At 34.8% G+C, this 288358-nt stretch overlaps 20 protein-coding genes and 1 long non-coding RNA gene across 47 annotated transcripts; 11 read left to right on the plus strand and 10 right to left on the minus strand.

Annotated features, from left to right (window-relative positions):
• The first annotated feature begins 372 nt into the window (after window positions 1-372).
• Window positions 373-12076, plus strand: LOC116429803 (alpha-tocopherol transfer protein-like). Of its 2 annotated transcripts, none has more exons than XM_031983145.2 (5): window positions 373-528; window positions 7061-7199; window positions 8102-8261; window positions 9032-9501; window positions 10571-12076. In XM_031983145.2, exons 2-5 carry the CDS (start codon window positions 7061-7063, stop codon window positions 10720-10722), a joined length of 921 nt encoding a protein of 306 aa, XP_031839005.1. In that variant the 5' UTR covers window positions 373-528; the 3' UTR covers window positions 10723-12076. The 2 variants fall into 2 exon arrangements, with proteins under 2 accessions (XP_031839005.1, XP_076227903.1); XM_076371788.1 differs by lacking the exon at window positions 373-528 and adding an exon at window positions 561-748.
• Window positions 12077-14871: 2795 nt separating this feature from the next.
• On the plus strand, window positions 14872-30127 carry LOC116429796 (endoglucanase E-4). 2 transcript variants are annotated; one of them, XM_031983132.2, is made up of 7 exons: window positions 14872-15391; window positions 18123-18489; window positions 25035-25272; window positions 25880-26158; window positions 27517-27857; window positions 28771-29020; window positions 29782-30127. In XM_031983132.2, the coding sequence occupies exons 2-7, from the start codon at window positions 18460-18462 to the stop codon at window positions 30066-30068; spliced, it is 1425 nt and encodes a 474-aa protein (XP_031838992.1). In that variant the 5' UTR covers window positions 14872-15391; window positions 18123-18459; the 3' UTR covers window positions 30069-30127. The 2 variants fall into 2 exon arrangements, with proteins under 2 accessions (XP_031838992.1, XP_031838990.1); XM_031983130.2 differs by having other exon boundaries at window positions 14872-15249.
• Window positions 30128-31433: 1306 nt separating this feature from the next.
• On the plus strand, window positions 31434-37690 carry LOC116429730 (uncharacterized). Its single transcript, XM_076371365.1, has 7 exons — window positions 31434-31541; window positions 32363-32497; window positions 32720-32812; window positions 33426-33590; window positions 34258-34386; window positions 35069-35274; window positions 37004-37690. The coding sequence occupies exons 1-7, from the start codon at window positions 31454-31456 to the stop codon at window positions 37049-37051; spliced, it is 864 nt and encodes a 287-aa protein (XP_076227480.1). The 5' UTR covers window positions 31434-31453; the 3' UTR covers window positions 37052-37690.
• A 7898-nt stretch (window positions 37691-45588) lies between these two features.
• Window positions 45589-74288, plus strand: LOC116429620 (glucose dehydrogenase [FAD, quinone]). Its single transcript, XM_031982746.2, has 8 exons — window positions 45589-45740; window positions 56418-56587; window positions 63510-63753; window positions 64429-64687; window positions 66518-66778; window positions 69017-69247; window positions 71596-71923; window positions 72472-74288. Exons 2-8 carry the CDS (start codon window positions 56418-56420, stop codon window positions 72782-72784), a joined length of 1806 nt encoding a protein of 601 aa, XP_031838606.1. The 5' UTR covers window positions 45589-45740; the 3' UTR covers window positions 72785-74288.
• Window positions 74289-76803: 2515 nt separating this feature from the next.
• On the minus strand, window positions 76804-79927 carry LOC116429728 (zinc metalloproteinase nas-4). The gene is made up of 4 exons (XM_031983002.1): window positions 79527-79927; window positions 78014-78319; window positions 77529-77662; window positions 76804-76914 (listed from the first exon to the last, which is right to left on the minus strand). Exons 1-4 carry the CDS (start codon window positions 79873-79875, stop codon window positions 76804-76806), a joined length of 900 nt encoding a protein of 299 aa, XP_031838862.1. The 5' UTR covers window positions 79876-79927.
• Window positions 79928-81742: 1815 nt separating this feature from the next.
• On the plus strand, window positions 81743-85459 carry LOC116429621 (leucine-rich repeat-containing protein 47). Of its 2 annotated transcripts, XM_031982747.2 has the most exons (5): window positions 81743-82476; window positions 82582-83058; window positions 83128-83455; window positions 83542-83752; window positions 85443-85459. In XM_031982747.2, exons 1-4 carry the CDS (start codon window positions 81888-81890, stop codon window positions 83741-83743), a joined length of 1596 nt encoding a protein of 531 aa, XP_031838607.1. In that variant the 5' UTR covers window positions 81743-81887; the 3' UTR covers window positions 83744-83752; window positions 85443-85459. The 2 variants fall into 2 exon arrangements, with proteins under 2 accessions (XP_031838607.1, XP_031838608.1); XM_031982748.2 differs by lacking the exon at window positions 85443-85459 and having other exon boundaries at window positions 83542-84058.
• A 1202-nt stretch (window positions 85460-86661) lies between these two features.
• On the minus strand, window positions 86662-90952 carry Pis (phosphatidylinositol synthase). 7 transcript variants are annotated; one of them, XM_076371517.1, is made up of 6 exons: window positions 90935-90952; window positions 90289-90420; window positions 88801-89019; window positions 87806-88094; window positions 87545-87708; window positions 86662-87459 (listed from the first exon to the last, which is right to left on the minus strand). In XM_076371517.1, exons 3-6 carry the CDS (start codon window positions 88844-88846, stop codon window positions 87266-87268), a joined length of 693 nt encoding a protein of 230 aa, XP_076227632.1. In that variant the 5' UTR covers window positions 88847-89019; window positions 90289-90420; window positions 90935-90952; the 3' UTR covers window positions 86662-87265. The 7 variants fall into 7 exon arrangements, with proteins under 7 accessions (XP_076227632.1, XP_031838613.1, XP_031838614.1 ...); XM_031982753.2 differs by lacking the exons at window positions 90289-90420; window positions 90935-90952 and adding an exon at window positions 90206-90249 and having other exon boundaries at window positions 88801-88870; window positions 88959-89019; XM_031982754.2 differs by lacking the exons at window positions 90289-90420; window positions 90935-90952 and adding an exon at window positions 90040-90128 and having other exon boundaries at window positions 88801-88870; window positions 88959-89019.
• A 214-nt stretch (window positions 90953-91166) lies between these two features.
• tyf (twenty-four) lies at window positions 91167-108653 on the plus strand. 5 transcript variants are annotated; one of them, XM_076371515.1, is made up of 10 exons: window positions 91167-91656; window positions 95811-95930; window positions 96001-96363; window positions 96750-97019; window positions 97094-97487; window positions 97741-98178; window positions 98718-98816; window positions 98892-99093; window positions 99477-101176; window positions 101600-108653. In XM_076371515.1, exons 1-10 carry the CDS (start codon window positions 91390-91392, stop codon window positions 101668-101670), a joined length of 3924 nt encoding a protein of 1307 aa, XP_076227630.1. In that variant the 5' UTR covers window positions 91167-91389; the 3' UTR covers window positions 101671-108653. The 5 variants fall into 5 exon arrangements, with proteins under 5 accessions (XP_076227630.1, XP_076227627.1, XP_076227628.1 ...); XM_076371512.1 differs by having other exon boundaries at window positions 98718-99093; XM_076371513.1 differs by having other exon boundaries at window positions 97744-98178; window positions 98718-99093.
• A 1840-nt stretch (window positions 108654-110493) lies between these two features.
• On the plus strand, window positions 110494-113965 carry Pgi (glucose-6-phosphate isomerase). The gene is made up of 11 exons (XM_031982916.2): window positions 110494-110776; window positions 111033-111126; window positions 111235-111426; window positions 111528-111608; window positions 111687-111902; window positions 111982-112221; window positions 112316-112496; window positions 112641-112759; window positions 112845-113073; window positions 113235-113301; window positions 113664-113965. The coding sequence occupies exons 1-11, from the start codon at window positions 110646-110648 to the stop codon at window positions 113782-113784; spliced, it is 1671 nt and encodes a 556-aa protein (XP_031838776.2). The 5' UTR covers window positions 110494-110645; the 3' UTR covers window positions 113785-113965.
• A 343-nt stretch (window positions 113966-114308) lies between these two features.
• Dolk (Dolichol kinase) lies at window positions 114309-118300 on the plus strand. The gene is made up of 7 exons (XM_031983158.2): window positions 114309-114614; window positions 115060-115313; window positions 115450-115670; window positions 115742-115930; window positions 116010-116219; window positions 116311-116638; window positions 117158-118300. The coding sequence occupies exons 1-7, from the start codon at window positions 114535-114537 to the stop codon at window positions 117289-117291; spliced, it is 1416 nt and encodes a 471-aa protein (XP_031839018.1). The 5' UTR covers window positions 114309-114534; the 3' UTR covers window positions 117292-118300.
• Window positions 118301-119016: 716 nt separating this feature from the next.
• Dim1 (thioredoxin-like protein Dim1) lies at window positions 119017-120237 on the plus strand. The gene is made up of 3 exons (XM_031983164.2): window positions 119017-119473; window positions 119585-119721; window positions 119887-120237. The coding sequence occupies exons 1-3, from the start codon at window positions 119396-119398 to the stop codon at window positions 120098-120100; spliced, it is 429 nt and encodes a 142-aa protein (XP_031839024.1). The 5' UTR covers window positions 119017-119395; the 3' UTR covers window positions 120101-120237.
• A 185-nt stretch (window positions 120238-120422) lies between these two features.
• Window positions 120423-141262, minus strand: LOC116429726 (uncharacterized). The gene is made up of 27 exons (XM_076371543.1): window positions 141068-141262; window positions 140278-140353; window positions 139652-139854; window positions 139474-139541; window positions 139289-139366; window positions 137079-137545; window positions 136128-136284; window positions 135270-135431; window positions 134525-135019; window positions 134291-134426; window positions 133984-134209; window positions 133355-133909; window positions 125355-125782; window positions 124878-125207; window positions 124363-124677; window positions 123954-124292; window positions 123544-123831; window positions 123259-123462; window positions 123088-123193; window positions 122263-122489; window positions 122110-122186; window positions 121911-122045; window positions 121720-121842; window positions 121494-121642; window positions 121281-121416; window positions 121141-121207; window positions 120423-121069 (listed from the first exon to the last, which is right to left on the minus strand). Exons 2-27 carry the CDS (start codon window positions 140301-140303, stop codon window positions 120966-120968), a joined length of 5601 nt encoding a protein of 1866 aa, XP_076227658.1. The 5' UTR covers window positions 140304-140353; window positions 141068-141262; the 3' UTR covers window positions 120423-120965.
• On the minus strand, window positions 128019-131442 carry RpL10Ab (ribosomal protein L10Ab). The gene is made up of 5 exons (XM_031983159.2): window positions 131290-131442; window positions 129595-129750; window positions 128784-128932; window positions 128338-128510; window positions 128019-128236 (listed from the first exon to the last, which is right to left on the minus strand). The coding sequence occupies exons 1-5, from the start codon at window positions 131433-131435 to the stop codon at window positions 128066-128068; spliced, it is 795 nt and encodes a 264-aa protein (XP_031839019.1). The 5' UTR covers window positions 131436-131442; the 3' UTR covers window positions 128019-128065.
• A 460-nt stretch (window positions 141263-141722) lies between the features above and the next one.
• On the minus strand, window positions 141723-146857 carry LOC116429691 (protein zer-1 homolog). Of its 2 annotated transcripts, none has more exons than XM_031982913.2 (10): window positions 146436-146857; window positions 145650-146125; window positions 145078-145342; window positions 144662-144977; window positions 144370-144575; window positions 144101-144281; window positions 143680-144003; window positions 143450-143599; window positions 143126-143378; window positions 141723-143003 (listed from the first exon to the last, which is right to left on the minus strand). In XM_031982913.2, exons 1-10 carry the CDS (start codon window positions 146495-146497, stop codon window positions 142852-142854), a joined length of 2385 nt encoding a protein of 794 aa, XP_031838773.1. In that variant the 5' UTR covers window positions 146498-146857; the 3' UTR covers window positions 141723-142851. The 2 variants fall into 2 exon arrangements, with proteins under 2 accessions (XP_031838773.1, XP_031838772.1); XM_031982912.2 differs by having other exon boundaries at window positions 143450-143608.
• A 795-nt stretch (window positions 146858-147652) lies between these two features.
• On the minus strand, window positions 147653-151639 carry RnrL (Ribonucleoside diphosphate reductase large subunit). Its single transcript, XM_031982911.2, has 11 exons — window positions 151466-151639; window positions 151057-151145; window positions 150731-150908; window positions 150292-150655; window positions 149907-150211; window positions 149666-149828; window positions 149172-149560; window positions 148892-149079; window positions 148471-148779; window positions 148187-148375; window positions 147653-148087 (listed from the first exon to the last, which is right to left on the minus strand). Exons 1-11 carry the CDS (start codon window positions 151500-151502, stop codon window positions 147830-147832), a joined length of 2469 nt encoding a protein of 822 aa, XP_031838771.1. The 5' UTR covers window positions 151503-151639; the 3' UTR covers window positions 147653-147829.
• Window positions 151640-153217: 1578 nt separating this feature from the next.
• Window positions 153218-158890, plus strand: Gat-1B (GABA neurotransmitter transporter-1B). 9 transcript variants are annotated; one of them, XM_076371312.1, is made up of 14 exons: window positions 153218-153292; window positions 155574-155871; window positions 155946-156165; window positions 156233-156334; window positions 156495-156663; window positions 156743-156875; window positions 156946-157080; window positions 157155-157258; window positions 157412-157536; window positions 157622-157734; window positions 157798-157929; window positions 158008-158211; window positions 158283-158450; window positions 158526-158890. In XM_076371312.1, the coding sequence occupies exons 2-14, from the start codon at window positions 155638-155640 to the stop codon at window positions 158625-158627; spliced, it is 1941 nt and encodes a 646-aa protein (XP_076227427.1). In that variant the 5' UTR covers window positions 153218-153292; window positions 155574-155637; the 3' UTR covers window positions 158628-158890. The 9 variants fall into 9 exon arrangements, with proteins under 9 accessions (XP_076227427.1, XP_076227425.1, XP_076227423.1 ...); XM_076371310.1 differs by having other exon boundaries at window positions 153275-153426; XM_076371308.1 differs by lacking the exon at window positions 153218-153292 and adding an exon at window positions 153302-153440.
• On the minus strand, window positions 158863-160610 carry LOC116429700 (male-enhanced antigen 1). Of its 2 annotated transcripts, none has more exons than XM_031982938.2 (4): window positions 160465-160610; window positions 160027-160250; window positions 159880-159951; window positions 158863-159800 (listed from the first exon to the last, which is right to left on the minus strand). In XM_031982938.2, exons 2-4 carry the CDS (start codon window positions 160201-160203, stop codon window positions 159585-159587), a joined length of 465 nt encoding a protein of 154 aa, XP_031838798.1. In that variant the 5' UTR covers window positions 160204-160250; window positions 160465-160610; the 3' UTR covers window positions 158863-159584. The 2 variants fall into 2 exon arrangements, with proteins under 2 accessions (XP_031838798.1, XP_031838799.1); XM_031982939.2 differs by having other exon boundaries at window positions 160391-160529.
• Window positions 160611-176861: 16251 nt separating this feature from the next.
• Window positions 176862-252786, minus strand: chinmo (Chronologically inappropriate morphogenesis). Of its 3 annotated transcripts, none has more exons than XM_031982790.2 (7): window positions 252393-252786; window positions 228790-229017; window positions 206291-206511; window positions 205151-205521; window positions 204151-204398; window positions 203608-203889; window positions 176862-177933 (listed from the first exon to the last, which is right to left on the minus strand). In XM_031982790.2, exons 2-7 carry the CDS (start codon window positions 228908-228910, stop codon window positions 177701-177703), a joined length of 1476 nt encoding a protein of 491 aa, XP_031838650.1. In that variant the 5' UTR covers window positions 228911-229017; window positions 252393-252786; the 3' UTR covers window positions 176862-177700. The 3 variants fall into 3 exon arrangements, with proteins under 3 accessions (XP_031838650.1, XP_031838649.1, XP_031838648.1); XM_031982789.2 differs by lacking the exon at window positions 252393-252786 and adding an exon at window positions 251492-251771; XM_031982788.1 differs by lacking the exon at window positions 252393-252786 and adding an exon at window positions 243742-243863.
• On the minus strand, window positions 236612-237622 carry LOC143174991 (uncharacterized). Its single transcript, XR_012999545.1, has 2 exons — window positions 237505-237622; window positions 236612-236772 (listed from the first exon to the last, which is right to left on the minus strand). It is a non-coding gene; the product is annotated as an uncharacterized LOC143174991 (long non-coding RNA).
• A 668-nt stretch (window positions 252787-253454) lies between the features above and the next one.
• RFeSP (Rieske iron-sulfur protein) lies at window positions 253455-254963 on the minus strand. 2 transcript variants are annotated; one of them, XM_031982809.2, is made up of 4 exons: window positions 254673-254963; window positions 254229-254375; window positions 253988-254165; window positions 253455-253927 (listed from the first exon to the last, which is right to left on the minus strand). In XM_031982809.2, the coding sequence occupies exons 1-4, from the start codon at window positions 254878-254880 to the stop codon at window positions 253642-253644; spliced, it is 819 nt and encodes a 272-aa protein (XP_031838669.1). In that variant the 5' UTR covers window positions 254881-254963; the 3' UTR covers window positions 253455-253641. The 2 variants fall into 2 exon arrangements, with proteins under 2 accessions (XP_031838669.1, XP_031838670.1); XM_031982810.2 differs by having other exon boundaries at window positions 254793-254961.
• A 2404-nt stretch (window positions 254964-257367) lies between these two features.
• Window positions 257368-263041, plus strand: LOC116429660 (uncharacterized). Its single transcript, XM_031982834.2, has 4 exons — window positions 257368-257383; window positions 258580-258801; window positions 259383-260490; window positions 260829-263041. Exons 2-4 carry the CDS (start codon window positions 258763-258765, stop codon window positions 261431-261433), a joined length of 1752 nt encoding a protein of 583 aa, XP_031838694.1. The 5' UTR covers window positions 257368-257383; window positions 258580-258762; the 3' UTR covers window positions 261434-263041.
• The last annotated feature ends 25317 nt before the right edge of the window (window positions 263042-288358 follow it).

Genomic DNA, 288358 nt, shown 5'->3' on the forward strand with positions numbered 1-288358 from the left:
TTTCGTGAAGCTTGACATTTTCAAATTTAGAAAGTACTAACACTACCCAATGGAAAATGTACAAATAGTGAAAGAGAATATTTCGATAAATAATAAAACTATTAGTTGAAACTTATTAGTGATTTTTCTCAAACTTTTACAGCAACCCACGTAGAGGTGTTAAGGTGTTAAGATATTAAAATCGGTGTATTAAATGATTAATCAAAGAAAGAAAGAGCGCATTCTATCGCCGAAAAACCGTGTGCACCGTGTCAGGTGTCTAACAATATCGATTGTGTCCGGGTTTTCTTCGTTCCATGTGACTCGCGGAGAGAAAACAGAGAGTGGGGCATCTTACGATATAAAAGAGAACCGGTCTAAGAGGTAATCGTTCCCACTCTATCGACCGTTCTCCATCTCTTCGGTTCACCGCAAGAGTTTCTTCCATTTCTCTTTCCGTGAACCAGTCGGACATTGCCGCAACTTAGTTCTTCCCGATTCACTATCGTTGTCTGTTCGTGATTCGATCCATCGTCTCAGCTGATCAAGGTAAGGCGATTTCAACTGACAAGCAATTTCCTCTCGGTTCGCATAGAAGGACGGTTCCGCTCGGTCCAGATTCGAGGATTGTAAGATCTCCAATGGCGAAGAAACTGTTTTGGTGGTCAAAGAAATTCAAAGGATCGCGGATAGACTTTTCATAGAATTTTATTATCATCAATGGACTGTTTTTAAAATGTTATTGCACGATTCAGCTGTCGGATCGATAGTGAGTAACGTCTAAATTTAATGTGGAAACAGTGAATGGAATATTAGGTAGTGAATGTGACGACTTTCCAATTGAACTTTTCAAATTGTTTTATCGGGGATGTAGTAAAGGATTCGAACGATTTTAAGGAGTCATTTCGAATGATTTTGTCTCCATTTATCTTCTTTAGATATCTTTTAATTTGTTATCAGTGTAATATCTACAGTTGATCGATGACACCAACAAATACAATAAGATAATTATGATTTGAGTGAAGAATAAGAATAGGAGTAAATGCACATTAATTTACAGAATGTAAAATGAAAAATGTAAAAAGAGATTAATATTCTTATTTCTTTTGTCTTCGCAATTATTACTTTAATGTTCAGGTAAACACGAGGGGATTATGGATTTTATTATGTACACAAAACTATTTATCATAGTATTAAATGTATTATATAAACCATAGTCGACGCGTTGATTACTTTCATCGAATATTTTAATCGCTTTGTCGGAGATAGTAAGCTGCTTTCGAACGTCGATATTATAAATAAAAAAACCTGAATCTGGTTGCACGATATTTGAATAATCATTTGTTGCACTTCAGGGTTTTTAACTTGAAAGTTTTAACTGAAAACTTTGTTCGTTTCAATAACAGATTTAATTACTGTTGATTGCGATATAAACAACAAATAATATGTAAATCAGCTAATGACGTAAAATCACTATAAATTGATTTAATTGCAGTGCAGGACGGAAAACCCGTTTAAGTAATGTTGGATTAAATGTTTTCCTTTCTTCTGCTGTTCTTTCTTACTTTTAATGTTTTGTAGCTTGTTTATCGCAATCTCCCGCGTCAAATCGTTTAAAGGAATTAAGAATTATTGGTAAACAGTCACAGATCGTAATTGACACTAAAGAATATTAACGATTTCGTAAACAGAAATGATTAACGAAATAATATTTAACGCCAGGTTTACGGAACGCCGCACTTTGACGCATATTGAATTTTATAATCATTATTTAGGAATTGTTTACTTCAATTTTAACTGGTACAGTAACACAAATGTATATTTTAATGATCAATCTTAATATCTTTAATTTCCAAAATCGAAATGAACGAACATCAATTTTTCTGGAACCAGTAGAATAAATTGTACAATAAATGTCGGTAAATCTAGTGTTAATAATGCAGTGAAGCTGTATTCAGCAACAAAACCATAAATCATGTAAAGATATGAAAAGAAATTGTATTCTGTTGGAGATTCTATTCGTGCATTATTTCTAATGTTAGTATTTACTTTATACGGAAGCATTTATAGAGTTCTATGACTCATCTAAAGACACAGTGCCAAGTACTTGAATAAGAAATGAAAACACGTTTTTGTATATGCGAGAAGTTACAAGACAGTTTGCTTCAAGCAGACAACGCGATATCTATCAGAGAAGCTTTCGATGTTGAATATTTAATATCAAGTGTACAATATTAAAAATGATTCATTCATATGAAATAGGACATAGAAAAAATTAAACGAAACCAAAATTAATTCAATTAAGAATTTTAAAGGGGAGAGATCATTCTGCTACAAAGACAAAATCTTAACGTGTAGTGTATAATTATTTAAGAAACAATGGTAACTATGTTAAAAAGTACTCAGACAGTCGCCCAAAAGCAACAAATTCACGAGAAGTCTGAAGCGAAAGCATGCGTCCAATTCTGCATTGGTCGCACGGCAAATAGCAGCAGAAGATGGTGTAGCAATCAGTATTAGGAGAGGTCAAAGGGTAATAGAAGGTTGCAAATACCAAAAACCACGTAAAATGTTTTCAACGCTAATCAACATCGTGAACAGACAAGATTAGAATTTGCAAAATCTGACTGAATCAAAACACTGACGTCGAAAATGGGAAAAAATTATTATTTCAGACGAAAATCATTTTAATTTAATAAGGTTCTTTAAGCTACTTTCATGTTTTAAAGGAAAACGAAATCAGGCTATAGATACAACACATAAATGATAAAGATATTATAATTGCGACAGTAATAGGATATTTGGTAAAGACCGATGTAAAATTGATTTCAATCAAAATAAATAGTTAAACATACGTGGGCATAATTAACGAATAATTATCAAAATATCTTCGTAGCATAGTCAAATGGAATTACATTTTTTAATACTGCAAAGTAGTAGCTTATTTTGGATAAAATTGATGTTTTGCTGTAGCCCATGAAGTCTATAAACCTAAACATCATTGAAACTCGTGGAAAAGTATTAGGTACACTTTCGTGTTCCGAAGGATAGCTACTTGACAGCATCAAGGACTAAAAAATATGCCTAAAGAAGACATTGAAATGTTTGGAGCAGAAAATAAGAAAAAGTTCATAGAAATTTTGTATAAAAATTAACAGTAGAACTACCGTACCAGTTAAAATGACTGGTTTCGATCTTTTTGTTCCACAATTATTGATATCTTAAAAGCATTGAATGTTCGAAATGATCTTGAAAACAAATAGTTTCACTTGAATACTATGATGAATGTCTGAAGAAATTGGAAAAATCTATCGTTATAATTTTTATGTTGATTACATATTAATCGTATTAAATGCTCGGTAGTTTTAGTGTTAAAGACTCGCTACATATTATTAGTGATTTCATCACTTCGTCACGTCCGCAAGTCGCCTTTCCATCAGGTTGCCTAATTTTAGGTTTTACCAAGGATGATTTTTAGATGTATTTATGTTTTTTGGTTGCACTAACCGCTTACTTACTTCTTTCTCCGAGTGAAAAAATTGGTATTGGTTTTTCTCCCACTTTCGGATGACGGTAATCCGTCCTGACTTAAAAAAATGTATAGTCCTTTCACCACATTCTCTAGTCGTATATCCCGAGGACTGTGCCCTATCGAATTGTACCTTTAAAATCAATAAAAACAGAACGAATATTTCAACAGAAATCATCACTGTATCGTATTAACAACTTATACCATTTTTTATTAATATTGGATATTAATATTAGTAGAATGGATAAGAAAAACCCATTTATAATTTATTTTAGAATTACTAAAATCGTAAATGTGTTTTTGTCGATCATTTCTTAATAAATTTATTTTAATTAACTTGGTAAAAAATATTACATTTATTGTATTCTGTATATTAGTGATTCTATATAAAATTCTGAGGAACTGAAGCTAAACAAAGTCAATGCCTAAACACAATGTCATATGTCACAACTTTAAAGTACAATATCCGATACAATTATGTGACTGATAGAAAGCATGTTAAAGAAATAGAAGTATGATAGAAAACGTTATAAAACGCACTGCACTACAGAAGTTTCATGTGTTTTCGTATTACATGCATTCTGTGCAATTATGCACTTTTAAATTTTCCGAAAACTGCGAAAGATTAGCAGTCTGACCAGACATACGGCCATATATTTCTCGATTTTGATATTAAACGTACCGTGACTGGTTAATTAACCGATTTTAAAATTTAATTTAAAATTCTGCGTTTTATTTCTTCCGTATGACTTTATATCGATTCCTATATTGTCCGATTAATCATATTTTCAATATTTGTCTTTCCGTCTATTTTTATTTCTATTTCGAAAAATCGATCATCTGCTTTGTTTACTTTTATCTTGTAATCCGTTATTCGCCTGATTACTTTAGAAATAAATGTGTACATTTGTCATTATGTTTAGTGCTAAGGTATTTTCATATTTACATTTCGAACGTAGATTGAATTCTCTTTGATGACACGAACATAAGTGGTTCGTATCGTAATAGAGCATTTCGGGTTTAGAAATTATTTGTTTAGTCTATAGCTTTCATTACTCGAAGTACTTGCGTAAAATAAGAGTGTCCACGTTCGCGATGGAGAAATTCTTCATACTTCACGGAAGCAAAACCAGTTTCGGAATATCCACTCGTAAAAAAATACCAACTCGTTAAGTGAACATTGCAGACATGAATTAAAGTACCGGTGAACTTTTTTCGCTGGCCGCGTAACTTTCATTTCCATGTCAATCGGTTGTGGAATTTTGTGTGGAAATGTTTCATGAGTCATCACGTTAAAACAAGGGGCTTTCGTGTGTCAAAAGTGAACGCATAATTCTTAACCCTTTCACGCGGTAATAAGTTCATACATACAAGCTTTGGGAATAAGTAACAATGTATTTATTCGATCTGAAATAGAATAAAATTGACATTAAAAATAGAATTCTAAATAACATTGATAAATGAATGTTTTAATTTTCATTTTCTATTTGGTACCTTATCTGTAAAAGCAACCTACAATTTCATCGTCTTCTGTGAACTTACGAAAAATAATATAATGTTATTCTCTACTATATTATTCTACGTCAGAAAATAAGTAACATATATGTAGAACAAATTTTTTTATTTCAAACGTTGTTTTCAAAAAGTCAAAGTTGACTATGTTCCGTCAACAGGTTGCCGAAAGCAGTTGTGTTCGACAAATTTTCAAATTGGATTTTGTCGAAATTGAGTGTTCAAGGGAAAACATCGTTACACATTTCCAATTTATCTTCCATGTGAAATATTTAGTCAACTCAATCAGGTGCATGTGTATTCAACAAAGTTTTGATTTTGATTTTTTCTAAAAAAGATGCCAAATGAAAAAATTTTACTTTTGATCTTTATATGCAGAACAAAACCCTTTTTCAAGAATATAATTCAACGATAATTTAAATAACGAAAAGTACACGAACATTTCGAATGAAGATTAAACATTCCTATATAAAAAATGTAGCATTCAATAACCAAAATTCTTATTAAAAAGAATAATTTTATTAAGAGTAATATTTATGATTTTCCTTAATCCTCGAGATTTTAAAAAATCTTTAGATTTTCAAACCTTTAGAGTCTAAAGTAGACTCATGACAAACCTCTTTTTTGCCCTAATGATCTTTACGAGAGAACTCACTTTAAAATTTTTATTAATGCCTGTGAATCGAAGATTCTGAGTTGATCATCCAACAAGAATATTTTCTAGTAAAACTATATGATCGAAATCAGTCACCTGATTCATCTACAATCGAGAACAAGATCGCGCAAGAAGCATCGCGGACGTACGACTTCTCTCTCTAGAAAAAGTGAAATACAGGTCCCTCTCGGTCAGCCGTGACGAGTTAGAGAAAGTTTAGCGTTGGGCAAGCTACCTTCTGGTCAGCATTAATTTCTCACATAAGAACGATGTGTATACAATATATATGTATGTCGACCATTTACGCAACCTATTACACTGAGCATTACGCTTAACTTGTGCAACATTGCTGCATGTACTTACTATTACTTACTTACGACCGAAATTTCTGCAGCGATTTCATGTACTGCCGCTTCTATACCCATTGAGAAATCGAAAAATTTTAACTTCCTTGAAACTTCGTTGTATTTACTAATCTTTGGCTTTACGATTGTCCCTGTTAGACATACAAAAGTTACTTCATCAACAGTCCTTTGCATTTGGGAATATTTTCTATTATAAATATTCGTTGTTTTCTGATGATATCGATGTCACAGTTTGCGACTAATACGAAGAAATATTTTGTATATGATAAGGGGCAGAATTGTTTTATTTCAAGGTTTCATATGTTGATACATTATACGAAATTTGATGCTAATTTTCAATTTTATGGTTTTGGGATGTTGAATCGATAAATCGCCTCTATAGAATAAAGGGTTAGTAATTTTTAAGTAAGAAAATAGTATTCTGTTTGTTAAAATACGAAATTGAAGTAATAATAAAACAAAAAGCAAACAAAATTGATAAAATTATGTTACATTATTTCTTAGGATTCCTTTTAATGAAAATTTAATGAAAATACGAAAAATTTTGTTTGAGTTATGTCACTTTGTTTCTTCAAACAATTTTTATAATTTCTTATTCGAAATAATGTAAAGTCTAAGAACATTATTTTTAAATGTTTTACATATTGTTTCAAATTGGAAATAAAATAATTTAATAGCCATCAATCCAGCCTTTACTGTTAAAAATTGAACAAAAATGTCAGTAGCAGGTTGTGTGGGATTCGTTAAAATTAATGCGAAGACGAGTGCAGATTAATCACTGGTTACAGGGGTGTACTTAATCAAGTCGACATTCCGATTTACAATGTGCTTAAACTGAGATAGCTGCAATTGTTTCCCGTGTCCGTATATAACTACAATAAGAGAATACATTATAATTAATGTTTTTATTATTAAATATTTTAGAATTAAAGTAATATTTCCCTCTATTACTTTGACTCGATTGTGCTATTAAAAGATTAAAGGTATATACACATTGATGTATCTTGAAACAATTTGCAGATGTTGCTGATTCAACCAACGGAGGAGATGTCAAAATTGATTCGCGTGGAGTTAAATGAGGATGTAACGACACGCGATAGAGACCTCGAAATCATCAAAGAATGGCTGTCTAAGCAACCGCACTTACCAAAGTTCGAAGGTAACTAAATTGTAAAATGTTTATATTTAAATGATTTGGTTACGAATAAATGGAATTTAATTTCTAAAAATCAAAGAAGAAAATTTTTACTTTAACGCAAATTGTCTCATGTTTGGGAAGACACGAACGTAAAAACTTCATTGAACTTGATTAAAAATGTTAATGCATTGAAATTTAAACACTTATAACTATTATAAATGCATAATAATGCACGGTTTAGTATTATAATTACGATTGTGTTACATATAGCATCTTCTTCAAATGACATTTTGTTCATTAAGTGTATTCCTAATAACAATGATACAGCACATTCGATCTGCGTTCTTATGCATTAAATGATTAAAAACGTAATCACTTTTAAAAAACACGTCATAAGTGTTTGTTCATCAATATACACGTGTCAATGAAACAAATACATTACACTTTTTTCCTTGTTAATGTCAGTAATTAATTAATCACGTATACGTTAGTTTTTTTACATTAGAAGCCTTTAGTTATTCGTATTACAAATACCAAGAAAGTATTTAAAACAGCATGAGTTGACATAAAAAAACTATTTATAAAAATCTGTCAATTATTTTTGTGTGTGTCTGCCGATTTCTTGCCTTAATAGAAAATAATGCATTTGCTAGGAATACAGAAAAATAATTGAAATAAGATTGAAAGTTTCATTGAACTATGTATAAGCAAATTTGTGAAAGTTTTTCGACAATTATTTGAATTGAAATAAATACGACGAATCAGGTTATTTTCCCGCATTACAAGGCAGAACAATTTGTTTTGTACAATTGTTATAATATTCTATTCGTCCGGTAATTTTCCACCTTTCTTTGGAGATTACATGCACACAATTATCTAATATTTCTTGTCCTACCTGTCTTACATCAGTTTATTCCTCATAGATGATTCTAGAATAATGACGTTTCTTCGTGGCAGCAAGTTTTCCTTGGAAAAATGTAAAAGGAAGTTGGACATGTATTTCACAATGAGAGCAGCAATTCCCGAGTTTTTCTCTAATCGAGACATCACGAGACCAGAACTGAAAGATATCGCCAAACTTATGTAAGAACAATGTTTCTTTCCTTTTTTATTACCTTTTTCGGAAATTCTTCGCATTACGTGTCCGTTATAGGATTGTGCAGTATATGTTACATAAAATCCAAAAGATTTCATAATGTATAATCCTAGAACCATTGCATTTCAAATTCTTTATCGTTTTCGAAAGTGTACAGTTAAAAAAGACAACATTTTCCATAAGAATTAACAATTTTCAAACATCAATTAGTCTTTAATCGGGGGAATACCTTCACATCTACGGTATCATACGTGAGTTTTTATATAGAACAAATCTTCCATTTAAAATTAATGAAAATTAACAGTATTACCGAATTTGAGCTCCAAGAGATGAAGTCTTCAACACTTGAGTCTTTAAGTTCCACGACTCGAGCCGTCTGTTACTATATTAAATCCGCAAAGCTGACACCTAGGAAATTTCATATGTCTCGAAGATTGAACTTTAAATTTGAAATTTTCAATGCCGTGTCAATGTAGCGACAGACTGTCTTCTACTGTTTTCAAGCCTGAAGACTCAAACGTTAAAAGTTCTCGAAACTCAGTTCGAGCTTTCAAAGCTTCAAGGCTGAATCTTAAAACTTTGAAGACTCGAAATTCATTGAGCTCCAGGTCTTGTACATCGAAAACTCGAGTTTTATTACATTCCAAGCTTTCAAAACTCAGCCTTTAAAATTAAGTCTTGAAGGTTCGAAGACTCCAGCGTCTTACAACACAGACCCTATATAATATCAATACATGACATTCCATTCTAATTTCAGACACATTCCACCATTACCTGGTCTAACAAAAAATGGTCGTCGTGTGATCATTATGCGAGGAATAAACAAGGACACGCCAACTCCGAACGTAGCGGATGGAATGAAGATAGTGCTAATGATAGGCGACATTCGCTTAAAGGAGGAGCTAACGGGTGTCGCAGGCGACGTCTACATCCTGGATGCCAGCGTAGCCACGCCGTCGCATTTTGCCAAATTTACTCCCACAATTGTAAAGAAGTTCCTGGTTTGCGTGCAAGAAGCTTATCCTGTGAAGGTGAAAGAGGTGCACGTAGTGAACGTCAGCCCAATCGTGGACACTATCGTCAATTTCGTGAAACCATTCCTCAAGGAGAAGATTCGCAACAGAATATTTATGCACAGTGACTTGAAAACATTGTACGACTACATTCCCAGAGAAATATTGCCAACAGAATACGGTGGTGATGCTGGACCAATTCAAGCTATTCATGGTACGTCTGTAATTAGTTCACCTGCTGCACTGATGGGTAGCCTTTCGCGTATAAATGACGCAGGGAATTTTCTGTTGCAATCAACGAATGATACATGATTGTGTTTGAAGCTTTCGCGGACAGAAAGATTATGATCAGTTTTGAAAGTTTCCAAGTGTGAGCTATGTCCATTAGGAAAGATTTCCCGATGATTTGCTAGCGTTGCAACCAATCTCCTTTAGATTGTCAAATATCTATGTCTTCAACTTTCTAGCTGTTTACTGAATCTTGCATAGAGAACTATTTAAGCATTCTTCTTATCTGTATTTACTTTTGTAAATATATCTCCTTTGGTTAGGAGTTAATGACAGTTATGATGTAATACTTCTTTTTAAGAAAAATAGATTATATTTTTTTAACTTATTCTGTATTGATATAGTATGTTTACTATTCGGTGGCTAGCGGGATAGTACAGGAGCAAGAGAGGTCGATTGCCATGTTTTGTTTATAGGTTTAATTGTGGCAATATTGATGAATAGCAAATTAGTATCGAAAATGACATGAATGTGAAATGATGAAAACTGATCACTAGACATCAAGTGATAGATGGATTACATATAACAAGTCCGCAGACCCCTAACGATGCTACCTGCAGTGCTAACGAAACGTCGGGAAATCTTTCCTAAAGGGCGCAGCTCACACTCGGAAACTTCGAACAGTGTTCAATGAACACTCATCATTAACCCTTTGCGGACGAAAGACGACGTTTTGCCGACATCAAACTTTCACCTTTGGAATACTAAGTAACAAACAAATTATTGACTACTCAAACAGCAAGAAATCAGTACATAGTTTGCTTATTCTCTATTATTTATGCATTCGATGTGTAACTTGGCAGAATCTGCAGAAGGTTTTGTATACTTTAAAGAATCTTCCTTCGCAAAGGTTTGTTATGCATTTATGAAAAATTGTAAAGTGAAGAATTGCATTAATCATATAAGCAATTATTCAGAAAAAAATCTTTCCCTGAATTAGCCTATATGGAAAGTTTAATGTATTTCAATGAATTTGACCGTCTGTTTTGTTCTAGATACTTGGATGGAAAAATTAGAAGAGTACGGTCCGTGGTTCGCAGAACAGGAAGCGGTGAAAGCGAACGAGGCACTCCGTCCAGGAAAGCCAAAAACTCAGGACGAATTATTTGGTCTCGATGGATCGTTTAGACAATTGACTATCGACTAAACATAGTTTTTCGCGCGAATAAATATTAGGCGAATCCCATTACGGTGCTAATGTGAAGAAGATTCGGGCAGAAATAAAAGTATTGCACCTTTCTAGATCTCTGAATTCGTTCGCAAGTAAAACAATCTTTTATAATATATATTTGTCGATGAATCTTTAATATATTGTGAAACTATTTATCTTTTGTATATCCGTCTTTAATCGGTTTGAATTGGAACTACTGCGCAATGATTATAGGGAACCATTTATCCTATTTTTTGTGTACAGTGTCAGTACAGAAACAAGGATAGCAGTGTTAGTTAATGTATCCTGAGAATAGAGTATTTTATGAAGGAATATGTGCATGATTATCCGTGAGTGATCCTAGGACGATATTTTCAAAATGTGGATGCTATAATATGTTGCACTGACTGTGGAAACATAAAAGTAATAGGATGAATTGCAATGAAGGGATAAACTCTAAGTTGGTTGAAAAATTCAGTAAACTACTTAGTGTAGAAAATTATTTACAAAAACCTTTCATAGTTACATTGTAAGCTGTGTTTTTATTTGGAATTTTATAATCATAAGATTCATTAGAAATGAGTATCAGAAAAGTTGATTCTTTAATTGTATCGTTTAGTTGTAGAAAATGCTGAAATGTTTTCGACAACAAAATGCGTTTGAAAGATTGTCCCAGGATTAAAAAACAGTTCCACAAAATAAATCGTTATTTATAATGAATAATGTAATGTAGAGATTTCATGGTATGCATGGCTGGATAGAAATTTGAGATCATTTAAATTCAGAGTAGCAGTAGTAGAATATTATTTATGAATACGAGAAATGATTTTTAAAATGAATGTTTTTTTATGAATAATTATTATCTTTTTAATATTTGTGTATGAAATTGTATACTGAATGATAAATATTTCAATATTATATTTAATACAATTCTATAGGAACAGAAGCTGGGATATTAGAATATAAACATTGGTAATATATAATATATATGAAAATAATATGAAGTTTGTTTCGAGTACATACGCAGTTGGAATATAAAAATCGAATGCAATTGAAAGTAGAAATACGATATAATTTTTATATTGTTAGCTCAATTTATCGTACTTAGTACAAAAAAAAGTAAATTTCGTGGTCTTAGGATTCATATATTTTGAATGTTTCTTTTAATATAAAATGATTCTTCATAAATAAATAAGATTAAATTCTTAACTCTTTATCAACAGTTCTTACACATCTGTAAATATGTGACATGGTAAACACGTGTTTTCAATTTCTTACTTTTGTAAATTATCCTTCATTGTATACGAAAATATTGTACTTATAAGTATAAAATATTTGGTTAAGTAGTAAATGATTTTTCTTATTTATTTTCCTGTTTCGAATCTCTATATCTCATTTTACAATTAACATTAACATATTACGCATTAATTATTAACGTTAATTTACGAAAATCCTAGATTTAATGGATTCAAATGTACAACGAGAAAAATCTTAGTAAAAAGACCAAAAAGTTAATATTATCAAAGATATAAGCAATTGGGAAACGTTAAAAAAAAATTTCCTCGCAATCCACTTTCGGTTTTATCAAATATTATTCAATTCTTTATATTTTTTACATCATGAATTCTGATTCGATCTCGTTCTATTTTCGTTCATCATAAATAATAAACAATGGAAGAATATTGACCGATATTGTGCAACTAAAAATTGTTAATAACTTTGAAAATATAAGTAAACTCTTTTTCAAGGTTTAGCTAGGCATACAATTTTGAATAATCTTTTTATAACAAAACCTAAATTTCTTTCAGAATAAAAATCAATAACAATTTATCACATTGTTTTCGACCAAACGCGAATCATATTAATACTTACACATGCTTTATTAACATTTGAAAAATAATGTAATACGTATATTTTTAAATCAATTTCATTGCTTCTGTTACAAGATATGATTTTTAATTAAAAAGAGTGCGACTACCATCAAGTTTAACCAAAAACTAAAAAATTATGAAATTTAAAGTTTCTAATTTGAATTAAAGGTAGTATAAAACAAAAATGTTCCAGACGCCTTTAACACGAAGAAAACGTTAAAAACTATATTTCCGGAAAATGCCAAAAAAGTACCTGTATTCTAAGTCACGTATTATCGTGACTTTTTTTGTATAGATAGACAATACGCTTGAAGTAAAATTCCAGAACCTTTTCTATCCATCGGCAGATAAACTTCGCTTCATTTCTTGACTAAACGAACCCGCTGAATAGAAGAGAAACCCCTTCGCACGCGTACGTTACGTTTAAATTAACTATAAAAAGCGAACACTTACCACAGCGAGAGTCGAGATTTCTAAGAAATGATCTTTTCAAGCGCCGAACACTTTCATTCGAAACGCAAAACATTGTAATTGCGCACGTCATTGTCTATACGTAAGTAGATAATTCGTTTATTTTCACGTAATTGTAGAGTCGAAAGTGGGTCACACTGTCGCAGCACGCGCATAGCATATGTTACTTTCGATTTTTGAAAGTGACGTTAACTTTTTTCTTTAATTGCATACCGAGTATTTCGTATTGTGAGAAATAGGCTCAACTTGACAACAGTCCGCGGTAGTTACGTTCTAGCGAAGACAGAATGTGCGGAAATATTGCTCGAGAACGTAACTGCAATTGATTTTGTCAAATTTTCGAGGGAAAAGTCATACGGGAACACTTGTTCGTATTCAAGAAGCATGTAATATTTATATTTGCTGTAAATTTTATGAAATTCGAAGGTTTAATGTAACGCATTACGATCGTAGAAAGTTCATGAGAAAGACCTTCCAAGAATTTAATTAGTCAAACGTGTTTGTTTCCCTTAATTTTGTTACACTGAAATATTGAGTAACTGCTTAGGAGAGAAATCGTAAGTGTTTATTTATTATTGGATTAATTTTTATAGTTTCTATAATATCTTATGTAGGATTATGAAATTTATTTTTAATTGAAACTAAATTTGTATTGGGTACTTTTTTAATTATAATACTGTAAAAGATGATATTACTACTGATACTATGCTCGTTTCTCTAGAAGCGAGGTTGTTGAACTGCTGAAATTCAAACATCTCTTATCACTTCCGAATTGATTGCATCGCATGCTACAATGATTTATAGTAAAAATGAATCAAATATTTCATAATCTGTTCAATAATAATAAAAATGAATCGTATATTTCGTAATCAATTATCTCTTATATGATTAGTTTTTTAAGTTACACCTACGTTCATCAAATGATTATAATCACTAATAAGCGTCATCTACAAAATGCACATTAAAAATAATTCTAATCAAACATCTGTCTATATTCAATTATATTAATAGAATATAATTGTTTCTGTAGATTTTCATTTTTATGAGTTTATTCCAATTACTGAAGGGTTTAAATTTAAAACGCTTCGAATTAACAAGAATTGAAGAGTATACATATAAAAATTAATAAATGCGAAACTTGACATTTTTTATAAGGAAACAGGAAATCATTCTATATGATAATATTTATTCTATTGTAACAAATGTGAACGGTATTAGAAATAATTATTAATGGTTTAATATCACAGTACTCATATTACACTATTATCTAGCTACTTATATCACTAAATATTTTTATTCGACATCAACTTTCTTATTACAATTGTTCTCAGACAATTTAGAAGCCTCGATCACCAATGACAGTGAACGTGTCAATATCATCTTTCAGTATTGACCATACCACTGATGACTACCTATAAAACGCAAAACTACGTGGTAACATTCCATTAAAAGACAACGAAAACAACAAAATTCTCCAATTCCAGTACTACTCAGTATTTTCTAGAAAGCATTTTCGATAAACTAATAAATATTTCCGAAATGTTCCTCCATCCAATGATCGTTCTAAAGAATCTAAATTAAACGTATGGCATTGTCTTCGTCACACACATACAACGTATAAAAATGCATACAACTTTTAACAAATATCCATTGATTTGATGTATATTTTTTATTCATTCTTAAGCTGTTCATAAGCATTTCTTCCATTACACGATCGTGTAAATTAAATGCGAGACGAGTACTTTCGTTCTCTGAGAAGTTATCCCACCTACCTCCCCACTTGTTCTTCCTTTGGCTGGTCGGAATCGCCGGCAAGTTGTACTCGCCACTCAGTCAGTCAGTAAGTCAGTAAGTCAGTAAGTCACTAAGTCAATCAGTCGGTGAAGCACATAATCGATCCAGCCGGCGAATCAATTAAACCGTTTGTTTGATCGACGCCAGGGACTCGGGCACCGCCGGTGATTTATTAAGATCACCCCGTGGACAAATTTCCTGGTTGATGGTGCATTCACCTTATGAAACGTGCGGTGTGTTTCAGCGCTTGAGTGAGTTACCGCTGGTACAACGTTAAGCAGTGGATAATTTGTTCCGCGGCCAAAGAAGACGCGTGTATCGACGCGATACCGTAGTGCTCTAGTGCTCGTATCAGCGCCGAAGAGGATTAGTTCCGATAATGTGGACGGTAAGTCGACTTTAATTGCTGAAAGACGCATCGAAGGCAACTTTAAACTAGAAACTCGAGCAACGATTATTAGACTTTGGATATCTACAAGCAATCTTAAGTTTGCCTGAAGTTCCTGAATATTATCCGCTACACATTCGTTGTAAGTGAAAAAGATTATTTTAACGGACATTCATTTGTTTCTATTGAAACGTTTATGTGATAAATGAAGGAATGTTCTGGTCAAGTTTTTACTGAGACTTTACCTTACTGTATTTTACGCTGCTCTATGTAGTATCGATACGGAAAATTGATAGTTTAATTATGATTTATAGCTTTAATATTTATAATTAATTCAAAATTATTAATTGATTGAAGAAAATATTTTATCGTTTAATTAGAGCCCTGCTTTTCCATAATTAAACGATTATTTCATTTTAAATGGAGTTATTATTTTAATGAATATGTACAGTGAGTCTGTTACGAGTATTAATGTTTCACGAGAAAAACGAAGAGTTGCTTCATGTAAATATTTTTTTCGTTAATTTCAGCACATTTGTTGATTTCGTTAGTTTTGTGGAAAGTCCACGACCGTACATCGTATAATGTATACTTGTAATCAATCTTAAATTAATTTGTTTCACTTTCGAATTGCAAACTACACTTCGCTTAAGAATGCAAATGTGTGATAAATTGTAAATTCAGTCGATAGTTTAATAACTTAGTGAAACAAGAAATATTTTTTTTCGTTTCAGGCAACGTTAAATTGTTTTTAAACGTTTAATATTCTAAATTAAACCCGCACTAAATGATTCAATAAAAACTACTGCTGCAGTGTCCGTCTGCATTGAAAGTATCGACTTGATGATCGTCGAAGCATCTTTCATGCATATTTCTTACATGCAGTGTGCATGGTTTCGATGAATCATTCGTGAAGGATAGCTAAATAAATCGACAACACTCGATACAACAAATTCTTTGACGAAAACAACTTATAGTCATGAACACTATAAATTTTAATTAGTTAGATGCATGGGCACAATATTTATATTTCTTTAAAGAAACGGTGACGGATATTTAAATATTACACGCATTCTTATTGAAACAATATTAATTAAGATAACATTTTGTTTATACACGAACACAACGCAACACATTTTATTTGAGCAATCATTTGGATCAAAGTTTATTTCGATAAAACTAACTATTTTTTATTATTTTCAGTGATGATCCAATTTATATCGTAATCTTACTTTCCCAAAATTACTTATATTTTCGATATAACTATTTCATTAGTTTTTAAGATTTCTATTGACTGTCGTGCAATATGTCTCTCTCTTTATCGAATTACGTTTCGTTTTATTCTCACTTTGTTTTCATAGTATTTTGACAAATACCTTAACGTAATTTACAAAAATCTGCATACCTTGACATGGAAAGTTGGAGTTCATTAATACGTTCGAAAATTGAATGCGTCCATTTGAGTAGGTACTTAAGTCGAAGTCACGAAAGCATGTCCAGTAAGATTGACACTTTCCTGACGGATGAAAGGCAACCCATAATGACTGTATAATTTATCGTAAAGAGAGTTTCTAACCTATCATTATTTCAATTCGGATCAATCTGACCGGTCAAAGTATTTGCGAATTTCCTACAGATTTTCCTTTCTGTTCTTTTGTCGTTTCCTGTGGCTATTCTACATTTTTTTTTACCATTTCCGTTTTGTAGACGTGGTACAGGAGTATCGAAATATTTATTGCACAAAATGTACAACGATTAGAATATTATAAGGACAGGAAAACTTAAAATCGTGTAAGGAAATCAAACATTTCCAACGTTTAAAAACGATTATATGTCATTGAAAAAAATTCCATGAAAAGAAATAGAAAATATAGTATTTGTCTTGTAATTCGTTGACATTATTCTATTACCATAATCATATTATTTGATAAGTTACTATTTTTAATTATTCATTAACTACTTCTTGTTCTGATTGTATTTCTGTCAATTATTTTTTAATTATTCTTAAAACATATGACGTGGTTATTATTATCAAAAAGTGAATAGATGATAATAATTAAAAAATCACAATAATAACAATAATTATAGTAATGTTACGATAATTCATATGAAAAAAAAACACTTTTGTCGTCGACAGTCTGCCGGGAATAGAATTTCTGGTGTTAGGTTTCCACATACTTTTGTTGATACTATTTAACAATTCGTCTCCGACAAGAGCCGTCTCAGACAAAATATTCAACCTCAACAGTGAACGTCCACTTTCCAAACTTCCTGCGCACTCGACTTCCTGGATATCTCCGCAATCGTTTTACCGAGAAATTCCTCATGGAATGCAAATAACATACACCGAGGACAATTCGAATTCTTAGACACGTTCCTCTTTCTTATCGTGAAATTAAAGTAATACACAAATGCAAATGTTCTTCGACTTTTCAAACGACTAAAAATGCATAGCATCTAATTATAGATCCATGTGGAATTTTCTAAAACCAGTTTATATAAAATTTTGAACATCAATAGGTCCATGGATTCGAAATCGATATGAAAAATTTGCTCGGGGCTAGAAAGTTATAATAAACGAAAGGTTATAATTTACTCGTGTTCATAGTTGTATTCACAGTTGAACGGTGAAATTTTGAATTTTGCGGAATTTATTGAAGGATACAATTTTTGATTGAAGAAGACTGATTTGCAATTTCTATGAAAGAAGCATAAAAAGAACCTTCTTTAACAATTATCATTATCTCATCTTATTACGTTGTACCTATTCCTATGATAATCTTTATTATAATAATAACATACTTTTCATCATATAAACGTATAAATCTTAGTAAACCTAGAAATACTAATTAGTTAAATGTTAAATATCGCAGAGCCGGAAGAGCGTCTAAAATGAGAACTCCCACGAATTGATGTCGTTTCATTTTAAACAACGCCGGAAGAAGTACACTTAATAAGAAGATTGAAATTCAATTTCCGCCTTGACCAAGTTACAGCAGAGCTCTGAGCTTACAATACAGAAGAATTAAATGAATGTTCGGCGATTAAAGAAGAGGCTTCAGATCCCAGTGAAACGTTGATGAAGAGGAGGACGTAAACGATCGATATGCATCGCGAGACGTGTCTCAAACCGATTCTGACAAACACGACCAAAAGGTGATTAACAACTATTCGTGTCCCCACATAAGTGGTTGTGGAGGAACACCGAGGATGGAGCTGCACGTGTTCACCTGCGTCACGGTAAGAGATTTTACATATTTTGAAATTAACACATCGATGGCTGCACATTTCTCTTCACGATTTTCGATTATCATCGGCGCTATTTAATCTGTTAACTGTGGAATTTTGTTTCAAAAATTTCTCATTCTCCGCGAGATAAAATAAAAAAATTGAATGTGTACTCGTCAAACCAGGAGGAATGCATTTAGGGAATTAATACAAAGAACCACATGTTTATCTGAAAAAATATAATTCATCGTTGAAAGGATTAGTATCGTTTTGATTTTAAGATAACGTGTATACTCGTCGAACGTAGTTAACTGATTAAGTAGGATCTTAATAATAGGTAAAATGCATCCGGAAATTGCTGTTTTATGGTTTTTAGTAAGCTGTTGTGCCAAACCTTATCGAACGCTTTTTCTACGTCGAGAAAAATTATATTATTTCTTTATTATATAATACTATAATATTATTATAGTATTTCTGACTCTGAAGGGCAAACATAATTTTATTAATTAGCTTGTATACCTGTTCTGTTGTGGTGTGCTTTTCTCTGAACCGAAACTAGTGGTCTGGTATTAGTTGCTTACTGTAAATAAAAAAATTTAAGTATGTAGTCATTCTTAGTATAATTAATAATTAAATGGGTGTCTACAAGAAGGGTCTATGTTACATTTTATAAATTTTCGAGGACGGCTGAAACATATAGGCCCTTCTTCCAAATTGAAAAATGAAAATAATAATTCAATAATTAAAAAGTAATCTATTATTTCTTTATAAGTGATTTTCAAACAACTCATGCGTCGTCGTGTCGTCTTTATTTTATTTTGAAATTTTAATCAACTGCTTCTCAAACATAAATTTCTCAGTAAAAGTCATCCTCTCTATAGTTGATAGAAAGAACGATTTCAAGAATTTATAAGAATAATTCATTGCAGCGCAAAATATTAGATATTACACGTATCAACGATATTCGAAATTCCAAACACAATCAACTCAATGACACGTTATTAATTTAATAAATATACTTTTCAAGTACTATAGTTAGCACTTTTGTCATGAATTTATTTTATTTATCGCTTACCCCTTTAAACATTTCATTTATTTTCATCGCTACACCGTGAGACATTTATTTATGAAGCTACTATTATGATTCTATCAACCGTAGTTTCCGAGAACACGCTCTATCCATTAGGAAAATGCCCTGACATTTCATTAGCATTGTTACTAGATACCCAACTGCCCCTTGGTTATCTGGTACTGATGTTCATTTAATTTACCTTGTTTATAAAATAGATAACTAACTGCAAGCTGCGTTTGTTTAATTAGCAGACAATTTGAAAACGTTTTCGACGTTTCTATATTAGTCAAAGCAATCGCACTTATCGTTGCACCAATCCATACGATCCTTAATTATGTAAAAATCAATTTCATAGTATTGAATTATAATATTTTAAAATTTTGTTAATTTGAATACCCTTTAAGAAACAACTTTGGGAAACATAGATAGTGAAGTATGAAAGTTTCGAAATCTGTTGTTTGTTCGATTTCAACAAAGCGAAATGTATGTGTGAACGTTGAATTGATTTGTCGGACTCGTGTTCATATTGCATTGCAAACATTACGGAAACTTACGTGCTTATCAAGCAAGTTGCGAGACATCGTATCGTTGAATAGATATTCGTATTTCAGTCATGATGCAATTTATACATACCACTACACGTGATATCACATACCAAAATATCTGAAGCTCTTTTCCTCTGTCATCGATTTTTCATTCAACCGTAAATTCAACTTCTATAAAGTTCTACAAATCGTAAATGAATATTATCCGCGGAATAATAATTCAAGGTTACAACATCGTACCACTTTGTTCACGTACGCACTACTATTAGGTACATTACAAACTGTAAAATGTTTGTCGGGTAATATCCTTGTTTAAATAAATTAAATACGTTTTCGATTAGTAACGTCAGTTAAAGTCATTTTTCATTCGGGGTTATGATCAATTAGTATTTACGAAATTCACTCGTCTGCGCTACTATTTAAAATAGCTACTATAAAATAAAAGCTTGGGAACTTAATTTTGTAAATGCATCACATTATTAATTCACAATTAATTCTTCTATTTCTTTATTTTTGTTCCCAGACGCTCCATCTTTCAATTCCATAAATAAAATAATTTAAGTCTATTAAGTAATAATAAATGAATAAATAAATAATCAGTAAGCTTCATTAAATTAATGATGAAATATTTAGTTTTAAATTTGTATTCCTCATAATATATGTTTCGTATTTTATTTATATTATATTTTATTCCCGTTTTAACGAAGGTCGCCATATTTACAATAACTAAAATTAAAATCAGCGTTGATCAATAAAAGTTAGAGGAAAATGTGAAAATTATTAATTGTGCACTGTATTAATTAAACAAACAGCTGATATAACGTACACCGTTTTTCTATTCAATAATCAAACAGTAATTTATTAATTAGAAACATAAAATCCTATATAAAAATCATTGTTCTCGATAATTTTGAAAACTGTATTCCACGGAAAAACAATTCAAAAAATAGTTCATTATACACCCTTGTTCAAGTCACCCCTCTCTTAATTAGTATATTCATGACAATGGCACATTGAAGGAAGTTCGTATTTTCAATTAGAACCAGTAATTTCCAATTTACGGATACGTGTAGGTGTGTATAAATACTTTCTCCTGTTACTGTATGGATATAGATACTTCATATCGTAAAAGGAAACGCACTTTCTGTTACACAAACATTCTGTTTTTACTTTGCAAATATGCTTTTCATATTTTCTTCTCGAGCCCCGATTACCCGGCTTATTTTCTGATCAAACAGATTCTACTATAGAATATGAAATTCCATTATATATTAAAAGACAACGAATTATTTTGATTTTTTCTTTACAACCATATAAAAATTTGTAAACGAAATATAATTTCTTCGACGGATCATTTAATTGTATAAGTATGTGGCACGAAGCTCTTATTATCGATATCATTTACGACACATAAACTGAAATTGCAGTTAATAATATCGATTTCTCGCGTGATGATAGCTTGTCAGAGAATCATATCTCTCCAGGTTTGATTGTCGCGAATCCCCGAGTTTGACGTCCATAAATTCATTTGTGTGGCCGGACGTAACGGCCGGGACATCAACTTCCGGTCCCAAGTCTTATGGGCAAACGTGTATTACCATCACGCAAGTCTGCATTCTTATTGTCTGCTTAGACAGGCCTTCGAACGGTATTACATTCGCAAATGGAAATACTTATTACGAAGGGCATAAAAATAAGAGATTAAGCTATCACTTTTGATCTTGAAGTGAACTGAAGGATTGAGATCAAAAGAATCAAACTTCGTTCAGTTGTAGAGGAAGGAAAGAAGAATTTAGTAGTACTTAAGATGACAATAAAATTGTCGGTAAACATTCAAAGAAACCAACTTTATTATCTCTAAAAAGTAGGAAAAAAGGATTTAGTAATACTTGAAATGACAATAAAAGGAGAGATAAAGATTAAAAGAATCAAACTTCACTGGCGATTAAGAAAAAGAAAACGAATTTACTAAAACTTCAATTTAGAATATTATATTATAATATTATAATAAACTCAAATTTCAAATTAGAATATCTTTGGATTGACATTAAATAATTATTTCATCAAAGGTATTTACTTGATCTATTTTTTAATATCTAAAATTAAGAATTATAAAGTATGATCATTTAAAACTCTGTTTAGTCATTATATTGTATCGTTTATTATATTTTACACTAAATGTTATAAGCTTTTTGGTTCTACTGAAATGAATCAATGTAATTTGTTTTTTCTTATTGTGAAATGATTTCTGATTTACATTTCACTCTCTTCAATGAAATATGGTCACCGTAAATGTAAATATATTTATGCAATGCAGCTTATGATGAATAAAGCCACTGAAAATATGCGGATTTCTAATGAAAGCGACGCAGCATCGTAAATATCAGAGTTTATATTCTTTTGCTTTAGTTTTAGCTCGTGAATAGCGTGTGGACAAAATTTGTCGTCACCGTGGTAAAAACGCGGGGACGCGAGTTTACAATAAGCGCCGTATTTGCAGAAAGTATTGGCGTTTGTCACACAGATATTACGTGGTCGACGAACCTTGAGAATTTCCTGGAACAGACGTACAATGCTTGGGCAAAGAAGAATTTCCGAACGTGGTTCCAAACTCCACGTACCTCTTTAGTATCGTTGGAGAACGGAATTTCGTTTTATACCGTTATGAGAAAATAATGTTAACTATGTGAAAATCGATTAAATAGTTGAATATTTGTGAATTTTAATGCTGAAACGCTTGATTACTACATTATATACATAATTTCGTCGAATTCTTCTACTTTTCATTGTATAGGGTTAATCATCTTGGCAAATGAATGGATCGTACCATATTTATGAACCTAGTTTAAAAATTAACTGATTTAAACATAGTTCAACATAGTACAAGCCATTCGTTTGCGAAAGTGATTAACTGCATAAAGTGAAAAGTAGAATTTGAAGACATTATGTACGTAGAGGACTAATTAAACGTTTCAGCATTGAATTTACAAAACTTCAAAAAATGAGGTTAAGTTACAGCACAAAGAAGTTAATATTGTATGAGTACTTGTTTCTATTTATTCTAGTCGAATATACTATAGATCACTTGCAATTAATATTTTAATTTCTAGTGAAGGAAAGCCTTGATCTTCAAGCTAATAATTTCTGTCTATAAGTTAATCAAACCAATTGACTAAATCGGAACTCCTTTTTCTATTTCCGTCAATGTCCATTAGAATTCCCTTTTAAACGTTCATATGATGTATCTAAATTCGAAAACACCGAACCAGGAATATCTACTATTTTCTGAATAAAATTACAAAGCAATTTCATAATTAATAATCAAAATTCTATAACAATCCCGCTGATATTATTGACACAGAATTATTTAGTATCTCAATTAAAAGGTCTATAATTTTCTGCGTGAAATGACCATGTAATTTACATTCTACACTTCGTAGTATAGCCTTAATAAAAATTGTCCTCCAAAGTAATGCCCTTAACAACAGACATTAAATTTTCTAAAAGAAGACCACTTATTCATTAATACACGTACCTGATATGTGCATCGTTAATAATATGCCTTGAGAACTCGCTCCCGTATGAATACAGTAGGAAGCGGTTTCTCCAGCAGCAACATATTACTTTCGTTCCTCTGAAACCCAAAGCAGTTCACAATTTCTTCTCGAAACTCCTGCGAACAGTATAAGTTGAAGATATTCTCGCGATTGAAACGGAACGAGGAGTGGCTTCGTATCAAGAGATTTTCCATCGACTTGCTAACGTCATACCGAAAGTTTAGTTCTCGGCTGTTAGACGGCCTTTGCTGAAATCCGTCACGTAGCCTTTAGGATACGTGCGTTGCGGATAGATCAGTACTTTACGAGTTTATTATATCGTCTCACGTGTCAACAATGTATCGCTCTATTTTCTTAATTCAATAAACTTGACGAGAATCTGTACTTCTAGTTACGAGATATGAAAATGGACAATGGAATCTGAACAAATGAATGTTATTCGGGAAATAATTACTTGACGCCTCACTAGCCAGTAGTTAAATGACAGAACCTTCGTTGACGACTGACGATAGTTTGTAAGTTTGCAGAAAGAAGTGAACTATGAATTTTGCTGTAACTTTCGTATTTATTAATTTTTTGTGATATTTAATAAAAGATACTATGGTCGAATATGTAAATTGATAAAGAAATTGATTAGTGTTACGATGAATAACTTATAAATGACTTCCATCTACAATAAAGTCTAAACGGATATTAATAGTCGTCTGACCGTTTACGTAAGTTTTTCAAGCGGATATTTTTACTCGATCGACTGATTAAGCGTTAATACAGTACTCTGTTAATAATTTTCGATCTTATATGTTCACCTCATCTTGATACGGGACATCCGTTTCTGCATTAAATTTTTATTAATGAAATTATACGATCTTTTACAAAAATAGAGCTACAACGCAAATGAAATTGTACTATATCGATCGTAAAATATTTCATTTTATTTAGTCACTTCGTAAATATATTTTCTATACTTCTTTTATTTTTAAACATTAATATATTCATTGTAATCGTTTTATTTATTATGTTTAACGATTAATTCATTATCAATAGGTAATGAAGGAGAATATGTTTTAAATGGAACAAGTTTCTTTTATCTTATTTAAAAATAAAAGATGCAAGAAACTGCATTATTTATGAAATGACCCAATACTATTATTAGCATAAATAAATTACGCTTATTTTTCTAAATTATTCGATAGAAATGGAAACATATTTTGTCCCATTGAAACCGTTGTAAGATGCAGGTGGAAAATAAATCTTACGAAATCTTCGCTAAGCATGCATGCATTGTATGTTGCACACACGTGTACTTTGTAAACACATCGAATGCACAGTCCTTACATAACCGATTAATCGATTTGAATTTGCGCAAACATGAAACTATTGCAGACTGCGATTATAACGTCTATTGCATTGATCGACGTTATAAATTCAAACCCAACGTACTATGTGAAACCTATCGAGGACGAGAATGACTACGCCCGGGTCTTGGAGCTTTCGCTGTTATTTTACGAAGCACAACGATCAGGAAAATTACCAAAGAACAATAGAATCCCATGGAGAAAGGACTCGGCGCTGAACGATCATGGTTTAAACGGTGAAGATCTGACTGGAGGTTATTACGATGGTAATTACTACGTAAAACGTAACATTCAATTTTTCTCTGTGAAGCAATTGTCTACACAAACAGTAAAGTCAATTCACTTTTCAGGAATATCTAACGTTCCTTTCTTACATATATGCAATTTCTGAATTTCAAAATACTACGTGTTCCATATCACCATCAAAACGTACATGTATTCTGTCATCGTTTATATTATAGAAATAACTTCTTCATTCGCGTTATATTTGACCGAGTGCTATTAAATTCTGCGTAGATTGATTTGTCTGGAAAAATCAGTGTTTATACTTCAGTTTTTATCCTTCTGCATTGTAATATAATTCAATTTGGCCTGGAAATGATTAAACCGAAAGTTGCAACTATCTATACTCTTTTTTTGACGTTTTCTCTCCAATGACATATTATTTTAAATACTCTATTAAAAATACACATCAAAAGACACTTTTAAGTATCAGTGTAATCAATTATGTTTGCTAATGTACTAGTTAAGTTAACAGGGGGCAAGAGGAATTGTCGGAAGTAGAAATAATTCTGATTTTCAGTTTAAGAATTTGATCATTTCTTTGGTTTTCAGGACCCTTGTAAACGATAGTATTTATATACTTTTTTCTAGCTGGTGATTTTGTGAAATTCGGATTCACAATGGCCTCGACGACAACACTATTAGCCTGGGGCGCAGTCAGCTGGTCAGAAGCGTACAACGCAGCCGGACAACTGGATGAACTTCGTGAAGCTATTAAATGGGCTACCGACTATTTCATCAAGTGTCACGTTAGCGAATACGTTCTTTATGGGCAAGTCGGAGACTTCTCGCTTGATCACACGTTCTGGGGAAGACCGGAAGAATTGAATACCAGCAGACCTGCGTACAAGATCGATCCAGAACATCCTGGTATAATGAAATAAATTATTCAATCGGTGATTTAGTCGACAACAAAGGGGCACATTCATATCTGCATATGAGTCATTCAGAAGCCAATGCGGTTAAGTCCAGGAAACAAAAATTGTGGAAATTAATGTAATGGCTTCTGAAATTATTATATAATACATTCATAAGTTACAAAAAGGAAGACTTTTTGATCTAGAAAAAGACGAAGAAACAAGTAAATCCTTTAATAACTAAAAAGAATATTATTTATTCCAGTAAAATTTACAAAAATCAGAAAATATCAAAAAATCGACTTGACCGCATTGGCTTCTGAACGATTCATATATAGAATGTCCTATTTAATTCTATAAATGCGATTACTTTTAGAACCATTTGTCATTTGAAAAATGTGTCAAATACATTTTATTTTAACGTTGCTTAATACTTTTTCGCAAAGAATGTTGATTGATGCAACACAAATTACATGTTTATGCTTCAGAAACTAGTGGTGACCTTTATATATCTCCTACACATGTTGATCTAGAGACAAACTATGTACATACGTGTATATACGTATAACTATGTATTTAAGTGTACCAAATTATTGTCATTCCAAAACGAAACAAAAATGCCATTTGATACATTTTTTTAAATAACAAACAGTTCCAGAAATAATAACACTTATACATTAAAATGAAATAACTACCAAGAAATACTAGAACTACCAAGTATTTAATATGATCGGTATGCACTCCTTATGAAAGTTATTAAGGACGTTCCTTCTAGTCTCTGTTGATATTTGTTGTTGAATGCAAATAGAATTATTAATTCCGAAAATTATTTCGCTTATTTGATGCGATACTTCTAATTCTAATATGTAATGTAGCATAACGTAGGTGTTGTGACGACCATCGTCTTCGTAGGTCACTGCAGAAATCATAAACTGGAATTACTGGACACCTGCACATCGCGTGCATCCAAATTTCACGTTTACCATTATATAAGCAGCCGATATCCAAGAACTCCCGAGCGACACATTCGACTTTCTCTGCGTTACACATTTTCGCCACTTTTACTTTTCCATCGAGATTGAAAGGGTATTCCTATTTGGGAAGACCGTACCTCAGGGATTTTTAAAATTTCATTAATTTAAGAATATTTAATATACTATTATTCACAGTATTTTCCACAGCATACTGTTGTTTATAGTATTTTTTAACAAAACCTATTTTTCACGGTAATCCTATTTTTCTAACGTTCCAGTTCTAATTCCAAGTTTCCAATATAAGTTGTCTAATTCTAACTTTTCTATTGATTTTCTGGAAAATGTCAGTAGAATCGAAGATCTCCAGTTTAATCGTAAATTTTCTGGAACTGTTTAGGCTCCGACTTGGCGGGAGAAACAGCGGCTGCCCTCGCCGCATCGAGTATTGTTTTTCACAACCACGATCCCGAGTACAGTGCAGAATGTTTAAAGCACGCCAAAGAATTGTACAGATTCGCGAGCAGATATCGAGGACTTTATCACGAAGCGATTCGCGGAGCAGCTCAATATTACGAGAGCACCGATTATGGCGATGAATTGGCCTGGGCAGCTGCCTGGCTTTTCAAAGCAACGAACGAAACGATGTATCTCGAGGATGCTGAGGATTATTACCAACATTTCCATCTCAAAGAGAGGCCAAATGAATTCTTTTATAATAAGAAGGTCGCTGGAGTCCAGGTGAGCTTAACCGCGATCGAGCGAAACATCAACAGTAATTAATAAAACATTCTTCGTTAGATCGATAAGGCGTCTTCTTACTACTTCACTGATCAATTACAAGAATTGTTTAAATTTACAATATACAAAATAGAAATAATAAAATATTAAATCATCCGATTGAACTGCATTATTATAATTGCACGTTCATCTAACTGAATGTCACCACATTAGGTAGCATTATTTACAATATAGAAACATTTTCAAATGATCATCATTTACTTCAGTGAACTATAGTAATTCAATTTGATTCAGGGTCACCGGTGACCCCATAGCATTCAACGTGTTAACAATAAATGTGGACAAATTCAACGCATTCACGACCACGCGTCATGTATGTGTGACCCTATTGATTACCATTGCTATAATGATGTTAACATATAATCAGCGGATAAGATATCCTATTGTCGCTTTGACTATATCAAAATATCACACATATGTCATATATGGTATTTTGATATAGCCAAACATTTATATATTTACGTAAAATGCTTCGTTTAGTTTAGTTACTATGTTCTAAATCTATAATAATTATATAAATAACCTATCACGCGAAACAATTGCAAGAAAGCCACGGTCTACGGTGGTCGCGAATGTGACGACACTACGTTATCAATACTTATGTTACTGGTTAGAAGTTTGAATAGTATACGGCAGTAAAGTTGGAAGGTTACGGAAACCATGGTTCTACGATAGTTTCGTCAAACACTTTGATACAATGAGAAAAGAGGCAAGAATTAGATCGCACGGAGCGCAAAGAAATTTAAGGAAGAATAGAATAAATTAAGAAGAAGAAAATTTTGTATAGAACAAATAAAAATAAGAAGGGGAGAGGCGAATATAAGCAGTGGGTACAATTTCTTGCCTGTTACAGGTCCTGTTGGCTCAATTAACAGGACAAATGGAATATCAGAATGCAGCACGCGCTTTTTGCGACTTCTCGGTGCGCCAGCAAAAACGTACGCCGAAGGGTTTGCTCTATATCGACAAATTCGGTACTTTGTGCCATGCGGCGAACGTGGCGTTCGTTTGCCTGGAGGCGGCCGACTCTCCCGGTATCGGCAATCCTCAGGAATATCGTGAATTTGCCGAGCAACAAATTTATTATATGCTGGGTGGCGGCGGTAAGCTTTTGATCAAATGGTGCTGTAAAAATTGTAAGGACACCTTAACGATCCAATTATTTTAACAGTTCCACTGTTATGAGAACTTTTAGCATTTTACGTACTACTATTCTGGCAAATAATTTGCCACGTTATTAGCATTATTATTATTAGCCATGTTATAGCATTATTAGCATATATGAGTATTATTCTTTTATGACAAAGATAAATGGTGTTAAGGATAATTATTAATGATTTGGCATCGCAGCTCTTACAATATTATCTAGTTACTTATGTTTTTGAATATTCTTATTCAATATCAATCATCTTATTAATAAAAACAAGAAATTCAAAAAGTTATTCCAACAAGACGTGCCTAGACCAGAAGATGCCTCTAACTTAAGAAAACAATTTAATTCTTAACGATACAGTGGCAAACTTAAACTGATTTTTCATAATTCCTTTATAAAAACTGTAAACGTGTGTTTATTAAGATGCAATTGATTTCTATTTCAGTTTTGATAGTACTAAATCAACTTCTTTAATCCTTTCTCAAAGAAGCATATGTACCTTTTTAGGAACTGTAAAGAAAGAAATCAGGAATCGATAGTGTTGACCCATCTGGTAGTAATAGTGTTAAGGGTTAATGATTAACCTATAATAATCTATTCATTCAATTAATAGATGAATAATTTTATTAATCTATTCTGTAAAAGAACCGACACGTCAGGGCCATAAGTTAATTAGAATTGATCGTTAAATGAACCGTTTTCTTTAATTAGGAAGGAGCTATGTGATCGGATGGGGTCGAAATCCACCAAAGCAGCCTCATCATGCAGCCTCGTCTTGCCCTGACAGACCAGCAGCCTGCGGATGGCCTGAATTTGACAAGAATGCTCCAAATCCGCAAATTTTATACGGGGCCTTGGTTTCCGGACCCGACGAGGCGGATAAGTTCCACGATCATCGAGAAGATTACGTGTACACTGAAGTCACATTGGACTATAACGCTGGTTTCACTAGCGCGCTAGCCGGACTCTTGCAATTGCGGGTCAAAAGCACGACTTAACGATCGGTCACACTGTAAATGTTGTAACTACGAACGAGCAGTTGCTTCTTTCTTTTTTCTACGAGCGTTTCTTTTTTACGCGTGAAACAGCACTGTAATATATAGATCTCGTTTTGTTAGAAATAAGGATGCCGATTGCGTGATCTACAGATATACCGACGCAACTTGATCGAGGATCAGATCGTGCGAATGTGTTCCATGAACGGAGGCGAACAAAATATTACGCAATTTTGTATTACTAAATAATTTATCAGAAGGTTATAGTAAAAACATTACATGTAACAGAAGCTATTAGTTTGATTGAATAGTTAGTAATGAATTGTAATAGATACGAGTGTGCAGAATAGAGTTTAAATGAGGTTCAGTTTAGATTTGGTGAGATAGAAACTGGAGGCATCGTTTTGTACAATTTTACACGGAAATCTTTGAAATTATTAATCCTTCGAACTTCTGAGGCAGCTCTCAGCCGACACTTCGTTTGATACAGCAAAATTATAAAGTTTGATATTTAATGTTGAGCTTCATGTAACTCATCAATACGTGAAATATTGAAATGAAACAGTTTTATTCCTCAATCTACGTACCATTTCTCGTTAACTTAGTTTCAAAGAATGTTTTCTTTGTTTCATTAGAAACTATTGAGTGTTTCTAGGGAGAAAAACACATTCTCGAGCGAATGTACAGAATCGAGTTTCCCTGTTCCTGAATTGTATTCAACGTGAAATAATTATGTTTTCTTTCACATTGTATATTTTTATTATAATTTCTCTACGCACCATATAAATGTACGTGTATATACTTTTATAAAATATTTTATACTTATGATCACTGAATGTGGTAATTCATTTTGAGAAAAGAATAACCTGAGTGCACTGCATACAGATGAAAGATGATGATGAAAGTTCAACGCGAGATTAATACTTTATTACTGTTATTTCATTAAAACGCAATTGATTTCTTACGATACAAAGTCAATTCTTAAGAGTAAACGTGTTAATTTCTCGTTACTGTTACTGATTATTAAAAAATATTGCGAATCTTCGAATTAATAGCAGATATTTGCAATCAGATTAGTGAAACATAAATGGCATCATGCAAATAGAAATTTTCATTCCTACACATATCTTCATTTTTACACATTAAATATTGACTTTTCTCATTTTTTTAAAAAGAAGATTACTGTGAAATATTTTAAAAATTCATGACAGTGGTTAACAATACAATCGTAACATAATACACCTGACGTTCATACACCGTCTTTGGTTACACCGATTACACCGAAATATAACGGTCTGACAACATCGGTTACGTCAACTACATTGGCAACAGGTGCAACCGCAATCGATCATAGTCTGATATCATGATTCGCGGTTATCCATATCACTATGGCCTCGAAATACTTCATGCGTTATGCGCTAATTGTTCCGTTTTTATTCGCCACAAGGGTGCATCTTCAAAACTTCAATAGAACAGGTAGGTTCAGATATTTTATTACCATTTTCTTCATTTCGCAGTAATTAGTCAAGGAAAGTATTAACTTGCTTCAATATTAACCAACTATGTCTTATATACTTTTTCACGGATAGGCTATAAATATGGCATAAAAAATATCAAACACAAATGATTTTTTTAAGATATTCAGTCTATAACCATAAAAAATGAGGCATTTTGAAGAATTAAAAAGATGAAGACTTCAATAGGTAATTTAATAAAAATCTCTGCCTTTTATTAGGCATGTCTTACACTACAAAATGACATTGCAAATGACAACGAAGAATTGACTAATTCGAAGTATCAAAAGAATCTTCTAAAACTGTAAAACGTGTAGCCAGTGATCCTTTGATTTGAAATGAAAATAAATTTGTATTATTAAATGGTGTAAAATGTTCCAGTAAATTACTTTTTCGAAATTATCTGGAAAGGAATTTTTGTGGGATAAGAATATTTGAAGTTAAAAATCAAATTTTCCCTACTTCTTCTGTTTTTTTTTTTTTTAATTTTTTGAGTGCTGAAAATATAATTTAACACCTAGTACTTCTTTATTTTTTGTTCAAATTGATATACTTAATTTCCGTCCCGCAGATAGATTTACATATCAAAAATTTCTTTCATTACACATTTAACGTAGTAAAGTTAATAAAAATACCCTCCGATATAAAATTTGCATGTTTTCTGTATCTGAGAAACTGTCCTTCTAAGAAAATGATATTCATTAAATAAGAATGAACAATCATTTTGCTTATTAAAATGTATAGATACAAGTGAAATGTATTATTATTTATTTAACAATACAGGAAACCTTCGTGGCAATAATCATCTGGCATGTGCATATTTACATTGTGAAAACGACGATTCTTGCGTGCACCGTACATTCCGGTGCAAAGATCCTCCGTGTCCTAGCATGCTTTACTGCGCGAAATCTCGGATAGGTAAGCAGCTTAACGAGCTTCCCCAGCGATGAAATTGATTGTATGTACATACATTATGACTCAAAGCTTGTAAACATTTTAATGACAATGCAGTATAAATTAAATTCATATAATTACAAATTATATACAATAAACTGTATACAACGAAACATTACCATTATATTAAGATATTGTTACAATTAATAGAAATAAATTAACTACGTAAAAATTCAATGCTTTAAGAGTCAATGAGAGGGCCACCTACCTGCGATAGCGTATACTGTAGCAATGGGTATTTGTGTATGGTGAAAGTTCGAAGATGTCTTTGGGATCAAAGTAAGTATTATTTATATAATGATTAACTTTCCTCTTAAATTTCCCATATCTAAATTTACAATTTCCAAAATAAAACTACTTTTTTATCGTACACCACTATTCGTGGCCACGTGGCTCACAAAAAATATTTTCTTACAAAAATCGGCATGTGTCAGAAAAGAAATTTCTTCAAAAAAGGACTCTTACATCATAAATATCATTAATACCTAACAAAAAGAAAATATAATTCACGAAAGTAGATATATATAAAAAGAATAATTAAATAAGACTCTGTGCAAGATTCAGTACATCACTAAGAACAATTAGAAATATAGATATTTAACGATGTAAATGAGATCATATAGCTCATACATGTCAACACGTTGACCACGGTGGTCACCGACAACCAGTGCTTCCAAGTTGCTGAAATACATTTTCAATGAGACAACTGATGTCAAATAAATAATATTTAGTAACACAAATAGCTAGACGATAGTGTAATACGAGTACTATGATACCAGATCATTAATAATCCTTTCTAATACCATTTGCCTTTGTTATGAAAGAATATGTATTACCATACGCTCGTAATTCTCATGGCAGTCAACGAGTTAAGCACCATTGTATTTATCAGAGTGTGACCAACAAATTGCGAGATGCGTGTCTCAACGAGAGTATCACGAAGGTCCAGCATCCTGTGCTGGCTTCACGTGTCCTCAGGGCAATCAATGTATCCTACGGGAGTCACTTTGCGCCAGTCCACCCTGCAAACTGCTCAGGAGCTGCAGCAAGAACAAAGGTCAGTCGTAAAGATTCACATACACGCTATAAGCGATGGGTTTCACCCTTTTTCACCTTTTTTTGAATGCAACACGTATCACGAAACTTTGAAAGACTCAAACCTATCGCTTGTGTATAGTATAGTTAACTCCTTGGCTACGGCAGATTTTGATACGTACCGCAAATAGCATATGGCAGAAGGTCAATTGCGACCTACACTGAGAAAAGCGGAATTCTTTTTAGTATATCTTTATTTGTTTAATTGAATTTAATTCATCAGCTCGCATTTCTAAGAAAGTGTATTGAAATAATCAAAACATTAAGTTGAACTAAATTAAACCAATAAAATAATCAGATTTATATAATATATGACTAGCGGAAAATGTAATCGTTGAGTTAGAATTTGCTTACGTTTTATTCAAGTGAACTTTGCCACAATTATTGTCAATAACAGTTTACCGGTGCCTACAGATTTTTTCAAGCGTCTTTAAGCGCCAACAGTAGCCAAGGGGTTAATGTACAAGCTTTCTCTTACGTAGCTTAGTTAAATATTAATATACGTTCAGACATGTACAATGAATAGTTAAACACGTTACTTATTTCTAATGAGATCCTTCAAATTTTACGATTAGCTAAACTGAACTTCAGAAATAGAAATTATTAATGGAACAAGATTCATGTTTCAGATGTACGCAATTGGTTCAGCAAATGTCGAAGCCTTGGTTGTCCGTCGGAGTTTCAGTGCTTCTTGCGGAGACCAGAAAGCACCTGCTTAAGTCCACCCTGCAAACATACTCCGGATTGCATAACAACAGGTACCTATATATATTGAACAAAACATATTTATCTTTAGGTAACATTGATTGAAAAGGTTGCACTTAATGTTTGACATTTCTTGATATTTTCTATTATATGAGAATTCTTAAACTTTCCGGTTCGAAGAATTTTTGGTCTTCACTTTGAAAGTTGAATTAATGTAATGTTCTGTTGTTCCAATGTAGTTTTATATGATACTTTAATCATTTATCTGAGGACATTTGACGAACATGATTAGAGGCTTATTTAATTTTTAACTCTTAGTTATATATGATATTACGAATAATTTCAGTAAATATTGACAAACTATTTAAATATTCGAATAAATTGAATGCCGAGTCTACCTCGATTTAGGACCGCAAAAGTTTAATATTTTTTCATTAAGTTATTTATGTCATATATAATTAAATTTGATTCGATTGTATTACAAATAGATATTTAAATAATGAAATTTGAACGTTTATTGCGCTTCTTTATTTATATAAATACAAAATTATTATTATTATATATAATAAATACACCTACAATTACTTGAACATTGATGTTTGATATTTATATATTAAATTACTTTGTACTGTACTAAATAAATAAATGATTTTATTCAATTTTATATAAAAAATAAAAACTTATAAAAAACCTTTACATTTTCTCGAAAAAGTAAAATTTTTCTGATATTTGCAGAAGATGAGGTGACCAATGAACACTGTCGCGGATGGATATGTCCTCGACAGCATAAATGTACCGCAGAAACTGTAACGCCCTGTGCATCAAATAACTGCAATGTTAAGAGAACTTGCAGTATGATACCGCAAAATCGTTCGTTTTCTTCGAGAAGATCTCTAAGTAACGAAAGTATAGACGTTCAGATTATCCAAGGCAACATAAAGGTAATTCATTCAATTAATACAAAATTTTATTAGGGATGTCATCGTGTACTAATATATGCAGTTACTTTCAAAAATATCCACTCACCTACTTATATAATATATTTCACACATTTAACGAATTTTAATGAGGAATTAATAAAAACATTTCTTTTCTTTTTAATATTATCTGTTAAATTATAAATATCTTCTATTCCTTTTTTTCAAGTCTATTTACGTATAAGGTAATTAACTTTAAGGTTGTTAAACTTAACCCTTTACACTGGAATCGTTTTTTCACTCATATTGCCAGTAACTCGAAGCGATATCAATAGAAGAAAATATATTTACATATAAATAAATGAAAAAATTTGCCAGTACAAACTGTAAAATTGTATCATTAAATGCATGATAACATTTATTCTATGACGAATAAAAAAAATGGTAAAATACATATACGGCTTTTCTTTTTATTCGCATGAGTATAGATACAAATGTTATAATATATTTGATGGCACAATTTTACAGTTTGTAATGACAAATTTTAAATGGTTCTGCTCCGGAACTCTCGAGTGCAAAAGGTTAAGAATAGATGTTATTAATACCCTTTAATTACTATGAACTAAATGTTTTCCATTTCTATAGTAACCTGTTTTTTATTCAAATAAACATCGTCACTACGTAATGTACCGGGTATCCCGTAATTAATGATTATTCAATCGAAAAAGGTGAGACATAACTTGAAAAAACAAGTCGTAAACGTACAGGTAGAATTCTCCATTTAAAACCTCGTTTTCAAGAAAGTCAAGCGTCAACATTTGTCGACCACACACGCACCGACCAACTCTTAAGTAAATATGAAAGGTACAATCGCCGGACGGTTATTCTGTACGCGGTAATTAATTTGAAGTAGAAAATAAAATTGTTTTATCTAGAACTTTATTCTCGAAACATTTGAATTTAAACAGTTTCTGTTAACAGTTAATCAAATATGTATGTGCTCGACAAATATACAAATTAACTTTTTCATAAACAAAAAGGTTGTTTCTCACTATTTTAATTTGTTTTGTTAGTATCAAAATTATTTAATGAAGGTAGCCGAATGTCTGAGTATTCAATAAATTTCCAACCTCGATTTTTTCGAAAAGTGAACAAATTTTATTTTATATTTCCGGTTTTTTTTCGTTTAAAGTCACTCCCTTCTCGGTTGTACCATCAGTTGTAGGACAGTATGCAAAAGTGATACATTGACAATGAGTTAGTTTACTTGTTTGCTTCTCAATCATGCAAATACTGTTAACAGAACAACTCGAAACTTTGCATGCACATAAGCAATGAATCAAATTAACATATAAACCATCAGGTATTCCCAGTCTAATAGTATACTAATGGAAATACAAGAAACTGTAGATACAAAACCACGATATCGATACAAACGATTTCAGACATTATAAAACCTGTCATTACTACAATTGCCTTAATAGTACATGATATATGCTGAGTTATTACTAGACAGTGAATATTGATGTAAATTCATATTTATGTCGACTGATTTATAGATACAAAAAGGAAGAAAAAATTTACTTCTTGTGTTATGTGTAATTCAAAACATTTAAAAGCCTATTGCATTTGACTAAAATTCCTATTTTTATATGTCTTTTTTATGCATAGAGATTTTAATATACTCAAATTCAATTAGGAGAATACAATTTCAATTCACACCTTATGTCATGATCACATTTTATTTGTATAGGTTTCCCAGAATGCAAGTCGCGTAAATAGTAACGAAACAGCAAAGTGAGTAGCCTAGTTTAAGAGATTTCATAACTATGCATTGTAAACAGGGATTATAAGATTGATTTATATACATATGACTGATTTGAAAATTGATACAATCATGGTAGGGTTTTAGGTACTTTATTTTGAACTTTTTCACAAGGAAAGAACGACTCGAATTTTCAAAAACGATTATGAATTCTAATGTAAATATCTTTTCGAATAAAAAATTTTTTTCTCTTTGAAATTCCTGAATGTTTTAACATAAGTATCTTTAAACAAGAGTACGTATAACGAGAAATGGTAAAAAAGTTTCCAATATTTACAATACTTTACAATTATTTGTTACATGACTTATATTTATAATTTACTAATAACAGAACATTATAATAATTTTCATTTATAAATTAATAAAAATAAATTTGATTGTATAATTTTGGATGTGACTTCTAATCGTCTTCACGTTCATTCTAAAGCTGACTATAATTATACGACCTTTACAGTTTTTTTCAACTTTTAAACTTTTTAAGTACTTTGTAAGTATAAGAATAATAAGTGTTTGTATTTAGTATTTATATTTATACCCTCTTAAGCGGAAAAAGCGCGTCAATGTAAAGATTGCCACATATATAGTAAATCGTTTAAAAATGCCATCTATTCAACTATTACGAAAAATCAATTAACGAATTAATTGTCTGTTTAAATGCCGAGTGCTACGTAGAATACTACATACCTGGCTGGACCATTTCAATTCGAAAACGGAATTGGACGCTATCGAACTGTGGATAAACAACTCCATAGAGCAAAAGGATTTTAAGGTAACAATACCATTTATTCCGGCATTGTATTTTTAAAGAGGTAGTAGATAACACAAATACAATTATTTAATATATCTAACTGAATATTACGTAAAAGACTAAAATTATTAATATTATATCATTATTATATTAATATTTCTAATGTATATTTTGGAAAATTCAATCCATCTTCTTTTAAATTCGACAATAAGAATTATATTTTAACATTTCAATACCAATTTTACTCTTAAACATGTAAAGAGCATTTTAGGTACATATCTACACGAAAAAGGACACAAAAATGACCAAAATTATAAATCTGAACTGAGTAACCAAATTAAAATTACAAAAATTAAGAAAAACCGTTCCTATTTTCTAGAATCTCAAATTGCTACATATAATTTAAATTAGAAAACACCGAACATTGTGCGAACACATTCAACTACTTACATAAAATTTTTAGATACCAGTTCCATTTCTTATTATATCTAATTTTCAATTCTTATCATTTCTTATTTGCTTTCATTCTTACTATTCACTTTATCTAGGCAGTAAAAAGGATCATCGTTTTACTATCCTGTATAAATCTAAATTCGAATGAAATGCTGATGTTCGACTTTCAAACTAGAATGTACTGTAAGCAACGTAAGATAAAGCTTCTGACCATCTGTTTCTTTCTAGCAATTTCAAGAATGGCTTCGGTCCATCAAGGATGTACTAGGTCCCAGTGCATACACCGACTGGATCAAGGGAATTTTTGTCTCGACGTCGCGCAGCGAAGAATTTCGAAAATGGCTACGAACGTCACATATTCACGATCCTCTCGATACTGATAAGCTCGATGGCGAACATGTGAAATCGATATTCTCAAAACGAGTACGACCACAGAAAGAAGTGGCACATGATCAGGCGGAAAATCAATACCCCATTTACGTTACGTTGGTAAATATGATCAAATTTTAATATAATTTTAAGCGTACTGATTATACGGGCTGCTGTTATTTGCAAGGTAATGAAACTTCCTGTACGGTATTGAATTTATAGGATAATTATACATCCTGAAAATAAAAGGACAATCCTTTATTTCATTGCCCTGTCCTTTAGATTCATTTCTTTTATCTAACATGACCATTTGAGCCTTTATCTGATGAATTGAAATAGTAAATTGGATAACGATGCATTTTTTAAATAAAAACTCTATTTGTTAAAAGAATTTTAATGAAGAATATCAAAATTAAATTTTTTACCAATTTCAATTTTTTTAGTTTCCTAATAGATAATACACAAAATGGTAAATAAGATTTAAACACCATAATACCAATTCGGAATAATAACAATTACAATTTTCGGAAGCAAACAATTTTTATTCTGATACAATCTTATTATAAAAAAAGGGTGAATATTTAAATAAAAAATCGTATTACTTTACATATTACAAGTATAATTAGTAGCTGTTAGATTATTCTGACGTTTAGATCAAAATTATATTTTCATCATAAAAATCTCACTAATTTGTTTCTGTAAGTTTCATAAAGCTATAATGAGCAATAAGAAAACTTTCATTCGCCATCAAGAAGTAACATATGATCATGAAACTTTAAAATGTCTGGAACTGCCCAATAATAAAGTTCCACCAGTCTCATTTCTTGGTTTTGTCAGACGACGAACGCGCAACAGAATCACGTTTGTCCTAACAAAAACGTCGTTATGTGAAATGTACGACCATACCATTAAGTTCTTCACTAGACGTTACAACATTTTTCAAAGCTTTTAGGTAATGCAATATTCATTACAGAACGAACCTTCACAAGAAGATTTGGATAAGGTAATAGAAGAACTCAATATTCTGCTACGCGACCAGAATTACACAAACGCAATAGAAGAATTTCTTGCTTCGAAACAAATATTCTTGGCGGAGTATAATGACCTGGAAACAGCTTTGCTAAACCATGTGAAAGGGGAAAAGGAAAATTACCCAAACAATAATAACATGTATGAAAAGGATTCTCGTATATTTTCCACAGGAAATATGGAAATCCAAGACATCAAAACAAGTGATCGTATCACCAATGGTCGCCATAATGTTCAAACACAAACTGTAATAACATTTCAAAATGAAATTCCTTATGAACAATTAGATAATTTTTCGTCTGTAAGTATACCGATATTATAAATAACATAGATTTTTAAAATGGAAATTTTTAAATTATAAATTAATTTAGAATGTAAAAGGTACTTCAATAAATTCACTTCATTAGTTTCATTTGTTAATGTAATTTGTTTGTTAAGAATGTTTCAGAGATATTAAAAGATTTATCTAGTGCCGATCATGAACCACCATCTTTGTGGACTGGATTTGATGAAGATTTTGAAAAAAAATCTGACGGAAACAGCTCCTCCATAAATAATATTACTGAAACTCCAAACAATAGTACATTTTCGAACATAGAACACCACACAAATAACGTTTCTACCAATATACTGGACATGTTAATTAAGTCATTACCGTTTCCTGTAATTGAAACTGTGCAAGGAAGTTTCGATGAAAGACTGGTCAATCGAAGCAACTCAGAAGTAAGTTCTGACATATGTGTTGCACGAAAAAATATTGTTTATGTAAGTCTGCATGAATAATACGTACAAAATTTTCAAATTAGAATTTACACACTTCAAAGAATTCAAAAAAATTGAAATTCAATTTTATACAATACTAATTTAATTACTATTATTATTATCGTTATTATTATTACTGAAATCTGTATATTGTTTATACACTTCTCATGCATAAAAATAGTTCCTTTTACATCTAAAATCGAATAATTCTGACGTTTCTTCAATTTGTTTGAGGATTCGAATAAAAAGTACGCTTCAAATGCATCAACATACACCAGCGGTGACCCGTTTACGAGCAAAAAATTTAAGGAAGTTGCAGGGCAATCTTCTTTGTACAGCAACGCTGACTTCGCAAACAATTCCGAACCAAGAGTCGATGGTAAGTTCTTCAACAAATTAAGTAAGTTTGCCTGCACGTAAGTTCCAAAACCATTCCAACTTCGACGATTTCAATGGGTTAAGGTTTTAACACATCAATTCATTTAATACCGCGCTTTACAGACCCACGTTTGGCTAAAATTAACAAACAGGAAAATTGAAAATGTTGTTCCGTGTCATTCGACCTTCACATCTTAATCATTTAGCTGTTTTTGGCGAATATACTCGTCATAAAAAAATTACAAGTTTCTGTGACGAATGTACTCGTCAAAACAGCTACAACTTACTTTTTGGGGCGCATTTTAGGTACACACTTTTCAAAGAAGTCTCAACAGCTAACTGGTTAAGGATCATAACACTTTCAAATCCATTATTGATCCTATACGTAAATATTTTTATTATGAAATTCATACTGATATACATAAGAAATCTGCCGTTTTCTTAATAAACTAATAGTACAATTTATGCCCTACATATGTTTTATCTCTGTATTTCATAAAAATGATCTATACGTTTAATATTGAATCTAAGAAGAAATAATGGCTTATTAAATTCTACATTCTGCCCTAACATACACTCATCGATAACTGTAATCATTATAAGCAGAAAATAAAATGAAAAGTAATTAAACCTGAATGATGTAACATACCTATACGTTCGTCGATTCATTAGTCGTGTCAAAGAAACTCGAATAAAATTTAAGACATACCAATATGTACTTCTTACTGTGCAAGGAATGGGAAAGAATGAGGAAAATCAATTTATTTCAATTACGTGTGAACGTGAGTAACATATCATAGTCATTAAAATTATTTATTTCTTAGCTTTGATCAAGGAATATTTAGCTTCGCCATATTTTCCGTTGAAGAAGCTATCGTTAATGAACCTATCATTATAAGTGTAGTCAATTTAAAATAAATACATTAATTTATATTGCACCATGTCTGAAATTTACGAAATTTAAGTTTAAGCTGTCGTTCCCTGGGGAGTAGATATATGGTACCAGTTGGTGATTTCAGCATCGTTAGCTCAAGACTCGAGTTCCAGAGTACTCATTGATCGGTCCCACTAGAAAAATACAAAAAATGATAGCGGACGCTAATTCTCGATGACCCTCGCAACTAGACAGCCCGGTTCGACCGGAGAATTATTTTAATTGGCGACACATATGAGACCGTTATGTGTCTCGACTAGTAGTCATTAATTGGTATTCGATAGCCAATTGGTTTGGCATTTTTAGAAAGTTGCATTTAATGACGCAACTGTTCAATTGTCTTCCTTATGTGTTTCCAATAATCGAATTATATCACATAATTGTTATCTTCACTTTGAAAAACATGAAAAATGGAATCTCCTTTTCATGGAATACTAAAATATTTGTTATTAACGATCCTTTCGTTCTTTCTTACTAAATCCGTTCCTAAATCATTTGCTTAGAAGACGTAATTCGTTCCTGGAAGTCTATTTAACTATGAAACACGGTATCCTATAGAATTTTTATGTAATGCCTTTCGAGCAAATTAGTATCCACTCGAATGGGTAATCCCGATGTCCTCGCTCACCTTCTGCTTCCCATGAAAATCAATCATCATGACAAGTTTTAAAAAGTATTTTTCTCGTTTTGTTGTTTCAGATATCATCAGGTCTTTTAATTACTCGGAGCAGTTAAGCGGCAGTAACGAAGGAATATCATTCATTCGAAGCACAGACAAAACTAATGAAGCAACTGATGTGGGTCATTTCTTCGACATGAACAAGGAAACTCTGTTACCTTATATACAGAGGCTAATTGAAACAATGGACCAGGAGAACGATTCCTCGAACGAGTTGGGTAGAAATGGACATGAAAATGAGGTACATGTTTTTATAAATTGTTGTATTCTACAAAATTGAAGGATATTATTACTATATTCATGCAAAAAATCACGCAGTTGCATTAAAAAGCGGGGGCAATTGCACTTTGCAACTGCACAACAACCAAATTATAAACCAGTTTTGAACTGTAAATTAACAATTACTTTTTAGTAGCACAGCTAAGCAACTAAAATTGAATGGAGGATTTTGCAGATGGGATTTATGTGGAATATTGTGTCTTTGTTGATATTGTTAGGGTTTTCACGATTTCAATTTCCTTGTATCTAGTCTCAATCTTGGTCTCACCAAGAAAGATCTTGTACCCTGTGAATATACGGGGCTCTGCCACGACAGACTGAATATACTTCAGTCTGTTGCATCTCTTATACTTTTTCAGAATATATGCAAGTTTTCTAAAACTTTTCCTGCAATATACTCGTGCGTAACTTTGTATCAACATTTATTTTATATTAGAATGATTCCAGGTGAGATGGCTCGATCTCGTTTAAATTGAAAAGTATCTACATTTTCAATTGTTTTTAGAAATATATTGAATCTTGCATAGGGGTTTATTTAATTTGTATATATCCGTACAAATCGAATAAATTTCTCTGATCTCATTTACTTGGTCTGTCTTTCTCCTGTAAAATAAATTGTATTATAAACATATCATCAGTGGACCAATTTCTCATGCGGGTTTTCAATATTCAAAATCGAATAAACTTTCTCCATGATTCAAACCTATAAAAGAGAAAATTTGATTTGCTTTTTTCAAATCAGCTTATCTCCTGGAGTGAAATGCACGAGTCATACACTTCTCAATTATTTTTCACTTTTAGTATCATACATTTAAATGATTTATTTATTCCGTAGGTTATAATTCTTTTATTTTTCTATTACCTACGTTTTGAAATAATTTCTTTGAAACATAACAAATTTACAAGTAAGAACTTTGAGAATTTCGTACATTTTTCGAGTTAGCCTGTCATATAAACCGGTTTTTATCTTTGCCAACAGGAAAGGGATCCAAGGACGTCTGAACTCATGTATAAGAGCAAGGAACTTCACTCTTTTTATAATTTACCAAGCTACGGAGTTAGTAACAGCGATCCTGTTGCTGTTGAAAATGACAATGATAAAACAGCGCAATTATGATCAAGTGATAAAAGTAACATAACACCATTCGCATGAATAACATGAAGCAGAAAAGTTCATTTCAGTAAAAATTATCGCACAGTAGAAAGTTTGTGACATTTTGTTCCAAATTATGATAACATAGCAACAGAATTACTTAAATAATGGAACTAATTTTTAAGAATATACACAGTTCACGAAAACAGGCATACTAAAAGATAAACATTTACATTATTGTTTTGCTAACTGTATATGAACCTACTAAAAAATTACCATTTATCAATTACAAACGAATAATGGAATCGGGTACTTAAATTAAATTCGTAAAATTGAAGACTGATATAAAGAAAGAACGAAATGGTAATGTTCTCAAAAGTACTAAACTAGAAACTAGTTATTGACTAAGGAAGGTTACATTTCGAAACATTGCTTCATTTCTCATAAAAATGCAAAAAAATAAGAGGAACATAAGAAACAATGTGTTTATCTGTTTGGTTTACAGGAAGCAACTTTAATTTTAATTATTCAATTTTTTGTTAACATTAAAATAATCTCAAGATATTTGAATGTCAAGCTTCGTACGTACTAGCGAGACTACATTTTTTACTAATGTGTATTATTGTTTATTAACTGAATGGGAATAAATTTGTTTTCATTTAGCATAAAAGAAAAGGACAATTAACTTTTTCCGGCACAAATAAGACTGCCATTCAATGAGAAATGTGGATCGTCTGGTTTCATCGAAAGTATATATAAACGAAAATGGAACATGAAAGAGTAGTAAGGATGTTTACGTAAGGCAAGGAATATATTTCCATGCCATCATTAATCCTCTGTCATTAAGTTTCCCGTGTTACACATCCGCGAACGCGGGAATTGCTTTCTTTCGGACCGTTGTCTCAAAGTTTTAACGTGCCCCAGATGAATCCTTCTTAATAATTAAAAAATGCCTCGCTATAAATGGTCACATACAAAAACTTTATTCGACAAGTTTCTCTCATCTTTGACAAATCAGAAATATTCCAAGGTGTTTCAAAAACTTATTGAAACTTTCACTGTGTGGTATAATTATAATAATCATTGTAATTTATTGTAAATATACATCACCAATCGTATATCCGACAATTCAACGATACATTTAAATCAACTGAACCGTTAATTACACAAACACAATAAAATCGAACACCTAAATTCTATATAAAACCATAAACAATATAACCTAGAGAAAGGTATTATTACAAAAATAATATTCAAAAAGATAACAATAAAATGTAACCCACAAACAGTTGAACGAAAGTTTCTTTCAACAGTGTCAGCAGTAGTTTAGAAATATCAGAACAAATCAGCGGATTTTCCATTGTCCTACAAACGAATCATTCGTTTACAAAAATGGACAATCCATCCGTCTGTAAGTAGAAAAGCTTCAATGAAATTAATTACTTTAAAATTTTAAATTACTTTAAAAAATTGCTCAACGTTTTAACACTGTTCAAAAACATCGAAAAAATATAGTTAATCAGTTCGGTTAATGAGCGGCTCGAAATATACGAAGGGAAAGAATGGAAGACAGTAACTGATTCAGGTATCAGCTGCTCGAAGTCTACATACAATTATGTACTAAAACACCGGACGCGCTCTCTGCTACTGTATACAGCTCTATCATTATCAATTCTCGCAAGGAACACCGAGATGGTACCAGCCTCTCGAGTAATTTCCATAAGCAGGTACCGGGCTGAAGGAAAGGTAAGGAAGAGGTGGAAGTTGTCGAATATTACAACCGCGATGGGGAATGGTGCCAGTTTAGTTCGCCGTTGATCGTGGTACCGTAAACTGCGATCCTTCTCCCTTCGCGTAAAGTGCAAACACACCTCGGCGAAGATCATCGGTGCTGCAAGCACGGAATTCACTCGATAGGATAAGATCGACGACCCGTCAAAGGTAAGCCATTGTTGCAAGTTGCATAAAGTTTCCAGGAAACTGCGGATGTTCACGCGTTCATAGCATATTTCAGTGCGCGGGACACAATGAAACGAGGATTACAATAAAATTTCAAGGAATTCTCGTATCGTTTCGGATCTTCGCGAAGGTAGTATGTCTCTACTGGATGTTATGAACTATTGAAAAGTTCATGAAAACTGGAGATTGCATCAACATCCACAGTCGAGTCGTGGCTGCATATGATTGGCGACAAATAGCATGTAAAGTAGGTTAATGATAAATAAATACCGATGTGTAATGAATAAATGACGGATCAAATGGGAGTTTAAGATTTATTACCACGTCGGTTGAAGGAAATATTTGATAGATGAACTATGGCAAAAATGTAGATGATTATGATCATTGACAAATTAATAGCAGAGATATTTGCGATGGTTTGAATGGAAATTTATGAAAGACATTTGTTCACAGATTCGCTTTGTCACTGAAACAAACGAGTGATCTGCAGTCACAAGATAGAATTTTGTTAACTAAACAGTTTCTAATAAATTGGTATTCGTTAATTATCTTTTAACGAAATGGAAACTGAAGAAAATGAAAGTTTCTGAGACTATTGCGATTAAAAATTCAGCCTTTACTCAATTGCAATGCAAGATCCTTGCATGAAATAGAAAAGGTCTAGTATTTGGTCACTGGTCGCTTGCAAGAAATTGCGGTCATCTCGGAATTACGATCTGTGAGAAATCCTTATAACGTAATCGACTGGCTATATAGGTACTTCAATATGAATTCCAATACTCAGTTAATGCTATTGGTAATCATTACATTATTACTATTATTACAAAGCATCTCCCACAATCATGGAGTACTATAAAAATATTCCAGATTGTACAATTTTGAATATATTTATAGTTGGCATATATTACTTTCACAAAGTCCATACATTTTTTAATTATACATATAGTAATAATTACACAAAACGTTGTTGCATGTATTCGTGTAAAAATTTACTAACTTTGGTAACTGTTGAGATAAAACAATATAACAGCAGGTATATATGTTGTTTGAAAAAAAATATTGAACAGATAAAAGTAAACAACACATTGTTGAATGTCTTATGACCATCATTTATTATTTTTGTTTATTGACATTGGATGTTCATAGCCTATTCTACAAAACAAAGATCAAGAAGGCTTATTTTGCCCTCTAAAGGATGTGATAAATTAAACATAACAATGCATAAAGTAGAAAAAAAATAATTAAGCCTTGCTAGACGTGTTACTTCATCTTGGTTTTACATGTTACAACAATTATTTAACACAACGTTACATCACTTTATTCGATATGAATGAAATTCCCCTGAAAGAAAGATTTGGGTCTTGTTTGTTAGGGAAATGTTCCCAGAAAACCAACACTTGGATTTTTCCGTGAAACGAAACGGCGAAAGACACGTTAATTGTGATTGCCAGTTCCGCCTTTTCACGCGTTTCATTAAAGGGATATCTAGCTGCTTGAAAATTATACAAAGTCGCGACGCCTGGGTTGTGCAACACAGAAGACGACAAAAAGGAGATCACATACAAAATATGTATGAAATACTGGCACTGCTCATTACCATAATTTATCTAATTACTTGAACCGTATTTATAACGAAGGTATATATATATATGTCAAGACGCGGCGATTCACTTCAATAAATACCCCAAAAATTTTACTAACGAAATCTGTAGAAGCCGAGACTTGTCGCAGTACTTTTTCAACCCTTCTTTAACATTTTCATAACGTACAGGTATTAAAATGCCAGACATTTAATTTAACATAGATGTATGTTTTTAATGATGATATTATTACCGTGAATCCTGTGTAATTAATAAAAAAAAATATAAACGACGGATAAGTAAATAATATTTACTCCGTGTAAAAACACTTATTCATCGATTTACAATAAATTAAGTGTATAATATAACATTAAAATAATGTTATAAATTTAGCATCACGTTTTAAATATTATAAAATATATAAATATTACAATAAAATATTTTGCGATATAATAGAAATTATTTATACAGTAAACCGATAATCATATAACTGGATACGAACTAATTATGAGCTTTTATAATAATTATACGTTGTACATATTACAAGGCGGCAGCAGAAATGAATGTCATTTTATAAAAGAAACAGAATATACATCTCCGCCTTCTACATTTGTACATGCAGGAAGTAGCTCTAAAAATAAGTTAAATGGATTCTCCATTTTAAAATTATCGCTGACTATCGAATAACATTTCGTTGGTGCTTTTTGTGACCGAGTTCCTGATATGAAATCAATACTTACGTAAGAATAAATTGATTTTCAATTTAGTTCTACGCGCTTTTTTCCAGCGTCTTAGATTCGGCGATTTCAATCTTTAAGGATATACATAATTATATTCACACTTACTCTTGTGCTACCACACTGTACTACTTCCTAATTAGCAGATTACTTGTACAACACACTAGAAAGATGTAAATTTATTTCACTTTATAGAGCACAGGTGATTTGTAATATTATTCACAATTAATGTCTATTACAAACACTTAGTTTCCTTTTTATGAAAAAAACAGTGGTTCCTAAATTAATTGTTTGATTTTGTAATACTGCATTCATTATATTTCGTTATAAGAAACGTAATTATTCTTTCCTAATTAATTATTGATTAATCATTAATTAATAATTAATAATTAATGATTAATCTATTAAGTAAGATGCAAATTATTTGAAGGTACAGAATTTTAATAGATAAATTACATAATTATATTACATAATAATACATATTTACATGAATATACATAAACACCAAATATTTAGAACAAAAAACAATATTTCCTGTTAGAAGACATTGTTCGAATAATAAATTATCCAACTACTGATGTATTAGCGATAAGTGTTTAACATTAGAACTACTCGTCAAAAGTTTCCTTACTCCGCAGTTACTGGTATCTTAACAGTGAAAACAATTCAAAATGATTTGAAAAATAAATGGTTTCACTTGCATACTACAATGAATACCTAAAGAAACCGAAAAATAAAGTAATATCATAATTTTCATAAGGATTACACATAAATCATTATAAATACTCGGTAGTTCTAGTGTTAAATAAGGGAGGTTACGCTGAATTCCTGCAATTTAAATTCTTCCGCATGCTGTACCCGTGAATTGTAAAAACTGGAGTGATCTTTAAAAAAGAAAGCGTTAAACCAGTCGTCGTTTCATTTCCATGGAACGCAAACCAACTGAGAAAGTCCGCAATTCACTGGTTGACAGGTTTAAAGCGGCGAACGAGCATTACAATTAACTCGCCGCGCAGTCTTAACGGGTCAACGGTATCGAATAAGCGGAACAATTAACACAATGTACGTTTTACCTAAGTATCTTCCAGCGAAAATTACAGGACACCGATTACACACGGCACGAAGCGTTTTACGTTCTAAATAGCACAGAAAATAATAAAGAATAAGAAAAGAAAAGAAATCGCAGAAAATTCTGTTTCAAACGCAACGGTTTTTGCCCGTGTATCATGTAACAGACTTTAATTCACGGCGATCGGCGTGCCCTGGCATACCTTGGCATTAAGAATCGTGGAATTACTCTACCTTTCCCTTGAAATATTCCCACCAGTCTCATCGTTCTACTCGTCTTACATTCTCTTTGTGTGCGTGAAGAAATATACCGGCCAATTTCTTAGTGTTTAAGCATCAAAGATATCGGCGATCAATATGTAACGGACATGATAAAATAAAAAAAGGAGGAGCATCTAGTGTTCCAAATTACTAACACTTTAACGTTGCATTTGTGCCGTGCTTAAAAGAAGAATTTTTATCAGGAATTTTGACAAAATTATTCTAAAAGCTTCGAGTTCAAAATTATTTTAAAAGCTTCGAGTTCAAAACTGGTATCATGTATAATAAAATAAAAAGCGAGGAGGATTAAACGAAGAATGTTTAATTTTTATGAAATTGTTCTAAATTAAGTAGTGAAGTAAAAGATAATATTAGATTGTTCTAGAACCCATAAAACCTTTCATAAATATTTTATGAAACCCATAAAATATTGTAGTAAAAGTTTCCGACGCAAATTTAAAACAATGAATTATTCGCAAAATATTAATGCGTCTTATTTTTAAATATTTAAATCATTGGAAACGATTTTACTACTCAATGTTAAATTAAATTAAAAAAATATAATTACTTATTAGAAGTAAATACAATAGGAAAATAGGTGTACGCAAGTTGTCCGTAGTTCTAGTAGAAGAACTGGCACGAAAATTAACTCTTCTAAATGAATTATCATCTAAATGAATAAGATGATCAAGTTCTTCTCCATTATATTCTAAATATTTCAAATAAACCTTCTCATGTGCTTTTTTTATGGATATAACATAACACACTGTTCACATCATGAAATAGATAAACAGGAAAAAATATACATTTACATTTTAAAAAATAATGAAACTACAAATTACACGCGCACATGCACATGCATCATTGTACTTCTGAAAAAAACATTCTTCTTCTTCGACGTTTTTCCAGAACAGCAACGACAACGAAGTTATTAGCCTGAAACAATTGCATGGACCACCCTGTATACAATTTATTGGAATTTTCAACGACTTATTATTATGGCATCATAAAATAAATCGTAAGTCGCAAAACGTACAATTAAAGAGGCAAAGATAATAGAAACTTTTTCTCGGTAAGCGTAAAAAGAATACCCATCCTTCAACTTTAATAGAAACATTAAAGTTATTTATAACGACTCTTCGCCAAGACATTACATAACATTTCGACGTAAAAACCTATATCCAAATTTCGTTACGTAATACATTCATCTTCGAATGTTCTTATAAAATTTAACAAACCCGGCTAGCATATCTAATGAAGAAATGTTGCAATATTGCATGCTACATAATATTTCCATTTTACAACGAACGTAAAAATATCCACCCAAAAAACGTAACTGAAAATATTATATCGGCCAAAAAGTCTTGCTTGCTTTTTATGCACACGAATAAATATTATTGATAAACACACTCAAAGGTAATGAACAATTTTTTAACAAAATGGACAACGTATAGTTTACTTTTCAGGCACGACTTGGGTGCAGAGTACTGATTGTGATACAGCGCCACGAGCTTTTACTGTTTCTACACTTTCTAATTACAGACAGCTATAAAAAATATTTATAAAAGTCTAAATTCTCAAGAAATTATGTTAACATCCATAGTGAAGAAAGAAGAATTTGAAAGAATTGAAAGGAATCGGTGATTAAATGTCTTTCTTCAGGGGTTAATAATCTAATAATCTAAAAGTCTTTAAGCTTTCTTTCAAAGAGATAGTAACCTTTTACTATCTTTTACCGAAGTTTCGGAAAAATCAGCGATTGTCACTCCAATGAGTTCCGTATCAACTGATTTTAAGGCGACCGTGCAACTTTTCCGGTTCCTGCACTCTTGAAAAGGGTTTCGCCCTATTTATTTTCTTACCGTAGACGTAGTCGAATCCCTGAGAAACTATCGGATTACTATCCAATCTAAAAACCACATTAAATGCTGAATAAAACTTTAATAGACTTCTGTAGATCTCGTAAGAAAAAGATTTGAATTTGGGGAGACATAAATATATCAGATAATAAAAATGTTTAATAAATAGATCTTTGTGATTTAGATCATACATGAATTGTTTGAGATACATTATTATAAGAAACGAAACAAATATCGTTCTCAATTGAAAATATTTTAGCATCTATAAAAGCTCACAATGCTAATGTAGTATAGTTCCCTGATGATATAGTAGTTACAAAATAAAGATTTATCATAATGATTACTCCTTCATCTTTTTTTAAATAGAAATTAATTTACAATTACATACAAATATAATATAATTATATAAATAAATTATATAAAATGCATGTAAAAATTAATTTTTAAATTTGGGCAAAGCATGTGTATCGGTGTATGATCAACGCGACAATTAATAAATTTATCAATCCTTTGAGAATAAATGTGTAGAAGTAAGAGTTGCAAATATGTAATTTAATTGTTTAGATAACATCAATGTTGTTTGTTGTTCAATCAACATCAGTGAATAGTCTTCTTTTTGGTTAATTTTTCAATTTTTCAACATACAATACAGCTTCCTATGATGGAGGTTTTGAATACTTTGAAAGTTTCGTCCACAAAGCACAAAGGTTTGATGCAATTGAATGTATGTACATACATGAGAATAGCAAACATGCAAGCCAACATTATGCATTCTTCCAGCTCCATTCTTCTCGGTCCTTCTGGCGTTTTTCCAGTGATTCCATGTGTATCTACTTTTGTATCTTGGCTAACGCTCAAGTACAACGAAACATGATAACACGAGAATTGAAACCCTCGACATGTTCTGCAATCGCGTAAGAGACTACGTGTCTGTAAGCATATACTGCAGGTAACTTTTAATTTCTATTTATACAAGAAAACCTTACGACATTGAAGTGGAAATGAGGCCATCATAAACAAAAATATATGTAATTTAACTCGAGTTATTTGTACGATTAATTAATTTTTTAGCACTAATCTTGTGCCAATAATTATCCACGATTATTTACTTTTTGTCTTATTTAATAGAAAAACCGCCCTAGCGCGGTTTATAAAAAATTATTTTTCTCTATGAATATGAATATATTAATTAAGTCCTATAGAAATTCTTATAATCAATATTCTATTCACAAAACATCGCTATTGTTTGATAAGTAATTTCTTTTTATTATTTAATAAATTATCAATTTCCTTCTCATTTTCATTTGGAATCATTTCGAAGAATTTATGAATCATCCAAGTAATCTACAAAAAAATGTTACGATTATTTAACACTATGTTTAAAGTATTACAACACAACAATGCATGCATAATTCATAGTTAGAATAATTTCTCTGTCGTAAAGATCACCGAAGAAAGTGTGGGACGCTTCCTCATTTACGTTACTATTATACAATTCTATGTATTTATTGTTCCCAACGTGATGTAAATTGTACCAGATGTTGATAGAATTCTATTTTCTAAGAATCCAGTAACCATAAATGAACTTTTCCTCCGGGAACACGTTTAATACGATACATTAAAACCGTTTCGTAACCGTGACGGAAGTGTCTCATAATTGGAGAAAAAAATTAGTTCGCTCGTCTTTAGAAATTGCAATTATGTATTCATATATTGCATTTTTATAGTCTGCGCTGTGTGAATCAAGAGAAGCACGGCTGTATTGTCAACATAGATTCACCGCATTCGAAAATTTATATTTCTTCGTTCTGAAAGAATTTCATTTTCAAAGCACAAATCAACGTAAAATTTGTCAAATTTTCACCAGAACAAAACGAACTGTATAAAAAAAAATATAAAAATAGCTACCTTGGTATATACTCGTTTGCTAACATAAAAGTGCAGATACACTAACAAATAATTTGCAACCTTTATTCCTGATAAAGACTTGCAGAAATGTTTACATTTCAATTAATTTCATTTTATTTCGATTTATTTCATTTTATTGCATTTTATTTTATTATTATCACAAGTGAATTGAAGTTACGGTCGACAATCTTAAATGTATTTCGTGTGTCGTGAAAACAGCTGTCAAAAAACAAAATAATGTCGCAAGTCCGTTGCCAGCGTATCTGCACCTTAAGGACTAACTCGATACATGTGAACAACTATCCAAGCACCGTTCAAATATCAAGGAAAACTGATAAAAAATGAGAAGCAGCTGAACTGCGTGACTTTCGTAATTGGCAAATAGACACGCGCGCGTGGTTCTCGGTCAGTGAACGTAACGGTATTGTAGGTGTGCGTCTATACAATACGTAATCTTGTCTATTCACACTAGCAATGTCCATTTACGTATTGATCGCCTGTCTCTTGTCACTTTTCCTTTTTTTTTTTATTTCGTCTTCAGTTAAATGAGATAATCCCAAGAAAAGGTAGACACCGAATGGGACTCTGATTTATTGAATATGACGAAATAAGTCACCGTTAGACGACTAAACATAGCGATAACAGTAGAATTTCGAAGCAGAATAAATTAAAAAGTCAGCAACCTTTGTGAATGCTTAAAATAAAATGAAAGTGATTAAGTCAGCTTTCAAACAAAAAAATAAAATGTGATTGACACGTTTATCGGCTCAGACAAGTCGTTAATAAACTAAGCATTCGTGTACCGTATAATTTTACTTGTAAAAACACGTGTATTTTATACAGAATTGCGAAATCAGAGCGAAGGTGTTATTATTATTAAAAACTATTATTGAAGACAATGAAAAATATTTACTATATAACAGTACTTCATTGCAATTAACAATAAAATGCATTGATTGAAAAAGTATCGGAAAATTAATCAAAACATTTCTCGGAGACGATTTACGCGGGTGTAAACTACAATAATAAATCATTGCAATCCAAATCATATAACTAAACAGTAAAGAATGAAACTATGTATTTAGTTGATAGAAGATAACACGATATATTTGAAAAAAGCAGCTAACTAAAGCAGGTGAAAATTGCGAATTCTAGAACACTTCATTGAAATAATGAAACACTTTAGATCTCGTGCGTGAAAGCAACAATATACAACGTTCGATAATAATCAGTACACCACGCTGGATGAAAGACCATTGTTAAAATCGTTTATAGGAAAGAGATCGCGGATAAGGTGCCAATTAAGTTACAATTTGAAACGCGATAAGCACGATTGGCTCTACTCGGAATTCTTCATGCATAAAAGAGGAAAGGAAAAATGTCGCGTGGAAAGAACTGCGAACAATGAGAAGCGAGGAGACGCACAACAGTATTCCAACGGTCTATCTGCATTTGTAAAACAATGGGTGTTCACCTTAGTTGGAGATCATTGTATTATAGAATGTAGAACGTCAGCGGTCACAATGAGGATTGTAGGAAGAGGAAACACCGCCGTGTAAAAAAAAAGAACTGTAACATCGTTGCAGAATTGCAATGCAAACAGTGGACTGGGGTCTTTTTGGTCGCATTAGAAAGCCCGACACGATCTGCCGCGTCTCGCTGAAGAATCCTTGCCTGTTCCTGCTGTACAAAAATGAAATGAAGAATGGAGGAGGATCGGTCACCATTCTCGTTACGGATTCGTTGCATCGATTGCGCAAGTTCGTGACCGGACTCCGTCGCTTTCATTCCTTTCAGATTGTCGCGACTTTTACCCTGCAAATAATTAACCCCTTCGACTCGAAGGACGTACGGTTGACTTGATGTCTAGCGGAACGTCAAGAAGCAAGAGGTGTCTTTCTAATTTATAGTTATATAATTTTGCTGGTTATGTGTAACTGTATCGACGAATAACAAATTAGTATTGAAAATACCCTGAGAAAAGATAAAAGCTAACCAACTATACCCGTGTCCCTTGCAGGGCTCATCTTCTGAGCAACGCACAGTATATAGAGTTAGAAGATGATTTAATGTCTAGCGGAACGTCAAGAAGCAAGAGATGTCTTTCTAATTTATAATTATACAGTTTCGATTGGTTACGTGTAACCGTATTGAATAGCAAATTAATGATCGAAAATGTCAGGAATTAGCCGTTTCATCTGGGCGTTATTACAGTAGAAAACTCAATTTACTACCAACTTCGGAGTTAGGATAACTTTGACTGATGTTATTGGGTTAGACAAGAGATCGAACATCAATCTACAAATCAGTTACCCCATAATTTATTGAACCATATTTTTATTAAAATATACTACAGAAGTTCCCAAAACGGGAACTGAAAACTTAATATTTATCATAGGGTTTGTTACAAGTGCTAATTCTTCTTTATCTCAGTAGGTGTTAATAAAAGATATGAATATCGTTCTTGTATTTGCTTCCACATATTGATCCACAAATATATACGTTTCTATAAATATTTGCAGACTAAACGTTACAACTCGTAGATTCGAATGAGAATCAACTAGGTATATATGAGGACATCAAAAAGAGAATGCAGAAATGTTTGCGGAGATAATGAAAAGAATAGAGAGTTCAAACATTTATAAAAACGATTCGCATTACATCTTTTACAAGATCCACTCGTATCTAATTTAACTTTCCGACAGCAATTTGGTTTTTTACCAACATGGCCGATAAATGGACCTTCTATTATCATTCTTTATTCTTGATTATTACAAGTTCTGTAATGACTTGAAAAAATTCCTAAATCTTTATTATACTTCCTAATTCAATATACAAAAGGCAACTTTAGCCAAATCTTTATATAATTTTGCAATAGAAATGAAAACCCGTGGTGAAGTCATGAAGGAATGAGATTTTCGGCAAGCCTTTAACCCCTCGCCCTATGATTTATTTCTTAACTATAATTGATACAACTACTCTATCCTTAATAATTTTCTAGGAAAAGAAAAAAATGTTGACACTTATTCTACGTTTACATTTATTTGAAATGTTAACAATTAATAATAGAAAAGTAATATTAAATTTATATTCAGAAAGCATAAATAACACGTAGATTTCTTAAATTCAGTTTTAAATGTTCGTCACGATATTATAGGTCAAGAGGTTAATGGTCCATATTACCAACGGAAATTTAAGTTGTCAAGTAACTTTTAAAACCACAAATTATCATTGATTTGTTTATAGATGAGCTGCAACTGCCCTCTGACTCAATCAACTGGTCCGACTCTTGCATCAACATGCGGTGGTTCATCTTTCATGCTCTTTATGGGTCTCCTCGAAGTGTTCCTACGCAGTCAATGCGACCTTGAAGATCCTTGCAACAGACCTGTACCGCCCAACAACGTCAACTCCAGGTAAAACCAATCAAGGTTAAACGCGGATTAAACTTCCAATACAGTTCACGGCCGAGCAAAATATAATGGCAGGCAAGCCAAGTTCTTTGATAAAAAAAGGTTCAATGGCAAAAAAACTCGTTTCGCTTTGATGGGACCGAAGTAAAAGTAGTTGGGTCATCGTTGAAAAGCGTGACTTGATACGATTAACGTTCTAAATCAGGAAAGAAATGATATTATCCAGACATTGATATTATAATCGAACGGTGTATATTTATACGAATTTGTAATTAGGAAGATTTGCGACAACAGGAATTCAACAAAAATAAACATTTTATTCCCTCGAATCCCACTGTAATACAAAAAGTTCATGTAAGTTCACTTTATCTTCTTTATTGCGCGATCACATTCCGGCCGTGCTAAGGTGCAGTGAAAGTGCCAATTATGTTGGTGGTTTCGAGATTAATGCAAATTATGTTCAAGATGTAAGCGTTCATGGCTCGGAACTGAAAATACATCTTTAATTAGACCTCGTGATTTCAGAAGAACTTCTGAGCTTTTATACACGTTGCGCACAATTAAGGATCACTGTAAATTATGCGCAAAATCGAAAGGATATCAGTAATTGTTTTATTCTCTTTCATCATTCAAACATTCCAATTCATCGATATGGTTCAGTTAACATATTACCAAGATCAAAGCAAGCGGCATTATACTTTCGAAAAAAAAAACGAAAATGAAAATCATCGTTCCGATGTAGGATAACGTAGACGCACGAGCACAGGAAGAGGACGGCATAAACTTCAGAAAATGGAGTGTTTACACAATACAGGAAACCTTAAACTTAAAAAAAAGAATCTCTCCGTGCGGTGCAAAGGATAAGATTATTAGAGCGAGGGAAAAAGACCGGGAAAATATTAGGTCTAGCGGAAAGTACTGTCCGATAATGTCATTTCAAGTTTTCAAACATGAGTCATTCCACAGAAATGGAATACGCGAATTACCATCACCCTGGGAAGAAGTCATTAGTAAAGAAATGATATTGTTCAATAAACATTAATAAATGTATTGAAAATGTTTCATTTTGTTTCAAGCTTTAAATATGTACTTGCGGTCTCACAGACTTCAATGTACAATGTCGTGAATTTGAAAACCAGTGAAATTTTCGTTATATAGTTAACACTATTGCTATGAGAAGTATTTGAATAAGTAAAACCAAATGAACGCAATAAGTTTGTTTATTAGTTGCTACAAACGAAAATATTTAATATTAATCGGAATTCTTTCGCGTGAGTCAACGCTGCAACGCGGAGTTTTGCAATTTCTTTAATTTCACTCTTCTTTTCTTTTGAGTTTATTGTTTTTTTACAACATAATTAATTTTCTAACAAGAAAGGAAATTTAGATCTAATAAACATAATAAAGACGGAAATAATAAACAAATAGATAGTTGCGAACACACCATACTGCAACTATCGCTGTTAAAGAGTTAACACTAAATATACCGCGACCAATCGAATGACGTTTTAAAATTCGATTGAAAACTTTACCTTTCCATTTGTTCATTTAACTTTATATAAATTCCTATATTTTCCGATTAATCAGATCTTCAATTTTCGTCTTTACTTTCGTGTCTGTTTTCATTAAGAACAACGTATCGTCTGAATTGTTTATCTATATTTTATAAACCTTGGGTCACCCCATAAACGATGCGTTTCTTCATATTTCTTTTATTTTTAAAAATAAAGACGAACAAAATTGTTTTTAATCTAAAGTATATTCTCCTTCATTATCTACAAATTGTCGATCAATACACTATAATTACTTTAAAAAAGCTATTGTTTATCTTCATTTTTAAAAATAAACAAAATATAGAAAACCGCATTATTTATAGCATAACCTAATACTTATTCGACTGGTTACGGTAGGAATAAGTAAACAGAAAGTGTCGGTACGTTTGGTGTCAGTGGTTAAATCCAAAAATAGAGAAAAGTTTCCGGTAGACCTAACATGTCTGCGCCGGACGAGTAAACTTCCTAGAGCATCCGTTGATCGAAGCCAGGACGAAAGACAGAGTTAATTGTCACTGACACGGTTCACGTAATGCCATAGAAACTCCAGTCTTGTCTCTCCCTCGGAAGTGAGCATCCATGCACGACTATCCGTAAAATTGTTGCGTACGTGTGTCTACGTGTAATAGCCCGGGGGGCCATTGTTCCGATGATTCTCTCACGTTACATCACATCTAGCCGATGCATCCGCGTTTGCACTTATGCACCGGATGCGGACTGAAGCAACCGGCGGCGCCTCGAGCGTATTAGATCTTCACCGTAACCCGAGGAAAGTGAGAATGATGAGGAATGATAATTGAAAGAGATTGAAAGTCCATCAAAGCCAATGGGACGTGAATTATTGAGCAACCTGCCATTCCATTGGCATGCTCAATGAAACTGTCGGCAAATCTTATTCGACAATGGCGTATTAGACTCCGTTTTCGATTAACACGTTCGCGACCACGGTTTCTTTCAGCAGCGATCTTCATCGTTACAATGTCCTATTAACCTCTTGCGCTGGAAATTAATTGAGAGATTTGGCAGTCTTCGGTAAAGAATTTTGTTTTTACCTATTTTATGCTGTAACTGCGCTATAACCTTTTTACCTATGTAACACTAATTTTGTTTATTAATCATTTTGTATAAAGTAGAACATTTCAAAATAATCTAGTGTATGCAATGCAGCAAGTTTATCGATGTGTATAGTCTAAGTACAATACAGTTTGTGTCTGGATATAATAATATTGTAAAAAGTGCTGTATCATTGTATATCAAGCAATTGGAAAATCAAATTTATAATTTTTCAATCAAAAGGAAAATATTATTTATTGATGATTACTGAAAATCGAATGTGTCGCGCCTTTTCTAAATTTGTCTATCTCGTTTGGAGTATGCAATTCAGTAACAGTGGATAGTATATGAAAGTAAGAGACCGGGAATAGAACAACGAAGTTATTTATATGTTTAGTGCAATTTGTTCGTTTTTAATTCGACTAAGGGAACTTTTTATTTGCCGATAATTCATTTAAGACTAGAATTAAACGATATAGAATAAAGGTGAAAGAAATACAGAATTCTACAGCTACAGATTTAATTAATGTATTACATGGGGTCGGAGATTATCCAGAAATAAGGAGGCAAGATAAAATTTTAATCAGAGACTTTGATGTGGTTTATCTTTATACCCAGACAGCGAGTAAATCGGAGCACACATTCTCGCATCATGAGCGCAACGTAATATAACTAAGGGAAAATCTCATGCAAATTACAGTTAATTCTATGGAACTAAACGCAATAGAGTACAAGTGAGCTAAAAATGATCGTCAACGAAAGTTCAAAATATTTGGTTTTCTACCATTACTAACATTAATTAGCAAATTCTCATTTCTTTTAGATTATTATAGATTTGTAGGGCATTTAAATAAAAGCAGGAAATATATTTTGTATTGTTTTCATATCTATAGCGATGAAACTTTTTTTAAAAATATAGGTATATATTAATATAGTTTATATAATATACTATTATAGTATAGTATATTTAATAATAAGCCAATAATTAATGTTGTTTAAGTAAATCATTTACAAAACAACATTTTTTAGCTTAGTTGTAAATCGGAAGTTATGTTGATGTTAATTATAAATGAAATTATAACATAAAACAATAATAAAGAGAATATTTAATACGACGTTTAATAACCTTTAGATTTGATGGACACAGTACTACTTACCCTTCGAAGCTTTATACTAATCTGAAGTATAGGTCATGCAGAATATAACCAACGACAGGAGGAACCGAAAGAACGTAAACAAATAATATAATATAAGGAAAGAAAGTTACAAATTCCGGGAATATATCACGGCGTCAACATGCATACCGTCAAGAGTGTATATGTGTCACGGTTTATGATAATGTAAATTACATATATTTGGTACCTCGAACTTTAACATTTGTTAAATATGTAAAGTGTAATATATGAGTAGGTGGACTTTTACGAGTAACTGTATATTACATATTATGAAAATGATAAAATATGATCGAAAATTGTATAAAAATCTGTCTCGCTTAAACGCGTAATTTACTAGTGTTTCAATCGTAATTATTTACTTTCTCATTTTTATACATTTAATTCAAAAACGTAATTAAAATTCATTTATACATTGCCTTCACTATTTCAAAAAAGATCAATCGTAAAGTACAAAGTAGTTATGCTATAAAATCGAGTTTTATTCTTATGCAATGAAGGCATCGTAAAAAAGCTATTAAGAAATAACTTGTAAAGACAAGCTGTGTCTTTAACCGGAAATTCAATGAACGAATCGAAAGATGATTCTGTTTTATGCTTAAAGTTATAAATTTTAAGGTCCACTGGCAGTGGAGAGAGTACAATAAAACCAGTGCAGATACCCAACTTACAGGTTGATTATGAAAACCTGTTTCAATATTTGATACGAAACCACATTCTTCAACCGAAATGTATTTCCTCATTTTCAGTGGCCACTGTCATTATCACCATTAATAACTACGTCATCAGACAGGAATGATATATTTTATATGATAATTGCGGCCGTTGAAAAATTCTTAAATTATTACGCTTCATATTATATAAATGGAAACAAATTATTATACAGAATATCATATTTTACAATTGATATCGATCGAAATACTAAATACCAAATAATCTAAAAGTCATATAGTTTATAACATGATTATATATTTAAAAAAAAATTGAATTAACCTATTGAATGCTTTTGTACAAAGCGAAAAATTAAATTACTTACAATAATAATAACGACATATCTTAATTACATCATTATAGTGCCACATAGACAGAAAAAAGACACGCATATATTATTAAAAATACATTATAAAAAATTATGGAAACTTTTTCTGAAAATTATATCTTTAATGGACCTTTTCATATGCAGTGGATTAACCTGTAATGAACTATTAAGTAATGTATAAATTTCTCATTATGATTATAGAAATATTTATAAATTCTACTAAAATTATGGCAACGAAACATATTCCAATATATTCGATACTCGTTTCGCTGACACTGTCAGAAACGGGTTTGTTTCTGGTTCAGGTACACATACATGACAATTGGACCTTCAAACTGCCTTATTGCCATTCAGATTAATAATGAATTGAGTTCAACTCACAAAGGTTAATGAACTGAAATTAATTGAAAGTTGAATATGCTTATGATCAGAGTCAATTGCTAATCCCTAGTCATATTTGAACACGAATTTACTTTACTTGACATTTAGCTCCTCTGTTTAACAGGGTTGAAGATAAAAATAATAATTCATTAATCTCATCGGTAAAATATACATTTACGTACACTTCGAAATATAAATTATTTAGTAATCAGAAACGAGAAATAGTAATTACACACGAAATGTAATTGTACTTAAATATCTTTATTAAATAGTCAGTAGTTGATGCAGAATAATTCCATATCAGTTTATTATAAAAGAACACAATGCGTTTCCAACTAAGAAAGATTACCCTAATTGTTTTGTAACATTCCGAACTCAATTTTTAAACTAATAAAGTATACTTTTTAATACTATGTAATACCACTAAAATAATGTTATTCAATCTAGTCTCTCACATTACGAACAACACACAACACGTAACTTATATGTAAATAAAATCATTAGACCTATTATTTACTCCTAATGAAAATTTTAAAAAAGATTTTTCTGATTTAATTTAAAGTATATCTCTAGAAATAAATATTGAAATCATACATTCCCTTAAATCTGTGCGTATATTATACTTATAATATAATATAAAACACATTAAAACCACATGATGAAATTCGTATCACTGTTTCACATGATCTGTAGATCAAATAAATTCATGTAAAATAGTTTCCGATATTTGCATAAATATCAGGAGTTTATTAAAGAAACTAATTTTTATAATATAATTCCATATGTGACTGTGTATAATTTCAAATAGTGACCGCAAGAAAATATGTTTTCAAACTTGTCATCTGCGGTAGTATAGGACATTCGGGGCTCGTACCTGCATTTCAGCATATAAAAGTAAGTTGTCGTCCCTCAAAGAGGCAAGTGTTCATACATCCATATGTACATAAGTACATTGCTGAGTAGCGCACACGCCTGTACGCGCCTGGTGGCATTCAAAATACCATTACGACTATACACGAACGTCCCCAACGAACACTGCTGAGAAATCCACCTTTCGCTTGACTCTGCCCCTAGCCGAGGCTCCCGTTCCTTTAACCCAGTTTCTAATTCGTAAGACATTGTAACAAGAGTTTTTTGTCTTCGAGGAAACACCGGGCGACTAACGAACCTGTCCTCCGGAGAAAGTGAAATCGTCAATGTAACCTTGTCCACAATAGCGACTCACCTTTCGCAAAAGAGCACGGCTAATAACGTTGAAATTGAAATTAACACCGCAACGAAACGAATTCGAGACGTTTACGTAATACGGTCTACAATGGCCAGTGAACCGCCGCACGTTAATTACTTTTCTAAATGTTAAATATAGCGATGCACGAAAGTATGCAAATTAGGAGAGATATCAGAGAAATTTCATTATATTTTTAAGGTAAATTAGTACAGTTGAAATTAACATTCTCAATTTATTCTATTTTCTTGAGGACATATAATGCATCGGTACGCATTATTTGGTTGCTTGTTAATTAAGTCGCTTTTACGCAAATTATCAGCCGAGATAATTTAGGTTATTTCCTTGGGTTTGTTGTGTGTTGTATTAAAATCTTGCAATTTCTATAATTTAGCTGGTTGAATTATATGTTGAGAAATGTTCTAGTATATAATATAATATATATAAATAACCAAGTAATTTATCATAACGTGAGATTAAGATTATGAATATTCATGTTCAGGTATGACTTCGTAGTAATAGGAGGCGGCAGTGCTGGCGCAACAGTGGCTGCCAGATTATCAGAGGAACCACGATTTTCGGTGTTACTACTGGAAGCTGGGTTAGATGAACCCACCGGAACACAAATACCATCGTTTTTCTTCAATTTCATAGGATCTAACATTGATTGGCAATACACCACGGAAAGCGAAGACGGAGCATGTTTGAACAAAGATGACAGGAAATGCTATTGGCCAAGAGGAAAAGTATGTAACCGAAAATCAGTTTTCCCCCTAATATTATACTAATTTTTAAATGTCAAGTATAATTATGATATTAATTGTCTTACATAATAAAAATTAAACAATACATTTTTGTTAAAATGAGAGTTTATATAATATTAGGAAGATACAAGAATTTTGACTAATATTATTAAGACGATAATTAAAATAAGAAAGTCTCTTATTATTGTAGAAGAAAGAGTCATTAATCGAAATAGCTTGAAGGAGTTTCGCGAAAACTATCTTCCATGTAAATTTCATCAAATTCGTCATAGAGTTGATAAAGTACTCTATTAGTATAAGTATCAACTATTTATGTTCTACTAAATCTACATTTACTTCCTATTTATGAGTAACTGACAATCATTTTTAGTCTGTAGCAGTCACTTGCCTTCACGGGCTATCTTGTCATCGGTGTTATCTTACATCGCCATTGAGTGATACTTTATGAACAGTAGAGTGGATACATTGTAGCTCTTGAAAATATTGTCATAACTCAAGGATTTCTAACATTTAAAATCGAAGTGTTATAAAATATTCGCTTTATCCACAAATTTGTTTTATTATCTTATTTCATAATGAATAAACACATTAATCTGTTTCTATTTTCCTGGATAAAATCCATTTAAATTGTTGAGCCATTTAAATTTATATTTTCAGGTATTAGGTGGCACCAGTGTCATGAATGGAATGACATATATGAGAGGTTCGCGAAAGGATTATGACGACTGGGCCAGGCTTGGCAACGTAGGATGGTCTTATCAAGATGTCCTTCCATATTTCATCAGGAGCGAAGATAATCTCCAAGCTAACACTATGGATTATGGTTATCATGGTGTTGGTGGACCTCTTACAGTTACACAGTTTCCTTATCACCCGCCATTGAGTTACGCTCTCCTTGAAGCTGGAAAGGAACTCGGTAAATATAGATTACTCATTTTTTATTTGATCTCGTATTTCGGCGACAAATGTACTTACAGGATGTCATTTCATCGATTTTGGTCGAAAAATCTTTGTACAGTTTTATAAAAATGACAGTATATTGATAAGCTTGAAATATAATGACAGAAAATAGTAGAGTTGACAGTATTAGAGGTTGTAGAAGTACAAAATTGGAAACAAATATCCGACATCATTGATCAATTTTTATTGTCGTGTGATCGTATATTTATTTAAACATGTCTTTAGAAACAAAAATAAATGATCAAAAAATAATTTTCTGTTATTTTTATACGTATTAGATCCTCTTTTGAAAATGAAGAACTCTTTCATGTTTGTACCTTCTGTATTTACTGTTAATAAAAATATACCAATGGCAATAATTTTAAAAATGGTGTCACCCGCATTCAGGTGACGTGACGACAGTCGAAGTGTTAAAAAAAACAGATGTAACTATAATTTGTCAGGTCCATTAACTTCTTATTACGCTGTCTCTGCTACAACCATCATCATCTAGTTGAACCAAGCACTAGTCGCAAAAAGCCAAGCGCTCGAAAATGGTAACAGAACCATATTCCACTTAGGCGAATCGCACGGAACCAGTTATTACGAGACACCGACGAACCGTTTCTTTTTTATTTATTCGGGACTGCCCATTTGGACTTAATGAACTGTTTCGACGTTCATCGAGTGAGTTGTTACGTCAACGTAGCTCACAGCTAATGAATTGCGACACCATTTTCGTCGAGAATATTACGTCACTGTCAAATTGTCCGCCGGAAAACGCATATCGATAATTAATTAGTACAGCAGCGATGATATGATATGTGAATGGCTTTCAGCTTAGTTATAATAAAAACAATTTGACCGGGAATATACAAGGTTAATGCAGTTGATGAATAAATGAGCTGTGTCTTTTAAGATCATGACCCGAAATTGAATTTATCGAATCATGTTGAGTTCACATAATTTAAGATCATGCATTTTTTTAATACAATCCTCATGCAAACTCTAATCTTTATTTATTTTATAATACTTTAAATGTGTAAGTACTTTGCTCCATAATTTTTGTAACAAATATTCTTTATCAATCGTGAATATCTAAATATCTTTCGATATTTCCAGTGGAGTATTTCAATATTGAATTGTTCGAATATCATCAATAGTGTCGATATTTTTCTACTCTCTAATCATTTCAAGGAAATCAAAGTTGGTTATTATATTTCAGAAACTGATACAACATTTTCATTAATCTAATACATTCGAAATATTAGTAGTTCACAGGTTAAATTAACTAATTCCACTTTTCGAATGTTTTAGAATTCTCCTGCTAGATCACTTGACTGACTCTTAACATGTATAATAATAATAATTCATCAGATTGTTCTACTTAATATTTTATGAAGTTGATCGTGTTGGTAAACAAATGGCTCATACAATAATCAATAAATTGCATTTCTTCCTTTCCTGCAGTTTGATGCAATTCGCAAAATCCTCACCTAGATTTTCAGCTGAATCCATTGAACGCATTGAATTTCATAAACGCAGCGTTATTACACGAAGTATAGGAATCGGCTGTGTAAACAGATCAATACGAATGCATGAACACATTTCAATGGTTTCAATGAAAAAGGATAATACACAACATGAAAAACTCAGCAGAATTTGTAACGGAAACTAAAATCTGTGAAAAAGATTTGATATTTCAAAAATGGCAGATATAAAATTCGTTCATGGCGAGCTACATTAAAAAGAAAATACGTTTCATCCAAAAGGAAATTAATTTTTGTTCGTTTGTCATTATTTACAGGATATGGCAGTGTAGATTTAAACGGACGAACGCATACTGGATTCGCAATCGCTCAAACAACATCTAGAAATGGTTCTCGACTATCAACGTCACGAGCATTTCTTCGACCAGCTAGAAATCGACCGAATCTTCATATAATGCTCAACTCCACAGCTACCAAAATCCTTTTTGATAACAACAAGAGGGCTGTTGGTGTAGAATTCGTCCATGACGACAAGGTTCATCGCGTATCGGTAGCTAAGGAAGTCGTCATAAGTGGAGGTAACGCAAATTATTATATTTTGATAATAATACTGTATAATTAAAATAATAACACTATATTACACCACTACTTGAAGTAATCGTAATTATGTAATTTAATTGTTCGGTAAATTGTTTCAGTTATATCTTTCTCGCGAGATGAACTAAATGTGTGATAACTAGAGTGTGAATTATTAGACAAAATAAGATTTATTTAATTAGAAACATATGCAAAATTATGGCTTATAACCAATTTTATTTTATGTGCTTAATCATTAGAAAAATGTCTTTTATATAATACATCATTCATCAGTATCATATAACTTCATGAACGTGCAGTTATAATTAACAAGACAGCAGTATACCATCACTTTTCTTAGCACAAAGTGATCCTAATACAAACTGTTACATATAACCTTAGAAACTTGAATTTAAATTAGCAATACATTCTTACTTTATCATGTGTGAAAGATAATAACAAATTGATAAAGAACGTTGTTAAGATATTATGTAACGGTATATAACGCACATTTTAATTAAACTTTCTCCCACGTAAGGAGTATTAAGTGTTATAAACAAACTCCAAGTCAAATCAAGCGAATAGCTCAGTGGATTAGATATATTTGAATCACAATAAATTGGAAGATAGCAATTGTTATAAAATATCTCTTAAGAAGAATTTATGTATATTTTAAAATCAAAATACAATATTTACAAGATGTTTCTATTACATTATATGTTCACATTATAAACATTTGTAAACGCTTGTAAGATAGAATTGGCAGTCTGCTGTATGTTTCCATTAAAATAGAAGATCACGAAGGAACTCGTTTTAGTGACGAAATCTCACATCTCCAGTAACACATTTGTTACCGAGATAGTCTCGTTGCGATGAAGTTTGCTTTTCCTTGATTGCTTCGTCCAATTCAGGAGTTCGATGATTATACATGGAACTATAATTTTCTGGATAGTCATGAAACAGATATTTGATGAAACGAATGCAACATTTTAAAAAGTTTCCATTTTTTTTTTAAATAAATACTCTTCGCTTAAAACGTTGATTGGAGATTGGTGATTTCAATTATTGATGGCATTGAAGAGCTGTAGTTGGAAGTTCTTCATTTCAATAGCAATACACGAAAAAATTATAGAATGCTTCATATGTACAGAGAAAATATTACATTCAATATATCTTACAATCAGTGATATATTACTCTAATGTTGAGTTTTACAGATTGCCTGTCTTACAAATCACAAGTTGTAATCAGTAACACATTAAGTTTAATAAAAAAGAAACATTAGGTAAAAGATTAGAGCACTGTTAACATCGCTAATGACGTTCACGCGTATAATTACGCGAGATGCTACTGTGTTGTCCCACAGTGTAATTGTTTGCATCCAACTAAATAACCCGTCTCACTGTTTCAACAATAATCAAGCACAGATTCTTGCGTTGATGACAGAAATTGCGTGTCCTTCAGAAAATAAAAAGCATGAAGATCGTAACGAAAGGGGACACACTCGGTTAATGTACCGGTGATGCATCTTACAAAGAGATACTAGATAATTACAATGCGAAGAACATCAACCCCAAGGTTATCTACGTTTAAAATTTTTGTTTTATAGGCGCACAACTACTTGCTGTTCTGGTTTAATAATTATGAATCACACTGCTGTTGATTAGTATTATAAACTTAATGCTTTTTTGTATAAATATTCATTTTTATGCTGTAAATAGAGGAATAGGTGTATAATGGGTTAATGTCGCAGATAGCTCAATGATATGAAACAAAAGAAAGGTATCCTCGTTTACATACAGTTCGCCTCTTTTGTCCAGTGGCTCGTTCTACCGGCTAAAAAGGCAGGAGGGCAAGGGGAGACGTCCACTCCCAGCGCTCTGACCAGTAGTTATGGCACCAATAACCCCTTAGATTCAGCGCGTCTTTGTTATTGGCCGAGCCCAACAACAAAGAACGCAAGCGAAACGGCATACGATGAAGTATGAACATGTTTACCGAATCCCAGGGACACGAAGACTCATTGCGGTCGGATTTCTTTGTCCCCTTATTTCTTTAGCTGGTAGAACAAAATTCAGAAAAAAAGAGGCAAACAGTACTATTGTTAGTGAACAAAAAAATTGATTACACTGATTCTTACAAGGTAACTGTCTTTCGATGCATATTTCTAACAGAGTAGTCAAAAATCTTAGGACAAAAAAACAAACTGCAAACACCTTCAACGTCTTTTTTTTTATTCAAGGTGCCGTAAATTCACCACAAATACTTCTGAACAGCGGTATTGGGCCACGAGAGGATTTGAACGCGGTTGGCGTTCCGGTCGTACATGATCTGCCTGGTGTTGGCAAGAATCTTCACAACCATGTCGCCTACACGTTAGTTTTCACTATCAATGATACCGACACCACTCCTCTTAATTGGGCCACTGCGATGGAGTACTTACTATTCAGAGATGGCTTGATGTCTGGAACAGGTAAATAACTTTTAACGCGTTAACTGCCTCGAGAATTTCGAGCGTCTTCTATAGTAATACTTATTTTTTCATAATAAAGAGAAATAGTCGACACCAACTTTCTCATTGTAATTGTTTTTAAGCAATTTGGAAGTTTCGGTCACCGATGACCGTAAAATGAAAGAAAATTCTCCTGCACATTTTCTAATCAAAGGTATCAAACTTTTCTGAAAAGTTAATATAAAATTTGAATATTGATTCAGATTTATTTAAAGTGTAACGTATAAAAATTCGCAAAATCTCATCGAATAGAAACGCATCCGGGATGTAACGGTGGCTAAAAAGAAAAAGGCAAACTCGTCCAAACAAACCAGTTGTGTCTGAAACGATTGATTCAGAGAGGCTCCTTTGCAGTTATCCAGTGAAAGCGTATTGCACAATAATCTGGTTCATGTACACCGATCAACGATGATGCAACCGGGTTCCGATCGGTGTGTTTACCGTCATTTAGTTCAAAGCTGAGTTAGAAGTCGGTCATTTGAGGATTTTCTGGTACTCCCTTGCCAAACCATCTCATGGAACCACGAGGTTGGCTGTATATACTGTTCATTCACGCGTGATCAACAACAAATAATAACAGACGAAAGTATTCATGCAATAAGATAAATGTGACTAATGTATTAGGTTGTCCCAAAAGATTCTTTCCTTTCATTTGTACATAATGATGCTCGATACTTGAAGTTTTACATCGTGCTATTGAATTATGTATTAAAAATATGTCAATCGCATGTCTCATGACGGTAACGTAACCAACATTACACAGTTACTAATGTAAATAAATCGATTATTTCGAATTCTTAGCAGAGGAAAGATGTTTGTGTGATTTCTGTGACTCCAAATAGGCCGGGGATGCTAACGGTAGAAAATCATATGCAGATTTTTATACGAACTTATTTTAAATATTGCAGCAGAAAATTCAGAAATGAATTTTAACTGAATACTTCGTATACCAGCTATTTATATATAATAACCACAGCATTTCGAATGTCTTATAATATTCATTCAAACAACGTTATTCATTTATGAATATTTTTTCCTGCTTCACTATGGAATTCGATTAACTCAAAATCTAAATCAATAACAAACACATTCGTATTCTGCAAATTGCAATATAGTGTGACAATTTTTGAATTCTACAAAACGTATATCCAATTTCCATAAGTCGTTAGTTGCCAAATACAATGTTTAAAGTGCATTTCACATTAGTTCTGATTTAATGAGGTATACCCAGTAGCACGGGATGTGGAATAATTGCCGAGATCATTACAATACGTCAAATAATGATTCCCGCTGTGTATAATCCACGTCAGCAGTACGCAATATTCACTGATTCAAAATATGCAATCGATTCCATTTCAAACCTTTCCAGTAATGATGATATTGTCTTGAGTATTTTTGATACAAATCATGATGCAATGGAATGAGAAAAGGTAATTACCGTCGCATGAATTCCATCTCACATAAGAAGGTATTGCAGAAAACGGATCCGCGGATAAACCAGCAAAAGAAACTACCTTTTGAAACCTATTGCACCAATTTGCAAGAATATTCAACTTTCAAAAGCACTGCGAAAACATCATTATGAAAATGTAAATAAACAAGTAGAAAAACTGCACTCCTTCACATTCTTCAAAAACAGTGGATAGTTTTTTCTCAAAGTAGGTGTTTGAACAAGAAAAACTATAATTTTCCAATCGTATACAAGTTCATTAAACACGGTTCTGATCCTAGATACAGTAAATATCAAAATCGTGACACTATTTCTTCCAACCACTCGCGGACTCTCAAATTAAGCAATTTCAGTTATCCTTTGTTTCCCTCGTTCGTATTAGTTAGCTTACTATGCAACATTAAGCTATTTCTATATGGGATATGAATGTTGCAAATTGTGATAACAAACAATGATGCCGCTATCTACGTCTCATTGTATTAAAGTAATTGCAAGATTTATTCTCAGCGTGAATTTCATGCATGGAATTTATGTATTACTTTTACGTAACATCCATTTTAAGAAACAACGAGAAACACGTTCTCTAATCCCCCTTCAATCTGGTGGCATTATTATTTTATGATAATTGGTAACGAGTAAGGGAAATATTGCATTTCAGGAACAAAACAAAATCACCAAGCTGATTTTAGTTGTAAATCAATTTTTCAAACATTTTCTAATTACAATGATTTTCATTTCGTTTCATTCGCCTTTTTAGAAGTTTGTTTAGAATATATTTCTGTTAAAGAGAGTATTTTACTTTTCACATGAAACATATTGTACGACTTTGTTCCTGTGAATGTTTTATGACATGTTTTAGGCATATCCGAAGTGACCGCCATGGTGAACTCAAAATACGCGAATCCAAAAGAGGACCACCCGGATATCCAGCTAATTTTCGGCGGTTACTTGGCAGATTGCGCCGAAACCGGCATGGTTGGCGAGTCAAAAGGTGCAAACCGCTCTATCTACATTATCCCAACGTATCTACATCCAAAAAGTCGCGGTTACCTTCGTTTGCGAAATAACGATCCCCTCTCGAAGCCACTGATTTACCCGAAATATCTGAGCCACGCCGAAGACGTAGCCGGCCTTGTTGAGGGTATTAAGTTCAGCATTAAGTTGGCGGAGACAGACGCTCTCAGCAGGTACGACAATTCTTTTGTCTGAACTGGTCTAATGTATTATGCATCTCAGACAGAAATGCTAGCGAAAGGAATGCAAGTAAAATGGTCAGTTTTCATCTGTCCCTACTATATTTTTGATGTCCTTAATTATAGATAAAATTGAGACTGTAAACAAAAGATCTAACGAAAGATTCCTCTTGACCCTCTACCGCCCCGCCAGTATTCTTGTTTGAGACACGTGATAACATATTTATTTTAGAGTGCAACAATTGATAATAAAAAAATAGTATTTGATTTGAAATCAAAATAATCGAGTGTAGAACATTTAGTTCTTTTAACCATTTGAGATCTTCCTCGCGAATTTGACTCCATACTGTATGGCAAGGAGTTAGTTTAGAGATATATCAGTATCAGAAGAGAATGAACTTATTTCCATGACATTTCGAACAAATGCTGAATATAGTTATCATAACATTAGGATGTGTCCATAAACTTTTTACGTGAATTTTCGTTTGTTAGGTAGATTAATTTTCAGTAATCAAAGCGGGAAAATTCTGTTCATCTTACAGATATGGACTCCAATTGGACCGTACACCGGTGAAGAACTGCGAACATTTGAAATTTGGTTGTGACGCTTACTGGCAATGCGCCGTGAAGCATGATACATCTCCAGAAAATCATCAAGCTGGTTCTTGTAAAATGGGACCATCGGACGATCCTTTCGCCGTAGTAGATAATCAGTTGAGAGTTAGGGGCATAAGAGGCGTCAGAGTGGCTGACACTAGCATCATGCCGAAGGTTGTTTCCGGTAATACAAACGCGCCTGCAATCATGATAGGTGAACGGGCTGCTGACTTTATCAAAAGAACTTGGGTGGGGTGAACAAAGCTTTTCAATGAAGAAGAGTATACATTTTGGAATCAAAACTTGATCATCTACGGAAATAAATTTATCATTGGTCGATGCGAAACGGTAATCAATATTTAGTTTATATAATCTTCAGATTTCATTTGAATAATACACGATGATACTTTTATGTGGCGAGTAGACATGAGAAAAATGAAAAATCTGTGTTAGTCGTAACGAACAAAATTATTCAATTACAAATACGCAATTCCTGATTGTTATGGAAGTATAACTTGACGAAATTAGAAATTCGACTCAATATTTTGGCAAATAAAGCAGATGCAACGGTTGCAATGACAGGAGACTAAAAGAAAACGATCCCTAAGAAATACGAAAAATTTGTTAAAGTGTGACAGTGAGGAAAAATCATGTAAGCAGTAACGGTCATTATTTCAACTTTTAACCCTTTTTTTTAGAAAAAAGGTATGACTTATTGTAAATAGTTCAATAATAACACGATATGCTTTATAATAATAGGTACAATTTACACTATTTTTAATATCGTAATAAAAATACAAATTTTCACCTGTATTTGTAAACTAGTATATTATAATTTTCGTATCGGTCACTCCTAATATGTTTGAAAGTTTCAAATGGCTCATTGAAATTAAATTTTAGAAGTATTAGAATGATAGAAGCAAATTTCAATAGTAGAATGCACTGTAAATTCTTTATAGTATGGGTTAAGATATATATCCAGCAAAATAAAGACTATTAAAAAGAATTGATGAATTGTAAACTAAAATATTTTAAAGAACGATAATGGAGATTGAAGAAAATTATTAAATTTTCGGATGTTTTTGAATATTTTTGTATAGACTATATTATGGGAAAAAACATTTCAGAACGAACGCTTTATCTTCATTTGAAAATAGTTATTCAACCATTGATCAATATCACAATAAGAAAGTTGTGGCTTTCATGGCCTGACAACATACAGTTCATACTATTAAGACTTTAGAGTATAAGTTTAATCTTTTAAAAAAAATTATCCGAATTTTTGGTCGAATCTTTTATATTTAACATCATTAGGGATGGAATGACATACAGGAATTGTACGTATTGCGTAATAGTTCAATACTAGATATGTGACATTTAGGATCGATAATTGCTAACCAGAGATTATAATTAATTCATTAAAGAATCGCAAATTAGCTTATACTCCGAAGTCTCGACTTTAAGAGCTGTGTGTGTTATGATTAGATTAGATAATGAAGGTTTTGTAATGTAAGCAATCGTTACTTATTTATAGTATACGGGAAGATGTTACTGAAAAACGTGGTATTATTTCCGTTACAAATAAATTCAATTTAAATATAACCTTTCTGCGACATAAGATATAAATTACTATAAAAATTAATTGAGATAATTATGATAATTGAAAATTATGAAAGCCAAGATTGAAATAGGCCTGGCAATATTACTGTTACAGGAAACAATCGAATTCTTAACATAAATGTAATATTGCAAATATAGAAATAAAAAGGAATATAAAACATCTAATACATTTCCTCCCCATTACCCTGCAAATTGACATAACTTACGATTTTGAAATTTTATTTTAATTGCAAATTATATTGGTTTATACAAAATTGATTGATTATATAGTTATACTAAATGGATAAAATAAACGTTTAATGTTTGCACAGTTTTTAATTTTTCAATATAAAGTTATACGTATTAATTAACTTTACCGCGACGCGAATTTTCGTTAAGAAAGACAATTATTCCTTATCCTGCAAAATAGGCGTGGCTGATACAGATATAGTATAACTGCTTCCATGTGGAAGCAATCAAGGACACTTAAGTAATAAGAGGCTCTCGATTTAAAGTGTCAACAAGTTGATATTGACCGACCATTACACCTGTGGACCAAAGGTGTGGCTCACGAGTTACTATCGAGATAGTATTTATTTGCACGAATTTGCGATATCTTCATTCAAAGCTTTAACCTCCCCGAATACAAATATATTAACCATTAGTAAGTAATATGGTTTATTAAAGTCATATTGAAAATTTTATTCTTTAGTTTCTGGAAAACAAAGAAGAAAAACTGCCACCACCTAAAAAGACTTGTAGCTATAGGAGCTTGTAGCTTCTAACAATAAAAGAATAAAATAAACTGTGTTCCTTTAATTTCTTGTCTTGTAATTTCTTTCACAACTTCTCTCGCTAGATCTACCTTATCATTAATAATTTACTAAGGAAAAAGAAGAATTTTATGTTTATTCTATATTCACTTCAATGATCAATAATTGATAATAGAAAAACAGTATTGAATTTCAACTCAGTCAAATATAATGACACTTGCATTTGCTAAAATTGTTTGAAATTTTCATCACGGGTCTGACACGTTAATACTTTGATTAAAAATAAGTTATGGAATTTCTAAATGATATTTCATAAAGTTTAATTACAAATTTTCCTTGAAATTTCTATTAAAACTACGCATGTGAAAGGTAACGAAATTTAATTTAAACCTTCAGTAAATTCTATCATCAAAATATGCCATAAGTAATTTCACTAATATGATTCAAATTTTAACTGAATGTACAAAGAATAACCAAACCTGATCATTTGCATTCAAGAAATGTAGTGATTAAATACTCCGTTAAATGAGATCAGCAGTAGCACTTGCAATAACATCATCATTAGTACACTTTTAGAGCGATGTAATATACATAATGATATGACAGTAACAAGGTATGAAATTAATATTTGAAATATTCTAAAAATAGAACTCGGATAAAGTTTCACATGTTAAATCTCAGCATGGGTCCTACAGTAAACACGGCTACGTGATTCTGCTCAAGTAATAATGATACGTCAAAACTGTTCAGGTCGTTGACACTGACGTCTGAAAGATGTCAAGTACGACGTTGATGCTATGAAAAGGTATTATTTGCATATCGTCTTGTATATACACGATATAATCCCCAATTCTACAATGCCCTCTTCTCTTGCACGTCACAAAATAAATATTACTATAAAAATCTTTGTAATCAATTATTTTCTAATTAAGCCAGACATATTTACTACATGTGCTTAAAACCTACATTTTTATATTAACTCTTAATTATTCTTAATATGGGTATAAAATGTTCAGTGCCTAAGATGAAAATATATTTATTTATGATTTAATTTCATTAATGAGAATGTAGTTAAGAATTTGCTCTTAATTTTATTTAATACTTTTAATGTATTAAATATTAAAAATCTGCGGGAGTAGGTCTGACTTTCTAATTATTACAAATGTTGAAAATAGACATGACAAAAAATCTACTTAATTTATCATATTATAATAGTTTAACTGAAAAAATTATGTGAATATAATTTTTGTTACTAAACAAGATATGTATTTTCTACGTGTACACGTTGGTAATTTAATTGATTTCCATATATTTAAAGAAATCTCGAATATAATAAACTTCTGGTCTGAATTTCCTTAAAACTATGTGTGTTAAGACATTTTAAGGGTCGATATCGTGGGAAATCCAATAATTTTATCTAATATTCGTGAATACATTATTATTTAATCAGTTTAAATGAAAGGTTATTCAATTTTACCGAATAGAAATAAAATCCATGTTACTTACAGAGTGGCATACTGCACAATATTAATATATAATATTAACTTACAAATGATATACTTCTATAATTACGAAGAATAGCATAATAAGAAACTTACAATTATATTTTTTATGATGCATTTATTTTTCATCCACGATTACATACAAAGTAATATTATTATTCAACACACACACACACACACACATATATATGAAAAAAGTTTTGCAATTACACGAATTTTTTTCAACGTCAATACAAGATCGTTTTTCTAAAACCATTTTTGGATCCACTTCAAAGAGTGACATTATAAACTTATACTAACATAAGTAATCTTAATTCTAAAGGACTAGATTCGCCATGGTTTTCCTCCCTTTCCTTATAAGCCGATAGAAAGTATCAACATTCCGTCCAAATCGTTATTGTAATTAATAAGAACTGCTTCGCCTACGTTTACTGCATCTATACATCTTCCGTATTTTCTGAATGTCTCTTTTACTGAACCCTTCTCTCTGCCCCAGCTGGATCTGCGATGTACTCTGAAATGTTTCACAAACAAAGCGTTCAAAAAACCACATATTGAAAAAAAGTTAATTCTGAAAGATGAATGAAAAGAACCTATTTCCAATCGACCGTTTTAAAAACTGCTTTAACTGAGAGCTTAAATTTGAAAATAACATGTTCCTGAATAACGAATTCATCTACATACTTTTTAGATGAATCCATTTGTTTAACAAACATTCCAAAAATTCATTCATTTTCTATGATTTCCCTGTGAAGTTCCTATACATTCTCGCATAAAATTCTATACGTATCAAAATTAATTATATGGTTACATTGGACTTTGATACATAATATTACAAATAAAATTTGTATTATCATTATTTTATATTATTATTCATAAAATAGTATTATGTTTACAGAAAAGTTAGCATTAACACCTCGTGTGATCTTCGATCTAAACAACAGCACAAGGCGTTAAGAAATTTCAATGATAAACAAAGCCTTTTTAATAAATCAACGGTGAAATGTAATATGATATGGGAACAGGTACCAATAAATCTCATAAAATTTAGGAAACTTTGATTTACAGAATCGTCAAAAATTCAGACAGCTATAAACCTTGATAACTTCGGTTTAATATATTGCTCACCTTTGGGATTATGGTAGGTTGACCGTTCTTGGAAAACGCATTTGCGGAGTAATGCATTACGCTTCCGTAATCGTATCCGACACCGAACGCGTCAGTGGTCTGTCTGGACGCTTTTTCAAAATTTCCAGCATGACCTAAATAAATAACGACATATGGTAACGGTAGGGGTATTTTGAAAATACCTATAGATTTTAGTACGACACATGAATGTTCTTCTTATGTAAAAATAGAAGAGGAAGGAAGTATTAAAAATTTATTTAAAAATCCGATCTTTTTAGTCATAGAATTGATAGTATTAAAATGAAAAATGTAGTAACATAGATTTTGTGGCAAATATGGGATTACCATTATTGTTTTATGAAAAAAAATCCGTAACTATAGGATCAAATAAAATCTTATTTTAAATTACAAAAAAAGCATTTTTAACTAACAATGATGATAACTCGTTGCGTTGAATATACTAACGCCATTCATGTACCACATACCATTCAAAATATTATTCCATTGAATCCAAATAAATTCGTCCCGCTCGTATCTGCTTTGTTCATGCAAGAATCCTATTGCGTGCATTAGCTCGTGTATTACCGTGCCCTTTTTCACGACACAACCTGGAACTTGTAAATTCACGTCTTGTCGTCCACCGATTCTTCCTACGCTGCTCCAACAACCAGTCTCGCCAGCTGTGATCCTGATATAATCGGTCTCCTCACCATTATAAGGTTTAAACTTTATGCATGTGTACTTGTGGTAATCGTTCATAGCGTCTTGAATCAATTTTCGCTGTTTCTCATCTGAAATTTATTTTAATTTCAGGAAATGTTACTTTTTATTTTTAGATTTACGTAGAACTCTGTTGGCTCATCAATACCTTGTAAAATACGACATTACAAATAACATTACAAAAGTACATAATATGAAAAGAATTTAAATCGTAAAACACAAAGTAAAGTACCTATTGTTGAAAAACTTTTGATCGTAGAAATAAATATTTAGCCCTTTCATAGATAATTCTCATTTCTGCAGGTATTATAAAACACTCTATGAAAACAAAACTATATGTACATACATATAAAGATTTGACATCCCTTCATGTCTTTTTAGAATTATAACGAATTCTTTGAATAATAAGAATTAATTTCACAATTTTAAAAATATTCTATAACCAAACGTATATAGTTTATACTTCAAACACATTATCATCTATTGTATTTTTTAATAAATTATATTAATTCATTTCCATTTTATTATTAGCATTCTACAATAATTTCAAAACATTTGCAGAATTAACGATAATAATAATTACAATAAAATTATGACATGACTATCAACTTCCTTCTGGATCGTGAACTTTTCTTTCTTTAAACAAAGTAAGTATACATGAAAATCATAAATATAGCATTTTATAGAGTATTCTATCCAGTTCTACAGTACAAAGAAAATAATATTTTCATAACACATTACTGCAGTTCATTAACCCTCAAGATCAATGTTGTATATCGAACAACAAAACCTAGTCAGTTTGACTTACAGAAACGAAAAAAATATCGTTCACTTTCCAGTTTAACACGTTCCGCGCTGCGTGGGTCACTGGAATTTCCCTTCAGGCTGTTTAGTATTTTGATCAAAAGGCAAATAGAATCATATGTCGATTAACAGTGTTCAACATAAATTACATGATAAATCAGATCTGATCGATTCAGTACGGAACACGTTACTAATTCGATATTTTTCTATATGTTTAATCATAGATCGTAATAACAACGATATTTCCAAAAATAATGCCGGAGTGCATTCTTTTGTTACGTGTCTAGTTCTTTGACTTCAATTGCTAATTGCAGGTAAATGTTAATAAACAACTTAATAAATGATTTACTTATTAATGTTGATTTATTTTAACGCTATAAATTAATTGTGTACCACCGGTAGTACACGCCGGTGTGAACGTGTTAAATCCTGTCCTGTACGTTAATATAAATAAAAAAACGTAATACTACTTACTAAAGTACGGACTGATCATGTAAGGAACAACACCACCTGGCCAACGAGAGGATTCCGCTTTTAAACCATTTTTCCCCAGCTGGGGTGGAAACAGAATGTCACCCTCCGCGTAGCTACCCAACTCTTCCGGATTACGGTCCCAACCCTCATGCCAGTTCGCCACAGCAGCTCCTGTTGCGTTATCTGGGAACTGGTAAAGAAGTTCACCGAAGTGGTGTAAATGAGCGATCACTCCCTCGGGACTGTCCACTGAATTATCCAGGACGTCGCGGCGCTGGAATGGCCAGCCCGATGTAAAAGTTACAAGAACGAACACGAACAAATAAATAACCGAACAATGGAAACTCATGGTGGATTTATTTATAGAAAAAGTGGCGTTTAACAGGGATCTCTTCTGATATTCGAAGCAATTCCACTGACGAAAATCGGCCGATTCTTCCTGACTTTATACACATCGGAGAAACCCCACCCGCGGAACTACTCAATGCTTCCATGCGGAAGCGATCGGGGACAGTCTCTGATAACCGTGGACTTTGGGTAACAGGAAGTCGAGATTTGCTAGCTTGATTTCAAGAAGCTTCCCACGACTCACCGGACAGCATTTATAATTGTCATATATAGAATAATATTCGTCAAGGTACGTAATACGAAAAATTAAGTGCTGTAAACTTCTCTTCTACAGTATTCTTATTTTCGATTTAATAAAAAGAAATCCATTTTTATTCAATTCACACCCAATTGTATCCAGCTATAGAAGAAACGTATATTTCTGATGAAGAAATGAAAAATTTGAAATTAACGTTATTTTCTTTTTAAAAGCGACCATGTGATAGCGTAACGTGTAATGTTACGATTCAAGTTTGTACTTTTAATAGAAGTTATTATTAGATTATTTGACCCTCAGAATTGCTTTACTTGCTGTTATATAAGGAACAAAATATAAAGAAATTGCTATCATTTTTTCTTGCTCTATAAGAAAAATGAATAAGACAATGATCACTATTTAGAGACTCAAAAAATAAACCACAAGAGTTTACTTAAATCCATTAATAGTATTCCTCAGTAATAGTTACATTGTTCTTTGAAATATCAAAGTATTATTTACATATCGTTATAGACGTTCTTTCACGCTGACTAAAATTAACATCCTCCTTCGCACTTTATTCACATGCAAATTTCGCTGGACTCTATCGATACTGGATATTTCCTGAGGACCTTGCTAGATCCTTCACACCGGTGACTGAGACCATCGAAGGTCGGTAATAAAGTCCTCCTTTATATTCCCACTGAGCCCGTTATGGATTATGATATTTCTTTTATTGGGAAATTTCCGTAAAAATCTCTTCGCACGCAACGGTCGATCATTTATAATATCTGTCATACTTCCCATTTCCGTCGAATTTATAATAACAGTCGATGAATCATGTATACATAACCCGACATTTGTCCCCTGACGGACAGTCCTCTCATGCATACTGCATAACAATTATAAAAGAATATTTTGAATTTTTCGATAACGTGTTAAAATTTTTAATGAAATTCCGGATCTCATTATGCTGTTTCTAACTATAACTGTAATTCACCGATAAGAAAAACCATATCGAAACAAGGAATTATTTAAAACCGGTTCAATGCGTATCTAGTATGTTCTCTATGTTACAGTTAAATTGCCTAAACATAAATTCACCCTTTCCCTCTTTACATTAACGAGATAATTGTTTCCTTAAGTTCCTGAATTGTATTTGCCTGGTGATTTACATTTATTAGAACACGTATGAATATAATTAACATGAACAGTTCACACCAAAATTATTCACTAATTTCTAACTGTATATTTCTAATCTTAAAATCAACTCAAAACTATCTTATTCCTTTATTTAATGAAACCAATATATGTACATAGACATATTACATTATTATATATTTTAGTATATACCTAAAAAGATTTTTTTTAATTTCTTTCAAATTTATTAATCCTAAAATTCTATACTTTGTTATATAAAATAAAATATTATATTCAAGCTGCATATATTCTTACATTATTTTATCAGAAAATTTGAAATGAAATATCTCATTCGCTATTTGAATTTATTTTTAAGTTTTCATTACATATCGATATTGCGACATTCTGGAGTTATATTCACGATGGAACGATTTAGATAAGCACACACTCATGCGCATTAGAATTTGATTCCTGAAAACGCTGGTGTCGCCTCTGCAAAAGTCCTCTGTACTATTGTAGGTGTTCGTAAACTACATCTACACACGCATTTTCAAGTGCATTTCCCGGCAAATATCGTTCGAGCGATATCAATGATACGAGTATAAATATCAAACGAATTTCAATTACATTTTAAAATAATGACTCTTGACAATTCGTGGCACGTGATCAGAACTGCCGCTGCAGAAAACAAACATGAATTGGTGTTGTCAGGACCGGTTATATCGGAATTAATTGAAAAACGAGGTTTCGACAAGTCTTTATTTAACCTGCAACACCTAAACTTTTTAAATATAACACAGACGTGTTTGGAAGAAGTACCAGAAGAAATTGAAAAATTACAGAATCTTACAACTTTAGTATTACACTCGAATCAGATTTCAAAAATACCCAGTACTATTGACAAATTGGAAAAACTAAAGGTTCTCGATTGCTCCAGGAACAAATTAACATCTTTGCCAGATGAAATCGGAAAACTTCCGCAATTGACAACGATGAACTTGAGTTCAAATCTTTTGACTTTGTTGCCTAGCCAAGCTGCTAATGTTAAATTGAGTGTTTTGAATCTATCAAACAACAAATTTGAAAACTTTCCTGATGTGTGTTATGCAGAACTGATTCATCTTTCTGAGATTTATGTTAATGGAAATGAAATAAAGGAAATCCCTATAACTATAAATCAATTACCATCTTTGAAAATATTAAATGTAGCTGATAATTCAATTTCAGGTAATACCCTTGAAACATATATAGACATTTCATACATTATTAATTTAATTTCTCCTTATATTCTTTGTTTTTAAAAATTTACTTCATTAAATATTTATGTTGCAGTTGTACCTGGTGAAGTTGCTGATTGTAATAAACTAAAAGAATTATATCTGAAAGGAAACACTTTGAAAGATAAAAGATTATCAAAATTGGTTGATCAATGTCGCACTAAACAAATAATAGAATATATTAAGTTACATTGTCCTGTAACTAGCAGTTCAACTGCTTCAAATGCCAAAGGGAAAAAGGGCAAGAAAGCACAGAAATTTTCAGAATCCGAAAGTATTGTTAAAGAAATAAATAGTTTATCGCACAAATTAAAAGTTTTCAAAGTGACGGATGATACACCATTAATCAAAATTACGAAACATGTAAAAAGCATTAGACCGTATATCGCAGCTTGTATTATTAAACATGTGAAATTCACAGATGATAGTTTCAAAAAATTTATTCAACTTCAGACTAAATTACATGATGGAATATGTGAAAAAAGAAATGCGGCTACCATTGCTACACATGATTTTAAATTACTCAAACCTGGTAAATATATTTAGAAACCTGGCAATTAAGTGTGTGAAAATATATTCTAATATTATACTAATTACGTAGGTGATTTGGTATACACTGCAAAACCTCCAACGTTGTTAGAAATTAAACCTTTATCATATAATAAGGTTTATACTGGAGCTGCATTATTCCAACAATTACAAACAGAAGCTGATAATTTAAGAAAAGAAAAAAAGCGCAATGTATATTCTGGCATTCATAAGTATCTTTATCTATTAGAAGGTAAACCTTTATTTCCATGTTTATTGGATGCCTCAGAACAAGTCATATCATTTCCACCCATAACGAATAGTGATATTACAAAAATGTCAGTAAACACTGAAACTATATTGGTAGAAGTAACTAGTGCTACATCCTATTGTATTTGCAGGTGAGATGAAAATTTATGAATTAAGCATATATACTTACAGTCTTGTTATTTTTGTTTTCTATTCTAATAGTTTTATATTTTAACAGAAATGTTTTGGATCAATTTTTAAAAGAGATGGTCACACTCGGTTTTGGATGTTCCTTAGAACAAGAAAGTACTACAAATTATCATACTTTAGTTGTGGAACAAATAAAAGTAGTAGATATGGATGGTAACATGATACTAGTTTACCCTTCAAGAGCAGACTTAAACTTTGAAGATAATTTAATAAGTGTGTTGCGAGACTAATAACTAACTGTGAGTAATTTAACTTTATTAATGTGTTATTTGTTTCACCTATAATTATTTTGTTTTTTTATAAGTGATGTTTTGTCATTGATGAAATAACAAATATCGATTTGATTTTGTTTCTATGGTATAAATTATTTTTGTAACATCCTGTAATGGTTAAAATAAGTTGTTGCATATTAATTTAATGTATGTAGTGTATCTTTTATACGTAACTTTTTTGGTATATACAGATGTACATTACAGATTAAGTATAATAAAATATTTTTGTACTGAAAACAAATTATTTGTAATAATAATAATAATAATAACAGCAACATATGTTTCTTTAATGTTATAAATGTTAATACATGAAAAATAAAAATTAAATAAAATTGAGTGATTATATATTAACATTTAACACCTTACATATGTGCAGTTAAATGTATATTTATTCTAGAAAATTTTATATATCATTCTAATTTTGTATGCAAAAGGGACGATGAGGAATTAATTTAGAAATTAATTTACAATATTTGAAGCCAATTTGAAGGCATATACATTGAAGAATTATATATAATATCAGTGAATAATAAATGATCAAAAATTGCCAATATCTCTCATAATACAACTGATGATATCAACAACTCAGTTCACACACCTAGAAAAGTGCTAAGTGTACAGTCAGATAAGATCAAGGACACTTTCAAACTAAATTGAAGTGGAAATAAACCATTGAAATCTTACTAGAAAAGTCATATGCCCGCTTGTAATTTTCTACTTAGTTAAAAGAAAAAATATGATTATTGACTTTTGTTTCATTCTTCCTTTTTAAGACTTTGGCAAGTTGGCACTTGAAGTATTAATCGAATGTAAAACCTGTAAAAGAGATTTGATATGTTATAAAAATCACTGTAAGCATTAAGAAATTTCTTTCAAATTTTATTTGAAATTCTTGTAAAAAATAAAAAATGTGAATTCTGTTTTAAGTATCACTTTATAAACATAAACATTTTTACATCAACAAAGCAATATTTTCAGTATGAGATCAAGCACCCAGTGACTATATTTCTCCGTTTTCTTAAAATAAATATATTTTTTTCAATCTTAAATTTGACAATAATAAAACTTTATTTGAGAATATACTTTTAATATATCCGAATATTTTGCAAAACGCTTATTGTATGTTTAACATTTTAAGGATACTTTAGATTAAAACCTGTATATAGAATGTACATAGTACTTAGGGCAGATTATACCTCTGTTCGTATTGAAAATAGAAAAAAGATTGTAAAGAAAATCAATGCACTATTTGACAAGCTCTATCATACTCCAATACTAGTTTTTGTCGTAAATACAGTAATGCAGTTGCAATTGCACTTTTTTTACATAAATCGATTCTTTGTTATTTTAAAAAAGATTCAAGGTACTATCATTGAAAACTCAATATTTTTCAAAATATTTTACTTTGAATACTCAATGTTGTGTGAATATTTTATCATATTGGGGTCACTTCCCTGCTATGCTATTTATTAAAAGCGTGCTTTCAGTAAAACATAGATAAAAGGTACTTCTGAGTACTTTTTTTCTCTATATCCTTTTGGCAAAAGTGTAATCGGACAATATCAATATTTATTAATATCTAGAATATTCGTAACTATTTTTACACTTTAAAATAAATATATCTATCTAAATATAGCATTAACATTTATTTTGTTAGATCACACACAATCGTAACTACTTAATAACACGTATCATTATCTTACAAAGGATGTAGCGGTTATCCGCAAATTCAAATACAAGTGAAAAACCGCCGTTTACGTGCAGCTGACGACACTGGCGCTGTTGTATCGCGAATCATCCCATAATAAGCCGGTGAAGAATTCTCATCTGTTTTTATAAATATTGTACTTTGTTTTGTGTATCTCAATTCAGTGTAAACAATAAACGTTGTCTTAGTGGGATATTTTTTTTTCATTTTAAAATTCATAAGCAGTGTAAAGTTCATACTAAAATATTTTTACGACTGGAAGAAATTTGCATGAATTTTCTGAACTTTCCACATGCGCGAATGTTTGAAGTGTTAACATGGCGCCGAAACATGACTGGCTATGACGGGAGAATGAAATCAAAATTTTTGAGGTTAGTTGATCATTTTGTCTTAAATATTGTCGCATTCTGTAATTTTATTATGTTTAATAACAATAATTTTGCGAATATCACAACATAGATGTTTACAGTGTACGTATATTAAAAGAAATACTCTTGTCATTGCAAAAAACACGTGTCACATTGTATAATATATCCATTGTTTTTATAATGATTTAGCAAAATATCTCAATAGTAATAACAGACGCATTACACGTTTCCCGTTGAATAAATGATATTTAGTGTATTTGCTACATTATTTGAGTTGTTAGTTTTATTTTAGAAACTGTAGATTGCATATATTGATGCAATGTTGTAGAAATTTCAATGCCAACATTTATTTTATCTTTTCACATTGTTTTTATATCAGTGTTCAGTACATCAAATAAATTTATTTTTCTAATTATTTGGAGTGGTACAAATTTTAAAGCAACGGTATTAATAAATAGTTATCATTAGACTGCGGATCTTTATGTAAATTCACATTTTCATAACAGCTTTAGAGCAGCAGTTATATATAAACTTAGTTTTAGTAGTATGTATTTTATGGAATGTGGTATAAGTACATAAAATCCGCATTCTAATTATTATAATAGGTAAATTATGACACATATCCATATATATGATAGAAATATGTTCATGTTAATAAATATCTAATAATGGTTAATTTTATTGTTTATAAGACTAATAACTCATTTTATATTCTTTATACATACGTGCTATACAATAATGTGCTTATAATATATTTTGTACTAATGCTTACAATAAAATAAAGATAATGGTCAATAATATATAAGGGACAAAAATATTTATTAAATATCATAAATCTTTTTTTACATCTTCCACACCATTTTCTATACCATAGGTACATTATTAAACAATCAACATTCAAATGCAATAAACATATAACTTAGCTATATGTTATATATTTGCAACAAAAAAGATTAAAGTACATTTTAGTAAATTATGTTAAAATAGTTCAAGACTAGTAATGATATTTCTTATAACTATTATTTTTTCTATTCCCATTATATCTCTATAAAAAAGTTTTCAAAAAATCATTAACACATATATAAATTATTTAAAAATATAAACCAGTCTGTTAAACTTACCTAAGCATAAAACCCTAAAACGGATATCTACTTAAACTTAATAAACATCTAGTTTAAACGAATTGTATTTTAATTGTTCTGAAATATAATGGGTAATGCTTATAGTTTGGTTCTTGTTAAAATAGAAGTTAAACAGTGATCAGCACTGTATTCCTATTCCATGTTAAAATAGATAATGAAGCCTAACTTTAAATCTGGCACATTGATTTTTGGATTAACATATAAAAATAGAATTAATTGTAAACATATTTAAGTATAATATCTCATAAATTAGGAAGATCAATTAATCACATTTAGTGGAAGTAGATGTTGTGGAATGCAATGACTTATTTTCCTTTAGTGCTTGTCTTTCCTTCAAGTCAATAATGCTCAAATTAATACAAGCTACATATCCATGTAATAATGAAATAGCAGTTTTAATAAATGCTATAGGTGCAGTCATGTACATAATCAGTCTGAATAAACTTATGCCAGCCACTGAAATAGAAATTTATATCATTTATAATATTCTACAAAATTTATATATTAATAATGAATACCTGAAAAAAAATATAATACTCACAAATAGGTCCTTCTGTAAAGTAAATAAGATATAAAGCAGCATAAAATGCTTCATTTCCAGCACACATAAAGAATAAAACTGTACGATTAGTATAATATACTTTCATAATTGGATTTTCAGACATATCGATAAATTTGTGACTAGTTTTTCCTTGTAAAAGTGAGCTGTAATATAATTATACAATAAAAAATATATTTATATTTTCATAGTTTTATATAAACATTAGAGTAAATCTGTATAAACGTTAAAATTGGGCCTTACGCATGAATATATATCCAGTGACAAGCGATATCAATTGCCATACTTAATTGAAACCAAAATGTGTATGACGGATAAAGTACACATAATGTGGCTAATAAACACATAGTACCAACACGGTCGGTCAGTTGATCCAACATAGCTCCAAATTTGGTGCCCTGATTAAAATATCTAGCTGCATGACCATCCACTGCATCCAATAATGCACTAATTATATAACACCATGATGCAATGATATGGTTGGTTGGCATAAAATAAAAGGATATTAGAGCCAAAATCACTCTTCCATAGCCTGTTAATGTACATATACATTAGTACGTTGACCATATTTGTATATTCTTTTCTTTAGATGTTATTTAATTATTATTAATTTATTTTATATTTTTAAAAATACATAATATACATTCTATTAATTCTATTAATTCTATAATAATTTTGGAACCTTTTTCATAGAAACATAATTAAATGCTTTTGATGTTTTAAATATACTAGTGTATTATATAAAGGACTAGATTCATAGATTCATATAGATTGGTATGAGAAGACTTTGAAATGCTATGCTGATACTTTTATTTTATTATACTCTATATCTGGAAAAACTAACTTATAAACATTTGAAATCTTTTAGATATATATTTAATATATTTCAATACTATAAACATTGAAAAATTCACATTATCACGTAAAATAAGGCTGTATATATACGCAATCTCAATATTTAATATCCCAAGTTTCACTAAGAGTTAATGAAATTATAACATGAACATTATGATATTAATATTTTGACTAAAAATATTTATCATTTATTATCCTACTCAAAGTATTAAACAGAAACCTTTTCTGTCAATTGTTAAATACAAATTGCCACAATATACAAATTTTTATGTATTATAAACACTTTAATTTAACAAAAATTCATACTATTTCATTGTATGCAAGAATGCTTTAATTGTAATCAAATTACTTTTAGAATATGAAAATGCTACGTATTTACTTACCGATAATATTAGGTACAAACAAGAAAATATTCTCAGATTCCGTCATTTTACCGCCTTTGGATATCTATCGCTATTTGAAAAATGTATTTATAACGCAACCTGTTATCTGTAGTCGAATGTAAAGATTTATCTATTATCTGAGGTCATCTGTAACTTACGAACTTGGTAATTGTCTGATTGCTTTTTTGCGTTGTGCTCTCTTCAATTTAATCTAAATCACTGTAAAGAAGCACAATGTAACACATATAACGTCAATGAAACGGGTAGAATCGACGATTCTATCGTATCGTACTTGCGAGTTCGAGATACATCGATCCTCGTGACGCATGTAGCAGTCACATAACAGTATCGTATCAAAAGAGATTTTTGAAGATTCCAAAAAATATATATTTTCTTAAACAACGCCGAAATAAAAAATAATATAACATTTTTCATAAACTGTAGTTCACGTACGTGTACATTAACTTTAAAAGCAAAAATTTCTTCCTCTTAAATCTATAGTCACATTTTTGAATCTTAATATTTAAATAAACATCGAACTATCATAATAACATCATGATGCAAAATGTAAACATTTATATTTGATAATCTATTATAAAGGACTTTAGTAATAATTGTATGAAACATATTAAAAAACAGGAGCGGTAGTGAACAGCTTGACATTTAGTTACGCTCCTGCAGCCAGACGACATTTTCGGAGGCTAAACGATTGGTCCGCCGTTTCTCTGCGCAAAAGCGATCGTTTATTGTGTCGCGAGAAAACTATCTGTTCAGGTTTACGTCAGTTTTCTTGTAACATCTTTCCGATATGACGAAGCAAGAGTAATTCCCATGAAATAATAGTGAAATTAAGCCAACCATTTCAGTGTCAAAGCTGATTAATTGTACCAGTCACATTTGGACAGAGTGCTGTGAAGTTTCGGGTGGGCTACTTTTTTTCAATTGGACACATTTCGCATTATGTTCGAAATGAATCCCAATAACGAAAATTTTTGGCGGCCGATAAATGAAATATTTCTGTGAAAAACCGTACCGAGGGTTTTGTGTTGTTATGTGAAAGTGCACAGGCAGAAGTACCATAATGCGATCGATAATTCACTGACGATTTTAGAATACGCTTCAATGATCCGATCGGAGTATTTGTGGCTCCACGAGACGTTTTTATTTGTCAGTGAAATGTTTCGAAAGTGTTTGTAGTGTCTTCCGAAGCCCATGTACAAACGGAACAGTGATACAAACCAAGTATATACTTTTCAGTGTGTGCGCGTGCAATGCCAGAAACATGGTTACTGTTTTGTACAAATATGTTTTCGCGTCTTCCGTCCGTTCACGGTTGGAGCAACGCCACTAGTAAATTGCATTTAGTGTAAAAGAAAAAAAAATTAAATTTTACGTAGAAACATACGTGAGAAAAATGTGCATTTTAATATCGACAGCGGCCATTTTGAATTTATGAGTGGTGCGAACTACGCTGATTATCAAACTCACTTTATATCACCAAAATTGGACTTTCTTCAACATCTTCCTAAGAATTATCAAAACCTGTGACATGAATTTGAAATGTCAGCCGAAGGCATTTACAGCTTCTCATTGTTGAATTAACATCTTGTCGAGTGCTACCTAAAACATTCCAATTCATTTTTGTTATACGATTTAATGTGATTCGTTGTTACATGTATTTTCGATATGAATTGAGTTAACTAAAGCTTTTATCATTAAAAAGAAGTAATTGTAATAGATTATTTATTTGATTTAAAAAGAAATATATTAAAATTATGTAGCTCCAATATTTCCTTATTCATAAAAAACAATAAACAATGTTGTATTGAGAACGTGTCGATAGTAAGACAAGGTAATAGACAAAATTGTGGTGCTTCATGATTTGAAATTTCTCTTCTAACAAAAATTTGCACTAGCACGATAAATGGATTTCATTCTATGAGATATTCGATGTAACATGTGTTTCAATTCGATGAAACACGGAACATGTTTTATCGGTAGTTGTGGTCGAAGCGGTAGCTGACAAGTCAATCTGAAATAACCTCAACAACGAAGGATTATTAATATCAATAACGAAAATGAATCGGACGTTCGAATTTCATATGTTATAATGAAAGATTATAATTTAATTCACTGTATACTACACCAATTGGAAGAAAGATATCATGGAAGTATGATGGTTAATCTGATTGAACGACAGTCACGACACTAGATGGTGGACGGTGCCATTTTTGTCACCTTTGCATCGCGCATGGTACGCGCGTAAAGACGGAAAGATTTTCAACTGAACCCTTATAATTATCATAAAAATAATTATTGCTGTCTGAGTGTATGGTTCTTCGAGTTAAATCGAACATTATTAGTTTATGATCGGTCGAGTCGATCAATTTTGAACTGATGTGACATTTTGTACAGCGAAAAATGTTTTTGTCTATTCGAACGTGATAATTGTGATGGTTTAATAAATGAAAAACAAGATCAAAAAACTTCACGTGGTACGATATGCGTGAATTTCATGCCATTTTCCGTGATTGATTCGGTCCACATCGTTAGACCTTGAAAATACCAAAGAGCAGGAATGAAAATGCTATGAGTACAGCGGACACAGCACTGTCAATTTCGATCAAAATGGCCTCAGGGCCGGAACATCGTCAGGAACCGGTAGCACCCGATAAAACTGCTGAAAACAGTCGTAGTGAAATCTCTAATGAAAGAGATGTTGAAAATTTAGTGGTAGGTGTTGAGACTATCGGTAACCAGAGTTTAAGTGCAGAAAGTGCTTCGACAAATACTGATACCAATTCAGATCCTACAAGTCAAAGTACATCAACTTCTGCTACCTCCGATAACAAGCAGGTGAGTTATATATAAAATGATTTAATCAACAAATTAGCTACATCTCAACCATTACGCAATTTAACTCTGGTATAGAACCTGTTAATTATATACAATTAAAGTTTGCTTGGGTATAAATGTTATATTTACATTGACAAACACAAATAAGAGTTTAAAGGGGCGACGTTAGCATCAAGTAGCAAAAAGACAATTGTATATATAAAAAATAATTAATTTTAATCTTTACTATCATATTATATGTAATTTTATATGTACATATTAGGATAATAGGAATAAAATATAATAACTTAATTAAAATCTAGCTCATCATAATAATTTTTATCTTTTCTTATAAATTATACTTTCTATTTCATAGTACACAGGGAAAACTTATTGAATTTAAAATATATTTTAACTATCACTTATAAATTACTCATTTATAAATATATCGCAGATAATATTTCTACAAAACATTCAATACATATTTTTATATATCAATAAATTACATACTGTCAGTAAATATAAAATTTTAGAGATTTGAAATAACCAATTTAAATATTTATTCATATTTACTTCATGATTCTATTTTTAATAAAATATGGATTAGATATTCTGTAATAGACAAGATTTATAAATTACCAGTGCATAAGTATAATTATAAGCTCCTATATTTTATATTATATAAAAATTGAAATTTAGAATTTCATATAAAAAAAAAACTTTTAGAAAGCTGCCTCTTAAAGAAATTAATAATTTAATTTTTAACACTGTTTTCCATAAGAATACAATATTTGTATCTAAACAAGAATGTATCTGATGTTCTGTATATTTATATATTTAATTGTACAATATATGAACTACTATAGCTGTCACTCAATTTTAAAAACTTACAGCAAAAAGGAAAGATATAGAATGTGAAGAATAAATGAATTAAAATCTTTAAAAATTAGATGAGCATACAATTTTCTTGAATTATAATTCTTTTGTGCATTTTTACAAATGTATAAGAAATATCTAATGCACATGCCAACTTTGTATTAAAAAAGTAAAATACAAATAAAAAAGAAAAATACAATTAAGAAAACTATATATGTACTATGTAATTTATTTAGGAAATTACCTATATAACTACCTGATGCTTAGTGATGTTCAGAAGCATTTAAATATTTTCAGTTAAAGAATATAATCAACTAAATGCATAAGTTACATTAAAAATGATATTATGTTACTACCATTAAAAATATAATAACAGATTTAAAAAAAATTCTTAATACAGGTAATAATTTTTATTACAAAATTTAATAAAAAGTATTTGAGATGGAACTTGAGAAATTTATAAAAAAGATTCATTATTACATCCTAGAAGAAACTAAGATATTAAATATTGATAGAAATTAATAATATTCTGCAATAATAATGAGATAAAAATTAATTTTTCATCAAATATAATTTAAAATAAAATAAATACCTCAAAATTTCTAACAGAAATGGGTATCATTTAAAATAATGAAGAAAAAGAGAAAATAATATATAAAAAATTTCTGTAAAATGCATAATACGATTAGATATTTGAATAAATGTAGAAAAATTTATTTCAAAAAATTAATCTTATTCTACAACTGAAATTTTGTTACTTTTATATGTCATTAAATATATGAAACTTTTTTTTTTTTTTTGTGTTTCATTATACGAAATATTTTATACAAAAACTTTAATAAAACTTACGTATCCTGACTATTCCACGTTGTAGCTGTTAAAGTTCAAATACTTCTATCATCTAGCATAGATTGACAAAGGATAATGAATGGGGCTATCGAGAGGCCCCTGCTTATTACGATCCTGGAATGGCCGTGCTCTCAATGTAATGGCGGCGGCCATGCTGAGAAGAGCGCGCCGCACCCGCTCGTCATAATAGCATTTAAATCGGCGGCATATTCTTGACACTGCCGATATTATTTCTTCTGAACAGTGATAGTATATTGTCGGCTACGTTTATCGTGTACTCAAATGCGCAAAATCTCTACGTAACGGTGCTATACTGCAGGACTGCAGTTCGACGAAGCAGAGACGACTGCAGCCGACCCAGGTGCCCTCTAAAAATATAAATTCCGTGCCGGCACTGCCCAGCAGATTTTTCCTTCGTCCGTAAGTCACCCCGGTATCTCCTCGTGTCTCAATTAGCTAATCGCGACCCCCTATCGATCTCTGGACAAGCCCAAATTCATTCCTGGTGTGTGTCCTATTTTAATTTACAAGCAAAGGTAAACTCCGTATTGGCTATCCTTTTCGCATTTCCAAGGACTTACGAGTATTCATTAACTGTGCATTCCGAATCTTCAAAGATGATTGGTTTGTATTGTTCGTACGAAACCAAGTATTTTTTTCCTTTCGAAGCATGTTACTCAACACTACGAAACGAATGATAATTCTTTTTCCCTTCTTTCTTTAATTTTTTTTTTTCAAAGAATGATAACAGTTTATCGTTAACCTATCTACGAAAACGTATAGTGCTTCGTTTATATGTACGACAATTCACGGTCAATAAGTTCGGAAAGGTTTGTTATCTCTATAAAAACGGCATATTCTGAGAGCAATCGTAATCGCTTTCATACGTAGCTCTCAATAAAGTTCGTTCGTAAATGCTTTTTCTGGTGACGTTTGTGTACTGTTTTAAGTGAAGAAGAAAAAAATGTATGATCATCAATTTTTTTCCCCTTTTTTTTTCCATTTTTGTACATGGATAGCCATTCTGATAAGATATTTTGCTTTGAATGAAGCTAATCGGGTTAATGTGACACAGAATTAGTCAAATTACCCAAAAATAAATGACACATCCTATATGATTTCTTACAATATTTTCTGCTTTGTTTATAACCTGTGAAGAAAAAATGTATCTCTCATAACTGCATTTATGCTGCATTTTGTAAGTAGACGAGTTAGTACTTATAAACCAATAATTTTTACTGTTATATAAACAGCTATATATATATATATGTGTTCTAATAAAGTAATATTATATTATTACAATACATCAGTTTAATATGAATATTAATGAAACTGGACGTATACACATGTTTATTACAGATAAATATATATCTCATAGTTAATTATATTTATACAAATGCAAATTAATATCTTAAAGATACCATGTATGTATTTATATATGTACAAAGTATTAATCATGACAAAGTGTACATCATTCATACTAATACATTCTTTTTCTATGTGGTATCTATATTTCTTCACAAAATCCAATAAGTGAAACCTTAAATTCTCTCTCTGAATCTATCTATATCCATGCTTATCTGCTTAGTGTACTAGTTTATACTATGGTGTAGAATATAATTAATAATATTGAAACACTATAAAATGAAATTTACTTTGTATTATATATTAATGAATAAATATTATTTCTTATTTGTTATAATGATAAAATCTAAAAAGTTCATAATCTTCATGTAAAATTTATAATATAAAAAATGAATTCTTAAAAAATTTATTAAAGGACTACATTTATATGATTCTTAACATATTTCAATCAATATAAAAAAGTATTGTAATATATAGGTGATATTTATTCAAAGAAAAATTTGAAAAATGAAAGTACATGTTTTATTATTAAGTTTCTTTTTTTCTGTATGTCTTTGAATGTATTTCCGTATATGGTTTACTCTTAAAGTTTGGATTAGTCTCTTGGCATACTTTCCATATTTGAATCTAGATTGCAAAACAAGTTCTCCCACTCTGTATAGGTTACAAACAAAATGTTCACAAACATATCACATGGTATTAAATTAATAAATATTAATACTAAATTTTTCAATATAATCTGTATTCTCTACATTTATATTTTCATGAAATATTTCTTTTTGTGTATATCATGCATTCATTTAATAGAGATATATAATATTGTCAATTCATCGTACACTTATATAATACTTTTCATTCAATGAGAACACTGACTTATTCTGTTCAAATATAGTTTTAATGGATAAAATTTGACTATGTTTAATATATTATTTACCAGTTTATTATGCAAGTCAAACCTTTATTTTCTTTTATGTAAAATAATCTGAATATATGATGAATATTATCATAATATAACTATATATATATATATTACCATTAGCTTTTAGTATTTAGCAAACATTAATAATTTTATTATTTATTTTAAGTTTCAGGAAGAACCAGCTACTTTATCCACATTAAACGAAGGTGAATTGCGTGCTCTATTAGATGAAGCTATAACTTATAAGTGTCCCAAAGATCGTGAAGGAAAATCAAGTCTTTTTAAAGTAAGAATATTCACTCTACTTTTGAATATTTTGATTTATCACAAAAATAAATTAACAATCACATTTTTAGGAATTACTGCAAGAAGCGGAAGCTGACGAGACTGAAGAAGGTCGTAGGATAATAACAAATTCACGGTGTTTACCTGGGTCAAATCGTAGAAGGCATAAACGAGATTCTGTATCTGAAAGGCTTACACACGGAGGATCATTACAGAATTTGGCTCAACCTATTGCTTCAGAATTTGATAGTAGTTTTGCTTACTTGACATCTGGTTCTAGCCATACTTACGGAGGAAGTAGAAGGAAAAATAAAAAATATACAGGCTCCAGTGTATCTGCTAGGCAAAGAGAAGGTGGTTCGTTACCTTCAAATGTAAATGCATCACACAGTTTGGCTTCATTGGCTAATTTAGACTTACTATTCGATAAAAAGGTATGGATTTTAGGAAATTTCATTTTAAATTTGTAAAGTAGATTTAAACATTTTTTATTTTTTTTTAAATTAGTATAAAATATTATTTTGATAAAATAATTCTCAAATGGATATGCAGGACTTACTTCTTTTAGTTGTCTTGTGTTTTCATACTAATGCATAAAACAAAAATTCCATCATGGTGCCTTCTATTGATAATTTAAGATATTTTACATTTTATGAATTAGAAGTCTGAGTATGATTATATCCTTATACATTTTCGATAGTTTGAAAGATATAATTCAATTAAGTTGTGTATATTTCTTTTATGTATAGCATAACACATTATACATTAAAATATATAATCTTCATTTTCAAATTTATGATTGCTTTGTTGGATTGTAAAGAAGGGCTTCTGCGAGGAAAAGACAGTATATGACTGGACCAATAAGGAAAAATCCAAATCCCTAGACAAACCATCATATACAAGTACAAAGAAGGAAGAAAAAGAAAAAGATAAAAAGGATACAAAGAAAGATTTGTGTGAATCTGAGCTTGACGCACGTGAGAAGAGAGGCAATAAAGGAAAACAGGGGACAAATGAAATGCTTGAATCAGATAATCCACCACCAGAATATAAGTCAGATTACATGGTGATCGACTTAGGTGATGCTGAGGTAAAGTCTAAATATCTTATCTTACATCTAAATTAGAATGTATAGTCTTAAATTTTTTTTTTTCGTTGATTTAGGTGGGTACTATTAGCGAAAGAAATGTGGGATCTACAATAAGTGGGGTTCAGAGACCTCACTCTTTAGATACAGAAGATGATGATGGAATTGAAATGAAAATCATTGAACCACGTAGACCTCAATATATATCTCGTACTACTTTTGATATAGCTCAGACTCCTGTAGATACTACTATAGATTTTTCTCTCCGAGAACACGGTGGGAAACAAGATAAATCAAAAATATCTGTTAATGGTACAGAAATAACTGGATCCCTCTCGTTTCAAACTTTTAATACTGTGAAATGTGGTATTGGTGGAACCTCGAATAGTTCTACTGCTAGTCAGGGTAAAGCAGTTCCGAGTTTATGCTCCGTGATGTCTGCGTCCTTACAAACACAGAATATCACAATGGGTAGGTGATACATAAAATTATTGACAATATATAACATATAATAGTAATTAATAGAATTAATTTAAAAAATTATAATGTTAAAAGTATGATTATTTAAGTACAAGCAATGGTAGAGCTGACATTGTATTTTTTACAGGCTTTCTTTTCCAGTCAAAAAAAAAAGAAAATAGAATAAATCAGTTTTTGTTTCATTTTTATTTGTACATATTTCAGATTTTATTTTAGTAAGTTAAAATAAGTAAATTTTGCACAGAAGGTTCCAGGTATGCAGCTCATACTACAGCATCTGGAGAGAAAAAATCTTTAGATGAAAATGGAAATGCAGTGCAAAATTATAACGGAGAACGAAAAAAACCTCGAAGAAATCATACGCGAGAACTCAATGTTATTGTATATAACGCTGAAAATGTTGAAGGTCATCGAAATGATGAAGACATTGATACCCTAATTAACTTTATTGAAAACAAAGAATCAAAAAGTAAAAAAGGCAAACCAGGTAATCCGGTAAGAGTAAAAACTAGCTCTGGAGCAAAACCAAGGAGTAGAGAAAAAGATACTAAAAGAGAACAGTTGCCTGCTAAGCTACAGAAATCCAATTCTCTGGAAGAAATATCCAAAACGAAACTTGAAGATCTTACAACAGAAAAAAGTGTCAGTTCCAGTGGTGCCAGTAGTCTATCAAGTCAACAAGGTAAATAATCAACGTTATATTTTATATTTGAAGATTGAACAATTTTATTTACATAAAAATATATTAACACGTTTGTGGACAGTAAAAATTTTAATGAGCTGTAAAAATAGAAAAAATACAAATGCAGTACTCGGAAGGTTAAAGTGCATAATAATTTCAAAAAATTATGACTATGTAGAATTAATCAGTTGACTGTAGAATTTAGTTTGAAAAATCTCTCATTGAGCGCGCAATAAAAACAAATAACAAAGTGTATACCCGTTAAACCCAGGACAAATGCATCTGTATATTCTAAGGAAAAACTACAGCGAAGTGAAGAAGAATTACATGTTTATTTAAAAAAATAAAGAATTGATCGTTGAAAAAATTAGTACCATTTTACGGTTTAAGATGACGCGTATACTCGTCGAACGCAGTTAACTGGTTAATAATATAGCTCATAAATTTGAATGTTCTAGCATTCATGTCAGTTTGCATCTCAATGAAAATGAATGCTATATGCTTACATAAAAAATATATAGTATTTAATGTTTGAATAGGTACAATTAATGTCACTTTACGTCGTGCGAAACAAAGAAGCACAGGAGACGCTGCTATCGATAGTCGAGGTGATAGACGATCCTGGGGAACGGAAGAAGGTCAGTCTATATATTGCAATGATACTGGAGATTATTATGGTAGTCGTCGAAACTCCAATAAAAAAATCAATCCAGAGCCCGAACACGAAACAGAATTTCTGGTTGTTACGAAAAAGAAGAAGAGTAAAAAGCAGAGGAGAAGTTCCAGTGGTAGTAGAGCACAAAATTTGGCGACAACCGGATCGTATCTTCAGAACTCCAGAGGATTTTCTAATGAATACAGAACGCCTCTTTCTCCTGAACTTAGAAGAAAATCGGCAAGTAGTATGCCGCCAAGGTAAATTAGTCATATTGTCTTCCAGTGATTTAAAGTTTATAACTTTAAGTGAATTAATGTTACGTGACTACTAAGTTTAACGCTAAACGTACCACGACAGGTCAAATGATGGGTTTTACAATTTTATTTAAAATTTTGTGTTTTCTTTCATTCATTTAACTTTATATCAGTTCCTATATTATCCGATTAAACAGTTTTTCAATTTCTGGTTTTTCTTTTGTTTCTGTTTCTACTAAGAAAAGTGTATTGTCTAACTTGTTTACCTTTGTTTTTTAATCAGTTATTTCACTGGTTACGGTAGGACTAGGGTATATACAACCTGCCGGTACGTTTAGTGTTAATAAGCTATTAATAAAATATAGTAAAATACTTACCGTTTGCAGCGACAAATCGGACAGTAGTGATTCAGACTCTGTCCATTCATTGCCAGTCACATCAAATACGTCCAAACATAACTTATCGAAAGTAGCTACCTCATCAGGCGGTACGCCGCAGGCAAGTTACGCAGACATAGCTCGTATGGCCACTATTAATATGACACACAGTTCGGTATTAAATATATCTACAATTGTCCCGAGCATGTTGAATACATCTTCGTGGCCTACCGTACCACCCAAGACGCCCTCAGAACCAGACAAAATTCCACAAGATTATTATCCTAGTTTAGACGAATTGCAACACTCCGATAGAAAAACGAAACAACATAATTTCGCTCATACAAATCATATTTTGAATCTTAGTTTTGATAAACCACCATCACCGACTTTGTCATCAAAGGTGAAGAGTACAACGGATAGGAAAAAGGCTGAAGCTCAGGAAGAAGCTATTAACAAAAATATTCAAGTTATTAAATATGTCCAAGATATCGAGAAAATGCATCAGAATTTAACACAACAAGAACAGAAGCATGCATCTTCTGTTAATCATGGCACAAATTCGAACGAGATTTCAATAAGTAATCCACAGCAACCAAAGCTTAATAATAATATGGTCACGAATTGTAATTTAGATACCGACAACAATAATTCAAATTGTAACATAGTTAACAACAAAGATCCAGTTATGAATGCAAAGTGTAATAATTCTCGATCGCGTCGAGGATATTCTCAAAATATTCAGAACATTCAGAATCAAGCACATGACGATCAGCATTTAAAAAATACTACATATGCACACCACGATGAGAATACAAAGAAATCACATAATATTGAAAGTTCTGGTGCGCATTTTGAGAATAAAAGTAATTCAGGAACGGGTTCGTTCGACGATAGTGAAATGGTGAAAGCAAACACACAAAATAATCCAAAATCCCCTCAAGAAGGACAAATTACTGATTCGGATGCTATTAAATTGACTAAAAACGAGAAGTTAACAAAAGCTGCCAAAGAACAGAATGTTAATAATATTAAACACGAACCGATTAAGTCAGGAAATCCGCATTCTTTGAATTTGAAACAAGATCAACAAGAAGATATTGAATACAAGAGAAACAAACAACAGAATACAGCTTGGGATAGAGATCAATCTTTGAAGACAGAGTCGCAAACATCTAATAAACAAAGAACATCAAGACCGGCTGTTATATTGTTAGATGAAACTTCATCCGATGTCACTAAAAATAGCGACCTGCCAACGGAACTTAGATTTGGTTTCGAAATAAATGAACAACTTTTATTGTCGGAAGATTCTACCATAGACGATACTTCAACTGCCAGTTCAGTTTTTCCGTCTGTTGTTCCACCACTCGTAAACAAACCACCATCTAATTTCGATAGATATCCACCAATATTTGAAAGGCATATGAAATGTGATAAGTTTACGCCTAATTTCATGCAACCACCAAATACTCATATGACACAACAACCTATGCACCCAGTTATAATGCAACGGTTACCGTGCATGGGTTATCCTCCAAGATTTCCACCGCCTACTTGTCTACCACCACCCCCTACACCTCCTCCAGGTATAATGGAAAAATATCATCAACCTAAAGAAGATTTTTCTATGCTTTACGTAGCACCAGAAGAAGATGTTAATATACAGACATACAATCACGATAAAATCGTCTCATTTGTTGGCTTAGGTAAGTGTATAAGCATAGTTTAATCTGCAATTTGTTACATTTATAATTTTAAAATTATTTAATTTTGCAAAATTGTAAGTACTTGTTGATTGTTTAATTAAATGAATTAACGCACTCGCGTACACACACAATTAGATGAAATAATATCTTTTTATCAAGAATATTCAACCTTTGAAATGAATGTAAATTTAAAGTGAACATGAAATTAATTTTTTTCTTCATTGATTTATTAATGATAATGAACAATATAAATGTTATGAATGCACTTGCAAAAGAAGGTCGTAAATTTCTGGTCATTACCTTGATGTGTTGTTTTCATCCTTATCGAATAATAGATGGCAAAGTTCAGGACCACATTACATTTAAAAATTAATTCATTATTAAAAACTACAAAATCCACTAAAGTTTTTTTTATTGTTACAGCTTGGGATGCTGTTATGAGGGAAATGCCAGTAACTGCAAGTGGTCGTATTCAATTCTACAGTGGTCAGTGAAATGGGCACTAAGAATACGAGGTGAACAATATAATAACATTTTTATATTGCAAGATCGCATCTATTGCATCGTTGCCTATTAAAACATATAGACAGCCAGAGGAGTCTGTTTATCGATGTAAAACCGAATGTGTATGTAAATGCAGGAAAAATGATCGAACATTTATATAAGAATATTATACAAATTTTTGGTATCGATCAAACTAAAACAAGCTGTGCTAATTCAAGTCAAATCATCAGTGATAATTCTGTAAAGCCAATCGGTGCAAAATGTGCCTCGAAAAATAATGTACATAATAGTCAATCACCACAAAAAGGCAGTGCTTATAAATTGTATGTTCCACTGCTGTATATACATTGAAGTTACAAAATACCTTGGAAAAGGTTGTAACAACATCAAAGTTTCAGTATTGACATCTATGATATTTCATTGAAAATTTTCGATTAAATAGCGCACGAAATATATTTCGCTCTGCGGAAAAATAAAAACATATTTCTTTGTAAAAAAAATGTGAAGATCGTACACATGCAGAATGCTTCGTATAAACATTGGAAAGTGTGTGTTCAAGCTGAAACGTAGACGTATGATTTTGAAAAGAAAAAAAATACAGATACTATTATAAGAAAGTTGAAATTAAACTAAAACGAGATTGCCGTGATGCAGATTTTTCACGAACTGCATGTGTTGTGACAGTGGTTTATGCTGATGCCTTTAAAATAACAGATACACCTTAGAGACCATTGTAATAAAGTCTATGAATAGTTGAAAGGAGCCTGTTACGTTAACTATGCCAAATTGAGATCATCCATCAAAAAATATTGCTGTATCACTAACAGTCATGAAGAGCCGTAAATTGAGATGATCTTAAATAATACCTTAAAATGGGGATTGTTGTATCAGTCAGTGAGTCTTCATTGAATCTTTAGGAAGATTGAAATGGAAATAATGGTTGCTAGATTAAACCTACTATATTTGAGACAGCTTAAAAAAAAAGTGAAGAAATCTATAAAGATGTGTGAAGTGTAACAAAAATGGTGTGTGTAAGTGTGACATTAAACACGTGTAAAATATTAAAAATAGTTTGATTGACTTATAACTTTATGGAGTGGTTACTTCTTCCAGCTGCAACAGATAATAGATTAAGAAATTTAAAAAGAAAAAAAATGAAAAAATCATAAACTGATTTTTGCAAATGTTGCGCTCAAGGTAAAAAAACTGGATGGAGACAGTGAGAAAGGGGCGCGAATGTGTCAAAAACGCTAAATTTTTACACAAACTCGCTTATTTAATGAATAATTAATTATTAATTATTGGTAATGATAATTATAATAAAATACTTGCTTGTGATCATAAAAAAGTATGACGGTGTGAATGCGTGTAGCTCATGTAGATACTTTTCTACTAGCTGATGTTCAATTTGGTTCTAAACTTCTGTTTAAAATTCTTAGAATCTTTAATGGAATTGTGTTGTTCCTTAAATTGAATAACTCGTACACTTTTGTGGTTGATATTTCATCTATGATAAAAGCAAGCTTAAAGGTATAGTTAATCAAAAGAATGAATTTAACATAATTCTTTTCAAAATGATTCTATTTGTTAACATAGAAAGTCTACCTCCAACATATTTTATTTTTCAATAGGCAAACAGAATGATGAAACAAAGATAAATTTACATTGTAGCTTAAAATTTGAACATCTTCAGAAAGGAACACATGAGAAAGTGCATGGAAACTTGTCATTATGAAAGGTAATGATAGCAAATTGCCACAGACAAGTTTTATATGAAAGAGTAAAAGTGTATTTGTCTATTTAGATTATTATTATTATTATTATTATTATTATTATTATTATTATTATATTATTATTAATGAAACGTTAATCGTTATTAACAAATTAAGATTGGCGATTTTTGTTATGGCTTTTTTTTTAAAAGATATCAAAATTACGTATGAAGAAAAAATAAATGAACTTCGTTATTGTGTTACTTTTTCTCCAGTAATAAACCTATAGTACAGCTGGGGGTACAGCTTTCAGACGTGTAATAAATTGAGATATTTAATGTATAAAAAAAAAGAAATACGAATGCATATACGAATATGCCTCGAAGAGAACGTCATTCCATGTCTTAAATAAAAGATGTAAATTTTTTAAATAAAATTTCATTATCATGACACTGTGAACGTAACCACTGTTTGTATCAATATGTTCCTATCTTACGAAGTATTAATTTGTATTAAAAAAGGCAAATGAGACACTGCAAACCAATGATGCATTAAAGCATGCTTTTACAGTTATCTTTTTTTATATTTTCCATTTTATATTATACATTCTATCGTTATATATGAAGTGTATACTTTTATAATTTAGTATTAGGAGTTCAGTTAGAAAACGTTTTTCATAATTTACGGGCATCTCTCATCGTATGGTAATCTTTAAGTGTTTCTAAAAATATATACCAACGATCATTATTGACTACTGCAATTTTTAAACGCAAGACCTTGTTATTACATCATGCAGCAATTTTATCATTATCGTGATTAAGTGGATGACATTTCTTCGAGGTATCTTTACATGATATGCAGAAACTATTCAAAAGTCAGGTGCTCCATTGGCGTAAAATAATAGCGTGCAGTGTCAACTTGTGCCATTGACCGGTTCAAATGGCCAAGTACTATGTTTTTGCAGAGAACAGCACGGATATACTTGAAGAAAATAGGACCATAAATCATGTATGATAACACGCGTCGAATGGCAGCTATGCTGAAATAATGTCGCATATTTGGGGTATAATTTATCCCCTTCTTTTTTTAGTAAACAGAAAAAAAATAATGATTTAAAGCATGCAGAACGATAACATACGCAATCTTTTTCTTTTTTGCATTATTTAAAGTAACATATTTTTTATTCATGATTCAGAGCGCTTTAGATTCGAATTAAGAAACACGCTAATTTTGTTCAACGTCAGGCTATTTGCATTTATCTACAAACATTTTTTTAGCCTGTATTGTAACATAAAATGTATGTTTCTCGTGACGGGCACAAAATCTTAATTTAAAGGAGAATTTTTTTTTTTCTTTTTATATAACAAAGAAAAAAACGTATCGTTCATGCACATCCGATTCTCAGCTACTGATTAATGATACAGATTCATTTGAATTGTTGAAATGTCACCGATATAAATTAATTTTAAATGTAGTTGATGTTATTCCCTGTCTTGAATTGTTACTTGTGAATACATAACACATAATCAATGCAACATATTGACAGCGAGTGTTCATTAACGAAATGCGTGAAGAACTTTTTGTAATTTTCATTGTTAATATTCGGTTACTTTATGATCTGGACGATACCGCCTAATGTAAAATGCTTGAAACTATGGCAAAAACCAAAACAATTGTGCGTGTTGTATAATTATTCTAACCATAAAGAATTATTTAAATATTTCTGAGGGCTGATCAATTCCATTTCGGTTCCGCCAGTTGAATTTACCAGTTCGTACTCAGCCGAAGAAATATTTATCTATATTCGGTAGTGATTGCTCGAGGCAATACTCAATTATCGGCGCGGGCACGTCAATAGTGTTAATAAGAAAAGAAAAACATTGCATGAAACAGAATCGAGGGAAAAAAAGAGATAAATGAAGAGTAATAACAGTTGAGAGAGGGAAACAGTGTCCGACGATCTCAGTGTTAGCCTTGTATCACTGTACAATTTGTTATTCAGTGTAAGATGGTTTTTCTGTGCTGTACATACATATATTAATAACTATTATTAACGATTAACAATTACAATGAAACTATTCGATTACCTATTATTGTATCACTATTATTATTATTATTATTATTATTAATTATTATTAATTATTATTATTATTAATTATTATTATTATTAAAAATATCATCTATACAAAGAAAGCAGAAATTATTAGATTATTTCACGTCGAATCGATCGTTATGCACATTCAGTATTAGAAATTTATGGACAAACTCTTCGTGTAAAAAGTTCTGTTTTGTAAAGAAAATTTCCTGATTTCAACATAATTTGTCCGAATATATATGATTAATATAAAACAACGAATACGTACCAAATTAATTAATTCATTCATATACATATAATTAATTATGATTAATTACATTTGCATACTTACGTATTCATGTATAAATGAATATTCAAGTTTTTCCCTATATTTACGGGGAACGCATCGCATTTAATGCCATCAAATTTCCCCAACCCCAGACGGCATGAAACGTTTGATTCGATGTGAAATAATCTTGCCGCGAGTGATTGTACATGTAAAAAATAAAGGGGAAAAAAAGAATATGTTGCGTGTATGGTAAAGGCTGTGCTGCCCAGCTGAAAACAAAAGATTAAAAAAGTAATAAAAAGAACAAATAGAGAGAGGATTTTGTTGCCAACGTTTAGTGTGTTGCCAAAGTTTTTTCCCCTTTGCGGGTATAAAACGCAGTATAAAGTAATATTCGAGTTCTTTCTTTTTTGTTATTGTTTGATTTTCTTTTCTTTTCAGTTTGTTCAACAAAATCAGCTCGTTGACGACTCGAATTTTTTCTTCGTACAGTAATCGATAACTTAAAGCTATTCATGTATTCTTTTGTTTGTCTCTTTTTCTTTTTCTTGACAAGAATTTCTTTAGGATCCTAGGACAGTGTATTAACTGTATTCAAAATCGGGCTCGAAATTCGTTGGCCTGAACGGGGCACGGCCACGGCCACGGCACCCTCTTATTTTTTCCTAGTCTCCTAACGTTTCTGAAAAAGGCTGGGAGGTCCCGATCACACATACATGTATTCGTTCGCTTAACGTTCAATGTTTAGAACTTAGACGAGAAGGAAAAGCATTGTGATAATACGTATGTAGCACCTATTGTTTTCAATAAATTGAAAGCCGGAATAACGCCTTCGAATATTACTTGCATACTGTACTAGCCGGTGATGCGTATTCGGACGATAAATCGCTGTGCGTATGTATGTTTATAGTTTAATAAAAAAAAAAAGGAAAAGAAAGGGGGAAACGACGAAGAGGAGGAGGGAACAAATGAACATATTTCGCGAAGGAGGAAGCGTGAATATTCTATTCTTCGCGGCGAGAATGTAAACAGGATCAAAAGCTGAAACCCCGATTTATTCTCAGGATGCGTAAACGCAACGGCCGTCGCTTACTATTTTGTTACTATAGGACCGAGAACCTCGAATTCATGCAAATCACTATTACGGACCATGGATGTAAAAAGTTATTACGCTATGAACTGTGTGAAAGATGAGAAAGAGAAAACGGTTGGGAACTGAAAGCATGCGAAGAGAGAAAGAGTGTGTCTGCCTTGGGTAAGGGTATACGAGGGATGAAAGTGAAACACGAGAGAAAGGGACGCGTGTATTTTGAATGCCGACTTTGATGCTTCTTCTGCAAGTGAGAGATTATATTGTCCTCCTCAATATAATTGTAAAAATGTCGAAAACGAGCGTATAGCGTCGCCATTTGGCCTTTATGCTGTTCTATCTGCGATTTCATACGAAGCTTTTGCGTACCGCTGTATGATACGTTGTTCTATTCCTTAGTGTTTCAGTTTCTTTTCTCTTTCCTACTTTATAAACCGTGTGGGCGTAGGCGCGTTACAAGCGCGCGTAACGCGTTAAGCGGTTGACAGAAATTCGAACCGGAAAATTTCTATTAACGTCAACTGCGCGCTGCGCGGAGGGCAACGGCGCAAAATGCGAATTTAACCATCCCCTGCGTTTAACGTTGCGACTCTTGTTAATGCGGTGCGTCTGTTCGCCGTAGCAGAGGCTAAATATGTGAATAAAAATATGTAAATGGATCAGCAGCAGGTGCGTCGAGAATATAAACGATACATGTAATAATAACGAGAACGATGAGAAAAATGAGAAGCTAACCGTTTTCTATTTCTTGCACGTTACGTCTGGTATATCACGTTTATTCGAGTGCTTTCCTTTGGGATCGCGAGCGGTTTCGTTTCTTGCACAGCTTTCTTTCTTTTCCTATTGCGCGCTACTGAGATATGACTGACTTTTCTAGAGACACTGCAAACAGACGTTCTTAGATGAGAATATGAAACGAAAAATCCGTGGCAATAGTTTTTTTTTTTTTTGGGAAATGGTCACTGGGAATATTTGAAGGAAAGAATGTATACAAATTGGACAGTCACTATGAAACAGTAGCGGGATCTTTAAAGACTTGCTTATTTTTTTCTTCTTTATTACTAACCGTATCTGTAGTCATCGGGTATTACCTTTTCGTTTATGCATCGACAAAAAGAATGTTCATACTTGACCGCTTGTACACAAGTTACTTATTTAAACGAAAGAAAGAAAGACAAAGCATCGAGAGAATGTGCAGCATTTCATATTATTCCTTCCGGAGGGTACTTCTGAAATTTCTTTATCTCGTTCAACAGTTTAAAAACAATTCGCTTCTTATCTTTACATACCGAACCGAAGTATTCTCTATTAGTAAAATTCAATGAACGTTTTCAAGATTTTATGTGTGTATGTAATGTAGGTATGCACGAACGTATGCATAAATGCGACGAAACAGAAAACCCTGTGCAGAAAGCGTTGTGGAAACAATGCGGCATAAAAGAAAGAAGAAAAAAAATACTTGTGTAAATGGTGATGCGAACGCGTCGAAGTATAATGCGACCGAGAATTACGTTTACGCTAAGAAGAACGCACGTTGCCATTTGTTGTTACTGGTTATTATTTTTTTCTTTTTGTCTTTCAGTTAGTGTTCAACGTGTTTCTCTTTAAGAATTTTCGTTTCTTTATTCTCTTTTTTTTTTTAGTTTTTAAGGTATATATTTGTTTTACATCTCGCGTACACATAAAACACAAAAAAAAACACATACACACACATCGGCATTTTGTTCTTCATGACTTTTTAACTGTAAAACCGAATTAAAAGGCGTTTTGTGATCGATTATCGACATTAAAAGTCTCGTTTCTTCTTTTACTGATACTACTATATTACTTCCACCTATGCGAATGTATATACGTATTAATAAAAATCGGATTAGAGGTTCGCACGGGCGAATGCGAGCGATCAGCTTTATTGTTTTCTTTGCTGTATAATTCCACCCGAGAGACTTTTCGTCAAAGTACGATTGTCGCTCGATTTCTGAAGGTAACATTGTAAATTCTCAGTATAAAACGTATACATATATTTGATAGACAAAGATATAGCGGACTGGTTAAATTTTGTTGACTGTAGAAACGTTTTTTTATTTCTCCGGATGACCTCTTTCCCAAACATTCGAAAGAAAAGTATCTTAAAACACGTTTGAGATTATAACGAATATTTCCATCAAGAAATGGGTTCGTTATTATAAGTTATTATATATTACATTCAACATATTGAAATAATATATTTTTTACAGATAAGTGATAAATATGGACCTATTTCTTCGAACGCAGTTATTTAAGAAACAAATTTTTTCGCATACATTCCACGGTAGACTGTTCTACTCAGTAGATAATAAAAAACTAAAACAATATTCAATTAAAGTGGATTTGGATGTCACGGATAGCATAGTATACGCAGGAGAAACTTTTAAAATTTACATGTTGATTTCTTAATTCTATTCTTACGTGTTTTACAAAATAAAAGAATTATATGCTGTGTGGCAGATTTTTAACTTGATATTCGGACATTACATCAGGAGGATTAAATACTATCTTTTTACAATTACAATATTTTTTACAAAAAGGTGTTCATTACAATATAAATTAAAATGACATTACGTTCAGAATTTTATAGTCGAACATTTTCACGTATATTAAAAAGAATTAAAAGAAAATGGTTTGAGAAATAAAATGAACAAAAAAGAAGTTTTTTCATAATCTAAAAATTTCAGAAAAATTTTAAGAAAAAATTAATATTATGGATATATAACACGAATCTATACGCCGTAAAAAACAACTGAAGAAAACTAGAATTTGCAGAACTGTGTAATAGTAAAAAGTATTACTTATAAAAAAATATCTTTTCAGATAGAAAAAAAATAAATTTGAATCTGACGGTAAAATTAAAATTTGCCAGAAACCATCGAATAAGGAATGGTAAGTACAACAAATTGGACTTATAAATAAAGACGGAGAAACTATTTGTTAGTCAAAAATAACATTTCAAATAAACTTTTTTTCAACTATTTTTTATGCAATTGAATTCGTTACTAAATATACCTAATAGAAATTGACATTAATAATAATAAGAAGAAATGAATAATAAACGATAAGATATGTTGTTTATTTTCGTTGATAATAGAATTTATGTGCAAAAAAATTACGAGAAAACGAGAATACTATGCTGTTCGTAGCAACTTCTCATGTATATATATATATATATTTGTTCTTCAACGCTATTTCAATGATGAATTCGTACAAACTATCTAGAAAAAATCGTGTTTCGATCCTCTGCGCTCTACAGTAGAGTATACAGTATTATCGATACTGTAGGAGGCAAATTTAAATTAAAGATTTACTGTGATTGATTCGTCAATATAATTTCTGCAATTCCGTTTTTGCGCGCCACCACTACAACCGGTAATTTAGATCTGAGAAGAGATTCAAATTTCACCTACAAGTAGAGTAAAGCATTTTATGCACTTACTTGAAAATAAATGAATGATACCATGTACATTGAATTCATTCATCAATTAACATATTTAATCTATTCTTACATTTTGCTTATATTATTTCTGCCTGAACCATAGAATATCATTATATAGATAGGAATGTCATATTTCGGAACGACTTTCAGAAGGCAAGAGTAGGGTGAATTATTTGGTTCAACGATGTTATGCTAGTACCGAACATGATTGTTAGTTATCAATGATTTTGTGGAGAAGTTGGAATCCTTCCTATATATTGTTCGCGCACGAACATTGCCCGAGGAGCACGTATCTGTTTCTTGTGAATTTAAACACGGTTTCCTTAAATTAAGAATGAAGCCGAAAGCAGAGTTGACAACGCAGTCAGCATGGAAAAAATTACAAGAATATTTCGATAATAATCAATCGAAACTTAAAATAAACGATCTTTTTCAACAAGATCCTAAACGCTTTGAAAAGTTTAGGTAAGTTTTCGTCAGTCCTTGGTGAATGACCTTGATATGACCTTCTAAAGGTTATCCATCAGTAATTAGAATCATATTATAATTATTTTTCTATTTATATTAATTTGTATAGAAAATTATAATAATTATCAACTTCCCATTTTATATAATTTATTTTTTTTTCATTTTAAAATCTTAAATAATTAATATTGCTAAGAATACTTTCTCATAATTCATTAAGTGAAGATCCTGTATTAATGTTTAAATCATGAATTAGTTTGGAAATTCCAACTCCAAATGATGGCCCAATTTTACTTGATTACTCCAAAAATCGTCTCACCGATGAAGCGCTTAAGCTCTTGTTGGAACTTGTATGTATTTTTATATCAAATAGATATTAAAGTTATACAAAAATTCCTTGCACAAATATATTTATATATGAGATTTTTCTAATAATGATAAATTATGTTAATTTTTAGGCACGTGAACGTGAAATAGAAGCAGCAAGAGATGATATGTTTAAAGGGGAAAAAATTAATTTTACTGAGAACAGAGCTGTTCTCCATATTGCTTTACGGAATAGATCAAATAAACCAATATTAGTTGACGATAAGGATGTGATGTTGGATGTAAATGCTGTATTACAACATATGAAACAATTTACTGAGGAGGTAGTTTAATAATAAAAATATTAAATATGATTTAATTATTACACTATTGGACTATAAATTTAATGCTTTCTTATACAATTAATATTTTTTCTATTGATTAGGTTCTCTCAAAACAGTGGAAAGGTTTCACTGGTAAACCAATAGAAGATGTTGTTAATATTGGAATAGGTGGTTCAGATTTGGTAAGTATATACATACCATGAATTGTACTAGAGATAAATATTTTTATAAATTTTTTATTGGTTTTAATATGTATGTAGGGTCCATTGATGGTCACAGAAGCACTAAAAGCATATCATATTGGACCAAGAGTACATTTTGTTAGTAATATAGATGGAACTCATATAGCTGAAACTCTTAAAAAGTTGAATCCTGAAACAACTCTCTTTATAATTGCATCGAAAACTTTTACCACTCAAGAAACAATTACAAATGCTACTTCTGCTAAAATATGGTTATTGGATGCTCTAAAAAATGTAAATAGAAAAATAAAAGTAATAATTTTTTGTTTATATCGATATTAAGTGCAACTCATTTTTAATTTAAATTGTTTAGGACGCCGCAGTTGCATGTCATTTTGTAGCATTATCTACCAATAACCAAAAAGTTAAAGAATTTGGTATTGATGAGAAAAATATGTTCGGATTTTGGGACTGGGTTGGGGGGCGTTATTCTTTATGGTCAGCTATTGGATTATCAATCTGTTTATCCATTGGTTTTGAAAACTTTGAAAAATTATTGAGTGGAGCACACTTTATGGATCAACATTTCTGCAGTGCTCCATTAGAAAAAAATGTAAGAACCATTTACTTATCTTTTAATGATTTACAATTGAAGTAAACGAATTTAGTAGAAGTATGAGTAAAGTACAGAAAACATTATTTTATAGGCACCAGTTATATTAGCTTTACTTGGCATTTGGTACCATAACTTCTATAAGGTTGAAACACATGCATTGTTACCATATGACCAATACTTACACAGGTTTGCTGCTTATTTTCAACAAGGAGATATGGAGAGTAATGGGAAATATGTGACTCGAGCAGGAAAAGTTGTAAATTACAGTACTGGTAAATATTTCATGTTATTATGCCTTAAGATAGATGCCAGAAGATAGATTTAGGGTAGATACATTTTAAGTATATATATATATATATACATATATATATATATATATGTATTACTACACTTTTATCTACATCTCAATATTCCAGGCCCAATTGTGTGGGGAGAACCCGGTACTAATGGTCAACATGCTTTTTACCAATTATTACACCAAGGTACACGAATTGTACCTGCTGATTTTATAATTCCAGTACAATCGCAAAATATGGTATGACTACAATTAATAAATGAAGTGTACTTTATTTATTTTCTTACAATAAACACAATAGTAAACTAAAATATTATGATTTTAGGTACAAGGAACACGGCATCATAAAATATTACTCGCTAACTTCCTTGCACAAACTGAAGCATTAATGAAAGGTAAAAATGAAAATGAAGCAAAAACTGAATTAGAAAAGGCTGGAATGAGTCCTGAACAAGTGAATTTGTTATTGCCGCATAAGATGTTTGAAGGAAATAGACCTACTAACAGCATTCTAGTGAAAAAAGTGACGCCATTTACTCTTGGAGCTTTAATCGGTAAATGTGTAATTTGTAAATAATTTTCATATATTTCATATAGTACAAACATCAATAGAAATTGAGTAGTTTTGTATTGTATTTATCAAACTTATTAGTATAAATTCAACTATTATTGATACGTGTTTTTTTAAAGTTAATATAAGTATTTTATTTTAAAGCTATGTACGAGCACAAAATCTTTGTACAAGGAATTATATGGGATATTAATTCGTTTGATCAATGGGGGTAAGTAACAATTTTATACTTAAATAATTTTGTTTTCTGTAACCCACATTAAAGTGTTCATGATAGTTCACTTATTATAACAATAATAATAATAAAAGTTAGGTAATAAAAAAAATTTTGTGAGCTATTTTTCATTGGGTGATATACCTTTTTTATTGTGAATTTAAGTATTGTCATACATCATATGAAAATTATTTTATATTTTGTTATATTAGTATATTTTTTAATCATAGTTACAGTATATACGTATTCTATACATAGATCACATATAAATATATATCAGTATATATCTAATTAACATTTGTTTACAATGATTTTACCAAATAAAATTTAATTTTTATATTTATGAACTTTTTCAACAGTGTTGAACTAGGAAAACAATTGGCAAAGGCAATAGAACCTGAATTGGAAACTAAGGAAGCAATTACAAGCCACGATTCATCAACAAATGGATTAATTGGATTTATTAAGAGTAATCAATGAATGTGTTAAAGATTTGTTCTATATGAAGCCATGTTAAAATATACTTTAGTGTTCATCAGTTATCCTAATTAAACCAAAACATTTTCTAAATGTTACTTCTGATCTTTATTTTTACAAATTATGTACAATGTAAAATATAAAATTTTTATTTACATAAACAACTGTAAAATATACATTAAAATTGTAAATTATTGAAACATGTAAAGTACAATACACAAATTGTTCAATGGAATTGTATCATATTACTTTATGTTTCTTATTATTTTAATGTTTTTATAAACATTTAATAAACAAGATAAGTAATAATTTTTAATACTTCATTATCATATTCATTACCATATTTTTCAATATTCATTTATATTGTTTTAAAACGACATCTTTTAAGTTCAACAATAATGTTTTAATTAATAATATTTTTTCGAATTAATAAACACAGTATATTCTATAACATCAAAAAATAAATAAAAATATTAAAATTTAATAGACTATTTACATGAAAATTAAATTCGCATATTATCATTGATTTAAAAAAATTCAGAAAAATAATATTATTTGATAATATACATTATATTCTTTTAACTTTTTTGCTACGCATGTGTATAAAATGATTATTAATATGTATGTATTGACGTGTGTATAAAAGATAAACGGGAAAGGGTGATCTTCATACTGTCTATTACTCATTTCCATTCTAAAAGAGACATGTTATTAATTGTGTGAAAACGTATATACTTTTTTATTTTATCAAAAATGGAATTTCTAATAAAAAAATACTCCTATTTAGAAGAAAATATATTACAAAGCTTAAAAACTAATGGCATTGAACATCGGTAAGTGGATTCTAAATTATTTGAAAATGAAGGATGATGTCATCTAACCTCGAAATCTAATAAAAATGTTTTTGTCCTATAAACTTCTATGTAATTTTTTTTTAAATAATTATTGATAACTTACTAAGGAAATCATATCTTACAATAAAATTTGGTCTTTATCTACTAACACTAGATAATTTATTTTAAATATACCTTTTACTTAATTTATATGAAATATGATGACAAAACCAAAATAATGCAAATAAAAAACAAAATGATAGTAATATTTTTATTATAAATATTGTTAAATATATACATATGTAATTTATTTTGTTTTTAAATCTTATGCAATGTCTTGATCATAAAATATCCATATAATATTTTAAATTTATATATGAAATTAAGAACTTATAGTAGTATTTACATTATAATAATATGTTGCAATATTGAAAAATATTTTTAGGGCAAAAGCCAGTAGTGGATTATGGCTTGGAACATTAGTAGGTTTCAGTGCAATCTTAAATCTACTAAAAGAAAATACCAGTTACTCTGAAATTTGCCTTATTGTAGGCCTTACAGGTGTTGGCCTTGTTATAAGTTCAATATGTCTGTATTTACGACTATCAATGAAAAAAGTTGTGGTCAGAGATTTTCAAGTAATATATTTTTTACCAGCAATTATAACTTCAATGTTATACCTTCTTATAGCAAATAAAGGTATGACGATTTACAAATTACTCAACAATATTTCACAAGTTATTCAAAAGCAAATAAAGATATATTTCAATGTATTAAGAGCTGTATAATAAGTTTATTTATTTAAATTAAGTTTTCATTTAATAAATAAGAACAGGACTGCTATTAAGTGTGGCATGGGGCTTAAGCGTAGGAAGTGTGGGTACATGGAGTATTATTCAACTGATGTCTACTTTCCCTTTTTGTTTTACTCTTGGAGAAGCAACAGCAGTAGTGCATGGTTGTATCTTATTTATTATGTCTACAGTAACTAATCTACCACTACGATACCACTTACCACCAATACATGATGATGATATTGCTACAGTTTTATTACAGGTATTTCGAACACATTGTTTTGGATCAAATTGTAATACTTGTAAATAAAAATTAATGCAATGTAATTACAGGTTGCAATACTATACACAATCTTGGTTTGTTTAATCTGTGGATATATTCCAATATTTCGCGTAACCAAATACTTTTATATATTGATAATCACTTTTTTACTAGTGATTTTTTTACCCATAACGCACATAATATTAGACCAAAATCCATTAACATGGATGTTCTCATACATTTTCAGTTCCAGACGTAGAGTATGTTTTTATAATAATTTCTTTTGTTTGTATTGTTGCATAAACAAATAATAATATTTAACATTTTTTAATGTTACAGACTGTTATAATCGGATATTGGGCTATTTGTTTATTATTAAGCATATTAGCAGTTGTATTTCAAATACTGTGGAATTCTCAGGCAACAACTTCCGTCAGAAAAACTTTTCACTTATTCGCTGTACTTGTATATATACCAGGTATAATATATGAACAAACATTGTTATATCTTGCTAGTGGTATAATAATGGGATTATTCATATTTCTTGAGGTACATTGGCTTCAATTCTTTTAAATTATAGAAGTTTATAATATTTGTATTTTTTTTGTACTTACAAATTTTTATTATTTCTTATTTTCAGTTAATAAGGTATTTCAAGATATCACCTCTTGGAGATGTATTAGAACAAGGATTTAATGTATATGCGGATGAGAAAGACAGTTTGATTTCTTTGACAGCTTTATATTTACTTTCTGGTCTGTCTTTTCCACTTTGGATGCCTAGTAATAATGTTCCGTTAGTGGCTTTATTTAGTGGTATTCTGACAGTTGGAATAGGTGATACTGCTGCTAGCTGTATTGGCAGTAAATGGGGTTTTCATAAATGGAGTCATTCAAATAAATCCATTGAAGGAACATTTGGTTCCATATGTTGTCAAGCTGCATTGATATGCATTTTAACATTTATAGGTACGTATAAATTGTATAGTTTTTATTTTTAAATTAAATTACAAACAATAGCACTACCAAGGAGATCTCACAACATTTCAGTAAATAAATGTGCTAAATTTTGCATATAAATAACATGAAATATATGTAACATTTTAGAATATTATAGAATACACTTTTTGTCTTTCATGATATATTGTTTCATTCCAACAAGGCTATACTGTAATAATAAATGATAAAATCTTCGAATTCCTTACAGTATTCAAATTATTATTTTGCTGACAGTATATTAAAAATAAGAAAAATAAAAAATATTATATTAATCTTCTTCGTAAAACAACCATATAAAAGTTGGAGGTCTTGTAAAAAGCTATTTGTAAATACTTCTTTATTTGCTTAATTAATTCGATTATTTTTAATATTTTTTTTATGTAGTATATGCTTTCTACCAATGTTAATTAATATTATCTTTTTATATGTTTGTGTCACCCTTTATTGTATAATATGTAACAACAAAATTAATTTATACTTTTTAAATAGGTTACATAAATAGTTGTTGGTTATTTTTGAGAGTGCTCTCATTAAGTTTTGCTGTGTCTTTTGTTGAAGCACTAACAAATCAAGTTGACAATTTAGCATTGCCTTTGTTGATGTATGCCTGCCTAATAATTTAGGCATCTAATGAGGAAAAATACTGAAATAAGTAATAATTACAATAACCATCCCGAAGACAAATAAAACTGAAAGTTTTATTGTTAAACGCACAGTTGGACCAACAGTATAGTATTTCATTACTGAACTTTATTTGTTTTACTACAGTTAAGAAATTTGTATATTTTTTATTACACATAGAGTTTTTCTAAGGTAAATGTGCCTATACATGACTATGTTTCTATTATCAATGTTGTTTGTTTCGTATTAGTAAAAATTACACCTAAATATTAAAAGTTAAAGTACTTTAATATTCTGTTTATTATTATCAATTGATAATTGTATTAAAAGTTATGTTCAGAAATTAATGTTTTCGAAGTTGTTTATTTTATAATAATAAAAGAGTATAGATTCATAAAATTATAAATTGATCAACAAAATAATTTTACTGTCAATTAATTAGGAAGATGATGTAATTTTTGTTATAAATTCGTTTTCTTTTTAATAGCTTATATTTGAAATCTGTTTAAATTAAGAAAACAAAAGTACTACCAATGTTGATAATATTTACTGAAAGTATTTACATATTGCAGTACATAATATTATTTATAAAGTAATCACATTCTTATATAGTCGATAAAAGGGTCATTTACCTTAATTTGTTTTATTATAAACAACTTAGTAGTTACTAAAACATTGTTACATATCTTCCAGGTTGTTAGATTTTTACTTTTTATTGTTATATAAACTGTCCAAAAAAAATAATGGACATGGTTTTTTAGGAGTAAATTTTTGTTCACAGTAAGTCTACTATAAGTAGAAATTTATTTATAAAACAAAAGAGATTTTAATTATTCTTAAATATTTTATTCTGTATCTCGACATGTATTGGTATCAATACAGTATGAAATATTCAAGAATATTTGAAACTAAGTTTAAAAAATTCTTAAACAAATACTTGTGTCATCCTAAAAATCTGTGACTATTGCATTTTATACTTTGTACAGTTTTCCACTGTTTACAGTTGTATACCTGAACTTGAAAATTTTGCATTGTTTTTTTATATATTAAATGAAAAAGCTATATATCTATATATGTTAATATAATAATAACTAATGTTATGAAAATTATTAAATTATATTTATATAAAAGTGTTCATATTTGTATGTAAATACTGCATTAAACGTATTTATATGTACTACTGATGAAAGGTCCTACTGTTGATATACAATTGACCAAAACTATTTTTATTGAAACGAAAAATTAACAAAAATAATAAGTGTAATTATCAGCGAAGTGGTCGCGCAAATGAAAACGGTCGGTTCTTAAAAAAATCGGTTCCCTTATAATTTAGAACACATAGTATTGCGAGGGTTACGAGAAGACTCGAAACGGAAATTCGAGAATCCAGTTGCGGCATGGAGTTGACGATATTCTATAAATGACGATTTAGAGTTTGTCTCCAACTGGATTGGATGACATTTCCCCCACTACCGTTATTCAAACCTGGCCGAGACTGTGTATCTGAGCAGTACGAGTGCAATGTGCAGGTAAAAAGTAGGTATGGACTAAATAATTTTGATGAGGGGAATGTTACTAGAGTGCTGCGGACACCGATTTAGTTATTTTTGCTATACCGAAAGAATGAAAATCTGATTGGTTACTGGACATGCGCATGTTCATTATTGGATAAAATTGTAATACCAACGAATCACATGGTATGTCGAATGAAATCAAACAGGTAAATAAATAATTCAGTATTTACTGTATTCAATGGTATACCAACATGATTATCATTAATCAATGATATAATAGAAAAGTTTAGCAATTGTATTATTTTATTTAGCGTTGTAGGTACCTACACATTGTGGTGTGCATAACTTATAGATTGATATGTCATTTTAGTAAAACGAGAAGAAATCTGAACAATTTTTCTGTTGTGTTTCATACAGCATAAGAATATATTGTGTGCGACACATTTGTAATTGTTTTTACTATGTCTTTTAGTGTTTTTCTAATCCTTTTTAACATATTACAAAGTATTTGAAGTGTGATTCCAAATCAGTGTTGAATATATATATTTGTATTTTTTGTTTCTTTAACTTATACTTATCAAAAAACAACACAATGTCGTATATGTTATCTCATTTACACAACGGATGGCAAGTGGACCAAGCAATATTATCCGAAGAAGATAGAGTAGTTGTAAGTTTTATATCATATTCTGTTACAAAATTTTATATCTCTAATATTTTGGATTATTTATAGTGTCTGGGGTAGTTAGGTTATAATTACACAATAATGGTGATTGTTTAGGTTATTAGATTCGGACATGATTGGGATCCAATGTGTATGAAAATGGATGAAGTTCTTTATAACATTGCTGAAAAAGTTAAAAACTTTGCCGTCATTTATTTAGTTGATATTACACAAGTACCTGACTTTAATAAAATGTAAGTTTCAAAAAATTACTTGAATATAAAATAAATTTAAATAATAAACTTATAAAATTTGTATTAAAAATAAAGAAAAATTTTATTGTTATTTCATATTATAAAAATAAATTGTAAGCTTTGCTAATGTGTTTCTAAGAGATATATAATTTTTATTTTTCACAGGTACGAATTATACGATCCTTGTACAGTTATGTTTTTCTTTAGAAACAAACATATAATGATAGATTTAGGAACAGGAAATAATAACAAAATAAATTGGACATTGGAAGACAAACAAGAAATGATTGATATCATTGAAACAGTTTATAGAGGTGCCAGAAAAGGAAGAGGTCTAGTTGTTTCACCTAAAGATTATTCTACAAAATATCGTTACTAGTTTATTGAAAAATAAATTAGATAGATAGATAGAAGTATTAATTTATATTATGTATCAAGGAAAAAATGTGGTAACTGAGTTTCTGGTAACAAATGACAGTATGTTGTGAGTATGAATAAATATGGTTTTTCATGTGATATATATTTATATAATTAAATTTAAAATATATATAACTATAAAAGAATAATTTCTTTTTTTATGATTCTATTCACTTTGAATATTTTAATTTTATGTTTTGAAACAAATTTTATTTTAAACTATAGTAGAACTCCTTTTATATGAATGTTAGGTGACATTAGGTTATGATACAAACTAATTTAAATATTACAATATTCTATATTTTATTCAATTTAAATTGTGACAAATTAATTGAACAATGCATATGTAAACAATAATATCATTACTTTAAATACAGTTTGTAAATTTGAGATGACTGTAATTTTATATTAATTTTATTATTAAATTTTAAGAAGTTTTTAAAACAATTCAGTTGCAATATATACATTGAGTAACTACTTAATTGGACTTTTAAATCACATATGAATGCTACTTAAATGCCAACCTGTGGTATTAATCTATTTGAATATTAAATAATCCACATAACAAACAAAATAATCCACGATTGCAAATTAATTCCATCCATGCTATAGAACAAAAGATCCAATAGAAATTTGATTTGTGATACAAATGAGTTACTTTGTTCATAATCATAAAATATGTTATTTTCATGTTATTGATAAATGTGTAAATTCTGTGATAATAAAATAAAATATTATTATTTTTAGGATTTTTCTTTCTACATATGAATACTAATATTGTACAAATAGGAATAAATATATAAATAACGATTTTCTACAATAAATTATTACATGTACTCAAAATTATTGACTAGATTTAATTTTGAATTTGATATTGTTTTTGATTTCTTAGAAGTGTTTTCATTTAATGGATCCATAGGTGGAGGCTTATCTATAAGAAAAAAATGATTACTATAAATTAGTAACTATAGAAATAAATTTTAATTTATGTGAATAACTTACAAGATTTTAAGCAATATGGATTCTTCAGTACTTGTTTTATGCAATTATATATATAAGCATACTGACTCTGAAAAATTGCAATAAATTTAGAAGTATATGATTAATATTAGTATAAACATAAAGTATTCTGAATTTCTTACTTCTTTTTGTACCATATTTATCCTATGATGTCGCAATCTATATACAGTTCCAAATACATCTAACTTTCTATTGTCACGTAAATTTTGTAAAAGCATATCTACTGCTATTAAGGTACCTGTTCTACCAATTCCTGCACTATAAAAAAGAATAGTTTACATTCATAAAATTCGGAAAATTTGTATAACGTATAGAAAGTTTTTTTATGTTTTTACCTGCAATGGATGACAATATATCCTTTATTAGCTAAAAAATTACGACGTATGACTTGACAGAAATGAATCATAGGGTCAAAATCTTCTGGAATATCATGATCTGGCCAATCTTTAAAATGTAAATGTGTTATATATCTTTTTTTGTTCTCCTGTAATATATTATTATTTGCAATTAAACCAATTTAAATTACGAATTAATATTTTATAAGATGTATAAAATTTGTACCTTTTGTAAGACTAATGTTCTTTGAGTATAGTATCTATAATCCAATTCACTTGTACACTTTATGGTCATATTTTCATATCTAAAAGTTTCTCTGATCGTTGGAAAATACTGATAACATTTCTCCTGTAAAAGAATATTTATGTTATTTATAATTTAATACAGATTTAACTATATTGTAATTGACATATTACCTTGCCCTTTTCAATTAATTGAGTTAACATAACTATAATGTTAATGTTATACTGTTCTACCATTCTCCAAAAATCAAATGTTGTTTCTTCCTTTGGGCCTTGACATGCTATATATTCATCTTCTCCAGTATAACCCTACAAATATTATATATGAAATGTAAGTTCAGGATGTAGGGCCTTAATGTTTCAATTTACTTACTCGTATAAAAGATGCATTGATATAATCAGTATTAGGATCATTGTCAATTACTTCTAATTTGACTCTTGAGAAATCATCTAGAAATATAAAATAAATTTAGAGACATACATTTTACACAGTTATAGTCTACTCTTTTTAATTACAAATTTATACATGGCAAGATGTCAGAATATCTGTTTTTCTTTTTATTAGCTTGCAAGCAGGCATTATTTGTTGGCATCTGTAAGTCCACGCTAAGAGTTTGAAGTAATTGAAATTCGTTACTTAATTTCCCAGGATTATCGATAAGTTGTTGACAATGAGCCAAAAATTTCTTCTTTGAAAAAGGTACAGGAACTGGTGAACCGGACATGTCAGAATGTAGAAATCTTTGAAGTATCCTACAAAAAGATAAATTATTAATTTAGTTATGATATAGTCTCATTACGTTACTATATACTTATATATTAACATTTCTATTTTGAAAGTGCTAGCGTGTAAGAAATTGTAGAGCATGTTAAAAAAGAACAGACTTCAGTTCATAATTATATGGCTCTTTTTTTACTATAATAAATTTTCTAATAAAACATCTGTAGCAATAGTATTTAATAATCATACAAATTGAGCACAATAATAGAAAATGTTTTACTATGTGACAAAATAAGTTTGATGGCTACTGAATATAATGTTATGTGTATTTTACTATGTATAGTTGACATCTGCATTTAGTGACCTTGTTGTTTCTAACTATAGTATTCTCCTGAGTCATAAGAGAAATATTGATTATTTCTTACTTATGTACAAGTGATTCCTTTTAGTAATGTTAGTTAATGATTCGTTTCAATGTATATAGTTTTTATAAACATAATATGTATAGTAATATATTCATATTACTCTCAAAATTTATAGTAATTAGGAATATTGTTGTAAATTTTATTTATAACAATTATATAAATAACAGTAAAGTATATTTTAATATAAATAAAATATTATACTCACACTTGAGGTGAACATTTGCGCACTAGTAACATGATTGTTGTTAATATTCCTAAAAATAGAATACCAAAAACAATCCCACTAACAAGTCCAATGTTTATTTCAGCATCTAAAACCAAATAAAATATTTAATTAACAATGAAAATTTAAAATAGTAAAGTATAAAATACATACTAGTTTTAATTAAAAATATTGTAGAGTCAGCATAACCACAACGAGTAAAAGCTCTCATTCTAACGTGATACCACATATTTGGTTTAAGAGGTCCATTACAATAAACTCGTTTATTAGTGTTAGATGAAATTTCTTCACAATTTGTATCTTCGCCAAGCGTATACTTTACTGCCTTTACATCACCATAATCAGCAACATAATTAGCTATACAAATGTATAAATACATAACCAGTTATATATGTTTTAATAAAATTGTTTACTTATACTAAAAAATGTATCACCTACGATAAGGATTCCAATATAATCTAGTGGCTTGATATGGTATTGTAAAATCTTGTAGCATGGCTTCTTCCCAAGAAGATATGTTTGGCCATGTATGATTTGTTAAGTTAAATCTGGTATTCGATGCAACACTGTGTTCAGCTTTTGATACTATAATAGCATAGGAAATAATATCACCATTTGTATCAGGAAATAGTGGAAGTAAAAGAGTGACTGATGTTGTAGTTCTTCGTGCCTTAGATGGATCTATTGTTATAGATTTTATGTATTCTTCATCTGGTTGAAATGGAACTGTAAAAGTATGAAATTATAATTTTATATGCATCTTTAATGAGATACAAGATATGTATGGCAGATTTTTATTAAAATCATTAATTTATATTGTTTTATGAAAGTAAAATGTAGGTACATACTACCAGGTGGAAATAAAATAGTACTTTTTGCTGGCACTCCTAATTCCTGAACATCTTCAACTTTAGCAGATACTTCTACAGTATAATTATACTCTGCTCGTAACTCCACTAAGTTCATAACAAATATATAATTTTTTATAATATTATATGAAATACATTTTTTAATTGAAAAAGAGTGAGGTGGATAATTAATTCTAGTTCCATGTACAAACACATTAAAATATTCTATTTTCCCATTCAACAAACATGGGAAGCCCCATGTTAAAATAGTACTCATGGCATTTGTATTATTTTTATTATTTGTGAGAAACATTGACAAATTTGTTACCATATCTGGAACTAAATATATCAATGACATAAAATCGAGTATTTCTTAGACAAGCATTATACAATATAATACAAAATTTACCTTTAGGTGGTGTTTGAAATATTAAATATTCACTGTAATTTCCCCAACCTGCACCTGTTTTGGCTCTAATCTTTACTTTATAATTTGTATATGCTACTGCTTCTGTATACTCAAATGAAAACATAGATCCATTAAAAGATTTTGTCATGTTTTTAAATAGTTTTTGACACCAATCTGGTATTGAAAAACGTTCTTCCCATTCAAGAGTAATTTCAAAATCATGTAGACTTCCTGCTAAATATGTTGGTGATTTCCATGTAATTATGAACTGTGAATGTGTTATGTTTATAACATTAAGTTCAGGTATAGATGGTACTAAAAAAGTAAATAGTATATGTAGAAATAATATTTTTCCTAATATATTCATTCTACACCATTCGATTCATTACTTTTACTAAAATAATTCATTGATACTTACAAAATACGATTTCACATTATATTATAATGCATATTATATTTAGGTAGCAATTAAAAATAATTATAATATATTTTTAGTATATTGTATAAATACTTACTATCTTCTAATGTTGTTATGTTTATTGACCTACTAAATTCACTTATTCCTGTTTTACTAGCAACATGTGCTGAACAAGAGTATGTTGTGTATGGACTGAGTCCTTTTACTGTTGAATTTACAGTAAAAGAAGTATCTTCAACAGGTGTGTTTATAGGTGTTGATACAGTTCCATTTATAATAATATCATAGCCATAACCATTAGTTATTACATAGTTACATATAGTCTTTATGTGAATTAAAACACAATTACTATTGCCTTTTTCTATTTTCCATAGAAAGAATATTTCATTTTTAGTAACAGAAAACTCATTGACATATAATAATAGTGCTGTTGGAAGTGTAAGTAAAATAAATATTATTTAAGACCCTTTTATGTAGTAATTGCAAGATTATAATATTTTATTTATATTTCTATTTTACTTTAATAACTAAAAATACTTTAATTGTGAAATAAGAAAGATTTGTTCAAAAGTACCTGCCACATTACATATCGATTGTTTATTTTCCGAATCATTCAGTAAAAAAATCTCATTATCATTTAATTTGTCTATTGCATTAAACCCATGTCTAAATTTTTCGACGAAGTCGATGATTAGCGTATCGCGGCTTGATATATTAACACCGTTGCTATTCGGGTAATCATTTGGTAGGAGCTCGTTTCGATGAGTCTCTGTTGTTTCATCAAAAAAATCTTCGACTTTTTTAAATGATTGTAAATACACATCGTCAGTTTCAATATTCGTTGTGTTTTCTATATAATCTAACGACAAAAATTGTACAGCATCATCTGTCGTTTCATATCCATTTATCTTAATTGAATCGTTCCCGGCTAATACGTAGAGACTTCGTAGCGCGTAAATCAAAAATTGTAATTGCTTCCTTAATATCATATTCTTTGAGGAACTGAAAATCGAAATGAAAATTTTAATATTTGGGTTGCATATATTTCAATTAATGGAAAAAGTTAATGCAATTCATGTTTACGATGATTATCCAATATGATATTAGCTATAATCCGGTACAAATTCTTACATTTAACTCTAGTCACTTATTTCAACAATGCATAATACACTAGAAAATAATGGACTCCTTTCGATAGTTATAAAATTCTTTTTGCAGAAATTAACGGCTAAAAGCTTGTACACATCCCGGTCTATTAATTTAAAATAAAAATATTCGAACCGCGAATAAGTTCAATGAAAAATTACGGTCGCTGTGAAAAGTAATTTATCGCTTCTACCAAATTGTTTAAAAAATTGAATGACAAAAAGCTATTATAATTTTGTTATAAAACTGAATTTTGTAAGACGCTATATGTGTGTAAATAAATCTGGAAAAATTGTGAACCAGGAAACTACCGACACTGATAAAAAAAATAACGTTCCGTTATTTCACATCGACCGCACTATTCAAAAGATCATAAACATGATACGAAAAAGAAGCGAGTTTCTTTGAACGATTTCGTAAGCTTGATCAATATGTCATTACCATGTCAATCATAATCCTATTAAGAATATTTTATTGTAGATCATTGTTGCAAACTCTATTCTTCCGTATCATTTAATTCCACTGAAGAGAAACAACTTTGCTAATCGCATTTTTATTCACCGACACACACAAAATAACTTTTCACGATCTACGTCGTTACAAAAGGAATATTTGAAAACTTGATACGTTCACTGTTTCTTTGATAATAATCGTCTGACCACTTACTGACGGTTTTTGATTTATCTCCCTTCAGCTGTTATCGCTGATAAAAATCTCGAGTTCATTTTAGGTACCTTCGGGAGTGCACTTTGCGCTACTTTGTTAATCAAACACGACCAGGATTGTTTACTTCAACAGTTTCAACAATGTTTCCCTCCCCGGTGTTTCTTTTCATTTTATTTTCTCATTCTCTGTTGAATCATGTTCTCAAGGTTTCGGGTAGGAATTGATTACGATAGACAATTTGAGAAAGTTAACGAGCACACTTGTATTACACAAATAGATAGTTGTTATCGCTTAATTTGACCAAACTACACGTATTTTATAAGTGTAATGATCAGTCTTAACATATCACATTGAAATCATGTCGTGTGAATATAATAAATTATTAAAACTGTATATATACAGGGCAAAGAGTATATATTGAGAAATGTTAAAATATGTAAGAGTGTACGACAGTTAATGAAGTGTAGATGAATACATACTTTGTTTTTTATAAAAAATGTCCGATATTTTTTTAGTAAATAAAAGTCTCCAATTTTTAACTGTAGAAAATTGTCAAAGGAAGATCACGTTGCTTCTCTAAAATTACGTATTTAAATAAATAAGAATTTATTATACGTATAGGGAAAATTTTTTATACTTACGCACTAGACAAAAATTTGTTCACTTTTATCAACGCGTTTCTATAGATGTACATTACACGTTGTCATCCAAATATTCAGTCTGTCAGAATATCCTACTGATACTTTATAATTGTTGAGTTTGCAATATTAGAAATTGCTTCACATCCGATTGTAAAACTGAACAAGGAAAGGATATGTCTTCAGTCTTACGACCGCATCGGCAACTGCTTATAAAGCGAAATTAGACACCATATGCTCTTTGAAAGGGAAGTGTTAAACAGCCCCCTCGAAGGTAGTCGAAAATAGAATTTGTATCATAGCATTAATCCCTAAAGTTTATGTATGGATAAATTAGTGTGGGTCAGTTCAGCGATTTAAAGCTCACAATATCTTATAAAAATACTTTATAAATATTTTCTTCTTATTTATTCACTTTAATTTATATACATAGTGCACTCATTTAATACATAGCCTAATATACTTTAATAAATTAGAACTATGATAAAACTTAATAAACAATATCTAAATAGAAAGGTTGTATTAAGTCAAATTTTTGTATATCAGTAAAACATGTTAGTAATAAAATGTTTCTTTCATACATACTGGTATAGTTATAGCCACGAAAAGAACATCTTGTTTATAAACAATATTCCTATTATTACTATTTAATAATGTATATGATTTTACAATTAGTATAAATATTATCAGTCTATAGAAATACGTGCACGATACTTGAACGTATTGTTTTATTACAATAATTTATAAACACATTGCAGGATATTACGCATAATAGAAATACAACATAATTTGTCTTGTTCCTCTTTTATTCATTTGTATAATTATACTAATAAAATTAGTACAGTCTTTGAGGAGGTCCCATGGAAGACTTTATGTGGAGAGAACGAACGTTTTGCCAATGTTTCTTTAATAATGAAACCAAGAAATTAATTGAAAGATGTATATTTTGCACCAGTTCGTCTGGAGTCATTTCCACGTGTCCTACAGCAACCGACAGACATAATACCTGTAAGTAAATTTTTTAAAGTATAGTATAGTAACAATGAACAGTTTTAATATACTTTTATTAAAAACTAATAGAATTCATTTTCATAATTAAAGTATTACCTTTTTCATTTGAAACTTGATCGTGGCTTTGACTTCGTCAATTTTTCCTACCATTGATTCTTGATGAGAAAGAAGACCAGGGAATTTACCAGCCTTGTTAAGACCAGGACCAAGTATGCGAGGAATCTGTTTGATTAAAGATTCACTGGCTAAAAAGGCATCGTACCTCTTAGCTAAAAGAAAAAGTGTTTGCAATTAATTTCAGAAGTTTTCACAAATCAACATAAAAATTAACAAATTTTAATTTTATGTTCATGTCTCATCACGGATTGAGGTGCGAGGCAATAAAACGCAACGCCCTCACCAAGTGAAGAATTTAATCTTCTTCCTTTCGACAACCAAAACTACAAAATTATGAACTAGCAATGGTGCTTTTAGGAAGACAAAGAAACATAAATTAGGTATTAACATATTCAGTCTTTAAAATTATCAATTATTAATTTTACCTAGTTTTTTAACTAGCTTCTTATTTTTGTTCAATTTTTTCAATGCTTCCGCATCCATATATGGAATATTGTTAGCCTTAGCTTCATCACAATGTTGCTGATCACCCAAAACACAAACTTGCATCTTTGGTCTTGGAATGTTCTTCAATCTTTAACAAAAAATGAATTATGTAATAAATTTATTAAATTTACATTTCTCATATAACCGTGTTTTTATATTTAGTATAAACTGACTTGCATATGAATTTCCACGCTCAAAATATTGCACTGTATTAATAACTGTTTTTAGAAACTAAAACAAATTTAAGATTTGTTCATATTTCAAGAAACTTGATGCAGCAAAATTTGAATATTTGATTGTAATAATAGATATTATTAATATTTATATCGATAAATATACTTTAAAATGTAATAATTATTCCTTTAGATTTATGAACATTGCAAATGAAATTATTAAAATCAATGTTCTCAGTTACATTTAAATTATCTACATTATTGATTCAGATAATACATGCAGGATAAGTTACCATCATTGAACATTGGCTTAAATACTTGAATCAATGAAATATTCATCGCACTATATATTAACTTACCAGCAGGATCATAAGTTATGATCCTGTAATAAAAATAACGGTAAATAACCTCCCCAATTTATTTAAGACCTTGGGTAAAGGTCCGCCAGGTAAAACCCAGCTTCCTGACTATATACCAGGCAGTCTTTTCGGGTATTAGTTAAAAAAAAAAGAAGAAGAAAAAGTACTAATATTCATCATAAGCCGAAAAGAATCCTCAATGTCAGGTGGAAACATACTTGACGGTGCCTGAGAAACGTTTGTCCTTCTGTGGATCATAATTCTTCAAACCAATTTGGAGTTCCACAGTTTCCAAAAATTTCCTCTTTTTCTCTTGTGAATTTTGAATTACACTATTCACGCATTCATAGAGCGTATCACGTGAAACTTTAGACCTAAAAAATTAAAAGAACTATGGTTAAATAAAATATTAATTATTTTAAATATTCTATTTAAATTAATATTTAACACGTTCAATGCCACGTGGAGCGTATATGCACCACACTGAAATTTCCGTTCAGACTCGGTGGAAGTTTTATATATACCGCATTAATGGCGTCGTGAAGCGTACTTATATGCTCCACGTGGCCTGAACGAAATGTAACTAAAAATCGGTTGGACATGGAACATGTTAATGGAAAAGATAATATATATTTTATCATTAATTCATTGAATCAATTACAGAAACAAATAAATTTTAATGATTGAAAAGCTGTAAAAGTAAAAGTATCAAAGCTTTGATATAACAATTTGATATGCATAGGAATATGCTATAATACAGCATAGTACAATTTTTTATGCAAGATAACACGTTAAGCGCCATGTCAGCCACTGGTGACTGACGCTTCTGAATGACTAAAAAACAATCGTAACATTCAAGACAACCGATGTGAAATAAAAATGTTTAATAAGGCAACTAAGTTGATAACAGTGCAACGCAAACGTTGTAACGCCAAACAATTCATAAGTATTCCTACTTTTCTTTGCTACAAAAGACAAACTCTATGGGAAAATGCTTAAAATTTTCGTGGCGCTTAACGTGTTAAAATATTAATTTTATAAATATCCAAGTTATCAGGGACTCAATAGTTTTAATGCAACAGACAATTATTAAAGAATACATAAAAACATTACAATATTACAATATTGAAATATAAACATATTTTTTGTATGAACTAAAATAATGAAATATATTTATTAATCGCTTTAAAAGATATTTTTTATGTATTATTCTTGAACATGAGTTTAAAAATTACAACATAGCATTTTAAGAACAAATGTTTCCTTTTTCTTATGCATCTAAGAATATGATATTAAACGAAATTTTTTAAGGAAAATCTAAGTATGGTTTATTGTTCACATATGTCTTAATAATGCGTGCATGTTTTCAAAAAACAGTAGTTAAAAGAAAAAATTGTAAAACTGAACAAGCATGTATCTTACATTTAAATATTTCAAACATTAAATTTGGTATAAATTATAGTATTAATTTTCTTAAAAATTATCTAACAAATATAAATTATATTATCTGTCTATCAAAAGCTATAATTAGAACCACTATAAAAACATTATAAAGGAAGCATATTGAATGAAAACCCTTTTAGCTTACATCTTAAAATAATTTTTCAGTTTCAATTTCTTTTAGAAAACCAATATAAAGCAGTTATTTTTTTTAAATAAATAGACAATTCTTTACATTAATTTGAAATATTAGAATTTAATAACAACTGAATAAAAGTGTATAGTCACGAAGTACTTTATGATGCGAAAACATTAAATGCTTAAAATTAACATTACTACATTATTTAAAATTACACTTATTTCGTGTAAATATTAATAAATATGTTTACAAGACGAATTAAAATAAATTTTATAAATAATAAGAATGCATTACAGCTTCAGATTGCTAAGATACAGAAAGATTTAATACTTACGACATTTTTGCTGCACGTAGAGCACGAGAACTAACAAGAATAAACCGACCTCCAGCCCAACTAAAACCGGAAAGAACTGCAACCTCGTTTTCAAGCAGGTAGTAGCGAAAAGTTGTAAGACATAGAAAGGAAAACGTATTGCTCATTTGAGACCTTGAATTATAATTAACTAGATAGTTCGTTGCATGAAAATAAGTGGTACAACTTATATATATATATATATATATAATTTCTAACAAATATACTTTTTTTACATATTTTTCATTACACGTTTTAACATGTCATAAAATAATTCATATATGAATATCTCTAGTAATTATTAAATACATATTATTTGCCTTACCATGTATGGTTTAGAAAAAAAGACTTTGAGTTTGTTTTGTTTTGTGATTAGTAGGGTATATATTATAACTACATCTATTCATTAAAAATTGAATTTTGCCATCTAATTTTTTTAATACAATGTTGTATCCCGGAGCTGTTTAACTTACTCCCCTCATGTTAGTAACTCGAAAACAGCGTTCTCCCCCTACCTCTATTTAAAATTACCTTAGGACATCGATTTAGGTAATAATTGATAAATAATTAACGACAAACAAAATCCTCAATTACAATCTCCAATTGCAAATGTTAATGAGTAATTCGTAAGAATCGAAATATTAATGAATTTTATATCAATTACGTAATCTAGTAGTTGAATACTAACGCCATCTAACGTAGACCATTTGGTTAGAAGTTTGAACAGTCTCGTACTATGTGGCACCACCAACCCGAAATAAAGGAGTGAATTTTAAAATATTTTTTTAAAATTATGTTAATAGATTAAATACGACTTTTAAGAATAACTGGGGAATTTTTAAGGAAATGATCCTTCAATTTTGTTAATTACACTAAGTCGGTAAAGCTAATCCGATTTATATCGTGTTTGGACTTATTTTAATCATAATTATCTCAATAATTCACTAGCATTACATTTGATGTAGTAAGATCGAAATTAATGAAATTGATATTTCCTTCGATACTTGGAGAACTGTGTTCTCTTGACGCATTTGCCCCTTCAATTCGCCGGGACGCGAAAAGGTATCGTTTCTGGACAGAAGATACTCTTGACTTACCGCTACTATAGGAACTGCCCCTGTGTATGCGAGGAGTTGTATGTACTATAAAATGAAAGGTCGAACATCGAAGCGACGAACATACGTTTACGTTTGTTCAACCTCACAGATACAGAATTCAATGTCTAGTAGCGAAAGTTTTTCGTGATTATCTCGTAAACTATAAGGTTTCAAAACTTTCGTCATATGAAAAAATTGTTTAAATTGTGCCTTCTACATATTTGTTAATTTCACGAAGATTGAAAATAAAGCGATTCAACCGCAGCATTACCCATAAAAACATGTATGATATAAAATAAAAAATATGCAGATAAGATTGTACAACAAAATTTATATAATAGTATTTATTATAATTATTTATACGTGAGAAGTTTAGCGAATTTATTATACGTCCATTTACATTAAGAATTAAAAATCGACATTTATTCTTCTCCAAAGATTTTCACCAAATAGGTTTTGATGCACAAATAATCGCTACTTTTACACAATTATACTTAAAGATACTTATATGAATAACTTCCTTTACAATTATTGTTAACATTAGTGTCACTAAAGGTGCTTAAATAGTGACTTCTTGAATTACAAAGGAATTGAACATTGTGAAGTTTACAATATTGATCGTACATTTCAAACATGTCCAATAGTTCGTGTGTACAAAACTTAAAACTTGAGAACTCCGTAAAGTCTTTACTTCTAACAAATTCATGTAAGAAATTGGTTGAAATAATTAAAATTAAGATTATTCGTAACCTTTAATTGATTTTTGTCCACAGAAAATATGTAGAAATTCAACAAATTACTGTACATAATTCCTTTTGTTCATATTGTTCAAAGTAATTATGTAATCTTGATAAAAATAACTACAATATTAAATAATGACCACAGAAATATAGCCATTTAATAAACTGGTATCCGGATATGATTGAAACGTACTAATAATTCTTGGACTTTACATATCTATTTTTTCAATTTTTGCTTTCACTTCCTGCTTCTTTATATTTTCCTTTTCATCTATTTCATTTTTCTCGCTGTCTCTTTCTTTATCTTTCCCAGAATGTTGTTGTTTCTTATCTGAATTACGGAAACGATCATAACGAGAATCTTCATCGTCACTGGATTTACCTCCTACTTCTGTTTCTCTCAAAATGTCGCCTAGATCTTTATCGACATCATCCCACAATTTATCGGCACTGTCGCCTGGATAATCATCATCATCTTCTTCTTCAGCCTGTCCATTCTTGTTGTCCTTAATATTTTTTTCAGGTTCAGAAGCGTTTCCTTTCTGCTCAATTGGTTTACCAGATTCTGTGACGTTAGTACCATCAGGGGTAGTTACTACTAATGTGTTATTTGCAGACGGTGGTTCAGAGCTATTTGGTGATTTTATGTTTTCCGTAGTATTTACAGTATTTGGTGTAGAAGTTGTATTAGCAGATGACGATGATTGTAGATGTATTCTTTCCGCTTGTCTTCGTAATGCTTTATCATCATTATCGCGCACATACCTATATAAAATAGTTGATATCAAATAATTGCATGAACTTAAACGATATACGAAAATTAATTTATGAATTTATACCGTTTAAGATGACTTCTAGTTGAACAATGGAGTGCTATCGCTCTTTCGCTGTTTTCACTACGTGGCAGATATATTTTACATAATTCACAAAATTGAACTTCGACACGTTTTATGTATTCAGCTCCAACTTTAATCATCTGCTTACTCTTAGGCTTCTTTTCCGTTTCGTTTGTACCCTCGCTTTCTGGTTTTTCTTTTTTCTTCTCCGAGGACTCTTCATCTTCTGCTGAAAATGTTATTTTGTAGTATGTCGAATACATATTCAGTTTCAAATGGAAAAGCAATTTAACAACAGTTGAAAACGTACCGTCAACATCACCTACTGAATCTAACGTCATGAAATTATCAAGATTTACTTCCTTGTCATCTTCTTCGGGCCCACTAGAATCTGCTTCTGCTTCACCGTTCCCAGCATTCATTCTTTCTTTCAATGCACTTTTCCTCTAAAAGATAATAAATACAGAGTTTGTTGATGGATTGAGATGATTTGAGTTTATAACAAAATAATACAATAAAGAAATAAAATACATAATGGTAGTACCTTAATGTGATCCAAAGAACACATATGAGTTTCAAAGAGCATTGGCGATCGCAACTGAATGCGACAAACCCTACAAAATGGTGTGAGGAATCGTTTCATTTGACGATGAGATTCCGACAATTGATGTACCGCTTTCAACGACCTATAATTCAGTTTACAAATGGGACAAAACATGGTACGAGATGGTAAAGTACCACGTGCTGCATCACGAGCTTCGACACGCCGTTGTTCTTGTCGTTGTAAAACTCGCATACGCGTCAGAGTTGCCTTGTGGCGTGATGCGATTCGTCTCATAGCAGCACTGTGACGACCCGAGTATAAATGCAACGAGTATTCTTTAAATGTTACACTACGGTGAGCGCAATGTGGACAAGTTAATTTAATGAATTTTCTTCCATCTCTTCTGCTGGGCAACTCATCAGAACCAGTAGTTCGACCGTGATCAGTTTTATCGTTATCGTCTCTTTCCTCATCGTCACCATCATCTTCATCATCCTAACGACACAGATATTGGAAAAAGAATTTACAATGTACGGAGAATTATAATTATCTTTTAAATATAGATTATTTTAATCGAGACGTTATGAAATTCAAGGTACGATTATCTTTCATTGATTCTTTCTGTTACATCCACTGTTTGGATATCGTTCAATTAACTGAAATATAATAGTAGCAACTAGGTATATTAGGAAAATTATGTTTAATAAATAATAACGCCTTGTATTCCATACAGAGACTGACATACCTCATGCTTATGATCATCTTCATCTTCTTTCACTTCATCGTCTTTTTCTTCTTCGTCTTCAGTATTCTGTCTCTCCCGTTCTTGTTTCTCTTTCTTTCGTTTATCATCTTTTTTCTTTTTCTCTTCCTCCTCTTCTTCTTCTTCATCATCACGTTCATGTGGCTGAATTAATATTGATAAACATTATAGTGAATATCGTTGTTAATAGCACACTTCAAGTTACACATAATAGAGGAAAGTATATACAGTAGTGATGCCCGTTTAAATTACACAAAACTCCGAAGGTAGCTGTGAAATTCTCGCGGACAAGTTCAGTTTGTTGACGCGAGCACGACTCAACGAAAAATAAACATACAAGAGAGAAAATTTCAATTTTCAGTCATTTTCACCTTACCTTCATACATGTAACACCAATGGATTGTTAAAATTCTCCTGGTTAAAATGAGTCCAAACACGACGTAAATTGGACTAGTTTTATCGATTTGAAGCATTCATCTATTTAATTCTGTTATTTATATTAAACCAATAAAATTAGTCTGATTTGCGTCTTGTTTGGGCTCGTTTTAATCGGAAGAATTTCAACTATTCATTGGTGCTATAATTATAAAAATAGGACTAAAATTACGAAAAATGAAATTTTCTTCATTGGATGTTTACTTTTCACATTCGCGATATCCTACTGATGTGTACCTGTTTCCTTTCTTTTCATTGTATTCTCTATCCTTGCCTACTGAGATATCTTCGTTGAAGTGATTGGTGGAAAAAGAGTGAGGATGAGTCTTGGAAATGTAACTGTTCGGATTTTAGTGAAATTTAAGCGGGCATATCACTGTATTTGTAGCACTCTTATGGAGTTACCTTTTCGTCGTCGTCCCAATTACTTTTATTATCGTCCTCTTCGTCGTCATCAGAAAATTCAGCGTTAATAGCTTTGGTCATCTCTCTATCCTTGTCCTTCATGCTGGTTCCTGATCCTGACTCCTTTTTACTTCCGGATAGCCTAGTAGTACCGCTACTAATGACACAGCAATTTTGTTTTGACTTACATTATTTCCCTTCATTTTGTTCTGGTTCCTTTGTCTTTCATTATATCATCAACCAAAACTGTTTTGTCTTAGTCGATATACGGTAAATATCGCGATATATTATTTACTTTTGTTTCTTTTTATCCCCCATTTAGATATGAATGAATGCATTTCGTATTGCAATAAAGGTCTTTAACTATTCAGCCTTTTTGCATCGCATTTATATTGTGCTCTTATTTATACATATATATATGTCTTTCGCATTTTCGCGTATCTTAAAATACATCTAAGAAACAACGTTCTTATACACTCATTTTTTTATTCACCGCTATGTGTAAGAATGACAAATGTAATGATCTCGTAAAGTACAAGTATTATAGTAGTTCTCATATCAAAATTAATTAGATTGTGTTTCAATCGATACACGCACACATTGGTATCTATGCGTATCAGAACATCAATTCCCTTTTTTTTTTTATTAGAACCCTGCGAAAAGTTTGCCTCTCGACGGTAGAATATTTGGTATTTTCGTGCGATCATTTGTGTCATGTTTTATTATTATAATTATTATAATTATTATAATTATTATTTTTATAATTATTATTTTTATGTATGTATATATATATATATTTTTTCTGTTACCATTTTTTTTTTGTTATGTCTATCATCGTCTTTCGACACTCATGTCATATAGTCGGATTATGGTCAGTTCGTTTACTGACAAATAAGCAAGCAGGCTACTAGGACGGTATTGCAGTTGGTAAATGATTTATTAATTAATTACCTCCTGCGCATTTTGGTAGTGGTCATGCGCACACGCTGGATGTAGTCTCGCGATCGCGATCCTAGCAGCTTGCGTCGATAGTCGAGCGAGTGCAGAGCACGCTTGCGAGCCATGACGACGTCCGATCGAGAGCTCATGCGATGGAATCCACCCCCTCTGCCGCTGCCGCGAGTTGAAATGCGACCTCTGTAGTTTGAGCTTTGATGCGATATTCGCCCTCGGCTCGAGTTATATCTCTGTGTCGGAGGTGCCATTTCGCTAATCCGAGGGGGTGGTGGAGGTGCATAGCTCCGTGATGCTGAATGACGGTCCTCTGAGCGGTGGTATGACGAGGCTCGCTCACTCTGTCTCTTGTCCTCGTACACGGCCGAGGATGACGATCCCTTATTATCGTCATAAGGTGCTGATGCAGACGAACCACCATACGACGAAGAATACCTCTGTGAGCCGCTACCGCTACCTCCACCCTGCCAAATCAAATTCAATTGTGCTCCTTCCAAATGCATCTTTCTCTTTTCCTGCCCTTCTCTCTTTCTTTTTTTTTATTTATTTTTTTTACTCTAGATACATTTCTCCCTATTGTTCCCTCCTATCACACATCCTCCATATACTTTATTACTTTTTTTTTCTCTAATTCCATTTTATCCATTCTTTCGCACTCCCTTATTTACCTCTCATTACAGTGCCAATCGTCTAGTACAAAATCGTCCAACCTTGCACCGTTACGGTCACTACACCCATTCCCGTTGGATCACCAAAATACATACTCTTTTGAATTTTCCCTACTATTGAAAAGCACCTAAGTTATGCTTTAACTCTCATACTTCAAATATAAATACCGCTTTTACTTTCTATTTTATTTATGTAAAAAGGATCTTTACTTTTCAAAAAACATTAATAGCATTATCCTTGCCATATTCGTTGGCTGACATGATCTCTGAATAGTAGCTATGACCAGCGTTTTCACGTCCTCGAAGGTATTGAATAAATTGAATTCTGCATGATTCTGGATTAATTGCTGATAGATAGACCTTTCCAATTTGAATGATATAAGGATAGATGCGTTTTTACATACTCTTATTTGTAAAGTGTTTATTCATATAATGTTCTATATATACATATATATATATATCTCACGTATGGACCATAAAACCAAATAAAACTAATAAAATTGTAGTTCTAATAATATATCCTTGTACAGTATTTTCTTTAAGGATAAGGTACACAATAGAAAAATACTTTGTGTATCTCCACTGCAGTGCAAAGCTTTCCAGCATGTAGTTAGTTTCAAAGTCTACCTGTGCGTACAAGGCAGAGTTATGTATGTAAAAAAGTTTGATGTCTCTCAGTCATTGTTAACTGAATGTAACGCAGGATGCATGTTCCATTACATTGGAAAGGTCTATGATTACTTTGACATTATTGACAATTTATTTCATTCTCTCAATGAATATTCTGAACTGATGTAATTTAGAAAACTGCATGACGCAGCGATTTGTTAGAAATTTGTGCGGTGTGGCAATGCAGCGATGCTGTCAACATTTCAATGACTGATCTGCATTGTGCAGGAAACTGGTTCAATTGCACATATTGCTTTATATAAAGAACAATACAGATGCAATGTCAGTATTTTAAAATTCATACTTTTTTATATTTTATATATATATATTATATATATTTATCTATCCATCTGTTCGTTCTGATATTTTGCAGGTTGTTCTCAATATTTAACGCAACTGTGTGCAGGCAACAATATAAGTACCATCTAGGTGTATTTCATCTTTTAATTATGTGATGTTTTCGCAGTGTTCCACCAGTAGTGTCCCAACGCAAAAAGAATGGGTGTTCAAGTAGCCGTTGGCTCGTCGCTTGAAAGGAAAGTATGACGACTTATGAATGCCTTGCCTACTACTTTTAAAAAAAAATTTTTTTTTTAAATATTTAGACGAGTGTCCTGAAAATGCTTTTCATATGGAATATAATAATTCCAAACTATGTGCTTAAGCCTCCTCAATGAAAGTCTTTCAGGACCATCGTTTTTCATACTAAGTGATTGTAAAAATTGAAAAATTCTCTGCGAAACAGGACTTTCAAGATGAAAAATAGTTCTTGACCACAGCACTGCAGGAGATTCGAACAATGTAGACTAATATTTATTTAAAATGAATCTGATATCAATACTGTTTCTGCATGTTTTATAGTATACATACCTGGTAGGAATCACTTCTCATCCTTTTACGGGTCGAATCACTGGATGATCTGTGTTCGTCTCTTCCAGAATAAGAATCCTATAAAGGGTGTTATGTGTAACACATATTACAAACTTTATCTACCTAAGATACACTTATCGTTCTGAACAAACTATTTAACAATAATAATTTATTCATATACATACCCTAGGTCTTTTGTAACTGTTCGAATGTTCACCTCTTCCACCTCTACTCGAATATCTTTCGGATCCACCTATATAAAAATAAATATGAGTATACTGAAATACATTTATTCGTAAGAAATTTGCATTTTATGCAAACTTGTTATTATATGTAACTACAATATCATATGTTCGAACTAACCAGAATTATATTTTGAACGAGAGTCATAACTAGTTGTTGAATATTTAAATCTTCCTCCTCTGGAAGAAGAATAACCTCCTCTACTAGACATATTTCCTCCTGTTGAACCACTGTTCCATTCATTCCCACTACCACCACCTCGTCCTCTATAAGAACTACCTCCCCGTGAACTAAATCCACGTCCACGGGAACTCATACTAGAACTGAAAACGAAAGAATAAAGGTTTTTACATCTGTTGTTTTATAAATATTTATTTCTACCCATTTTCATTGCTAACATTCACTATTCCTCTCTTTTATTCAATAGAATATATAAATAAATATATACATATGAATATATGTATATAAAATTCAAATATTAACATTGGAATCATAGAAAAACAAGTATATTTTTAAAAACATAAATAATTTTATCAGAAATAATATGATAAAACTTTTTATGCATATGATATGGGAAAATTAATCTTACTCGTATCGTTAAATTTTCTCAATGAAAAATTTCTATCGAATAATCATTACATAGTTCTCACTTATCACACACAAATGAAATAAATGTACAGCTTACAAATTCAAACATAAAAATTTGGAATTATAATAAATTGTAACTGCTTTGCACTATTACCAACCTGGATTTAATGTAGCTGTAACTCATAATTACGACTTACAGATGACTTATAGATGTCAGATATGGTTGTGAAAAGTCTATAGACAAAACAGGAATGCTTACATATTGTAAAAAATCATTTACATAAGTTTATCAAAACTTATCAAACATGATCTACTGAACAATTTCGTTATTTACTTTTTTGTAATTCAAAATGCCATTTCAATGATTAAATATTTAGAAAATGTTCTTTAAAGCATAGCACTATTATTTGTTCAATAATCATGTGATATAATTGGTTAAGTACGCAAAATTTTTGCCAAGAGTATTTCTTCTATATAACTTATATTCTGAACCCTATAATTAGCACTAGCTTTGCAGAAATACTAATCACTTTAATGATTATTTACAATGTAAAATATGAGAATAATAATACATGTGTCTTTTTATATTAGGATATCTACATAAAAGATTTAAATTAATGTTACTGTCATGTTATAAAACGAGTATTTTTTACTGCAGAAAAATAGAATGCATTAATTTTTCTTTTTTAATGCTTACAATTATACGACTCTACGCGTACCATTCCGGCGAACACTCGTGCTCATTAATGTTCGAATTTACGGTAAAAAATGTTGAATGTGTTGTCATGTTAAGATATTTTGAGTACTGAACAAAATTGTTTATATTTATATTGCAAAAATCAATAGCTTTATCCGCTATTTCGTAAAATGAATGGCTCCACTTCGCAAAAATTTCGGAATAACCATTTAACTAGAAAATCGTACTTTCGTTAATCGTACAAGGCTTACCTGGTCAAAACGTATAAATTTTCTTTTACGAGATGATATTCCGAAAAACGTGTATGGTAAAAATAATGAATTTTATACAAAACTTCTTACACATGCCGTGGACGCGCGATTCTGATAAAATGTCGTCTTTCCTTTGGGCTGTGGCGTCACTCTTCTTCCGAGTTCTTCGATCGTGAGGAATGAAGGAATAGAACCGGAAGTCGTTGCTGCCATCTTTCACATTCACGTTTTAACAATACAACGACTCATTTATTTCATACAATCAGGAAACAACAAATAAATAATTATTAATAAATTAATTTTATTTATTTAATGCATAATTAATATTTTAAAAGAATTTACCTCCTTACTATACGTAGATCATTTGAACTTGGATCACGTTATATATATCAAATCGATCGTCGTTTAAAACATTTGATTAGCACAATATCGGACATATAACTTCTGCTAGATTTTCATTAAAAACAAAATGAAATCTAGTATTGTCATATTAAATTATTGTTCACAAATTACTTTTCATTTTGGTTATTATCAATGCTTCTTATTATTTTCTACTTTCGAATATTTAATACCAATTGTTTCGCTTATAAGAACGCACGTATAGGACTGCAAAGGGTGAACAAAAAATAATCGCAATTCAGTCTCATATAATTTTATGTCATACTTTAAACGTATTAAGGATTTCTGCAAATTTATTACACACATACGTTAATATTACATAACGATTATAGTAACAATCCATTAGATAATAATTTGTATAATTTTTCATATTGAAATTACTCAAATCTAATAACTAAAATATATAAATTTATTGTAAGTCTGTACGTAATATTTGTTTTAGCACTTAATTTTAGTTGAGAGTTATTATTGTTTAAAAAGATTTCAAGTATAACAGTATACATGTACAAATACATAAACCTAATTTATATCGCATTGTTAGTTACTCTTATCTGTAGTTAGATATGTACTAAGCTAATGTGTCTTCTTATTTAAGGTTTTTTCATAGAATGAAACGTAATGGCAATTAAAAACGTTACTTATGATACACATATCTACACAGAATTCCACACAGAACACATGAAACTTAACATAAGCATAAATGTCAAATATCAATTCATAATTGACATTTCTAAACAGAGAAACTTCAGTTATATTAGTTTAGCTTTTTTGTATATAATACAAGGTGACTATGTACATAAACCAAGAGCATGTTTAAACATGAATAGTATTTATAAAGATTGATAATAAATATCAAAAATATTTTTATCGGCCTAATAATTAAGAATACAGCAATATATTTTTCGCGGATTTTCCAGAAATTTTTCGTAATATGTAATAAATAAAATTATGCAACGAAATGTTCGTATAATGAAAGTGCAAGTAAGGCTGAGCATTCATTCAATTTTAAATTTACATCCCAACGAATGATCTTACTAGTACTTTAGTACTACAACATTATAATCTTACTCACACTTGTGTGTACAGAAGTAAAAATAGCAAATATTTTACTTGTAACGAAGCTACATTTGAATTTATAGTAATTAAAATTATTTTTGATTAATTATACTTTTCATTGAAATTATCATGGTGTTTCTACTATAATCACAGGTAGAATATAAGAATCTCTTATATCTCAACTGTATTAGATGTCAACAAGTAATCCATAATTTTTTAGCAAATTCAATGATCGCTTTTAAGTAAACGAAATCTATGTTATTTCAATGATATTGTCCTTGTCCTCCAAATACCACCCTCTATTTTTAAAATAAAACAGAAACAATAGATTACTTATTGGTAGATCTAATGTAATGACAGCAATTATCAATTACAGAGTGTGCAAGTTCTTTAATACTCTCATATGGTCTTGGATCGGATATTACAGTATTTAATTTTTCAATACCTCCTTCTTCTATAACCAGTGTACAATATTTATGAGCTGTTGAAAAAAAAGTTATAGTTTTAGTAAAAATTGCTTGAAGTATATTTCTGTTTAGATATAATCTTAAACTATCATTAAATAATTTTGTAATCGAATGAAATTTAATTTTATATACTTACGATAAACAGTTGTGAGATTAGCAAGTGCCCACACTGCCCAATGCTGGCATTGTGGTGTATGATATACATCCAACAAACGCAATAAAGGTAAAAATGAGCGATAATTGATATTACGCCCTGTGCGTATATCCCATTGCTGAATAGCTTCGACCATATGTTCTAGAACTTCATCCCGACTTGGTCTTGTAACTGTCCATGCTTTGACGCCATCGGATGCTATGTGAGCCAATATACCAGCAGCATTGTAAGGTATCTAAAAACAGAAGGCATGTATTAAATATTACACATATATATTGTTATTGAAATCTAATCCAATGAAAATACCTCGATGCCTTCACTGTCAGAATGTAATAGATTTGCAAAGAAGCTAATGTTCTGCTGCTGTGCTAGGTGTACTCGCAAATGTTGAACCTCAGCTACGTTTCCCAATAGTCCCATCATATTCTTCAGTAATTCTTCTCGGTTGCGGTATTTCTGTGCAAACTTTATTTGTCAAAATTTAGTATTATTTAAAATCATAATTTTATATAAACATGAAAACTAGCAAGTAGCACCTTGACACATTCGTGGAAGAACTTCATGCCATTTTCATAAAAGAATCGTTCACAGTTTATTGGGGTCTCGTCAGTCATGTTCCACATAGTTGACCATGCTACTTCCAAAACATCATCGAATATATTAAATTTAATTCTATACTCGATCAATTCAAGCATCGTTTTGATGCAACCAAGATTTCCTAGTAAACGTTTCTCTCTGCCTGTTACTTGACACGCTAAACTGTTTAAAAGAAATATTCCAATACGTTGAACGTAACCTTCTTGCTGTGCATGTTTGGCTGAATGTAAAAGCAGTTTCACCAGTGTTTCATAATTCGACATCTTTCAAAGCATAATATGAAAAAAAATATATTTTTAGTTTTTAGGAAACTATGAATATAAAAATTAGACATTATTCATTCAAATAATTTATACATACAACATCCTGTGGTATACGAAATTGACTTAACGTCAGACAACCATTACGCATCATAGTTTCTTCATCTTTATAAGTGTTCATTGCAGCAAGCAGAATACGAACAATTCTTTCCTTCAATCTTGGTTCAATTTCATTTTTTCTGTGTACAATGAAAATCTTCACGACATAAAACAATGTTGCACTATAAAAAAACATGTATTTTGTATTAATTTCTTGGAACTTACACTTTTAAGTATGCAAGTTATACTATAATTTGATTATAAAAATACCTTCCCGATATTTGTATATATTTTTCTTCTAGATGTTTTTCCATGGCATCTAATATTACGCAAAGACCTTGATCCATTCTACGACAATTTTCATACCGATATACATGATAAAGATCATTCAGCACTTTTAATAATAAACCAGGTTTATTATTCATGCAAACATTGGCTGCTACCAGTATTTGATCTTCATTTGCATCCCCTGCAATCTGATATAAAAAAATATAATTATTTAATACCTTGTGATCAAGGCAGCAAGTACAAACACTATGTAATACTGTTTATCGTCATTTACCAATTTCGCTGGTATATTTTGACGTCTACATGCTCCATTCTCTGTTGCATAGAGCCCTAAGAACTGTAATGGTCTGTTTACTCTAGAAGCAAGACCTGGTATATCGCAAAGCTCATTATTGCTTGTGTCATCAACTTCGAAGCAGGAAGAGTTTTTCAATGCTTTTTCTTCATAATCTTTTTTATGTACTCCTGCTAAGTTTGTACCACTAATATCCAAAGAAGTTAATTGTGGCAAACTATATACTATATACTCTAGAGTAATGGGATTATCAAATTTTCCATATGTAGGGTTCCATTGGGAAATATCTAAGTGCCTAGTTGTAATATATTAGAATGTCAGTATTAGATATTCAATTTCAAATGTTACATTTTATATTGTACTACTATAAAAATAAATAAAATGTTATTAAATACCTTAAATTTGTTAAACAACCAATGCTTTCAATGAAAGCTTTCGTTTGCCTATTAATTCTGACATTATATAAAATTAAAGATCTTAAGTTAGGGAATAAGCTACAAAACTCAAAACTGTCTATAATATTATTAGATAGATCTAAATGTGTTAAGTTGGGCATTCCAGCCAAAAGCGAAGCATGCCTTGGCATACGAGTTTCCACAAATTGTAAAGCCAGACTTCTTAGATTCGGTATCTTAAACACGTATCCTCGTTTCTGATATTCTAATGATGAAAAAATTTGTTTATATTAATTTCATATATTTTGAAGTTTACCTTAGTTTTTCTCAGTCATTAATATAAATAAGTTATAAAACATAATAAGATAAAAGTATATGAAATTTATAAAACAGACAATGATTTAAATCATTTTACAACATCACAGGTAAAAAAGTATAATATTAATTTTAACGTATACAATGTACAATTTAATATTAAAAGATATTTGTAGATTAGATTTATACTCGATTTAAACTACTTTCAGCTGTTTAACTATGACAGTTACCAAGAAAATAGTGAGCCGCAGGCTTACCAAAAAAATTTGGAATAATAAGATGTAAATATATTCCACGGTACGTTAAACTTTGCAAATTCTCTGCATTATCGTTTATGTATTCTATAATACGCTCTGTTACACGAGGGCAGTCTACGAGTTCCAATTCAACAAGCTTATGAGAAGCTAAAATCTGTGCCGAGTGGTCAGTCATATTAGATCCTACAACTTTGACACATTTCAGTTTAGTTCTTGATGTATCCCGAAATATGTTAAAAAATTCATCATGAAATTCCACAGTTTCGTTTCGTAGAACATATTCGACCAGTTTGTTACATATTTCGCTTGGCAAGATTAGTCCTTTTCTGAGAGTTCGTAAAGCGTCTTCATTTTCTCCTTCCTCTTTTACCGAAATAATATCCAAATTCTTACAGATCACTTTGAAACAAAGTTCCGTTAGAGTTTCCGAACCAACAAATTCATCTAAACGGGAGAAGTCATCTATATCCGCCATTCTGTACGGAAATTTACAAAAATTGCGTAAAAAGGTTCATAAGAGGATACTAGCAACAATTATGCAATTTCAACTGTCAAAACGCATCAGCTGAGCCCTCAGCACTCAAAATCGCTACGGCAAAGTGTCTTTTTTATTTACATCTTCCTTCCTTTGTTGTCGAATAACAAAATCGATATACGTTTAATTGGTATGATGACGAATCACTCACTAAATAAGTTCAAAATAAACGTATGTAAGTAGTTACGCTTCTAGACGGTCACGAAATTCATCCGACACGAATTGGTGCGCAACTATATATGTATCCGTACTTGGAATTTTGACATTTCACTTGACTAACGTAGTGACGTTGTTCCTGAATACCCGACTGCATGTAGCGTGTAGAATGCAACAGCTATTATCATTGTCCTATAATTTGCCGATGAACCTGTTTTGTAGAGAGTTCTAAATTATGAATCAAGTGACACTACTTTTAACCCGTTAATAAGCTGGTATTGTCTCCAAAAATAAACTTCACGTTTTTGAAAACGTTTATTTAGGTATTCTAAGAGAGTCCTTTATTTTTAGTGAGAAAAATTAAGAATCTAACGACAACACTGTGCTGTTTTTCAATATTAGAACAATGATATTCTGCATAACTAACAGTCAAAATATATAACTGTTCTCTCTGCAATTTAAGTGTCGCCAGCTGTTATGAAAGCTTTCTCTTATCACGTGATACTCAATGATATAGTACACATATAGTGTAATAGATACATACATACATCATACATACATACATACATACATATGTAGTATTTATATCTCGTCATTTTTACAAAACCATAATAATTATTTAATGTTTTTTTCTCTTGGTGTTACTTTATTCGATAAATTATCTTATAATGATAAGATTAATGTTTATCTATTGTACAGTTTTTATTTAATGTTAGAATTTTAATAACATATTAAAGAACACATAATAGTCTTTAACACAGACTTAAGATCCGTAAAAGTTGTAAAATTGAAATTGACTAGTACTTTATTGTTATCATCAGATGGCACGACGTTTCTCATACGAACTTCCATGTAATGGAATTTAAATGTATGAAAATCATTTTATTTCTGCATTGTTAGTGGAATTTATCAGTATAGTTAAGAAATCTAATAATCCCTATCGTCGATTGTATTTTACTAATCTATTAATTTTGTGTTCACTGCTTATTTATAAAAATCGAAAACTATTACCTGGGAACATTAGCTCTTTGTAAAGCTCTACATTCTAGATAGTAATTTAAACAATGTTTTATTAGTAATTTGAATGTATATCTATCTATATTCTCACAGTTACCACGCATTATGAAAGCAAATTGATGAATCATAAGAGAAATATATTGTAATAAAAATATCGAACTCGGATATCATTTCAAAATATTTTATTTATTTTTCAATTGTAAAAATGTTGTTCATCGTACTTATCTTTATTTTATAAAATAATATTAATCAATAACTTCACAATTGACAAATACTAAGAATTTTGACGATACAATACAGTGGAAGGCAAACAATAAAATAGTTTATTTTAAAGCGTCTCAAAACTTACACATCAATATAAATGTTTTAAATATAATACTTACAAAATCTTAAAATGCTTTAAATTTATTTTATTTCTAAGTAAAAAAGATTCAATTTAAGTACTATGTATACTAGATTAAGAGATTACAATTTAAGATCCACAAGATATGCAATTATCTCCATTTTCGCGGGAACACACAAGCATAGCATCCATTTCTTCGTTACTTTGAATATTTATCCATTCATTTGTTTGTACAGAAGTAGATTCATCTTCATTTTCTTTTACAGAATTAATTGACTGGTTAAGCGACGTAATGCTGGTATTTTGCAATTTTGATTTGTCAACTGTAAATTGAAGTGCATTTGCTGCCGGTTTTGTTCGTAAATAGTACATACCGGTCTTTAATCCCTGTAAATAGAACGACATAATATGAACAGAACTCAAATCAATCGATATTTAACATTCAGGTTGACATTTTTGGATTCTTGTATATCTCTATCAGCTTACCATTTGCCATCCATAAAAGTGCATCGAAGTTAACTTTTCAGTCGTTGGTTTAGCTATATGAACATTCAATGACTGTGACTGATCTATGAAAGCACCGCGATCAGCTGCCATTTTTAAGATTACTTTTTGTGGTATTTCCCAAACGGTTTTATAAAGCATTTTCATATCTTCTGGTATACGTTCTATACCCTATTTGATACGAATAACATTATTATATAACTTGTAAAAATAAATGTGATATGATAGCAGATAGCAATATAATAATAGAATTTGAAGGTATTAACCTGAATAGAACCATTATTTGCTATAATTTCATTTTTCATGCCTTCATCCCAGAGATTTCTTTCAGTTAAATCTCGTAATAAATGAGGGTTCACGACTTGAAATTCTCCAGACAGTACTCGCCTTGTATAGATATTACTAGTATAAGGTTCAACCGATTCATTATTTCCTAAAATTTGTGCCGTAGAAGCTGTTGGCATGGGTGCAATTAATAAAGAATTTCTAACTCCATGTTTCGCAATTTTTTCTTTCAATGTACTCCAATTCCATAAATTAGTAGGTGTAACATTCCACATATCATACTGCAGAATCTGAAAAATTTATTGCTATTTTTTTCAATGTTCTTTTCTGTTTGTTGGATTATACTTTATAATCATATTAAACCAATTAGATTTAATTTTATAAACTTGATAAAATACTTACTCCTTTACTAACTGGACTACCTTCATACGTTTCGTATGTACCCTTTTCCATAGCAAGCTCACAACTTGCTTCTAAAGCACCATAATATAATGTTTCAAATATCTGAATATTAAGTTTTTGGGCTTCTTCACTTTCAAATGGATACTGCATTAAAAGGAATGCATCAGCAAGTCCTTGTACTCCAATACCTGAAACGTAACATTAAAATAAGTATCGTTGAACAATTTAATATATTTTTCTTTTATATTTATATGTAACAAACAAAAGAAAAAGAACATACCAATAGGCCTATGCCTCATATTAGACGTCTTTGCTTCTGGAATTGGGTAATAATTGATATCAATTACGTTATCTAGATTACGAGTGACTATTTTGGTTACGTTTCGGAGTTTCTCAAAATCAAAAGATTTAGTAGCAGAATTCACAAACATATTGACAGCAATCGAAGCTAAATTGCATACTGCAACTTCACTTGGACTAGAATATTGTACAACTTCTGTGCACAAGTTGCTGCACTTGATCGTTCCTACATTTTGTTGATTTGATTTTCGATTGCAGTGATCCTTGTACAACATATAAGGAGTTCCCGTTTCTACTTGTGCCACAAGAATAGCAGTCCATAAATCTCTTGCCGGAATTTGACGTTTATATCTTTTTTCAGATTCGTACCTAAAAAAGGATACTTCAATAAGATTAAGATGTATTAGGTTGTAACATACATTTGTTTGGTTGTATTCAACAATTTTGTTATTATTAGTTTTATATTGACTGTACCGTGTATAAAGTGCTTCAAATTCATCTCCCCATACATCAGCCAAACCAGGAGATTCGTGAGGGCACATTAAAGTCCAAACTCCATTTTCGAGTGTTCTTTTCATGAAGAGGTCAGGAATCCATAAGGCATAAAATAATTCCCTTGCTCTGTTTTCTTCTTTGCCTATGAAATGTTCAATAAAATATAATATAAGAATGCGAAGATTGTATTTAGTATTAAATGAATTAACCAATAATGTACCTGTGTTCTTCTTGAGATGCAAGAATTCAAAAATGTCTGCATGCCATGGTTCTAAGTATATGGCAAATGCTCCTGGTCTTTTATTTCCACCTTGATCTACATATCGAGCCGTATTATTGAATACCCTGATCATTGGAATTAAACCATTGGATATGCCAAGTGTACCAGCTATTGGAGTTCCCTTTGCTCTAATGCAATGGACATTGAGACCAATACCACCAGCTGCTTTACTAATAAGCGCACATCTTTTTAATGTATCATAAATTCCTTCTATGCTGTCTTCTGTCATTGTCAGAAGGAAACAACTAAAAAATTCATTGACTTATAATAATGAAATCAAATTATGCTGAAATATATTTTATATTATAATATATTATACATTTACCTCGACATTTGCTGTTTGACAGTACATGCAGAGAATAATGTTGGTGATGCATGTGTGAAATAACGTTCCGATAAAAAGTTATAAGTTTCTATAGCTTTTTCAATATCCTCACCATGGATTGCGACTGAAACTCTCATTAACATATGTTGTGGTCTTTCAACAACTTTTCCATGGATTTTCAGTAAGTAACTTCTTTCAAGAGTTTTAAAACCAAAATAATTGTAATTAAAATCTCTGTCATAAATTATTGATGAATTCAATTTGTTTGCATTATTTTTTACAATATTATAGTATTTTTCATGGATAACAGGTCTGTGCTCATTTGAATACTGCTCCCTTACATTATATAAATCATGTATTACCTCTATAAATAAAATAAAACAACACTGAAACCAGCTTAGAATAATGATTAGTTTATGATGTAAATTAAATTAAGTACCACTGAAACTTTTTTTTGTTTCCTTATGTAAATTAGATACTGCAATTCTTGCGGCTAATATAGCATAATCTGGGTGTTTGGTAGTCATAGTAGCAGCAGTTTCAGCTGCAAGATTATCTAATTCAACCGTACTAACCCCTGAATATAATCCACTAATAACGCGAAAAGTAATTGCAGACTGTAAAAATAATTAAACAAAAATTTTATAAAATATTAACATGCACTGATTTTAAGTCAATAACGTATGCAAAAACAAGTGCATCATTGATATATAACTTCTTTCTGAAATTAACAATGACTGATAAACAGTTAATTATTAAACTTACAGGGTCCACATAATCCATGTCTAGGTTGTAACATAATTTTTGAATTCTAGACGTTATTTTGTCAAAATGAACATCCTCTTTATGTCCATCTAAAAAAAATAATTAATTTCATGTCACAAAAACTTGTATTGGTGATGAAATAAATTTAATTTTATAAAATAGCAACGCAATTCTTAGGTTCATAATTTAAATACATTTAATAATATTGAACATTTTTTTGTCTTATGTAGCAATTAAATAATTACATTTTTTCTAAATTGACTAGAAATGATTTTTTATTTATCTTAGTTATGCGTACTTTCAATAAGTCATAACTGAATTCTCAAAATCGAAGCATGTTCACATTTGCATTTGAACTTATTTATATTACTACCTACTACATTAATGGATTGTACCATATATCACTTACCACGCTTTATTACAAACATTTTCCCCTTTCCAACCATTTTTGTATGAAGATAAAGTATTCTTTTAGCAATAAATACTTTTAAATATCCTTTGTACTCGCAGAAGTGTTCCACCAGTTTATGTCGTTAGTCGGTTTTGGCGCGAAGAGGAAGTATCTAATACGGCAGATGCAGTATATGCATAGACCAAATAGACACATATATAGATAGGTGCTGCAGCTTACGAGACTCGGTGTTACATGTTCTGGATTATCGACTGTGTAAAAAATCAGAGGTTTTCTCTGCCCTCTACGCTTAGAGCACGATCAATAGGAAAACTACATCGGACAAAATGATCGAAGCTGACCAAGTATAATGAATTTTTCATTTTTTATAAAAACTAGATCATTGAAATCTGTTCATTTGCTATGTTGTGGTAATTGTTTATCTGATTATTTTATATTATGTCTATAATTACAAGCGAACAATATTTAAATTATTCACCTTTTTGTTTAACTGTGTTTGAATTTTTGTCAATCGTTGTTCTGCATTATTTTATTGCTGAAACGTCACGTTGCGACGTTCAATCCAAAGAATACAGAATTTCTGATATCGGCAGTTCTGTACTGATTTTCATTTAAAATTCACATATTTTTTATTCTCATTTCTATCACTTATAGCGTCGCCATGTAAAACCAACGTTAGTCGATATGACAGAACGTGACTTGAAAATGGTAAGGGGTACTAGTACCCCCGAGAACGTATGACAAAATTTTACATTAGTTGTTATGTCTCTTCATATACCGTATCTATGGTAGTACATCACTATATATGGTCACGTGACGGTGACACTTATATCGTTAGTAGTTTGAATTCAAACTGCTATACAGCATTTGTCTTCCCCTGATAAATATGTACCATACTTAGAATTGTATAAATTTAAAAAAATTTGGCGAGATGCTATAAATGTTATAAACCATTGAATCTGTTATAATTTGAATTTTATTATATATACATATTTATAAAGTAATTGTTTTTCCATATAATATTTTAACAAGTAAAAGATAAACTTGATCGATAAAAGAACAATAATTTGATAATCCGCGACTACAATAAATATTCCACTCAAAACTTTGTTTGGTATCTTTTTCTCTTTACAGGCGCCCTCGTAGACTAGTCCAAACAATTTCGAATGAAAAGGCTACAATATTTTTGCAACATAATTACTTTTTTATTCTCCGAATAACGTATGTCATCAACCATAAAATACAGATATAACAGTCAGTGTCCTTGCGTGTGCGGTCAGTGTCAATACAGCCACAATTTAACGATATCATGATACTTCTTTCCACAGTCTCAGTTATTAGTTATAAGCAACCCGGATGCAGTGATTTTAATAAAGAAAAAAGTATTTCATTACCTACTTCTAAAATAGTATCACCAAAATCCATCCTACCGAAATTTCGTAAGAGAACAGACATTGCAAAGAACGAATTGAAATGGCATTGTAATCTTTAATGTTACCAAAGAATTATCCCTAAACAATATCTAGTACTGTATAGAATTCATTCAGTGGATCTAATTTGGGAATATCTCAACAGCGGATATATACAAATGAAATGTTTCCTGTTCGCAGTCATTGGTGTAGCATAATCGGTTGGTTATTAGTGGTCTTGGGGCCCTCTTATCATTCACATAGAGTGACACTATGGCACTAATTTGTTGAATGAAACGATAGGTGTGTTGGTGCCTTGGGGGACTGAACAGTATTGTGGGGTAGATCTGTAGGGTACAGCAGAAATCTCGACGCCTGCTGTTCGCGAGCACGATCCGTGAGCGTTACGACGCAGGTCGACACACGCAACACACGTTCCGTAACTCTAAATTCGTTTGTTTTTTTTTTTTTTTAATTCTCTTCTTACGCACGACGGTCCATCGGTTATCATATCGGTACAAGTATTATCGGTCCAGTGGAAAACCTCTCGTAAGATTGTGCACGTACGTACATTGCTCGAAAAGCATGGCGAAAGAATGGCCACCTCTTTTCATCCGCGGGCAAGATCTCGATAATGAAGTGTCAGTTGCTAATTAATCAGTGATTTGTATTACGAGTCTGTGCGGGATCTAATTGTTACGTTGAATGCTTTTTGAGTTCACTGTTTTTGGCATCGATCGAAGAGCAAATCGATGCTCGGTCTTCCCAGGAATGAGGATGAAATCTTTTCTATGTTTTCTTCATCTTTTATTCATGTGTTAATAAGCTGCGCATTATGTTTAGTCTGAAAAGTATCTTGTTGCTATTTGCCACGTCGATTTGAAAGATTACATAACGACTCGTTCAATTATATTTACGATTGTATAAAGGTTCGAATTGATAGGAACATTAATTGAATGTGTTCTAAATATTATTTATCTTTATTGGTGCAAGTCGGTTACAATCCAATTGCTCTTATCGTACAATTGAAGCGTAGCAAGTTGTAAATTGTTCCGTTCTAGAGAATTTGACGGTGGTTCGAAAGTTTTGTTCGACAGGTGAAACATGGTCGATTTTTCTGTCCTTCGCGAACAGTGGCGGCGATCACTTAACCGAGCTCAACAGATTGAGCACTTAAGGTGGAACGACAGAGCTACGGATGAATAATTTTCTCCTATCCATCTAGCGAATTGAAAATTTAAATCGGCGTGACGCGATCGTGACGAGGTGCGCGCCTATCGTGGTTCGTTGCTCCACGTGACGATATCCAATGGCATCGTTTCTTTTATCGATGGTTAATTTAACCCTTCGCGGTCGTATATATTTTATACAAGAGTGACGTGCTGGTCAGAATTAATTTCTATGGACAGGTGTAACATAATGCAAGACTAAAACTTTAGATAAATTTGATACAATAATATAGGTTTTCATACTTTTCTTAAATTATTATGTTATTAATTGTATTAGGTTTTATAGCGCTTCGTTAGGTGGTATCTTTTGAAACATTCATCAATATCAAGTCCTGACTTTCGATAGCCTGTATTAGGAAAATGAACGGTTTGGTGTCTTCTTACTTTGGTTTTTCAGTTTGAATATATGTTTTTTAACAATACTGTCTGAACGAATTACAGCGCAAACGAAGTTAAAAGAATAATATTTTATTTTACAGTGTTTTTCCAGAAAATGTGGACGTTTATTCTTTCCCTTGGCGTTATTGGTTTGTGGTTTAGGTCTTTTAAAATAGATAGTCGACAATTGGACAATTATTGGCAAGGGGAAAAGAAATACACTTGAAATCGTAGTGGGTCTTTAGGGTATTTGCTGATCTTTGCTGTCCGCGGTTGACCGGTAACAATGTTAAATGTTTTGTAACTATATCATCTGCAAGGATCGTTCAGAAGGACAAAATTCGTTGCTTTATCATAGGTAGATTCTCCAATTCCTAAAATTTCAATCTTGATCGTTAACAGCGATAATTTTCCCTCTACCCAGACAGTGAAAACAGAAACGAAAAGAAAGGCAAAAGTTGAAAAACTGATTAATTGGACAATATAAGAATCGATGTAAAATTAAATGAACAAAAGAAAATACCTAATTTCAAATCAAATTTTAAAACCGGTCATCTGATCCGGCATGGTACATTTAGTGTTGAAATACAACAATATAAATCCGTGTATTTTGAAAACGTGATAACTTGACGTGATAGGCGATCAGAATTGTTCTTTGTCACGGTGACAGCAGACACACGACCGGAATAGTAAAAGAGCTTTGGTGGCTAACAATAAAAGCAGATATACGACCGCAAAGGGTTAAAATAGGACGAGGTTGCCCGATGGGAACAACGTTTGACAAACGTGATTCCCGGAAGTGGCTCGTTGTCTATCATCCATCATCATCAAGACCCTTGCGCTGAAGTGTCTCACGTAACGATGATGACCGCCTGGACATGTAAAGTTCTTCAATAATGATCGCGTCATCTTTCACCTATTGCTTGTTACGAACTCATCGTTGCATCGTAACACTTTTTCTGACCCAATTTAATCTCCCTACCGTCGAGAGACAATTGAATAATTCGGGTTCAAACTCATTAGAATGGCATAGCAGTGCCGATGATCTCCCAGGTGGTCTTCCCGCAAAGGAAACTATTTCGTTTGCAGATTCAATCGAGGCCGAATAGAATAATGTGAATCTAATCGAACTTGCGTTTCCGATAAAAAGATAATGTCTTCGAGCGGATCAGCCAAAACGTCCAAGGTAGATAGGTCCACAAGTCCTCTGCCGTGCAAATCCGTGAACCCCGTCCAGGAATTGAAAGCTTTGTTCGCTGAACCGCCATTGAAAAGCACGAATGGCGGCAAGGAACAGGATTTTCGTTTCGAGGCAATACAGTGCTTGCAATCAACCGTCCACAAGGAACCTAAAACGTTGCCAGACAGAGGGATTTGGAGTAGCAAGGTGAACTCCAGCGTGTAAACTCCACGGATAGATGAATAACTTGGACAGAAACAGTCATCGGTATCTTCTTCTAGGTCGAGTTTATCCTGTCGGTAGTAGGATTGGCGATAGGTTTAGGAAATCTATGGCGATTTCCTTATCTCTGCTACAAAAATGGCGGCGGCGCCTTCATGGTTCCTTACTTCATTGCACTCGCGCTCGCCGGAGTGCCTATGTTTTTAATGGAATTATCTTTGGGACAAATGATGACCATCGGCGGATTGGGTGTTTTCAAGATAGCTCCACTTTTCAAAGGTTTGGATTCTTAGTGGATTATCGAGTTAACGGAGTAGCGTATAATCCGCTCATCGTTTAAACACAGGTACCGGATACGCCACCTGCGTGATCTCCTTTTGGATGAACATATATTACATCATTATCTTGGCGTGGGCACTATTTTACCTGTTACTGTCGTTACGAATCGGTATGGAAACTCTCTTAATTCAATACGGCACGATGGATTACTAGTTACAACTAGTAATACCTTTCTTTCCTCTTTGTCTTAGAAATAAGACTCGCAGCGCCCAACGATCCAATGATTAATTTATTTTTTATTTATTAAGAAAGATAAACTGATCCTGTAGATTTGCCATGGAGAACATGCAACAATTCGTGGAATACACGGTTCTGTTTCACCCCTACAGAACGTGCAGAAACAGTGTGTTGGCCTGATGACAACGACACCATATGCGCCACTTCGATTGGCAACTTAAGTCACACCTTAATGAAGGACCCGGTCAAGGAATTTTGGGAGTAAGTTAATAAAAGGAATGTTACGGTCTGAATTTTTAATAGAAATAACACTGGGCTGGTTTGCTTTTTTATCGGAAAGGAGACGCACCCTTCAAATTTCTGATGGCGTAGAGAATATTGGCTCTATAAGATGGGAACTAGCGGGTACATTAGCCATTGTTTGGATCATGTGCTACTTTTGCATTTGGAAAGGCGTAAAATGGACTGGAAAAGTATACCAAATGAAATCATATGTTACTAAAAAGTTAACTGTGTACACTATTAATCGGAAATGCTATTTAGGTCGTTTATTTTACATCGCTGTTCCCGTATGCTTTGCTAGCGGTACTGTTAGTGAGAGGATTAACGTTACCGGGTGCAATGGAAGGTTTGAGATATTATGCAACGCCGAATCTCTCAAAATTGAGCGATCCAGAGGTATTGAAGCATCAATTGTTCCTAATTTATTTTGTATCATACTCTCGTCATGTAACGCAATTAAACGTTTGTAGGTGTGGATAGATGCGGTGACGCAAATATTTTTCTCTTACGCGTTGGGTCTTGGTGCGTTAGCAGCACTAGGAAGTTACAATAAGTTTAATAATAATGTTTACAAGTATGTTTTTTTAAATTACTCTTGTAATCATTTTATTATACATTTTCAAAAATAAATAATTAGTTGCTATAAAAACGAATAAACCGATTACTGATGTAGAATTTATTTGCAATGGGAAACACTGAATAATTTTATGGGTCTTTATTATTTCAGGGATGCACTAATTGTTTGTACAGTGAATTGCTGTACGAGTATGCTCAGTGGTGTTGTTATCTTTTCCGTGGTCGGTTTCATGGCTTACGAACAACAAAAACCTGTTGCGGATGTAGCTGCGTCTGGTAATTGTTTTATTCTCAATTAAGTAATAGTGTTCCCTGTATTTCAACTTTGATTTTTCTGTTTCTGTGATTACATTGACAACAGGTCCAGGGCTGGCTTTCCTGGTTTACCCTTCAGCAGTTTTAGAATTACCAGGGTCTTCCTTGTGGTCCTGCTTGTTCTTTTTTATGCTTATACTTATCGGTTTAGATAGCCAGGTAATTAAGAATACTTTGACACAATTGTCATCAACGATTACGACCAATTACTGTGTTTTATAGTTTTGTACAATGGAAGGCTTTATAACAGCCGCGGTAGACGAATGGCCGCATCTTCTGAGAAAACGAAAAGAACTGTTCATCGCGATTGTATGCCTCGTTTCGTATTTCATTGGCCTCAGCTGTGTTACCGAGGTAGGTATCTAACAAAACTTGTAAATCTCGAAATAAATCAAACGGTTACAATAATATATGTAATCCTAACATTCTCAGGGAGGAATGTATATATTTCAACTTTTGGATTCATACGCAGTAAGTGGATTTTGTCTTCTGTTCTTAATATTCTTCGAGTGTATATCAATTTCCTGGGCGTTTGGCGTGAATCGTTTTTACGATGGTATTCGAGATATGATCGGTTATTACCCTTGCGGCTGGTGGAAGATATGCTGGACGTTTACTACTCCTCTCATATGTGTGGTGAGATATTCTATTAAATGTACATTTGTTATTCTCGATATTGTGATGATAAAAGGAAATTTCACGATCAGGGTGTTTTCACGTTCAACATAATTAAGTTTGTCCCTGTAAAATATCTTACATACGAGTATCCATTGTGGAGTCACGTGTTAGGATGGCTTTGCGGCCTTTCATCGATGATGTGTATCCCAGGGTATATGATCTACATTTGGTGCACAACATCAGGAACTACCTCCGAGGTGTGAAATTGAAAAGATCGCGTTGCTCTGATGTTTCAACCCTGTGATCTTATGATTATTAATGGTGCATTTCAGAAATTTCGAAAATTAATAAGAATAGAAGACGATGTTGCCACTTTACGAAGAAAACTGAAACTAACCGAAGCTGCCGCTAGTAAGGGAGACCTCGAATTATAAGTGTTATTGTGCTTTTGTTCAATGACCATTAAAATGCATGAGTATTATTTCAATGTATGACTGTGGAGAAGCATAATTTCATATACTGAACAGTACCATATCGCATAATCATGTAATCATTTACCATAACGAATAAAAAGTGTTTGTATAAAATGAAATTCATCGACAACGACAAGGTACAAATTTATAGTAAAAGTAAGGAATTACTATTTTTACATCTAGTGTACAATTAAGATAAAATAAATAATTTTATTTTCTTGTAACTCACATACTGTCTGATTTTTCTAATCTGTACCACTGAAGTGTATCATATCTATAATACACAGCAAAGATCTTATCCAAAATATATATGAAATTACCCAACATCTATGCTTCAAACTAAGCATATGTTAATAATTCTGTAGGTTTGATACCGATTCGGCGCAACAACTAATCGATGGAGAAAAAAAATATATTCTCTACGAAAATTGTTGAAATTAATTAATATTTTTTTTCTGTTACATTTGTTAATGTAAACTAAGAAACTTTTTTCTAAATTTATTAAGTTACTTATATGCCAGAAAATAAATATTATTTAAGTAAATAAATAATCTTTGCGTATGATTGAGGACATATTTTTAAGCAAAAGTTTAATTTTGAGTACTTAGTGAAATATGTATAAACGAATTCGCAGATTCGATTCCCTGTCGAGAAGAATCTTATAATTTACAAAAACATGATTGTGTTTGACAACCATAATTAATTAAAATCGATAATCATTTTTAAAGAAATTAATTTAAAAAAATACATTTTAAATAAGATCCGCTATAAAAATAAAATAATGGCATCTCATTTATATTAATGAGTTATTTAAATTTGTAACTTGAAGACAGAAGAAATGAAGAAAAATTAATGTCTGAGCTTACAATAAATCACATATACATTCTCATATAAACATTTTGATTCAAATATTTAAACTTATTTTTCCCTATTTTGCATTTCCTTAATGCGTCCAATTAGTTGTTCTTTCCACTGATCTTCGGATATAGTATTTGCCCATTCAGGAATAGCTGTAGTTGGTAAAGTAAAAGATGCCATCATAGATTTCACTTGGTTGATCTTATCTGCATCCATGTCTATGTTTGATCGATTATGCGGTGATGACCAAACCTCAATTGTTTCAGATAAAGAATCCTATAAAAAATGTATGTGCAAAATTAATAAAAGAAATTTCCACAATTCAATTATTCTTTACATTTACACAACTACGTACATGACGTGATTCTAATGTCGGTAAGGGTACTGTTTGACTAGATTCACCATTATTAGATACCCATTCATCGTCCTTAAAAATATCAAATCAGTTATTTAGTATAAGAGTTTAACGTATACAAATTATAATTATAAATGAATAATTTACCTCATCATCAAATAACATTGTATCATTATCTACAGGTACTTGAGACAAGGGTTCATATCCTGACATTCCAACATCATCATCATCACTGTCCGATTCATTTATAGTTCTGACATCAAATTGTCCATTTGGTGCATTTAAAGATTCCTCAATTGGTTGTTGTGTTGGGTCAGGAGACATTGTGCATTACTTTTTTCTTAGTATTAATAGTGTTTCTTATTTCACTTCTAAATACAAATATGATATGTTCAGTATACAGTGGAAAAACCTTAACCTTGCTTTAGATCTTACAACATTTTTTCCATTAAAACTCATCAAATATTTTTTACATGAAACAATTAAAAGTTTAACTATGGTAGCAACCTACAGTATAAATATTTCGAGGCAACTAAATTAAAAGTATTAGAAAGTTGTGAAAAATACAATCGTTTGACAACTCACAGCTGATCGTTTCTGCACACAGCATAGGATACGATACAAACAACGTTATCCTACGGGATTTCTTACCAACGGTTCGGTGGAGTCACTACCATTTCTGTTCTGCGTTCTATATTACCGACGATTTATGATGTTCACGAATTTTTATCAAGAATAAATCATGTTCATACTTCATTCGTAATATATTTGAAAATGTAACAGAAGGATCTTCATTTCCGCAACCATAAAATTTGCAAAATAACAAGTACATTTAACGAATAAATAATGAAAAATATCCTAAAATGTTTAATAAATAAATACATAAACATGTCACTAAAAATGAATCTAATTACATATCTTTACACAATAATATCGGGGTTCATATTGTGCAAACAATAAAAAGAAATGCATTCCTATTAAAATAAAAACCCGTATAAAATATAAATGTCAATTTTCCATCAATTAAAGAATAACCGTTTTGGGAAAGGAGAGGATCGCGTCAAGCGCGAAGGGTACAAGCCAAGTAACGAGCTCACGTTATGATTTTTCTGTAATTTATAATTAATGGTAGAGTTTTCTCGTTTTACAGTAATCGAACAGTTATTAATAGTCTAATTAAATTTCGATTAATTTTTATACAAACAAAAAAAGGGTGAGTTACACTCAACGGCGTAGCACGAACCCCTGCCACCTCGTTTGCGCACGGAAAATAAAGGAGAAAAGAAAACAAAAAGAAATATCGCAAGTATCTGCGTTTCGTCGCCATTCGTTCCCCGTTTCACGTGTCCGCGTTCAGCATCTTGTTCCGATGACAGAGTTTCGCGTTTTTTCCGCTTCCGCGGCACGTCTTCTCGCTTCGCTTTCATATCCCGTTCCACCATTTTTCCCGTTCACGCTCTCAGTCATCCTCTCTCGCGCAACAGGCATCCTCAAACTAGTCCCGTTTTCTCATCCACACGTGCATTTCCCCGCAGAAAATCTCGCAGGGAAAAGATCACCGGAAGCGCGACCAAAAATCGCGATCGGGACGCGTTCGAAAACTCACTCATACGGTCACACAGGCGCGCACACTGTCTCTCGCATAAATAAAACAATTCTACGATAAACGCGGAGTGTACTGTTTCGTATGCACGAGACAAAAGAACCAAAAAAAGGAAAAAAAGTAGGAAAAAAAAGGAAACGCAACCGCAGTTGCAACCATGCACGCTGGGGGTTCACCATCTCAGCATCCGGTGCCCCCGTGTCCCCGTTCGCTCAACCGCTTTTCCTCAGTCTCGCGCATCTCGTACAATCGTTAACGTAAATTTCGTAATTTTTTGAACTTAGAAACAAAATAGAAATAAAAATAAAGACTGGTAACCACCGTGTCGCGTCGGGTCCGCGGCGCGAGCCTCCTCTCCGCGTAGTTCCGATCGAACGCAACCAGGAGGCGACCGATTTCGCCGGGTTTGCGTCGACGGCGAGGATCGACGCGTGATCGACGCGAAATCTGCGGGAATGGTCGGAGCGAAGGGCGTTCCGTGGACTCGTTTCACTTCGAAGAACGTTCCTGATGTTCGTGAACATCAATCGTTTTCCTTGTTTCTCGCCTGAGCAAGTTCCATCGGCCATGCTCGAAGAAACGAACGAAAGGACAACGTCGGAGAGAACCATCAACGTGTTTTCATTCGTTCGGAAGCGGTACGGCCGTACCTTCGCCCCGGCTCAAAGTGTTTTCCGTGTCGAGAAGCAAAGAAATGCCCAATAATAAGACCGTCGATCCTCGATTCCTTCGCCGATATCATCGTTCGACGTCGGATCTCACATCCGCGATGGAGAAGGAACTCGAACTGATCGGCGCGCACCGCGTGAAACACCCTCTCGATGCGTTGTCTCGCTTACATACGTTTCCCGTCCGTTGTGTACAGTACACATTTATTTCTCATTTAATCAATTTGAATTATTTATTTAGATTTTTCCCTTTTGTATGCCGAATCGGTGTCGCGTCGCGGGGCGACGAGTTCGGGGCTCAGCTTACGATCTAAACAAGTACTCCTTAATATTACGTATATATATATTTTATCCGTCAATCTGTGTATATACGTATGTAGCTGTATGCGTACACCTATTTACATATATATACGGATATAGATTTTATATCATATATGCTTTGTTTCATATTGAAAAGATGAGTGTACTCTTTCGTTATGAATAGGAATAGTATTGATTAATCTGCAACTGCGTATAACATAGACGCGTCCAGCGCATAGAAACATAAATAAATAAATATAAACGATTTGTATTTACATATACTCGGTTTTGTCTGTTTCGGGTTTGTAGCGTGGAGGGTTGAAGGTGGGTCCGGGGGAGGATAGGACGGAGAAAGGAGGTCGGTGAGGGAGATCAGTATATCTGATATATTTCATTCACGGCAGCTATAGCTCTTCGTTTTATATCTCTACTATATATTTAGGTGTATAATAATGCATATTATTGCCCGTGGTTTGATTGTTTAGTTTTCTCTTTCGGTTACGTGGCGTACAGGGTGAAACGGAATTCGCAGTGCGATACTTGAACGGGTTAATTATACGTTTCAAAATCAAATGTATAAATATTTGAATGTTTAAATATTATCTGAAATTAAGAATAAATGTTTCTTTAATCTTCGCACACTTTTCGGGGAATCGTTCTGATAATATTCTGAAAGTTATATTAGATCGAACGAGGATAGTTTATTCGTTACTAGACTATGATGAATATGAACAATTGGTATAAAAGTGAATTATATACGTTCACGAATAGGAACGTAAGCAAACGCTAAAATCTGGTGCGGATCAAGTATAGAAATTAAGATATTTTATTTTAGTAAAATTATGATACTAATACGATGAACGTGGTAGAATTAGGGATGTTGAATTAACCCGCCGATTGTTTCACGGATTTCGACTCACCCTGTGCATAATAAAGAACAAATAAAAACGCGCCATTATCGTGGACGTTCCAGTAGAAAAATAATACTTTGCGGAACACGAGAAAGGAAAACTATGAAGGAACCGTACAACATATTATACAAGCATACATACTTACTTACTCAATGTTATTATGTATGTACAATGCGCTTCAAAAAAGAACGTCCTTCGATACATTATCCAAACTACAGATTGTATGAAATAAGGATGGAAGGAAGATTCGTTCAATTTTGTTCCAGTAACATCGAGGAATCAAAAGAAATTTCATTTCTCAAGAAAAAACAAAACAGATTATCGTCGCTAGTAACCATAGCCGTTGATGCGACACTAAACTTCCAAACAAAAAAAGGAAAATAATGAAAAGAGAATCTTTTTAAAATAGAAAGCGTTCGATTAATCTTTCTTAGTCCCTAATTAACACTTTTTAATAGAAAATAAATGTTTCCCACGCCGCGGGAATTCTTCCCCGTGGATGGTTAAAATTACACTAATCAATTATGCTAATTAACATTAAAAGAGAAGATCTTCTTTCCATTGTTATTCCGCGAAACGAATAATTCTGGAATCAACTCACAGGATATTTACTTTGAAACAGCAGGTAAAATTGTGTGTGCGTGTTGTTGCTGTCTTGATTGAGGTAGAAGCGGTTTCGTATACACTTATATTACATCGTTACGTGGTCGTGAATGTGCGGGAACTGACGACGTTCGTCATCATCAAATCATTCTCGCTTGAAAAGCTCTCGAATGAAAAATAGGAATGTTCTTTTCGAAAAAATCATTTGGTTAATAAGGTAACGTTGTAGCTAACTTCATCTGCGAATCATTTCAATACTTCATTATTGAATTCAAAATTATTGGATCTTTTTAGATAACTAATAAAATAATTTGTCCAATTCGAATGTATACTGATATAATTACTAATACAAAAAAACTGATACAATTACAATTGATATCTTTTTCATTTATGATTTCAATTTTTCGTTGATCGTTTCGTAAGAAAATAATTAACCTTTTACACTCGAGAGGTGACCCTGAGTCAACATTCAATTTGCTACAGCAAAAATTGTAAAATTTGAGACACAATATTAAGCTTTCTACAATGCATGGATGTGTAAGGAACTGAAATAACTTTATTTCTTGATTCATGTATGATTTCTCATTAAATTAGTTTTAAAAAATGTCGTCTATGTGTCATTGAAAACCATTGAACACTTCACACCTCTGGAATTACACTAATGACCATTTTTCGACAAAGGTAGTTACAATGTTACCAAAACGGATCGATTTTTCCAAAACGACATTTTATTTGCACCCGACGCGAGGACGAAAATATCTTTGATGACGACAATCATTGTTAGTTTCTCAAGAAGATAAATAAAATGGCGTACGATGATGGTATTTACCAGGGGACTGGAAAAATGGCGGCAGGTCTTCAACCTCCACCGAAGAATCGCGTAACGTGACGGAATGGATGGAAAAAAAAAGAGAACGATAGAACGATGTGGTGTTTCGCGATGGGGAGATGCGACTTTTCACGGATGACGACTTCGAAAAGCGTATCAGTGAACGTTGAAAAATTGTGAACGTGATCGAATCGGTAATCTCGAACAGTTGTCTCTTAGAAACAATTAGAAGGTTCTATTCTTGGACGATCGAAGGGAATCCATTGATCGAATCGTTAACCCTGCTGCAGTTCTCGATTTATCTACAAATATAAAACAATGTCTAGAAAGTAGAAACATACAGATTGGCAAACGATCTTCGTCTATTTCTCTCAAACTTAAAAGTACTTTTGGAAGAGTGAACATGAATATCAAAATGTTAAACAAACGTAACGATGAGTAACGTAAGTAAAAAGAAACGAAAAAGTTATTAGGTCGGAAAGAATTCGAAGAACGCAGCAAGGGTAAGGGATTTGATCGATATTAATACAGTGACCGTTGCACCGAAGATTTCGGAGTATCCATTGGATAACTTACTAAAAGTTAATTAATACTTAGCGAATAATAGCATCGAATACTCTACGAAGAAAATCTAAACAAGGAAAATCGAATGATTTCACATTACCAACACGATGCAAGCGAGGACTCTCGGGAAAAACTACTTTTTCTATGGAGAATTGTAGAAAACGGTAATAAGGTTGAGTTACGGTGGGACACTCGTTCGATATAAAAAAGATATACAAGATAACAACATTATCCGAGTGTTACTCCAAGTTATCGAAACTAATTAGCCTCCTAAGCGTACATCCAGCGCCGGAACGCCACGCAAATAAAACGGCCAACAAAGAACAAACGTGTGTCAACAAGAAACAATAACCGCTGATCGTTCTTCGTGGTTGGTAGTTCGAGAAGTGCAAAAACAGGTGCGTCTGACGAATCCTTGTTCGATAAAGGATTCCGTGGTGTGAAGCGATAGGAGAAAGGATCTTCGACGAAACAATTTGTTGATGGGAATAAAGGAGAGGAACTGAAAGAGTCCATTAAGATTTTGGTCAAAAATATGGTTCCGGCACGAACAATGTTGGATTTATGCAGGAAAAAACGATTTTTCTAAGCAACTGATTGTCCTTCGAAATCGCAGTTCCAATGAAAATTATTATATTGTTATATAAAGAAATAATTATACTGTTGTTATACATAAAATATTGAATTATTGTATTATTATAATACTAAAAATGTAGGTAAACGAGTGTTTTAGAGGCCTCTTGTAACAGAAGAGAAGGTAGAGTACGTTGTAGCTAAACTCTCAAATCGTGGTAGCTTAACGTTTGCATTAATTTAACGTTTAGTGTTACAATGTTTTGAAATGTACTTTTTTAGTTGTAAGTATCAATTGTAAAAGTGTCCAGAAAATAGAGGTCCAAAAGAATTTTGTTAAATTCTCAGGGGATCACAATAAACGTAACGAATTCTATGGATCGAAATCTAAAAGTGGATGCTGAGTTACTGACGCAAGGGTCAAGCGGCCAATTAATTTCGTCGGAACTGCAGTGTCGCGTTCGTTAATTAGATCCATCGTTTCCTGACACCTGCTCCTTCCGATCCAGTCTACAAAGTCTTTCCCTTTCGTTCCTACTGCCCGTGAAACGACCTTTTTTTCTTTTGATCTGTCCGTATTTAACGGAACGACAGCCGAGTGACGGAAAAGAAGGCGTAACGAGCAGGCAGTTTAAATTTGAAAGGAAAAGGAAGAAAATAAACGGAGGTCGAAAGGAAACACGTCGTTCGTGGCCGTGTACAAAGCACCATCATCCGCGACACACGGTGGTCCTTGGTGTAATGATAATCGATGGCAGTTATTATCAACAACCTTAACCATGCTAGTAAACAGAGAAATAGAGTGAGCGAAAGCGAAGAGGGTGAGACAAACGGACGGAGTGGTAGGGGGATAGGCATAGGAAGAATATAGAACAGCGACAGAGAACAAAGAAAAAGGGGTGAGAAACGGTGCACCGAACGCGCACCGACGATCCCTACTATACACTCGACTATTGCATCGCTTGATTACTGATTTATGTTTATTTAAATCTTACCGACTATTATACTTTGTAGTTTGTACTTGGTTTTCATATTCCTGAGAAAAGGACTCGTGGCATGGGGGGCGGGGGCAGCTGGCCTCCCCCCCGATTTTTGAATTCATTCTGACCTCTGTTTCCATTCGTCTGCGATCCCTTCTATCGTTTTTTTTCCTTTTCTTTCTTTCTTTTTTCTTTTCACTTCCCTTAACGACTTCTCTCGTCGTGGTCGTCCGTTTTCCTTTCTACATTTCGCAGAGAAAGTTCACCGTACGTGTTCCGACGATCTCGAAACACGTTCAGTTCATACTCTATCGCAAAAGAATATTGTGCTTATGTACAGAGACAGAGAGAGAGAGAAAGAGAGAGAAAGAGAGAGAAAGAGAGAGAAAGAGAGAGAGAAAGAGAGAGAGAAAGAGAGAGAAAGAGAGAGAAAGACAGAGAGTGAAAGAAGGCAGAGAGTAAGAGAGAAAGACAGAGAGAGAAAGACAGAGAGAGAAAGAAGGCAGAGAGTAAGAGAGAAAGACAGAGAGTGAAAGAAGGCAGAGAGTAGGAGAGAAAGACAGAGAGTGAAAGAAGGCAGAGAGTAAGAGAGAAAGAAAGAGAGATAACATTTCTTTTTTTAGACCATCCCTTTTCTTTTGGATTTTCTCGCTTTTTCTTTTTTTTCCTTTTTCCTTTTCTTTTATTCACTCTGCACCCTGTATGTCGTGTGTGAGGTAGCATTTGTACTAGTTGTGTGACGAAGTATTGTGATCCGTTATTGCGGCCAACGGCGGTGACGGGTACGCGCGTCGGCGGAAAAACGCGTTATGGAGTGATTCGCGATCGCAGTGTCGCAGTTAAGGCAGTGTTGAACTTTTTTCCAGTCTTTTCTCGGTCGGAATACGATGCGATCCTCCTCGATGAGAGAAGATACCTTAAATCATCTAAGAGCATTGTACGGACACGATGAAACGAGGTTGAGCAGTCTATCAGTCGTAATGCGTATCAATAATCCTTGTAACTAGGCGTAAACTATTGAGAAACATTCGGTATAAGATAGGATCACAATGCTATTCCGTGGTGTTGGGGACGAAGACGCGCGGATATGTGCGGGCTGACTCGAAAGACGTGTCGTTAAAATCATGCGAATGTGAATTATGGCTTTAATATCGGAGCAACATTATCGTAGATTATTAGTGATGAAATAGTTGCCACCGCAGATGCCTTCGTCTATTGAAATTGCTGACAGATGTCATTGTACCCTAAGCTACAGAGCTCGTTGTTCATAAGACGTTCTTCAATGTCGATCTAAATTGATATTCAAATTACAAGAATCAAGTAAACGAATATTGTAAGTATATCTGTAAATCACAAATAACAGTGTATTAAAGCGTTTGTAATTTGCCGGGACTAATAAAATTCGTTCGAAGGTTACCGAAAGATCTGCAATGGCTTAATATGTGCAAAAATTGCTCAGCGACATATCTTCGGGACCGGCCCGTTTTTAAGCTACGATTGGTAAATCTAAAGCAGATTGGGTATTGATATGTAAAAAACTCGAAGCGGACTGCTTGTAGCGATGTCCTCTTCTTCTCAGAGATCACAGTACAACGATTAAGATGCTCTATATAAAGGAGACGCGTGTCTGGTAGCGCGAGCAGAAGATCGCCGAAGATCATCTTGATGATCATTAATCGACATTCGTATCAACGGTAAAAATCGTATAACGGTAAGTGAACGCGAATCGACGGCACTCGATCCAACCGATTGACAGACACGTGCATCCGGGGAAAGAAACTGCGTCACGCAAAACATTCGATCGCTGTCCGTGTGGATCGTGATCGAAAGATGCGGTGTGCATGATGAGCTTAATTAAATCGGAACCGCAGAATCCTCGGCCGGCCACCGGAACCGCCGCCCGTCGCCGCCATTACGCCGTTCCCCGTTTCGACCGTACATATACATATAATATACATATATATATGATCATCATTATTATTACCGTAATCTATCATTATCGTCGATCCTATCGTGTTAGATTATTACAGCGTGTATAGTAAGTTAACTCCTACGAGAACTTCCGATCGACCGGGTCCGATCTTGTCGAATTGTGTCGCCCAGCTCGATCGATCGTTCGTCATTATCATTTCTTTTCATCTCATCAGCTTTTTTTCTTTACCCCTTAAATGTTAAAGTTTACTTTGTACTATAAGTCGCGGCCGGCCGCGATCGAGATCGGGCCGCGCGCCGCACGCCGAGATCGAAGCCCCGCCACGCAACACTGGTGCCCCATTAACCAGGCATTTTATAATTAATTAATCGTAAATCGTTTAATATTCTTTCTGCTCCTTTTCCTTGCCGTCCAAGAGAATCTCTGTTTTATGCTTGTTTTCTTTTTCTTTTCTCATGCTCCCATTATCGTACCCATGATTCTTACTTCTTCCTTTTCAATCATTTTTTTTATAATATATATATATATATAATATAATATAGAGCTTTTCATATATATATATTATGTGTGCGTGATACATGTACTATGCGATCAATTTACCAACTATGGTATAGTACTATCAATATACTATACGATGATCAAACAGTATGGTTTTTAGTTGCCAAGTGCACACTGCGCGCGCGAGGACGCGCTGCCTAGGTGCAGCGATAACATCGACCCCGTGTCCATTTTTCGTTTACGCAAAACAAAATCTCGCTTCTAAACTCCCCCCAAACCACTCGGCCACTCGCCCACCTCCGCAACACACACGCCGCCGTTGTTTCTTTCTCGACTCGGTTTTCCCGCCTCTTTCGAAGATCACCCCTAACGCTCTGCTCGCCCGCGCGACTTTCGTAGTGAATTATCAGCGACGAAGAACCTTCTCCTTTTTTGCTCGCTTTCCCCCGATTTTTCTTCGTTTCGCTCCTCCGCGAATCGCGGGAAGCCAGTCTACACCGCGAGTCGCTGTCCCACGGGTGATCGAGCGTTGCACGAACGTGAACATCTCGCCGAAACGCGTGCCGTACGAGCGTCGAGCTCACTCGCGTTGGGCTTCATCCCTTATTTTTCTCCGTTTTTCCTTATATTTTTTTCTCGAAAGTAGAATCTCTGTTTTCACGTTATACCTTTTCATCGTTGTTGCGGTTCGAAAATTGCTTGTCGATATTTTCTTCCGTCAGTCAACCCTCTTCCCGATTTTCATCCCCAATTTTTGCTGACCTGTCAATCGATCCTTTTCGAAAGTAGACACTCTGTTTTCGCGTTATCCCTTCTATTCCGTTGTCACACTTCGAAAATTCTTTACCAATTTATTTTTTTTCTGCCACTCAACCTTCCTCCCCATTTTCATCCTCTATTTTTTCTACCATGTTCATCGTTTTTTTTTCGAAAGGAGAACCTTTGTTCGTACTTTTCTACGTGTTTTACGTATCGAGAATTGCATTACGATTTTCTTTCCCGTTGGTTTATACTTACGCCCCGTTTTCATCCCCTGTTTCCATTTTTCCCTACACGTCGATCTTTCTCGAGCGAGAAAAACCTTGGTTCTCTGTATTTCTTTCTTATCTTTCACGTTTTGAAAATTATTTTCCAATTCGCTTTCCGTTGGTTTATGTTCATCTCCTGTTTTCATCTCCCGCTCGTTCGCGCGACACTGCGTGGCAAACGCGAAACAACCAGCGGAACTCGCGGTGTAAATGCTCGCCTTGGCCCAAAAGCTGTGTCACACACGACATCTATAAAGGATTTTCAATCCGTAAAACACATATTATAGAAACAACATGCAACATTTTATCCTACGCCGTGATACAATAATGGTACATACCGTATGCGTACGCACGCGCGCGCGCGCGTCTTCGTCCCCGTGTCGACGCGAACGAAATCGCACGCAACCACCTGTGCGCGTATACCGCGCCCCTATCCCGTGTTCCTGTGTTCTCTGTTATTCGTGTGTACGTGTTTGATGTAAATTTTAAGCGTGCGCACGGTTTGAACGTGTGTTGAATTTTCTACACGGGGATACGGTCGACAATCTCAACAAACGAGGGCGCCATGACGCCGGAAACAACCCTTCCAAGCAGGCGCCCGTCGGAATTCCCAATAAATTTTGCGTCCCGTGGGACCGATTCCCTTAACTTCCTCTTAATTCGCGATAAAACGCGAGACAGAAGGAAAAAAACGTTTCCGGAGGGACGAATTTCGGTCGCGCCCTTAATCCATCCCCGCGTTAGACTAATTTTATCCAGTATTCCAATCCCAATTTACATTTGTTTGAGATATCTAAATTTGACCCACCGATCGGAGGATTTTCTTCTCTTTTTCGTTTTCGAAACGTATAGCACGATACCAATCGAGAAAACAGTAACTGAGAAATTTTATTGCGGACTCGAAAGCGATCTTCGAACCACCTCCGAAGCGAAGGGAAAGAAGCGAAGAAGCGGAAACTCGATTTTCATGGAGAAACGAAGAACGACGACGAAGGAACGAGAGAGTATGGATATTTCATCGAATTGGACACGGAAAGAACATTCTCTTCATCGATGGTATCTTAGGTGTTACATTTTTGTGACATCGAACCGAATGTCTGAACCGATCGATCCTTTCATCCCCGTTTTCCGCCCCACTCTTCGTCCGAATCGAAATTTGCACTTGTACGTATACATGTGCTGATTACTAACTGAAGGAAAAGTAAAAGACCCGGTCTTCCTACTCCTGAAACCCTAAACCTCGCGGCTCGGCATCACTCGAAACGCTCGCGTCGCCTGAAACACGCATAAACGAGAATCTCGAAAAATAGAGACGAATGAAAAAAAAGGAAATAGAAGTAAAGAGAGGAATAGAGTGTGAAACGATAGTTCCTCGCGAAACGAGGGGAAACTTAATGGCTAAGAAAAACTGTTCATCGCACGGTACCTAAACACTAAACTTCCCGTGCTAGCTCCTGCTTGGCAGGTTAGCCGAGATAAACGAACGACTTAAATTTTAAAACGAAGAAAATAACGAACGAACAAAAAAAGAAAGAAATTATTTTAGACTCAATGAAAATTACGCATACGTGGCCCTAGTTATCATATATTTACAGTCGAGTGAGTACTTACGTAAACTCGATCGTGCGCGACGTATCCCGTGCAATTTGTTTTTTTTTTTTTGTATGAACGTGTGCTTGTTTATTTGTTTCTGTATGTATTTATGTGTATATGTGGATGCGGATGTGTATGTGTGTGTGCGCGCGCGTGTATGTATGTTCCTATCATCACATACGTAAACGACACATAACACTTTTCAATTTGTTTCTCTCCTTTTAATAATCCCTTTACCCGCAGCGTTCTCCATTGTTCAAACACTCTAGCCTTTTGTCGTATCTTCGTCATGACTAATCCCCGTTGTCTAAAGTTTTTGTTTTTTGAAACCCATTCTCGTGTTTTAGTGATTCGCGTACCCGAAACGATCGGTATCACCCCCAAAACTTGATACGTCACCGGTTTCCTTTCCTTTTCGACGTCTCGCATTTCTCCCTCTTGCTCTATCCGTTCGCTTAGCTGTGTTTCACCTTCGTGTTCGAGCTTTTTCAGTTTTCCCACCCATTTACTTTCTTTCCAACCAAAGAAAATTGGAAAAAGGGATCTCGAGACCGCGATTCGTTTCGTTCCGATTGATTTTCATTTTAAGTTACTCGTTATCCAGATGTCCGCCATTTCGTAATCGCCGCACGTCCGCCATTTTGAACGGTTTCGCGGGAACGAAAGCGGACGACGGTCTCGGGAAACCTCGTTTTCTTTGGTTTTCATTTCTTCATTCGTCACGTTTTCACGCAATCGTTTTCGTTTTCGACTTTTGATTCTCACTCCGCTCCGAAAATCGCTATCGCTTTTCAGGAATCGAACGCCAAACATCTCCGCTGCTGAACGATAAAATCGCACGATCGTTTTCCCCACTCGTTTTTTTTCTTCTTTTTGTTTCTTTCTTCCTGTTTTCTTCACTTTTCCCGTTTTGCTCCCTTCCCTTTCGCCCAGAGTAAAACACGCGCTCGAGCTCTATAGAAATCACGCAGTCCCCGCCTCACGCACGCATCCTCACTCACGCGTTGCATTGACACATGCATCCCATTCACGTATCTCACACTGTTTCTAGTAGTCAGTTTACATATTACAGTTGTACATATGCAATAATGCGGCTTTGTAAAAAAACGGATCTATATATAATATAATATGTAGAGCTTATATATCACGTGTAACGACGATCGTGGGGGCTCCCCCGGATTCCTCGGGTCTTACGCGCGTCGTATAAAAAGGAGTCTTGTGCGTTTAAACATGTTATCGTGATTGTAGATGGACTGCAACTGAGTCGTTGCCAGACGTTGTTATCTCTGTTCTTGTTTTCTATGTATTGTGCTTTACATACTTTGAACATTATGAATCCTGTAACAATCTACACCAATAGATTGTATTTGTTCGCGTTACGGTAGGTAGACATTAATAACAGGCGACTTAAAAAAATGATTCCCTGTTTGAAAAATTAAACAGGAACAATATATGAAGTTTCATCAAACTGCGATTAATTCCTTGCCATGCGATTTATATCAGAATTGCATTGTACAAGATTATTTGATTATGGACAAGTTGTTAGAAAAGAAAGGAAGTCTATACTTGTATGCTTGTTAAATGCAGCTTGAAATCTTCATTTCGAGACTTGTTTGATATTATAGGACAAGGGATTCAAATCTATTGATCAGTCAAGCTCCCCTATTCTTATTCTGTACAGACTGTTCCACTGAACTTTACCCTTCGATGTTAATAAATATATTCTACATTCTTCTATTGTTCTATAAAAGGTGAAGAAGAAATGGAGGTCACTTACGCTTGGTTTTTTGTGCAATATTCAACTGTCGAAGATAAAGTTCCATAGAATATTCTGTACGTCTCTATGGAAGATAGAGGCAGAACAGAGATTCAGTGCGAAGGGAATCATTTTCTTAGCATCCTCGAGTAATCAGTTAAGTTAGCTACGTCCGCCGACTTTACTCTCTTACAATGACTCTTAGTTATTAAAAAATGTAAACCTTAAAACGTATCCTTCTGTTTCTAATAAATCGAAGAAGACCATTTCCACGATTTTTAAAGAATCAAAGAAGATTCTCAAGAATCTTCTGCTTCCGGAGACTCGGAGAAGGTTCTGAAGGATCCCCTATTTCCAAAGAATCGTTGAAGATTCCACAGAGTCTTCAACATCCAATAAATCGCGCGAAACCGAGGAATCCGCCGAAGAAGTCTCTAGATCCCCGCTTGTACCCTCTTTACAGGGTATAACAGCAGAAGTATAGTCCCGACGCTAACCGGACAAGTAGTATCTCGGCTGTACGGAATGTACAGGTATATTTATTATCGTGGTCGCTCAGTGTTCCCTGTGTTTTGTTAATGCTTTGTTATAAAAACGATGAGGTAGTACTGTCATTACGTATCTCATTTGGCAGAGCACGCGGGCGAACGGGATCGCCCGCGATTATTCGCGATGTCTCTAACATGATTAAATAAAACGAAAACGAACAAACATAAAAGAAAGAGAGAGAGGGGGGGCAGTGAGAGGATATGAAAAAATGTGAGAAAAAGAGAGACAGAGAAGGAAAAATATAAAGAAACGGGGGTAAAGAAGAATTATAAATGCAAGGAGTTAAAAAGAAAACAGTACTGGCAAATACGCGATAAATCACGATCTGTGTCTCTATAACGTTACTCTCTGCGAATACATATATTATACGTACGTTCCTTAGCTCGCGGGTGTGTTCCTGTTTAAACACTAAATAATCATCTATTCGTCTATTGTCTTTGATACCTTCGCGGTAGGCGTATCGTTGTGAGATTAACTCTTGTTTCGAGGTTCAACTATAATGCAATAAACGGAAATCTACTAGAGAAAAAAGAATGGGAATGAACGACAGGGTAAAATAGATGAAAACCACAGAGAAAAAGAGAAAAATTAAGAAAGAGTGAAAGAATAGCAATCAAGGAAACAAAAATCGAGGCAGTGGGGGTGGGGCGAAAAAGAACGATAAATAAAAATCATTGATAAACGTGTCAAATACTGCAACAAGTAATATCGTAATGCCAACCTGACTAGGAGTAATCTATATAATCTATCTATATAGGTAAATGTAATATAACTATTGCATTGATATTACATCCTATACAACCGAGCTATCAATTAATCTATGTATCAATCGTATCTGGTCTATTGGTTGTCTTGTCCCCTTATTATCTGGATCCGCAACTATTGCTTCGGACAAAAGTCCGTATTTAAACATTGTAAACAGGTAACAAAGTGGTAGTGATTGTTCGCGTGACGTTAACGTTTGTGCCGCCATCGTTCCCAGTGACTGCGATCCGAACACGGTTCACGCGTTTAAATGGTAGACAGAAACGGTAGTGAAAAAAAAAACGAAGAGAAAGGAACAGAGAAAACGTGGTTCGTTCGTTTCGGAACGCTTCGATCACCTAGAAGACACCTGTTCACACGGATCTAACGAACAGGTAGCTCGTGATTATCTTCGAGGATTCCCAATAGGCCCGAAGAAAAACGTAAAAGCCGATTCATATGCGTACAACCGCGCTGCGGCTGTTTCGTTTCCGAGCAAGTGTCTGAGCATTAATTCAGTAATGGCGAGCACGACACGGATGATGTATAAACGGATGCAAAATGTATATTTACATATAAAACTATGGTAACCAATGTAAGTCCGATGCACGGCCCTGACCCGGAACGGCCACCGCACGGTTGAATGTAAATCGACTTCGACGGCCGGGACCAAAGATTCCCTGTATTTTCCGAAACGATACGACGACCGCGTTCGCCGGGAACGATTCGCGTGCACGTGGCCTACACGTGGTAACTTGTCCGTCCTAGAATCGCAGTTAATAATCTCATAAATTCATTTCATAAAACGGTTACAATCTACACGAGAATCGAAGAGGTAAGATAAATAAAAGAAGAACTGAATAACGCGTGTCGGTTCGTAAACCCTTCTGGATATGTTCATCGCGGCCAAGTCAGCGTTTTCATGAACGATAATCGGCGACGTTGATCGCGGTCAATTAAGCCGATCTACGTTTCCGAAGCTGACAGGCACACATACAAGAAAACAAGGAAAAAGGAGGAACAAAAAAATATATAGATATAAAGAAAAAAAAAACAGAACCGGAGCGACTTCGGCTACTAAAATATAAATTGTTCTCCCGTGGTCTCGACCCTAGGCTCTCGACATTAACAGCAATAATAGTACCCGGTTTCAACCTCTGTAGTTCCCTATAAAATCAGTTAATAACAGCGTCCCATTTTCTCTCTGCGGCGAGTGCGGTATTAATTATGCAGTTCGATAATCCTTAATCATCAAATTGGTAACGTTCGAACTATCGATAATAATAGAGTATAAGGTAGCGGTAGTAGACACATTTCTATTACAATCTATTACTTCGCAACAGCGCTTGCACCAAGTGTTTCATTTCCTTCTCTTTCCCGTTTGGTCGGTATTTATAATATACTATGTATATAATCTATATATATCATCTGTCGACCATCCCCGTACGAAGAAAGGACGGTTAAAAAAATAAAGACGGAAAACGGATTTTCTTTTCTTCCCCTTTAAAAAAATAAAAAAAGAAAATTGCTCCGCTTCTACACGGGTTATACGAGTTCACCTGAGACGCGGTCGCCTGACTTGCCAGACCCGCCATCTTTGCGGCGGGCCGCGCGAATCAATTCGGACTCTACATCATCCGGCGACACATTATTCCAATCGGTTTGCATGCAGCTGTCCGCTTTCCTCTACTCTTTCTATTTCATTTCTTCGTCGCGCTCTTTAAAACGTTTATAGTTAATAATTCTTATTTGACGTTGCACTTTCATTGACTAGTTTTGTGATTTGCAGCGTATTCGCGAGCGTACCCGAGCAATTATACTCACCCCCACGCTTCCCACCCGCCCTCCCAATGTACCTGAGTGCAAACTACTCTCGTTCAGAGCAATCGGACGTCGACTCGTTCCCCCCGAGCTTCCTTCTTCCTCTTCTTCATCCGTTTCTTTTATTCCCACCGGTTCGTTTCCGTTGCCATACTCCTTTCCTTCCTTCCTCTCCGTGATCCGATCACCGGGACTAATTTTCCTATTTCCACGATCAACGACCCTCTTCCGTCATCGGCCGAGTCCCCGTGGCGTCTGTCCTCCTTCCGTGATCCAACAGCAAAACCATCAAATCTAGAAAAGTAGACTCGATGAATAAGACTCGAGAACCGCGGTTCCTTCACGATCGAAGATCCTTTAAAACGTCTGCGGTCCGTCGAATCCAGAGAATCTCCAGTGATGGCCCTGTGAAGCGTACAGCTCCACTGGAGATCCTTTCATCCGCGGAGTCAGAGAACGCGCGTAATTGACAACTATTACGAACGGATCGCCCCGTTGACCCAGCGGGGATCAATGGGATCAACCCTTTGTAATCTCCACTCAGAGGATCCTCTCGGATACTGGTGCGCTGTCAATCGCATCGCGGGGACTCGGGGACTTTAGACAGCCGGTCGAATGCGACGCGGGATGGGAATGACGGCGTTGACCAACGATGAAGGTGGAAAGGTGGATCCTGCGACGACACCTTTCGTAAACGCTTCTTCGTTCGCTCGTTCCCATCTTCCTCCATTTCGAGACGTCTCCCTTGCGAACCACATTGTGTGCCACTCGCGGATTACTCGAGGAACCATGCTGACTTCCCTATCCCCTCCTCGGCCTGAATGGTATTACAGGTAACGACGAACGGCAACCTCGGAGACGTCCTCTTTTATTGTGGCACTGTGTCCGTTACCGAGTGGTTCGACTGCTGGAACGCCTTCAGGTTCAACTCGGCCTTGTGCTCTCGCGCGATGTGCCGTCTGACCGTGTTGTTCCGCGTGAACGTCCGCGAGCAGAACGGGCACGGCACTCTGATGCCCTGGTGACGCTGCCTGATGTGGGCTCGCAGATTCGTCTCGTAACCGTACAGTCTCTCACAGAATGGACACTTCAGCTTCTTGCCTGGAATGGGGAAATGATCACGGTTACGGTTTGCTGATGGTATTGATGATTGTATTAGGTTGGCTCAGTAGGTTGTTCGAAACAGTATATCTTAGTACAGAATATATTTCACCAATGAAAATGAGGATCATCAGCAGCCACAAATTTTCGCTAGCAAAAGCAAGTTTATTTATTTTAGTAATATAGATCACAACTATTATCTTCAAAGCTGTGTTATTTTTAATAATTGACTAGGAAATAGAAATTCCACGTTCATTCTAGATCGATGTTCGTAAACATAATATTTAATTCTGACTGGAAAAAAGAAAATAATACTTATATTTATTAAATTTAGCTTGAAAATTTCATCAGGAGTTCAACATGATATTATAAGGCAAGGGGTTGTCAAGAACAGATTCTTTATTATCAACCGTAGGTACGAGAAAAAAGAAGTGAACCGCCTATTCGGCTTTAAGAATGAAGTTCCCAACAGGCCAATGGCATCCAGATTGTCGGCACGTGTAAGGCCGCCGAAGAACGCGACGAGCTCCACCTTTGTCGATCGAATCTCGTCGAAGGGCGTCATTTACACAAATAATACTGTTTTCCTTAGGCGATGCGGAACCGATCATTAATTCCCGGAGCTGGCGTTTACGCGGCCCGACCATGACTGTTTCGAATTCATTTCGGTTTACTAAGCGTCTCACGAAAATCCTCAGGTAAGAAACAACTAATTCGATACTATCCTCGCGGCAAAACCGTGCGAACAAACGACAATCTTGTTATTATCGATACGGGAATTAGAAAAATTACCGATACCGTACTGGGAACTTTATTTCATAATATCTGAAAGACCGAGAGAATTCTTCAATAGGTTAAAACAGAATTCTTTAGAAGAATGCTAATTGTAGATTCTTTAGGAGGTTCTGAATAGCTTCTAATTTCTGATAATTATACACCTCTGATGTAACCAGGCAAAGACGATTACGACGACTATGCCTGGGAAATGGAATCGAAAGTTCATAGTAATATTTTTAAATATCTTCGTTTGAAGAAATTGTTGAAATGAAATCGTGTCTGTGTAACATGTGCTTCTTCTACTTATAGTAAACATCGTTTCTGCTAATATTGTATCCATACCTTGACAATTTTAGCATTTCGTACTGGCTTGCAAAGTGGTACGTTGTAAATTAACTTAATAAAAATTAAATTAAAATAAAAATTCTGATTTAATCATATTGCCATGCTCGTAAGAAATATACGTGATCTTATACATGAAAGAATTTCTCTTTTTACTAACTCCAATTTTACAATAACAAAAATACAAGATCTGAAAAACACCGATTACTTTTAAATTTTGAAAATTGTATTTAATACGAGTAGGAAATAAAAAAACAAATCAATAACACAAAAAATAATTCACAAAAATCTCAAACAGTAAAACACAAAAACTCTTTGCACTCGAAAATATTTTTCATTATAAATATCTGTTATATTCTAATGAAATATTGATAATATTATGTGTAACTAACATAAAGAAAAATCCTGCATAAATTAAGAATCACAACTATTTTACTTCTATGTTTTATATCTTGATAACATATACAAAATCTAATATTGAATTTCAACATTCAACATTCTGCTGCATTGAAACAAATGTCGTGTTGCCTTCCGAGTGCGAAGGGTTAAAACAAAGATTCCGGGCAGGATTGCAAAATTGGATTAGATCAGTGTTCGCCTTCGAAACGATTTACGTCTGTTTAATTCCGTTCGAAGTAACCGCGAACAATGCAACCACAGAGAATCCATTATCACGAAGTCACAGGATATCCAAGGCTGACCGCGTCCGCTCTGTCTCGCCGCAACCACGCGCGTGCACGCTACAACACGCGGAACCGCCCCGGCTTTTCGGCGAGTCGCAGCTAAAAATAGAGGCCATGGGCCATCCTAGAAAAAGTAAACGGAGCCGCGGGGCTCGATTTCGTGCAGCTGACTAGGAAATTCACAAAGGATCGTTGCCGAAACAAAGGCGAATTCGTGAAGACGTTCTACGCGGAACTGTGGGAGGGGGTTAGGGCCCGGAGGAAATGTGCGAGCCGAAGACAGAAGCTGACAGGGGGTTAGGAAGGGGGAGAAGCGCCGTTAGAGACGCAGTCCAACGTGGGACAGAGACGAATAGATATAAGGGAAAAAAGAGGACGAGAGGAGAGAATGATGAAGGAGGACTAAAGGACACGAATAGGGGAGGAAATGAGACAGAAATCGACGGTTAGGGGAGGGGTGAACAGGTATGGAAGAAGGCCGCGGGGTACGTCCGCCCCTGAGACATTGCAGAAGCGAAAACATCGTGTAAATGTGTGTCCAAGCGATGAAAATAATGTGATAAGCCATCCAGAGATCGAATCTATGGTTTTCATTGCAGACTGTTTTAACCAGTTACCTGTGCTGTCCTCTATGAAAAGTGTGCACATAAATTCCACATCTAAATTTGCACTGTACATCGTCTTTTATATAATATATTGTTTTGTTTGTTCATTTCATTTCGTCCCGTTCTCTGAATATTTTAAATATCTTGAACTTTACGAATATAGTTTGATATTCAGTAAAATTGCGATTTAAGTGGCAACTATTTGTAAGTAACTACTTCTTCCGCTTGATGAGTATACTCGTAGCAACGCGAAATATTGTCAATATTGACTAAGTGAAAATGTTCTATAAATTATGTAGAACAATTTTTCTCGGTTGAAGCTGCATCTACGTTTCCACGGAGTTCTAAAAATTTACACAAATTGCTTCTATATATAAGATAAAAAGGTTAATCCTCTCTGAATGCTAAAAAAATTGTAGTTTAAGAAAATCTTAAAATGGATAGTGGCAACATGTTCTTCCTCATCGCATAGAATTCTCGTCACATTCTAGAATGATACGAAAAGCGAGATTAAAAACATGCTGAGACGTCTATCGCATGATTGGCACTGCACATTTGCTAGAAATACGAAAAAAATGCAACTACAATTTCTCATCGCACTTTTGTTTCTGATTCAACGTGCGTCGCTACCGAGAAACGATCGCTTCCGCGAAAGGCTGCGCCATCTGCCCGGCTGGAAAATTCCGGGCTGCGGATCGCTCAAGCGTGTATCATCGGCGATTATTATGGGACATCCCCCGATTACGGCGGGAGGAGAGCAGACCGATCCGAAACGGACCGCCCGGTGTGTTTCGTGTTTAGACGATTAAATCGAGGAGCATCCCGGCTATCGAGAGTGGATAAGTGTGGCCTGCAGTTGACAGATCTCTCGTGACTGGCCGGATCACGGAAACACGTTTAACGTTCTCGTTTCTTTTTCGCGACCTCGAACACCCGTGATCCTAGCCGTCCCCAGTTGTTAGAAAGTTTCTAATGGGATCACGGACTCGTCGACTTTTTTACCGGTTTACGGCACGGATTATGTTGATTTTATAATGGAATAATAAATCCGTTTTTATTTAACTAAGACAATAGGTAAGTACAAAGTCTTCTCGGCACAACAGATCGGGACGTAACGTGAAACTACATTAGCTTATTTTATAAATATTGTCACGGAGATTGGATAATTTATAAATATTAATGGATTATAGTTTTACCCAGTTGAATCCATAGACGGCTGTCATTGCTAATTACGTTCTCAATAGATTGTTAAAAACAGAGGCAGCTTTGCGGTTAACCCATTCGCGAGACAGTCATTTTGTATGCTTTGTAGACAAAATGGGCTTAGACTATACAGTAGGAATAACCCAGAAAATACTTAATAGTTGATTAGATGCTGCGACGGTATGGCATTACAGAGCAAAACGGAAAATATAACGTAGTAATATTTATTAACGACAGAATACTAACATATGCTTCGAGCCTGACAGGTTATTCTGCGCGAATCGCGATTTTGTGTATTTGGAAAAAATATTTCAAATCCGTGTACGGTAAACGATTTAATTTTGTTACGGTCTAGTTTATTTAGCTTATTCAGTTTATAATTGATGATATTATTGGAAATGTTCAATATTGTTGTATTGGAAATATAAAGATATATTAGCAACAAGAAAGTGATTTGCTTAGGAATCTTTACGTGTGTTTTTCATATTTTGGTACAGTCCAAGAGTTTTACTCGGGAGTCTGTATTTCGCAGTAACCAAAGTAGTAACAGAAAATAAGCAAGACCCAATGTCTTGTAGTAGAATGCGTAGTAGTATCAGACACGAGGCGTTATTTCTGGACGGTCTGGAAGAGATATAATTCGGTGGTGAGTATTTTTATGATGTATGCATGTATTATATATTGCAGCGCGACTCATTCTGATCAATTATGTATTTTTACCGATACTTCTTGGAATTTTATTTGTCGATTAAATATAAATCCTTTTTACTGCGTTTTTCATGAATTTTCGTGAGTTTTACGTCCCTTTTTGAACGCTATCTATGTAAAACCAACACAATAGGGTCGACAATAATCACATTTCCATTTTCTTAGCACTCTAGTGTTCATTTGACCTTATTCGATTTACTCGCATTCTCATTTTGTTAAGAACAGGTACTTCTAATATTGAAAATGATATGATTGACATACGTCCCTGAAAGATTAACCCCTTACCATACAATAACGACTGTGACTCACAACGAATATTTCTAAATTAATATAATAAAAATTAATTGTTCATTGCCCACGGGTCAAAGTAAACAACTATTTTGCTATTACCAATTGAATATCGTCAAAGCATTAAGTGCCAGAGAAAGTTCATGCGGTTTTCATGTTAGCAATGAATTGATGTGCGATTTCAATTAGTATTTTACTAATATAATCTATGAAATTAGTACCAGAGTAGCAAGTTATGTTTATACCGTTGTTATCAAATCAAATAAAATTATTTCATAAAATTCGTCTGTGCGTATGAATTTTAGTTTAACCCTTTCGTCCCGAATGGTACACATAGGTATCACGAACATTTTAAATTACCGGAGAGCTAGAAAATACCTAGATAAAGGAAAACTGTATCAGACGGGGATCCTTACTTATTCCTGACCGCTTAAGTGCTAATCAGCTGTCAGTACATGTGTTTTAATTGATTAGCGCGCAGCCGTAAGTTTCTTTTCACAAAATTTATATTAAAAATATGTATATTCAGGAACGAAAGGGTTAAAATCTCGCACGAACTTTTTTCGAAAATAAACATACGCGTACAGTGAAATGAAAAATTTGTTTGCGTTCCTTCCAAACTATCGATACTAACATGTTACACGAGCTTAGTACCAAAAGTACATAATACGACAAGGGGTTAACCCCTTGCCCTATGATTCCTTTGTAAACTGTGATCGGTCTAACTACTTTGTTCTTAAAAATTTATTGAAAATGAGAGAAAATTCCAGTCTTTTTCTATGTCATCGTGTGCTCTAAGGTATAATCATTGATAACAGAGGAATAATATGTAATTTGCATTCGAAAAAATTAAATAATATTTATGTTTGCTCAATGCCACTTGAAATCTTCACCACGAGTCTGACACGATATTGTAGGACAAGGGGTTAAAAAGACCTATGCAACAAGCCCGCGCAACGTGTCGACGCAAGGGTCGTCCTCGTTTCCTTCCTAGTTCCTCGAAAACACAGGGACCCTGAAACCCTGTTCGCGGGCGGACGGGAAAACACGAGATTCCCAGGCCGGCCTTCGATTCCCATGCGTGTTTGGCTGTGGAGCCATCGAAGCGAGGAAATTCCGCAACGGTCAGGCAGCGTACACGAGAAAATGGAAAGATTCGATGGAGGAGACGCGGCAGCGGCTTGGCTTCAAGGTCTTCCCCCAGCCGCCCACCGGCTACGCCTGACCCTTTTCCCTTTTCGGACGGAGCGGATCCAGCCGGAGGAGCGACACGAAGAAAGTTTTCGATACAACCCTACCACAACCCATGGCAACTTCCATCGATCGATCGAGCACAGGCTGAATATTTTCAATTTTTGCCTTTCCTTTAGTATCAGTTTTACTAAGAAGAGTTGATCGTTTAATTTGTATACCTTTATTTTATAACTAATTATTTAGCTGGTTATGGTAGGAATAGCTATATATAAAGTGCCGATAGTTTAGTGTTCTTCTTAACTTAAAGAAAATATTAACTTAACTCTTTGCACTCGAAGGTTCTTTATTAGACGTATTTGATATTCCCTGATGAAATACGAATGACATTTCTTAAAACTAGGTTAACGGAAAATCATACATAAATTAAGGAGCAAAGCTATTTAATTGCAATAATTCACATGTTGATACATTATACGAAGTTTTATTAAATATTGAACTTTATGACTTCGCTGTGTCGAATTAGGTAGCGACCATCAAGTAGAACTACTTTTTTTCTAGGAACTATTCATTTCAAATTTGATTGAAAGTTTGAATAGTGATTGGTTTTTTCGGGAAAAATAAAATCTGTGTGTGGAAGAAATGAATTTGAATTTATACAACGCGCGTTGTTTCACGACCAATTGTATCTGCCCATTGTTCACTGTTTCTGAAATTAATGTATTCATGTCTATGTGACCTCCAATATTATGCAATTAACAATGTATCAATGTCAATATGATTATGACTAATTATTATTGATTTAATAACTTTCCACGATAAAAGTAACGCACCGTAAATCACTCGGTTGATTCACAATGCATGAGAGATTAAATCGAAGCATCGAACAGGATTCGAATTCGAAGCAGGTGTGTATTGTGCACCTGTCACTGCAAGTGATTCAACTGACTAGATTAGATTACTGACCTGTTCAGATTCTCGAATTTCACATATACCTGCAGCATTCACCGAAGTCGCTTGGCATATTAATAGATCGTGTTGCTTTTAATATTCCAGTTAAATTAATTATATTAAAATATACCAACATGAATTTGTTTCGATTAAATTATTGGACAAGACAATACTCAAATTGTTTTCCTACAAGTTACAAAAGATGTCTCAGCTTTAATTGCCTGTAATACAGTAATTATCTCTGAACAATAATAGGAAATGTCAATTCTGATAAATTAGTTCTGTCATTAATATTCCCTATGTGCTTTTGATAGATCGCAGATTCTTGTATGTACAAAATTCCAAGCGTCAAGAATATGAATAATCCGAAACTTCTTAAACGTTGAAACAAAGTACATTTCACGATATAAAGCCGCGGCTTTCTTCGCTGAACAAATTATATACACCAAATATATACAGATTCTTGAGAGTTCGAGATGTTATCGAATGCTTCTCATCGAGTCTTCCTGCTTTCAAAATAGCACCGGTCGCAACAGTCACCCCGAACGAAACTTTTCCTGCTCGCTAAAAAATTCTCAGGCAAGATTTACGCCACGGCTGAACCAAAAAAAACCGTTTCCTCTCCAAGAATATTTCCGTTCCTCCCTGTAAATCACTCCTCTGGTGAAGATCCCTCGACGTGGTCCACTCGTGCCGTAGATAAAAGCTGCTAAAAACCTTAATCGCGGAGCAATCGATCAAACGACATCGGTAATTCACGTGATTCGCGGGGAATGTTTTAACCACGAGTCATCATGGCGTGCTCACACTAATTGAACGAATGTTATTCTGCTCGCTATTACGACAAAATGGAAGTTCAAACTAGAATTTGTTCATTTTTCCCCAAATGCTAAATAAATGCTCGATCTATTTTAATACGTTAAGTGCCATGTCAATCACTAGTGACCGACGCTTTTGAATTACTTGAAAACAATCGTAACGTGCAAGATAACCAACGTGGAATGGAAATGTTTAATAACGTAACGAAATTGATAATATCGTAATGCAAAGATTCGAATGCCAAATAATGAATAATTGTTCTTGCTTTTCTTTGCTATAAAAAAATAACTCTACGGAAAAATGGTCAAAATTTTCGTGGCGCTTAACATGTTAAAGACAAACGTTACACAACTGCCACGGCGGTCACCGATGACTGCAGCTTCCAAATTACTTAAATACAATTATAATTTGCCAGATAACTGATGTCGAATGAAAATGTTCAATACCGTAAATAACTAGAGAACAGTGTAACGTAATAACTGCGATACAACATAATAAGTAACTGTTCCTTCTTACCTTTGCTACAAAAGAATAAGCGATACATAAAACTCTGAAGTCTTTCGTGGTAATCAACGTGTTACAATTACATATTATCCCTCTTATTATTTTTCATTACATTAATTATCCTGTTAGCTTATTTGAAATCGCTTGCATTCGCTGGAAACGTATATAACTTAGCTACCATTTACACCAAATGAGCACGAATTTGTCAAAACACTTCTTATTGTTTTCGTTCAGCAATTTTATTGCTTCTTACTGATTTTGTTTACTTCGAGTACTCCCCAATCATTCAGTGTTTCATACAGATGCCGATAAAAGTTTCAGCCGAATCAGTTGAGCAGTTCCGCAGTTAAAAGCAGAAATCCAAATGGATCTATCTTTCCGTTGCACAGCATCCCGTGGCCATGATTCTCACTCGTCGATGACATAACTCGACCGAAAGCCAAAATAAAGAGCAGTTTTCCACGTGCGTCCGGACGAAAGGAGTCTCCGGCTCGTCTCGTCTCGTGGGAAATCTACGAATCCCTCGCGATGCTGCGCGGCGAGAACTCGGTCGGTCCAGGGGGAAGAGGAGCGCCGGCCGCGTTCCTCAAGATCGCGTGAGGGAGAAGGAGGAGTTCGATGGATCGTGGATCGGCCAGACCTTGACACATTTCGTTCGGTGGCGCCAAATTGGTCGCCGCGCGGACCGAATAAGAGGAGAGAGACAAAGGAATCATAGCTTAGAGAGGGAAAGGGGAAGATTCTGACAGTGTACGATGGTGAAGTACGGTTTGCCGGCAAAAATATCGCTTTCTAAGGGTAGTAGTTAGATTTAATAGTTGAGAATGTTGGTTTTTATTTAAAAGATCATCTCTCGAGACTCGTGGTTGCAAATATATTCATCAGCTTGGCTCAGTATTAAGAATGAGTTACTTAGGGCTGATTATTAAAGCTACTTTGTATCGAAATTCAAGATCTTCAATAAAACTAAAAATTTCATTTCAAGCCTGGTGTTTAATCGATGAGTGCTCTGACACTTCCCAACAAAACTAAATGGGTTTCAAACAATCACTTCTCTTAACATCTACACTAACAACCTCTACAGTCAACGAACCCCATAATCCTACCATCAACATCGATCACCGAATCGATTCATCCAAACCAACTAAAACCGAATCAGAGAAGCAAAACCCGATTTAAGAAACCTTTGTTCTACAATTCGTCGTTTGAACAATACAAGTCTACCGCGTATCGGCAACACAGGTGATCCGTTTCTCGCGAAATTTCACGAAAACCGTCGAATGAGGAACCTATCCAGCTTTCACAAGATGAGAAAGGAAGACGAGGGTAGCAGAAGGAGTAGGAAAAGGGAGCAGGACAGCGAAGAAAATCAATGTCAGCGAGGGAACGTGGCCTGCAGCTTGAAATCGGGGGTGGCCGCCCTCCCTTTTCCTTGGAGCCCCCGGTCGATCCCTTTGCTGCAAGGAATGCCAGCCCTCCCTCTTGTACCCCTCGTCAGAGACCATAGGAAAACCATAACCTGCACAACGGTCCACTTCCGAGACCCCATCGCATCGAATCGGAATACTCCTGTGTCGAGGAGCAAGCTGCTGCCAGCTCTGATCCCGTTGTTCTCGCTTCTTCTTCGTCGCGTGTCGCCTATCATGTTCTCCTTCCCTCTCTGCGAGCGACTATCTCGTCACTTCTGATTTCAGCTTAAAGGTGACGCGCTCGCTCGCTCGCTGACCAACGACGCGTTGAATTATTTATGGAGATCGACGATCTCGATGCGCTCGCCGCCACGGAGACACCGTATTTGGGGAAATGGCTTCGAGAGTCCTGTCCCTGTCAGGAAGCCGTTGAACCAAGGTCGAGTTCAAGTTCTCGATTCGTCATGTTTACATCCCATCGATAATGGACGAGTCTCTTTGGCTAACGGAGCTGACGTTAACACGCGACGCAACGACGTGCTCGAGGATCGTCCGGTTGTTGTTCGCTATTGCGCAATTAGAGTTTGGTAGAATTCTGGGTGATTGCTATTGACTTTCGATTAAGGACGATGAATTGGGATTGAAGTACGCGCGAACGAGATGTCGGTGGCGCGATAGTGCAGCCACGTGTGCGGATTGTTATCGCGTGCGAATGGTGTGTGTGAGGTGGTCTTTGACGGAAGTTCGACTGATTAAAGGAATGTGGTATTTTTGGAGCTCTGTGCAGAGTAACCACATGTATTGGATGCTTTTTTGAGCTGCTTTGCGAGCTCTTATGGAAATAATGAGCCACTGCATGTTTATCGATTGTTATAAGGCACTGATTGATTCACTGATTTCCATTTTTTGGGCAGGGTTTCAATTGCGATACTGTATCCTTGATAATTACTAAAATGATAGATATTATTTTTTCTATATTATTGTTGACATAAATAAATGTTTTATCATGATATTTATTCTTTGTTAGTGTACTTTTTTAATGGTAGCGATTGTATATATTATAAAAATCAGCTGTTGTATTTTATAATGCGGTTTGGTAAGTAACAATTTACTTGAAAGTTAAATCAAGTAGATTTGACACTGTATTTATAGCAAATAATAAATATCCATAATATTTACGAAAATATATTTTTATGTATAGCTTCGAATATTTCAATTTCACGAAAACTACCATCGAAAGATTTGTGTTTCTCGCACTCTCATCTAAGGCTTTTGAACAGCGGTGTATTATGTGCACGGAGCGATACTGGAGATAAGCATCTCTTTGATAAATCAGTGACCAAATCTACTACGACAAACTGTAATTTTTATTTGATTTTCACTTGGCGTAATGTTATTCCTTTTAATGTTTGATACTTCCTCAAACAATTCAAATCGCAAATTAATGTTCAAGATATTTTCTGAATCATGACATAATCAGAAAAGAGATAATTGATTGCACAAGTAAGCAAATGTAAAAAAAGAACACAACTCTTTTCTAGAAACTTTTATCTTCCAGAAAATTGAATGTAAATATTTTTCAGATTTATCACATTGAATTGGGCTTGTTTAAAGTGTCTGTTTACTGTTTGCCTTTTCTACTTATTGTGATTCATTGAACGATATTTTCGATTCTTTAGTGGCAATGTACATAGCATAATTAATGATTATATAAAAATCTGTTCAAACCACTCAAATAAACAAATATGCTTAAAATTTATTTATTTTCGGAATTCGATAAATAATTTGTTATCTGTAAAAAATCTCTAAGTATAAATATAATATACTACAAAATTTATTATGTTATAATTGAATTTATCAATTTTTCAATAAATAGATGTGAAAAACAAAAATAAAATCGAGGAGGTCGACAAATATAATAGACAAATAAATTCGTTACGTCGAATTATGATTTCATTTTACACGATCGCAGAATTATTCTTTTCATTCAGAAGAGCAAGTTAGAAGTACGACGTCGCAGAACAAATTTGATAATCCATATCGGTCAGTTTTAACATATTTATTAGTAGCATCACACTACCATCATTTTAATCCAATTCAACGCGAAGGAAATCAAATTACTTTCACATACACTTTTCATTTAAAAACCGTAACTCACAGCTCAATATTACAGGCAAACAAGATTTGCTTGTTACATGTATATATTCAATACATCATAAAGAACATATGCATATTGCCTTTAACAAACCACTGATTACGAAAAGCGTTACTCAAACGAATGGTGGTATCAAACGCGTTAAAAGAACGAAACTACTAGCCACGAAAGTGTCAACAGCTCAGTAGATTCGTCTTAATTTAATCCCTTCTCCTATAATACCGTATCAGACGCAAAATTTTTAATCGAATTCAAGAAACCCTAATGGTACTTACATCACTTAAACGTATTAATATAAATTCGCTATTACATGAATATCAACATAAATCTATAATATCATTTACAAATATTAATACAAATTAAATACCACTTTCTCAAGCACAGTTGTTAAAGAAATCATAGAACAATAGGACGCATATTACATTAGTGCAATCAGTAAACAGTCTCCCCGGTGCAACGATGATATTCCTCGAAGTGAATTGGTTCCCGAAAAAAGACCTCAGAGAAAGAGGGAGGAATGATGCGAAGATTGGAAAAAAAGGAAGAAGACCACGAGGAAAAGAGAAAAAGAAATGTGGGTTGCGGTGCGAGGCACAGAGTCGTCAAAGGCTTTCGTCGAACGCTTCTTTACGTGTGTGTATGTGTGTGTTTGTGTGCGTGTGGCGTGTGTGCGCTCGGCCCACTCCACATAGTTCCGCACACAAACGGCCGGAGAGCACGCGAACCTTGTGCGTTCACGAACTTTTGGCGGCACGTGCACTCACACAGTCGCCCGCGCCGGCTGCACACACAGGCGGCCGGCCCGTCCGTGCACGCACGCATTCGTTTATTGATTGGTGCGTGCCGCGATAGGCTCGGCGCTACAAAATTCGGCGCCCCACACCGGAAAACTCCCGATGCATTCCCGGCCAGGAACCATTTGAATATTTTCCTCCTAGAATCATCCCCTGCGAGCGGACCCAACACATCCTCAGGAAGATTCGATATAGATGACGATATCCAGGTCCCTTTGGCACCATGTATTGTATTCATTTATATGATTCTTGGTCTTGGGAATTTTTCATTAATTTTCTTTTTACTTGTATAGCGGCTTTTTGGATGGAACGCTTTCGTGGCTTGAGGGTGGTTTTCCTGTTCATTTTGGTTCTTGACAGATGAGGGATCAATTGGCTGTTGTGGATATTGTCAGTCAGATTTTGTGCATTTCCAGGATTTTAGAGATTTTGTAATTCGATGTAGTAAAATCTTTGATGAAGTTCGGGGTTAGTTCTTCGATGTAACGTGACCGATGATATAGATTTTATGCTCTACGCTCTGGTATATTTATTTCGAAAATATCCTTTTTTGTACGGTATTTAGATACATTGGAGTTTGTCCATTAATGTTGATGTGTTTATGAGCTTTAAATTGGAATTAATTTGAATTATGCTTTTGCTCGAGAAACGCATAGTTGAATAGGGGTTGCGGCAGGGTGAAAGTGGCATTCTAGAGCTGGGTCAGTGCGGGTTGATACTCTTCATTAGATTTGGTGCAAACTGCACATGTAATTTACTTAGTAAATAATATAGTAATTAAAATAAAGATAATTTAATAAGAAAATACGTATAAACATATTACATATAAATTTTACTGTATTAACTTTCTGAGACTTCAAGTTGATGACTTCAGACTTTCGTTCTCATTGGGAGTTAAGCGTGTTGAAGGAAGCCTGTAGTTAAATGATTCTCTATCGAATTTCTCTTTCGTGTTTCTCGTCTATCGCGGGTGCTGGTCGCGCGCGAATACGCCATCGCAGAACCGCGTGTGCTGCAGTAAATTTGCACCCACGCCTGGCCGTCGCCCAATTCGATCTACCCTCTACCACGAAAATATTCGTAGCCGTTCGCGAGCAACTGCCGCTACCTCGTGGCTGTTTTCCGAACATTGCACAATGTCACGCGGGCTAGTTCTTTTTACTTCGACAGAGAACCGGCCAGCACTTCTTGCACCGACATCAGCCAAACGCCGGTGGCATTCTAGTATATTTCATGCATTTCTTTCCATAAAAGTATCTCTGTTTTGTGGACATGTTATTTCGATCTATTTAGATTCGAAAAACAAGAATCATTTATTCACTGCGATGTGACTATTCCCATTCTCCCTTGAAACTTACAGCAAAACAATTAATTAGGATGGAACAAGCTATTTCTACCGTCACTTAACACTACAACTACCGATCAGTTAAACTGACTTTTTGAAATTTCCCTATAGAAAAATCAACAGAGAATCTGCTGAGACTTTAATTGATTTATAATTCAGTTCGCGTGTTGCCAAATCAATTTCTTTAATAATTTCTCAGAAAAACATCTCGTCTTTTCAATAATTGCAAAATGAAGAAATCCGGAATGGGTCATTTTGGCCCGTCCGGTAGTTTTAGTGTTAAAATTGAAAAATGTCTTCATTCGTGTAAGTTCGACGGAAAATACGGCAGCGCTGATCCGGGCGTAGGAGATTCTGGTCCAGGAACGGGAGGGATCGCGCGAAAGAGACAGATACGGGAAAGGGGAGGACGAGCCGTTGCAGGAGCAAGGGTAGGAATGAGGGTTGAGTATTTCCAGCGAAGATAGGGTTACGCATTGTGCGTAGGAGGGTAGCGCCGGGGCTAGCACGCCGGCCTGTTGTTTTATTCGTACTTGTCAGAGCGAGAAGCATAGTAATAAAGCTTGCAGAGGGGTCGGGTATGTATTCCGGTTGTTTTGTGATAGCCGCCGGTGGCTCTCGAATAATAAAAATGAAAATTGTTCCTTCGCTGAAAACGCGGACTCGGCCGGTATGAATAATTTCGTGCGCGTGATAAGGGACCTAGAAGGGGGCTTAATCTAAATCTCCCGTTCGTTTTCAAGGACACGATCAATGAAGACCGCGATAAAGTAATTGGAAGATTAAGGTTCCAAACTTGCGGGCATCGTGGATCTTTATGCAAATTCGACTTTCCGTGTCGGACGATCCGCGGGAATCGAAGATCAAACAGAAAGTTTGCTACGTCAACGATTTGTATTGTAATAACGAGTTGAATTCGAGGTGTTCATTTGGAATTGAACATAATAATCGTCGATGTGATTCGTTTTTGTTTGGTCTTTTATTGGGAACAAGGTGTAAGTTTCCTAGCGTTAATTGTTTAATATGTAATGTATAGTTTGATTGTTTGTATTTAGTTATTGTTCGGGGATTTAGAGACGGAGATGACCAGATGCGAATCGAGGCAATAATTTTTGCCAATAGCGCTCAACAGCTCCTAGATAGCCTTAGATACTCGTCGTACTGAAAGATGATTATTGGGGCTAATAATTTCTCATTGTCAATGTCCGAAGGCCATCTAAATCGGTCCATAGAATTTTACATTATTAGTCGACATGAAGTTGCTCTAGAAAGCATTGCATACTTCAGAGTTTAGTTCGTTAAGGCATAAAGTGGGCGCGAAAACAATTTCGTTAAATCGCGAAATGAACATATCTGTGTATCAGATATATACATAGAAGTTTCATTTCTATTAGCGATTTACTGGATAACTTAAGCTATTTCTGGGCAAAACACACAATTACGTACTTGTACTTAACTGATAATTAGTATCTAGGAACTTAAGATTGCGCAATGTTACACGTGTATAAATTGAATAAATCGTTCAATCTTCATATCGTCGACTATTGTATTAAAAATTGTATAATATCATTTAAAAAAACGTGTTTGGTCCTTCGCTTCGCACCATTCTTTCTGCATCGTACAACGTCCTTTTCAATCTCTTGCGATTCGCAAAATTCTTTCATAAGTAAAATATAAACAAAGAAACAGTATAAAAAACAAATTTATTGGCAGTCCAAAATAATTGCTTTTTAAAGAAGTTCAACATCTTTCCAAACGAAAACCACAACAAATCATTCATATCTTAATCTTACCGACCACTTCATCCAATCCCCTTCCAACGGTTACTTATTTTATTACTATAATTATTCGTAGTATTAGAATTATACCACCTATAAATGCAACTCCGTTCCCAAACAGAAGAATAAAATATAACATTAAACTACAATCGAATCGAACAAAGTTAAAGCGAAAAATCAGGTACACTTCGAATCACTGAAGGGTTAAATTCAGCTGAACTCACAACGGGCCAGCAGTTTCTTCGAAAGCGGCCGGGTTGCTTGCAATGGCGTTCGCGTTCGCGTTCGAAGATATAACGTCGTTTATCAGCCGTGCTCGTACGACAGACCCTCTGACGGTGTTATCACGAAATATTTCGTGACCCGAATTCGCTGCTGCACGAGACCCACTCGTCATCCTATCAGCGGTTATAACGGTTAACTGTCAGCGCTTTTGTGTGTGTGTGTGTGTGTGTGCGTGCGCGTGTCACGCGTGTATATATATCTGTGACCGTGCGCGCACGGTTCTTGCGTGCGTACGAACAATACCGTGCAGTTCCAGTCATGCGCGTGAATAAGGAAAAATACTACGAGAAATCCGCTATTCGGCTCGATCGTCGCGCAGATACCGCCGGCCGAGAGATTACGCGTTATCACCGGCCAATCGAACGATTAACCCCCCCCCCCCCCCCGCGTTCTTAGCGGTTGGGCTACTTCCTGCGAGCGATACGCGTGCAGTCGTTGCAGATCCTGCGCTCGCCTTAAAACCACGTATTTCAATATCAGTAAAATACGAACCAGTGGACTAGCTGGGAAGCCACAAGTACTAAATCGATATTGTAATAAACATCTCTTTTTTGGACAGTTGGAATAGCATTTTTCAGGAAAATATTTATTTTGATTGAAAACTGTTGGTTAACGTATACTGTGAAAATAAATGTATTTTTCCTAAAAGTTTTTATTTGGGACTTAAAGGGTTGACGCTGGAATTATCAGATAGGTCAAAATGATTCATTCCTGACTTCTTCTTTTATGATTACTGAAAATATACAGATAATTCTTTAAGAAATGATTATAGTGGTTGACTAGTAACTTTGCGTTTTAGATATGAAGATTTGACGTCGCCAATCAAACAATTTGTCATATAAAGAATAACTTAGTACTCTAGTTTCAGAAGAATTGGAAAACAACAGTAAAATACACATCTATCACTGGGTAATGTTGCAATCTTTTGGCGCGGTCGTTTTCGATGGAAAAGAAAGGTTTTGTGTAATTTACTTACAAGATAATTCAATTAATCCCGACTAACTTCGAGTCAAGTACATAATACGTCTTTGATTTGGGTTAGTGCGATTCTTTTGTACACTACCATGTTCTGTCGATCAATAAAAGTCCTGGGGATGACTGTCACGTCGGATTTCTGTCGTATTTCTGGCGAAGTCGGGGCGTTCGTTTGAAATTCACGATTTATACATCAAGTAAAAGAAGGCGTTGTATATTAACCGAGTCATTCCGTAGATAAATAATTTACTTTTTTTCTTTATATATATGTTTGTGTTCACAGTGTGTTCGAGTTGTAAAGAGCAGTTAAATATTTCGTAATAGATTAATGCTACGAATAAATATTACGTTAGCAGGGCATAAATTATGGTTTTTAGTAGTTCAACATTTAGTGCTTTGTTGCAACACAAATCTTTCATTCATATAATGTATCATTTTTAAACGTAGATGTCTAAACTAGAGTTTAATGGTTCAGCTTTCATTTTTTTACGCTTATTTGTCACCAGTTTATCTTGCCGATACGACAGTGGTAACGAAGCAACTCTGTACGATTTGTTTGTATGAATCTAAACTGGGACGTAAAAGAGCAATAACTGCTCGAAATATTAATCACGAATTCGATAAAGGTACAATTGCTGAATACATACTGGTTTCTAAGAGAATGAAACTCTAAAGTATTTTCTTTTCAAATCGAATTTATATTAACAAAATGTTATGATGAACAGCAAATGCTATTTACTTATTATAATGCGATTATAAACAATCAATTTTAGAGAGTCAATCGAAAAGATTCGTTTCTCCTATACCATACACACGCCCACGTGTATCACAGCTGACACTTCAGAAGCCGAAGGAATTGGGCTATGAAACATTGCTTTATTCCCCTTGTTCACTAGACCAGTCAGCACATTATCATTTCTTTTTTAAGACTCAAGCAATATTTTTATAATAGAAATCCATTGCTAATAAAGAGAAAAGGACGATATTGGAATCTTTTTAATAAATACTAATACCATAGATATTAAAAATAAGGTAAACAGAAAGTGAGGGCATAGTTAAAGAAATATAAAATGATAAATCTATGAGTCTATAAATCCGACATTAAATATTATGCACAAAAAACTTTCAAACGAAAATTTGTTTATGATTTCAATGTAATTCCTTCTTTTCAACGGAATGCTGCATTCCTTTATTCTTCACGATAAAAAATAAAAAATCCGTAATTACTTCTAACACAAACGCGACGTTTTCAAAAAGGGGACAGAAAGTTTCACGAATTCCCGAGAAACTGGTCGGGTTCGGGACGCTATGAAAGTAGGCGAGCGCCGAACGAATCTTTTCTCGTCCGACAATAATTTGCAACGCGGGAACGCGGGTCAACCGAACTTTTCTAACAGTTTCTAAAACACACTGGTTGCCGCTTTGGCCATGACATACATAGACCGTGGAACCAGCCTTTCGCATCCTCTCTTGAAAAAACATCCAGCCGCTTTATACCCATAACTCATTCAGAGCCTCCTCTGTCTTATCGCGGCGAGGGAACGCGCCCGATATTTCCTCACGGGTTTACGAAAAATCTCGTCGCCATCGAACGCGTTAGATTCACTCAGAATATTAACATTAGAACTACCGAGCAGTGAAATCAGACATTTTTAAATTTTTCTATAGGAACTCTAAGAATGCGGCTATCGAGATTTCAATTGACTTACGATTCGGTTTGCTTATTACTAAATCAATTTCTTTAGTAATTTCGCAGAGGATCATCTGTTATCTTTTTAATAATTGGGAAAGGAGAATTTAGGAATGGGTCAATTGGACCCATTTAGTAGTTCTAGTGTGACAAATAAAATTTCGGTCGGATAAAGAACAAGAACGTTAAAGACAGTTCATTCATTAACGAATGAACAGTCCGAGAAATAAGAATTTCTTTGAATAAGATTCGCCAGTTTTAGAAAATTTTGGTCTACCCTTTTATTTTAGGACGAAGCAACCATTGACGCTACATATAAAACAAAAATGTTGTTAATGACAAATGAAAAGTTCTTGGATGTAAATCATAGATGCACAGATACACGGTGACTTCGAAGTGAATGAGAGTCTGAAAGAAGGGTATAGAATGTTGCGTTTCGTAAAAGTTACAGAAAGATGTAGAAATGATTTATTGCTGTTGTAATTGGAGAATATGAAGAATAAATAATTATTCGATGATAGGAGACATATTTATTAACTGTGAACGCAAAGTTTGGTGTAACAATGACTGCTTCTGACGATTTTTGAAGGCTCATTTCAAAGAAGAATCTCTTGAAAAATTTTTAACATACCTATTCAATTAATGTGATGATATTCATGAACGCATTCTGCGTGTCGGATCCTTGAAGGAAACATGTTTAAACGGAGAAGAATATTAATATATGGCGTGATAAAAGAATTCTTTATATTCTGTTTGTTGGCTTGGACACGACACGAGGATAGTGTTATAAGGTTTGGCGGTCAAGATGTTATGTGCCAAGCAAGGACTCCACGTTGTTGCTGCATTGTGCAATGGTTTCCAGCGGCGGAAGGTTAAACCCGGTTTCGTGGCTAGCGCGTTGCGAGAACCGAGAAGAACTAATCGTTTCTAAGAACCCGTGACCTAAATCGAGTGGTGTTAGGTATTCTTGGACCTTCCTGATTCGCACGTGATCCGCAAAGCTTCCCGCTACCAGAGAATTCCAAAAATTAATTCCAAAGAACTGTTGCTCCGTGGACATCCGTTTCGATTTTCAGAAAGTATTTCTGAATGCAAAGGTGAAATCCAGCGAATTCGATGGAAAGACACAGGATTAATCTGTTACCCTGTGTGATCTCTAAGTAACGGAATTGTTAGCACATATTAAATGACATTGCATGTAGCGTCATCCCCAAATTGGGCTTATTCAAGAAATTAATGAAAATTATATTTCTTATTTGTTTCTTTGGAAATTTCAAAAATTTTTAATGTATTTTAAACATTAAAATATTATTTTGTCAAAAAAAGTGGTGAAAAGTAAATTTGGCAGGAAATCGGTTAATATCGCTGGAAAGAATCTCTTTGTGTAATCAATGAATTGGTACGTGCATTAAATGCAATTGTAGAATAATAGAATTATTACGAATGCGTCATGATTATTAATAATCAGATTTTGAACTTTGGACTTTTTGAAATCAATATAATTTTATTTCGTTTCCAAATGATACACACCAATTTTGTAAATTTAAATTTCTTATGACTTCTACTTTTTGAAATGTTTCGTGGAAATTTTAATTTGCATGCAAGCAGGAAGCCACGGTAATTCGTTCACAGTAATTATTTATCTGTACAGTAATTATGAATATGTTATGGCATCTGTTTATTGTTATTTTAACGAGAATTTGTAAATCAAAAGACTTCAAATTATGCATTCGTCCATTTCAAAGCTTATCAAACGCATTTAGTGAAAATTCGTGAAGTGTTCGGAACGATGTCAAGGTTTAATTTGCCGGAGAAATTTTACATTCTAAACGACAGATTCGACGATAATGGAATGTGCAAACAAACCAGGGATGGCGAAAGGATGTACACGAATGTAATTAGTCGTACTGTTCATGCGGATTCCATTGTATTTTAAACATGTTTACTTAGTATATATCAATATATATATATCAATATATATATAGGATATACCCGAAATGTGAAGAATCGGTAGTTTAATAATTTCTAGATTGCATATTTAGAATATTAACATCTTTTGTGTTAATGTTCGCATAAACTTTCACACGTTGGTAGCTCCCATTGGTATAGATTGAAGTAGAATGTTTCCTTTATGATCAGACAAAATATAATCCGTATTAAACATACTTAATACATTATTAACATAGAAAGTATCATCTCAATTTGTATTAGAAATCATTATAACTAATACTATTATGCACTAATCTCTTGCTACCTCATTTTTCCTTATAGGCACACATAAACAAAACTAAATTTTTAAATATTTTCCAACAAAAAAAAATATATATTTATTCAAAGAACAAATTTATCGTAATTAATTAATAACAGAAATTAATATTTTTCTTTAATTTCTATAAACTGAACAAGATTTATGTTCATTCGGTTTATTTCGAAGTTTCCAGCACAAGTTTATCTCGACGTTACAAAATAAGAGATTAAAGTAGAATACGATAGCTAGAACCAGATAGAATGTAATTCCATATTTCAACAAAAACAATATATTACCGTGGACACGAGAAACAAGAATAACACCATCGATCAGTCGTATAATGTTCATATTAAACAGGCAATTAGTATTCAATTAACAGGGGAAAATGCTTTTTAATGTGACCTTATAAAAAACAGCATATTCTCGGTAAAAATCATCGAAATTCACTGATTAGGTAGTCAAATACAAAAGTGTACCGACGAAAAGTCGATTTCGTGGATCGAATATTCTTGGAGTATGAAAACGGTTGAGCTGACGTGCAGACGATCCTCCATGTGGAATTAATAGTCGGGAACAATAAATTAATGTTTAAGCAGTGCCAGTGTACCTAAGCGAGTTTCCGGCGTCGTGACGCGTGCACGCCTCAATGAAACTTTTACGAGGCACGTGCGCGAAATTGCAGTCTGCCTCGAGTCCCGGGACGAGGACTGGCAAGATTAGGAAGGAGACATGGTCACGCGGTGCACCGCCACGCGACTGCAACTTCTCCCTTCTCCATTTATAATTCAATATCATAGCGTGTCTGTTCTTCGAACAACGACCGCCTGGCTCGGCTATTCTACAACATTTAAAAATAGTTTCTTCTAATGACAACACAGACGATCAATTATAATTCGTATCTGTAACTGTAATATTTTTCGCTGTTCTCTAAATGGAGATTTCTTATCCTCTTTGACTCCTTCAGACTTAATTTTTGTACAAAATTATATTCACATATTTAACAATGAACCGTCATTCGGTGCACTATCAGTAATACATTATCTCGAATAAAATAGTGATAGTATATAACTTTTCTGATAGAAATAGACTTGAAGCAAAAGTGTACATATGATTGTCTGTCGCGTCTGTCATGTCGATACTCATCGAAAGATTTTAATCGAATTTGGACTGACAGTTTAAGACCTTGGAGGTTGGAGTCTGAGAATTTACAGCGTCCAGAACTGAGGTCTAAGAACCTTTGAACTGAAAGGTTATAATTTGAGTATCTGTATTTCAGGGGGTTCAAAACTGCGGACTTGCAAATTTAAAAACCCTAATTTGAGAATCCCTGGACTTAGGCTTTAGAGTTTGAAGATACTAAAGTAACAATTCTAGAATTTGAGGATTCTCAACTTTGGACTCAAAGATGTAATGATCTTTGGAGTTTGCTTCCTTCTTATTGAGACAGTCATATTTCTTAATTGCGGATTAATTCAATTTCTTTGGTATTACACTTGATTCAATTCAAATGTCTCAATTCCAAGCTATTCTCATTCAGCTCTCACCGCACGATGAATAGAAAGTGGATAAATAACGTTGAAATTCACAACTCTGATGAATAGATATTTCTACTACACTTAAAACGGTAATATATTTCAATTTCTCTAGTATTCTTTTCCATTTTCGATGGACATAAGAAAAAAATCAAAAAGCCATCGTGTCACATTTCACTTTTTACCCGTACTATCAATATTCATGCGGCGAATAATCACTGAATCAAGTCGAACCCAAACCCATCTAACCGAATTCCATCTATCGTCTCAGCATCCAACGGACCCGAACGAGAAGGAATCAGGTGGTCCCGTGAAAGCCGACGACGAAAGAAGGACGTGTTCCCAAACGCTAAGAGAAAGTCATTGCGTTCTTAAAGGAAACCATCGAAAAGTATTGACGTAACTGCAGTCGCGCTCATTTAAAGAAAAAAAAAAACCTTACGCTTATCTGCTTCGATGACTAAATAAATCAGATCTTCACACCTCAAACTATGCAAAGAAGGAATCTAATGAGATTGCACAAACTTAAAATAATTCATTCTAAAGAAAATTGCCTTTACTAACACATTCAAAACGCAATGAACCCTTCATTATTGCTTTTACTACCACATCACCCAAGCTTGGTTAACATCATTTTGTCCTATAAAATTTAAGAGGTTCTCAGTGACACATCCGAACGAACCGAATTTTCTTAGGTCTATAGGATACGAGAAGATTAAAAGAGCAATCGCTACGAAGGATCCCGACTTATGAGCGTCTGTTCCGTTGAGAAAATAATTTCAACTTTATAGTATTCTGACGCCCACTGATTCAATAGTGCCCGTATATCCTAACAAAAACCTGCCTTCCAGCAACCAAGTGAAAACAAACGAAACATAACAATATTTTCACCGCATAATCAAAAAATCTAGGAACAGTGTACTATCAGCAGCCAGCTCTGCGTTCTGTGACAATTCGACCGAGATCGTCCGCTTGCAAAACGGCCGCTCGCCACCAAAAAAGCCTTTCTCTTTCGGCTTCCTTGGTCTTTTCCTCTTCCGTGGACACACGGTCGACCCTGTCCACCCGCCCGCCCTTTCTCCCGAGCCTCTCTCCTTTTCCCTTTTCAAGCTCTTTGCACGGTTAATGTCAATAACCGGTTGCATTAGTTGCCGGTTCGCTTCTTTCTTTACCAGCACCGCGGCTGGCCGCTCATCATAGCACCGATTAAAAAGTGGTTAAAAGCGTGATACATCCGCGGCGGTCGTACCGTCCTGCACGGGACACGGTCCGTGGCGTTGTCCGGGGCGGTTTAGACTGACCGTGGTTTTAGCTACCCCACCGGGACCCGTTTTACGTGGCGTCGTCGTGGCGGCGTCACGCCCGGTGATTTGCTCGCCGGAGCAAAAGATGTTCCCAGTGGCTGCACCGCGGCCGCCTGCATCGCCTCGCCTCTTTGTACACTTTGTTCTCGGCACCGTGAAGGCAAGGCGAGGAGGCGAGGCGGCGCGTTCTGTCGTAAGGCACAACGGAACGTGTCCCCCGGGTGGACGTCGACCAGCGACGACCGCCCGTAAATCTTGTCCAACGCCGCGCCGTCGACGGCGATGCTCTCTTTCCGCGCGTTAGTCCGACCGGCCAACCGAGCATCCGATGGACAGGTAAAAAATAACCCTAGATCACCAACTGGTCGTCTGTGAGACGACGACCTTTCTCCTGATATCGTAAACAATAATGTTACGCACGCATCTTGTACCCACTCAATGCCTTTTTATTTAATTTATTGGCACTAGAACTGTATGGATAGATGGATCAAAGTGATCCAGTTCTCATTTCTTAGGACGATTGCTGAAAAAATGCTTCTTGTGGAATTGTTAAAGTAGTAGAGTAGGTTATACGTCATCTATGATACAAGTTCATTGAAACCTTAACAATTTCAGTGTTGTAGTTTCTATAAGGAAGTTGAAAAACATCGGTTTAACTGTTCGGCGATTTTAAGGTTAAATGAATGTAGAAAGATCGGGAAAACTGTTGTTCTTGAAAGTAGTGTTCCCTGACACAAGGAAACTTGTGTTAGATCTATATTGTCTTCGTACAATCTAATCGAGTGAATGTCTACATCATGATATAGACAAATAATGTTCTAATTCTCACTTTTATGAAAGACTTTGAAGACTTTCATTTGTATAAACTATGATTTAATTAGTACTGATCATAAAGAGATTGTTTATCCTGAGTAATATAAGATCGTTATAATTAGTTTTTGACACGTGTCTACAGCTGTATCTCATGTTCGAAGTATTTCAGTTCTTGATCATCTACTTCCGAGACACCCTGCAGAAACGAGAATCACGGCTGCGTGGGTTTGCCGGAGTTTCCGCGAACGATCCACGTGTGTTTTGATTCATCGCGAACGCGTTGATTGCGTGTGTAAACGTGAACGCATGCCGAGCGATCTTCGAACATATATCTTCCACGATCGTGTTCTGTATATACAAAAATCTACAGAAGCGACTCTCGATCGATGTATCCGATCAAATTTTCTCACTCGAAAATGTGTTCGATGTAAAATCGGTGGATTACATAATAATCCTGGGGTTACGATAATTATTTTAATGGACGTTGGTGTCGAAAGAACGTTAAGTTCTCTATCTAGGCCAATGCGTCGCCGGAAGGCAGGGCCCTCCGGATCTAATGTTACAAAATGCATGGCTAATCGTTGCATCATCGGCTGCACGTGGAGCTTTCTTGATGTTGCAACTCGTGCCCAACGCCCCGACCCCTTCCACTAATCGACGAACCGCTCTCCTCACGAGCCGCCGCGGCTAGCCTTCCTCAAATGCATACTCAAAATATCCTTGAAATTGAATTTGTGACTCGTTAGGAGGCCAGACCCGTGGGACATGAAATGCCCACTACAAGTCGTGGCCCATAATTTAATCCGTACGTTAACTCAATTCTTGTCGGCTTTCGATGTTGTATTATTTTTGTCGTGTCTAATGTATAAGATAATCAATACAAATATATTTAGGGGAATATTAATCAATGGAATTGTAAGATTTCATGACAGTTCAATTTTGATCTAGCAGTATTTACTTCATAGTCATTCAACTAGATTTAATACCTTTTACCTAAATGTCTTTAACGGTATTATTCGAAAAGATTGAATAATAAATAATTTCGATGAATTCAGCTTCATATAAAATAGTCTGCGTTCAAAAGATTGATTAATGTTAATTGTGTACTGTGTTACACTCGATATAGTGTTCTGTTTCTTAATCAAGTGTGCAATATTTTATTTAGCGAAGAAATAATTTCTTACTGTGTCCTAGAAATTGCTTCCCTTTATTTTTCTAACGAAACGTGGAAGCATTAAAATTACTGAATAAATATTAACGAAATATTACACTCACCGTCAGGAGTGGAGACAGTGCCAGCCTTGTTGATCTTCGTGTTCCACATAGCCGGGGTGGTTGGTGCAGGGCTGAGATCAGGTGTCGGTGGATGAGCCGGTGGCAAGGGCACCATAGCGGCACCCATTTGCGCACCGTGCTGAAGGTGATCCGAGTTCGGCCCATAATGACTGCCATCGAACCCCCTCCCCCCAGAATAAACTTCGCCCGACAATCTTTCCGCCAGTTTGTCTGCCCTCTCCCGATCGCTCAGTGCCACCGGTTCTTGCTTTATTCGAAGATCTGCGCGAAAAGTAAGAAAGCAAAAACATAACAACAAATGTACAGAAAAATAATTGAATAATAGTTTATGTCTTTCACAGCACACTTCACCAGTTGAAGATTAAATAGTTAGTCAATAAATAAATACGGAACCAAAAAGAAAATGATAAAATTTACAATCTACTAATCACTATTTATTTTCAAATGTTTCGTAATAACATTCAATTATATTTACAGTAATATGTTATTATACCAGAATGTTTATAAGAGATTGGGACTGACCTTCGGCTACGCTTTCCTTGAGATCGCAATTGCTACGTTCTTCGGACCTCGCTCGTTCCAGTTCTTGTTCCAATTCTGTCGGTGTGTGGGGCGCGGTGTGAGGGTGTGCGGGTGTCTCCGAGGGGTGGGTAAACGGCTGATAAAAGTGGTTCTCGAGCAGTAGCGGATGTGGCGCAGATGCGGGCCGAAAAGCCGTGCCATCACGTAACACGCTCGCCCTTCCTAGAGTATCCACATCGCTGGGCGATCTAAAAATACCATCCCCATAGGAGAACGCATGATACGTAAGCGAGAGGAAGAAAAGAATATAAAAAAATAACTGCGCCGCGGGAAACAATGGGATATCAACTTGTGAAAAAATCTCAGTTCTCAATATTTATATAATAAACTGAAAATTTAATTTTGGAATAAAAAGAAATGAATCATCGTTGCTAATAACCTTCTTATAATAACAGAACAGAAATGAACGTCTAAAGATAGAAGGTAATTAATTAATTTCCATAACCCCTAACTACCAATGCTTAACAGAAGAACCATTTCTAAAGGATTAAAATATTACAATGAACTCTCCGATTTTTAAACATAGCAAAGAACTATAACATCTATTTTATTCCATACTGTCAAAACGGATAATAACATAAATAACAAAATATAAACTCCCAAAAGTAATTAAGATAAAATATCATAAATAAAACCTGAAGGGATTTCGGACTAAATTCTCAGACAACCTTTAAAACCTACAAAATCTGTACGAATAACGCCGTAAAAATCTCTTGCAATTCCCTTGCCTCATCGGATTCCCTAAGCAGCCAATCATCCTCAAAAAGATCTTCTAAGACAGTTGAAACCTATGGTCCCTGATCGAAGCCTCGATTAATTACGTCTCCGAGGGTCACGATTTCAGCGTTGGAACGTAGGAAGGTCGAGTGCGCGTTTCCCGGCGCGATTTCGTTTCCGAGAGTTTCACGCGCGGGTCCTTCAGTAAGGTAAAAGGGCTTACCTCATCAGCCTTTTCGACGGGCTTTCGTAATAGTGAGAGGTAGAATAGAGGCTGGGCACGGGATAGGCCGGCGCGGGCGACGGTGCCGGCGTGGGGGTCCTCTTCATGGTGTTCCTCACCATGGTTGCCTCACCCGCCTCGCTAAGGTCGGTCACTTCGCCGACGCCGCCGCCGATACCGCCGCCCACGCCGCTACCGACGCTACTGCCCACGTTATTGTTCACGCTGCTACCGACTCCTCCGCCGTTCTCGCTACCGCCGCTACCATTGGTGCTGTTTCCACCCCCGGTGTCCGTGGACGCGTTATTGTTCTCCGCTGCGTGCCTCTGAGCCACCGCCAGCTTCTCGTGCTCAATGGACAGACCCTTCACCTGCGGAACGCAACCGCTAGCTCAGAAAGCATTGCACAACGGAAAGGAAGGTCTTGTTTCCGAAGGTCTTCGAGAATTTAATGATTTGTTACATACGAGGCATAGGTTATGTTGCAGGAACACCGTGAATGAGGGGAAAAGAGGATCAGGCGATGATCTAATGGACACGTGTTTGGGGATTGAAGCTTAGCTAATATTGTCTTGAATGGAAATGATGATTTGTAGTTTGAGTACCGGTAGGTTGAGGAATGCGAGTTATGATTGGTCAGTTTTCATCTCATTTACGATGCTAATTTGCTAGTTGTTGATATGGTTGCGCGTGACCAATTGTAGCTACAGACACAACACGCAGCGAAAGACTCTTTTTGCTTATGTGTCATCCAACTAAACGTCAAGTCATCTTCTAAGGATATGTTTTGAAGGTTATTCATTTATATTCTCTGTACATGCATAATGTCACGGTTCGTACATGATATAACGCAAAAAATGCAGTGCTGCAATACTGCGCGAGACATTGTGTCTACTGCAGCATCGTTTGAAAAGTGAGTAATATCCGCGGCCAAGAGGAATTTAGCTGGATTATCGCGCGGGCATCGACGCCATCCTGTTCCCAACGGATATGTACTTCGAAACAGGAACTCCTGACCATTAATCGCCGACCAAAAATAAAATTAGGTGTTCACCGTGGAATGCATCGCGCGGGACCGCCTCTGAACACGCGTGGCCGCTATGTAGGGCAATTATTTAAAAGAAGGAATATGTCGCATACTTGAAGGCATTCGGCTGCTTTGAGGAAAGAGCTGAGGGATTCCTGGGACACGTGTACCTCTCCACGGTACATGAATTCGAGGAGGGACGCCATATTGTGGGCACTCGTCCCGTCGAGAATAACGATCAGTCCCGCGGGAGAAGGAGGCATTCCTTCGAAGAGCTCTTGAAAGTGCTTGCTGCATGCTGCGAGGATTAACCTGTGTGCCTTGAACGTTACTCCTGAAACATAGGCGAAAATGGAGGCGCGTTAGCTGGATCGTCTAAATTGTGGATCAGGGACGGCTGTGAAATGACTGTACGTTTCATACGAGAAACTGTTTTCGTGGTTTTCTAATCTGTACTATATTAAATTTAAGAAATGCATTTGCATGATACATTTAATATTTATTTTACTTTAATTTGTCTTCCTTTTATACTATTTTATACTATTTTAGTTGCTTCATTGTTTCATACACGATTTTTTATTCTTTATATCTTGCTTTATATTTAGTTTAATTTTACCAATCGAGTATCACTCTTGCAATACTCGAGTGTCTTAACAAATATAACGAACAAAAGAAAGCGAAGTAATTTTACGACGGAAGTGTTCCAAACAAAAAGGGGATTCCTTACGCTTCTATTAATGTAAATAATCAAATCTCAAGTATTGATTTTATACATCCTGATCAGAAAAAGTATCAAGTTCCGATTTGTAACCTTCAAAATAATTTCAAAGCAACCTTCGTATAAAAAAACAATTACAAATTCAATAATACATTAGTCAAATGTACAATAAATATCTTTCAATAAGCTGAATGAAAATAACAAAAAAATGTCATAATAACAAGCATACTCGACCATGGTCTACTTCTGGAACAGCAAAAAACCCGTCCCAAATGTTGCTGCCTAAAGACTATATAGTTCAGTTTTACCGTAATTAAATTGCCCAAGAATGGGGCGGCAACCGGTAATTAAGGGTTAAACGTGCCCCGTCCACCGCGGCAATTACGTGTAACAGTGGACCCGAAACAGCCTAATACTGAAAGTGGTACGGCCGATTATTCGGTGGAATTGTACAGGGCGTTTTTCACGGGAAACGCCCGACTTTCCATGGACGTGTGTTTCTATTCCGTCCCTGTTCCCTTCTTTTTTCTCACGGCTTTCATCGGTCCCCGGGGACCGCGGGAATTTTGGCGTGCAAAGGAAGTGGTGACCGTCGAACCCTTTTTTTCTGCTCGTTCTCTATTTCCCTCTCCGGGAGGGCATAAAGAACCCGGGCATGCCAGCTTGACGTCGATGCCCTTTCTTGCAGCCCGTTGGATATCTAGGTCATCTTCGGACACGATCTTCCGTAATTTACAATTCACGTGCGCAAGTGTGTAACGTGCGCGTAATACGATATCATGCGCGCGTTCCACGTATACGGCACCGGCATAGAAGTTCGTTAGACGCATCGACGTAATTTTTAATGTTAACGCTTTGATGGGTCGTTCGGGTACGGGGACGTGAACACGTTAGATGATACCGTCCTGTGTTGGAAGTACATGTATGGCTTAAGAAATTGATGAATTGTTTTTGAAATACTTTTTTGTGTATTTGTTGAAATGGATGTTTTGTAGTTAAATATTGTAACTGTGAAAATTACTGCAGGAATAGATTAGTAGGGAATGCGTTAAACAGTGAGATTTATGTTAAACTGTATTTACATTAGAGATGAAATGATATACTTCTCTATTTATGCAAGATCATGTTGTCAACTGTTGGTTCATTTAAAGATGCATTGTATGCGCTTGATTTTTATTGCATTGTTCTGGAACATTAGTGAATGTCGACGCTAAATTGTCCCTTTAAATTGTCTCTCAATCTATATAAATTCTATTAAATAATTCAGTGTTTAATACAATTCCAGTGTCACTCATAATTGTAATTAATTTGCTAATTTAATTTATAGATGCAACGCATATTTACTTTAAATTTGAAAGTAACAACAAAGGTGATAATTTGCGAACATTCGCGCACGTAAGGACGGATTGGTAAATGATATCACAGTTGCTATGGTACTACACGCTTCACCAAGCGTTGAAGTCACCGGCACTGTCGACGTTGTAATTGCTCTACAAGTATTCATTCAAAGTAATTTAAAAGAAATAAAATATTCCACTCTCATAGATTTAAACTATATAATTTATCTTATTGTTTTTCAGATATGATACAAACAATTCTTTGAATATTTTAAATAATCAAGGACGCATGTACAAAACAAACAGTGTTAATATAATTAACTGATAAAATATTCGACTTTTATAAATTAAAGCTATATAATTGACTCTATTATCTTTGATACGTAACAAGTAAGCAATTAAATAGATATGATGTAACACGAGGAAACGAGTCTATCGTATTACCGCCCGAAACACCGGGCAAACCCCTCAGAAACCTTGTCACCAGTCTGCTATGCACGAATTGAGGAAGATGCGAAGAGACGCAATAACACGATATCCACCGAATAAGGAAATCAAGCAGCAAGAAAAGAGGAAAAAAAAAGAAAAGACATCGAAGGAGCGTTAGGCCAGGTGGCCGAAACCACCTGCCTTTCGGAATGGCTCGCCTAACTAAAGCGTATCGAGTTCTTCAAGGCTTCTTGATATTCCGAAGATTCGTAGAAAAAAAGAAACTGGTAACCCTTCCCGAGGAGGCCTCCACGTGTACGCAAATGCCGAAGAACCTTCGTTATCTGAACTTAACAGAGAATTCACTGCAGCGTCGATAACAAACACGTCTTTTTGTTATTGTTGCTTCAGTACGAAGGGAAGTTTAATTTTAAAATACAATTCACACATACTTATAACCGTAATTAATTAAAAATCAATGCTGCCTCGAAGTACATTTCAAACCCGGAAGATTCTGAATTTTTCTATAATATCAAAAGAAAATTACAATAAAAGAAAATATAATTTTCAGTCTATTCGAATAACAAAGCAAGAATGAAAATATTAATTTTATTGGCGGATTTGGAAAATTCTTCAAAAATAGAAATAAAATTTCATCGACTCGATAACTACTACTTACTTGTGAGGAAATATACATTTTTCGATTATCATTCTCTTTTTAATAATATATTAAAATAATACTTTGACAAGTTCGTTGTTTTAATCGATTAAGAACAAGTGAAACTGAAATTTCAGCCTCCCAGCTGCGAGCTGTTTAATTGTCAACGAATAATAGAGAAATAAAAAGATTCGAGTATCTGCAAGCTGCCAAATATAGCGTGGTGCGTATCGTTACAGGTATACGAGCCAAATATACATCCTAGACGTGGTGTGCAGGGGCCAACGACCCAGTCACGTGTGGGTGTATGGGCGTTTTGCGTACAGTGGCCGCGGCTTATGCCACCGCTTATGCCAGCGGCTCGTATCCCAGGACCCGGAAACGTGTGTGGCATTCTCGCATCCTTTCCGTATCCCGGCGCAACAAGAACAATACGCGGATGTATCACGGTTACGTGATTCTCGAAAAAATGACGAACGTGTCCTCACGGCCGTTACAAAATGACGCAATCACTCTATAAATTTCCATTCGAGATATTTACTTTATTATAATTTGATCTCTTTCTGCGTTGTTTGTTGCATTTTACACAGTTCCGTTGGAGAACCATTGTCCCATGGAAATTCCTTAATTCTAACAATAATGGACCTATCTGTCAAAATAAACGATATTAATGTGTAAACGATGTTAGAGTTCAATCTTATATTTCTTGTGTATTTACTGCTTTTATGAATTTATTACACTTTAACGTTATATGAAGTTAAATTGCCGAGATATTTGAACAGGACTAGTCTTCGTTTAGATCTAGACGACTAGGAACTAAGAAAAGACGATCGACCAGTCTCCATCTTTAAATAAATTTTATTTACAAACATTGAATGGTATCAGTAACCGAAGTTATAAGTCAGTTCGGTTTTTCATAGAGAAACTAAATTCATAATATAGAAATTAAAAACTAAGAACATTTGAATTGAGCTGTCTTTTTTGATAAAATTTATATATTGCGTATACCGGTGAATTAGAATAGTTTCATTAAGTCCCGATATGCAGTATACAATTTTATAGTAAGTCACGTTGCAAAACAAAAAAGAGATCTATCGATAGATGGATTACGTAATCCGTAAGGCGATGAATTTGCGATGGAGGAATACACGGCGCGATCCAGTCATTGGGCAACTGCGGGGATCCAGCTGAATGAACCAACTAAACCGATAATACACAGCCGGCTCTCATTGTTTATATACCGATATTTTACGCTATCGTTAGAGCGTCTTTATCGCGGAACATTTTTATAAAGTTTTTAATCACTCTTATTAATAGCACATGTAGATCACGCGATAATAATAATCGACTACATTATATCATATTGATACTCGAAACGAAACAATTCGCAACAAGCAGCTTAGCGAAACTTTAACTCAGCAAAACATTGTTTGTTTTTTTAATAAAGAAAAGAAAGGATATTTCTGAGATTCTATAATTTATTTTCTAACTTCTTTCTCATGTTGAATGCTATGATTCTTTCAACCAATTCAAATTTCTTGACGTTTTATCATTTTTATAAGTGAAGAAACTTAATTTTGGTGTAAACTTCCTGTTTTACAAATTTACTCTCTCGCTATGTAGATTTACATATTTTTCATGTATATTAGTCATTTAGTATATGTATTAAGTTATCTTAAGTAATAAGTTAATATGTACTTTACTTTTGCAAGTAATGGATAATAAATTGTCATGAAATGACAAAAGTGACTTGTGATTCGATGGTAAACGATTATAATCAAATTCTGCTATCGTGAGAAGATATTTTAGTACAATGAAAAAATGTTAATTCAATCAAGGTTCCACTGAACGCATGCAATATCTGCGATCTGAATCGAATATTCCGGAACATCGTTGAATACAATGAAAAGGAAGGATTCTAACAAAACTCATTAACCCTAGAACCCTAAATTAATTTATGATACTCAATGCACTCATTAGGACAATCTATTCATGCTTCAGGCCAGCTGGCGAAAAATTTTATGGACTAGGGTTTTCAGTTTCCTATGATGGTCATCGTTTTCTATTCTATTCCGTACAATGATTCTATTACTCCAGGCACGTCTAACGTACTGTACATAGAACCCGGAAATGGCACACATTCACATCCTTATACCTTTCCTGACCCAATACCTATTAATGGCTATTTGATAATTAACAGTTGTTTAATTAATTCAGGTTACGTTCAGACATCAGGAGTACCTATTATTGCAATCAAGTGGATAAATCTACATTAACGAAGACAAAAACAGATAGAGTTTTACTGTTTTTTCATTTTCAATTTAATTTTAATACTTTGAAAATGTTGCAAAAATTATAAAACTGTTACAATTATATAAATCTCAATAAAATTTACTTAATAATGTAAAATTACATGTGTAAAAGAAACTTTTGAATGTAGTTGTACTTTTTTATTCTTATCTGTAAACTACTTCTTTCAAGATCTATATGAATATCTACCACGAAATATCATCGTAATCTAAAAACTTTTCAAAAAAATACTTAACAAACAAAACCAAACAAAGGCGTACAATATCAAACAATTATTAAACAACATAAATATTCCCAATATCCCATTAAACATTTTCTCTAATCCATTCGGTTCTGACCAATGAGAAATCTGCCTAAGAATTTTCCTCGATTGGAATTCTTAACCTCTTACGCTGGAAAGATGTACCAGGTACGTCTAGATGTTTTTGTTCCAAAACTGCCAATGACATTTTATACGCATCGATAGTCTTGTTGCAATACACACATACTAGATTCTATACAAATTTCCCCCTTCAAAGTGAAATTCGACACGAAAAAAATTGCAATGTATTAGGTCTAACTTACCCTACTTGCCCGCAAAGTTTTATAATTTTTTAAATTTCTGGATTCGATAATTTCCCTTGTTAGTGGAAATACAAACAGAAGGAAAGACAAAAATTGAAAGACTGATTAATCGGATAATATATGAGTTGACGAAGTTAAATAAACGAAAGGAAACACAGAATTTTTAATTAAACCTTCAAACCGGTCATTTGATCGGTCCGCGGTATGGTTACTGTTAATAAATAAAATTACTGTACGTATCTGCTGAAATAGGTAAGAACAAAATTCTTCGCGCAAGACTTTGCCGAGTCTTTCAATTAATTTGCAGCGCGAGAGATTAAATGATCCAGAAAACAGATTCTCACCCATCTCCCAGATTGCACGTGGGTAATACTAGACACGAGGCCTCGCAGATAAGCAGCCTAATTCAATCCAAAGACGAAAAACAGCAACCGGGTAAGCGAGAGATCGAGGGTCAACGGCCGAACAAGGTCGCCGATGCAGAGATCTCTCGCGGGCTTTGCCTAATTCCCCTCAGTGCCGAAAATTTTTAGCGCCAGTTCCTCGTGCGGTACGTGGCCGCCACGAGGAACCGCCGCGAGCCGCAGGCATCCAGCTATCGCGGTACACAGCCAGAATTCGGTAAAACGTAATCTGATTAGATATTACCGACGATGATTCAAACATAACAGTTGATTCAACTATAAATTATCTTTTCCAATCGTCAATTGTTATTAATTTACTACTGAAATTGAAGTAATTTCAGGGAATCTCAACCCTTGCCATACAATATCGTGACAGACTCTATATCGTGCTAAGGTTGTAAATAGAATGAGACAAACATGAATGTCACTAAATGCTTTCAAATCCAAATTAAATATTATTTTGCTATTATCAATTCTGGCGCTTCAGAGTGAATATAAACATAGAATAAGAGTAGAATTTGTTTCCCCTTTTCCAACAATTACAAACAATAAAGTAGTTCTATTGAGAATAGTTGTGAAAAAAATCATGGTTCAAGAGTTAATAGTCAATTAGTAGTTAAAAATGACAGCTTGTAATCGAATAAGAAGTTGGATTTCAATCATTACTTAGTCTTAATGTAAAATCATTAGATCTTCATGCAAAATCAAATTTTTAGGAATGTTATTAGAAGAATTAGGATAGAAAATGGTTTTTCCTGACGAATATTGTAAGAAACACTGCGTTTTAAATATTTTACGTGTTTCTTTCAATATTGTACTCCGGAATTTTGTATGAATGCATAAAAATCCGCAGTCTAGTAATCAGATTACGCTTTGCCCGGGTCTGGCAAGAGCGAAAGATAGAAGAGCGAGAGCACAGGCCAATCGTCACCGGCGGCTTCCTTTGGTCCCGGCCAATGGCCGCGTGGGACCAAGGTCGATAAGCTCGCACATGCCGGAGCTCCGCTGCACGATGACGATCATTTTTTCGGGGGGCAAGAGGAGGACGGGAACGCACGAGTGACGGGAGAACAGACGCGCGAAAATCGACACACGTGGGGCAACGGGTGGGGGCTGACCGTGAGCTTTGAAACTACTTCCGAGAAATCGGTGCGCGCCACCGCGGTCGCGCAGCCTGCAACCGCACGTGTCTTGCACTGTGATTTAAAACGATTTAGCCCTTTATAGACGAGAGTTGTTAAACAGTAGATTTATGGAACCACGTTAATCTGGCACATATTGAATTTAATAAATATTATTCAACAAACGTTTACGTCGATTTTGATTGCTGCAATAACACAACTGTGTATTTTAATTGTCTATCTTCAAAAATTTTGATTTTGAAAATCTAAATAAACAAACTTCAATTTTTGTAAGACCAATAGAATAAATTGTATGATAAATGTCTGTAAACCTAGTGTTGAATTTTTGAAAACTCTTTCCATGGAAAAGTGAATTTTGTTCATATTTCAGTTTTACATCTTAGTGAAAGAAGAACAGTGTTGGAATGATTGTATTAATCATTTACAGCTTTCCATTTTAGGTATTAACCCTTCCTATTACAAGTTTCTTTTACATATTCTTTTCAATCACTTTGTATTATTTTATGTGTCTGATTTAAAATGTATTTCGACAAACAGTTAGTTGATAGGAAACAGTGTAAACAATGATATTTACTGATACTATTAAATATTTTTGTCAGGAGAGTATTTCGATTCAATTTAAAATTGTCTTCACAGAGAAGAACATATTTGAATAAATCTGATGTCGAGTCACCTTCGACATAGGAGTGCACAGGGTTAATCCACGTAGTATCGGCGATTTCAGCGACTGTGCAGATGATCACGTCTGGGTCCACTGGATCCATAATCAGACCTTATTGACACAATCATTTTGAACTTACATTTTGTTAATTTATTGTTAAAGAATGCCATGTTAACTAAACAACTGAACAATGCAAAGATTGTTAAAAAGAATAATAGTCATCGACTGAGGATTCGAACCGATCCAGATCTATAGAGAATCAGAATTGGAACACCATTGAAATAACAGATTTTAATGCTACTCGTTTTGTTACAGAGTTTGCTAATTTGTGATGAAAAATCATGCCAAAGGTTCAGTGTAATTTTCAGTGCAGTTTTTTAAACACGTGCCAGCCGATAAATCTTTATCTGTTTACTTTAACTTTTGTAGCTTGTATTCAATATTATAATACCTTTAAACTGACAAGTGATTATTTTACAATGTTATTTGTATATGAAATGTACTGAAAACGGAGGAAGTAAGATGTTAAGAAAGAATAAAGTAAATATATTGTTATATTGTAATCCTAAATACAAGTATTACACAAGCGAACTTATAAAAGTGCCGAAATTCAATATTAAAACAATAAATTTCCACCGTCTCGCATTAAGGAATCCAATATACGCGGAATAAGTGGTAACTTCTAAGCTTACAAAATGCGAATTCGCATAAACATCCGATAATCACGTCACGGTGAACCGTTGACACTGAAACGCGACAAATAAGAAGGTCGCAAGAAACTCGTCAAGCGAACGCTTCAGTTCGTTCGCGTTCGAGACCGATATCAAGAGATATTAAACGAAAAGCCCCTGTATACAGTTACTCTTAAAAATGTCCGAACGTTCCATATTTTATTACATCCAGAAATAACAAAATCTCGACGAAATTTTTAAATTCTTTAAACTTTTGTCATATAACTGTAACATTCGTAATTCAATAATTCGACGAAAAAGAATGCAACAATGTTTGATAGGTCATTATAAGTACAAAATATTAACTTTAAAATCGTGGTAGATTTAGTTATACAAACAAATATTTGAACTTTTACAATTCGCGAAAAGAAAAGGATCATCAGGTTTCTATTAACTGCATAGCGTAAAAAACATCTTAAAAAGAAAAACGAACAGAAGAATGTAGGAGCCTCACACTTTAAAATCATCCTAGATCGATCGTTGTACAATTTTCTGTCACTGAATTATAAGTTCGAAGTACTGACAATTTTCTACAAAGCGTTCGAACACTTTTGTGGGCCACTGTACCCACATCTATACGGCAACAAAGATATCGGCCAATTTCGAGAGATGTTTGTACGTTATTGCGACTGTTCCAACAAAGACCGTAAATGCACGCGCCGCGTCTGTAAGCCCGACGAGTTGTGTAATTGTGTCATTGACCTACTTCGCCCGGCCCGATAATTAAACTCTCCCGATTTGACGGAATTATCAGCACGTGGGGGCACCTGCATCCGAACGTGAATTTTGCTTCAGAATATCGCCGGGCTGATTCGCGTTTTTTGGATCGCGTGTCGTCCGTTTCTTCGATATCGGGGCCAGGCACGCCGCGAAACACAATCAACGCATAATGTTATCGATCGCACCACCGCTGCCACATCGTACGTAATACTCTAATAATCTGATAACAGCAGCACAGCGCTATCAACAACGCGGCCGCTTTCGCAACTCTGCGTTTGCCTTGTAATACTAACGAACGCCAGTCCTTGAAATCATAGTTCCACACGCTCGACGCGGCGCAATGTTTTAGAGACAAGATTCCCGGTTCGCCGATACTTCAGACGATCATGCTTTTCAATCCAATATCATCGAGATTAACACTAAACGTACCGGCAATTTATAAATAATTATTTCTACCGTAACCAGTCAAATAATTGGTTATAAAGGTAAACATCTCGTCATAGAATGTTGAATACGTCTAATGAAGAATCTTCGAGTGCAAAGGGTTAGATTAATACTTACTTATTAATAATAATTAGTTACAAAAGAAAGACAAACAAGTTAGACAATAAATTTTTCTTAGTGAAAACAAAAAGAAAGACAAAAATTGAAAAACTGATTAATCGGATAATGTAGTAATTTATGTAAAGTTAAAACGATGGAAGAAAATGCATAATTTTAAATGAAATTTTGAAACCAGTCATTTGACCGGTCGCGGTAGATTTAGTGTTAATTTCAGTTCTTTTTCGTTGAAGACTTTCGTCTTGGTACTGGTTATTTCGATATTTTTCTGCAAAATCGTGAACACTTGTTTCTAGTGTTTTAGAATTAAGATGATCGAAGGAAACTTTTGTTCAAAATATGTAGAAAAGTATGCATGTGTTACTATTACTTGGTTATTATAGTTTAAGTTTTCTTATTTGTTGAATTTCTGATAAAAGTTTGTGTAACAGGCGCATAAATTATTTAATTCGAACGAAAATGTAAATTGAGATTTAGAACTATATTTAATACTTCTTATATAATTTGTAGAGTGGATTTGAGTTACCACGAAGTCATGTTATTTAACGATTATATTTACTATCAAAATTGCCGATTTCTATGCATTTATAACGAAAAAATTTTGGAAAGAATCAATTGACAATATCAATTAGTTGCTTATTGATGTATTACAATATAATAACATGAACCAATGAATTGCCAATAGAAACGTTCAAGTGATTTGTTTACCCTTACTTTTGTAGGACCTCTAAAAATTACTTATTTCCGTAATATATATTAAATCCATTTAAATTATTATTCTTTTACTTTCACCTTTCGTCACAAGTAACCTTATTCGTTTGCCTACATTTTATGAAAAAATTCCAAGCAATTTAAGTAACGAATCAAATTTTCGAGAGAAATATAAAACTGGTGGGACAAATTACCACCTTCTTCTCTACAAAGGACAGTTGTTTCAAGGTACTTTGATATTTACCGTTATCATTTCCCACTTGTAGGTCCCAAAAAAATCTATTCGCACCATTCGTTAGAAACTTTCGAGTTTGCCCACTTCTGTTACCGTAAGTATCTCCTTGTTCGTCTAACCAGAGAACTATCAATAAACGAGTGCGTGCGAACAACGTCAACAAACAAATTTATTCCTTCCAGGAGAGGACGAGTAAAAAAAAAAAAGAAAGACGGTGGACAGAGCGAAACACATCGCCGCGAAATGGCCGACACGTTGTTCCGGTCAAACATCTTTTCTAACGTGTGTAGACCAACATCGCTAAAACTACCGGTCACGATGGCCGAGTAATTGCGAAGTTACGGTACTTTTATGCTGCTCGGAGCCCATAATATAATATTCCACGAATTCCCGGCTTCTAAGCGCGCATAATGTGCTCGCGGAGCGGCCGAACGTTTCTGGTTATGGACGTCACGTCTCTAACAGAAACGGCAGCTGGCCGAAGCCGTGTAACCCGACCGAAGACTCTTCCAGAAGAAAGAATAGATTTACTTAACCCAAATCAAGCCTGATCCCCCTTGTTCTTGAATATTACGCGGCGGAATGGTTAACGCGAACTTAACCAGAATAACAAATAACATTACTCGCACTTTGGAAATTCTATTATTTATTTCTTAATTTTGCAAAATTCTTGGGAATTTCGATTTAAACCCTCGATCACATTTATATAATTTTCAACCTGCTTTTATATTCTAAGTACTTTGAAACTCAACTATTTTTTATAATTACCGAGACATAGTCGCATGTACTACGAACGAAATGAAAATAAAGTGAAAGAATAATAGAAGTATATAGGAGTTAAGATAAAGAATTTACTTTAACAACGTTAAGTATACTTAGACCATTCAATATCAGTCCAGGTCGTTACAGACAAAGCGTTTAGTGCAATTTATCTCGGAACGTGTTCTATTAGATAAATATATTTAACACAGCTAGGATTCTATATTTAAGATACTGTAAACATATTTCAGATTTCACCATTCGAATGAAATAAATACAGGGAAGAAGAAAAGAAGGCGGAAATAAGTTTGATTACAGGCGTTCCGTGAACGATCCGCGCGTCGCGTCGTGCGAATACAAATCGGAGCGCAAACGAGATATAATGTCAATGGCCGGCATCCTGTTGCATCAGAGCTAACCTTGACTCTAAGGAGTATACTTTTGCCCGACTGAGTTCACGAGTGTACGAGTCGAGTACGTTCACTCCCCATTTCTTGGTTATCCCCCTTGTATCGGCCGACTATCGAACCTCTGAGGCCGCCTTTGTGCCCGTGCTACTGTGATTTGCGGCCGTTCACGGACGTTTCACTGAATCCCCTAGCACCGAGTGCTCTGTTCCTCATGTGTTCATTCATGTCGATGATCGTCCGTACCGATAATCATGGAATCGACCGAAATGAACAATCGGGAAACTTTAATTCAATGGGCATGTGGAAAAAGGGTTTGCGTTGCGTTTCGTACAATGTTACGGGAAAGTGTAAAAACCATTTATTACTCACTGCAACAATTGAAGAAACAGCTAATATAAATAATGTAATGCGCCCTCTTCTTCCATTTTGAAAAATAAAATTCGTTTCAGATCAATAAACCGCTACCTTAATATTATTTAGAAATACTGTACCAGTGAAAATGACTGGTTTTAATTGTTTTATTTTGTAATTATCGGTAACAAGCTAATTGTACGAGATTATTTAAAAAATAAGTAGATTCAAATATTAAAAATTTTGTAATTTTTGTAAGAAGAAGAATATTTTATTCGTGTTAAATGCTAGGTAGTTGTTGGTGTTATTTCTTCTTCTGACATTGCTTTATTTCACTATTAATGAGTACTTTACTAAGTAACTAATAAGTTCTCATATATCTTATAGTAGTTTTTAGTAGGAGAAAATAGTTCAGGAACCGACAACTCGAACACAGACTTTTTTATGTTCGCGAATAAAAATAGAAACGCTGAGAGCAACGCTCTAGTGAGGATCTTCTATATTTTCGAATCGAAATTCAAATACCGGAAGTGTATCTACTCTTGAGCAGCCTTATCGAATGATAGTGTGTATTATGTTTCATTTGTGCATGCGATTGAACGGTGTCTTCGCGATCAATGAATGGAACGCTCAGTTAGAAGCAACGACCATGTTTTTTGATCTTTAATTTGTTAGTAAGATTATTGTTTGCTGTATTTTTATATTATAGTCGTACTTATGAGGACGAATAATTTAATAGTTCACGTAAAAAAATCAAGCAATACCTGCATAATTTTTAAATTGAAAGTAAAACGTCTATTGCATTGTTCAAATATTTCGTTTACCTAAAGTACAGGAATCGATCAAATAGAGATTTCAAGGTAAATTTCCAGACTTTTTAGTATTTAGACAAATTTCGATATATTAGAATTACGAAAATTCGGAGAGATGTCGTCAAAGAACGTGTTAATGAAAAATATCAACATTAGAAGTAAAAAACAGGAGCGCATTTTTTTCAAAAAACTCCACAAATTATATTACAATGATATCAGAAGATTTTTTCAAGACAATAGTTTACCAAGAATCGTAATTTTCGTAGACATTTGCAATTCCTAAGAAAAAAAGAATTTCCGAGAAATCTGAAAAAACTTTGAACATTTTGTTGCTGTTGAGCTCAATGTATCTTTTTATAATACTTACGAAAGTGTTTACTCACGAGGCGTACATATGCAACACGTGTTTCAACGCTAGGTTACGTTCGAGTTGCAACATACCAAAGTTGTAACAGCAACGCGACCCAATTTCCCATACCCTTTTAGTTCATCCAGATACCGCGCCCACTCGAAACTATGTCTGACCGAACGATATCCCGTTGCATCGTACACGATTACCTAATTGAGATCAATTCGTCCAGAAATCTGTATTCAAATAATAATCTTACATCGTAGGTCGTACAAGAGAAATCGATTCATGAATACAATTTCTTGGAACTTAATCGTTTTGTCAGTATTCAGTTCCTTTGAAGTTATACGCAACCGTATCAAGAGTCATCGATGACTCGATGAACTGATTATTCAGTTAATTGAATAATTTCTCGATAACCATTGATCGACTCAAATAAAAACCCAATTAAGATTACAATTATTACGAACATTCCGACCAGAACGTATCGATCTCGTTGCGAAGCATTAATGTAAACTGCAATTGCCCTATAAGTTAAATTTCGATGCCAAATCGATTGATAATCTACGAACAATAAATTCAATTATTAATAAAAAGAAAAAAAATGAAATTTCTTTGAAATTATATTTCATCTACTTTTCTATATTATATATTTAGTATTAATAGATAAAGAAATATTAACTTACATTACAATGTGTACATTTGTAAACCCATTATTTTAACCATTTCTCGTGAAAGAATCCTTATGTTTTTAGTACAATTATAGAAAAGAAAATCTAGAATGAGTTAGATTTCCCCGTTTGATAATTCTTTCGTTAATAGGCGGGCGAATGCAATTATTTAGGTCAAGCTGAAATAAATATTCGTCATGCCGGCCGAAAACGAGGCCCGCTCTCGCATCTAAGGCTAGTGTGCGGGATAGTTCCGCTCGAATACCAGCGAACGGTGTACGAATGCTTCGGGTCTAACGTTCCACGTGTCGCTGGTACACTCCGCTTAATCTCGTGTAACATTACACACAGGCGCACGCACAGTGACTGGCTTTCTCGTGCGCCGATAATGCTCGCAACTTACGATTCATATGTAATCAATCTCCTTCTCGGTACTGATTCCGAAAATTTGTTTCTATCGCCGATATACAGGCTGAGTCGTTTAATAGTATCACCAAAATTTATTTGTTGGCTAAAAGAATATTCGAGGCACAAGTTGTTTGGCATCAGGAGTTGAAAGTACAGTTAATTCGATTGATACCGAATTACTTTCGCTTGGAATATTTTTTTCATGTGATAAATTGATTACAAGTAAATTCAGGTGGCACGATTGAATGACTCACTCTGTATAACATTATTCATTTTCTGCGAATTATTAATTCTTTGCAATCTTACGCCAACTACGTATTTCACCAATTTTTATTGTAATCTTCATAATATTGTAATCGTTTAAATGCTCTTTAATATTACACTGTGGGTAAATTAAGTAGCATTGATTTGATTTCATTGAAAGAATAATTGACTGTAAAGGGTTGAAAACTCTTTTTCATGGTGATGTGATCGAATCAGTACAGTATATTCTAATTTTTTTTCTTATTTGCTAATTCATTTATAACATTGAAAAATTGTGTATACTGCATATACAATATAACTGTTGTTTAGAACTTCTGCAAAATAGAAATTCTGCTGTGAGTTAAAATAATGATTCGGAATTAAATATGGCACTCTTAAACGTAACGTAGAATAGTATATTAACGAGAACAATTTCGAGTTTCAAATTCCACAATAAATTAATTTCCTTGGTGAATAGGTGTGTGTTTGTAGAACACTTCAACATCGTTTATGCCGAGAAATTGCTTCAGATAGAGCTGTCTCAACGATCAAGCGCCTAATCCGATAAAATATGTCTTCCACTTATCATATCTGATTTTGAGCGAAGTATTGTGGATGCAATTACTCGTTTCAGTTATTGTAGAAATACAAATACAGAGGTTTATAGTTTCAGAAGAACTTAATCAATATAACCTAATTCGTCATGGTAAAGGTTCGATAATAAGATAACAAATTTAAAAGATTGATTATCACAGTTTACCACAGTTTCAAGTCTATTATCTCGAAAATCGATATTCGTATTAATCTTAGAAACAAAAGATTGTGTTACGTTAATCTATAATTACTATTATACGATAATATATAATAATAATATACAATACGCAATAAAGAATCTAGTCTTGTATAATACTATCTATATATCATTTAGTAGATCATCAATAATAATAACAAAACCTTGTTAGACCTACACACCAATATCTATAAAAGTGAAGAGGTTGCTTCGTGTGCTTTCGTTTAAAATTTACTTAATGCTCAGGATGGGCGGGCACTTCCGTGACCGTCGGTAAATATTTAAATTCGGTGACACCCATTCAGACCAATATAAAATTCCTGCACGACCTGCAAGTACACAGTGTACAAGAGGTCCCCACGTGTGCACACGCGTTCTGTGCCGGTGCGTGTACCACGTGTCAATATGGTCGGGCAGTATGCATCGCGTACACGGTCGAGGAAGACCGTGAAGAAGACTGTTAGATCTAACTGTAACCCGGGTCCTACTTTCGGCTTCCTTTGGCTTTTCGAACGATTACATACATCCGCACGCATATATAGACGCGGTAGCGGTCATAGGAATATTGAGAAGATTAGTCTCCTTAACCCTTAAACGTTACTCAAATGATTGTTACATCAATATTTTCAGAACTATATTACATCAAATTGAACTTTCAATTAACGCTTTGGGGGTGACTAAATTGTTCATGCTTGTTAAAGATTCTTCGTTTGAACTATTTTTGATGAATATTTATAATAAAAATATAAATCGATGCGATTAACATGTGACACAGTACAGTGATTTATGGAAACATAGATACAAATGTCCGGTAAAAACTTGTCTACAATAAGATAATAGTATCTGTGGTTACAAGGCGAAACCGCATTTTTTCCACATTTCAGTTCAAATTTGAATAATAATACAGGAAATGGATATTGTAGTAGCTATGACAGGAAGGAAGTGTAACTACAGATATTCTTTCACGAAATAAAATACAGATATTTATATTGAATTTTCCTTTTGCAAACCTGAAAAGATCTTTATGAAATATTTCAAATTTCTATGAAAAGGACTTAAGCTTCTATCACCTTCTATTGATTGTAAGAGAAGGATCGTCAAAATTGGCTCCACACTGGGCCGTTTGCACAAGCGCAGCGAACAACTTCCAAAACTTTCTATCCCGACTCGAACGCGAGGCGAGCGCACGCGTTGCTCAACCATTGAACCCCTCCCATTCCTCCCCGTCGCAGCAGAAACGTCCTTGAACCCTTCCCATCCACCGACCTTCCTTTTAGATTCTCACCCTCCGCTCGTTTCGAAAAGAAAGAGCACTCACTCGAGGCGACAAAGCATCGAGTTACCGTTACAGCTAGTACTTACCTTTAAGCGAGTATGTAAGATACTTGGATACTCGGGTACTTGGATATTTTATGAGATACCTAAGTATTTGACGAGTCTTTACTATTAAGATTAGAGTTAATTCAAAGAAAACGGGCCTATCACCAAAAAATAAACACTCGTTGGTACTTTTGTAAAAACGTAAAGACATCCAATTTAAAATAATTACTTCGTTACTGTTTTATTCATCACAAATATGTAAATTATTGTGTAACAAGTTGTTATTACTAATATAAATCAAATGCTCGTGTAAGACATGTTGAGCATACATCTGTCTAATTGAACGAAAAGTAGTAGATTACGTAATCTAAACTACCTCATGCACCCAAATATCTCATAAGATAATTTTTGTTCATAACAGAATTAAAATTTTTGTTATATTTTTGATTAAATGAATATCTCAGAGGTAACTTAGGTATTTGTAACAGCTCTAGTTATCGTTCTCTCCCCGTATTCATGTTGGAACGCGACTTTCGCCTTCGGAAATGGGCGAAATCCACGACCTTCGCTGGTATTCCCAGGGAGAGGAGCCAACTGGACTTTTCCTTTCCCTTCGCGAGGCGGTTTTCGTGAAATCGGGACACGCGCGTGTGCTCCGACAAGAGAAAGCGCGTTAGATCACCGAATCATGGACCAGAGAGACGGGAGAACGGGGATTGCCGCAAAATGGAGGACACAGGACGCACTGCACAGAAGTGAACAGAAATTCGTATCGCATCTTAGAAACGTGAGGATCGTATCTCAGAGTTTGACTCGATGTTATAGGAGAAGGGGTTAATGAATCAGTGACCTATTAAGGGTTAATTAACCCTAAAATTGCCTGTGCTTTCGCGTGCTAGAATAAAATTTCTTCTTTACTTAATAAAAAGTTAAAATGTATCAAGCTATAGTCTTAAACTGATTTAGAATCTCGAGTTAAGTTTCCAAAGATGTATTATTTAGAGTACAAACTAATTGTTAATACATTTCAATTAATTGGTCTATAAAGCAATGTAATTATGAACAAAATAAAATACTTCCATTGTGTTTCTATTCGCGATATCCTCAGATACGATATTCATTAAAATCTTAACTTCTCTCAGCAGAATATAAATATGCTGAAAGCTATTTCTTTCATAATGTCTTCAAACATCTCCTAAATCTTCGGCTAATAATCCTTCAAAAACGTGGTTTCAAGGACCACAATGACGAAGCAGAATTACTCTCCGTTCACAGCAATCGTTGCAATGATGTCTAACATATAATAGACGATGAATTGCGTTAACATCGATCTCGAGAAGAAGTCATCTAGATTTATCTAGATCTCGTGCTAGACCGTTAGATATAAAAGTATCAAGGTGGGCCAGCTAATTTACTGATGAATCGATGGTTGACAGCGATAGTGATAGTCGATCGAGTCAAGCGTTCACAACTCTCTCTCTACTGCACTTAACGGAACAGCATTGACATTATTCGAATCAGACTGACACAAATATCTCCCGGTCCGATCTTGTTCAATGGGTTCAAATAATTCGTATGAGAAAATAATTTTCTTTACGATATAATCCAATAATTTCGTTATATCGTACATTTTCTCTGCAAATTTTTAAATCGAATTCTCATGTTTCTCGTGTTACTAATACTTTATTAATAGTACTATTCAATAGTTCTTTATATCTCAGTTTGCAATTTAAAAAGCATCGAACGAAGTATTAAATAAGTTGCTTGCAACTCCTCTTTATACCACATAAATTAAAATTAATCAAGGAAGAGATCATCACACGTAAATGCAATGTACATATTAAATTATATACTATCAGAAAATTATTATTTTTAAATACATTCCAGTGTAGATCTCATTTCAATATTTGTAGTATCTTAAAAATTATATCAAAGTCCCATTAAATTCTTTTACCAATTTGTAAGATATTTAATGGTTTCGTTTATTTTCTCATATAAACGTATGATGTTCTCCATCGTCATAATGATATTGGAGAGTACATATGTAGAACTCGATTCGAAGTTACACTGACACGAATATCTACGTCAGCATTCATACTTTCGATAATGAGAATTTGGTAACGGTACTGCAGCGCCGATGCAGCGTCAGAATGTCAGTGGGACAAAATTTTGGGTCGATTACTATCTCCCGCTTAGTTTCTCCGACTTCCGAGCGTCTCGTCGAGGAATATACGAAAGCAGACGGTCAAAAATGGTACGTCGAGAATTGCACATTCTTGGTTTACTCAGCGCGGCTGATAAACGAACAAATATCTGACACCACGTGTTGATGTATAGTGGCGCGTTATCAGTCTCGCTGATAAATCCTACCGAAATTTTATTGACGCCGTAATTGCGAATTCTCGGCAGCGTTGCTCACCGCGGGACTCAGTGCACGTGGAGTGCAAATTTTTTAACGATTAATACGAGAAAGATAAAAAAAGTCGATTAACATTTGCACTGATAAACAGAATATTTTTATGTATATTAAATTATTCTGTAGAACAATACGATAATATACTTCTGACGTACAAATATTATTAGGTTGGTGAGAAAGTCTTGTCTAACAATGATCCAATAATTCGTACCGATCGAGTAGTTTTATACTTATTCAACTCAGATTGAAAGTGAAGATTTAACAGCAAATTTAATGAATATACATATTATTTACTTTACATCGATTTTCCAAACGAAGATAACGGTATTTATCATACTTTATTCAGATCCAATATTATTATCCAAATGGCAGAGAAATTCTTAATTAGCATCAATATTTTTTAAGAGTTTGCACCAGAACATAATTATTAGATAAGTTATTTTTTAAAACGCTGAAAATATTACATCGAGGTCTATTGATTATAGCATTCAAACGCTAATACTAAAGCAACATACTTTAACATAATTGATAACGCCGCAAATGATGCAGCTACTGATTCTACTTAATTGAATACAATCCAATTACTGGCGATTCAACGTTCACAACCCACCACATAATTCAACACTAAAAAAGAAAACTCGCTGACCAGGTACCCACGCATTTCCACGCATTATCGATGCAGCCAACCATTCGGCGACCAGCGCAAACCAAAATAAAATAAGATTCCATTGCACCGTTGCACGGTCGATGCATTATAAATGAAGATGCACAACGACCACGTGGTATTTTTAGTCCCGAAGTAACAGCACAGTTGGGGATCGCGTGAACGCCACGCGGCTCGCGATAAACACGAAATCGACGCGATCGCGATACGTCTTGTCGACTTTATCTTCTTTCCGCGCAGACAAAGCGTCACATTTTCGTTCGCAACAAAACAACGAAACCGCACGCGAAAAACCCTGTTTAACCGTACTGCGCCCTTTCAGTTTTTTTCAACTCAGTTTAACGTTTTAGCGTCATTCTGCAACGTTTCTCGATTTTTAAAAATATTTTTTCCAATTTTTGAAGAACACTTGTGATTTTGGAGACTAGAAAATCTTTATAAATGTACGTGTTTTCACTTCCTCAATAATACCTATCTGAACCGTGTAGATAAAACTAAGATTACAGTAAGATTAATTATTAACGCTTTCGGTTCTCCAGTTATACAGATCCCATGGAATTCTGTAGATTTGTGTAAAGCATGTTATTCTCAGTACATAGGTGTACTATTTTCTTTCTACTTTTGATTCATTTCTTTTTATACCTTTCGGTGCAGGCCGTCCAAATTAAAAACATTTTTCTTATTATTTCTTTCATTATTCTTATCTTGTATCATTTTTATCATACCGATGAAACATATATATACCAGCTACTTGTCGAAAACAACACAACGCAAAAACATCAAACTGCATGCATGCACCACTACTCTATAAGAACACATTTCCGTCGTACTTGCACGTCCAACTTCATTAGCCAAAAGTGGAATCGGAAGCGCTAACCCTTTGTAGTCCCAAGCGTTCTCAATTGTTCACACCAGAACGTACATCAACATTACTTTATTCAACTGCAGTTTAATGTATCTCTTGAACAATTTATTCACGAATATCCGAATGTCTTACAACCAAATATATAAAACACGCGTACAACAAGTAGCTGTTAGAATGAAATTCAACACTAGATCTACGGTAATTTATTGTACACTTCATTCTACTGCTCCCAGAAAAATTCATGTTCATTTATTCAAATCCTGGAAACCACAGATTTAAAACCGAACAATTCCGATACAAATCGTTGCAACTGTATCCATCAAAATCAATACTAACATTTACCAAACAATCTTTATAAAATTTAATATACCCCAAATTAGCGCGTTCCGTAAACCTAGCGCTTATCAAATCCATCGGTGCAGGACCGTAAAGGGTTAAACAAACGTGAACACGGTCGATTCACCTCGAACACGATGCACTGTGGATCAATGATCTCTGAGGCGCGCGACGCGAATGCACCGAACGCGTTGCATCGCGGCTCGCCGCGGACTGCGGTTTCCCGCGGCGAATCCGCGGGATCGTTGCACTGGTCGCCGGGGGAATTCGCGCGCAACCAGTTCCCCGCGTGTGTCCGTGTGCCGTGCACACGCGTGCATATCGCCACGCGACGTGCAAACCCGGGGATTCGCATGCACGTCGCGGGGCTGACTCTGCGCGGGAGCGGAGAGCCACGGTCCCGCCGCCGATTGGGCGAGCACGGGGGTAGAGGCGGGCCAATCCGCCGGGGCTGCAGCTCGCCTGCAGCTCGAGCACGTGCACCGCTCGCGAACCGGCACCCGTTGCATCGTGCTGCACCCGCGCGCCGCCCGACACCCCCTCCCGGCCAGGTGAGCGGATTCGCGCGCTAGGAGTGATGGCGCTGCTTTGGTCAGACATGGAGGCCGCGGCTCCGGGTGACTTCGATGCCTGCCGCCGTGAAATTTCTCCGCGAAATCGCGCCATTGTTGCGGTGTCGTTGATAAATTAAAATGTTCGGCGATTTTGTACTGATGTTTCTTTTATGCGACTTCGACAGATTGACAGGGTTTTAGATTTAGGAGGATTAAGTAGAATCGTTGAATACTTTTTGTGCGAATTGCTGACTGATTATAGGAAGATTGGAAAGGTGTTAAATTTTAGAGGATTAAGTGAGATTGTTGAATACTTGTTGAATTGCTTATTGAGTATAGAACATTGTATTGTATTAGATATTGTTTTAGGCATTGTATTAGATATATTTGTAAAGATCGTTTCCCCGCGTGTTCAAGATTAGGTCATCGGAGGTAACCAAACGAGACGAATGAAGTAAACGGTAACTGATGAAGATGACTTACCCTCGCAGAATAGGGTGACATCGGTCAGACTCTCGCTTTTGAACAAATTCGAGAACGCTGTCGCTAAGTTGCTGCCGAAACTATTCCACTTGAGACAGAACTGGTGCTGATGAGAGTCCATGATGCCACCCCTAGGCCCAACCCCGTGACCCTCGCCACCCCTGTCTCTGCCACCTTCGTGTGGATATTTTTCTTCCTGATCTCGTCCGTGCCCAACAGTTCGTCCAGCTGTACAGAAAATTATTTCAAATTCAATCTTCGCGCGATGACCAACCACCAAACATCTTTTTCTACTTCTCAAATCATCATCGATCGCAGGTAGCTCGAACTGGAAGTTCCTCGCGCGCCCGACGATGAATTACGAGAAGGAAAATCGGTCGACGGTTCCGCGATTAATCGGATCATTGGATAACGGATCGCGTCCTCCTGAAATTATTGTGAACAAACCGAGGAAACAGCAGCACCCGTTATCTGCGTTACTTGGGAACCTGGTTGATGATCGATCGCGTGCCTCGGAGGCGACCGAGGTTCGTTAATCGCGACCTCGCGCGCCAACGAATCCCTTTCCTCGACGCCCGTGGAAACTTTTGCCGGATTTCCGCGGTCCGTGATAAAAAAGCCACCAGGCGAAACCTACCGACGATGCTCAGGACCGTATTACCGTCCGTCCGTCCGGCAGAGTGTTTGGCGGCTCAACGGAGGCAGCACCGAACCGTCTGCTAGCACGCTTCATTCATGCGGGCCCGCGAACTGTAGTCGCGAACAGTAACCGCGAACTGATTTCCCAAAAAATGTCCGTGAAACCTCGATATATCGTCGAAACAGGATCAGCAAGCACCAATCTCAAGACCGAATATCCTCGAACTTAGCTGGCGCCGTTTATTTTCCCGTAGAGTAGCTAAATACACAGGAATAGTTTCTGTTCGCGATCACGACCTCGCGTACACGTGTCCACGCGGCACATAATCCACGAGGATCGTTCAACCGATCGAGCACTACGAAACGATCTTCGCCAACCAATCACGGGAGTAACGAGAAGAAAGCCTGCCGCGAGACACCGTGACAGTGGACACTGTTTGTGGATGTGCGAAAGTCGTGCACGGATCGATCCCCAGCGGTTCCCTCGCTGGTATATCCGAACACTGGTCGCGTGCACACTGGATGTACGGTGTCGAGAGTGTCGTTTCACCCGGCCGAAATCGAGTCACCGACTTGCATCGCGCATCGCCGCGGCGAAGAACGAATCACGCGTAACTGTCCGCCCGGTCGGTTGGTCCCACTCTATCCCCGTCCCTCTCTCGCTCCGTCTATCGCGGCTCTAGCCGTCCCTATCTATCCGGAACGGACCTTACGAGCGTTTCGTCTTCGTCGCGCACACACGCGCGCGCGCTCGGCCACCGAAGGAACAGATATACACCCAAGCCGCGCGGGAGGACAGTGCGTGCGACGATCGTGAGGAAACCGGCTGCTTGAGAAGCGAAAGAGAAAAAGAGAGACAGAGACAGAGAGAGGGAGAGAATGAGAGACGAGTGGATAAGGAGCCGTAGGAAAGGAGGGAGAGAGAGAGAAAGAGAGGAGGATTCAAAGACGTTGTGTGTCGGCGTAGTCCCGCGTCGCGGAGGAAAGAACGTTGAATATGGGTCATCGGTGCCGATGCAAATGCGGTTAGACGAAATAGTGTGTGAGAGTTCGGTGGTTTCCAGAGGGTGGTGGCTATAGTGGTAGTGGCAAGAGGATGGGAGGGGGCGGGGAGCCAGGTCGCGATTGTACCCGCGGATGGAGGAAGAGGAAAGCAGCTCGTGTAACAGTGGGTGTGGGGGGAGGGGACGAGTTCGAAGAGGAGGGACCAAGATCAGGAGAGGCGTGGGGGCAGGAGAAGGGAAAATAAGATTCGACTTTTTCGGGCGAGGGTGGGGCAGGGATTGCTTAAGGCTAGAAGTTTAGTTCGCGTGGTTCTCTTTGCCCCCTCCTCTGTCTTTTGCTCTTCTTGCCACTCTCTCCTTCTCTTTTTGCTCTTTGTCTAGCTACCTCACTTAGCCTGTCTCATCTTTTCCTCTATCATCTCTGTCTCCTTTCTTTTCACTCTAATTCCTTCTCGGTCTCTGTCCACCTTGCTTAGGTTATCTCCTCATCTTTTTCTCTATCATCTCTGCCCCCCCTCCATTTTTCACTTAATTCGCTGTCTCTGTCTTTCCCTCTTGCTTGATCCCGCGTTCTTTCCGCTTTACCCGCTCCCTCGGCCCATCGTCGGTTTCTTTCACGCTCTCGCATCCCCTCTAACGCTTCTAAGGTATCACGCATCCCCGCCACTTTCTAATCTAACACGTGCCAGGGCCGAAATGCGGATACGTGGCGCCACTTGGCAAGAAACGCGCGGACGTGGAAGGGACCTTTGTGTTGCACGGCCGACTTCATCGTCACAGGCCGCGCGCGCGATTACGTCACTGCCTGGTCGAAAGTTTAAGCGAACCAGCCGCGCGGACCCACGGTGTTCCCGATGCACCGTATCACGGTTTTCCGTGATTACTGGGGACGTATGGAAGAGAGTATTTGATTTTTTTTTTTAATTGTTTCTTCGTGCTCGCGGTGCAGGTTTTAGTAGTTCATTGCGCAAGTTAGTTTGACATTTAAGCTATTTCTTTTTATTTAAGAAGCTATAGTTTTATTTATTTAAAAATACGATATAATTGTATCAACAAAGTAAGTAATTCAAGTAATTGTTCAAGAAAGATTGTACTATAGTATGTTAAAGTTACAGAAACACAGTTCGTCTAAGAAATTCATGTAGACTGGATTACCCCAATAAATACACAACAATTTTAAACGAAAGTACAAAGAGAGACATTTCTCGATAAACAAGAAATCAATCAAATAGAACTCCACGAGAAATATATAAATGTTCGGCACATCACATGGAACCCAACATTGTTTATTTATTCACGATCGAAGGAAAAGGATCGTCCTATCCTTTCAAATTAAAAGCCTAACAAGAAAGCGAGTTCCGTTCCTCGAGTCAAGTACCCACGAAAATCGATATCATAGAGCATCCCCTTTATATCCCGTCAAACGCTTTACGAAACCGTCGCTCCGCATTAACACGCCTCGCCAATCCCCGGGGCCCGATCTCTCAATGATCCGTTACACCGGAGAGCCCGCGAAACCATAACGCGTTACTCAGCACATTTGGTTGTTTATGAAAATGAAGCGTAACGAATTCGATTTCGAAGACAGCCGATCGCCACCTAGAAGCGAAGTGTCACGGTGTTTCGTATGTTCGAAAGGATCCGCGCACCCCCGTTATCGAGCTAACCGCCCGATTGACTCATCACGTCTGTACCTGCCATATTTCAACAAGCATCATGAATATAGTGAAAATCTATTCATTAAGTTATCATGAATTTAGCAAGTACTTATTAATTAACTTATTATGAATAAAAAATGTTTTCTTTAAGATGTTATAACATGGGTTACGCCAAAATGTATTATTTGTGTTGTTATAAATAAATGTATCAGTTGTGTCATTATACGCACAGTTTTATATTTACATTAACATGACAGCATCCCCAAGCGGCGTGTATCCATATTCTGAACTATGTCAGCAGAGAACGTGCTTAATACTGTTAACAGAGTTAATCAGGAAAGAATTATTTTCAACTGACACGAACTATGGAATATTCAGATCTGTTGAATTCAGAGTAAAATCATCGTCACGAGATTATCTTGATATTATAATCCAAAAAGGATAAAGATCGCACACTTCCCGATTCCGACTTGATCGTTCCGAACCCAGCCGAAACTGGAAAAGCAAACGGGAAACGATCGTATAAACGAGCGCGATAAGGCAGTAAGGATGTAAGGCAAAAAGACATAGGTCACGTGATTGGGAAAGGGTATAAACCGTCTATGGGGGGTCGAAAATGCCCTTGAGCCAAATTAAACGAAGGATCGAGCGTGCGATAGCTTGCCGGGGAAAGACATTTTATGACAAGTTTCGATCTTCTATCTTGACCAGGGAGGTAACTACGAAGGTACCTAACTAAAAGGAAAAATCGGATTATCAAGTTTCGTTGCGGTTTACTTTTTTAATCGTATGCAGAAATTCTAGAAAAACATCTGTCATAATATGTCCCAGTAGTCACATTTTGTCAGATGCTTTTTAGAATTTTTGGCATGTGAGTAAATGGAGAAAACATGACTAAACTCGAGAATCTGAGTTCTGTTTGTAAAGTTTCTCTGCGACATATACGAATTTAACAGATATAAATGTATTACTTCTGTCGAATTCGAACTTAAATCTCATTTTTCGATTATTAACTGTTATACTTTAAAATAAACGTAGACATAGAACGTCCACGAAATGCTGCTCTTTTTCTAGTAAATTATTAAGGATAAAGTAGTTTTGAAAGAAATCATAGGGCAAGGAGTTAAGCAACAGATAGCACGCAACGCTGTCACTCACACTGACGACCCTCAAAGATTGTCCCAATAGAATGTTTGCAGATAAATGAGCGCAATGTGACCTACACATTCTTTTTTGGTATGAACACTCGCACTTAAATTATTCATATTGTTTATTCGGTATAATCTTCATTTAACCCTTTAAAGCGCGATATACGTTTTCTACTGCGCATCTATAAAACATGTGTTACACATATCTGCTGACAAAACGGAATATCTTTCTATTGAATAATATCTCAAGGTCGAATGAAAAACATATAAGTACCAAAAAAATGGCACATTTTTTATTCCACTGTACCCCAGAGAAATGATACTTTATCCATCGCTGATTGTTCAAAAGTCATTCAAAGGTCAATGATTAAATACCAAGAATCTCTTAACCAATATTTCAGTACCAATAACGGTTACAATCGTGAACTAAGTTTTCTTGAATAACGTAACGAACCAATTTTCATCGTTGTGTTCGTTATTTAAAATAAAATTATCTAACTGGTTTTCAAAACAAATATTAAAAGGATCTATTACTAGGTTCTTAGTAATGTTAAAGTGTTAAATGTCGCAATCAAGGGTAGTAACCGCACGTTTTACGCTGATTCGACAGATCCCAGGGCAACCAAGAAGACAAACGGATTTCCCCGCGGCGCTATTCGGCAGGCATCATGGAAAACGACGCCGGAACGTTCTCTGTTCGCTATAGAAACCGCGCTGCGCGACTCGACGGGCGCGCGTTCGACTCGAGGTCACAGAGCGAATTTACGAGCGACTGAGTGAATCGAGACGAAATGAACAGCTCGTGTCATTCTCTCCCGTTCTGACAATAAGCGCGATCCGATGTTCGAAGCAAGCTGCACGGGAAAGGTGGTAGAAACCGCCTGTGCCACCGCCTTTCAATGCCGCTTAACGCGAGCTTCACTCTCTGCCGTATTATGGCAACGCATCGATCCAGCCCTCTGCCTACGTGGAAATGATCGAGTGGAATGGGACAGTAATGCCACCGAATCGCTGACTAAGGGGTGTAGACCTAAAACTGTTACAGTCAAGCGCCTTAACGTTCCGAAGTCGATGATCCTCCAAACAGAACGAGACAGTTTCTGGTTTTTGAAGCTTGGTAGCCACTAGACGAATTGAATTCTTTTGATTAAGGCTTCAAGGTCGCGTGAAGGTCACCTTGATTCTTGTTTCCTTTTTGGCAGCTAGTTTCATAGGAATATGTGTATACAGAAAGTTTTCGAGTATGCAATGATGATAATGCCCGTACGAAGTGAACGATAAGGAAAACAAATGTTTATTTAATGTTTCTAATTGCTCGCAACGGATTATTTCATGGGCTAAATACAAAGCTTTGGGTATAGGTTTCTGTAATCGTTTGTACTGTAATGAGAACCTGCAGTACCTGCTTCTAAATTAAAGATTAACAGTGCTCTTTGTTCTTTATGTAAAACTAGGTCACAAAAGGTTGATAAAGGTTGTTAGAATGCTTGCGAAGAAAATTTCCACTGTTTACCACTGCTTCATTCGATAGCATGGTAATTCTTCAACTACCATCTTCATTAAAATTAATACTGAAAGTGTATTAACAGTAGGACTGTGTTATAAAATCAACATTAAAGATCAGTACAACAGACCCAACTGTTGCTAAAATAGCAAACTTAGCTATATACAGTGTACTAAATAAAAAAACATAAAGTAAATATATTTTCCAGTTAGTGGATCTGTTATCAACAATTTATCATCTCCGCGCCCTGTGGTGTTAGAGACAATCACGAAACGCCGATAAGTACGTCCCTGGTCCGCCAAAATTTAGTGTGCACTCCCTGCTCCGGCATTGCGTGCGTGCAAGAGGCGTCGAGCCTCGTGAGGGACGGAAGAGAAAAGGGGAAACAGCGTAGGAGTTGTGGGGAGCATAATGAGAGAGAGAGGGAGGGAGAAAAGCTCCGAAAGGAGAACAGAGACGGGCATAACACTAAAAAGTAATGAAAGGAAGGGGTACGAAAACGGGTGGGGAAAGTGCGAGAGAGAAGGTGGATGGAAATTCGAGCGCTGGAGGCAACGCTGCGTGACGCTTAGCGATGGGTACTCGTCTCGGTCCGGTGACTATTCAAACTAATACTTTGAATAAAAATCTAATATACTTTTCTAGTTATAAATATTCCACGTAGATAACGTATCTCAGCAATTAACCAGCAAACAACTTACTTTGCAGTGATCAAGTGATGAGTAGAAATGGTAAGTACTGATCAGACTCACCAACAAGACGCGTCAATACGTGACGTTTAATGCACATATCATATTGATAGAACTAAACGGTAATAATAAACAATAATCGAATACGTCAGTTATGATATAATGCCACGAATACTGATTGAATAATTTCAATATTTCTGAAAGGAGAGTTTCTTATAATATTCCAAATTGATTCTAATATCAGGAGTTACCTCCTACATAACAAAAACCACATATAATACCACAAAAAATCAACCATCATGGACACCAGTAAAAATACAAAGAAAAACAGAAGTTACATATCATTTTTAGCACAAAAGAATCCCTAGCGAATCCAGACACCACAAGAAAACAACTGTCAACGATAAACACACTTGAAGACTTAACAAATATCCCTAGCTCTTACTCTTCCCAGACATTGCAAAAAACCCGCCCACCAATAAAACCCTTCCAAACTCCTTAACCACTCTGATACGGACACGCGGCTCAAAGCCGTCGCTAGCAGCGTGCCACCGTGAGTGAAGGAAAGCGAAAGGAAGGGACGAGAGGCAAGAGAGAGAAAGAGAGAGAGAAAGAGAGAGACAGACTCCCATAAATAGAGATAGAGAGAGATAGAGAAGGAAAGAGAAAGCGAGAAAGAGAGGGAAGCAATTGAGGCAGCGGAGTTTGGGGCGGGGGATATTGCGTGTCGGGGGCGGGAGGATCGAGGAGGCTCAAGGTCGCTGCGGGGCCGCACGCGCGCCCCTGGCCACGCACACACGCGGACCGGTGCGTAACCCGCGCGCACGCACACGCTTGCGCGCTGCACCACGGTCCGGTGGGCGGGCAGGGGGCGGGGGCAGGGGCGGAGGTGCGTGCGTGAGTTCGTATGTGCTGCAGCGCACACGCAGCGCGCGCAAGCGCGGCTCAAGAAGCGTGCGCGCGCGCGTTTGCTCCACAGCTGATCGTGTGTGTGAGTGAGCCGTCTGATACAGCGCTGATTTCACGCGTGCGCGCGTGTGGGCGTTACGTGCGTGTGCGATTGTGTAAGTGTGTTTCGGCCAACGTAATTCGCCGGTTCTCCTACGCCGAGGCGTATTATGTCACCGGGTCCGGGCTACGGAGAAAACACGACGCGTTGTATGGATTTTTTTTCTCTTCTTCTTCTTCTTCTTCTTCTTCTTCTTCTTCTTCTTCTTCTTCATCTCTCCCACTCTGTCTCTCTCTTTCTTTCTCTCTTTTATTTTGGAATTCACAGAAAGTTGGGGAAGCTGGAAATTGAAGAGTGGCACTCCGGTGTCTCTCTGTGGTTGTTTGGGGTAACTGGAAAGTATGTTGGGCTGTTTTGGGTACTTGTTATGTCATCGTTGTTTGCGGTGAAATAATGGGTTACGGGATTGGGTGAAGATGACGGTTGGTCGGGATCAGCAGCTTTGCTACTGGGAGTCTATGGATAGGCTGCGCATGGTTTATGGAATGTGAACGATGAATTTTGAGAATTGTAAGGGGAATGACTGTTTGCAATTCGAGGAGAAAAGTTTGTTAAAGTGGTCTTGGTTATTAATTACTTATTCTGGAGGATGATCTTTGGTGGGTGAAGTACTGATTGGGAACAATAGTTGAACTATTTGTAGAACTTTAGGGTTTGTATTTTTTAAGGATGCTTTTGCTGATAGAAGTTATATATAATTTATAATACTGCGAATTCGCGATTCTAAATTCATATAATTATTTGAAACCTATAGGTTTCAGAACTGCGGCTGAATTAATGCAGAACTTTGATTAATGAAGTTGCAATGAGCAACGAGCCTTATCTTTAAAATTCTTTTCTGATAGAAAGACTCGAATCATGACTTTTTTTGCAGATTCAAAATTCTTTCTATTATCATATATAACATTAATTCTTAATCACAAAAAGTAAATTCTAACCCTCTTCAATCTTTTATTCTTTGATGGCAAAATTTGATACTATTTTTGCAAACAAAGATCTTATGAAAATTTAATGTGTATATATCGAAATTGGTGAAATTGGTGTATTAAGTATAGTTACGTTACCAATTGTTGCAGTTTCATGAAGTCTCTAAGACTTTGCTTCAGCAGTTAAGCTTCCTAAAAGTACTTCGGAAGGTATCGAAAGCTTTACACCCGCCAAAGCTACAGTGAGAGACTAAAGTACAAAACTAACTGCGGACATGCAGTTTAACATGCAGCCACGGACAATTGTCCCACTTAATTCTGACGCTGATAAAGTGCATCTTTATGCCGTTAACAATAACGCGTGGATGCTCGAGAAGAATGTAACATACGTGTTGCAGTACACGCGCCCGATGTCACGCACGCGCGGCGCTCGCACCCGTGTCGTAACTCGTTACATGCGAGTGCGATCGCCCGTAATCGCAATAATACGGTAGTCCTTGTCGTTCGTTCGTGTTGTCGAATTCAAATGGCGCTAAAGTCAAGGAGAACTCGAGAAAACGCAGTTACCGTCGTTAATTGCTTCACGATTACATACGTTAGTGTATCCAGATAATACGTTGAAGCTTTTCTCATTTAAATTGAAAATCGAAATTGTTTAGGAGACTAAGATGTTCACATTAATCACTTATGAAGCTTAATTTCTGAGATATAAACATACTTTGTTCCTATAGAACATTACCAATGAAGGATTAAGAAAATTGAATTCATAATTTTCTGATTGTCTAAATTCTTTATGCATTTTTCTTTTTGTTAACAAGTTTTTAATCATATGAATAGCCAATGACAATAATTTATTCTCTTTGCACTGAAGGATGAAATTTTACATACCGGTGAAAAAATAACAAATTGTTATTAGAAAAGGACTGACAAATTGTAAGTTTTGAAAGTGAAAATATGAAAATTATACAAAAAAGTCGTTAAATTTCCATTAATAATCCTATGTTAATCGCGAAGAATTTTTTCGTCGAGATGAATGGGGTTACACAGCACTTTGAATGAAAAATGGACGGCCATAAAATTCGTTGTGGAGTGATACTCGAGCAGGAAAATCGTGAACCCAGCGCAAGAAAATTGCATTCATCAGAGGAAAAATGTACGCGTCAATTACGGTAGAACAGAGATAGGTTTCCAGCAGATATCCCAGTACGAGAGCTGCTGTTGTTTTCCTCTCGGGCAGAAAACTGCATTAGTGCATTACGCTGCGTAGCTGGTAACTAAATTATTTTGTCAATTCAATTAAGACTACCGCTCGGTGGGCTGAATAGATAGCTGGAGTATGGCACTGCTTTGATAACCTATTCTATGAACCACTACCTGTGATCGTTGGCGAAAGCGAGAATGTGTATTTCTAGAAATAGATATAATATTTAAGAAAAACAAATAACTTTAAAAATTTGTAATAAAAATCGCTTTAAAATTCAACTACTTCAATCTTATACCTTAATCATGAAACACTCTGTACATGGAAGACAATAGTCGATACAATATTATATTAATTCATTTTTTCGTTAGATAAATAAAAGATACCTAAAACCAATTTGGATCTTAACAATTACTATTTGTCTTCCTTCACAATTATTAAGAATACACAATTGTTTTTTTTTAAAGAATTATTAAACAAATTGATTTATCAATACATATTTCAAAACATATTTCAATGACAATTTTAATAACTGCACACTTCCAATTTCTATAAGACAAAGATCAATCAATATGACTGCAGAAGTTCTAACGTTAACTTCATCCTTTAAACAGGGACGTGCGGACTCAAGACCTCTACATAAAATATCGTTAATTTTGAGGCCAGTGAAATTTTCGTTATATAGTCAATACTATAGCTACGTAGAGATATTTAAGTAAAAACAAATGAATACAATAGATTTTTTTATTACTTGCTACAATCGAACTACAAAATTAATCGGTAACTTTCAAACTTCCATATTTTCGCATCTTCCTTTGCTACTCAACTAGAAGTCACCACCAGAATTTTTATGCCAACGATGTGATTTCGCTGGATCATCAGTTTTAAAAAAACCTGTATAATATCAAAGACTAAGGGGAAATTATCGCCGAAAGAGAGTCGGGTGTTTACCATCCCGCCAGATTCCCCTATCGAAATCCGAGGAGGCTTGCAACGTCGCGTTAGAAGCCCGACCGCGCGCGCTCGGCACAGCATGAAGGGTGATAACGTTGTAGAAAATACGTTCCACGAAGGACCTGCCCCTGAAGCATAGTCAATACTGCAGCGAACGATGCCTACCGCAGCACTGTTTCCCCTTATCCGCCAAATTCTCCCCCACAGCTTCCGCCCCAGAATGAAAGAGAAAGCGAGAAAGAGGGAAATACGAGATTTGCGTGAATCCCGAATCCCAGCAATAATTGCCGAAGGGTAGAGAAAATGCAGAGAAAGGGTTCCTCTGATGAAAATTTCGAAACGAAAGTGCAGACGCTGCGGTCCGCACTGAAAGAACGGTAAATATCGTCCCACCGCAGTGAGATAAATTCGTGAGTAGTCGACCGGCAGCCGATACCGCATCTAAATGTAAGCAGAAAACGTAACAACGGTCAATGTACACAAGACAGTACGAAACAGATCGATTATCATCCCCCTTACACTGTTCTCGGATTCACATTTCTGTGTAATTATATTCTTTGTCATTAAGATTTAAGATAAATCAAGACGAATAGGACCAAAGGGCGAAACGGATAAAAATAAGGATATTGACCATACTTGTTACGTTGTTACAGAAATCAGCATGCTGACTGTTCATATTATTTCGTACACCTTCCCTACACTTGATCCAATACACCTTAAAGTGTTTCAAACTGTTGTTTGTCACTAGTGCGTGTTAGAATCGAAGCGAAAGTGTGCGAACGCAACGAATTTGTGGGTAGTCTAAAATACGTTATTCGGAATTTCACGTTTAAAATGACAAGCTAAGCTCGGAAATTCAAATGTGTTGATTATTATTAACTTGTGAAGTGTCTAAATTGAGTATTTAATGTACTTTAGATTTTTATATTGTATGTTGTTCATTTATCGTATCCACTTTGAAATCTTTCGAAATGGGGCTACTCGGTTTGAATCGTGCGGGACGAATCGGATCTTGGGTTTCCCTCACTTTTTCATGTCTATGATTATAAATATAATTATTTTAACAATAAAAGGCACAATAATAAAATTATCCGGGATTTTGGGCGAATCGGATATTTCTCACTTTCCAGTTTTCTACTTATAAGACGAAGGTTTACAAGTTTTTAAATCATTTTTGTCATTAATTTTGAAGCTGAATGTCTATTAATAAGAAATCTATGAAAAATGTTGATTCTAAGTTCTGACCATTAGTTTTTCGCTGTTAAATCTGAACTGATGCGATCGAATGGTCTATCCTATTATTATCGTGTGACGATTCAGTTTTTCCTTTCTTAATTAGATATTAAAAAAAAGGTGTTATCATTATTTGAGAACACTTCGTCGCAATCTACAATTTGGTCATCATTCTTTAAACGATTCTATTCCTTGTCTTGAGTATCTTAATAAAATTTATAACTCCTATATAAACCAATACATTTCTATTAACCTAAATACACGTAAAACAAATCAATACACGCAGAAGATTGAATTAATAATATAGAGTACATATTATTCGGGAGAAACTAAGATATCTACAATTCATACAAATCGAAAGTTTAATTATTAATGTCCAAAATGGTAAAATCAATTTCTCTATAATTAGTTAGAATTGTCTATAATTACCCGCACTTTTTATAAAAATGCACAAATATATTATTTCAATTATTGTACCGCCAGCAACTATCAACACCGCATCTAATGTTACGAAATGTAAAATCAAAGAATTGATGTTAAAAAAAATAGCACAACGAGAAATTCATAAGATTTCGTATGGTCTGCTTAATTTCTCAAATCCTAAATTTTAAACAAAAACTGTTACGAGCTCCAGGGTTGAAAAGAATTTCACGAACACTCATTGTCAGCCCTAACGTCGTTAAATTGAATGGGTCGAAGGGTTGCGCGAGACACGTGTCAATCTGGTGGATTTTAGGACGCGTTGCCGCTCCACGAACGCGTGAAGCGCGAGAATCGGTGCCACGAGGACGCGGGAAACGGTGACGAAATCGAATACGGAGACATTATGCTTGTGGCGATACGAGCGGCAAAGGAATCGACTCGACGGGGGAGGATTTCACGGTGCGCGCGGGAGTCGAAAGAGTAAACAACAAGTACACAGCCTATGGCGACGTGTAGTACAGCTCAATGTTTGATCCGATTTCGGCAACCCCAATCGTTTGATTCAACCCATTTTTCACTATCGGATCAGTTTGCAAATTTCGATACTTCTATAAAAGTGTAAATATAAATCCTGATAATTTCCATTCGGTCGTTTCTAAGGAACTTCTCTGAAGAGTTATATTCCTCTAGTTCTTTTGTTGAGTATATTTTGATTCCAGTGAAATTATGCGGTTAAACATAACGTTGTAATCATTGAAACAATTTCTAAGTGATTTTATTATTTAGTACATTCAGAGTAGGATTGGTTCATCAGAAATCAGAAATAAAGTCAATTTTATTTTGAAATTGTGATACTGACAGATCAGATTTCGTTAAGTTTAATTATGTTGCTAAGGAACTATTTGTAAGGTAAAACATGAAAAAGGAGCCATTCCCAGAGTAAAACAAGGTCATTATTCATACATTACACATTATCCTAAAACTACTACTTTGTATAGTTGATAATATTGTACATAATACTTGATACCTTTATGATAGAGTAACAATAGACCCTGACGAAGCATTTTTTGAAAGCTAGAACTATGTGAAGCCTAAAACAGAAATTAAACAAACTGGAACCATGGAGGCTCTATCTTTTCTGAAGATAGACAAATGACCGTCAAATACCGTTACTCGTACTGCACACGCATGTAAGTATATGCGAACGTGTGCACGTAGCACGTGCATGCGCTGCATAAGATTAAACAAAGGAAAGCAGAGGTGTACACGCATTGTAAATGGACATAACGGTGAGCCGACCCGCGGACCGATACGTGACCGCGTAAATATTCATTTAGTGAAATGAACGGTTAATGGGGAAGCGACAAAAGTTGAACTCGCAGTACCCGTGAGAAATTAAGAAACAGTAGTATAGAAGACCAGATCTGAATTTACAGTGGCGATTAAAGCGATGCGACCTTTTCGATGTTCGCGATGTTTTTTTTCTAAAAATTGCATTTGTGAACAGATTCTTTATTATACATATCCTGTTTAACATTAAAACTACCGAGCAATTAGAATGTCTTATTTCCAATTTTTTTATACAAATTAGAACATATGTTTCTCGAGATACAAAGAGTCTCCTAGTTTTGCATCCGTGTAAATACAAAAATTTAATTCAAAATCTTTCGCAAGAACGTCCTCATAATTCAAATACTTGCAAAATAGGAATCCTGAAGTGGGTCAATCTGACCTATCCGGTAATTTTAGTGTTAAAATGATTTATGTTAGTAAAATAAAAGGACATATTTAAAGAATGTAAAATGACTTATTTCAAATTCCGTAACAAATTAAAGTAACGATCTGATTCATTTCTCCCGCCATCCTAACATTACACGAACCGTAATTACATAGCAAAAAATTAAATCATCCTCCGTACAAAATCGAATCAGCCATTTACACAAAATCTTCTATATCACCGTGTTAAGGATAAGACATCTCACGCCAATGGAACAGTCAAATTTCATCAGTAGCACGACACAAGACAAACAACAACTACAACAAAAACTTCCGTTTCCACTAGCTTTACAAGCAACAAGTTACGATTAATGGGAAAACAAGAAGCACCACGACTAATAACAAGAATCCCGCCCAAAACCTTGTCTCCCAACAAGTAAGAGAAAACATTACCTAACGACGCCAGCGTTACGCAACCGCGTAACCTATCCTCGTATCACGAACAAACCATCAGCCTCGCTGACGGCCGACCAAAAAACGGTTCATCCCCTAGATCCCGGCGGGTTCCAAATATCCCTCGTTCATCCAGCGCGGCCGCACGCAATCAACGGTTAGGTATCGTAAACAAGATCAATCCCCGACGATCCTCGACACTCATCGTTGGTACACAACTATATATCCCCCATGCAAACCCGCCAACAACAGATCGATCGATCATCAATATGTTCCTCCGATACATGAACTATACACGAAACGACCAACACGAAATCCGAACGAAAAATGCCCTAGAAAAGAAGAAAATACCACGGGAAAGTAGAAAAGGTGAAACAGGTGAGCACCGTGTGTACCTGGCGGATGAAGCCACCATGGATTGACCAGGGATGGTTGTTGGTTGCCGTGGCCCTCGCCGACAGGGGCGTACATCCTCCTCCGACTACGTCACGCCCGTCACTGCCGCCTCGTGCGGCTGCACCCCCGACTGCCTTCAACCCATAACCCACCGCTCCTCCCGGGATTCCTGTCACTTCCCCTTCCTCTCCACGTACGCAAGAGGGTTGCAAGGTTACCGGCGAATCCCCTTCCGCCCTCTCGTCCTCTGCCTTCCCCCAGCGACGTTCCGGCCAACGGACCAACCACCCCCGCCACGGCTACCGCCAACCACCCCTCCACCATAGCCACCTCGGAGCGTGGTTCAAGGTGGAGGAACAGCCGCCTCCACCGTCGAGCGACGCACAACCAACCACCCCCGCCGGTTGCTTTTCCTACGCAGGCAACCGGCCAGCCAGCCAGCCGCAGCCATCACTTTCGTTGGAAAGTCCTCCGGGCCGTTACGAGGGCAGCTTCGTAGGCCAGGGCTGACGTTGCAAAGGACGAACACGATGAACTTCTTTTTTCCTCTCCCTCTACCTTTTTTTCCCTCTTCTCTTTCTCTTTTGCCTTTCCTCCCGCCTCCCACTCGCGGCCAGGCCCTTTTTTTCGGCTTTTTGCGCGTATATACCTTTTCTCTTTTCTCCTGCAAGCGCACCGCCGCCGCCAGCCCCCGCGCGCGACCAAGGCTCTCTTTCTCTGAATCGATAAGATAATTTGACTAGCGCGCGCCGTGCTGTCGGACGAAAAAGAGAGGACGAGGGACGCGGGAGCGGGCGGATCGACGAAATACACACCGTTGCTATGCAATCGGCGGCCGAGCCGAGGCTTTTGTTCGTGCGCATCCCCTGCGGACGATGGCGCGGGGGAGATTTTCGCTTTCGGCCGCTGCGAGGATCGAGGCCTCGCGATTTCGAGCTTCGGCTTTCTCCTGGTTCTGCTTTTTTAGAGGTGGAAAGAGGTAGGAGCTTCGAGCAGGTTGAATTCTTCGAGGCGATCCTTTTCGAGGATTCTGGAGATTTGATTGGTGATGTCGTTCTATCGGGGGATGGCTGCGGAGGAAAGCCTTCTCGGTTGATCGACGTCCACTTGTAGCGAGTGCCAAGCTATGAACGATGATACTCGGAGTATACGTATATGATGACGCAGGAATTGTTGTAATCTGATGCGCATTGAAGTAATAATGAGTAAAATAGATTTAATCTATGCTGGCAATATTAATTTATTACAGGCTATTGTATAACTCTTTCTACCTTGTGATTCGCGATCAATTTCTTCTAAATGTTGTGTTTGAAAGCTTATTACGTGTTAACTTGATCGTATAACTGTATGTATTATTCATTATTCATGTTTAATTGCATCCATGAAACATGAAAATTAATGCGATACAATAAAAATGTTTAAACTAACATTTCAAAGTTCTTCCGCAAAATCCATCACTCAATGCTATTTGAACAAAAATAAATAAACATTTGGTTGAAACAAATAATGATGACCAATAAAGAGCTGCAATTGCCACTTACAATACCGAGAATAATAGAGATATGTCGGACGAGTGGAACTAACGAGTCAACCTGTACCCGAAGGAATATCTGAATTGCCGAGGCGAAAAGGTGTCCGAAATCTGCTTAAAGCGTTTAACATATGCCGATGTTGGCAAGATACGCCCGTAGCTATTTTTCAACGGCACGCCGTGAACACCGGTGCACGAGATGCGTACTACATCCGCGATCTGGTAGTCAGATTAAGCAGGTGATACCGTGCATTTGGTTCACGGGCCGGCAGCCTCTGGCGTCAACATATTAATTACGAGACACTGTTGTCAAATACAACGTGCCAGCGATAAGAAAGTAATAAATGAAAAAAATTCCTAACGGGACGATACCTCGAACGTCACACCTTCGAAGCATTCATTTACATAACCGTCTTTTCTTAGAAGGATTAAATACAAAAATGGTGCTCCCAGAGGGTTGAAACCCTTAAAACAGCTGAACGCAAGAGCTACTAATACCAGGACTCCTCGACAACAAAAACAAAGTAACGAATCACAATTTTTGCAATTCAAATGAAATTCTAAAAAAATACCATTGCTTCAAATTGTTCATATCCAATTCAAGATCAAGTAGCGTCAAGAAAACAAAGTAACGAATCACCAATCCCTCATACGAAAATACAGAAAATAGTTTCCAAATCATTTGAAAAACGACCCAAACGAAACATCTAGAATCCACCGTACGTTTTAAATCGAATTTCACCGCGCGCCGTAGTTCCCCATTTCGCATACCCGAAATCGCTCGATAATTAAGCCAATGTCGAGCATACCGGGATTCCGACACCCTCCGGTTCGTCCAGAAACAATTTTTTCCGTCGAAGCATGAAAACCGCAGGGTGCATCAGGGGTTCGGAAGGGTACGAATCCTATATAAAATTTCACGGGGACACGAAAGCCCGTGTACGGGGAATTCCTCGCGCGCTAGGTACGTTACTGAAGGTAGCGTAGCCGCGCTGCTGGAGGGGAGGACAACCTTGCAAGCTCTCACACCCCTCGGTATGCGTAGCTGCGTCGGTGGTAGGGTCTGAAATTTTGGAGGTTGGCAGAATCGGCGGGCGCGGAGGGGATCGAAGGGCGAAAAGCGAGAGGGAAAGTAGATGAGGAGGGGAACGAGGGTAGGGAGGGAAGACAAGGGGGTAGGAGAGATGTCCTTGGGGGCGGTGGGCCGAAAGGGGGCGGTCTGAAGGGAGCCAGGCAACCTGCACCCGGCAACAGCCCCCGACCTCGGAAGAACTAATCATTAACCTCCTTTCACCCTCCCAAATACCGCTCTAACTCGACCACCTTCGCTTCACTTTCACCTGTGCCTCCTCCCTTTCTTTGCCTCCCACCCACGCGCGCTCGCTCACACCCTCGCCTTCTACGATACCACGGATCGCCCACGCTTTACGCGGTTACGATAACCTGGGCTCGCTTTCGCCGCTTTTTCACGGTACTCACTCCGATTTCGTTAGTACCTCTAACCGTTGAGCAGCCCCGGGAGGGATGCACGTCTTGCTACCCCCTGGCTGGTGATCCGCGACACGGTGCACTTCGTTTCTGCAGTCTTTTTCAGTTATGTTGACGTGTTTTGGGGTGGAACTGTTCGTCTCTTACTTTATTTATGATGAAGATTAGTCGGTTGGAGAGGGGGTGAGCATTATTTTCTTCGACCTTTCGTGACCGTCAACTATTTTTATTTACTCGCAACTATCTGATAACTTTATTAGGTCAAATTTGGGATTCGGTGTTTATTATGGTTAAAGAAGATTAGATTTTTGTTAGGTTTTACGGTGAATGCAGTACAACTGGTATTCTGAGTGGAAAGGGTTAATAAAGTCGGCAGTTATTAGAAGTTATGTTTAAATGAGGCTAAAATTGAAGTATAGGGCAAAATGAAATGTGTATGGATTAGTTGATTATTTGATTTGAACTATTGTATTTGTGAAGTTATAAGTAATTAAGTATAAGGAATGAGAATGAAATGTTACTTAAGATTTGATAGCAGAAACTGGAAATCCGAACGAAATGACCAACAGAAAAATGGTGTTGGAAAAGTCAATGGTATCACAATATGACTTAAAATTAGACACATTCTTCATTGCAGAAGCTTTGTAGGGTTTGGTATTAACAATTTATTATTAAGGTATTAACAATGATTTGGTATTAACACTGCTTATCGACCAGAATTTTTTTAAATTAGTGTTTTTCAAATCAATTAACATTGTATAAATTATGTTATTTTTCACATATTCTCTTCATCTGTGATGCAGCCATTTTAATACTCCAACTTCTAAACTATTCAACAAATTTTATTTAGGGTATTTTACATTGAAATGTCTTGGGACTAAATAGAATACACTGGAAAGGCTTGAAATCTCGAAGACGAGCAACGTTATAAGGTTCTTGTATATCTCTTGAGAATATCGGAGCCATTGAAAACGAGAAATAATAACGAAGTCGTTATATTGTTGCAAGTTTGAGAAGTCCTGTTTTGATTCTGATACTTGCTCTACCACTTTACGCACGGTCAGAATTTATTACTTCCTTCTTATTGAAGGAAGAGAAATGGATGCGCGATCGAAACTATTTTCAAACTAGTTTCGACTAGGAGTTTCGTTCGAGAAATTCACGGAGGGTTGAAGAGCCCGCAACCAACCCTGTTGCTGGGTTCCATATGTATACCTACGTTAAAGGTTGCATAGGGTGCAACTTTCCGAAACTTGAAGACTGCGGTGTACAAATAAATGCAAGCAGATCGATCAATAATCAGCGCGCACGTATTATTATGTCCTTTCTGGTGTGTTTAAATGGAATAAACAAATAACTTTTAATAAAACATATAAGTCACACGTAATTTTGCTTAAATCGTTGTTTCCTCGTCTCTGGCTGTTTGTCATGTTTTACCATTTACAATACGATAAACGAAATACGCCAAAAATGTTACGGTTCGCATGTTAATTAAAAAGAAATGATTGCAAGAAGTTTGAATAATTATCAATGTCTTATTATTAAATCTAGACATAGAAGAATAAACCATGAAAACGAACGTTAACACATATCAAGAATTATAGAAATGTAATTTGAAGATGATTCAAGATGATGATTCAGAATGATGATTCATTTTCCAGATTAGTTATGAAGATACACTCTACTTTAAGTCTCAAGCGACAAATGAAATTACCTCAACAAATTTTCTTTGAGCAAGTGATATAAATTGTTCAACTGATAAACAATTAATTCAAAAACGGTAATAAACGCAGAGAAAGTAAAATAATATAAAGGTAAAGATAAAAACCGAAAAGTGGTTGCAGGGTATAAACACGTTTCATTAGCCGAAGCATTATAGTGAATAACAGGCAGGGAGCCGAGCAGCAGAAAAGAATACAGCAACACGAGCATCATTAAGCGGCCGTTCCCTTAAATAATTCAATGGTCGGACGAGAGGACGATTGCCATTCGAACAGGTATTTCTGCGTGCAATCAATAGGACCAGTTATTTGAACGTATACACAAAGAGTTACACTGTTTTGTACGAACATACGGTAATCTTTGTTTATCCATCGATTATATCTTGATTTATACGCTGACTTTCAAATTGATAAGATCTACCCTATACAGCGAACAGTAAATAGTAAAGTAGAAATAATAGAACAGATAGTAGACCACATTAATATCTGTATGAAAATTTCAAATTGTTCTATAGATTCAAAACGCATTAACTATCCTCTCCATTCACTTTTCCCGCTAACTATTTTCCCTCCATAAATTTTCCAATATTCAATTTATCAACGCATTCGTCAATTCAAGTCAGCCACTAGTTCGTCCACAGATAATTCGTAAAAAAGTAATCTATTTCTAGCAGTATCTAAATAAGTGTATTATTTTGCACAGCGAGAGGAAAGGAAAGACATCGACAACATGCAGTGCACAGGAATAAAATTTCCCAAGCGGTGGTTCGACTGCACCTTAAACGGAATAATGAATCGTTGAAGAAGGGATGCTCAAAAGGAGGGAGCGAATGATGGAGAGAAGGAGAGTGGTATGTATGCATGTGCGTGTGCTGTGAGAGTGAGTGAGTGAGTGAGTGAGTGAGTGAGTGAGTGAGTGAGTGAGTGAGTGAGTGAGTGAGTGAGTGAGTGAGTGAGTGAGTGAGTGAGAGAGAGAGAGAGAGAGAGAGAGAGAGAGAGAGAGAGAGAGAGAGAGAGAGAGAGAGAGAGAGAGAGAGAGAGAGAGAGAGAGAGAGAGAGAGAGAGAAGAAGGAAAAGGGAAAGGAAGAGAGAGAGAGGGAAAGAGAGAGAGAGTGGAAGAGAGGAGAACGCGTATCGGCCGTGGGCACGCTCGTGCGAAGGTCGAGTCGGTGGCTGAAGGGTGCCCGGGGCAGCCGAAAAGGGGGACAAGCGGGACAAGATGCAACGCACATCTATTGATTCTCCTTCAGCGCGAAGGCCCGTGTGTCCCACTCACTTTCGGAAGCACCACGCACTCACGCTTTCCCTGGCGTTATACCCACGCTACTGGAAATATTAGGTTGCTGCACGCAAACCGCGTTTCCTTGCATCGAGCTATACGAATTTCTGTGACTTTTAGCAAGCATGGATAAATTCAGTTGAAAGTATAAAAGTACTTTATGCCTTGAGTCGTGACTCATTGGAAATACTTATCGTTGTTGGTTAAATATGAATAAATTTAGTCGAAGGGTAAGAGTGTTTTATAAATTAAATTCTGAATTACAAGTTTCTAATTAAATTTAAATTAAATGGTCGAACTTTATTAAATAAATAATTCTGTACGGTAACTCGTTACAAATGCTTGTAATTGTGATTAATAAGGAGCTATTTGCAGTCAATTTAAGTCCTACACTGTTACCTATTTTGTGAAATTAATATTAATAAAGAGGATACTAATGTAATAGGATTCTTTACGTTATAACACAATAGAGATTAGAATTGATGGGACATAAGCAGACTATGAATATACTATGAAATAACTGGAAATAATAACTAGAAAATTGTGATAAATTCATGTTAATTATGAATAATAAACTTACAATTAGAACGAAAGTATAGTGACTTGTAACACAGCCGAATACAAATTTCAAGTCATATTTTATTCGAGTTTACAATTCGAGTAATTATGTGACTAATCATGCATATATACACGTGCATCATCGAACGAATACGTCCCATAAAATGCAGGCCACGGTCTCCTTCTTTTCCAAGAAGAAGTGGAAGACGAAGAAGAAGAGGAAGACGGAAAAGAATGTGAAAAAAAAAGAAAGATGAAGGGGAACTGGATTTTGCAACCTCCCTTCCGTGCATTCCTACTGTGAATTTCCTTGGCCGGCTGCATAAAGAATTAGAACACCGGTACACGCGCGCAATAGCTATCCATAGACGCATACTGAGAATGAACCAAAAAAAAAAGAAGAAGAAAACGGGGACGTGTGTATAGGGGCGATAGGAGGAGGGAGGAAGCTCATGTTCAAAAGCCTTTGCACTTGCAACTTTGCTGGTCATTTGAAATTCTATGGGGCAGCCATCGGCTTGGCAAACACTAAACCAGATCGCGAACAGATATTCATTATTTTGAATAACAAAGTGTACGGAAGAAAAAGGGAAGAGAGCGGAAAAAAGGAACGCGAACTACTTTGTCGCCTTTATTCGAATGTTACCGAGAGGGCAATTATCCTGCGCGCAACCGAAGTGTGTACCGTGACGCGGGAAACACGAACCTCCGAACGGCGTCGATCGTTCTGATTGCTTTGTCGAGGGCAGCAGCAGGTTGTGATAAAGTCCTCATTAAGAGCGACTAATTAGTGATTTTAGTATTAAATTAGTACATACGACTACCTATCTATAGTATTATCTTACATACCTATGTCTTGTATTCCATAAAATACAGTTTCATTTTCTTTAATACACTAGACATTAGATAATTCTACTAGAACTTGATATTATATCTCTGAATAGTATTTTAATACAAATTAAATCTAAAATGAAAGTTAAAAAATTAATTCCCGGCCGGAAATGTCTTATTGCAAAAAATAGTTGACCGAATTTAGTGTCATATTGAATATAAAAACCACAACGGGTACCTAGAATGGTATAAATCTATAAGCGTACAGCACTTGATAATTAATTTTACACTATACGAAAGCGTCGTTTCACATGCATCTATTTAATATAATCGTCTCTTACCAAACATTGGCTTTAAGTGGCCACCGGTTGACGCAATTGCGCGATTTCGGTTCTTCTTGCGCGAACGAGTGAAATCATTTGTTCTAGGCGAGGTTCGCGTGAACGGCAGTGTAAACGAAATTGTAATAACAGAGTCCCGTAACGTTGACTTCCGATATGCACGGCCGACCTTAGCTCAGTGCCCGCTCCGAGCAATTATGATCTTGCCTTTGTTTACATGAATCGAAAGGCACGCAAGTACTGTCACAAAAACTGGCTTGCCCTGCTTGCGGGTATCCGTTAGCAGGATGCAAAGCACGATTCGAATGTACAGGAGTCATCGCGCCGTGGAACGTGCAGAAACACAAACATGTGCTGTTAAGGTTACAAAAACAATTGTTCCGAGTCGCCAAGGATTAGTTGTGTACTAAGAAACATTGTAACGACAATTCTTGCCACTGCTATGTGGAAGACTTTAAGGCCCGTACTGTATCGCAGGAATTATCGGAACAACGTAAAACTCATTGAATAACCTACTGTGCAAAATATTCGACGATTCAATCAATTTTGATTACTTATTTAACAACCCACCACTAAATTTCATTATTTATGTTTCTAATAATTGTGATTTATTAATATATAATATGCATAAGTTATTTGAAAGTGACATGAAAAATGGAATGCATCGATAACCTTGAGCAACAATAAAATTGGAAAAAATTGGTTATTTATCGTGTAACGTATCGAAAAATAAGTGTAAGTAGATAAGAAATTCGATAATGATAATTACACGTTTGCACTTCTGTATTTCTATTTGACAATTTGGTTTACCTAGTATATCGAGTAATGCACATATCGTTTTGGACGATTAAACTTCTATGCATGAAATAACGGAAGGATAATAAAGTAAAATAAAACTTACGAAAATCGGTTTTCTTCGCATCCGTCTCCTGCCTGTTTTTTTTCTTATTTTGATTTGTTCAAATAAGTTGAGTGTCACCTTAATTATCACCGGTAAAATATTACTCGATTCTAACCCTTTTGCGACATGCCGTTAAACACCGGTACCACGCGCGGCGAAAACTCATTTTGGTGAGTACATATCGTTTCCTTAATACGAATGTCAGATCTACAGTGTCACTCGTCAGAGGGTCAGGAGTTTTCGCATCATCGTACCACGATGATGGTTAAATGGTGACAGTGTTTTGAAAGATAACCGATTTCCGCGAAAAACTCGCAGCTATTCCGTCCGTACGCTGCCAGCAGCGAAGGCGACTGAAAACAGAGAATCGGCCGGCGAATTGTCGGTCTCATGCACACCCTTGTCACGCGTCGAAAACTAAAATTTGATCCGGAACTGTTAGCGCCCTCTTACGGAAGCAAGAACATTCCTTTCATCCACACGATATTTTCAATCGAGCTATGTTATCCTTCTTTTCATCGAAAGTTGTGAAATCCTAGAAAGTTTTATGCAATACTTATGTTCTTACATAGTAATATTAATATTTTAAATAATATAATAATGTAACTTGTACTAGTAGATTTTACAGTATCACAGACATTTTAAATTTGTGATAGTATAGAAGACGAAGAAACTAATAAAAAATATGCATAATTTTTATACGAATTTTTCTTTTCAAACTAATTCACACTTAAATTATTATAATCTCGTGTAAAAATATAAAGTTAATTCTTTCAAGAAAATATATTATAGTACAAAATTTTTGTACGTTATATCCAAATGTAGTGCATAAAATTTTGTTTGGGTAATGATTTCATACTTTTTGCGCATAGGATGCATTGGATGTTGTTTATATGTAGGTGGTAAAGATCATTATGTGCAATGCATTTATTTTAACACACGCAAAATTAATTTCTTTTAGATAAGACAAAAAGTATTGCTGTATAATGTATGTTAATCTTTTTACAAAGAACTAAAATATATAAACTTTCTATTTTTCATACTAAAGTAAATCAAACGACGTGTTTTTATTTTGGTTTAGATATATTTCTGTTTTTTTCACAATACAGTTCCATTGTGTTGGTAATACTTAAGCTCAATAGCTCAGAACAAACAAAATGCATGTTCTGTGAATTTACAATCAATGAAATATGTGAAAGAAATATTCTGTTATAAATAGTATTATCATTTGACTACAAACAGTAATACATTAACCAACAACTAATATATCACCAGTCATCTCATACTCTGGAACTTCCAAGTTTAAAGGTGCCGGTCCTTTCCTAATCCTTCCACTAGCATCATAATGTGATCCATGGCAAGGACAATAGTAACCACCAAAGTCACCAGAATTTGCAATTGGAATACATCCTAAATGTGTGCATACTCCAATAACAACCAACCATTCTGGTTGCTTTACACGTTCTGCATCAGACTGTGGGTCCCGAAGAGATGCAACATCTACCTGTGATTCCTTTTGAATTTCACTTGCTGACCTATTATTACATATTAATTATATTTATTTCATAAAAAAAGCATGAAATATAAATATTTACCTGTGTCTTACAAACAAAGGTTTACCACGCCATTTGAACACAGCACTCTTTCCTTCGGGAATGGTTCGAAGATCTACCTCTATTTTAGCCATAGCTAATACATCTTTGGAAGCACTCATGGAGTTTAATAAACCACTTACAACTGACTTTGCCATATATGCACCGCAAATTCCAGCGCCTATACAGCAAATAAAAAATTGTTTTTTAAAAATATTAAAATATTTCGATAATATTAACTCACCCGCAGATGCAATGTATGCATATGTTTTTCGTGCAGGTGCACTTTCTTTAGATTTACTTGTTGGATCTGTTACTATACGATATGGTGTAAAATCAGGCCATTGAATATCCGTATGAGCTAATCTTTTTTGCAATGTTTGGGTCGCACCTAAAATTATAAAGCTTTATATGAATAATATCTTCACCAACAATGAAGGTATGATTTTCAATCAAATAGTTTAATATTATCATTTATGATAAATCAATCATGAAAGATAGAGAAAACATTTGTTTTCTTTATTTTCACATTGCATTCTTTACACAGTAATTTAACTGATAATATAGGAGTCTGTATACCGTGCACCCTGTATACGACACGATTATATAATCAAAATATGAAAAATCGTAATTTACTAAAATGAGTATAAAAAAACCAGTTAAATTCAATTTAAAAACAGCTTCGAACCTGTGATTCCTGAGCTTACACGTAAAGGTCCAGATAAAAGATTATCAGAAATACTGTGATTAACCATTAGGGTGACGGTAGGTTTAACGACAGTTTTACGTTTCAAAACAATACCACTACCAGCTGTGGGTCGGAGTCCAACGGAAACAACAGTTGTCGCCGACTTTAAAAGCGGCGACATGTTCGCCGATTTTGCCACCACGTTCATTTTTACTTCCAACGTACGTAAGAACGAACGGAGTGTTCTTCTCGACACTGACCAAAATTCCTAGAACTACAATGTTAGATGGCTCTGCTATACAACGATCATGTAATTTATAGATACTACACAGTATATGCTCAATAGTGAGCAGAATTTATATATTACTTATTTCCCAGTTTTTCACAGTTTTATACTTATATACATTTATTACAGTATCAAACAAACAATATTGTTTATAATTCTATAATAATATAATATTAGATTAAACATGAATCAATTTTCCAATGATAATACATTATATTCTGTAATAAATAAATGTATATTCATAAAATTAAATACGAAACTATGTATATGAATTAAATTATTACGTGATTATTAATTATACTATGATTAAATCTTATTCCTTCTCTATCATATTTAGATCGCTTACGTTCAGTGGTTCATTTCAGTAGTTCAACAGTTTTGGAATTACTAATATATACTTACACTATATATTTTTCTCGATAAAATGCTTTTTTACAAAATTTTGTATCCTAACTTTAGAATTTCTAAAAATCCTTCTCGTAAATATTTTTCTTATGGAAAATGAACCTGTTGATGGAATATTAACATAATCAGAGCATAAAAAGTTCAAAAATTACGAGAAGTGACATTGAAATGATAAAATAATTTTTACCAAAATTTTTCATCTTAACTGTCTTAAATTCTTCTCGCAAATATTGTGTTTATGTAAAATGAAGCTACGTCCAAAATTTCACCCCTTTAGCGTTTATCAGGTTTTCGGATGTTTCGCCTTTTTGAATAAAAGGAAGTGATTAGATGGCACTAGAAACATTCCGTAGCTGGCAGTATTTCCTGTATACAACATTAGAGAGCTGAAGATTTATAACGATTTTTTAACAACATTAAAAACAAAACATCAACATACTAGTTTTGAATACATTTAAAATAGTCTCTGCTAAGCTTTACATAGCTTAAGACACGTACAGACAATGTATTATATTTATACAATGTATTTTTTTGTCTAATGTTCTAAAATACCGACATCGTCAAAAATGCGGTGATACACTAGCGAACTCTACCTGAATTTGTGCCGGCAGCTTTTAACAGTTTGTTAATAGAGGGCTACAGGACCTATGAGACTTTCTCGCTCTTACTCAATTCTAAGCGATTTGTACTGTGTGTTGTTTAGAAAATGAAAGAAATGCAGGTCTAATCAGTTAGCTTTCATCTTTTATCATTTTATTTTTGATACTAATTTGTTATTCGTCACTACGATACACACAACTAATCAAAACCATAAACAAAATCCCTAGTGAGAGAGCCCTCTTGCCCTCTATTGTTCTGGGACTCAACTTCTGAGAAATGCGAAGAATAAATACGGTAAATAAGGCATTTGATTACAATTGCTTTTTTTGGAGGTATTAAATACTGATGTATCGGTTCGACCATGATTTTTAAACTTGCTATTTTTAATCATAGAGAGCATTTCAAAATGTTTGAACACAATTAGTATTTCAGACTATCGAACATGAACTTGCATAAGAAATTCTACCGATTTATGTTTCGTTGGTAACATTACTATCTGTTAGTAATACAGATCCTATTTATAATATTAATTATGCTGTATCCGTAGCATGTTTCAAATAAAAAAAGCACTGGAGTAGATTATTATGTTTTGAGCCTGCAAATGGATATTTTTATAGTATCAAAACCATCAATATTGATTAATTTACAGAACCTCGCTACAGTTTTCTCTTATTTGGTTTTCGTAATTTGCTGACAGATGGCACTACTTGCATTACTGAACAGTGGTGCCATCCCATAAAAATGAACTGCATATTTATCTTTCTTCATTTAAATATTCATTAAGTAAATAATATTTATTTTGTTCATATTATTGCTTTCCCTTACATGAAATTAACAATATTAAATAACCACAGCCATTAATGTGAGGTATTGTTTTCTGATAATTACAATTTTATTCATCCAACAAATTATTATTACATGAGTCGACGAATCTATATCTTAATACTTTTCACAAAACTCATAATAAACACTTTGAAAGTGTCTGGTAATATTATAAATCACTGTATTATGAAATCTACAAAATACATATTAACTTAAAACTTTGATTTATTTCAGTTTTATAATGAACTATTTATGAAATAAATAATTTGGCAAGATTTAATTACATAGAAGTTTTTTATTTTCATTAATGGTTTTACAAAAGTTTATGTTTCACATCCCGAAATTTTAGTTCAGCTTCGCATAGAAGTGGCAGTTTAAGCAATAACGATCACAAATCATTGAATAAGGACATGTAGATCGAACGAATGAAAAACATTAGACGCGTGTCATGTCGAGAAATGTAATAACAGTTGACTTCAATATTAACGTGCGTATTCTCAATACCTGGTGTCGTGTATTGCATTACCAACGTGTCATATTAATGAAACAATAATTCAACATGTCCCGTTCTTTGCATAGTGAAACCATTCATCTGATTGTACGTGACAGGTGGTTCCTACTGTTGAATAGAAACAAATTCGTGATCAACATGTAGATTCATTCATGACATCCTTTGCGGATCGTTTTCGTTATGATCAATAATTCTGTCGATCATTATGTATATATTGTATTACTGATATAAAAAGTAATTGATTCACCGTTATTGGTGGCAGAAACTTCAACTAATCTTATAATTCCACTCTATACCTTTATTACTATTTTCTTGATTACGTATTTTATGTTATCAGACAATTTTAAATTTTCTCTTACTGAGAATTAGTCATCTTTAGCGATATGAAAATAAAATTAATTTCTGTTCAAAAGGATTTTTAAATTGCTCAAGATTATAAGACATCTAGTCAAGAAAAAGAAAAGATATAGAAATATATTTATTCACATGTTATCAATATTATAAAGACACAAGTTTTAATTATTCTTACGAAATCGAAATTCCGATTTTTAAAAATGTTAGAATTTCCTTAAAATGTTGTATTATTAAATAAACTTTCGCTGTCGTACTTTAATTTTCTTTTACTTCCTTTTGCATAGTATGTTAAAGTTTATTTCCAGCGCCATGAAAATATGAAAACAAGAGTCTAACACAATCTCCGGAAGTATCCGATATGAAGTTAAGGCAAGAAAGCAGAAGTCTATTAAACAGCGAAACATTTCAGCAAAATTTCGAAGTTTTTAACAATCGGAATTTCAGAACAGTTTCCTGTGTAATGCTAAATTGACACCCTTGTCGTTACAGTTACGTTACATTTCTCCTAATAAGAAACTTTTAAATAATGTAACAAACCTACACCTATCTTGTGTCAATAATGTAAATATAAATATTCTAATAATATTATAAATTGTCAAGATAAGGTAAAATGAAAATCGTCCATATAAAAATTGCTTCACTTGATAACAATTTAATCGTTTTCTATCTAGAACAGGATTTAACCAGCGTAACGGATAAAAAAATTGATTTCGTCTGAAAGACTGACCGCCGAACGAATGATGCTGTCAATACCTGCTGACTGCCGTTCCACAATTTTTTTTTAGCTACAGCGGTCGTGTATCACGTTCTAGAATTACACTCGGTGCACCCGAGCTGGCCGGGTGTTTGAGTTACGCTGTTTGATTCCAAGGCCGAATGTTTAAACGTGAGTAATGTCAGCATTCTTGACGGTATCCCGATATCCGCAGCAGGATCTCGAGCGGGTGTCCGACAGCAGGAGCAGCTCATCTTTTGGATGATTCAGTCGACTGTCAGGTGCTAGACGCGTTACACCGACTCCGTCCCTCCGGCTTCGGCGCCGTTTCCGGTTCCCTATAATTCTTTCCCTCGCGGTCTGTTGTCAATGTCAGTGAGATTGAAGGGAGGGAAATATGAATCCGTCAAAGTGGAATTTTGTTTCCGTGGTGATGGTGAGTAAAAATCGATACGCTGATTGATATTTCTTCCTGAATTTCTTCTCTAAACTCGGAGTGCGTGATGATTATTGTGCTGCTGTGTGTACAGGATGAGTCACTGAAATTGGTACAGTTCAATCTCTTCGTTAAATGTAACTGTACAAAAAAAATACTGTTCGACGTTATCGATTCAAAGTAAGTCCAAAAGTTTAAGTAACTGTTATGTGATTCTTCTCAAAAAATCACAAAAAATTTATTAATACTTACAAAATTTAGAAAGATTGAAACTAAATTCTCTTGGATTATACTTGATTCAAGCCCTACCTTCTAATTTTTATCTTAATATTTTATAAAAGCACAATACACCCTTCAACGATCAACAACATTTCATCCGAAGCATGAAATTTTATAACTTTCAAAATATTAATGTTCCATTACACATTCATTAAAATTTTTTTTCGAAATTGGCTCAGTACCATCTACTTCCACAATTCTGAAACCTACGACCTTATCATCGACCACAACTCACCCCGAGAACCTTTTATCAGTCAATTTCACGACTAACTTGCTATCTCCCATCGGGACTCTTATCGCAGTTCTCGTTAATCTCTACGGTCATCCTGGACGACACGCCAGGCTCCGGGCAGCAACAACAGAAGCACCAAGCTCCGATAGCTCCGACGGCGGGCCAATCGACTAACGTGCCACCCTACTGGGACCATCTACTCCGCGAGTCCGTGTTAAAGACGATCTCGCCGCCGCCCTCCTCTAACATCAACCTGTACAAACGCTTGTTGGATGCGCCGTTTTACGGCGGTCCATTTCCGGTACTGTCGAACGACACCGACCGCGTCGTGCTGTCGCGTGGGGACGTTTATTATCTGCCGAACAGCAACTGGATCCTTTGCCAGGAGGGATGCGTCAATTGCGAAGTGTGTGCGGACCACACACATCCGGTGCTGAAGTGGGTCCTCCGACGAGTCAAGAGGCGACCATGGCACGGCCAGCCGCGACAGGACTTTCAGCTAACGCTAATCCCTCAGAAGGACGGTAGTTATCTCATGAAGAATCTTTGGCCGCGATCTTTTGTCTACGTGACCACCCCAGCTGATCAGATCGCTTATTTGAACGGTAGAATCGGTCATCATCTTGATACTCATCAAGAGAACCTTGAAAACAGTTTCACTGGACAACATCGGAAGTCTACCAACTTCTGGAGATTCGTCGAGAGGAACTCGGCCAACGAGCGACCCGTAAACGGAGAACAGAGCAAAGCGACCGAAGCCTCGGTATCTTTGGGTAACTCTAGGAGAAGCCAAGGCGCTACACCTACGCTCGAAAATACTACGCAGAGCGGTGTGTCGAATTCTGAGAGGACCACTCGTGTGAAACCCTCTGATGTATCTATGGAGAACAGTTCCACGATAAGCGAGAGCGGAAGGGATCGATTGGGACAATTGCTCCCGAAACTGATCCTCGGGACCGATCAACTCGGACAGAAACACTTGGTGCACGTGGTGCCCGCTGATGCACCGGGCAATGTAAGCTTGACGAATGTTTTGGCGCGCGGCGCTTTGAATGCCACCGGTCTCGGTCAGCACCGGAATAAGACCACTTATCAAAGGATCCTGCGGAGGATCTACGATTCGCTGAGCAGCAACAGGCGATCTATAGAGAGCTTCCTGGAACCTCCGCCGCGGACAGGTGAGTTTCAAGTTTATTATGGTATGCCGTGGGTAGATTGAGGAAGTTAAGGGAAATATTCGATTTTATAGAAATTCTCGAAGGATTTAAGACTAAAAAAATGGAATATTTTAATGAATAGTTTCTGTGAAAAAAATGAAGATTTTTAATGTATTCTATGAAACTTTATGTTTTATTATTTTCTGAAAAATTTTGTATGTTGCGAACGAGACAACTTCTGCAATCTAGTCATAATCTATAAAGAAAAAATAAACTGTTAGTTAGCTGTTAATCCAATTTATAATTTGTAGATGAAATGGATACTTGATTTTTCTTGTAATTTCTGTTTCTTTCGATAGAAGGCCATTACGTTGAAGATCATCAGCTGCAGGAAACGAGAAATGTTCTTAAGGGATTAAAACAGTTAAATAGATTACATCGAAATAATAATGAGAGATCTAGGAATGGAACTGTGGACCGAGGGTGGCCTCATGTTTTGAATTGGAAAAGACAAAGAAGAACGTCAGAAATAGGCACGAGTGCATTAATAAGTAGTGAGATTGATGTCAATCGTACGTTGAATAATAGTCATAATTTAGATTCGAAAGTACAGAGTAATATGATGAATGTTACATTTAATGGGGATAGCAATAAGAACGGGAATAACTTTGAACATTTTAATCCCAACGTAATTAATCGGTATTATTATAGCAGAAATGTAAGTGATCATAATCTGAGAACGAATAGTGATTCTGGCACAAGACAGGAAACACAATTTGTGCCAAGTAAGTTTAAAATAATAATTACCACCGAGTCGATCATGAAATCAATGAAGAATTCAGAGCTAATTACAAATTTTTGGAAGAGTGTTGGACGAGACAGTGATCAATTAAATTACAATGGTACAAGTATGCAGGAAGGTCCATTGCTCATTAGTTTAATAAATAAATCTCAACAATTTTAATTAAATTCGAGGAAATTTGTATATTGAAGGATCATAATTAATCCCTAATGCAAAGTGGTAAATTAAAAGCAGCATGTATATAATGCAGTAACAAAGTAGGGCGAGATCGCATGGTAATTAAATATAACTTTGCTTTTAAACTGTGCAGCCGCTAATTGCAACGTGACACTCAAGCGTAAAACATTTGATGAAACTGCAGATCTCTATGTTACATAAATACATTGATTAACATAATGTTACATTGTTATCCCTCTGAACAATATAAAGTTCATTTTTACCTTTTTTCTATTATCAAATTACGAATTACGTGTACAAAAATTTAATACAATTTAATACATAAATTAATACAAAAGGTTTAAAACAGTTTCAATTTGTTCTTTCACTGAAAAGATTAATGAAAGAGTCATTTTTTATATTAATCTGAAATTCATATTAATATTATATAAATATTGAATAATAATTTTCAATTAAAGCATGACAAAAATTCGTAATTCTTAATATATCTTTTTTCGAAATTGATATTTTGAAAAACCGTTTAGATAGTTAAATTTGTTATAAAAAGACACTTAACTTTTGCTTGAAAAATTTGTTTCTAAGTGAATAATTTTCAAGACACTGAGAAGAATATGATTCACTTCACATTCACATTCACATTTTATCCCCATGTTTGGGGGCTATTTTCACCTCATAAATATAAACTATTGCAGATAAAAAGAATACGTGTCAAATAATTTTTTATAAATTATATACTGTGTAAATTTGATTAAAATCAGTGTGACACTTGGATAATGTTCTTTGTTACCATATTTTGATGCTGTATGTAATATTATATGTACAACAATATACGTTGTTGATGTTATGTATTTGAAGCTTGTGCTATGAATAGTAACTCTTTCCATGAATGCCGGTAACAGAAGAATTAATTTTAAATTTAATTTTGTATCCATTATTCTATTACATACAAATTGTTCACATTGTGAACGCACAAAACCCGCAGACCAATCGCGCAATAAAACGAACTAATAGCGCCGACCCTAGGCGACGCACTTAACACCGTAAGCCCGCGAGTAGCTCCATCGCCAGCACCGCTAAGAGGATCGACCAGCCTTAATCAGGTCTGGCGCGATCGTTTAAAACGATTATAACCCTTCCTCCTCTCGCCCTTGGTGTCACGAACCGTCGCAACAGTCTCACGCATTACTTAGCGGCTCGGGAGGGCGGCTATGCGTCCCTCCGTGTGTGACCTTCGCGAGTCTGTTCAGCTCCTCTCAGTAATTGCGTGCCAATGGAAGGGGTAGGGGAACGGTACACATACACCGGGTGTACCAGATATCGTGATTCAATCGAAACATAATAATTCTTCGCGCAAAAATATATTCAAAACATATATGGTTAGTTACGCGTTGAAATGGCCAATAAGGGATGTATAAAACTTTCTCCTCGCGAGGGTGTACTATCAAAAGGGTTGAAGAATTGAGTATTTTTAAAAATTTTAGCAGAGAACTAGGATCTGTGAAATTTCTACTTATGGCCAACACCTTTCTCAATAAAAACAGACTTTTTATATATTAAGAAACATTGTATATCAGTTTTTCCTGTAAACAAAGATTAAAGATCGAATTTGATTGAATTCAATGTTCAAAATATTAATGTTCCAATCACCTACATAAGAATCTTACGTATAATCTAAATGTCTTACACGTGTCCTCTGATTTACCCTTTAATGCTACCAACAACTAAAAACATCAACCACCGAACAATCATATCGCATTCTGTTGAACTCCATTCCCTGATCTCCAATCCCAACAAAAATTAATTCCCGAAAAAAATCACTCAAAAAAAATATAACAATCCTTTCAACTTCCAGGATAATCTACCCTTCAATGATACCTCAATTTCGTATCCACCCTGTACACGCGTGCACCTATCCTTGCGGGTGTCCCGAAGACGCGACGGTGTACCGTGTTCGCGCACGCAGGCTGAATTTGTGCAAGCGGGAAGCACCGTGTACCGCGAGAAAGGATGGGGTTTAAGAGGGTCAAGGGTGGGGGTGGGGGGTGAGACGACTGGCTCAGGCGGTGAGGTTTGAGAAGCAGAGGTAAGCCGGCGCTTATATTTAATTAAGGAGGATACGGGCTCGAGTTGAGAGAGAGAGAGAGAGAGAGAGAGAGAGAGACAGAGAGAGAAACTCGGAAGAAATTTCTTCTCTCCCTCTCTCCTTCTCAATTCCCTCTCCCTCTGTCACTCGGTAAAGAGAAAGGGAACGGGTCTGTGTTTCCTCTCTAATTATCTACCCTTCGCGTCCTGGCAGCCACGTTCACTTTCTACGTCTGATATCTGCCCCGCGATCCAGCCGTCCTATCTCTCTCCCCCCGTCCCGATTTCCGGCCAACTTGCCGCGTCTTCTTCCATTTCCTCCGTGTCTGATTTCAGTCTCACCCTTCTTCCGTTTTCCCCTCTTTCTCTCTTTTTTTCCTCTTTCTCGTCGATCTCCCGTTAGCTCTTCTCTCTCTATCTCCTTGGTCCATTTCTTATCGGAACGATCTCCAGCTTCGATCTCGTCACGAGCAATTGCGAATCTCGACAGGGAACGTCTGGCGCGACATCGAAACTTTTTAATTAGATCGGCCGGCCGGCTCCCTCGCGATGATTAACCGTTAACGTGACCTGATCGAGCGAGGAGGGGATTTTGCAGCTTAATGTCGCGCGAGGAAAGGTACTAGACTGTTTCTCGGCGTTCCGTTTCCGCTTCCCAAGATGTTTCCTTTTAGTTTGTATTTTGTGTTTCGTCCTCGTCAACCGCCGAACGCCAACCTCCCTCCGCCGAATCGTCGCGAAATCTTAGCCAAACGATCGACCAGATTGCTAGCGGATTGGTTTTAACGAGTTTCCATTCAGAGCCGTGGTTTATTGAGAATCGGGTGCTCCGGGAACTGAACACGCCAGAGAAATTTCGACGGAAGATCTTAATTAAAGACGCTGCCTGTGGTGAGGGAGAAAAAAAGCAGCCCCAGCCGGGATCGGTGTTATCGTGGCGTGTTCTATTAACATCCCGCCGACGATCCGGTTAATGGCTGTGTATATATAATTCAAGGGAAACCGCGGAGACGGTCGCCGCAGCTTTTAATAGGTTCACTAACGGGTCTCGATCAAGAAAACGGTGTCGATCGGGGCAACACCGAGGGAACCAAGTTTCAGCGAGGGGATCGATTAGAAATCTATTTGTCAGACTGTAGTTGTGCAAACAGACCTTCAGGGAAGTGAATTTGATGCGACTCTTGTCGGTTTAATTATGTGGACGCGTCAACCCTCTTTACGTCGAGGTGAGGTTCTGTTGGGTTTGTTAACCCGTTGCCCTATGATTTGTTTCTTAACTATGATCGATACGACTATTTTGTTAATCATTTATTAGGAAAGGAACAAATTTGATGCTTATCCCATGTTTACGTTTACCTTAAAGATTAATGATTGCTAATAGAAAAATAATATTAATTTTATATTAAAAAAATAAATAACATCTAAATGTCGAATTCGGTTTAAAATTTTTCGTCGCGAGTCTAACACGATATTGTAGTAACGTGGTTAATTGGGAAGATTCCGATAGCAACGATTCATCGTTGTACGGTTTGATAAAAATATTTTATGGATTTTTAACGGTTTCTGTGTCTTGTTATAAAAATATTTTCTACATATATTTGCATTTTTTTTGCGGATTACACGCTTTGAAAAGTAAATAGGTTAAATGTTACTGGTCACTTAGTTTTGTTTATTAACAGAAACATTTATATTTTAAAAGTTCTGCGGTAACTGGGTTTTTAAATCAATTCCAACATAAATAATGGTGTTTATTTGTATTTTCATTTCCATTGTCTTTTTCAGTAGAACATATATAAAAGTGTTGTATCGTGAACGTCATGGTTTTTAAAAGTAGTATCTTTTATCAGCCTCTTAGTTGATTAGGCCTTCAAGCAGTTTTAATAATAATGTTATTAATTAATGTTAAGTAGTATGAAAAAAATTTAGCAGAACATTGAAAGAAAATTCAGAATGATCCACTTACACTTCTTTTTGATTCTCTCCTTTCAAAGTAAAAATACGTTTATCGATATGGAAATAATTTCCTTGAAGACAAGGACGTAAAAAAGCCTGTTACGTTAGAACTGAAAGAATCGATGAAAAGAAGTTTCCACTTCGCACTACGTCAAGTGTCTATTATCCAATTCCTTCGCTTCGCTTTTAATATTACGCTCAGATAAACTCGGGCGCATAAACGAATCCCATTAAAACTCGCGCACGGATCCATTAAAAAAATCTGTCAAAGAGTGTGCAATGGTTTCTCGCGTGTTTTATTTCCATTAAACTAACGATTATTTATGAATCCAGTGTAACAAGAAAGAAAAGCGACAATACGTTGCGTGTACACTAATAAATTAACGTTTAAATTACCGCGTTCATAATGAAAATATGTTTTAAGAGGAAGTGAAATAAGAGGTGGGGACAGACTAATGATGCCGGACACGCATAATATTAACGGAATAAATTCTATTAAAACGACAAGTCTTGCGCGCATGATATTCACGGTGGAAAAGTTAAAAATCACATTTCTCCGCGGGAATCCGATCTCTACACTCACGTTGCCTTTTGAATTCGTCAAAAAAATGGCGACGCTTAGAATTAACGTTATACGCATAATTCAACATTGGTGCAATTATGTCATAATACACATTATCTCTAAGTAAGCCAGAATTTGCTGATATAATAATACCGAAATATTTTCTGGAATTGCTTTTTCCTCTGCGGTTGACAGTTTCAAGCGTCGGCACGGCGAGGCGCGAAATTATGAATTTTCAAATTTCAATACGCGAGAAATCACCTGCCGTCCGGCCGACCGGTCGACAATGGCAAAAAACACAATTTATATAATGCGTATTTCAGTGAGCGTCGCGGCACGCAACCAACGATTTAAATATTTCGAATCGTTTCGAGGGTTGTTATCGCGTCGAAGCGTCGGTTATTAACGAATCACATTTACACCGCTGTCGATGGAAAAACGATTTAACAAACGTTTTATGAAAACACGGCTCGCCGGGGTAGGGGGGAACGGAAAGAGGCCAATGGCGGACGTGATCACGTGGAACGGGACGGAATTACAAAACGGCACTTCGTCTGATTGAAAATAATGAAAATATTATTTTCCGGAATAACTCAGATTCCTTTCGGGAATTTTCACCGTCCAATTTCATTGAACGTTGCGCGGGCAAATATTGCTAGTCGGACTGATTATACATCCGAAAATATCTGAATTTTATATCGGCCGGATATTGCCTGCCTGGCGTGTCCTGCGCCGCTTCAGCGACGCGATTCCTCTTTATCCGACAATTTTGTTCAAGCTGAAAAGTTGTTGTTTATAATGAACGAAAAATCGAATTTAAATTATAATGATTGATTATAAAACTATCATTGTTTCGTTTTAAATAGAAAGAACTCGGGATATTTAGACTTTGCGGTTCCAACAATTTCGATTGCTATTTCATTTTCACAAAGACGACAGAACAACAAGAAATTTCAACAAAAGAAACTAACAGTATTTAGCCTGAATCTCATAAGAAAAGGCCTTGTTAAGTAGTAAGATCAGGAAATTAGTAAGACCAGCAATCTCTTTATACCTCTAAAAGAGAAATACATTTTCAAACGATCCCATTTGCATATTACCAATAATTAGCCCGTTCGCCTCAGTGGTTTAACAAACTATTCGCGAACGAGCTATCGATAATCAATTACTTCCACGGGTGGCTCAGCGGGGCTCCTTGAAATTTCCCAGTGTCCTCGGGGAATCGGTCCGTGTGCAGAGCGAGCCGGGCCAAGTAAACCATCAAGGTGTTCCTGCGGAAATGAAGGGAACGAGAGGAGCAGAAAGGCAGAGAGAAATCAGTCGGAAGTGAGGGGGGTGAAGAAAAGCGCGGGCTTTTAACGGTAAGACCGTAAGGTTTCGGTGGACCGCCTGATGGGAGATTGACGTTGCCGCCGCGAGATAAGACCAGACAAGACGATTCTTTCTTCCCCGGAAAACAAGACAGAAGGCAGAGAAAAAGAATAGGGTTCGGCTAAACGCGTCTCGAGGAAGGCCTTCTCTGGCGTTCTCAGATATTTAAATCCGAACACCGAAATCTGCAAGACGAAGACGCCGCGAGAAGCTTCAAGACCTGGCTTCGAGGAAGGGGTTGCTCGTCTGGAACGGGTGTACGTCGAGCAAGGTCCATTGAAAGCAAGCGTTGAAAGCGGGAAGAAGGGAGGGAGGGACAGTCGACACATAGAGGGGCGGCAGGGGGCGATGAAGGGAAGGCAGAGTCGTTTGTTCGAGCGTAACATGTATTCTTGTCGGGGGTGAGGCCGAGAAACGCGGCGCGGTAGACTTTTCGCGGGCCCCTCGTGAGGGAACGCGGCGAGATCAGGCCTGAGAAAGGAAGGAAGATGGAGCGACGGAAAGGGGGAGGAGGAGAGAGAAGAAAAAAGGGAAGAAACGCGAGGAAACCAACGGAAAGATTCAGAACCACCTTCTTAATGGTGTGGGTGTGCCAGCCGGCGGAGGAGTGAGTTTTAAAAACATCCCGTCCAATACGCCTCTGGTGTGCCGGTTTTATCGTTGCCTCTTGCTCACTCTCTTTGCTCCTTCCTCTAACCACCCATCTGTACACCACCACGCTCGCTGGCAGCCTGACTCCACGGCGAACCCGTATCCGGCAAAGCCCTTTCCGGCTTGGTGTGCCGGGGCCACCTCGTGCTTCACGTACCGTTGCCTGTAAATCCTACCGAAAAGCATCTGCTGGTATCAAGGAACACGTCCACGAGTGACACATGAGCGATCTCTTAGAACCGCGCGAGCTAGGTATGCAATTTTATTGCGATTCCCCGGCAGCCACGATTTCACAGAGCCAAGCGGCCGGCCGGGGGAGAGACTCGTGCGCTCGCTGCTAAATGTTTGAGCCAAATGTACGTCGTGGAAATTATTGGTATCCAGTATCGTCGCTGTCGCGACGCGAAGTGATTTTACGAAGGAAGAACTTGAAACGGGGAAGGAGAGATATTTCCTGTTGCGTGACAACAAATTTCTTCGATCAACAGTTTACTTAAATTTCGTAAATATAATAAATATTGAATAGGTAGTTTATATTATATACAGACTAATTCGTTTATTTCACGAATCCTTTCGTTTCACATGTTAACATATTTCTCAAATTTCCAGTTACAGTGATTTTATGCAGGAAACAGTGGAAAATAACTGTAACAAAAACATCATGCCAAAGCTGAACGTACGATCATTCCAATTCCTTAAAAAATCTTAAAAAAACACACGGTATACTTCGAAGCAGCTATTCGCGTATCAGTTCATTTTCCGCCGGTCGGGGTGTACGTAACCCTTTAAGACGTTTCCGCTCGACGTGAGTTGGCTAGGGGTGGCGGCGTGCATCAACGCAGCAACACTCCCGGCTTCATTCTTCGGCCCTTTTTGCAGCACTCTTTGACCGACAGGGGAAGATTGGATATTTCTTCTCGGCTAGGTGCGCAGCCGGTTTTTCCTTCGACAGCCGGTCGAACGAGGCTACGCGCGTGGCGGCTTTCGTTCTTCCTGTCTCGGCACGTAAAACGGACGCGAAAATTCTCGCGGGTCGCTGCAGCTATCGGTGGGGACCTGTAACGCGCGGAAACGTTCCACCGAAATAAAAGGGGTGAGAAACGGGGGAGCCGGTCGGGTGAAAGTGGATGCGAACTGAAACGGGACGAGCGTAGCAGGGGCGGAACAACTAAAAACAACTCGATCTATCGACATCCTATTTCGTTTCCTATTACGCGAACGTCTGGAACACGCGATTTATTTGCTTTATTTTCATATGGAATGTTCTTTGGCACGATCTCAAAGGCGCGGCCCTCTGTGCCTTCACCTATGCCTCCCTTACCGCGCATTTTCTCTCTTTCGCCCTCTCATTCTCTCTTTCTCTTCATCCCCTCGCTCGCGTTCCCATCGTGGATCGACGGTTCCTCACACACGATTACGATCGACTTGCACCGAACTAATATCCGAATTTTTGTAATTCCTTTTGCCCCGATATTGAAAGCGTGTTTTTATCGAGCAGCGAAACGTACCGACGACTAGACGGTACTCTTTCCATGGAGTCTGGATGACTTTGATGTCCCGCGTCAACGGAGAACGTGTCACGAAGTAGTAGGGAATGTATGTAGACCTTTGGGATTGTTTAAAAATTTGTCTGTTGGTTGGATGCTCGCGAACGACGATATTGTAATTTAACATTGAAGGATTATTGAGGAAACGTGTGTATCCTGTGTAACTAGTTGCAGATATAAATTGTAAATTAAAGTGATATATTAACAAGTATCAGATGACTTTTTGTAATAAGTATTTACATTCTCTTTGAAGATTTAAGACTTTAATCCAAGTTTTATCAAATACTGTTCTAACAAACACGGAATAAATAAAATTACTTATTTCAGTTAAACAGATCTCAGAAGAATAGGACTTGAAGTTTAAACTGAAACTAAGAAGTATAAATTTGTAAATTAAATAGAAATTCTACTGAATTAACCTAGCTGTTGCGACCTCTTTGAATAGTGTGTACCGTATTTTGGTACGTGTTCATATCTACAAATGATTTGTACAGAAGTTTCATTCAAGTAATGTGTACCTATAAAATTGGTTGTTTTGAGAATAAATATTCCCTCAATCAGTTTACTCGTCATAACACAAAACCTAATCAAAAACAGCTAACTGGTTAATTGTTCCTTGAACGTTTCAATATTTCCTTCACCCCATGAATATCGAAAACGTCAAATTCATCCTTCGTCGACTAAGTAATCAATAAACTGCGGATTTAATAGAACGAAATTCCGGTACAACCGCGGTCCGGCACACAGCAACTAGTATTTGCATAAAAATCCGCAGTCGGTTCGAAAATATAATCCGACGGTGGTGTGTAAGTTCGCGCAGCCCGCAGTCTCGCAATCACATTCTAGCAATTAAACGTCGCGGCCGGGGTGGAGCAACAGCCGCCTGTGTTTGTTCGAGTGCGCGAGGAAAACGTCAATCAAACGTGCCGTGTGTACACTGCACGAACGAAAGAGTGGAAGTGGAAATTGTTCGTTCGGTTGTTCCGCGGTCGGTTTCTTAGAGCCCGGGATTTTAATTCGCGTCAAACGTTACGCGCGGTGAAGTTGTCGTCCGCAAATTGGCTACAAAATGAACGCAGTTATTTTGGTAATTAGAGTCACGAAAGTTTGAACGGCGGGAATAAGTTCCGGTAACTCGCGGTATTCTGAACGCGCGCGCCTGCTCGCATGGCTGAAACAATACCGCCGGAAATATTTCATTATTTGCAATTACAACTCCTGCACCATGAACTTTCCTTCTTGCGAACTACCCTCGCCACCTTCGTTAGTAACGTTTCTACTCGCTCGTGTCTCATCAACGCGTAATAGCCGGCAATTTATTAGCGATGCAAATATTAGTGATAAAACCCCTGGCCGGAGATTCCTTTCTCAACTTTGATCGATACGATTACCTTGTTGTTAATAATTGATTGTAAAAGGAGGAAGATGGTAGGTATATTCTATATATAATTACAATCTAACGCGTTGTTATGCGTTTCTTCTGTGCAGGGTATTTTTTTCTGCGGTATAGTTTCGTTTCGCTTGATTCTGTGTTTTATTTTTAAAGATAGTAGTTTCCTTTCTATTAATACGAGGTACGAGCGACGATTGCAGAATGATGGACATTTGAGAGAATAGAAATAGCAGACATTGGAAATTTCTAGAATAAACCGGAAATTATTTTTCAGGATTTACTTCGTTTTATTTCTCAACCTTCCTGGTGCATCTGTGTATCGTGTGTATGCTTATTACTCATTTATTTACTTCTGCGACAACCTGGTGTAAAATTCTTTTATAAGGATTTCTTGCTTGTGACAGTAATGATGATTGATTGTAAATGATTATTGTATTCGTTACGTAGAGAGGGGAAAACCCAGCACGGTCTAAAAATACCGAGGCCAAGGAAAAAGTTGAATTCACATTTAGAACTGCGAGAAAAGGAAATCGATCGCGGTAGGAAGAAACTGGCGAGACATTTAATTCGCGGTATTGAATTACGGGAAGTCATTAACTGGATGACATTTTTGTATAATTATATTCCACTCGATAACGCGATCTATCCCGGCGAAATGTCAAAGAAAAGAATTATGCGCTTAATCGGACTTTTAGTCGGCAGCGGGATGGAAGGTGTTAATGAAATAAATTGACGGGCCACGTTGAGCGTATTTCAAAATATATGGGCGGCGCGAATCATTTTAGAAGTAAAATCACTCGCGACGCTGCCTCGTGATTCTTTTATAACCGTGCACTCGGTCGATGATCGAGTTTCCAGGTTTTATAGAATTATCGGGCAGAGAATCGATGGCGGTGAATTTTATTTTGACGTTTATGCGCGTATCGAAGCGTGTAATCAGCAAAGTGCTTCGCGATACACTTCGCTGCCGATTGGCAGCTGGCCATCCGATGCCTATTTAATCGTCACTGCGAAATAGAAGTGGCGAAATTAAATGGGCGCGTCGCGGCGATGATAATACTAGAGCAACAATAATAATAACGACAGCGGTAAATTTAATCTAAATGAATATGGCACGTCACGCGCCCACTTTTCGTGAGCACAGCATCATTAACGTCACGTGGCTACTGAAAACGACAATGAAGCATATTTACAGGGTGCCATTGTTGTTGTAAAACCCTCCAACGACACTTTTGTTCAACTGAAACATATTCATAAATACTCGCAACGAAGGAATTGTTGAATAAATAACAACAAATTTTATATAAATTTACATATTTCAGGTGGAGATACTCATTGCCTATATTCATTAAAGTTTCATTTATTTTTGTTGTTAATATTATCTACTTCACGAGTGAACTGTATAAATGATTCTTAACGAAATGAAATTAAAGTAATGTATAGTGTGTTAAAATTAAGAAATCATTTTTGATAATTGGTTTAAATAATTAAATATGATTTTTAAATATAATATAATATAAAAAGTATATAAATATAAAAAGCTGATGAAGTTAATGACGGTTTAATATTTATGTGACAATATTTGCACGGTTTCCGAGGATTTAAAATATCGTGTTATACTTTAATGATTTTTTAATATAATGACACGAGTAAATCCAATGTTCAACACCTGTGATTAATTGTATTTGCAATATGCGAGTATTCTACCTCTCGCGAGAAATATGAATTTCTTTGCGACCGTTGAATGGAAACGGTCGCGTCATTTGTTCCTTTTGGTGCAATCGTAATAAAGGCAATTTCAGGACTTGCTGCTGCCGAGAACAGTGAATCCCGTGCAATCGCGTCGAAAGGCGGCAGAGAAAAAAGGTCATTAACGTTCTTTTTTGCAGTTTGACATACAGTGTCAGGAAATGGGTTAATAGAATTCTAATTTGAGTCGCCGCGCGACGAGGCTGCGGGCTTAGTTTCCTCTACAATCCGCTAGAGAAGAAAGACAAGCTCCCTTGCTGAGACGAAGATGCAATTAGTGTCATCACTTCTTACATTCGTACTTGAAGTTGGATCTAAAATCCATTTCACTTTGATCTCTCCACTTAATTCTGGAATCATTGAAATTGAAGAAAAAAGTGCTTGAAAGATAGAAAGAGGGTAATAAAAGGTATTACACTTGGAAGAGTTTAAAATTAGGTAATATTTACCACAACCTTTACGTTAATATTAAGCATTCCGAGTAAAAGAATAATTCATGAAATGTTCTCTTTATATTTTTATACGTTTAAATAAGATTTTTCGAAAATTCTTTCAAATTTTCATTACCGACTAAGCATGAAATTCTAAGATTTCAAATAAAACGAAAACTATTTGTAAGCATTTTGATTATTTCTCATTTTTTTCCCTTGACAAATAACTTAAATTTGATAATATGTTATTTGAAACAAATCACTGTGGTTGATGAGATTACAATTAAGATGTACGCGTGACCGTATTATGCGAGGCGTTAAATTGTTACCGCACCTATAAAAGTATTTCACGATTTAATCTAACTTTGGGTGAATGCAGTTTGAACCTAATTGTAAGTTCGAGTTGTACTACGTAGCCCTTAAGCACGGAATGACATTGTTGCAACTGGCAAGTGCTTCTTACCCAGTCACTTTAACGGCAAGCGATAAATGGCTCCATTCTTGAAATTGCTTCCCCGTGTAACGTGTCTTCCAGCGCGATTCAATTTGTAGCTTTTGAAAGAACATTTACGACAATAGACGTCTCTATTTCAGACTACATTTTATAGAACGGTGTCTCCGAAACAATATACTAAATAATCAATACTTAACACAAAATGACATCAAATAAAAGTACTATACTATTACGGCTAATTTCATTATCTCGCGTGTCGATAAAAAATCTACATTTTGAAAATTTTTGAAAAATATTCGTTCGATACCTACAATATAATGGCGTTGTATCGTATCGGTCCATGAAGCACGGAACTTAGATCACGATCGGGTTAGGTATAACGAAGTTAACAGAATACAGTAACTTTGGAGAACCGTTTCATTTATTGTAGAAATTACAAGTAGTTAAACTTCCTTAGACACACTCGGTTGCTCGTGGTGAAGCCATTTGATCGGATGTCGAAGCAGGTCTGTTGGTAATGGTCGCGGAGATGGATTAGGCAAGTTCGGTTGTAGGTGTCGATTAAACAAGTTGACTATTATATGCATATAGGGTTAGGCGGAGTTAAACGTGATTGGTTATAGTGTGTGTTGAAAAAATAATGAAAATGTGAAAGAAATTTTCCACAGTTGGAATTGGGTAGATTATGCACGGTTTGGAAGAAATAAAAATATGTTCGTCGCCAGTGGATTTCGAGGGTCGTAAAACTAATGTTTCTGAAAATTATACTCGATACAGGAGATTGATCTGGAGTAAGTAGGTCGCTTGACCTTTCGGCTTGGTGTTATATCTTTCTAGTTTCCGAGGAATGGTTATTAGAAAACATTTAAAAACTGTTTTCTTTTGATTAGGCTCATAACAATTCAATCCCACCGCAAAATTCCAGCAAAAACAAACTTATTCTCCACGGCCAATTCGCCAGCTAAACAATCGTTCATCCGAGCCTCGAGTTCACCGTGCACGCTTCATTTAGCTGCAGGCATTGCTCGGATTATTCCTCGCCGCTTGGACACTCGTCGCGAGGAAATACCGCAATTTTCTCGAATGATCAGGAAGGGGGGAGGAGGGATGGAGCGAGACAGTGCGAAGAAATGAAAGAGACGGAGACGGGTCCAATATCAAAGCCGGTGGTATTCTAAAGCGTTTAAAGACGATTGCATAACCCATAAAAGCGGGACGCGACGGGGACGAGAGAGAAGCAAATAGGCCCGACAAAGGAGACAGGGAGATTGAAATAGGAACTAAGACCTGGAACAAGTAGAGAAAAAGAAGAGGACCCCGAGGAAAGGATGGATGAAGGGGGCGAGGGAGGGGAGAAAGGGTTGGACCCGGCGGAATGAAGAAAAGGAGGGCGAAGAGGAGAGAGAGAAGAGGAGGGTTGGTTCCTCTGGAAGCTCGATGTCTGCGAAGCCAGACACCAGGACCGCGTTACTTCCAGGCCGGCGATGCCTTTTGATCTTTCAAAGTCTAGACTTCCTTCCAGTCTTCTATCCTATCCGAGGCAGTCGTGTTCACCAGGAAGTAAACGCTTCGAGACCGACTTATCGAAACTTTACGGAACTACGCCGATATCCGCTAGCTGCCTCCTCTACCAGCAGGGCTCCATCTTGACAGCACGCGTACCACCTTCATCTTTCCTTGTCCCCCCTCTTTCTCCTTCAACCCCCTTTCGACGTTCAACCCCCGTCACTATCCGTCGTACGACCTTTCCTTTCAAGCCACCCGATAAATCGCGGCACGCGAAAACTTTCTGGCTACTCTTCTGGGTCCTTCTTCCCTGGTACTACACTGTCCCTCGACTTTGTTATGAACCGGTACCACAACAGAATGAAAGGTAACCCAGTGTTCAAGTCGGATTCGCCCTTGCACAGGGAATGTTTTAGAATATAAAAGTCGAGGAACGTTTTAATTTCTTGTAATAGGATTTCTCTCGCGAGTACTGGCTAGAATTATTTCATTATTAATAAGTTTTTGAAGGAAAGTTAATTAGAGTTTGAAATTAGAAAGGATGATCAAGGTTTATTAAAATCTAATTCTAAACATAAGCAATTCTAAACAGTACAACCATAAGTTTCTATGGCAACGATTAAAAGCATCATAATGTCTAGATGCATCCTCAGTTCGAGTAATATGTAACTTAATCTTCTTACGAGCAAGGATACAATTCATCAAATACTCCGAATTATCCGATGGCACGTCTAATAAAGTTATAGTAAATCTCGTTCGTGATCAAAGCAAACTCCGCAATCAGCCACCGAGGAAGGTCGCAGCGAACAACGGTAGAAAAAAAGAACAGAAGAGAAACGTCTTGGTCGACGTTGTAGGGCAGTGGTGGTTGGCAGCGAACCACCACCCCTCGCTCCCACACCCTTATCGCTGCCCCACCGATAGCATGATTCTCGTCGTCGTCAACGACTAACCTTCCATCCTATCCGCCGTATAACCCGCCTAGCTACTTACCTTCGGCTCCGGTGAATTAAGTCGAGGGAAGTCAATTGGAAAAGTTTTTATTGGGCAGCGTTTAGGAATTCCATGACTCCAGCCCCCATATCGTTCCGATTCAAGACAATGCGTATTGCTTATACACACGCATACACCCGTGTATATGTACTGACGCACTCAGCCATGTTCGCCTCGAATATTCGTACCAGGACGATACTTTCCTCGGCCGTCGATCCTTCGCGTGCTACCGCGTTCCGTTTCGTCGGGGCGCCGCTCCTTTTCTCTTGATTACATTTTATTTTGTTCCATTCGCCTGCGTATGGTTTACGATCCGACGCGTAATGGGACGGTTCCACGGATTACGACAGCACCGTGAATCAACGACCACGCGTGCGCCACGGTTTCTTTAACAATAAATCGGGACTACCACGGTTCGATGAATCCTTCCGTCTGCTCGATAGGGATAATAGAAGCCCCGCGAATCGTTTTGCCACGTGAATTACGGGTGACGGTGAATTTTTGTCAGGTCGAGGGAGAATCGGCGATCGCGGAGGCGACGCTATCGTGTGTCGGTGCTTAGTGAATTGAAAATTTTATATGTGTTCATAAAGTTCATAATGTTTGTTGATCCGCCGTAGCGAAATGTTTGAGTTTAGTGGAGCTTCTGTTTTTTTCCCAATGAAGTACTATCGGTTGTTTACACTAGAATGTCACATCAAAGAAAAATTTTTCATTTGTATATAGTTGAAAATTAATTTAACTTGTCGACCGTTTTAATAATTTCGAAAATTTTAAGAACTTCGCCGTTGGCTGAGCGAAAACATATCGAGGAAACTTGAATTTGTATACCGCAGTATCGTCTAAAATATTTGGATCGATGAGACGCTCTAACACACTTTTAGCGCGCCTTTACTATAACATCGTGCCCCATCAATATATATGACAATATATGACAAATTTGTATATATTCCTCTGTCGTTAAGGAAATTACGAAAATTTTTTCGCATCGTTCACCGTTCGTTTCCAAACGAAAGAGGAGAAGCTTCGTGAAATAGATTATCGTTCTTGAACACGGTACGCGATTCCGTGTGCTGCGGGTCTCCGAAGAGTCGAAAATATCCGATGAATATTGGGCGTGCGAGTATTTTCGGTGTCGCGGTCGCGATGTTGGACAAACAACGAAAAATTTGAACCGCGGCGGGAACGCTCTTTCTGGAAAAAGGAGGATGGACAGAAAACGGCGCAGGAAGAGGGAATGTTTCGATGGTAGGGGCCTCTTGAAAACCAGACAGTCCGACATCATCCCTCCCTCCCCTTTATCCCTGCCGCCCCCTCTTGCCGTCGCCCTCCTACCCGGGTGTCAGATCAATAGGAGCTTTATTGGATTTTACGAAAAAACATTGCAGCCGTTTCGGGATCATCCGTTCTAATTCCATTACCGGACGGCCGGACTCCGCATCAAAAATAGCAAAGTGCACGATCGTCGGGTGGGTCGGCTGTTAAATTCGCCGCGGTCGCTTGCCCGCCGGTATTATCAAATTATTCTGTCCCGTGCAATTATACGGGATAGTTGTTATGGACTGCGAAAAAATCGATGCCCCGTCGGGCACCGTTGTCGTCCGAGCCAACTTCGTAAGTGCCATCGATGAGCGTCTATAATCCATTTTGCTGGCAATTCTTTGCAATTCTTTGCAGCAGTCGATTGAATTTTTCAGTATCCTAGGTGAATGAATAGATTATAAGGCGACGGGGCAATTTATTTCATTCTGTTATTCCTGGCAGAGTTTTCGCTTTCAATCTTTTTCCAGCGAAGGTTTTCTTACGAAGGAAACAACTTTTCTGCTATAGGAAACTTTTACTGCGTAATATTTTATTCTAAACTAGCATTAATATCTTCCGAGCTATAGAATAGTAGTTCGTTTCTCCATTGTAGGAATATATTCAAGAATCGAGTCTTTTGATGCCAGGAAAGTCGAGTATTCGTTCGAGGAACAGGAAAAATTGTTCTGATTCATCAATTATAGTCCAAAAATGATCGATTTCCATAAATTTGTGCGATCTGAATCTCAATGTAGAATGCTTACAACAGGGTTGGGCAGCTGTTACGATCAACGGTGTACGTGAACATCTGGATTCGAGGCGGGAACTGTAATTATCCTGTATCCGAGCGGCGTCCACCGTTGCCAAGCGCAAAACACTGGTCCGTTTCACCGGGTTCCGGTACGTTTGAATCCTCTAGTCGATTAACACTTGATCGACCGCGAATTTCGGGCATAAATGAATCCAGCGACCGCGAGATACTTTTGTCTGATGAACCGTGCCCGTTCCGCCGTTCACCGGGTATAAAAAGGCGAACGCGCAGTTTGCCGAGTCACTCGTCCGGAATTAAAAGTCAATCGTTAGTCGAATCTCCGCGGGAATTGGAACCGTTTCATTTTGGACTTTCACGAATTGTTCGACTGTATTTTCTCTCTCTTTCTTTCTCGCTTGTTCCGAACACAAGTGAAACGTCAACGAGAGCGGAAACTTTCGTTTTGAACATCAGCCTTCAAGCTCGCGACCGATTCTCGTCATCCGCGACAACGGACACGACCAGGCCAGGGGGTCGGAGGGCGGTCGCGCGCGGGAAACGTGAAAATAAATTTTTACAAAAATTGCCCGGAACCGTTCGTCGGTCGGCTTAAACGACTCGCAGTTTCGGGTGTACACTTTACGACCCGTAAGCGATTCGATATTTGTGAAATACGAGCGACGCAGGGTCGCGCGAGCACACGAAAAAAAAAATGAGCGACGGAAGCGCGACGCGGCTATTTATTAAAACTGCGACCACTGGTCGCGGGAGGGCAGCGGAAAAAAAAGGAATTTTATGAAAATTTCCGGCAGCTGGACGCGTACGAACGGCGACTGTGGACCAACGTTGCGGGGGGCGAGCGCGGTTACGTCACCGCGACCAGAGAGTTATTTCCAGATAAACAAACGCGATCTTCTTATTAAAGGACATCCACTGATGACTGTGCTCTCTCAACTGTATATGCGCGGTGTTACTCGTTCTATTAATACTACCTGCATAGAGATGATTGAATTATAACGTGGAAATGTCAGGCTCGCCCGAGGCAGGCCGTTGACTTTGCGTCATTTCCAAACAAGTGACGGCGACATTTGAATAATTGAAATTCGTTTCCACTTCGAAATATTTTAATTCTTTTAAGTCAGTCGGAGCTTCGGCTATGAATGAATATAATTTATTTTGCAGCATTAGTTAATTCCTTTCTACTGTTATTATCGTTGATCAATCTTCCCAAATTACTGTGACAGTCGTCAAATTGGAGATCAAAAGTTAATGAATTTCACTAAATATTAAAATGGCTTTATACACAAAAATCATGTTATATATTCTTTTCAGCAAGACTTATCATGAAAAGAATCAATCGTTATTCTACCCCAACTTCTACAAGTCAATTCCTAAATATTCATATCCTTATAGAAGCTCACAATCCAATTACCACATTCCAATTTCTAGCTTGAATTTTTATCAAAATCGCCAACCCTAACTTCAATATACGTACGTTGTCGAGTGTCAGTGAATGCAATGGTAGTTTAGATTACGGTTTATCGGAACAGTGGCAAGAACTCGCTTTCGCGCGTATAGTAATTCTCGAGCAAGATGTCGGTCGTGCACGAAAAGTTGGTCGCGCCAGGAGTTAGGCTGCGTTTACATCGCAGCTGCGATACTCGCTAATTACGTTGATGCAAGCGAAGTGTAGAAATATGTTCCGCTGTTTTACTAGGGAAACGTTTACGTTGAAGTAGCGAGTAAAACGGCGATCATCGATCCAAGCGTCGATACTTGTTATTTCTTTGTACTGATCGCGTTTGTGATGGATGTAGAAAAATTAGTTGGCGAAGTGTCTATTAGACTTGGTGTATAGATTGAATAACTAAACCATGCGTTTATCGCAGCTTCGCTATAGACTAACCAAAGAAAGGGTTGTAACAGGTGATCGAAGAAGGAAGAATTTAGAAAATAATGAGAGAAAAGCAGAATGCATTTCATCTCGGGATCTGCTAGTGAACTCATCGGTAAGGGTTCCTAGCAGATACAAGCAGTGTTGGGTACAATTTATTCAAAACATCGAATAAAGAATGTTGAATAAATTCAATTTGCTTGTCATTTGCGGATAACGAATAATTAATCGGCACTGCATTTCCTTCAGTGAAAAATAACGGTTACAGAATTGATACAATATTAATTCTGAAGAACTAGGACCTAAACCAATATAGCTCTGAACCGATATATCGAATAACAGTTATGACTTTATTTAGGTTCTCTAGAACTATTTCAGTCGACATGTAACAGCTTCAAACATTTATTTTCGGAACCTTCTCAATCCTTTATGACTCTATATGAGTTCTTCATTACTGTTTTATGAACCGGAACCGATGTCACAACTATTTTCAACCACTGGTCTGAACCGAAACGTTGCCTGTTTGAACGGTTAGTATAAACGCACCTTTAGCTGGTTGGCCGGTGTCACGTTTAGCTTCCCGCGTTTGTCGAAGCCCGGGTTGCGTGTCACGAGCGTTCCGCGCACCTTCCGCGGGAGCAGCGGTAGCCGGTTTCGGTGCAGGCAGGCGCCGCGCGTATTGTCCAAATTGCATTATCGTCCGCTGTTTGCACGGTTATATCGTCAGCCGGTTGTGTATTTGCCGTGGAGCGCTTTGCCGCGCGCAGCCAGTCAAATGGCTTAATTGCTTTGTCCACGCAATTACGAAATTGCTTACAATTTACAATCAAGCCCGGGTAACGCGCGCGCTACTCTTCGACCGGCGCTGATCAACTTTATGAATGGCCGGTCACGCGGGCGCGATCCTTTTTTCGCTGGGACTTTCGACCGTTGTATAAATCAGCGGACGGCCGGCGCGATAAATACCCACGCTCATACGAAATGCGGACCCGTCGCGCGGAATTGACGCCGGTTAAACACCTATGGACGCTCTTTCACTCGCGTTCGCTTATTTCCACCCCCGAAATTAATCCTTCCGCGTGTAATTTATTTGCCGCGCGTGCACGCGCGACCCTGCGTTCTATTTTTAAACGGACGGCTCTTTTTGAAAAGTGCAATTTTTCGTGGAAACTTAATTTTCTATCGACGACAATAATCATGGCATCATTGTCAGGCTTAAGTAACTAGATCGACGATAATTAACACGTTCGCTACTAGCGTCGCATACTCGCAATGATCAATGTTTCATATTTTGAAAGAGTAAATTAGATTTACGTGTGTTTCCATCTAATGTTGTAACGCATGGTGTAATGTGGAGGAAGTCGCGGAGAGTTGTTGATTATTATTTATATCTTGTGAAGACGGTATGTTTTATTCAATAAAATCTTGTAACCGTGGAGAATGTTATTGAAGGAAATTTTTTTTGTAAAATTTGCTGACAAATTGAAGAATTGAGAGGAACCTTATGGGCGTCAATCATACTTGTTTAATTAATCTCCTAATTCTATCGGAATTACCAATTGTACGTTTAGTAATATCATTCTGCATCGACGAGACCCTCAAACGCGCCACACAAAAGAGTGACACATTTTCCCGCAACACTATCAAATGACATTCGAAAAAATTGATAACAGCAACCAATATTCAATACAATTCTCTCAACGACGATAAAAACTCGCAGGCCATCCAGCGCATCAATTAATCAATTCAAGTTACAAGCGAACCGTAATATCAAACAAGAGGAACGCACCAGATAGCTACCGACGAATCCTGCGCATCATTTGTCCGCTGTCCTCGGCTATCTCCGGGGCGGACGATGGCTGCGCGGCGATGCACTGCACGCGAGTAGGTACACGTTTAACGGGGAGGGGAGAACAAAAGAAAACGCAAATTGAATCGAAACACCTGCCACCAAAGTGAACGACATTTCCCATTAAGTGCTCGGTTTATTATTTGCCCATCGACTCGATGGCCCGTTTAATTGATCGGCCCCGAAACGTCGCGGCTCCCTTTAATTTCGCGGGAGAATACCCCCGGCCTGTCGTCGTCAAGAAGCTCGCCCGTTCGTCGCAATCAGCTTTCTTTTCTTGCCTTTTTTCCTCCTCCGACTCGGATTCGATCCTCGCGCCGACATAAAGCTTCGCGAAATGACCCATAAAATTGAACATCCAACCGATATATAAGTAGGCGCATTCAGGTGCGGTCGGATCCGATCCGATGCGCCCGCTTCCGCCGTAGACGCGCTCGAAAATAGGAGCTGCCGAGTCCTAGAGCGTTGTAGACAGCACGTATACGATCCCTGGGAACGATTTTAACGCAAATGAGAAATTCTCCCTCTCACTGTACGATAAACAATCCAGATAAAGGATTTATGGGCGCGCGGGAAACAGCTGCCATAAAAGTCCCCGACTGTTTTCAATCTGTCAACTCGGCTCCACGTGGAAACGTACATTTCGCCTCGCTCGCCCCTTCTTCTTTCTGTCTCTCTTCTTCCCTTTCGACACGATGTTGCCGTCTCTTTTCCGATAGCGCACCCGGTCGTCATACGTTCGCGTCGCGTGGTATTGTAGTCGTCAGCAATCACAATATTCGGTGTTGCACGTAAGTCCCGTCGAGGAGGAAAGCGCGTCTCCGTGGTTCCTGCGTCGCTTTTATTCCCGGTATTGAAAAGATGCTGCGACCGAGCGGTTCCGGTTCTCGCCGGTGTCCTGGAAGTTAACGGAATTGGCCGGCGGATTCTTCCATTCTATTGCTTATTGTTGGAACGCGAGATGAAACGTGCGAAGAGACGCGATGGAATGTGATAGGATTATATGATATAGTGCTTGTATTGCTATATGTTTGTCTCTACATACGATCTCTAAAATGTTGTATCTCGAATTTGTAACTTTTGTAATTCGCGAGTTTGGATCTTCATGATTACGCACGGTGAAATATTCAGCTGTTTATTATTAATTATCTTTTAATTTATTACTCTTCCAATGATTTTCTTATGTGGAAAGAAGGTAGTTCCAAATACAGATGTAATCCATTAAAATTGAATACATATCTTATATCACTTGGTTTCAAGGATAAACGCATTTATAGTCAGAGAAATCTTTAAAATTACCTATTTTATAATATTATAATATTAATGTTACATTATATTGCCCCGTAATTTTGTAACGTAATATTACCACTGAACCTACCGAGCAGTTAAATTGACTTTTTGAAATTCCTCTACAGCAACTTTAAGGATGCATCTATCGAGACTTTAATTGATGTACAATTCAGTTTGCGTATTGCTAAATCAATTTCTTGAATAATTTCTCCGACAAATATCTGTCATATTTTTAATAATTCCATAAGAAGAAATCAGGAATGGATCGTTTTGACCCGTCTGGTAGGATTAGTGTCAATGTTACATTACATTGTACCATAAATTTATAATATTGTAATATCAATATCTCAATTAAGAACTGCTAAAATTTCTAGTTCCCGGTACTCAACGTGTCAATGCACATTTCGTACACATGTATACGTGTACTTTAGTTCAGGTACAAAATCAGGATCTCTATTACTTAGATACAATGGACCATCGGTCTTCCCTGGCCATTGTTCTCCCGAATCGGTCAACAAAGTCAAACGTTGGCGCCCGGTCGGAAGTAAGATTCCAGGCAACTCGAATTCCCATGGGACAAATTAAAGTGCGCGGTTCCTTGCGTGTATTAAGGAAGAACTATGGCGTGTACGATAATGGATGTTTAAATTATGCATTCGGCGTCCTTCTCTCTCCCACGTCGCGTAGCTAATTAGTTATTTATACATTCTAAGTAGGTGTGAGTTGGTATCAATGATTAAGGCGGACGATGTAAAAGGGAGGGCGGTTGGCTGTGGGCTGAGGGGGCGAGTAGAAGTTTCTCGTCGAGTATTTAACTTTGAATGAAAGTGAACTCCGTTGCTTGGGAGCGAAGAGAACGGGGCAATGGGGCGGCGGGAGATCGTGTCAAGATGCTGTCGCGTTTATACGAATTTGATAGACTTTCCCTGCAGTCTGACTTACCCCATAGCATACAGATATAAATCGCTGTTATATAAACCGTTTATTCGGGATTCGAGCTGGAATCATCTTCACGGAGTACAGTGTGGTTGCCTGTGGACAAAACCACCAAATTCGATTACTTACATAACGAAAATTGAAAGTTACCAATGTGTTGCTAAGTAGTCCTTGCTATACGATATGATTTTAATTTCAAACATAATAATTTTGTGCAAATAAATCCTGTTTCTCTATTTATATAACGTTTGAATCGAAACGCAAAATATTCATTGTCGTTTAAAAAACTTCATAATATCCCCATAATGAAAAAGAAAATTTAACTACCATATGTTTAGTTCTATACCTTACTATTTTTGTCTGAAGCATTTTTTTGTATTACTCATAGTTTTTAAGTTTTGAAGTTTGTCCAAAAAACGGGCGTTTAGCCGCACCGTGCCGAAATGCGAAAAAGAAAAAGTCTAATGTGTTTTAATAAAATTTCCTTGGACTAATGTGAATGAAATAATAAAAATCGTTTCGTCCAAATTTTTCTATATCAATACAGCTTTTTGCACAGAAACAAATTGGATATTTATAATTTTGCGTTTGAATATTAGAAGTTCATACTCCATTCCGTAATTAGAATCTGTATGTTTGGGATTAATATTGAAATAAACACATCTTACCAGGAGTAACGAGTCACATGACAACGATGCAAATACGTAATTTTGTTCATAAAATATGTAACTGTAAAGTATGAAAAATGTAATTTAATAAGTATAAAATAAATAATGGAAGCAGAAAGTCAGGAACATCAGGATATCCCACAAGTAATGTTTTTTTCTTATCTTACCATGTAAGATACTCTTTAACTTCACATCGAAAGTGGTATTAACAGATTAATCGAAAAGTTAGAGAAGATTATGCTCAACAGTGAACAATACATCGACGATTGAAAAAAAATATATGTTTTAATTCTTTAAGCTAGAAGTTGACATAAAACAGCGACATTACTTATGGGATGATCTAATACGTTTCTTGATGAAATAATGCTATGTGCAAAGCATCGAGTTTATTTCTAACAATTTACGTAAAAGGGTGCGAACCCGTTTTTTATGTGTGCATTTTAAGTTGGGTAGAAACGTAGGAGGAGAGAAGTTTCATCGGTAATGGCCGGCAGTCCATTTCATTTACAAGGTGGCTCTCATCTGGTACCACAAAAAAACTGGCACATATGCCGTGTGGGTTACATTTGCACCACGAATCGCGGCGAGGATGGGAGGACGGGTCAGCCTCATCATTAAAAGTAAGGGTGGAAAGGAGGGCAAAGAAAAATAGAAGAGCCCCGCCACGCTTTGAGCAACTGCTTGGCATGCTACTCGTGTCTTTCGTTCGCCCTCGTGTTTCTACTTGCCCCCTATCGTTATTTCTGGAATTCTTCAACTTCCTTTTTTCTGGCATACCTCCCCTTTCAGCTTACCACTTCGACCTCCATTTTCTGAATACCGACAGAATCGAACTGTGTACCCTTCTACGAGCACCTGAATCATCCAGTGCAATTGAAGATTAAAATTGCAACAGAAAAAGACCGACTTTTAATGAATTATTTTTATGCATGAAGTAGATAATATAATGTACCTGACATGGAATTTATAAATGGGAATTGCAAATTCTAAAAATAATATCCTGAAGTTTAAAATTACCAATCTAGCGTTCGAATTATTTCAGAGTAATGTTTTATCGTATAATAATAACTGATTAAAATAGGGGAGTAAATGTGGCAGTCAGATTAAATTTGTAAATTTAACCGAAACCGCACATTCATAGTGAAATTAAATTGTAGAAGTTAAGTATTGTATGTTTTATCTTCGACAGTCTTGGGTTTAAGGAATTCTGTATTCGGCACATTGAGGAGAAAGGAGGAAAAATTAAGAAACCGCGTCACGTGTGCTCGCCCATTACCACGAGGTAAACATACGGCTTAGGTACACGAGTGGAATATCAGACAGTTTGGTTGAAAAAAATAAGTAAAAAGAGAGGGAAGGAACAAATAGCAACCCTCGATATCCCTCCAAGGTCGTGAAAGAACGACGTTGATCCTCTGATCAGATTCCCCGCTAATCGCGTTCAGCCACTCTCTTGTTTCAGACCCTTCTGGGTTGCCGATAGAATCCTGGGAAACTCGAATTTCCCTCGTCCTTTGTACTCAGAATTGAAAATCCAATCGCAACGTGAAGGGAAGTTAACAAAACGAGAGCTGGGGTCTGGGATTATTGAACTAATGAAAACGATGTTTTGAGTGCGTCTTCGGGAACGTTACGCATTAGGTGAAAACTGCAAAATATCATTCTTTAAATGATAATCAATTTTATAAAAACTGCAACATATCAGGTATTAAATGATAATTAATGAATCTCTTTACAGTCGAAAGTGTTTCATTAGATATATTCAACATTTTCCGATGAGATACAGGCAATATTCTTTGAAGCTAAATAATGAGAAAAAATATAAAATTTAACAAGAGAGTTATTTTGTTTCAATATTTCACACATTTATGCGTTATACAGAATTTAATATTGTATATAAAATTTTGTAATTTTGTTATATCAAATTAAGAGGTGAGTGAGAGTCACCTCTCGAGTGCAAAGGATTATAAAATCTTCAAATCTTTATTACTCAAATTAAAAGAGTTTTAGATGAAATGTTTCTTTCCTTTATTATTCACTTTAGTGTTATTAGACGCATTAATGAAATATTAAGAAGTACTATGTTTCCAGCGAAGGAAAATTTAGTTGTTCTTATGTGTTGTATTATTGAAGTGGTTTAAGTTGTAATAGAAGAAGCGGGAAAGTATTATAATAAGGATCCAGCAAAGATAAAGTTTTATCCGGAAGTGGCCCAGTTTCAAGTTTGAAATTTTGCAGCTTTTATGCTTGTTGGCATTACTCTCCGGTAATATGACATAAACCGCGCGTTTATTTGCCTCATACTTTACGAGGTCGTGACGTTTCGCGGAATATTTAAAATTTTACAAAACTGCAATTCTTGAGAGGGAACTGTGACGGTAACTCGGCGCAATATGTGAATTCATATTTTCTAACTTCCGAAAGAAAGAACGAAGTGGCTCGTAAACTTGACCGCACATTCAGTTTCACGGAAAGGAAGCACAAAATATGAATCGTTCACGCAATCCTATCGTAGTTACCTTACTGCCGTTATAACCTAACCGGTGATGTGAAATTTCACAGTATTCCTATCTACGTTAAACAAAATAAGATATCCTTCTTTTCCAATAATAAAACATAGAAATTTAGCTAATTTTTAAAATTGAACCTATGCAAAATTATAATTTTCATTATTATTTAAAATATTTCTCGTTAATACTTTGAAGAAACACTTCACCCGAAAAATGATTACGAATTTACATTAATACCATTAACAAAACTTTAATCGTATGTACCAAAGTTCACCACTGCATTCATTCAGTTATCCTAATAACGAACCTTCTATCTTAACCCATTCGCGCAGAATAACGTGTCAGACTCGAAGTGTATATTTTTTGTTTTTTATAATACCATACCATCATACAATCTAGTCAGTTTTGAATTATTCTTTGTATTATGTCTACACTGCACCACTTAAACGTATCTAGCCCACAAAATATACGAAATGACTGCCGCGCGAATGGGTTAATGTTCAAACTTCAAGATCAATTTACTTGACGAAACCAAACATCCCTTAGCCAAACATAACAGTCATCGCAGTTGAACTGTTAAGCAACACGATTTAAATGAAATTCCCAAGTTTCCCCACATTTTCCCCCATTCGTACCGCAAGCCACTCCTGAGCCTCGAATAATCCCATCCGGTTTTTCATGCCGTCGTCGCCGGTGAACTCGGTGATCCGGCCATTTTCAAAGTATCATCTGTCAGACGGGCCTGATAGCGTCGCATTTTCTCTCTACGCCATCAAATCTGAGAACGGCTGCATTAGATTCACAAACATTTGCCGGTTGCGTCGTTTCCCCAGGAGGGTCGAGGAAGAGCACGGTAGGGTGGACACGGGAAAGTGCAATATTGAATTCCCGCAAGGCCTCCGGGGTCGGCCTCCGCCACCGCCGCCTCCCTCCTGCCGCCCTGACAAATCTACGTCGTGGGGATCAGAGGTCCGTGCCATCTATATAAATTTAATAACACGAAATGACGTGACCTCCG

The sequence above is a fragment of the Nomia melanderi genome, chromosome 10 (genome assembly GCF_051020985.1).
Source record: "Nomia melanderi isolate GNS246 chromosome 10, iyNomMela1, whole genome shotgun sequence".
NCBI lineage: Eukaryota > Metazoa > Arthropoda > Insecta > Hymenoptera > Halictidae > Nomia > Nomia melanderi.

What these genes read in the sequence shown, in the direction of transcription:
- LOC116429803 (XM_076371788.1), top strand. Translation starts at nt 716, where the DNA reads ATGTTATTGCACGATTCAGCTGTCGGATCGATA. An exon ending in ATTCAGCTGTCGGATCGATA is followed by an intron (nt 749 to 7,060) that starts GTGAGTAACGTC and finishes AACAATTTGCAG; the next exon opens with ATGTTGCTGATTCAACCAAC. An exon ending in ACCAATTCAAGCTATTCATG is followed by an intron (nt 9,502 to 10,570) that starts GTACGTCTGTAA and finishes GTTTTGTTCTAG; the next exon opens with ATACTTGGATGGAAAAATTA.
- LOC116429796 (XM_031983132.2), top strand. Translation starts at nt 18,460, where the DNA reads ATGGAGCTGCACGTGTTCACCTGCGTCACG. An exon ending in ACGTGTTCACCTGCGTCACG is followed by an intron (nt 18,490 to 25,034) that starts GTAAGAGATTTT and finishes AAACTATTGCAG; the next exon opens with ACTGCGATTATAACGTCTAT. An exon ending in GACTGGAGGTTATTACGATG is followed by an intron (nt 25,273 to 25,879) that starts GTAATTACTACG and finishes ACTTTTTTCTAG; the next exon opens with CTGGTGATTTTGTGAAATTC.
- LOC116429730 (XM_076371365.1), top strand. Translation starts at nt 31,454, where the DNA reads ATGGCCTCGAAATACTTCATGCGTTATGCGCTAATTGTTCCGTTTTTA. An exon ending in AAGATGTCTTTGGGATCAAA is followed by an intron (nt 32,813 to 33,425) that starts GTAAGTATTATT and finishes TGTATTTATCAG; the next exon opens with AGTGTGACCAACAAATTGCG. An exon ending in GAGCTGCAGCAAGAACAAAG is followed by an intron (nt 33,591 to 34,257) that starts GTCAGTCGTAAA and finishes TTCATGTTTCAG; the next exon opens with ATGTACGCAATTGGTTCAGC.
- LOC116429620 (XM_031982746.2), top strand. Translation starts at nt 56,418, where the DNA reads ATGAGCTGCAACTGCCCTCTGACTCAATCAACTGGTCCGACTCTTGCA. An exon ending in GCTATTGGCCAAGAGGAAAA is followed by an intron (nt 63,754 to 64,428) that starts GTATGTAACCGA and finishes TTATATTTTCAG; the next exon opens with GTATTAGGTGGCACCAGTGT. An exon ending in GAGACAGACGCTCTCAGCAG is followed by an intron (nt 71,924 to 72,471) that starts GTACGACAATTC and finishes TTCATCTTACAG; the next exon opens with ATATGGACTCCAATTGGACC.
- LOC116429728 (XM_031983002.1), bottom strand. Translation starts at nt 79,875, where the DNA reads ATGAGTTTCCATTGTTCGGTTATTTATTTGTTCGTGTTCGTTCTTGTA. An exon ending in CATGATCAGTCCGTACTTTA is followed by an intron (nt 78,320 to 79,526) that starts GTAAGTAGTATT and finishes AATAAATTTCAG; the next exon opens with ATGAGAAACAGCGAAAATTG. An exon ending in AACCTACCATAATCCCAAAG is followed by an intron (nt 76,915 to 77,528) that starts GTGAGCAATATA and finishes GAAACATTTCAG; the next exon opens with AGTACATCGCAGATCCAGCT.
- LOC116429621 (XM_031982747.2), top strand. Translation starts at nt 81,888, where the DNA reads ATGACTCTTGACAATTCGTGGCACGTGATCAGAACTGCCGCTGCAGAA. An exon ending in AGCTGATAATTCAATTTCAG is followed by an intron (nt 82,477 to 82,581) that starts GTAATACCCTTG and finishes TTTATGTTGCAG; the next exon opens with TTGTACCTGGTGAAGTTGCT. An exon ending in ACATCCTATTGTATTTGCAG is followed by an intron (nt 83,456 to 83,541) that starts GTGAGATGAAAA and finishes ATATTTTAACAG; the next exon opens with AAATGTTTTGGATCAATTTT.
- Pis (XM_076371517.1), bottom strand. Translation starts at nt 88,846, where the DNA reads ATGACGGAATCTGAGAATATTTTCTTGTTTGTACCTAATATTATCG. An exon ending in GTTTGTACCTAATATTATCG is followed by an intron (nt 88,095 to 88,800) that starts GTAAGTAAATAC and finishes GTACATTAACAG; the next exon opens with GCTATGGAAGAGTGATTTTG. An exon ending in CACTGGATATATATTCATGC is followed by an intron (nt 87,709 to 87,805) that starts GTAAGGCCCAAT and finishes ATTATATTACAG; the next exon opens with CTCACTTTTACAAGGAAAAA.
- tyf (XM_076371512.1), top strand. Translation starts at nt 91,390, where the DNA reads ATGAGTACAGCGGACACAGCACTGTCAATTTCGATCAAAATGGCCTCA. An exon ending in CTACCTCCGATAACAAGCAG is followed by an intron (nt 91,657 to 95,810) that starts GTGAGTTATATA and finishes ATTTATTTTAAG; the next exon opens with TTTCAGGAAGAACCAGCTAC. An exon ending in TCGACTTAGGTGATGCTGAG is followed by an intron (nt 97,020 to 97,093) that starts GTAAAGTCTAAA and finishes TCGTTGATTTAG; the next exon opens with GTGGGTACTATTAGCGAAAG.
- Pgi (XM_031982916.2), top strand. Translation starts at nt 110,646, where the DNA reads ATGAAGCCGAAAGCAGAGTTGACAACGCAGTCAGCATGGAAAAAATTA. An exon ending in TATTGGATGCTCTAAAAAAT is followed by an intron (nt 111,903 to 111,981) that starts GTAAATAGAAAA and finishes TAAATTGTTTAG; the next exon opens with GACGCCGCAGTTGCATGTCA. An exon ending in GTGCTCCATTAGAAAAAAAT is followed by an intron (nt 112,222 to 112,315) that starts GTAAGAACCATT and finishes ATTATTTTATAG; the next exon opens with GCACCAGTTATATTAGCTTT.
- Dolk (XM_031983158.2), top strand. Translation starts at nt 114,535, where the DNA reads ATGGAATTTCTAATAAAAAAATACTCCTATTTAGAAGAAAATATATTA. An exon ending in TTGCTACAGTTTTATTACAG is followed by an intron (nt 115,671 to 115,741) that starts GTATTTCGAACA and finishes ATGTAATTACAG; the next exon opens with GTTGCAATACTATACACAAT. An exon ending in GATTATTCATATTTCTTGAG is followed by an intron (nt 116,220 to 116,310) that starts GTACATTGGCTT and finishes TCTTATTTTCAG; the next exon opens with TTAATAAGGTATTTCAAGAT.
- Dim1 (XM_031983164.2), top strand. Translation starts at nt 119,396, where the DNA reads ATGTCGTATATGTTATCTCATTTACACAACGGATGGCAAGTGGACCAA. An exon ending in CCGAAGAAGATAGAGTAGTT is followed by an intron (nt 119,474 to 119,584) that starts GTAAGTTTTATA and finishes GTGATTGTTTAG; the next exon opens with GTTATTAGATTCGGACATGA. An exon ending in GTACCTGACTTTAATAAAAT is followed by an intron (nt 119,722 to 119,886) that starts GTAAGTTTCAAA and finishes TATTTTTCACAG; the next exon opens with GTACGAATTATACGATCCTT.
- RpL10Ab (XM_031983159.2), bottom strand. Translation starts at nt 131,435, where the DNA reads ATGAGCAATACGTTTTCCTTTCTATGTCTTACAACTTTTCGCTACTAC. An exon ending in GAAGCTAGTTAAAAAACTAG is followed by an intron (nt 128,511 to 128,783) that starts GTAAAATTAATA and finishes TTTTTCTTTTAG; the next exon opens with CTAAGAGGTACGATGCCTTT. An exon ending in TCAAGTTTCAAATGAAAAAG is followed by an intron (nt 128,237 to 128,337) that starts GTAATACTTTAA and finishes ATTTACTTACAG; the next exon opens with GTATTATGTCTGTCGGTTGC.
- LOC116429726 (XM_076371543.1), bottom strand. Translation starts at nt 140,303, where the DNA reads ATGAGTTACAGCTACATTAAATCCAG. An exon ending in ACTAGAAGTCATCTTAAACG is followed by an intron (nt 133,910 to 133,983) that starts GTATAAATTCAT and finishes TATTTTATATAG; the next exon opens with GTATGTGCGCGATAATGATG. An exon ending in TAAATATGGTACAAAAAGAA is followed by an intron (nt 121,208 to 121,280) that starts GTAAGAAATTCA and finishes GCAATTTTTCAG; the next exon opens with AGTCAGTATGCTTATATATA.
- LOC116429691 (XM_031982912.2), bottom strand. Translation starts at nt 146,497, where the DNA reads ATGCAGTCGGGTATTCAGGAACAACGTCACTACGTTAGTCAAGTGAAA. An exon ending in TATTATTCCAAATTTTTTTG is followed by an intron (nt 145,343 to 145,649) that starts GTAAGCCTGCGG and finishes TTTCATCATTAG; the next exon opens with AATATCAGAAACGAGGATAC. An exon ending in GGTTGTTTAACAAATTTAAG is followed by an intron (nt 144,978 to 145,077) that starts GTATTTAATAAC and finishes TATTACAACTAG; the next exon opens with GCACTTAGATATTTCCCAAT.
- RnrL (XM_031982911.2), bottom strand. Translation starts at nt 151,502, where the DNA reads ATGGTTGGAAAGGGGAAAATGTTTGTAATAAAGCGTG. An exon ending in GTAGTCCAGTTAGTAAAGGA is followed by an intron (nt 148,780 to 148,891) that starts GTAAGTATTTTA and finishes TAAATTTTTCAG; the next exon opens with ATTCTGCAGTATGATATGTG. An exon ending in CAAATAATGGTTCTATTCAG is followed by an intron (nt 148,376 to 148,470) that starts GTTAATACCTTC and finishes CGTATCAAATAG; the next exon opens with GGTATAGAACGTATACCAGA.
- Gat-1B (XM_076371312.1), top strand. Translation starts at nt 155,638, where the DNA reads ATGTCTTCGAGCGGATCAGCCAAAACGTCCAAGGTAGATAGGTCCACA. An exon ending in CAAAATTGAGCGATCCAGAG is followed by an intron (nt 157,081 to 157,154) that starts GTATTGAAGCAT and finishes AAACGTTTGTAG; the next exon opens with GTGTGGATAGATGCGGTGAC. An exon ending in GCCTCAGCTGTGTTACCGAG is followed by an intron (nt 157,930 to 158,007) that starts GTAGGTATCTAA and finishes TAACATTCTCAG; the next exon opens with GGAGGAATGTATATATTTCA.
- LOC116429700 (XM_031982938.2), bottom strand. Translation starts at nt 160,203, where the DNA reads ATGTCTCCTGACCCAACACAACAACCAATTGAGGAATCTTTAAATGCA. An exon ending in CAATGTTATTTGATGATGAG is followed by an intron (nt 159,952 to 160,026) that starts GTAAATTATTCA and finishes GATATTTTTAAG; the next exon opens with GACGATGAATGGGTATCTAA. An exon ending in CGACATTAGAATCACGTCAT is followed by an intron (nt 159,801 to 159,879) that starts GTACGTAGTTGT and finishes CATTTTTTATAG; the next exon opens with GATTCTTTATCTGAAACAAT.
- chinmo (XM_031982788.1), bottom strand. Translation starts at nt 243,817, where the DNA reads ATGTACGCCCCTGTCGGCGAGGGCCACGGCAACCAACAACCATCCCTG. An exon ending in CCGTCGAAAAGGCTGATGAG is followed by an intron (nt 204,399 to 205,150) that starts GTAAGCCCTTTT and finishes TGGTATTTTTAG; the next exon opens with ATCGCCCAGCGATGTGGATA. An exon ending in CACTGTCTCCACTCCTGACG is followed by an intron (nt 177,934 to 203,607) that starts GTGAGTGTAATA and finishes TCCCCATTCCAG; the next exon opens with GCAAGAAGCTGAAGTGTCCA.
- RFeSP (XM_031982809.2), bottom strand. Translation starts at nt 254,880, where the DNA reads ATGAACGTGGTGGCAAAATCGGCGAACATGTCGCCGCTTTTAAAGTCG. An exon ending in TGTAAGCTCAGGAATCACAG is followed by an intron (nt 254,376 to 254,672) that starts GTTCGAAGCTGT and finishes TTATAATTTTAG; the next exon opens with GTGCGACCCAAACATTGCAA. An exon ending in CCTTTGTTTGTAAGACACAG is followed by an intron (nt 253,928 to 253,987) that starts GTAAATATTTAT and finishes ATGTAATAATAG; the next exon opens with GTCAGCAAGTGAAATTCAAA.
- LOC116429660 (XM_031982834.2), top strand. Translation starts at nt 258,763, where the DNA reads ATGAATCCGTCAAAGTGGAATTTTGTTTCCGTGGTGATG. An exon ending in ATTTTGTTTCCGTGGTGATG is followed by an intron (nt 258,802 to 259,382) that starts GTGAGTAAAAAT and finishes CTCTTATCGCAG; the next exon opens with TTCTCGTTAATCTCTACGGT. An exon ending in GGAACCTCCGCCGCGGACAG is followed by an intron (nt 260,491 to 260,828) that starts GTGAGTTTCAAG and finishes TTCTTTCGATAG; the next exon opens with AAGGCCATTACGTTGAAGAT.